Source organism: Serinus canaria, chromosome 6 (assembly GCF_022539315.1).
Source record: "Serinus canaria isolate serCan28SL12 chromosome 6, serCan2020, whole genome shotgun sequence".
NCBI classification, from domain to species: domain Eukaryota; kingdom Metazoa; phylum Chordata; class Aves; order Passeriformes; family Fringillidae; genus Serinus; species Serinus canaria.
In genome coordinates, this window is record NC_066320.1 from 5,446,619 (window position 1) to 5,704,215 (window position 257,597).

The 257,597-nt window shown below is 40.4% G+C and overlaps 2 protein-coding genes across 13 annotated transcripts; one reads left to right on the forward strand and one right to left on the reverse strand.

The window, feature by feature from the left end:
• Nucleotides 1-17,372: 17,372 nt before the first annotated feature.
• Nucleotides 17,373-177,284, forward strand: JMJD1C (jumonji domain containing 1C). 12 transcript variants are annotated; one of them, XM_050976564.1, is made up of 26 exons: nt 17,373-17,513; nt 68,713-68,877; nt 120,732-120,845; nt 137,857-137,962; nt 142,725-142,849; nt 144,114-144,257; nt 144,375-144,567; nt 144,634-146,321; nt 149,399-149,571; nt 149,879-152,082; nt 154,758-154,959; nt 156,651-156,865; nt 157,812-157,964; nt 160,735-160,824; nt 162,091-162,218; nt 162,400-162,613; nt 163,913-164,127; nt 164,417-164,695; nt 165,074-165,242; nt 165,646-165,736; nt 165,850-165,980; nt 167,079-167,201; nt 168,232-168,371; nt 170,591-170,767; nt 175,917-176,048; nt 176,382-177,284. In XM_050976564.1, the coding sequence occupies exons 1-26, from the start codon at nt 17,373-17,375 to the stop codon at nt 176,469-176,471; spliced, it is 7,602 nt and encodes a 2,533-aa protein (XP_050832521.1). In that variant the 3' UTR covers nt 176,472-177,284. The 12 variants fall into 12 exon arrangements, with proteins under 12 accessions (XP_050832521.1, XP_030097354.2, XP_050832522.1 ...); XM_030241494.2 differs by having other exon boundaries at nt 144,655-146,321; XM_050976567.1 differs by lacking the exons at nt 17,373-17,513; nt 68,713-68,877 and adding an exon at nt 115,494-115,646.
• A 6,148-nt stretch (nt 177,285-183,432) lies between these two features.
• On the reverse strand, nt 183,433-197,327 carry NRBF2 (nuclear receptor binding factor 2). The gene is made up of 4 exons (XM_009087566.4): nt 197,176-197,327; nt 187,470-187,554; nt 186,049-186,089; nt 183,433-184,969 (listed from the first exon to the last, which is right to left on the reverse strand). Exons 1-4 carry the CDS (start codon nt 197,227-197,229, stop codon nt 184,253-184,255), a joined length of 897 nt encoding a protein of 298 aa, XP_009085814.1. The 5' UTR covers nt 197,230-197,327; the 3' UTR covers nt 183,433-184,252.
• Between the last annotated feature and the right edge of the window lie 60,270 nt (nt 197,328-257,597).

A 257,597-nucleotide genomic window follows, 5' to 3' on the forward strand; every position in this document is an offset into this window, starting at 1 on the left:
GTTTCAGCACCGTTCCTGTTGCCTCTCATAGTAAATGACATGGCAAAGTCACTGTCACAATCTCTAGAAGAAATTAATACTTTAACATATCTTTAAGTGCAGATAATACAGTTTCCCTGCCTGCCATACAGAAAGAAGAAAGAACTTAATCTGTGTAAGCTACTGTCTTATTCAGATGAGAGGTTCCAGGTAAATGCAGGATGGTTTCAGTTCTACCAGAATTCCTCACCTCCTCCCACCACTAAAACCCAGCCATGGGCATCTTCACTCCCCTGCAGCCTTCAAACACACCACACACAGCCAAAAGGAGGGAAAGAAAGAGGGTAAATAAACAATTGAGGAACATTTCAACATTTCAACAGTGTTTGAAAACTGTTGTTATAGTTGCATACTGTGAAATTTGACGCCTGAAATGAGAAAGCAGACAATGTAAAAATAAATTATTTTTAACCTTGCAAAAATTCTTGCAAACAATGATACTGCCCATCTTGGGTGTCTCCTCACACTGACCTTTGTAGGGGGTCACTGATGCAGGAAGAGGTAGAGAGGAATTTGTTTGTGAACAATTTAAAGTACACCACTCATCAATCTTATTTTCGAAACAGGCCTAACCTGAAAGCATTCTTCCTTTCATTCAATGAAAGGAGAAATCCGAACCACTGCTTCTGTGCTCTTTGAATAACAAACCTCTCCAGTGGTAGACTGGGCAGAGGAAATTCACACAGCAGAGCATTTGTAATATAAATTACCTGGCAGAGATTACATTTTAGGCTCCAGTTCTGTAAACTCCTGCTGCCTGCCTGACGCTCCACTGAAGTTTGTAGCATTCCAGTCCATTTAGAGCAAACTGAAAGATGAGAGCTCTAGTTCACAGCATATGAAATTAAGTATACAATACATTTCTTTACTGCAAGCAATTATGTTTGGTACTAGCTCAGAGAACCATTCCAGGAAAAGACTTACACACTTTTTTACTATCTCAGATTGTATATATAATAATTCCATTGCTGCATAATTTATTTTATATGGAATATGTTTATACAAAATAAAAAGTGGTTTTCCTCTAAGAGACATTTATTTTTCTTGTGTTTGTTACCATGGTGATACTGTCTCTGTTGAAAAGCTGAATTTACATTTAAAGAGACATTTTCTTAAAGGGTAAAAGCAGATGGCTCCTAAGAGTAATTTATCTTGCTGAGAAGATTGCAATTTATTTCTCAGAATGTTTCAAAACTTAATTCAGTGCCACAAGCTGGGTGGTGGTTGCTGAGCCCTCAGCAGACAGGCACAGGGATGCCCCTTGAGCTTCCCTGTATTCCAGTTCACACATAATGCTAATCCATGCTCCTGCATAGCAGAAACACAGGGAGCAGCACAGCAATTAAGTCCATGCCATGTACTTAGTCAAACCTGGCATGTCTTACTCATATGTCTATTTCTGTCTAAGGAGGAGACTTACAGGTATCTCATTATGGGATATTTTTAACACCCCTTCCAAAAGCCACTTAATATAGTTAAAAGTTGCTTTAAATAGTTTTAACAGTGGTTGGAAGATCATTTGTAAAGGCCACCTAACTTTTTTGATATAATACAATGTATGTATACAAACATCAATGTTAAGCTTTCACCTCTTTTACAGGTAAACAAACATTTTAATTACATTGCAGCTGTGCAATCAGTGAATGAGCAACATTTAGGAAGACAAGCTAATCTGTGTCAGAGAGATTCAGTTCCCTGCATTACAAGGATATGCTCCCCAAAGACAGCACCACTTGCATTACATAGGTTAAAAATACACAGAGGTTGATCACATGGATCAGTTTTTCATAGCTGCACTCTTTTATATTCATCTATCCTAGATGAGCCTCAAATCTAGAATAATTTGAAAAAAATAGAGATTTCTTTCAGTCCTGAATAATACCACACATGTTTGTAATTTTGGGATCGGAACACAGAACAGATTATGCCAGTTTATCTGTTAAAAAACAGCAATACAGAATGGGTGAAGACGACCATTTCTTACACTACTCTAATGATGTTATTAACCATAACTGATTATTAATTAATATGGTTGAAATATATAGTTCATGCTACCTGCAAGTATTTAACACTTCATCTACCTTTTCTATGCATGAAGCAACAGCAAAGGTAAGCTCTGATCTCTAGATGAAAAGCCCTAATGGGCTTTAATTTGAAAGTGAATGTTGGGCAATGCTATGGATGTTTTAGGAAATCCAAGCAGCTGAAGCTTTTGCTCGAAATTCTGGACATGCCACTTCTTGCTCACACCAATTTCAGCCTCCCAGCACAGCATCTTGCTGAGGAACATGGCAGAGCCAGTTGGTGTCTAATACTGGTGTCTGAAGTTTTTTTTTATTCCAGCACACAGACAAAATGCTGACAGGCCATAAGTTTATTTCTTTCAGGAATGTTTGTGTGAAATTTATTAACATTCCAAATTAGGAATGTAAAGCATCCAACTTAATGAAAAAGCAAAATTTCAAATGGATTATATTACCTTTTTTTTATTATTTGGTAGGTTTAACCACTATTGTTCTCAGTTTTATTACAGTCTGACATTCCTATTAAAGCTCTTGCTTCAATATGAATAAGTAGAAACCTTAGGTTTTGAATAATTTCTTTCCCTCATGTTCACAGATATGCCCACAAGTACAAAACCTGAAAACGCACAAACTGCAACATGTTGTAAAATTCATGATTTAAGGTGTTTCTTGATGGCAGTTTCCTGACTTTCAGGGCCCTAAGAATTCCAGTTAGTACTGAATTTTAGGCAAAATAGAATTTGGAATTAAAAAGGCATCTAGCTAGAGTTGTAGGATGACTGCACTGTGTAGTAGAGAGGAATCCTTGCAAGCAGAGGAGTTAGCAAATGCAGCAGGCCCAGAGACTTTTTTTTCAAGACTATGAAAGAATGATATCTAGCACTTAATTCCATGAGTTGTAGGTCAGGAAAAGCAGATAAGGCTGAGACAGAACTGAAAGCAATTCAGAACAGCCCTATCAATATGAGCCAAAGCATTTTCATCACTCCAGCACCAGCCTGTTTTGACTGCAGCAGTCAATTTAGACAGAATCCAATTAATCTTACAAGTACAAATATTAAAAGGGTACTCTATTTACTATTTTAGAGAAAACTTACCATGCTGTGAAAAGGTTTATCATGCAACTGCTGATTGGTTTTATCAATTTTTAATGGGTTGCAATGGGTTAAGTGCCTGCAGTTCTTTCTTACCAGAAACATGAAAGCAAACCCATTAGGATTTTTTTTTTCTTAAGGGAAATGTGATCTAAAGCGGAAGGGGAAAGTTCAGAACAGCTCCATCTGAGACTTTCTCCTGGCAGCAGTCATATGTCCATCCTACCTTATTGCTTCCATTTGCAGTTGAAAGCATATAAAATGTGGCCCCCACAAGGGCAAGCTGAGGCAACAGAGGAGCTCATTTCCAGCCCAGGAGGCTCATACAAAGCCACTCTGCTGTACCTGTCACTTCCCTGCTTCTGTGTTGATAAGCTATAAGCAGAAATGTCTGACATGTACTGCATGTGGACCTTCAAACATTACCCTGTGGGTAAGTGTAACAATACCAGTACATCCCACCAGAGCAGTCCAGTGGAGAGGTTTGTATGGTTATTTCTCCCATGTTCCCAAGTAGAGTGACATTAAAGCTGTTAACTTGTTCAAAAGCTGCACCTGAATGTTTCAGTAAATATACACCTCCCTCATGAGAGCAGACCCATTTTAAATGATGAGCTACACATAATCTGGCACCTGATGATCCAGTCTTTGGGATTTGAAATTTGTATAGAGAGACAGACACCAAAGCCATATTATTGCTTCCTGTCTGGGTAGTATCATCTCAGCTATATTCCATCACTACTTGTAATGCATCACATTTAATAATTATAGCAATCTGTTGGAGATTGTTTCTAAATACACCTTCTGCTTTTGATGTTTCTGATCCCTGTGGAAAGCCTATGTTATTTTATAGTCTGCTGACTAAGCTCATGTGCACACCAGCTGCATTTTATCAGGGAACAGTGATTGCCTTTTGAACCGACTGATGGATTTTACTTAAAATGAAGAGGAGATATACCTTCTTTGGCAACACTCAGAAAGGTGTTCAGCACATTATCTAGTTGCAGAATGTCATAGTCGCCAGCTAAACAGTCCTTAGAAAGGTGTTCAGCACATTATCTAGTTGCAGAACACCTTAGAAAGGTGTTCAGCACATTATCTGGTTGCAGAATGTCATAGTCTCCAGCTAAACAGTCTGGTTCAACATGACCACCAGAGGTCTAAGATATGTTTTTTCCACCTCTTTTGGAAACAGAAAGGACCCCAAGTTTTTCTACCGCATAAGAAAACAAGGATCAACCCCTGTCATTTGGAAAGATGTCTTGTCCTACCTGTTCCTGAAGCTTTCAACATCAATTACACACCTCTTCTTAACTATGTTTACTAGTTCTTCATTATCCTATGGAAGCTTTTCCTTGTATCAAAGTTAAGCTGAGTCAAGGAGTATTCAGCAGTTTTTATCCTGCCTCCCCCAAGTATGGAAGGAAAAATGTTAACTTCCTTTGCAGCAACTTCAAAAACTAAACCCAATACTTATGCATCAAGTCTTCCTTGGAATAAATAGTTCCTTATGGGATATTTTCTAGTCATTTTGATTCCTTTTCTAACCAAACTTTCTTGAAATGCAGAGCCTAAACCCATTACATAGAGCTTGAGAATAATCAGCACCAAGAGCTGAAGGACTACCTCGTACATTATCCAATAACTCAAAAGGCTGCCAGCAAAGGACACAGGGCTATCAGGTTTCCCTTTTCTTCTTTCCCACACTCTCAGGGCTGCACAGCACAATTAGCTGGGACAGATACTCAGGGGAACCTTTGCTGTGAGGCAGGATGGCAATTCCTATGTACAGCCCCAAGTTAGCCTTAGCCAGCTGACCCCACTCTGCCTTGCTTTCTCATTCCAAGACAGGTCTACTCAAAACTGCTGACCAACAAATGCATTTAAGGAAGCTCTTTTATTAAACAATATCCTGATTTGTTTTTCCCTTGGAGCTATGCTTTCTGTCTTCTCATTACTTGGGTTCCTTTTTCCCCCCAAGAAATCTCATCTCTCTGCATTCTCCCCTGAACTGGGGGAAAGGTCTCTCTAGATTTTAAAACTGGAAGGGAATATCAAATCATTTCATCCAACTTAAACCCAAGACACAGAATCATTAATTCATGTGTTGTGTCAGATAACCTTTGTTTCCTAGAAGCAGTGCTGCCGACAAAGGATATTGATTTGAAGGCATCACAACATTGATTTTTTTTTCATTTTCACCAGTAATTTTTTTTTCCCCCTCTTGAAAACTAGGCCCATGCTTTTAAACTTTGAATTTGCCTTTAGTTTCTAGTTTAGGTTCCTGCTATGTTTTAAGTGATAGATTAGAGATGTCTTTCTCACTCATTAGGTCTCCACAAGGATTAATGCATGCATAAGTCACATTTCAGTCTCCTGATAAATTAAACTGCAAGTTTCTTTGAATGTTTTCTTTTTTTTTAGTCCCTAAATGCTTTATGATAGTCTTCTAGCTCTAACCCCAAATTTGTCCAGCGTTTTCGTATGCTGAACTTTTTAACCACATTTCCGTTAACTTTACAAACTTGCTGTTTGAGTGGCATGAGATAATACATTTGCCACCCTCTTTTTTGTTTTGTTCTCATGAACAGAGAAAACAGAATGTTCTTGGGTGCTCATATTCAGTTCTTTGGCCTCTGATCCAGGCACCTGCCTTGCATGCCGCTTCTCAAACTCCTGGCTACCAGTCAATGTTTTGTTGATGTCTGTTCTTGGAGGGCTCACCTAACACAGGAAAAAGTACTTTCCTTTCAGAGCACAGGCTATTAAACACTTCCACTAAGATGCTGTTCTCCCTTACTGGAAGTTAAGAGAGTTAGTACAAGGTTTCCCAAGATTCTTTAAAGAGAGGGGAAGTGGGATGGATCCCAAAGGCATGCCTGGGTAGGAGCACCCATGTCTCTTCACTCCTTCAAGCACATCAGGGACAACTCCTGCTGTGCTACCTGACTGCCTTCCCTTCCCTCCCACCTCTGAAAAAGCCTCCCAGGCTTGTCCTGAGGTGCAAAATCAAAGCATGTTTCTATAATATATATCACAATCATACAGAATGTGCAGTAGATCAACAGCAAAACAGGATCAACAGCCCTTATATGGTATCTAACTTTCAATTTGCAAAACTTCTGGAAGCAACATTTATTTCTACCCTGAAAGAAACAAGTACTTGCTTCTTGCTACACAGTGACTCAAATCAGCACTGAAGAAAATAAAGATTACCTAGAAAAAAGAAGTTGGCACTTCTGTTTGCTTTCTTGTTCAACATTGCCAAAACCAGCAGATATACGCAGCAAAATGTCTCTCAGTCCACAGGCCCCTACATTTGTTTCTGCCTCAAAAAGATTTTTCCCATCTTTTGTGGCAAGGAAGTCACCCTTGAGTTTTCTCCTCTGTTATTTGCGTAGAGCATTGCCAGCCAACAGAACACATTTCTATGTAGTCTGGTATCCTTAGAATATGAGTGCAAGCTGTTTAATACATTAGCAATTATTGTCAAAGGCTTGAAGCCTCCCTGGGGAACAGCAGGATGTTTGCACACAAACTTTGTGCACTGCTAGGAATTCCTATCAGTGTGTATTACTACCCACTCAGATGGCAGCCTGAAGTGTCTCTCATCCTCAAAACTCTGCCACCTTTGCTTTCCAACTAGCCTTTTAGTTCTGAGCAAAGTTGACTCTGAGAAAAGGAGCACAGTCAGTCTTTCAGTCTGTCTAGACATTCTGGATGCTGAATGTTTAATAGCCTGGTATAGCATAGTTGGACTGTAGCAGTAGAAAGTGATGAAGGCAGGAAAAACAATAGGCAGAACTTCTGGTTTAACAGGCATAAATGCACTGTGTCTGTAGCTGCCCTGAGCTGGTAGCCTGCAGGAGGCTAGGAAAAAATCGTCCTCTTAATGTCACACACTCTGTCTAGACAAATCAGAGCTTCACCTTTTTTGCATGCCCTTGTCTCCCAGAATTTGCTAGAAATATATGTTAAACATCAAAATCTACACAAAAGGCACTCTCCAGCAACTCAAAAATGAGAATCAGTAGCTGGTTTGTTTTGGCTTCCTTTCACACAATATTAATGTACAGACAAAGTTCTTCCACATACTCTTTTTTTCATCCTCTCTCACACATTTTGGAAAATAATCCATCAAGATACATGAAACCTGAATTAAAAAAACCCCGACAAAACTAAAGTGCAAGCTAAAATTCAGGAACTTCAGCAGCCGATCTCTGGAGTACTTAGGACCACAAATTACACAAATGATGGACACGCCTCCTTAAATGAGCACCAATTGTTAATAGCTGCATTAAAAAATAAAGTCACTTTATGGTCTTGAGTGGCTTTAATGTTTATGATTGGCCCACTGGATTCATAAGCATAAAACAAGCACTCAAGTTTCACCATCCTTAGTATGGAACAAGTCTTGTAGCTTATGCAAATGCTGAATAGAAGACATGAATACCTTCCCTCACTTTATTTCCCTGCAGATGAGCTACATCACAACTGTGAGTACCACTAAATTTCTCTTGTATCAATTAGTTCAGTCATCAATTGGTTCAACAGTTATCAAACGTGTCCTTTCAGACCCCTTTTTCCTCTAAAGAAAGTTAACTTAGCAACATGAAACACAGGTGTTAATTTGCTGGATTGTAACAGAGGGCCCAAAGCAGTTGATGATGTAAGAAAATTGGAGTCAACACAAGGCTCTGAGGTGGTGCTTATTGCAACCATTTCCTTGAACTTCCATTTCATCTTTCCATTGACATTCATTGCAAACAAGAAAGACAGTGGATTTGCATTACATTTGGGCATATGAGAGTCACAAATTACAGATTTAATAAGAGTAATTTAAGGCCTCCTCCTGGAAAAGGAACATCTCTCCCCAGTCCAGCCATGCAGTCTGGCTCATCACCTGCCTTGGACCTTGACCTTTCTGAATCATGTCAATGCTCTGTGCAGTCAAGTCTGCTTCAGGGAAATAACCACTGGGATTACAGAGCCATCAGATATGGCTTGATGGCCTTTTCTGAAGCCCATGCTAAAGCAATGCTTTTAAATACAGACCAGACCATGCTGGGTAATATTCTGCATCATATATTCTCATTGTTACAATTGCAACTTGATGTTTTGTAATTTGGGTTCATCTTTTTCAGATATGGTCAAATAACAAATATTTACAGGTAGCTACTGCTGCAACTTAGTAATGCCAAAACAAAGTTCTGGGAACATCATTTTGATTAAAAGTGAAAAGATGAAAGGGAGGGGGGGAAATAGAGCAGCAAGAGAAGATATATCTTCAGTTTCTTTAATTTCACCTTTAATTTTCTCTAAGTTTCTTTAGCTTTGCCTCAATTAAGCTACTTCTAATATTTAAGATAAGTATTTTGGTTTCATATTCTGAAAGTAGGATCAATATCTAAACATAGAAAGGGTGGCACAGTACTCCTGCTGGAACCCAGTAGGTTCTCAGTTTAGGACTCAACAGCAAGAACAAGCCCATCTTCAGACCATTCACTGAAAAGAGGGAGGTCTTCTGCAGACCTGTACAGTGTTCATAGTGCATGGAACCACCTGCACATACCTTACTAAAATTTCTTCAGCAAGTCTTGTATTATGAGCATTTTTTAATATTAAAAATCTGCACATGCTAAAGTAGATTGATCCTTTGGATTACTGCATATCATCCTACAAAATCGTATGGGAAAGGACCAGATAAGTTCCTGTATAGATAAAAATTCAAAAATACTAATTTCTCTGAGTAGAAGCTTCAGGTTCAAAAGTCATGTGCAACAGGAAAATAATGATACAAATTGTGATTGAGCATCAGTTACCCTGGGAACAGCAGCAATGCAGATACCTGCAGCTATTGAGGACTAAGCACATCTTTCTCCACTAATCCTTTCCAAAATTGTTTTTCCCAATTTAGTCATGTTTACTGTCAGTGGTGCTTCAGAGTACATGCTTTTCTAAGTTTTACCTGCAATTGGGACTTACCTCAGTGAGAAAAACATCTCCCTGGTTTGTACGCTAGAGTAGCTGGTGCTTGCATTCAGAGTTTATTTACTGAAGACAAACATTTTCTGTTGGCTGAACTTAAGCCAGCTGGACAACAACAACCAATTTCTGCTTCTGCCTTTTCTAGCAAGCACTGCAGGAGCAGCAGCAAGGATATAAATGCAGGAAGCAGATCCCAGCACCTCTGGGATGGGAATCTGTGGAGGGTAACTTAGAGAATTGGATTCCTTTGGTGTCACAAAATCAATAACAAATGTGTAATACATACTTAGTACTAAGCAGGGTGCTATTTATATAAACAGCTGGAATTTCTATAAAATAAATAGCTACCATTTATACAAATGGTTGCTGAAATCTTTTATCAAAGACAAAATGGAGGAGCCAACTTTTCGCAGTGGTGCCCAGGGAAAGGGCAAGAGGCAATGAGCCCAGGCTGAAATACAGGAAATTCCATTTGAACTTAAGAAAATACTTTTTCCACTATGATAGATTGCACAGAGAGATTCAAGTCTCCAGTCTTAAAGAAATATTTAAAGCTTGGCTGGATGTGGCCCCAAGGAGACTGCTGTAGGTAACCCTGCTCTGAGCAGGGAGGGGTCAGAGTAGACAATGTCCAGAGGCTCCTTCCAGCCTCAGCTAGTTCATGACTCCAAGACAACGTTCTCATTCAATTAAATGACACAGCAACAGCCAAACACAATCTACTGATCTTAAATCCAAGAAGACATGCAAGTGCCTTCTCATTTCTATGCTTATGTAGGTTTGTGCCTTTTCAGATTGTCATTAGAAGATGCAACGTTTCATTACAGTTCTGGCAGTAAGGGCAGACTTAAATCAATTCCCTTTATAGGGTCAATTTTGAACGTCGCCTGAACAAATGTGACAGACAGACCCTGGAACACTTCTAATGAGAACAGGAAATTAATCAAAGAAGTTACTGGCGAGTAGAAAATTTGTGACAGTTTTAATTGGGGTAACAGTGCCAGGAAAAATACAAAAGTACCACTGCTTGATCAGCACAGAATCAGTAACATAATTTGTTTACATCCTGTGCCAGACAACACTACAAAATATAAAGACCTAACCCTTACCAAAGAGATAAATATTGTTAAATAATAGCTATTACTGAATCGCAGAACACAGCTGATACTAATTTGTTATCCTTTTCTGATACAGAAACTCAACAAGACAGGCAGCTGGAATACAGGAAAGAAACCTGTGTGTCAGTTGTAAGCCAATTGGCAGACAATTTGCTGGCAGGAAGAAAGAACTAGCATGGCATAAAAATATTCATCAGACAAGTTTGTTAAAGAGTGCTTACCATGTGATATGCACTGTTACTGTTTTAGACAAAACTGGCAAACAAATATACTTGGTGAGATAAAGATATAGGGGAAATACTGCAATTGCATTAAGAAAATGCAAAGGAATTTGGATAGCAGAGTAGTAAATGAAGCTGAAAAAAATGTTACAGAAATTTCAAAAAGAAATTTCTGTAACCCCATCTAGTACAGTTTAATGGTAGCTGAAATAGCTGTTTCTTACCTCAGCTTCAGACCTCTTCTAAAGCCCCGTCTCCCATTTGGTTTTTATTGTGCATATTGTAGAGCAGCATTGTAAACCATTTCCCTACCATAACCATCACCTCTTTTAGTTATGTGAGGATAAGCAATACCAACATCCAAGTAAATTCAGTCCAAAGCAGCTGTTAACAGGAGCCCTGCTTTTGAAGAGGGTACCACCCCAACACAAATCATAGAGAAGCTGGAGGTTCAGAAGGGAGAAGCTTCCTGCACTGCAGCACCAGTACAGCTCTTCATAGTTTTTTTTTTAAAAATACCTTTTAACTTTTAAAATAAACATTAAGAAATTTATGTACAGCATAGTAATAAGATTATAGAAGTTCTGTTCCAAGTACTTCAGTGCAGTATGTGTGGGGTGCTGTGAAGACCTTAAACAACTCAGGAGGCAGAAAACTCTAGCCAGATATAGTTGTACATTTTCTCTTCTTTTATCTTCGCTACACAATATCCTTGTGATCTCCAGTGAGGATAAGAGCTCAACCCACCTCCCAGTTAATTCAAAGAAGATCTGTAAGTTTATTTCAGTGTTGAATATATCCTGTTCTTTTATCAGTAACAGTATCTACTCATAAAATGATGTACTTAAACACCTTTCATCCAACACAGATATTCCTCTATAATATTCTGGGAAACTTTAGTACATCTTAAAACTGAGATAGAAGTCTGACATACAAGCAATAACTGCCTTCACATGGCTGTTTGTGATTTCAGGGATTTTCTTTTTAGTGTTACCCATCTGCTAACCTTCAAAAGCCACTAATTGTAAAAACACAGAGATAGCAGCAGCCAAGCACTTAAAATTAGGTAAAAATACACACAAGATAATCCACAAAGCTGTTGCTCCAGGAGCCCATGTGAGAGAAGCCTACACCTCTATACACTCACCTATCTTTCTAGCTAATGCTGCCCCAGCAGCAGAAAAAGTATCTACTGACTGACCTTTATACAGCTTAGGTGTGAGTGGGGAAGAAGCACCACTGGAAGTAAAGGTTCATGGGAAAGTAATTAATTAATTTTAAGGGTGATTGGTTTCAGGTTTTATGTGTGAGTGATTGACAGGAGAAAGGAGCATTGTAGCTGGGAGCAGCCTAAGGTAAGGTAGGCCCTTTCAGGAAGACCATCAGCAGTGCTGAGGCTGCTCAGGCTGTGAGTAAGCTTGATCTCTTCTGATGTTTTGTTCTGTAAGTTCATCCCCTCAACTAAATAAAAATTTGTTCTGAATTCTTGTTCTGTCTTCTGGACATTATAGTGTATGTTGGGGAGAGCTGTTATGGGCTGACTGATATGCCTAAAGCTCGGTCTAATGCTTGAGAAGAACCAAGCCTCAAGCTGGCATCGGCTGCTGGCATCAGCAGCAAGATGAAAAAACAGAAAGAAACTTGAGTAGAAATCTAAAATTGCTGGAATGGCCACAAAAATGTTACACCACTGCTGCTGTGCATCATCCTTACTCTTAATGCTTGCACCCGGATTGAGTGACTAGTAGAAATGGCATCTTCCATCTATGCCTTGAAGAAACTCAGAGCATTTTCCTCCAAACAAATTCAAAGAAGTTGTTTTAGATGGAGACATTATCTGATAAGGCCAAAGCAGGGCCATGCAGTTTCATCTTAGGAATTAAGTCCTTAAGTATTCAAGGAAAGGTGGAGACTGAGAGTCTTGTTATCTCTATTCCCCCACCCTCTGCATTTTACCTCTACAGGATGTAAACCCATCAGCAGGGGGAGGGACTGTTTGTCCTACACCGAGATGTAATGCTGGTCTAGTGATGCTTTACCCTCAGGCTGCATTTAAACTCAGGCAGTGGTTGAAGGTGGTGCCGTCCCCAGCAGGAGGGAGTCGGCCAACCCTGGGGCAGGGTCAAGGGTGAGCACATCTCAGCAGCTCCAGGTCTCGGCAGGACCCGCCCCTGCAGCCTCATCGGGCTGAGCTGGCCGAGTGTGTATTTAAAGCAGATGTGGGGTACCCAGGAGTTCTGTTTGGTGACTCAAGTGTAAGGCAGTGGTTAAGGGTGGCAGGAAATGGGGCCCAGGGGTTGTATAGGGATAGGTTGATATGTTAAGATGTCAGTAAACTTCTGAGGAAGAGAATGTATTGAAGGCTATGTTTATTCAAGTTGTTCAGCCTTTTAGTGGTGCCATCTCATTAGCTGGAACAGAAGGAAATGCTGGAATTGGAATATGTTGTGTTCATCTGTTCTAGGCTATAAATTGACTGTGAAACATCACATGGAGGCTCAGTAGTGCTCCTTGCTGTTGTGAGCATTGATGGAGTGGCACCCTGTGAAAGACAATGTTTTCTTTTGCAGATATGGTTGGAGTGATTCAGAAAGGCAGTAAACTTAAATCTTCCTCCTTTGTGGGCTGTAGCAACATCCAGGATGATATTAAAGAAGTTCTGAGGATGAAACCTTGACACAGTGGGGTGCTCTATTCACCTGCAGAGTAAAAATAGAAGTAAATCTGCAGCCTTTTTACAACTCTGAAAGCCAAGACACAGGAAAATATTAGTAGTGGTCAGCTGACAAACCCAGATGGAGAGTGGCTGTAGACAACTGGAGATGCAATAGATCACCATACAGGATGTTAGCAGTAGAGCTGGGGAGGTAATTACACAAACCACAACTTTTACTCTCTTGCACTTCTGTACCTCCAGGTGTTCAATGCAGCCTTTGCTTCTGCATTAAATAGCTGTCTTAAAAGAATCATACCTTCCCACTGATTCTATGTACCATTGAGTGTTCAAGGACTCCCTCACCACTCAAATAATTTTGCTTTCAAGGAGGATGCATTAAGAAAAGCCCGTGGACTCTCTGTAGAAGATAAGACACTTGGAAATCAAAAGCTGGCTTTGTATCAGAAATAACTGATATTTGATGAAAAATCTGTTTTCTCTTGGCTATAAATTTTGAAGTTATGAAACTCTTAAACCAGCCTGTTAAGTGCAGATTCTTAATTTTCTGCTGCTGAACACTGGAAAATATTAAATGCGGCTTTCCAAATTTCCAAGAAATTGTGAATTCACAGGAAACTGATGGAAACTGGTGGTCCTAAGGAAAGGTAAGATAGATCTAGAAGTATATAGCACATATTTTAGAAAGAATTAGTTCACTATTAATTCTGCTTAAGAGTTGTGACACTGACAAGTCATTTTGTCTTTCTCAATTTTCCTTCCTGTAAAATGGAAATAATAATTTCTAAATTTGGCATTTATCTGTATGGAGAAGGTGCAATTACTACTAGTACAGGCTGTGCTGCATTTCAATCAAGAAGTTAGAAAAAGCTCTCAGTAAATATCTTGATTTTGCACCTAACCAATGCATATACTATCAGGGAGTAAGAGGTGAGTTTGTCCCAAGTCAATTTCCCAAGAGAAGCTCTCCTTCCCTGGGGCTCAGCCTAGAGCTCTTTTGCTTTATTTTTTGTGGACTTCTACCAGCCTTAAGGTGTCAGCTCTATTTTGTTGTTGCCTATGGGCATCTGCCTCTGGGTGTTGCTCCTGAGCTCCAGGAAGATGATTCCTCTGGTCTTTTCAGAGTAATCTACAAGAAGAGGCTTCCTTATGCCACTTTTTTGAGAAGATACATCAATTCATAACATCCCTAATCCTTTAAATCCTGTGAATTTTGATGCTTTGACTTTTCAGTTCAAATATTCCTTTATATTTACCAACCAAATAAGGGAGGTGTTGCTTTGAAAGGGGGGTTATGTATTGGTTTGATGCTTACAAAGACTTCTGAAAAAGGAAGAAATCCTACTGGAGTGTGATAGGGCACAGACTGTTTAAAAAGTTAGTGTCTAAGCTATTTTCAGGCCTTGGCCCACAGCACCATGACTTTGTTTTGTTGAAGACAGAGGTTCTGGGTTGATTTATAGTTGATTTATCCATATCCTCAGCATTTAGTGCTCTCCCAATTTCTTCACAGAGAAACAAGGAGAGAAGGAAGCAGCAAAGGAGAAATGGATAAATGAAGAGAGACCAAGAAAATAAGTTGCTGGAGGTGGGAAATGTCCAGCAACCTGTGGGTGTCATATGCTGATCTACCTGAACAAAGTAATTTTGACCTTCCTAAAGCACCTATGGCTTAAAAAAGCTGCTCCAAGCTGAAAAAGTGAAAGATAGAAAAGCTGAGTTGTGGGTTGCTGGGGAGACAATTTGTCAAGACTTTCCCTTGAGCTGTCTCCTCCTGGTCCAGCTCAGTGGTGGTGTGGGGAGCAGGGCAAAGTCCTGCCCATCTCACCTGGCATCTGGGAACTGACAGCTAGCCACGAGAATTGCCACCTAAATGTCAATGTTACTTGATCTTACTGATGTTTTCAGGTGATTAACAACTATAATATGGTTCTGCATTGAACAATATCCTTCTGTGAATCTATACTAAAACATAATTCTAGTGTCAGTGCCTTGAAATGATTTTTTGGAACAAATTAAAAAAATTTGATTCTTAACAGTTTGTTATTCTGTGATAAACTCACAAGTTCAGTCTATTAGAATCATGTAAATTGGCTTTTGGGGTATATTTTATGTTTTATTGCACATTATTGTCATTTAATTGTAGAGTTCAATAATATCTCAAATTACTCTTTGATTAAACAAGAGGGAATTAATACAAGAACTTGGATATGATTATTATTTATTTAGTCAGTTTTGTAACTTCTTCTTATACCCTTTATGGATAACTGCCCAGTACTTCCATAATTTTTGTTCTTTCTGCAAGACTGCAGTACACTTTTGTTGGTTGTAGCATTACCTTGGAATGTGAATGAAGATTTCATTTAGCTCAAATGCACTAAGGTTGTGCTTCTGCAGCTTCTAAAGAGCACAGCTCCATCCATTCCAGCCCGGGATGCCAGGCATCTATAGGTTCCAGTATCAATGTTATGTCTTGTAAATTATACTAATCCTGTGAACAGACTTGTCGTGGTCAATGATGAATTGATTTCTTTTTTTGTTTGTGTTCTGTTAATTAACTTCTCTTGTACCAGAAGTTATTTCTTCCACTAAAATATACAGGAATGTGAGAAGTTGGCAATCTTGATTTATGGCTTTCGCCTCATAATCTATTTTTCAAAAATGCACTATTCAAATTTGCTTTTAGTGCTAGATGAGAGATCATTAACCGGCTCTCTTGAGGGCAAGAATACCAGTAAAGGCAGGCAGAAGTTCAGGAAACCTACACCTCCAGATAACGTGAAGGAAAAACTCTTCCAATGCAAACATGGCATTACCACAGCATGGCTACGGGAGCCATGGAAAGAAGAACAGACCCATAGCCACTGCTCCAGAACGTGGCTGCATGGCTCCTCAGGTGCTGCAGCCCAAGCTCTCAGCTCCCTGTGAGACTCTGAGGTGACCTCTTGGATATGCACTGTTTGCTGACATTGAGCAGAACTCAACAGTGTCTTCTGGAGCTGAAGTGTTCTGTGCCTAAAAGCCTCTGAGGGATTAAACTGACATTACATTCCCGGGGAGTTCTGTAGTCTTTGCAGAAGGGATGGATTGGATGGGTGTCTTTGTTGAACTCCCCAACAAACTGACTTTAGGGGAGAAGGTGCTGCAGGTGGCAGACCTGGTCCTGCCTCTCACAAACCCTGGAGGGCTGGGACATCAGCATGCTGGTGCCTGGCTCTTGGGATACCCTTGCCAGCCTGGGCTCTCACAGAATCACAGAATGGGTCAGGCTCGAAGGAACCACAGGGGAGCACCTGGTCCAGCCTCCCTGCTTAGCAGGGTTGTCCTAGACGACATGGCACAGGGTTGTGTCCAGACAGGTCTAGAGCATCTCCAGCGAGGCAGACTGCACCCTCTCTGGACAATCTGTTCCAGTCTCATTGGCACAGTGAAAAAGTTCTTTCTCTTCTTCCGGTGGAACTTCCAGTGCATCGCAGGAACACCTTGCCTGTTGCTTCGTGTCCCATTGCCTGGTGCCACCGGCAAGAGACTGGTTCCATCTTCCTGGTACCCCGCCTTCTCATATTTATGTACATTAACGAGCTCTCGGAGTGGTGCGCCTTTAGTGGGGTGTGGGCGAGCCCGCGGAGGACGGACAGCGGCTTCTACCCCGGAGGGGCCGTGCCCGAGCTCCCGCCGTGGCACCGGAGGCAGGGAGCGGGTACCCCGCCAGTGTCAGATCACCACGGGGCTGCTCTCGGGCGGCGCCGGGGCGGCAGGTGAGGGCCGTGCCGCCTCGGCCGGGGCTGGGCAGGGGGCGACGGGACGAGCCCCCGCGGGGTCCCGGTGCCACCTCAGCGGCCACGGACTCTTTGCCGCGCTGCGGCCGCTAGCCCCGCGCTGCCTGGCGGAGGGAGACGTCGCGCGGCGTCGGTCTCCATGGCAGTGGGGCTGCGTGGGCGGAGTGGTCGGGGCCGCAGCGCGGCGGGCGGGCGCGCGCGGGAGGGAGGGAGGGAGGGAGGAGGTGAGGGAGGGCGCGCGCACCCCCGGCCCGCCCCCGCCCCTCGCTCGGTGTTTGTGTCGGGCTGTGGCGGCGGCGGCGCGGTCGAGGGGCTCCGACCCTCCCGCCGCTGTGAGCCCGAGAGCCCCGCGCCCGTCCCCGCCCCACGCCCGCCATGCGCGGCCCCTAGAGCAGCGGGCTCGGCGGCTGGTGCGGTGCCTGCGCGGCGGCGGCCATGGCGGTGGAGACGCGGCCGGAGCTGGTGGGGAAGCGGTTCCTGTGCCTCGGCGGCGAGGAACCGCCGGAGAGCGGGCGCTGGCGGGCTGGGGTCATCCGCGCCGTGTCCCAGCGGGACTCGCACAGCCCCGACCTGGCGGTAAGAGCCGCGGCTCGGGCCGGGCCGGGGGCTGCGGCGGGGGGCGGCGGGCCCGGCGTGACACAGCCCCGCGCCCGGCCGGGCACAGTGACGTGGAGCCGAGGGTCACGGCTGGCGCCAGGTGCGGATCCTCGCGGCGTGCGCGGCCGCTCCGTGCTCCGGCCGTGCAGCCGCGGTGCGAGAGGGCCGGTGCCCGGCCTGGCCACCGGGGGACAATCGGGCTGCCCCTGGAGCAGCGGGGGAGAATGCGGCTGATCCAGGGGAATGCAGGAACTGCCGCCGCGTAGCACTGTCCGACTGGGTCCAGCGCGCTGGTGAACGTTGTTATTAAAAGAATGTCATTGTTTCCCTTCCTTTCATGCCCGCTGTCACTGTTTTCCTAAGGGGTGTAGGAATGTGTGTGTAGGTTAGCGAGGGAGCCAGGATATGTGTGTGCTCTGTTGTGCTCAGACACACTCTCGCCGTGGGGGGGAAACGCGGCCAGGATTTCCTTGGCTTGGTGTTCTGAATGCATAATCTGTAAAATGGAGTTTTATTGTGCTCCCCGGACTTCGTCGTTATATTGTTCGTGAATTCCGCAGTCACAGGAGTGCTGTGTTACCTCTGTGGTTGTCTCCTGCCATGTTTTTATGTCATTTAGTTCTTCTGGAAGCACATTTAAAAATATCACGACTATGTAAATGGGCATTACGTAGGCTGAAAAAAGGAATCACCGGACTGCGCTGGGCAATCCATATTGCTGCTGGCAAGGGGGAGGCGTTCACAGCCCGACACTGATCGGGGTGGAATGTTGCCTTTTTTACAAACTCATCAGGCAAACAATTGCCTGGTATTAGAGATTATCGATTGCTTAGTTCGAAGTGTGAATCACAGAATTAAGAACTCTTGTTTTTGTTCGTTCCAGACTTCAAGCTTTGTTTCAAAAACGGAAAGTGGACTTGAGATGCTACTTTTTTGCTATATTTTGGGTTAGTTTTCTTGGTTGGTTGTTGGTTGTTTTTTTTTTTTTTTGGCATGCTGTTCTGGACTTTTTCCCATTCTTCAGCTATAATTCAAGGAGCCCTTGAATTCAAGCTCATAATTCAGGTTCATGCCCTTCTTTATGAAATGGTTTGTGTTTTCAGCCTTTGGCTATATGTGAGAATCGTCTAGAACACTTTATTTTTAGAACCTATTTTGGATGTTATTCTTGCAGGGCAGTCTCTAGAATCTATATACAGTTATGGAAAGACTGAGTAAGGTTTAAGGAGGTATTTACTAACATTTACAAGTCAGAGCCATAATTTGTAAACTCTAGGGGCAGAACTGACATAAAGAGAGAAAGGCATTTCAGGGGCTGTGTCTGTTTTGTTAAATGCATGCTGCCGATTGTAAAAACTTGTTCCTCTTCTTGACTTTGGTGTCTGTTTTTCTCTTCAGATGCTCGTTTGTTACAATTCTTGGTAATTTAAGGAGGAACTGTCACATTACAGCTGTTTTTTGAGGCAGGATGACTAAGGGTATGCTTATTGTTATTGTGTTGTAGTGAAGCACCATTTGCATAGATCCAAACTACCTGGGAAGCAGGATGGATGCTCCAGCATTTCAGCCTGGGTGCAGTGCAGTGCTAACGTGGCCATATTCCTTCTGGTGTTCAAGATAGCTGCACAACACTGCATTATGCTATGTACATACACTCCTAGTCGCTATGGAGTGCTGGAAGCCTGGGAAGGTTTTGAAAATAATTTCTAGGTCTAAAGAGGTGCCGCAGTACTTAACTACTGGAACATCATTGCCCTCTTTAAAGTGCAGCATTTGGGATTTGTGTTATATGTTCTCTGGTCCCAAAGCACAAAGAAGTGGATAGAGGAAATAATGATAAGGTTTCTTTAAGCAACAGGTAGTTTCTGCAGGTTAGACTCTCTTTCTGCATTTTTAATGAACATTAACTTCTTGTTAGTCGATATTTGCTAATGATGATCCTCTTTCCCTGCCCCCAGCAAAGCACAAGGACGTTTTTCTGTTAGCCCTGTTTTATGTGTGCTATCCTAGCTGGAGTAACTACTGCTATTATCCTTCCATGGCTTTTGTTTTGAGGTGGCCTTCCCTGTAAATAGCTCCCAGACCCTTCTGCTCCCCGTCACTCGAGTGAAGCAGTAATTCTTGTTGACAGTTTCATTGCTGCCCACAGGGTGCAGTATAAAAATGTTGAAATTGACTTTTTGTCAATTTCGTGTTTTCCTGGTCCCACAAGAGTGGGGTGGATGAATGAGAAATGCAGAAGCTGCCCTGAACCACAGGACAGGAGGAGGGCAGCAGTGGGCATTTCAATGTGAATTGCAACTGGCTGGAACTGAGTTACCTCCTAATCCTGCCTTTGGAAGGAAGTGCTATTTGCATTGACTTTGTGTCTTATCTTCCTGAGTAAGTGTGTGCCCCCCAGTCAATTTCAACCAGTTTAAGAACAGGGAGATGTTTGAGAAAGACTGCCTTCCCCTAGTCTGTGAAAGCTGACATCTGAAAACCCTCTCCCCAAGAAACCATAAAAGCAAGGAGGTCATGGCATTTGGTCTTCTCCTGGAAGTGAAGAGGCAATCTCCAGCTGGCCAGCCAGCATGCACCCAGACTGAAAGCAGCTGCAGCATATGCTGTGTGTCTTACACCATTCAGAGATAGGTGATGGAACTGGTGGAATCAGAAGGTGGGTTTAAGGGCATGACAAAGAGCTGAGCATTAATGGAAGTGTGAGAGCAAGCCTCAGTGTATGCCTGTGGGAATATAGGGACAAATGGGGAGTTTTATGGGGTGCAGGAGCTCAAGGAGACGTGGGCAAGTTTAGAGGCAACTGATGTAATTAATGTTAAGTGGCCACAGGGCTTATAGGAGCAAATCCAGAGGAAACTGAGCTTCATTAGTTCTGCTGTAAACAGAACTACTCATTAAATCAGGAACTTCAGACCTGAAGGCTGAACTAGCTGCTCTCCACCTTTGAGTAGGGAAATCAAGCGGCCAGTTTTCATATGCTGCTAAATTTGTTTCATGATTGTATTTTTATAGCTAAATTGATTATTATTTTGATAGTTGAAATTGTTGTCCTGGTAGGAAAATGTAGGAAAGAACTCAATTGTTTAGTATTTTCCTCCTGCTAGGTCTCCCCTACTCCATTAGTGTACTAAATAAAGTAAAAAGTGTAATAAATAACTCTTTCCTTATACTTTTCATGACTGCAATATAGCTAATATGTAAGATCTTTTTTATAATCTATTTCTTTCCAAAGAAAGAGAACACTATCCAACTATGTTTTCTCCCACTGCTTTATGAAAATTTTGCCTTCCTCAGCTTTCCTCTTAATTCACTAGTGGGGAATATGGTGAGAACAGCTGGCACTGGTTGTGAGTGCTGTTGGTCTCCTGGAGTATGAATGCTCTTGCCATTCAATGAGATCCTCCATGCCAGGATTTGGAAGCTGTGTATCTTTCTTAGTCATCCTGTAATGCTTTCTGATGTTGTAAACACCTGCCATACAGGTATAATGTGTGCAATGTAGAAAATCTAATACAGGAGTTTTCTTCCTGGTTTTCATGGTTTGAGCTTTGTAAGTTAGACCTCTTGATCTTTCTTTCTTGGACATTGTTGCATGCAAAGCATTTGTCTAGAAATCAAAGCAAGCACAGAAGTTTGATACATGTGTTTGTGTGTGTATATGTGTGTGTGTTTCATAGCCATTGAGAGAATTCATAACTATTTTTCAGCCTCACACCAAGTGTTGTTAGAGGAAACTGGGAGCTCTGTTTTTCCTTCCTTCTAACTGCCTGGAAAGGCTTGTGTGCTGCTCTGATTACAGTGATAACTCTGGGCAAATAAAGAAATGGCCAGGAGGAAAGAGGTGGAGTCAGTGCCATATGATCTCCCTGGTCTTTACTGTCCCATAAGAATTGCTTTCTGGGCCATAGGTTGCAAACCTTTGATGTGGTGATGAAAGAGAAAATGGAAGTAAGCTTTTAAACATACAGTGTGCAACTCTTAATAAAGGAATATCTCATTAATTTTAAAATACTGAAATCTCAGTAATTTGTTAGTTTGTGTTTATTTATGCATGAATTTTTCTGCCATGATGCACATGTTTTGGAAGACAGCTTAAAAATTGAGTTGGTAGTCTTTAATGCATTATGATAGGCAGACTACCCTCTAATAATTGTGCATAGGGAAATATCTTGTGGCAATAAATCACCATATCAGATACTCTTCATAAAAGCCTAAATATTAATGATAGTTTGAAGCAGCTCTGTGGTTTTTATTTACAGTAAAGTCAGTAAGATATAATTCTGTAAACAATACACTACTATTTTGGTCAATTGTAGTTTTTTGGTATCTCGTATTTGACAATTTACAAACAGGCAGTTGTTAAAAATTCATAAGTCTGGTAAAGCCACTTGAAGAGAATATCAGCAGATTGTTTATCTGTTTTAACTGAACTTGCCTCCACTTAAAAGTAAAATGGAAGTTTGCAAAATGTAATGAAAATTTATCACTACTGTCTTACAGTTAATATGAAAATAATTTTAAAGAATTTTGGGTAATTGGAAAGTAAAATAGTAAAGTAAAATTTTAGACAAGTTCTCCATACCCTGATTAGTTTCTCACTAAATGATGAAGTTGAATTTGCCTTCACTGTGTGTGGAGCTGCTCCTACCTAGTCTTTTTTACAAACTGTAATTGTTTTCATCTTCCTGCTTCTGCATTCCCAAAGTTTATGAATGGGATCTGTCTTTGTCATGGAGGCACAGAATTGCACTTCTGTAGGTTACACTGGGTTTTTGCCATATATTAATTTCTAGTGCAGTGTGCTGCATGTTGTCCTCTGTTCTCCTTTTGCTATGATAGTATTATAAGGAGAAAGTGCATGTGTTAATTTTTTGAACATATTTGAGCTGGTCTGTTGAAAATGAAATATCTTTTTTCATTCCTTACTATTGAAGTATGTGCTCTGCAGCTTTGGCTTGCTAGCCTTGACATAAACTGGAAGACACAGAAAAATCTTCAGTAGAATTATTGTAGAAAGTAAATAAACAAATATGCTTCAAACTGGTCACGCACAGCTTGTTGGTGGTTATTGGAATTTGAAAATTCTGTGTTTCTGTACTAGCATCTGGGTTAAAGATGAAGAGCAAGTTGGCAAGTTGTTGGTGAGGATCCTGTCACGTTATTTCCTTCAGCTATTGGAGATGACACTAAAGACATGCCAGAGTTTATCACATCACTGCTGCCTCTGAATGAAGGAATGTTGTAGGATGTGTTTTGAATCTGGTTTGAAAGGAGTGGGAGAAGCTCAAAATGCGAGAGGGATTTGGGCCTTTTTCAGTTGTTTCTGCTATTCTGTATCAGTGTTGATGCCAACAAGAGTCTTGTAAGTTTGGTGTGTGTCAGCTGGGCAGTCTTTTCTTGGCTAAGCTGTAAAGAAAACTTCCTGTTTCCTTTTGTGTTTCTAGTAAGCTTGAGCTTGTCATCCTGTGTCTGTGAATGTCGCCTCATCTGTATTCCAGAGATAGTTCAGGAAGGACTATCTCTTTCATAGTAATTCGACAAAAAGATCAAACGGAGGAGCAGTCCTATGAAACTGACTGCAAGGATTTAGTGCTTTATACTCTATCCTTCTCTTTTCACTTCTCTTACTAAAAGAAACCTGAGTATGATGTAGATCAATAAGTAAATGTACCTGCACTGATGGATTTTGAGTAAAGTTTGTTTGAATGTCAGGATTGCAAAGAGAGTTTAGGTGTCCTGAGCTAGGGATGAACCATTTAATTTGTTGCCTAGTTGCAAAGTAAGCAACTGTGAACAAAGTATGGAAAAAAAAAAGCTTTATCCTGTAGTTAAATCTTTCAGGAAGCTCTGAGGAAGAGATATTAGATATTTTCTTAATTAAATTGCTTTTGCCTTTTATATGTTTTGTGTATAAATACTGCATTATTCCACATTTGCATTACCTCAGATTTTTCTTCTTCTGGAACTTTGTGAGAATCTTTGGAGATGTCTGAAAGCAAGGCCTAGCCATCATAATGAGTTGTGAAAAATGAGCAACTATTTTATAAGAAGCCATTCTTCTTGTGCACCTTCCAGGATCTCTGAACCTGCTTGAGAAGGTTCAGAATATCAGCAGATCTGATATTTAGTATCAAAGAGAACAAATTTTAAAAGTGGTCCTTGCAAAATTTGGCCAAAAATCAACTCAGCCTTCTTCTAATCCTACTATCCATGAACTGTAGAGATTTTTAGTTCCGTCCGGGATCTTGAATCTTTACTGAGATTAGGCTTGATTTTCCCATTCAGATGGACTCGGTAAGCTGCTGCTGCTTTTGCTGAAAAAAAGTAAGTGCAGATCATCTGAGCAGTTCAGCTGAAGTTGGCAGCGAGTGTTTGTCTGGGAAGACACACCTCTGTGATGTGCTGTTACTGCCCACTGCTGTGCTCTGGACTTTGACATCCCATGTTGCTCCTGGGAGGGTTTCCCTCCTCACCCTGCTAGGTAGGGACTGAGACCTGCTCTGTTTGTAACCAGCCTGTTCTTGGAAACTGGTGGAGAATTCTAAGCTAAACTAATGCTTTATTGCTTCATTATATTGATTCCTCCAGAAAGTTACCATTGTTAGTTGATGTTGTACCTGTGCACCACTAATTTTCAGTGTTAGAAGACAGAATGAGAGCAGGGGATCCAGAGGAGCCTCAACGATTTTACTGTGTTTTGCTTTCTAGTAATTTTGTTAAAAATATTATTATTTTATTTAGAACGTGTTGCTATGTTTCAGAATTAAGTGGAATGAAGCAACTTGTTTTGCTCCTGTGGAAGTTACTTTCATGTACATACAGCAACTGGCTTTGAGCTAATTCATGTGTACTATTTGGAGCTTCACGGGCACAGAAGATGCAGGATAAGCATTAAAAGCATCTAGCTTGATGCTCCAGTGGCAGTGTTTTTAGGAGTTTTGAAGACTGTGGTTCCACAGACATTTCTCTTGGTGGCACTGCTGGCTTAATTTTTTTTAACCCTGAACAGTTTCCTGATCCTTCACCATGTGGCACTTGAAGCAGTTGTGCTGAGGCTGGAGGTGATATAGGATCAGTCTGAGGGTAGGAGCAGCTTAAGTGTGTCCAGGAGAAATGTCTCTGGACCATGGCCAGAATCAAGTTGAAAACTGACTTAAATATCTTTGAGGGTTGTATGCAGTACCTAGTAGATGTGTTCAGTTGTATTAATGATACTTATTCACATAGTATGAGTAATTTCTTCTTTCAGCTGAATAAGAAATAAATGTTCACAATAGTGCATGACATGATCATTTGATGTCTGTTGATGCAAGACTTACTTACAAAAGCAAGTTTTGGAAGAATAGATGTGAAACTAAAAGCTCTGAGGGAAACCTAAGCATCTAGATCTGTGTTAAAATGCATAAAGCTCTGATAGCTCAGTAAAGTGTTGCCTATAATACTTGTGCATCAAGGAAGATCTTTTTGAGTGTTCTGAACAGCACTACATTTCATGCAGATGTTGAAATGATTGCAGTGAGGCTTCACTGCAGGTAACGCAAGTAGACACTGTTGACTTACTATTTGGGTTGGCTCACCATGGTTTTAGTTTTTGGCTAAGGGACCAGGGCTCTTCAATCAAATGATGGTTTAAAATCTGAATTTTGATTACTCTGTGAAAAAGAGAGCGCTTGCTGAGTCATTGCCAGGTGGTCCAAGTTAAACCTCTTCAGTCCTGCATGTCTGGTAAGGAGGGACTGGAAAAGCGGTATTTTGGAGGAGTGTTGGCAAGGACAGTTAATTTTGAAACACTCCTCCAGCTGATTTCCTTATTTTTTTGTTTTTATTGGCTTCTCTTCTTTCCTGAAACGTGGAATGTAAATTTACTACCTTTCAAAAACAAACAAAGCAGCCCAAAAGCCAAAGTCAAGCAGACAAAGAAACTTGTTGGGGTAGTAATAAAAAATATGTGATCTAAACTGTTCAGTCAGTATAGAAAATCTTGGAGAAGGAAAACGAGGAAATGGTATTGAAGTCTTGGGTTGGAGTTTCTCAATTATCTGTACTTTTTCTTGCACCCTAACTCTTCCTACAACTTTACTTGAGGACTTCAATTTTTCAGCCTTGATCTTCATCAAAGAGCATCCAATCAAGACATGGCGCAAGGAGCTTTTAGAGGGCAGGTTAGTGAGTTTTAGGCTGTAGACTCTTGGTGAGATTTAGAGTTAGGAACTAACAGTGGTCTAGTTGCCAACATTCTAGTCAAAAGTACAAAAGCTATTATAATTGAAGACAGAAGGGAATGAAGTACTGTGGCCTTCAGAACTGTTGTGATGCTTTGTTGTCACACCTCTACAATTCTGGCATATGGCTGCACTTGCTCAGTGTTTTGTTAGAGGGATTTGGAGCTCAGGGACTTCATCCAGCAGGAGACTTTGAGGTTTGTAGCGCTTCCTGGGTTTCTTCCAAGTGAATTAGTGGGAAATCTTTTTGGATTTCTGTGAACTTGTCAAAAGCCTGTGACAAAGCAGGTTCAAGCTTTACCTGTGCAGCATACTCAGGATCCCCTTCTGTTGTTTCAGATATGCCTTGGTCCCTGCATTGTGAGGTACAAGTCCACAGTCGCCCCTTGTTTGACATTCATGTTTTTGTCATTATTTTTGCATGGCGCTCAGGATTTTATTAGCTCTGCTCTGTGACTTCGTATTTGTCTCCTGGATCTTATAAATGTGGCAATTTTCCTTCACTGTTTGTTAACCCGAGAGAAAAGGAGGTATCTCTTCTGTCAGTCCCTACCAACCCTGTCCAAATAAATGTCTCTTTCAACTAGATTATTCCCAAAAGTGCAGTTTGTTTACTTATCCTAAATGGCTCTCCACCAACATGTGTATCTTCACATGATTATCTTATTATCAGCAGGTTGTTCTGAACAGATTTAATTTAATACTGTAGAGTTATTTTTTTTTTTTTTTTAGGAAATGAGGTAACATTATAAATGAGTTTTAAATTTTAAAAAAATATAATTTATTTCTACACTGAAGTATATAGTTGACTTTTCTTTTTAGTTTTGGTAACAAAATTGTCTATTGCAGGTGCATTTATGTTTAGTTTAACCAGATGTTGGTCAGACCTTGGTGGTAATCTATTTAATAGCAGTTAAGCAGTGAGTAAAAAAAAAAAAATATGGAGGTGATAATGAAATATTTCTGGCTTGCTAACTGTTAATTCAGGTGTGCTGTCCTAAATACACCTGAACCTCCTATATATTGTCATATTTTAACATTTGTATGTAGGTCAGAATGTGATATGTGAATATTTTTAGATAATGTCATGATCACTTCTCAATTAAATAGGTAGCTTTTCTGTGTAATGGTGTACTTACCTCCTTCTGTGTGATCTTTTAGAAGAGATAATACATTTTGACTAATTTAAAGAAAGTTCAGATTTTTTAATAAATAAAAAATGTTTCAAGTGCTTTGCTACTTTGTAGCAAAAGTATGTAGTCTAAATTAAACCAATTCTTTTGTTACTGATTGCTTTTTACAAGATTTCAATTTAGTGAGTCAGGCCTAGGACTATAGAAAATGAAAAATCTTGTTTAATAAATTATTCATTGACTAACTTTATGATTCCATCAGATGGTTTCTTTTAAAAGTGAATGTAGTACTTCAGTAAATGATTGTAAAGATTTTTGTATTTAAAATGAAAAGATTTGGCTTTCTGTTGATTCTTAGAAAAATGGCTTGCTGATACTGCTTAATTTATTGGTTGGTGGGTTTGTTTTTTTTTTTTTTGGTTTTTTTTTTTTTTTTTTAGTTCTGTAAAATTGCCTTTTCAGGTAGAGTGAGATGTGTGTGTATACCTTGGCATATTTTTCCCTGTCAAATTTTTTTTGACAGTAAGTTTCCTGATATCTGATATAAAACTACTTTTTTTAACTTAAACTTTTAAATGCATTTGAGCATGGCTGATGTTTCAATAACATGGCAGAATTGATTGCTGCTCAATGGCTTAGTTTCAAATGTGATACACAGGATACAAGTCTTAAGTTTGCCCATATATTACTTTTCTGCTAGAATAATGGTAGAACTTAATAGGGCTCTTCAGTTGGTTCCTCTTAAATGGAGGAAGTTTGTCTCTCCAGAGGGTTCTTAGGTTTGTTGGCTGAAGTAAAAGGACTGCATTCAATATCCTCTTAGGTTCTTTTGTAAGATGTGTTTTGTATTATGGTAACTACCCTTTTCCAGGTATCTGGAACCTGTGTTCCAGGAATGTTTACTGGTGTATTTGAAAGAGTTTACAGCTTTAGTTGACATAACTAATTAGTTCTATGTCTATGCTTTTCCTTCTTTTTTTACAGAAGTCTGGTGTTGGTCTGGATCTGCACTTTACAAAAGTATGTCTTCAGTTAGGAACAGGACAATATAAGGACATGCAGAATGGCCCCTGGGAATCTTAGGACTGAGTCAGCTAGTGTTTGGAGGCAGGAAAGAATAGAAAAGAAAGTTTTTTTCTTTCTTTTTTTTTCCCCTGAAAACTTTTTAATGAGTTCTTGAGTTCTTTAATCAGGACTTCCAATGAAAAGATCAGGCAGGCACACAGATACATGTAGGCACACAGTTTGTGGTTATTGGGAGTGGGGCTGAGGCCAAGCCTCCTCCCCAATGGGCTACAGCTGTGAGAAGCAGGTGAACAGCATTGAAAGCAATCAGCTATGGAGTGCTGAGGTGTGCTGACCAATCACCAAAGGGAACAGAGGGCACACAGGTACAATCTATGAACATGAGGGCATAAAAGGTTGGGGTAAAGAACAAGATGAGCAGACACCTGAAGCCTTCTGAAGCGGTAAGGTGTTATTGTGTATGGGTTGAAGCTTTCTGAAATTGTTTGATGATGTTCTTTGTTTTGTGGCTTTCTCAACTGTGACTTATGCTTTCACACATACACAAGCTAGAAGGTATGGCTCAGTCAACAGAGGAGGCAAGGAAAGAAGAGAGGACTCTGATGGTTTGAATGCAGAAACCCATACATAGTTTGATGTAAATTGACAAAAGGAAGGCTCCTCCTGTCTGCACAAAAGACAGTATCCCTTCCTGGGAGGCTTCTGGCTGCTCTAGGTCCATTCTCTAGCACAAAGAAATAGTAAGAAATTTATAAACAAGGAAAATCTAAATGTTGAAGTTCAGTACCTGAATTGATAGCTTCACTCAAACCTAGTGGTTTCTTAAGCTCAGGAAAAAAGGAAATCTCAAAAAGCATTGATTACTTAAGGTCAGAGCAGAGACATGAAGCTGGTATTGCTGTGTAATTAATTACAGCTTGGGCCATGTGCAATTCTTGTTCCTAAAGCTGTCAGTTTGGTATTTCTTATGTCAGTTGTAGAACTGAGGGGGTTTTTGTGGCTGTTCTTAATTGCTTTGTTTACGTCTCTTTCCAGGACTTAGCTGTATCTGCTTGTTATTTGTCAGCTCTTAGCTGCAAAGGGAGACTCACTTGTAACATAGCAGGCACATGTGCTGCTCTTTTGGGACCGCATGTGTAGGACACAGAGCCTGAGCTCAAACCTCACTTAGAATTGCAGGGTTTCTGGGATAGAGAACTAAAAGCTGGTGGTCTGAGTACTGTGGATAATGACACAACAGCATAATTCTGGGAGTTAGGAAAGTTTCTGGAAAGTTAAAACTTGGAAACTGCTTCCTTAAAACACATTGTGGTGGAGGGACATGGTGCCTGATGCTGTGGTAGGTTTGGACTACTTGTGGCACACAGAAAAGTGGTTTTGAGTGTGCCTGTGCTAATGCATACACATTTTCTCTGAATATGTGCTGCTTGATTGGCTTCCCTTTCAGCTGATTTTTTTTAATCTCAGATTTTAAGTAAAGCTGCTGTTGAATTCTTTTAGTTATGAGAGTTCAAACAGACAGGTAGCCTTGAAGGGGATTAGTTTATCAGATGTCTGGTGAAGTGCAAACTCTTTCTGCAGCTTTATCCACCTTCAGGCTATTCAAGTGTGAATATCAATCTTAATGTCTGAACCAGTGAGGCTGCAGAATTAACCTTTTTTTGTAGTGTGGAGAAATTGGTGGGTTTTTTTCCCTTTGGGCCTTAGAAGACAGTGATGTCTAACTTAAATATGTGTTTTGCTGAAAGCTACTTTTAATTAATACCAGGTGTTTTTTCACCACATCAGTATTCCATACCTTTCTTTATTGGGCCTGTCAGCTGGGCAGTGGCAGCATGAGGTTTGGAACTGCAGGCCTGCCTATTAGGCAAGCAGCCAGCTCACCATCAGTACAGTGTACGGATTTGCAAGTCATTTGTTTTGCAAGCCTCATAAGAAATTCATTTGTGGCCAGAAACATCCAGATCCTCTAAAATTTGTCAGTAGCTGAAAGTTAATAAGGAAATTTTGACTGGGACACATGCTTAAAATATTATATATATGTGTATGTGTGTGTATATATATATATATATATACATACACACCTAGAAACAATAGTAGAAAGTAAGAAATTTGTGTGGTGATGCTTTATTGCTTAAGAGTATTGGCATTTATGGTGATAAAAACTAGAGATATTTAATAAGACAATGGAAATATCCACTTTGCAACAGGAGTTGAAAATTGCTGCTGTAGTACTTGTGTAATGAACTGTGCAGGCTTTTCCTCTGCTGTGTTTTATTGGCGTTGTTGATTGGGAGAGCTGGGGGTGGTTTGTGGTCTATGGCACTGGAGTAGTGGTGAAGGGTGGTGTGGGGAGCAGTAACCATAGACATGGGGCAGAGCATGCTGTTGTGCTATGAAGTCTATTTCTCTATTGGTTGCCTCTGTGTAATCCTTTTGTCTGTTTTCTAACACTACTGACATTATCTAAAATGGAAACTACTTACTCAGATACTGTGATGCAAGATTTTACTATCTGGAAGATTTCCTAACAATCTGGAAGAAAATGAAGTCCTCTTTTATCAGTCATGCCAAACACTTTGAAGGATGGTTAGTCTGTGACACTGGTTTGAGCTCGCAGTGGTCTTTAAGTTAAAGTGTATGTGCATTGTGGGAAATGCACTCCTGAGGAAAAGAATACAATTCGAGTTGGTCTACAGGTTGCAATGTATAAAAGTAATTTGCAAAGAAATCTTTCAACAATTTCATAGAACACTTAATATCACAGTCTTTGCAACTAGAAGGCATTGCTGATGTGCTTTGAAATGATAGATAATATCCCCATGCATCTTGCTGAGTTCTATGTTTTTTCTTAGCTTCTAATTTTAGAATTATCAAACCAAGGTAGCCAGCATGAGAAAACTGGCAATGGAAAACTGGCAGGGAGAAGGTGTCTTAAAATAGCATATTAGACTGAGATCTTTGAGTACATGAATGAAAATTATTGACACTGCTTTTCATCTTCTCTCATCCTGTGCAAAGCACTCATGTTTAGCATCAAAGCACCAAGTCCTGTTTAGCATTTCTTGTACCGTACCTACCCCAATGATGAGCTATATTTTAATTTCTCCTCTAGACCGTATCTCTTTATTCCATCTTGCTATGGTTAGAGTACTTCACGATTTTTATAATCATCTAGTCCTGTCCTTACAGCTGGAAGACTCCAGTAAACTTCCTTTCCCGCAGGAAATAAGATACAGTTAGCTAACTAATAACTTCTATTTTTGTTGTGAAGATCAAACCTACTGAAACTACTGATTTCTCATTTAAAAATAAAAGACATAAATGCTGCTTCTGGTAATGGTAGATGGTTACACAGGACTGTTGGCTCTTTGCTTCTGTGGGCAGTAAATTGATTTAGTAGTGGTATATTTTTGCTGAAAATGATCTGATGGGTTGGGGGTGGTTAACTTCAAAAATGGACTTGTGAGTATGTGATTTTGTTTGTCTGGAGGTAAGACTGAGATGTTCCAGGGTAAATAGACTGTGTATTGCATGATAAACTTTGGCCAAGTCTGTTTTGGAAATGCTGAGATTACGGTTTCTGTATCCATGCAACTCTGTTTACTTTGTAGGACGCTCTTTGACCAAGACCTCACTGTGGTAGGTGCTGTGCAAATGCAGAGCTAAAATTGTCACTGCTAGAGTTTCTGAAATCCAGAATGACAAGGAGCTGAAATGAGGTTATAATGATGTATTGTTTGTGTCCTGCAGCCTAACCTTTGGGAAATCTTTTGACAGAGGAGAGTAGGAGACATTTTTGAGGTGTATAGCAAAGTAGTTCTACTGGAGTTTCTCAATTGTCTGTCAAACATGAAGGATAGCCAGGGAGAAAACTCTGAGGTGGCAGGTTGAAATGCAATTTTCCTTTCTTTTTCCCTTTTTTTTTATGTAGCCAGTGACAGGTTCTAAGTATGCATAAGAAGTGGGATTTGGCATTTTGTAGCTGAGTCTGAAGTCTTTGAAACCAAAATCCTAGAAAGTTACATTAATAAAGGAAGGAGGCAAAATGATGTAGAAAAGACAGATACTGTCATTATACAGTTATTGTATAACAGCATTGTGAGGTGCTGTGTGTGAGCCAAGTTCTGTGAAGTCCAAAGTAAAAATGATGTAATAACTGAATTGCAAACCTAGGGGAGGACTTAAAGATACATAAGGGTAAGGGCCTTGAAGGAGATGATAGAAGCAAATAGTATTGGGGTGAACACTGAAACTTCTGCCTTAGGCATGGTATGCTTGAGGTGCAGACTATGTATTTTAGTATCACTAAGGGAGTTTTAATGGGTTTTGTGACCCTAACCATAGGATTGTGCTCAGCAGTCTGATTCACCTTCTAAGTATATTCTGAACTTATTTCCCCTCAGCACAGACAATGTATTCTTCATTTCTATCATACTTCTTTTGTTTCTGTGGTATCAACTCAGGAAAAAACTTTTGAAATGGATTAAACTCATGACTTTTGAACTCTGTGCATATAATTTATGGTCTAGGAAACTAAGTGGTGCGTGGAATGAGGTATTTCTAAGGCAAATTCAAGTGAATACTGATCTCAGAGTTTGAGTGCTACCTTTTCCATCCTAAAGACTTTGGATGTTTTCCTGATGATTCATTAGGCCCACCATCATTGATGTCTTGATGATAGAGGTTGGTAGCAATTTGAGTTGCCAGCAGACTTTTTTTTATATCACTTGTGATGCTAGTTGTGTTTTATGTTATAGATGTAGCAAAGACCACTTGGTTTTGACTTTATTGTAGAGGTTTTAATAATTGGGAGTGACAGAGGAGTTGAGTAATAATCAAATCAACCTGGATTGCCCAGACATGTAACAGTTGAGATCCTTTTTCTGTGAGGAGCTGACTTGATTTGTCAAGATGTCAAATTGGTCACAAGCCAAGCTTATCACTTCTGTGGGTTGCATCAAGAAAAGCAGAAGTGCTCCATATGTTCTGATCTCTATTCATTCAGTTTTGCCTAACAAAATTTTAAGTGTTAAGCAGGGTTTGTGACACCCCCTTGTTTTAACATTTCCAACCTGTAAAAGTGGTAAAACATGGTGAAATCTGGACTGTGATGTTATTAAATGCCCTCAGGATTAAGTTCTTAATTCTTCCACAAGAGGACAACCTGAGGGAGTTGCTAGGGGAAGAAGCAGCATTGGTGTGCTTGCAGTTCTCTGAGACTTTATGCTTTTTGAATTGGGAGGGAGTATTTATCCTAATTTGATAGATTTGAAACTACTATGAATATTTTATGTTGACCAAGTTATTGGAATGCTTAACTGTGTGAACATATTGGTTTAGTTTAATGGGAAGGAGGAGGTGGAGGTGTCTAGGGAAAATAGGCAGGAACAGAAAGAATTTTGTGTCTTGGCGAAGAATTTGAGTGCTGTTGAGCCAGTGACTCTGTTATCCCTTGTGTTTTGGGGTTTTTTTTCCTTTGCTTTTTTTGGCTTCTTTGTTTTCAATTAAGCCTACAGGACTGCTGTTGTGAAAGAAGATTTTTAAAAATTTTTTCCCCACATTTTCAGCTCCCACTCACAAGTGTGGGTTGTAATAATTCAAGCATTCGGACTGAGATGTAGGAGTCCTGAAAATGGGTGTGCCTGAAAAAATCAACATAGCCCTAAGTATCACCACAAGATGTTAAAATAGACATTATTTAGACTTCTTTCTCAGTCTTTCTCTCATTGTGCTTAAAGAAAAATAGGAAATCGGTTTGGTTACAGGTTCCAAAAAGGATAATCTAAAGGATCAGTCAGTAAACAAGGTAGAGCCAGTAGGTGATGAACAGTACTTATGATGGGTGACAGGGCTTTGTCCAAGAGCACAATCAGACAAATTGCATCTATGAATAAGTTCTGTTGCAGCCTCTGGGTCTTTGCAGGGACATTTGCTGAACTGTGATTGACACCAAAACTTAGGTCTGTAACTAAATCCAATTTTTACTTTTCTTCAGTTCCGTGCTCAGAGAATTGGTTAAGTTTTTATGCCTTATGTTGGGAGGGAGTCTGCCTTTTTAAGGTAAAACCTTGGGGAACGTGCAGCTTTTGTATCCTGTGCTTATAGTTTGTGTGTATATATAGTAGGCTGTCAATGAAAAGGGCTACTGAGAAGGGAGGTCATCTAGATTTAGCAAACGTGTTAAGAAAAAATAGGAGCTCATGAAAGATGGGCATTATTGTGTGACTGTATTAGAGTATAGGCAAACCAAGTTTCAAAGGTAGAGACCACTATTAAATGCTTTGCTGTAGGTGGCTGGTAAAAAACTAGATATGCTTTTCATTGTCTGAGTCTTTGAAATAAAAGCAGCGGGGTTGAGGAGATGGAAGGAGGGAGTGAAAAAACTGCTAAAATAAGTTTATTCTCCAGAAAAAAAAGAAAAAAAGTTGGTTGTTTGGAACATGAAGAGGGGAGTGAAATTACTGAGTTTATGGCACTTTACTGAGTTTATGGTTTTTGGTGTTCATTGAAGTTTGTCCCTAGGCTCATTTTTCCAAATACGTTTTGTTGGCTTCCCTTGTGGATGAGAGCAGAGAGGGCAGAGATTATTTGCTGAATGATGTCTTGCTCTGGCAGCTGGGTATTTCTGTCCTTTGTAAATGTCTCTTTAATGAGCTCCACTATTACTGTGGCTTCTTTGCTTCCATTAGGCACATAGTGCATTGGATGAGGAATGTTACATTATGGAAAGTGCAGGTGCAAGGATTTTGATGTCTGTGTTGCAGAATGTGTTTACTGTGGTGGCATTAGATGTGCTGGCAAGTCATTGTCTGGCACTAATGTAGCTGCTAAGCATTGGGACAGAAGCCAGCTTAGTATTTTGTGTGAAAGAGAACCCTCTAAAACAAAACTGTGAACTGATTCATGATCTTCTGTGCTAAATAATAATCTGTTTATTCATCAGTCCTTCTCACAGTTTAACCTGGCGTTGTGCATTGGTTGAGAATCCTGACAAACCTCAGGTTGTACTAACTTGTAGGTTTGAATCTCAGATATTGCTTGTGTTTGCATTCACAGATCACTCTGACCAGCTTGTGTCTAATGTTTTCTTAGCTAGTCTTTGCCCACCTTTCTTCCAGAGTTGGTTTTGCTAATGTGACACTCTGGGCTAATAAATCTGCTGCCAGTTAAGTACCAAAACTCTTGAGTTTACTTAGGCAAATGAATTGCTGCACTCCAGATGCAAGGCAGCTGCAGATCCTGTATAATTGGCGATTGCTGGTAAATCCTGTTCTGGTTTATTGATGAACCTAATCACAGACAGGAAAATCTAAGTTTCTTACATTAGAAATGGCTATTTGTTTGTCAGCTCAGTATACATACTGCAAAATTGTGAGCCATAGTGTTCAGGACTCTTGGCAATAAATGTAATCCATTTAGATAATCTAGTAATGATCATCTCTTGAATAATTGAGGCTATGAAGCTTTATTGAAGGTTGTCTAGCTGAGTTTTCAAAGCACATTTAATGCAAGCATATTTTCCAGAAAGGGCATTTAGGCTTGATTTGAAGGTTCGGAATAGTGAGTCCATTGTCCTTTGTTAGTGGTTAATCATTGCTGTTAAAATACTATTGAATTTCCTGTTGGGAAGCACAACAGGGTGAATTTCAAGTCCTGTGATTCCCCTCTCACTTCTCTGCCACCTGATAGCAAAATTATATGACATTTTTGTGATTCTCGCATTTAGTTCTTGAGCAGAAGCCTTAACAGAATGAAAAGTCCATGAGATCTTGGAATCTTCCAGTGCTTTCCAGAGGCAAGCTTTGAATTCAAAACAGCTGAATTTTCAAGTGAATAATGTGGCATGTTTGTTTAATTATGAAGCGTTCTGAAAGATACAAATCAATGATCATTGCTAGTATGTTTGGCTTGGTTTTCAGCCAGCTGAGCTTGGCATAGTTGAGAGCTAATGGAAGAGATCTGCAGCCTGTTAGAAAGAAACTCAGTTCCTCAGTTCATCTGGGCACTGTCTTCCCCAAACTGGAGCTCAAACCTTATGAAGATGGAATGTACATGTTTGCTGTGAAACTTCCTGTTGCCCAGTCTGCATAATTAATTACTTGGGGATATAAATGTATTAGCATTCTCCTAATGAAAAGCTGTCTGGTGTAGCATTAGGTTCTTGTCATGCGAGAACGTCTCAGATCCTGGCAGCACAGACAGCATTATCACTGTCTTCTCAGCAGATGATTTGTTTGGGTTATGCAAATATACTTTGCCTTCACAAACAGCAAAGGAGAAGAGAATCACATGCCAAAGAAGTTTCTGTGAAACTTCAGTACCTATCTATGTAAAAAACTTGGGAGCTGCTGACTGTGCAGACATTTTAATGATGATAAGAAATATTTATTCATTATTTTAGGCAGAGAATAAAAAGGAAAAAAAAAAAGAATAAAAGAAAGTAAAAGAATTTTGAAGGAGCCCTGGTTGTGACTTTGTCATAGTGGCCTATTACTATCTAGTGTTTGTCTGTGAAGAAGTATTTCCTGGTAATATTTGCAAGCTAGAGTCACATTTTTCTGTCTTTGTTAATAATTTGATTATATGGGACTAAATTGATTTTTTTGCCTATTTCCAGCACTCTTCTGCATCCTCAGGTTTTTTTTTTTTTTTTTTAGCAAGCTTTCAAAAATGTGAGCCTCTGAGATAGATGCAGTACTTTAGCTCCAATTTCAGAAAATGTTGGGTAAAATGATTTTGTTGTTTTTGGTCTCTGATGTTCTTCAGAGTTTCTTTGAAGGAGTAGGTATTCACTGTCTCTCACTATGGCAAGGTGCTGTAAATCATTGATGTCTTCTGGTCTCCCATGTCTCTCAAAGTTGGGTCATGGGCTCCTGATGGGCTCCAGACTCGGTGGGAATGTTACCAGGACGCTTAACTTTAAGGGTAAGGGAAAAAACAATACTATCTTGAGCAGTTTGAGAAGTTGCCAGTTTTTCTTGGAAAAAGAAATTATAGTAAGCTGTGCTGGTTTCTCAGCCTGAGAAAAAGGATTTTTTTGTGGGAGTTTTTGGTTTGTTTGGGGTTTTGTTTGTTTTTTATAATGTTTCCTTTTTTCCTATGGTTTTTGCTTTTATTCCAAGAGACAGTGAATTTCTACATTCAAATCCACAAAAAAAATAAATACCAGAAAGAAGCAAGCTAACAATTGTTAGTATCTTTTTGTTGTGGTTGTGACTCCAAATTTATTATCTTTCTTGATCTACTTCTGTTCTAGAAAGTGGACCACCCTCCTACTATCTGCAGTTTTTGTTGTAGAACTGACCTGACTGGCTGTCCATCTGACTTTTCTTGGTGTGGCTCTTATAATGGATTCTTTACATGTGTTTTATTCCTGTGTCTTCAACATATTTGTTATATGGGTTACTTTGAAACCATGTTGTAAATTTCTGAATAATTTGTGAATTTAAGAATTTCACAAAAAATCTTCTGCTAACAGTCATTTACCTTGTTATTGTCCGTCTTTACACAAACACCCATTTGTGTGGGCAGCTTTCTCCACTTTGAGAAGTTTGACAGACCAGCTGTGATCAAATAGACCCTTTTTCCAAAGTATATTCCAAACTACAAGACCCACCTTGGTTGAGAAAGGAGAGCACATAACTGGTGAGGTCCAGCACCAGGGCTGGGCTCTTTAGCTCCTTCTTATTCTGTGGAGTCTGAGTGGGCTGACCACAGGGGCACAGGGCTGCACAATTCCAGTGATGTGAACCACCTGCAAGAAGGACATGGTGAGGAAAATAGGGGAATTTGAGCACTAAAATGGCTGTATCTCCCCTTCCTGCCGTGTCCTCATTTTGCTTCAGCACAGACATTTTCATCCCAATTGCTCTTTCCTTGTCTCACAGCTCTGAGACCCTGGCATTGCCTACCGTATACTCTGACAATAGCACTAGTGGGATCCAACCTTTTGACCTGCAGATGGTCTTCCCTGTTTTCCTTTAGCCCTTTGTTCTCCTGTCAGTCTGGAAAACAGCAGTTACTCTGTGTTTCACCAAAGGTGCACCTGAAAGGTCACATCAATACTCTTTGAAATGTCTGGATGGGAAAAAAAGTCGGATTAGCTGAATTGATTAGTTTAGATGGGAATAGAGGGTTCCACCCAAGCCACCAGTGTACTGCAAGTAAAAAAACCAAAGCAAACCATCCCCAGCCCCAATTGGCACTTGCTCTCTCTGCTGTACCTTGCTTGTTAGTTACAGTACGAACTGCTTATGATTGCCAGTTCTCTGAAATGGGGTGCAAAGAAATTGCACTGTCTTGGCATAAGAGGCTGGCTTTCACAGGGCTTTTCCCAGAGGAAACTTAATCATAATTTCTTCCTAGTGAAGGAACTTTGTTAGGTATGCATGATGTGCATTTCATTTCCCTCCCCAGCGTTATTGCACGCTCAGATCTTATGCTTTATTAAATAGCATCTGTAAATTGTTTGGCATAAAATATCCTGTTTTAGAAAGACCTACTTTTAAATGAAATGTTTAACTAGAAGAAATCCTTTTGAATTTTCAAGCAGCTATCAGCATTAGAAGTACAGTATTGCTGGAAACATGTGCTGTGTGGTCTTCATATAAATGTATGAATTTCTCACTGAAAGGGAACTGTGGTGCTGTTACTGGTGTACTGTAGTATAATGGTCTCAAATGCAGTTGTGATTTAGTAAGCTGTACCAGATTTCAAGCTGTCTGCATTGCAGCCTTTTTGTTATTAATAGTTAATGATACTCTCTGTCTGTAAGCAGATCCTTGCTTTCAGCCTTCCCTCCCCCCTCAATCCTTAGGACATTACGTTTTTCCTCTTAACTGGGAGTGGGGGAATGGGTACAATTGCTTTCAGACTATCAGGGATGTTTTGTAGGCAGTCTGGAGAGATTTTCCGGGAGAACAATGCGAGCTGCCCCGGCTCAGGGTTGCTGGGCTTGCCTTGGCTGTCGGCACGCTTATCATGCAGGCACTGCTCGCCTTGCAGGGCAGTGCAGTGCTCTGCCTTTAGCCTGATGATGACCCTGGATTATGTTCTTGTTCATGACATGTCTGCAGCCAGTGCAAGGTTCCAATTATATTTGCCTTCAGGCGGTTCTCAAGAGATGGTGGGGGGAGGAGAGGGCAGGAAGAAGAGAAATCGTTTGTGTGACTTAGAAAAGACTTGGAAAAGACTGTTTCAGGGAAGAAATCTGAATTTCCAGTATAATCCTCATCTCAGACTTGTAAATCACAAACACAAATAAATTCAAAATTTGAGACTACCTCTTGGGTTATATTTTTTTGTTTTGGTTATTTTTTTCTTCACAAAAGAAAGTTACTAAAGTGATCTGGTTTTGTTTTAAGGATAATTTAAGGAGACACTACATTGCTGAAAAAACCCCACAATTTTCATGTCCTGTACTTTGGAAACAAGTAAGACAGCAATGAACTCTGAACTGGAGCTTGGAAAATGTTTTATTTTTCCACGTTTTTTTCTTTTTTGCAGATTGAATAATGTCACCAAAACTGCTTGGCTAGTACATTCTTTTTCATTACCTCTCTGCTTGCCTGTTATCTCTTCAGTTTCGATTAGCTTCAGCTTTGCTACTGCTTTTACTGGTAGGCAATCTCTTTCAAGACCTGGGGACAGAGAAGGCGTGAACTCTTCACGTAGCAGTGAATGGGAGATATTGTTGTGCCAAATTCGTGACAGCATAAACTATAACTGAGCCATCAGTGAGACTTTGGAAGTGACTATTCATAGCTTGTCCTGCAAACAGACATTAAAGAAAAAAAGACATTGTGTTTTCAGTTACAGCAACAGTTCTGCAAGCTTAGTTTGTAATTTCAGTTAGAAGATTTTCCTAGTAAACATGTTAAAAGCAACTAGTGAAGACTTCCCAGAAATTTGGAACCAATTGGTCATAACTTTCATGTTAGTGTTCAGGTGACTGATGTAGTTGCTTATTTGCATTTTACAAACTAATTCAAGTGGAATGACATTTGGTTTTTCCTTTCCAAAATATTTTCGTGCTTATACCCAGAAGCAATGTAAAATAGTGATTGACACCCTGTACAGAGAGGTTTGGCAAGTTTTCATTAAGAGTAGCCATGAAGTGCTGTCTGTGGAGTCTTGGTGTCCTTGTGCAGTTCACAAGGGCATAGAGGGCACTCTGAGCTGTCTCTATGTCCGGCAGTGCTTGGGCAGAGAGTTGGAGTGAACTCATTGTGTCTTATGTTGGGAAGGTTTGTTCCAGTAAATTGTGGCTACAGCGAGTGGTGTTTCATGTAGTTTGATGTGAACAGCTAGAAACAGCTGCCTGGTGTGTGGCACTGTGCTGGTTTGGCATCTTCTCTTCAGAAGAGATTTCTGTATCACTGGTGGGCCCCAAGAAAGCAGCAGAATGTCTCAGAAACTTCATTGCATCTCTATTTGAAAAGACTTAAATTTCATTAAGGTATTCTGTGGACGATACACTAAATGCTGTCAGTGGTCAGAACATTTGGGAGCCACTTAAAATAGATAAAAACTAATAAGGTCTAACCACTTGGCTGAGTGAGATTTTATAGGCTGTTCCTCTTGCTCAGTAGAACTCCATCTTTTTATTAGAATGCTCAGAGGCAGATTTCTAAGGGAACATGTGCAGAAGGCTAGGGAGCCTTCTGTGGTAAGGTACCTCAAAGGGGAATACAAATGAAAGAATTCAGACTGTCCCAGAAAGCCTATTTAACTTGAACCCAAATATTTATAAGCAGCATATCCATTCCAGATCAGTGGAACTTTGAGAAACATCAAGATGTTCTGTAGAAAGGGGCTTGTCATAATCAGTTTTTTGCCATCAGGGATTCTCTTTGCTCTAAGGGGAAACAATCAGCCTTCACTGTTAAGAGTTCTGTCCCAAGGACAAAGGAATAAAAGACCTCTTAATTGCAGGTGGCATCTTGCATTGGCTAAGGCAAAGAAAGCAGATCCTCTCATGTGCTATTGTATGTGCTTTGATGTTGCAGGCATCAGTGTTGCAGTCTACTTGGAATTGCTTGCAGGAGACTCTTTACTACTGATTTGCAGCAGCTTTAATTGGTGCAACAGCTCTCCATGTCTCACATTTTGATGTGTAGCAAGAAAGTAATCTGTTGTTCTAGCCTTACTTTTACCTATAGCAGTCCTTTACCTGTATCAGTGCTTTTGTGAGCTTTTAGGCAAGGCAGTGTGAGGCTAGTGGTATTCCCTCACTTAGGGGTTGTGGCTTCAGGGAACCTGTGGTGGTAGAAAGTCTGGGAAAACTTAGATTAATGCATTTTGGATGTAATAGGGATGAGATGGGAAAGAAGCTGAAGATATGTTAATAAAAAAGAAAGGGAAGGAAATGCCTGCTGATTTTCAAGTTTGTAGTGCTGTCTTGAGCAAGAACTGTGTAGCTAATTGACTCAAGTTAGAATATACTTTGCTGAATCTTAAAATGCCTCTTGTTTCAACAAGTTTTAAACCAGATTTCTGCATATAGCTTCTAAAACAGGTTTTTTATGGTTCCCTCAAGGCTGACTGGTAACCAAGACTTTGTTCATTTGTTCTCTGCTATGGCCCCAGTAGGAGAAGTGGTATCAGTGAAGTAAAACAGGTGGTTAATCCAAGTTGTTTTTTAGCCATACCCTGACAGAGATCTCAACGTGCTGATAACATCTGTGCTAGGTAATGTTAAATAGAGGACTTTGAAAAACTATTTAGAAGAGCCAGGACTCTTTAAATTTTTCTAGAAATGCAGTAATTTTCTCCACAGCAGTAGACATCAACCCAAATGCCTTATTAGTACCTTTCAATCACCCACTTAAAATAGAGTAATTTTACGATGAAAGATGATATTTTAAAGCCTGCCAAAGATCTGCGGGCCACATTATCTTCTGTTTCCACATCATCACACCATGCTAACCACATAAATTGGATACCTTCCAAGAGGGTTGAGTATCTTTACAGTACTCTCCAATTCTCTCTAGGAGTCATGGCAATTGAAAATTAAAACAACAGTGCCTAAGAAGTCTGATCTCATGGGCAGATGGATGTCAATAATTGTTTTTTCTCCTTTCCTCCCCCCTCTTATTTTTTAGGCAGAACAGTTTAACATTAAGTTGTACTGTCAAAATTGACTGGGGAAAGATACTCCAGTTCTTTTGTCAAACCCACAGGGAGCTTGATAGCAAACTTTGCTCGATTGTTCAGGGTATCAGTTAATGGCCAGAGCAATGCTTCAGTCTCTTGGTGTTGCAGATACTGGTATCACTACAATGACAGATGTCTGATTCTCAGTACTTTGCTGTTCCTCAGGGGATACTAGGTGATAATGCAATAACTCTCCTTTGAACAAATTTTCACTTAGTGCCAAACCAGGGAAAACTGTGGTATGGTTTACAGACTCAAATACTTCACTTACTGCATGTCTTTGTGGTTAAGCAGCTCACAAAACTTTATGAGCTGTCTTTTGGTAGCAAAGTCTGTAGGTGTAGTTACCCATTGAGGATGCCTGAAACATCCTTAGTCAGAAAACAGAGTAATTTGTGATTTGTTTTCAGTAGAGACTTTGTAGGTCAGTGTTACAAGGTTAAATCAGGCTCAGTCCATAATTTTTTGCAGCAGTTGAGCGGTTCCAGGAAGTCAAAGATTTCCATCAGGACACGTTTCAAATGCAAATGTATTTGTTGTTAAGCTTACAAAGCCACTCACAACGAGGGCTAAATAGACATCATTGCTTGCATTCAGTTGTGTGCATATGTGATACTGTTCACAAGGGTTGCATTGGTGCATCAGCCTTTTTTAAAAAAAAGCAAATGTAAGACAGGTTTTTCAGTGGTGAACAAAGTGACAAGACATTTGTCTCTGAAATATATTCACTTCTGCATTGCCTGACAGTCTTTCAGTCAGTGATTACTAACTTTCACATGGGCTGTTTTGAAAACAACCACTTGTAAACATGAGGATCCTTCTGCCTGATTATATGTGGAAAACAGAGATGTTCTGAGAAACAGCTGGGTTAGGTCAGTGTTACATGAACAGGGAGACAAATACCTTGTCCAAAGCAGTCCAGGTGTGGGAATGGTTGGTTGTAAATCTTCAACATTTTATGGCTGTGGAGCGATTGAAAAATTAGCCAATCTTCTTTGTGGCAGATCCTCTGGTTCATAAAATAGAAGTGTTCTGAGCCTGCTGGCCCTCAAATGAGTAATGCCTTGAGTAGGTCAGCTGCTTCTAGAGAGGCCTGTATTCTGGCAGGAGAACAGCCCAGTGTTGGTTGTGGATCTTGGCTTAACTATTGTGTACTTCTCTTACATGTCTGTTAAACGCCCAGGTAATCTCACTGCTTCTGGCACAGCCTCGCTGGTTTTGTTTATCAGACCTTACAGTAAGATGTTTGTGGTTACAGCCTTATTTTTTGACCAAGTAACAATCACACTTAAGATTTCTCAAGTTGTCTTTGAACCTCTCTTTCTTCAGTTCAAAGTGCCTGCCTTTTGTCTTTCAGGATGAAGCAGAGTGATATGGTCTGATTTTTTTTTTTTTTTTTTAATGCTGGGTTTATGTGGAGCAGAATCTGTTTGCTTAAAGCCTAAATAGTTTTGTTTCTTTTGGTTGTAGAAGGAGTAGTTTTTGGCAGACACTACTAAAGTGGATTACAGATTGAGGCATAACAAAGAATGATATCAACAAATACTCCACTGTATATTGGAAGTTATTCAGCTGGGTCTCAGACTGTCTTCATAGCTTATTTTGGTGAGTTCCCTGTGGTGAGAGGTTGGAGAGAGGATACGTGGTCTTCGTGTATGTGCTAACCAAACAATGTGCTGATGGAAGCACTGGGAACAGATGCAGCGAGAGTTGCCTCTCTGATCTTTCAGATGAATTTTTAGCTTCCATCTCCTACACGACCAAGCTGCTAAGTAAGAGTCACATGCATGGATACTTGAGCAAAAAGCTGTTACTTAATATAACAATTGTGCTTAGAAATGTTCTGTATTTGTCGATCCGGCAATTTGCCCTCTGCTCATGCAGCTCAGTTTTATTTGCAGTGGGGCCCATGTGGGTTGCCTTGACCCTTCTGTGCTTGAGCCTGGGAGCTGAAGGCAGGGAGAGTGTTTGTGTGACCCCTAATGGAGGCTGCTGAGGAGAATTGCTGAACTCAGACTGAATGTACACATATGTTATGTGTAGGATCCATAGCTACAAAATAACTGGAATTGTAGTTACTACTTTAGCATAACTTTGGGGTGATTTTAATGTGGTGTAAATGCTTTTGGCAGAGATGAAGCAGACACAAATTTTTATTTCAGTATTTAAGTAGATTTACTGAAACTGCAGAATTGTCCCAATGATCTAATGTAATTCTTACAAGATAATTCTAGTATGTGAATTCAGTGTAAGTGTACCTGAAAATGCCTCCTGCAATGGATGTTCTTTACTGCAATAAAATCAAGTTCTTGCCTCCCTTGTTGTGTTACACAAGGAGTTTAAGCTCACTTTGACAAGGAATTATGATTTGCTCCCTGGAGGTTATCTAGTAGAAGTGATAGACAGCTTTGTTCACAAATTTGGTGGCAAACATCTTCCAAGTTCTGTTGGTAGGGAAGTAAAAAAACCCCTAATCAATCTTAAACTATGGTTGTTTTTATTGTTCTCCACTTGTAGATCTGTGTTTTCTCACCGTCTCAATGCTGGCAAGCATTTTCAAAAGAAAATAGTGTTACTATATTGAGTCCTTTTTTATGATGTGTACATGATCCAGTTCTTTCCAGTTCCATTTGAATATGGGGTATTAAAGTCATTCAAGTATGGTAGGTTTAACTTGCTTTCCTGACTTAAAGAATCCTTGCCTTACACATGCAAAATTTCTTTCTCTTTACTGCTTGATTACTCCATCTTCTAGCATGAGCTTTCCAAAGTGTGTTTAACTCCTTCCCCTTAAAAAATAATTAATCGATATTTTCCTGGTCATGCAGGCATATATTTTGTTCTTGTTGACTGCTGTTGCTGATTCTTAGCAGCAGGAAAATGAAATTAATCAGGAGAGTTTCTTTTTAGACTTTGCTTTCAGCTGTTAGGTATGGTAGTTTTCAGACTAATGCAGTGCTGTTCTGCCTTTAAAATGCTATCTTCTAATAGTAAATTCCATTTCTTCATCATAAACCTATTACGAATTTTTTTTTGTTCTCTGGGAGAAAGTTGATTGGTAGTATGAGTCTGGCCCATTTAATTGTTGGAAGAAATATGATGCCTGACTCTTGCCATTTTGGCAGTCTTACAGAAGGGCTAAATTACACTGCAGGTCCTGACTTGCCAGTTGTATGAAAATATCTTTGTGCACAGATAAATCAACAAGCTCTGTAGTATTTTTGTACCTAGTACTGCTGGGCAGGTACAGTATTCATACATAAAGTTCCCTTTTGCAGAAGGAAGCCTGCCAGGTTACCAGGTTTGCTGTTTCTCCTTACTTTTTGAGTTTCTGGCTCTTCCAGACAACATGCTAACCCATTTTAAAATGTTTAAGGATGCAATGTCTGAAGGGGGAAGGAAGTGACTTGTTTTATGTGTGTGTGTATATATATACACACATGGAGGTGGCAGCAGCTAACTGTTTGATGTTGTAGTTTCTGCAAGATACCTTTCATTTTTTTGTCCTGAAAGACTTAAAAACCCCACTTCTCTATGTGGGAGTTGGAGTTTTGGGGTTTATTGTTGTTGAGGTTTTTTCTACCCTGAGAAGGTGCTTAAATCATTACTTTTACTGTGCTCAGTTTTTTCTTGGCAATATGTCAAAACAACTGACTGTGATCACTTTGGAAATGCCTCTGTCACCAGTGTTGGTGCAGCACATGGGGGCTCCTGGTTCCAGCTGACCCCCAGCAGCTGTCAGCTCAACGTGCCACAGCACTGATGGATGTGATATTGCTCAGATTCCTTGTGGGATCAGTGTTGCTGTTGGTTGGCAAGACTTCTTGCCTGCTTGAAAAGTCGGACTTGAATTTTATTGGGTAGAGGAGCCTGTGAGAGACAGGGAAAGATGTTCAAAATACTGCTTATGTGTATGACTTTGTATAGATTTTTGCTATTTTACAGTGGTTGGATTAATCTCAAAGAAGTGAGTTTGTGCCTCCCCTGCCAGGTACAGTCATCCATCTACCCAGGAGCTTCTTTTCCTTGTGTATTTTTATGTGCTATTGCTGCTTAGACACATCCCCCTTAAAATGATTAATTATATATACCATAGTCACACACTTGAGGAGAAGAAAAGAGGTTTTTTTGACCTTCAGTTGGCATAAATATAATTTTCAAGGTCTGGTTTCTAAAAGTATATGGGTGTCTGGCCAAGAGTTTGTTAAGAATGCAGAGAAGCCCTGTTCTTTCCTGCTCTATAAATGTTAACATGGGTAGATGGGAGGCAGTTACTGGGTAGTAGATAGACTGTCCTGAGAAATGGTTACATAGTAAAAGAAGTTTAAACCTGTAGTGCTAAGATTTTTCACTTTTCTTTATCCATTTTTACAGGCATTTCAATTTGTAGTAGCACAGTTTGAAGTAAGGACTGCTCACTGTAGTAGATGCTGGATGTAAGTGTGTGCATAGTCTGGTGTTGCTGCTTTAAGACTATTATGTATAATAAGAACCATTCCATCTCTCCATGATTAAAGTAGAAAATTGGAAAAGTTTCTAAACTTCATTGGGAAAAAAAACATCTGTACTTGAAGAATCTGGTTTGCTGTGCATGCCTGTCTTGATAGACAAGAATTTCCTCTTTTCTGTAGCATTCAGATTGACTATCCCTGCCCCTTCTCCCCCAGCTCTACCAGCTTCTCTTACTGGTAGTTTTGGAGGACTGTGTTGGTGGGCACATCTGCCCATGTCCTTCAAGGGCAAAGGTCTCCAGCAGTTGGCTTTAATAAGTTTATTTCAGTTGTGTTGTTTTCTTCCAGACTGATATTAGGACAGATGCAAAGAAAATTGTGATGGGGTGTAGAAGCTTAAGCATTTCCATATTTTTTTTGTTATTCTGCCATAATTTGTTTTTCTGCCTCTTCTTGCTGATGTTTGAGTCCCTTGACCATTTACAGCGCCATATATGGTGCATGAAACTATGGTAACTAAAGACAGAGAATTCAGTGCAAACTGATTTTTAGTAAGTGAATGAGAGTCCAAATTAATGCTTTGCATACAAAGGCAAAGAGGGAGCTCAGCAGGTGATGATTTAATTTGGTCACAGACCAGTTGTGCAGTCATGTATGTTCTTAAGCCCCAGCATGTGCTGTCACATCCCCAGTGTCCAGGCTGGATAGAGCTGCAGGACAGTGGTGTGGAGGTAAGATCACAGTGTAAGAGAGGAAGGTATAGTAAGATATTGGAATATGTTATGGGAGGAAACTCAATTTTGCAACTCCTGGGGAATTCAGAGTACTACAATGAAGGTATATTTGGGAACATAAGACACCACACAGTTGTCTTCTGCACCTGGGGAAAAAAAAGTTCTAAAAAATCAAAACCAAAACAGTATAAAGGCAGTGAGTGATATGATGTGTCCCTTATAAGCTACTGTTATGCAATACAAACAGTGAAGCAAGATTAAATTCTTGAATTCTTGAAGCAGTTTATGCATATGATGTGGAGAATGAGGTGGTTTTTTTTTTGTTTTTTTTTTTTTTACATATGTGCACCCAGGTAATGTGGTTCAAAATTGCACTGCCACAAATTTTCTTGATAATTTCCAGGGTAAAAATGTTGTAGAAACTCAAGGTTTACTATTGAAACATCATGAGAAATTGAAGACTTAATGAAATTTCTTCATGCTTCCTGAAGTCTTTGCTGTCAGGTGATGACAAAATCATTTTTCAGTGTATGGTAGTATAAAGTGAGGACTAAACAAAATGAAATGAGCACAGTCCCTTCTATATAGAGCATTGTTTTTGTTAGATCTTCAGTGCTTTCTCTTGCAGGTGGAAGGGAAATTTAAATATTTAATTGGATTTCTGTAAGAATTCAAGACTTGGAATTTGTCCATACTACGTGTCAGGCTTGAGCTATGCACAAACACAAGCCAGGCAAACCTTCCAATGCAGCATTCATTGTTGCCAGTGGTATACCTTAGTATTTGCATTTGTGCCTTTATTTCTGTCAAGTGTTGAATGCTGTTTGGGAAGGTAGACTTGAAACATCAGTCAAGTTCTCTAGAAAAAGCCTTGAAGTGCTAATCCCTGGGACTTGTTTCTTTTTTCCCTTCTTCCCTTCCACACATTGAAATTTAGCTGACCAGATGATGCTCCTTTGTGTCAGCTCATTTCTTCAGTGAGATTGTCCTGGCAGGCCAGCTGATAGGTGGGTTAAATAAAAATTGATGATTACAGGTGGTAGGTTTTTGTGATGCTGTTCTGAGAACTTATTAAATGCTGCCTGGGTGTTTAAAGAAATATGGAAAGATGCTAATTCTGGGAGTCAAGAATAAAAGAAGCCTTCTTGTCAGAATTGATAATTGCAATACTTTAGCCTGTCTGTCAAATAATCCTGAATATGCTAGCATTTCTAGAATAAGGGAATTGTCACCATACCAGACATGTTGAGGTACTGCACACATACAGGATGAACAGCAGTGAATTCAAAAGAAATACAAACAGGGTCTCTTGGGGCTATTTGGGGGCTTCCCTTTGTTTTCTGGGGATGAAGCATTCAAGTGAAAAAACCAATGCAGCTGTACAAGTAAGCAGTGTTGCCACCTTGAAGTTTGCTCTTTTAGTCTGTGGGAGTCTGGGTAAGAGCCCTCTAAGATCCTTCAGCCATTGGGTTACAGGGGATAGGTTTCTCATTCTTGTTGTTGATCACTAATAGGTTGTGAGTATAATTGGGTATGTTAAGCAGAAGTTATACTCATTCATAAAAAGTCTTAAAAGATTTTAATGTTTTTAGGTTGTGCCATAGCTTGAGTGTCTGTCAGCTGTGGTGAACCTCTTGGGTGTTGGCTAACTTGTCACTTGCATAATGAATTGGCCCTGCAGAGTGTCTGTGAATTACTGGTCACATGATGATGCCAGAGCAGTGATGAGATCTGGCATTTGCAAGCTTTGGTACGGTGAAACCTTTTCCTTGCAATAAACATGGGTTTATTGCATTTGTGCATCTGTTGTAAAAATATTCTTTGTACTGTGTGCACCGTACAGAGTGATAATTTAATTTCCTGATCTGTGTAAGCAGATGATGTTAGACTAATCCCATTTTATCTCCAGTGAAATAAGAGGCACCATGTGTATGATGGCAGTTTGGCTGTATCTGTTGGTGTTTGTGTTGCAAGCAAGTGTTCTGCTCTCTGGATTCTGCCCAGCTGTTGGACATGCAATGTGGACTTTCTCTTAGTTTCCTTGGTTGTTTGGGGACTTTGGTTTTGGTTTCTTTTTTATTTCCCATTCTGCTCTTTTGTCTTCTGAAGGAGTAAATTGCTCTAATTGTTACTTTATATGACATGCTTGATTAACTTTACAGAGTGCTGCCTTTGCTGACAGTTTAACTAGGAATCTAAGTGTTTGTGTGCTCACAGATCAGAGTGTAGTTATGCTTTCTAAATTGATTTCATTTTGATACTTCAATTAAGCTTTCTTATAACTGAGTATTCACGTCCTTGCAAGTGAGGAGAGGAGGGAGTATTACAAGTGCTTCATGCAAGAATAGTTAATGAAATAAACCCCATTAAATTATCTGGCTGCCTAGTATGCTCCTCAAAATTTTCAAGAAGGTATCAAACTAAAGTGCTTAAGTCCTGCAGGCATCTGTGAGATAAAAACATCTTGACAGCTCTAGTTAAGTGTATCATGTACCAGTCTTTAGCTTTAATTTCATTTTGCACTGGAATAGCAAAGGATATAAAACAATATGAATGCAATTAAAGATAAAGACTACAAAATAGAATGTCAGTACCACTAGAATGTCAGAAAATGGTAATGCTCAGCAGAATAGTACTACCTTGCCACACCTTGTAGTTCTTGCATTGCAGTGAAATCTTAAGGACTGCTAAGTTAAGGCAGAGAGTTTCATTGATATTTTAGGATGGGAGAAGAATGTAATCATCACACAAACACTGGAATACTAAAGCCATAAACTTCCTAATAGTATTTTACATAGAAAATTGCACAGCATTTTATAACAGAAATTTTGAGGAAAAGTGGGATTGCCTGTGTCTGTTGTTTAAGTCTGCATGTCTCTATGCAGTTAGTTATGGTAAACACAATTAATGATGTTTTAAACGTCTAAAGGTTGTTCTGTAAGTCTTTGTCGTTTTGTCCACGTGTCAGTGTTTCCCCAATCCCCAGTCTTGCCCAAGTAAGATGCTCCCTTTGATTCTAAAAGAGTGACTTGACTGAGTCTTTATGTAGTTCTCTTCTGGCAATTTCTTTGGTTTGACCCATCTTTCACACTTCATGTAGGCAGCATTCTTATCCGGTGTTCATACAAAAGGAAATCTTTAAGGAGTGAACCTGTGTTAAATAAAGTAGAGTTCTAACGGTCAGAGGGTCAGATCGGCTGGCATGTGATAGCTGTTTTATGCATTCTGGGGCTACAAAGCAACTGCAGAACGCCGAGCTGATTCTAACAGATTTACAGCCGCTTTGCCTCACGCAGGGCAACAAGACCTGCAGTTTATTTTCATTCTTGATACCCTATGAACTCCTGAATTTTCCTTACTTCCTCCTCTCTCTGCCCCTCCTTCAAATACATATCTATTTCCTCTTTCTGTGTGTCTGTCTTGTTGATGAATTCAGATGCAGCAGCTCTGAGGCTGTTTAAGACTGAGATTAATTTTTAGCAAAAGGATCCTAAAAGTGCATTTCCCTCCATTGTGTCTGCAACTTCTCATTTTTCAGTCTGACTGAAGTCGCAACTGCCTGAACAAAGATGGTCACTACTTGCCTTCTGTTTTTGCTACTGGGAATGAAGCCAATTGCCCCCAGGGGAGAAGTGGCTTCCTATCAGTAGGGATATAGATGATGACTTTGAAAAAGGATGACAGCAAAGAAAGTTATTCTTTGCTGAGAGGCAGCCTATGGCATCCATCCTTTTGAGAGTGTAAGTAAATGGCAGCTGTTGTGGAAAAAGGGCAGTTGTTTTAAAAGGTTCTCTGGAGAGCATTATTATTCATTCTCTTAAAATCCATGGAAGAAAATTAGGGCTAAATCTAAAATTTTCTTTATTTCACTTAATAAACTGTAAGATACAGATATACATGCTATGGAGATGATTTTTGGGAGCAATTCTGGGAGCGCATATTTAAAGAACTTTTTACATCCTTTGAACTAGTGAACTTTTGCAAAATTCTTTTTAAAAAAAATCAATTCAGTACAGAATTAATAAGTGCTGTAATTCTCTAGGGGATAGCCATAGTTATGTATGACTAGAAGCTTTAAATCTTAGATTTAAGTACTGAACCTCCTTCCCAACTATTTGATGCTAGGATAGTGGATATCTAATGGTGACCTACTTGAGTTTTCCTTGGGTTAGTCATTGACTACAGAGCTCTTGTGAAAAGCAGCATTTAGGCAGCTTTTCCCCTCCTCTTTTCTCTCTACTTAATTGAGGTACAAGGTTCCATTGTGACTCAGGTGTGTCACTGAGGGTTGTAACTGACTAGTTAAATAATTTGCTTCTCAGTGGATTCTCTAGGAGCAGCATGAGTGAGTGGCATTAGAGTACAGCAGAGCAGGCTGACAGTCTGTGTGCACTGCAGTGCAGAGCAGATGTACTTGAGCTGGATTTAAGCTGTCGTAGCCACGGTAACACAGAGTTCAAAGTAAATGCTTTGGCAGTTGGCCTGCACTCATAAAACTGGTCTTTACAGATCCTCCAGCTCTCCTCTAACATCCCTCTTCCTCTTTGGTTGGATAATGTCCAAGCTGTACACTCAATCAGTAAAGGTAGTGTAGGTGCACTCTGCATGTAAAGTTTATGTTTATCAGGCACTTAATTTACTGCTTTGTGGGGTAATACTGTGTCATCAGAAAGTCCCTGGAAACTGGCATCCTCTCTGAGGTAGAGGTGGACATTAATGTCCTGGAAAGCTGGAGAAATTAACCCTTTTCAGTATCTTTCCCAAAAGTAAATTCTGCTGACTGTTATTAATACAGTTCAATTTCAGAAGGTAGAGTTGAGCATGCCTTGTCCTGCCTTCTGTAGAAGTGTCAGTAATAGGAATGCCACACCAATATTCTTCCACACATGTCGAAGTATTGTAAGTACTTTGGGTTCATATATGTATATATTCTATAGTCTGTATTCCCATCTGGCCAGGCTGCTTCTTGAGTACAGTATTTTTGAAAATAAAATCTATTCCCAAGTATATGAATGCAGTGTCTAATGCATACATATAGAAGCATCCAAATTCTGCAAGCTGTAACTGACTTGTGATCCTTACCAAGATTTGCCCTTGGTATGTGTATTGCTGCATCTTCCCCTATGGGTGATAACACTGCTAAATATCATTTGAAGAAATCCCTTTATAATGGGGACTTGTACAGATCTGCTGAAGAAAACACAGAGCATGACAGAGACTTACTGGTCCTTGTGCTCTTCCCTGAAGCATCTCACACAGATGTTTGTTCATTTTCTTGCCTTCTCTTGAATGGAGTATTGGTTGAACGGGTGAAAGTCAGGAGACAGCTGGATACTGACAGGCCTTTCTGGGGCTGCCTTCCATTTTTTGAAATGTGACAAAACTCTCTACCCTAAGTGTCCCACAAAAATGGGATCAGCCCTGACTCTAGCAGCTAGATCAGACAGGAAACACTCAGGAAAAAAGGTTGCTCCAAGGAACTGATTGCATTTTTCAAAGAATAAGTGGAAGTAATACAGAGAAATAACTGTCTCCTTGAAATATTCTCATGTCCTATTGCTATTCAGCTTTAATAAGGCCATAATAAAAAAACCCAAACTAACTGTCATTTATCTGAGAGATGTATTTAAATTCAATTTTAATAATTTTGTTTTTGTGTCTTGGATAATACCAAGTTTTATCATACCATTAAAACTTTCTGGTAGGTGTCTATAGAAGCAGCCTGTACTTCCATAGTTTTGCTGTTTGTGATTTAAACAGCCCTTTCCAGTGAGCCTGGTCTTGCTGTGAGAGTGCTGGTTTCTTTTCCCATCCCACTCTATGTGTCAGCTGCACAGCCCTCTCCTTTCACCCAGGACCACATCTTCTCCCACCCACCATGGTCCTGATTCCTAGCATGGTGCTTCTGTTGGGCTTTGCCCTCTGTAAGGAGTGTGGTGTCCCTTGGGTACTGGCCTTGGGGCCATTTGGTAGGACTGTCCCAAATGGGGGTTAGGAGCTAATTGAGCACCACTGGGCTTATTTCAGAAAAGCAGGCTAAATTAGTGGCTTGAAGATCACTTAGTGACACATAATTAACATAAAATAATGCCCTGAATTCTGTCAGATTGCTTTGTTACTGCCCCTCTCTTCTGTGTGCAGAAGGCTTTACTTGTAAATCAGAGACAGATTATCCATATGTAAAAATAACGTTTTATGTGTAAAAATAGAACAAGCTCAGCTTTTCAGCAGTGTTGGAATTGATCACTTATTTCTTCTGTGTGGACTCTTGCTAAAGCACTGGTTTTATGACATGTGATAAGCTGTTGAAATAAAAAGCATGTTGTTTTTAGCAGGAGCCTACAATTCCCTAATCTGCAAGCATATTTGGATTATATTTCTGAGGTTGCTTAGTAAGGATTTTAGGGCCGAACTTATTGATTTCAGACTGTTTTTTAACTTTGAGATCTGTTTTTTAGAACTTGGGCGGGGGGAGGGAATGTTGTTGAAGTCTCTGAGTTGAAACAAAGGCACCAATTATGTCAATATTCAGTTTTCTGAAACTTTGTTTTGATGTTGATTAACATTTAAGTAAAGCTCCCCTTCCCTCCCCCCAAGTAATGTTTCTCTGTATGTGGTATCAGCTGCCCACTATTTAACAATGTGGAAAAATGGGCTGGCATTAAGTAACTCTGTTCTACTGTAAAAAGCAAAACCAGAATAAATCTTAGCAGCCACTGCCAGGTAGACAAGTACTCTGTGGGGATGGGAGCGAGGACTTTGCTGGTAGTGTTTTTGAAGATTGCAGGCTGAGTTTCTTTGCTTATGTAAAACAGTGGTCTTTGTTTGGCACTTCCAATGGCGCTGGGACTGTTGTGTAGCTTCATTGATTGGTTCCATGCAGTGGAAATCTGACCTTTAGCAGATGTTTGAGAAATTGCCAGCATTCAGAGTGATCAGCAGACTAGACAGTTTTTTCCTTATGTTGATGAGAACTTCCATTAGATTACTAACGTGCGTGACAATGTTAAGCTTTTAAATGATTAGAAAACTTTTTGAAACAAGGCAGATTTTCCTGCAGTGTAGAGCTGCATCAAGTAATTTATTTTCTTCTGTGCATCATGTTGCTAATTGGTTAGCTAATGGAAATATTTTGATAATGTAAGTGGTGTGGGTTTTTTTCTTTTTGTAATAAGACATTTGGATTTTAAGTAAGTTTTAGTTTGTCTGTATTTTTTTAAAAGGTCAGTTTTAGCATGGTGTTATAGCACCAGTTTGGGATAAATGCTTTCAAAGAAAAAAGAACAAGCTTAAATGGGCTGGGGAGGGGGAGGCAGCAGTGAAACATATCCCATCTGGAGCATTTGGCTTGGAACAGGATGTTGCATGACTCCATGTGAAGTCTGCTCTCACGAACAGTATCCTAAGCAATGTAGGAGATTCAGCTGCTCAGTGGTGGGAGTTCAGCATGAAACGAGGTCTGTTTTCTCAAACTCCAACGGTTAGAGCTACAGGAAAGAGGTGGGACTTAATAGGAGATTTATGTGTTGAATAACTCAACAACACCAGCAGTTGCCAGATTAAACCCTTTCCTGCAGGTGCTGGCTTTCCTCAGACCTCTACAATTGTTTTTCAGTGTGATGCATGTGGAAAGAATAATTATTTAAGGGATTAGAGGTTTAAAATGAGAACAATACAATTACTAAGTTTTCTATTTCTGGTTCTAACTTGAAAAATCAAATAATTTCAAGAGGACTGATCTTGTCTTGGCGTTAGATATCCTGTATACATGTGTGCTTTAAAAAAATTTTTGACTGGGTGACGTTTCTAAGTTTTTTATTATAATTTTGGGTGCGGAAAACATGTTTAGGAAATAGACTGTATTGAGAGCAAGGGGTAGTCTTGACAACCAGTCCTGCTATTGTGGACTCTTGGGCAAAATGTATCTAATGTATCCTGTGAAAATATGTTGGGGAGAGGGGGTGGTTTGTGGTTTTGTGTTTTTTGGTTTTTTGGTTTTTTTTTAACATGAGTATTGGGAGGGAAGGGATGTGATGTGATGGTAAGAGAAGACACATACATTACAAAGCCTGGAAATCTTTGCCCTTTGCTCTCAGTGCTCAAGAACACTTAATTTTTCCAGTGCTATGGAACTTGTCAGGTATGTCTCTTTATTTTATGATTCCCATGAAATTGTGCCAAAATTCCTTGGCAGCTCACTTTGTTATCTAATAATCTATGTACCAAATCAGATGAAGGTATTTTGGGATTGAACTAATATTCTGATTCCTTTCTATAAGCAAAACTAGCAGAGCTGTCCTTGCTTATATGCAGCACATTTAATGTTGCTTCTTTGTTTATTCAGCCTTCATTTCCTGATCTAAACATGAGGGAGTGGGAGATGGCAGAAATGAACTGATTCCCTGAGTGGGTGAAATATTTGTTTGTCTGGTTCATCAGTGGTGATCTCTTTCCCACCCTGAGAGGGAGACTTAAGAAAAGAGGTTTCAGCTATGGCATTCCATCCTTCCTTCTTTTTTTTAATGCAGTGACTGGGGAGTAAAGGCTCTTGATCTTACTGGTTTTGAGGGAAGTGAAATGCATGGGAGAAAAACCTGGCTTTTTTCCCTGTTGGCCCTCTCTGTGCAGTTTATTTTTGTACATGCACTGAATAAAAATATTGGTATATGTGCTTGTCTGAAATGCTGGCAGCTGTTGTCTACTCAAAGTGTATCAAAGTTGCAAGATTGCAGGTCTTGGCTGTGCTTAAAACTCTTCATAATTATGATACGTGAGTTATTTGTATCACAGTGACATAACTGAACCAAAAAGCTGTAAGGAATCCAATAATGAACATTACTTTCCAAAGTATTTATATTGCATATTCCTTTAATTTACTGTACTATTAATATTTGTTGACTGTAGGAGACAGACCTCTCTGTCTTGAATGCTAAATGGACTTTTTCACATGAGTAATTGTTCCTTTCTTATGCACAGTAAGTTGATTGCAGCAGAAGGTAAATTTTGCATACAATTCACAAGGAAATGAGACTGTTAGAAATAACATCCAGTTTATAGAGAGAAGTGGAAGGTGTCTTGTTTTACAAAGTAGAAACCTCAGTTGTCATTCCCTGATACGTTTTGAAAACAGATTAACTTCTTTATCGCTATCAATGCAAACTGCAGTTATCTGATACCACAAATAGTTCTGCAGCTGATGACTGTAGTTGAAAATACCATCTTACAGTGTGTTCATTTTCCTGAAGGAACACTTGTGTCCCCTCACTTGAACAGTAATTTTATTGCTCATTCCCTAGGGGAATGGGAAAACTCTGTGACTGTGCTCTATCTTCTCTTGCACTGATTTATCATAATACAGTAAAATTGTCAAATTCCTCACTGCAGGAAGGCTGGGCTTGCTTGAGTTACCTCTGGAGGTCATGTAGGCCCTATCTAATTTCCTGATGTCTTTCCAAAAGTTTTGTTTGTATTCTGTGTAACTGTAGGTACAATCAATTGCAGTTTGTGGGATGTTTTTTTTTGTTTTCAAGACATTTTCTGACTCAGCTTGGAATAGATAAAGTTGTGCTAACGTTTGTTACAAGAAAGGATTTGGTTATGTTCATATATATTTTTAAAAGATTCTGAGCATAAGTGATTATTGGAATTCAAGGAGTTCCTCAGAAAATGAACTTGCAAATAGAGATGGGAGCTGAAAACTTGGGGGAAGTTGTCCTGCATTTTTTCTGTATAGAAATGGTTTATTCAGGGGATACAAAAAACTCATCTTAATTTTAAATAAGCAAGATGATGGTGAGGAAATAAAGGGGGAAAAAAGAGGAAGTAAAGGGTACCAGCCCTCATTTTGTGGTACATTTATTGTGTGTATAATTTCTAGCATTAAAAGCTGTCTTGGACATACACTAAACCTTGTTTTGTTCCAGAAACTTGAACAGATGGTGAGAAAATTACATACAGTTCTGCATTAATGCTTTTTTTATTCTCTTCTCTGCAGCATTTTCAATTGCAGGGAGGACTTTTTTTTTTTTAAACCCTTGTAGTTACAGTCTAAATAACCATTGTACATAAACAAATGTTTTTTTTTTAATTTATCATCACAATCTTCTCTAAAATGCCATTTATTCAAAAATATTATCCTTACTGTTGTGACAAGGAGTGTCTGACTCTTTCACTAGTAAGTTAACCAGTGATGGCTAATGCAGTAATTAAGGTGATTAATTGGGTTCATTAGGCAGCTTTTGATGTATACTCATTGCCAATATTTTGTTCTTATGTCTTTACTTCTGGCCTTAAGCACTAAGGGTTTGATTGTGTTATCTGTGGGATCTGTTGTTCTCTTGGTCTTATCAATGGATCTATTGTTCCTCCTTTGAAAAAAACTTTGAAAGGAATCAGTAGGAGAACTGAAAATGCATAAAATTTTGTTGCCTTCACTTTTTTTATGTTGAAGTACATTGGATATTTCTAGGACAATTTCTAACTAACAAAAGTTATGCTGAAAGCTTTAAAACAATTATGGCATTAAGTTCAAAATGAAACATTTCTCTGTAATTTGGACAATTGTGATACTGAAATAAGTTAGTTAATACTCAAGATGTAAAAGGTTAAATTGCTCACATTTTTGCGAAATTTTATTGAAGGACAAAAATGATGTTAGATGACAGAACACAAGTCTCTCTTCTGAAAAACAGTAGTAGACAAACACATTGAAAGAGAATTTTCATGTATGTATTGTGAGTGATTTCTGTAACCTTAAGTGCTTTTCACCCCTTTTTTCCTGAAGCTTTTCTGCATCAGTAGTTCTGTTTATTTGAAGCCATTCCTCCTGCGCTGTAGCCTTAGCAGCTGCAACAACAAAGTGGGCAATTGTTCAGAGGAGCTGGTTGTCTTTGTAGTTGTATGCTCCAGCACAATTTGTCTTGTAACACCTCAGCTGCACCTGAAAACCCCCTGGCATTCAATCTGCAACACATTCAGTGTCATGTAAACAGAATCTCAGTTCCCAAGGAATTTGTGGTCAGAGGAGGCAGCATTGGGCTGAAGTGACTGTACTCTTGGTCTAGAGGATGGCGTGAAGCCCAGACATTGTGACTTGCTTGCTGTCCTGGAGTGAGGGCAGAACTTCCCAACTTGCCATCAGTGACTGAAGTTTTTGGTTTGGGTTTTTTTTTTAATTAAAAAAGCCAAACAGAAGCAAATTACTATTAAAAGATTTTTGAAATACAATGACAAAAGATGAGTGCTTTATTAAGTTGGGACCAGACTGTCCACATTGCTAATGTTTTCATTGTGATGTAAGCCATCTTCTTAAGATTATGAAATTGAAAAGATGATTTCCCAAATGACTTATCATGCCACTGTATTTCTATATATCTGTATGGTTTACCTTTTATTTATATAAGTGTATTTTTTTTTTGCTCAGACATTTAGCTGTCTGTGACTCAGGAGTGGCCATTATGGCAAAGAGGAGATTGAGGATGTGGATTAAGACAGACTGAAACCCCAGGAAACCATGGTTACATTTCCTCTCCTGCTCCCAAAATGCTGCTTACCTTTGGCAGGCTATTTCCTGATGTCATGTTTGCTCACATGTGCCACCAGCCCTGCTCTTAATCTCCTCTGACCTTTTAGTAATTGCTGGAGATAGTTCAGAGTTGAATGAACTTTGATCCCAGTTTGTGGACATTTATGCACTGGTGAACTCTGAACTGTAATGCCCCACTTCTTCTCTGTAAAGTCTAGACTTGCAATTTGGTGTCAGATGGAAAAATAAAGGAAGATCATATAGACCTCAAAAGTCCATATGTTAATCCTTTGAAGCTTCAGTCTCTCGAGTACAGATTTTACTTTTCTGTTTTATGCTGCACTTAACCTATAGGAAAGAAGTAGACCTGGGTAAGTTTTGTTTATGAATCTTTTGTTAGCAGGTGTCTAAGTTTTTAGTTAGATCAGAAAAATTGTATGAGAGTCTTTTTGAGTGAGTGATGACTCTCCAGTGTGAAGAGCTAGACAAGTGTGAGCAAAACAGAGATGTGGAATTGAAAGATGACTTGTAGAGGAGGTTGAAACTCAGAGGCTGCAGTGGTAAGATGAAGTTGACTCTTAAACAACAAAACAGTGATTCAGCTTGTGAAATAGCACTGAATGCAGTCCCAAGACTACAGGAGAAGACTTTAATAATTCAAATTTCCAAAAAAATAGATCTTGACTTTGGCTGTTTTGTTCAAATATCTCTGAATCTTCGCTAGGAAGATCTTAGAAACTGTTTGCCTTTATTGTTCAGCTTAGAGATGGTTTTGTCAGGATCAGGACCAGTTTGCAGTGTGGTTATAGGTAGCATGTGAATTGGAGGAAAGAGGACAGCAGATTACTGTTAAAACTGTAACATGTTCTTCTCCAATGAGAGATAAAGCTTTAAAGTAATTGATGTGGTACTAACTTCCCTAGTCAAATATTCTAGTCCTCTTATAATGGAAAAAAGGCCTGGAAAAAAATCCTCTGAGATTTTAGCAGATGATCAATTAAGTAAATAAATATTTCACTAACATTTTATCTTGCTTCAGAAGATTATGATTATTGTTGCTATTACTGCTATTTTCTCATCTGCTTGCTGAGACTTGTTTGGTTGGCTTGTTGCCTAAGGTTAACAGTCTTGGTTACAAGAGCAAATACTGTGTTGGGGTCAGAATACAGAAAATTACCATTTTGTAATTGACAATAATTTATGAAAATGCCAATATAATGTCTCTTTTTGGTTGCACAATTTTTTCTCTTGGTTTCCTGGTTACTCTTGGAATAGTCCTTCATAGTTCTCTTAATTCCTGTAAGATGACCAAAGAAAGCAATGAATTGAGTGAGTTTGTCTGCTGGAATTTTTGCTGTTGATATGAGCTAGGCCTTGAGAAAATGTCTCCAGTACAAACAAAATCTACCAGCCAGCTTCCTCTGGTGATTTGTCACTATGCTAAGGATTTGCTGGTATCTTTTTGATATCTCTGGCTTTATCTGACAAAAAGGAAATAGTTTGTGAGCCCACTCCTGGTTTGTTTGGCTTGCTGTCTGGAGACTGATGTGGGCACACAGAGCAGCTGAGAGGCACTTGGTCTTTCCTAACCTGGATTCCCAAGTATGAGTATCAAAAGTTCATCTCAAAACCTTGCTTTTCTTTTACAGTGTCTCTTCTATTTCACTTCAAATGAAGACTTGCTGTTCCAAAGTAGAGTGTTTAATCAGTGTCTGCACTATGGATTTGGGAGGACAGCATATGAATCAGGTTGAACCTCTGTCTGGGTAGATACTGAGAAGTACTTTCAGGTCCTTATGGTCAGTCCTTTGAGCCTTGGAAGGATGGCTGTTTTGGCTCCCCACCTGTTGAGGATGGCTGATTGGATTGTGTTGGTAGAAATAGGGAAAGTCCTGTGCTGTTAGCACTTCTCTTGATTCCCTTTAGCAGTGCTTCAGGTTTGGGCTATTCAGCTGGAGTGAGACATCAGAAAAACTCAAATAACTGTAGCTCCCTGCTCAGGTCCTGATCATCTCCAAAGTACCAGCTTTGTGCATTTAGGCTGTGAATTTAGACTCTCAGGAGGACTGAAGCTGAGCTGTTTCCCCATGAGTGGCTTTGCAGCCATACCTTGCTGGCTACAGCAACAGCCAGGTTGGTTGGTTGGTTAAGTTTCCTGCCTCACAAGATGCAGATTTCTGTTTCTATCTCAGATTGGGGATGAGCAACAATAGCAATTGGTGAATTCTGACTAGGAGGTGACCTATTCCTTTCACCAATCACTTGAATTTAGCCTCCTGTAGTGCACTGTGATTGCTGATAGTCTGGTGGACAAGCTTTGTCTTCATTAATAAGCCATTGCATTGTAAGAATTGAATTGAATCCATTAGTATCTAGTATTTTAAATAGTCTGATAGTTATTTTTTGTTGGTTTTAGTCACATCTTCAAATGACAGATATATACAGTTTAAAGTCAGCATAATCTTTTAAAAATTGAAACTTAGCAATAATGGTTCCTTATTAAATGACAGGTGTTGGTCTTTTTGGTGTGATATTACAAATGTTAGTATTAGCACAGATTTATTAACAAGTCATCTAAATTACTAAAGTTTTAAAATTGGCTTTTAGTTTACCTTATTTAAAATCGCATCTCATTTGGAAACAAATTGTAATTTGATTTTTAAATTGAATGTGTAGGCTTTCTATAGTATGTGTACTTCTTACATACTGTTTTTAGACATGATCATTTAGAAATTTAGGTATAGTAAAAGTGTCCTAAGTTGTGTAATAGTGAAAAGAATGTGAAAGATGTTTTCAAGCCTGGAGGGCCAGGAGGTTTTTTGTGGTGTGTATACTTTACCTAGTTATGATTCAATAGGCTGTGGTTTCTTAAAATAGTAAGTCACTTCTATTTCTCACTTGGGATAAGTAATTCAGGAAATTTCTGGAATGTAAAACATCTTTCAAATGGGGCTACTTGTGCCCCATTGGTTTCTTTGTAGAAACCAGTAGAGTCATGATTTATTTTCTGGTTTGTGTGTTGCTTCACTTTGCTGTTTAGATCTGAATTTGGAAAAAGATTTGCAAAATAAGTATGCCAAATAATTTGAACACTTAGAGTGATTTAAATAGCTTGTAAAGTAAAACTTATCATTCCTGTAGATTATCTTTTTATCTGAGGAAAGTCTTTTTTTGAGAAATTAATTTAAAACTCACATAGAAGAAGTATAGGATTTCTTTTTTCCCTTTCATTTCATTGTAGATCATATTTTCTCCCTTCATCTTTGTGTTCAGAATATGCATTTTAAACTGTGGGATAAAAGTCACATATTTGTGTTAGATGGTTTTCTTTATTTTCAGGATGGTATTGGGGCCTGCAAGTAGGATGCTTTTTTATTCTGTCATCCTCTCTGCAATCTCTGCTCCGTGCTCTACGTGATGTGCTGGTTGCTTAGCAATCCAAGCTACGGACTGCAGCAGGCTGTTGCAATAGTACTGGTATTTTTCTTCAGTTTTGAAACCTTTTTTTTTTTCGCTGCATTTTTCTTCTGCAGAGGCTACTTTATTGTCAGTGTTCAAGCATACATTTTGGGGAATGCAGAATTAAGGTTGGAAATTAACCATAAACTTACATGTTGGTTGTTTCTTACCCTGTAATGTACCTTGAGACTACTGTTTTCTGGAAAGAAATAATTGGTTTTGTTTCAAGGCTTCTCTGTATTTGTAGGATATTTATGTTTTAAGGCTTAATATAAGGAAGCTACCTGGAAAATCCATGTTTATTGGAGCATGTATTTGTTACATCTGGCCCTGTTCCCTTCTGCACATGGCATGTATTGGAGATGTCTCCCAGTGAGTGTATACCTCTGCTTTATCCAGGAGCCTGTTGAGAGAGCAGGGTTGTCTTTCTTATTCTGCCATCCCTGAAGTGTGTTGAGCAATGCTGGCAGTACAAGTGTGGCCTCAGCTTGAGAGTGTCTGTCACTGTGTGACTCAAGCAATGACACAGGCTCCTCTCTGGTTTTATACATCTTGAGCAGATGATCTTGAGGCTGCAGATTTGTTTTTTCTTCCCTCAGTAATTAGAACAGTGTTTTGGAGGGGTTGTCTCCTTGCATTTCAGAGGAGCTGTAGCTGGATGCTGTTGTGTGTGGTCTTTCAGTGGGAGGAAGAAAATCTTGGTGCTTTCCTGCTGGACAGACCTAGAATCATTTTGTACTAAAAAAAAAAAAAAAAGAGGTCTCCAAGAAGTTGTGAATCTTGAAGCAACAGAGACTTAATACTCTGCAGATAATAAACCAGCTTCTCTTTTTGTACCCAACTTTCCAACTTAGGATTGAGGACTGCTGCTGGGATACTACACCTATTCAGTTTTCTTTTGAATAAACAGAGAATTTAAGTATTCAGAATTATCAGCATGCTGTTTCATGGTAGAAGGGTATATCAAAACAGGATTTAATCTTTGAGGAATGGTCCCTTTGATTTCCACAGCTCATCTGAAAGTAGCAGGACTTTCTCTTCTCATTTAATAGAAAATTAAATCTTCTGCCCTTAAATTTCTTGCAAACTCCACAAATAATCAAAACAGATGTGCAGATTTGAACATTTGTTCAAGCAATTTCACGTTTTAAGAGCTGAAATAGCATAAAATAACTCACACTGCTACTTTGTCCCATCTTTTAAGGAGCTTTCAGTGTTCATGTCTGTAAAACATCTATCTGATTCTACAGCTTTGTTTTCTAGTGCTTGAGAGTTAATAGCTTGTCTCTAAAATGCAAGAGCTCTGCTTCTATGTTCCTTAAATTGTGGCATACCAGTTTTGTCAAGAACATTTTCAGGTCTTCCAGAGACTTTCTGAGGTATTGTGGGTATCTACTCACCCTGGCTAAAAAAATACACGGTACATTTAGTACTTTTTGTCAGAACTAGATACTTTCTTGACTGCAAATATAAGTGAATGAACATGTGTGATCTGCAGTAAAAATGCTGGCTATTTTAAAGAATATATGGAGGCAGTAAACCCCATCTTTTATTGCGAAAATATTTCCCAGGTAAAGACCAATTAATTGCTATTATTTCAGCTGTTTCAGTTGCTTTTAGGCTATATGGAGAATGCCAGTGTACTTTAAAATGCTTTTTCTGAGCTCCTTTTATTGTAGAGTGACTGTGAAATCCTAATGTGAAAGACTGAGGAAATTTTGGTAACAAAAAGCAACATTGAAGGCCTTTATTAAAGAAAAATCCTGACTGCCGCCTTTGGTTGCTATTTGACCACACTTCCATGTGGAAATGGGTAGCACTTGCATAACAGAGTAATAATTTTCCTGTGTTAAGCTATTTTGCTTTATAGTAACTTGTGCTTTGATTGCATTTGATTAGGTTAAGATATAATTAGAAAGACTTGACTGCTGGGTAATGCCATCTCCATGAAAGAAACCATTTTTAAAAACCTGAGAAGTCAAGGATATTTGGAACAGGATGGGAAGATGAAGTTTTATAGAAGCACCCTTACTGTCTCCCTTCTCTCTGTATTTAATCTAGCCTTAGTTTGTACCAGCTGGATGTTTGGCAATCACATCCATCTCCATCAGGAGATGGACAAGTTTTCCAGAGTCTAGTGTAGCTTGTTTTAATTTTCAGCTGTGTACTGTGCTGAGGAAGCACACCAGAGCTGAACAAGGGGTCAGAGTTGTTCAGGGTTCAGAACTCCAGAAACATTCCTGGCAATTTCAAACCCCATCACTGCTGTAGGTGGCTCAGTGTGGTATCCCTGGACTTGCTGCCTCCTTCCACCTCTGTGGCAGCAGCAGGAGGTACTGCTTGTTCCCTTGGCTGCCTGGGTTTCCTTTCCTGCAGGTAGATTTTCTTTCAAAACCAAGAAACTCCCAGAACCCTTGTTACTGGGCCAAGAATAAGCCTTTCTTAAACATCCCATAGGATGCTGGTTCACCAGAATGAAAACTTTCAGGTTGCACTTACCATTGGGGAATATGGAAAGGGAGGAACTAATTTGGACTTGTATGTTGAATTTTGCCATGACATCTTGCAATGTAGTTTGTGGTTCTTTTAGTCACTCTGTGTGACTTGGAAGTGTCAGAATATTTTTGTTTTCCTTTGATGATGGTATCATCGTTGGAAATTGTGTTGTGTGTTTATAAGTAAAAGTTTTGTGTTTTTAAATACATTCCTGTTAAATTATGTACAAGATTTACATTTGTGTATTCACCTGACCATATATCACAAGGCTGGAAAATTTAGTTTTTGAATCTTGAATATGTGCCAAGAGGTCTAGGTCTATCTTAAGTTGCATAACTAAGAAGTTTGAATTGCACAGGTAATTTTTAGCATCTGAGTCTGTAGTTCTCAACGCTTACAATTTGCTTATAAAGTATGTATGTGTAATAATTGAACATGGCATAATATTATATCTGTTGTAATATTAAAGTGTTCCAAGGGGAACCCAGGGGGATGCACTCTGAAGCTCACCTTGAAGTCAGCAGCCAAACTGGTGTTGATGAAAGACTATTTAATATTGTGTGAAGTAGTGGTTTTTTGGCCCTATTGAAAACATCTTCAGAGAGGTTGCTTGGATTTTTTTCTTCCTAGAAGTAAACATTTTGCTAACAATTATTAGGTGATAAAAGGGAAACTGTACTCTCTTCCCTTAGGAGGGCAAACAGAACTTGGATAACAAGGCACTCAAGTAGTTTTAAAAAAGTAGATGATGCATGGACTATGCTTTTTAGCATTTTAAGTCAAATTTTTTGCAAGTCAGCATTGCTTTTGTGATAGTCCTAAAGGGTTTCAAAATTTATTTGGTCAGACATATTTATTAGGAGCAGAAATGACTGGAAAACTCTTGATCACAGTTCTGCATGTGGAGGATTTCACCATGGTTGTTGTGTTTGGGCTTTGAAATAACAATATTTTGTTGCAATTGCTTGGCTGACTCCACTGGAAATAAATTTGTTGTCTTGCTTTACTTGGAAAAGCATGCTGAAGCTTATGCTGCTTCCTGTTGGAAGATAGCAGTGAGTTACAAAATTAGCACATTAATGCCAATTATAAATATAATATCATCCCAGTGGGAATTTCTCCTTTTTATTCAAGAGAATGCATACGTGGTGAGAAGACTTCAGCTACTCTGGGAACACAAACATATAATATCTATCCACAAATAGCTGACAAGGCAATGAAGCAAAATTTGGCTGAAAGATCTCAAAATCAACATTCATTCTTAGGGAGGCAAATGTCATAGAGTTTCTTGCTGTGTAGTGTGCTGTCAGTGGAGCAAAAAAGATTAAATATTTTTAGGCTTTGCACTCCTTAGAGGTTCTAACTTTGGCTCTATCTTTTATTTTGTTGGCGTAGGTCGCTGGATTGCTTCCTTTCCTCATCTTTTTCCCTTTTCACTCCCTTTCATAAACTGTGCTGTTTGAGATTGTGCTCGTCTCTGTGTGGGAGGTCAGCATGCAGAGAAAGGGGAAGCCTCTATTCTTCAGAGCCTTTACTGTTGCCTTAGAAAAATTAATTTCCCAGCCAAACCTAGAATGGGCCATGACTGGGCACTTAATTTTATTTTTCTTGCTTCTCCTTTTCAAAAATAAACTTTAAAAAGCCAGCAGATAGCTAATAGGCTTGGCATGGAAACCTGAAAGTGGTGGAAGCTGGCAGAAGTGATTCCTAAGTATTGTGTGTGTGTGGAGCTAGAGGCAGAATATGGTGCCCTGAGCAATGGCAGACTGGCTCTGTGCCATGCTCCATTCTCCACTTTTCTTGGAACTGCTCCTTTGAAGATCTAATTATATGGTGCCAGGAGACTCTGCAGATAGCTCAGCAGTAACTCCCACTGTCGCTGTACTGAATTTTGGTTTATTTGGGGTGCAAAACTCGAACACAAACACTAGATTGTATCACAGCTATCCACAAGTTTTGGCCAGTGTCCAGAAGATACAGTATGTTTTAGCGTGGCTGTTTCTAAAGTGCTAACTCTGCTTTAGACTTATCTGTGTTTTTCAAAAATATTTATTCATTTGATTCCCCTTGCCTATTTTTTTTTTTTTTTTAAATCTGCTGCTGTGTGAGGTCTGGTGCTTAACCTCTTAACACCTTGCTACAGACTACCCAGGTGAAGTGTCTTTCCAGAGACTAAAACAAAATTATTTGATCAGTCTGAAATAATTGAGTGAAATTTGTAGGAGGAAGGTGAATTTTAGAGAATGATTTTTAAGTGTACTGTCACTGAAGGTTGTCTTTAGAATTGATCAAATGACAAATTTTTCAAATAAATGGTTCTCCAGAAGGGTTCAAAGTAGCTGCAAGTACAAGATAATGAATGCTGCCAGAATGATTTGGGATATGATGTGCTTTCCTGCCAGTCTTTTTACTGTTGACTGTTCCTCTTAACTCTTTTGCTTAAGAAATTAATATTCTGCAACTTTATTACATCTTTTAGAATTAGTCTCTAGAATTTAAATTATTAAAAAGTGGGGTTTTTTAGTGATAACAGTTTTTGCTGCTGTTTTCTACTTGCTCTGTTAGAATAAGAGGCGATTGCTGTAGTAATGAACAGTGGAGATGAGAGGATTTTATTGATCTGATACTTTAAAGAAGGAAGGGAAAAGGAAGTCTGTGGGAATGAAGTGGGAGTAATATGGGTTAAGAGTATCTGTGGGGGAAAACTGGGATGATGAACTTGGGTACAGGAGTGAGAGTGGCTTGGTGGAAATTGAAGTTGTGTACTCAGAGGGGAGGAGGACAAGATGAGAAGGAACACTGTGTAGTACACGTTTGATAGTGTGAGACAGAAAGTCTAGACAAGAAAGTATGTTGTAGGCCTAAAATTAACCAGATCTAAAAGAGAAGAATATTTCTGTGACAGTGATTTTTAGTTCTCAGAAGAGCAGATAGAGGAAGAAACTCCAGTTTTGGAAATTGCCTTGGGTGTGGCTGAGGCTCAAGTTCAGAAGCGCAGGAAAGCATCTTCCCTTCTTCTCCACTTAGTGTAACAAGCAGTGGCATTTTTTTGTATTTTACCAGCTGCTTTTTCTTATGACATTTCTCATCATTGGTAAAAGAAAACAACTTATTACTTTGAGTTATTTTAAAATTTAAAATGGTGAAAAATGCCATTTTCACAAAATGAATTCTGTTATTTTGAAATGTAATGCATTTAGCAGAGTTGTGTTTGGTAGTGCAGATAGCTTTGGGATCCCTCTGCTCTGCACAAGAGGAGACAAAAGGTGTGGTGTATTTAACTTAGTGGTTTAGTGAATGCAGCTGAGGGGAGACAGTACAGCTGTTCTGTATTGGAGAGGGCCAGGGATAGCACAGGATCAAACAGTTACAAACTGGTTCCACATTAATCTAGCTGGAAACAAAATGTGGTGGTATTGTTTATTGTTTGGTTTGTTTTTTGAGCTGAATTGCAGGAAAACTGAGCTGCTTCTGTGAGCTGCTGTGTGTTGGACTTGCTTGTAGTAACAAGGTCTGCAGGCTCAGGATGTCCTCTCTGATGCTGTTCCAATTGGCTTCTTTTTCTTCTCTTAAAACCATATCATTGGTTAGTTGGTTTGTATTACATGACATATTTGAAATGAAAATGAGGAGCATTCCTAAAACTTAGTGATTATGTAGATAGCTGTATGTATTCCTTGAATGCTACTATTAAATACTTAGTGTGATGCTTTTTGTTCATGAGATAAGGCACCCAGTGTTAGTGGTAATGTTTTAGTAACTCTCCTCTCTTCACCACAAATGCACTGCCAAGAAAACTGTCTTCTGTGGTGTAGGAAATGAATATATAATTTCAAAACCATAGCATTAAAATGGGTAATAAAAAAGATCTTGCATTAAATTTTTTAATCTATGCATTGAAAAGTGCATGTAGATCAACATATGCTGTGTATATGCAATAATGTATGTCCTTTCCTTTCTTCAATTTCCTCAGGTGTATGTGGAATTTGATGACCTTGAATGGGAAAAGCGAGAATGGGTTAAAGTTTATGAAGATTTTGCAGCCTTCTTGGTGGAGTACCAGCTGGTCTGGGCGAAAAGAAAGGACCCAAGCCAGACTCAGGGATCAAAGATCAAACAAATTCAATGGCCTGCATTGGTAAGATACTTTAACAATTGCATTTACTAAAGCATTTAATTCTCTGTAATTCTATCCTTCAGAAACTGTCTAGGTTACTCCAGAGTGATGGGAAGGGGTGAACATGGAGGAGAAAAGGGTAAGAAAAGGATAAGAAAAAAGTAGTCAAGCATGTTGGTGTTGGAGGGGTGGAGTGATGAGGTAATAGTCACTCATCTTCCTTTTTGAATCAACCTAAAGCACTGCAAAAGTGGTGTCTGAGTGACACAGTCGGATTAATGTCACTTTGCATAGTCAAAGCATCTTACAAATATAAACTTACCAGTAACATATCTTACTGCTCTGGGGAGGATTGAAATTAAGGGGAAAAATAATCCCTTAAGCTTGTGATACCCTCAGCTTCCACAAAGAAGGTATCTGAAATTCAGGTCAGAGTTCAGAAAGATGAGAAAAGATTAATCAAGTAAGTGGTAATTGTTTGCCTGGTTTATGAGGTGATACTTGTGACTCTGCTCTTTCTGGATTGGTGCCCAAGCATTTAAAGCTGTTGAGATAACTGCTAGGAGGCTGTGTGCATTTGTGACATGCCTTTAGATTTATCTGATTAGATAATCTAAAAAGCAATAAACATGTGTGCCTTTTTTCTCCAAAGAAACTAATAGTGCTAGCAAAGTCTTCAGAAGAGCCCAACAGATGTGAGATTTTGGGAACCTACTGTATTGGATGGTTTTGCTTTGTGTACAGTTGGGGAAGATAGCTCCCAGACTAGTGGGTGAAAGGGGCTCCAACAAATTTGTGGAAATGATGAAGGGACGTCTTAGATATATTTGATAATGAGGTTAATATCTGTAACTCACTCTTGTTTTTTTAGATATTTACAGTCATCATGAATTTAGATGATGATATTTTTTTCCTCTGGCTTTTGCTGTATTTGTTTCCTTTCAATACACTGTTCATATTCTCGTCTCTCAGCACCTGATGGATTTCTTGGAATGCTATTGTAGGATAATTTTTTTGAAGCTGGGGTGGGAACAGTCATGCTGATGGTCATGAAGCAGTCTGGTCAAAGAAGTCATAGATGATTTTGGATTGACTTATTCCTCTTCAGATAATACTCTTACTTAACTCAGCTAGTATGTTTGTGCTAATGTACTTGAGTAAAGCAAGCTAACTTTCTGGATGTGCAGGCTGAGTCATATATTTGCTTGTACAGGCAAGTTAGTATATCCTTGAGCAAGAATTTTTAGTTTTAGGCAGCCATGTTAGTTGCTCTTTGAAGCCACCCATCTCTCCTTGATTCAGATGGGTCTATTTTAAAATCTGTTAAAAACTTAGCTGAGTGTCTAAGTACTCTATTTTACATGCTTTTAATCTCACCCTCTAGGATAGAGATCCTTCTTGGGTTTAGAGGGGCTGTATTTCTATAAAGCATTTTAGCCTGGCTGCTGATCATGTCCCCAAGTTGAAAGTATGTATTTGCTAATGTGTGGAAGTTTTGGTTGAACCTTTCTCCTAGCAGACACTTTTATCAAACTTGTGCTGGTCCAGCAAAAGGCAAAAACTTCTTTTCTTCCATCACTATCTTACAAATTCTGTAATTTTTTTAATGTTTACATTTTTGAGGCAGCTGATAGGCATGAGAAGGAAGATTTTCAAAAGATCTGCCTCCTGCTTTTACAGTTAAAAAATTGAAATCATATAGCCTGAAGTGAGGCTCAAATAGCTTCAGGTCACAGTTTTCAGATGTTAAGGATGAGAAATTCTCAGAAATTCTCTCATTTATACTTGGCCTGTGTACAGATGTTCTAGCAATTTTCCTGAGTCAAATCCTCTAGTCACCCATTCCAGAAAAAACATATTGGAGGGAAATTGCAGATACGGGATATTAGCTGTAGTTAGAGCAGATTCTCTCCACAGAGACCTCCCAAGGTTTTTTTGCTGTGTATCAGTAGCAGCTCTGAGCACACCATGGCTTGGGGAGCAACGAGAGGGTGCTCAAACTGCCATGGAACTTTTGGGTTTTGTCACCAGACTGTCAAAACACTGCAGTGCATTGGAGTGGGTGAGCTCTGTGAAGGTTTGTGTGGTGTGTTTTGGTTGTGGAGGGGTTTCTTGGTTTTTGTTTGTTTATTTTCCAAAATAAGACTCACTAAAAATAAGAAAACATGAAAAAGTTAAAAAAATTATTTGTCAAACAGCAGTAGGAATATTTGCACTCTTATGTGAAATCCCAAGTGTGGATGTGGTAATAAGCATATTTTGAAAAAGCTGAGTCTTGATATAGCCTTTAAAGGAAGTCTCAAGTATTCCCATGCATGTGAACAATATTGAAACAAAATCATACCAAAAGAAGAGGTTTTGGTACAGCTTTATTTTGAATGCTAACATAAATGCAGCAAAGCAATATTTTAGAAAATTTTATGTAGTATTTCTCTAGGATCTTTGCCTTTAGTGGAGTGACTGAAAATTGCTTGTTTATTGCGTTGGTTCTTATCACCTTCTCTTCTTTGATTAATCTACCCTGTATTTACTATATGGTATTCAAGCATGGTCAGATGACAAGGTCTGCAGTTGCTGTGGGCTTTTTTTTGTGGGTAGTTACCAGTCTAGTGTCTGAGTACTTCAGTTACTGGTTGCTTTCATCACTCAGTTGTGTGATATGATGTGATCTCCACTTTACAGATGAAACTTCTAGAATGCAAGTTGTTCACACATGCTGCTATTTGCAAATGCATGAGTGCCTGAGGTGTAGCTATTCTGAAGGTACAGCATCCATTGACCTTATTAATGATGCTTTAAGATTTTAGGCTCTATTGTCAGGCTGAGAAAGGGGGAGATGGGGGGCACTGTCTCTTATTTCCTTGTTTAGAAACTTGGTAACAGGAGAGGAGTAGACTGTCACCTGAATTCAGTTTCTCTCATGATGAGATTGTATATTTTTAAGTGAAATTCCTGCCTCAGGTGAAGAGTTGGCTGTAAATGAACCTGGAGCTCTATTGCCAGTAACAAGCTTCATTGTGATGGCTTAATGTGATGACTTAGACTGGATACCTCTGCCACTGTGCAGAGCTGAGAAGGAGGGAGAAACTGCAGAGCCTCAGGTTGTGCACACTCTAATCAAATGCTTTTTCTTCCTGGGAGCACTGGAGGACTTGGCTGCCTAGCTGGTATAATTAGGAATCACCTTGCAATCATAGAAGAAAAGACTGTCAAGAAGCCTAAAGAAATGGCAATAGTGATAAGCAATGTCAGTGTATGTGTAGCCTGGATATTGGGGACAAGGATGTTTGATAAACAGTGCTTGTTGTTAACCTTAAAGTAATAGAGATGCTTTACAGATGTCAACGCAGGAGAAAATTTCTTGGCCAAAGTGTTAGCATAGGAAAAAGTGCAAATATGGATTCTGAAAAAAAGTAGCTAAGTGGAAATGAGTGGTGTGCCTTCTCACATTAAGGGATTTAAAAAAAAATTAGCCAAGATAAGGTGTTGAAATTGAAGGCATCAGTTTGGGTTGGTAAATAGGGGGGGGTGTATGTCACAAAGATAGAAAAAATCCAGGAGTGATAGACTCAAAGTGATGGGTTTGGGGAATCACCAGTACTTCAAAAATGAGGCAGAATCGGATTTTGAATTTCTCAGAAATAACTTTGCAGCAATTAACATGCTGAATAAAATTTTTTGACCTGTAGGTAGACAAAGGATAGTTGTATTTTAGGGAGGTTAAATTAATTTTCCTATGTAGAAATAGTTTGGGTACTATGATGTTAGAGATCAGTGGTAAAATCATGCATTTGATATAATTCAGTCTGAAGTCTTAGGAGTATGGTGGTATCCCCTCAGCAGCCAAGAGGGGAGATGGAAGTATGTGTGTAGGCAGGGTGACAAATTGGAGCCAAGGTTTTAATGTGGACTGAACAGAATGCTTCTGTGAGCTGTCAGTTTGAATTTAATTACTGCCTCTCTAATTGCACATTAAAATATCTAGGAATAAAGCATAGAGGGAGAAAATGAGATGACAAAGGATAGAAGCAGCTAGAGATATTTTAGAGAATATAATGGAATAATGTGCAGGAAAAGTTTTAAGGTCACAGACTTACTAGAAGAGGGCACTATGGCAGAAACATAGATAGCAATTCACATTTTTTCACAGCATCTACTGTACATGTTTTAAGTGCAGGAGGTGTAGGCTGAGTGTCTTTTTCTTAATAATTGTGTTTGGGAAGAGGGTTTTGAAAACATGAATGATATGCTGAACCAAAAATTTATTACTGAAGGTCTACAGATAGGAATGAAAGAGAGACAGGCATTTTAAGAAGCATCTTCCATTATCTTGGAAGGAATTTAAGGAAAGAAGAATAATGGAAAATGCAGTTATGATTAAATGAGTTTAAGGTTGATAGGGTATGGCAAGTCTGTACTTTCAGGTAAAGGATCTAGGAGAACCCAAGAGGTTGGAAAGAAAAGGATTAGAATTGAATATAGAGAAAAGTGAATGCATTGAATGAGAACACACATGAGAAACTTCTGCAACAAGAAAGGAAGAGGATGTTATAGAAGAGAAAAGGAAAAGTATCTTATTTTTGTTTTCTGTTTTGGAAGAAACTGCTGGTCTGTGCAGGGTAGATGTCAAAGGAGGAAACAGTTTGGCTCAGTATACTGTGATGAAAAACAGGATTGGGGAATGGTACATTTAGCTGGCAGGGCAGAGCTGGGTGCCTGGGATGATGATGAATCAGTGTTTCATGTGTTCCTCTGGGTATGCCTTGTTTTATGAAGCATGTGTTGCCTTTTATACCTGTAAACCAACCAGTGCTGCTTGTGAATTCAGTATGAATCCATATGTAATAAATCAGAAAAAACCATGGTAATTTGTTGCTCTGAATATGTGGACAATGCTTCATTAGCTTTACAGTACTTGCCTTGTCAGACCAATAGATTTGCCCTTTGGTCTCAACTAATACAAAGGTCTGCAGTAACTGTCCCTCCCAGTTTTGGGGCTGGTTTACAGCAAGAACTGGTTCTCCTGCAATTCTGTGTTTCTGAGAAATATATAGATAAAAGCTAAAATACATTTTCATGAGGAGATCCTGAATATGCATATCTCCTAAAGTAGGGAGGCTGGCAGTACAGCTCAACCTCCCCCATGCCCCAGTTAAAAAAGGAGCATGCCTGTTAGCCTCTCTTGGATCAAGTGAAGTAAGTGCTAAACCAGTGGCTTGAGAACAGTCTTTCCTGGGACTCTGTGCCGGGCTCTGCAAGAATAGAGAGCTTTAGCCAGACTTAGAGGAAAAACAGGGACAAAGAGTAAATCTTCACTGGCAGTGAGGAACCCGTTTCCATTGTGAGAATCTGGAGCTGATAATGGCCAGGGCCAGTGGCACATGAGGGGCTGTGGGCCTTCAGTCTGACTGTCATGCTAATGAGGAGGTTGTCTTCAGCAGAAGAATGAGATGAGATCTGTTTTGGTGGCATTGGATGTGTTTGTTCTGCTTAGATGTGAATGAGCCCAATATGTTCATGTGCACATTAGGGCACCTGGTGGTAAAGTATGTGAGGTGAAGCATTCCTGGATATATGGAAGAGAAGATTTGTCCTCTGACCTTCGGTAGCCTTTTCCCTCCTCCCTCTGTGCCCCTCTGACCCAGCTGTCAATTGCGGAATCCCTTGGCTTGACTGCATTCTGCTTCAGCTGGCTTGATTGTGCTGGATTATGAAGCAAATATTTTTGAAGTGCCAGTGTACTGGCATTTGTGTCATGATTAAAGAAGAAAGTGTAGAGTTTGTACAGCAAGCTTCTGCAGGGCTTCCAGATGTTCTTTAGACAAATCAAATTCTTACTTTGGCACAATAATGGAAAGTAGAACAGGTTCCTTGTTCATTTCTGTTTATACTGTGACACATACCACTTTTTCACTCTCTCAAGGATTTGTTTTCTTCTTTGTCTTGATGATCTAATTTTAGCATTTCTAAGTAAGTTCCTCTTTTATATGTTGATCCCATGGCTCAGATTGATCCCCATCAAAAGCAGGAGCTTCTATAGATATTGCTGATGTTTCCCCTGCATATTCAGTTACTTCATTGCAGCCTGTTCTCTCTGCACAGTGAAATATAGAGGTATACACTGCCAGATACTATGATTAAATCCTCAGCGGACACTCAAAATACTCCAGCAGTAAAAAGAAATTAATTCACAGAGGATTACTGTGTCTATGGAAAGTAAGGCAGAGAGAAGACTTGGTCTTCTGAGTCCTTAAAATAAGCAAAAATGTTGAGGATATTTCAAATATGAGGGGAGGAAGTGCTGTAGCTTCCAGAGAAAACAATCAAAAACTAATAGTGGTTTTTTCAGGTACTCCTTTCCCTGCATCAAAATTCTAGTGCTTGTATCCCTTGGTAATATGGGGTAAAGATAAGATATATGCAGTAGAGGAGAAAATGCTTGGAAGCTGTCAGCTTCTTGGAAAACTTTAGAGCTTGGGGAAGAGAAAATTTAAGTAACTGACTCAGCAGAGCATAAATGACCCGATTTTTTGCTGCATTGTGAAAGACAGTAACATGCAGAAACAGCACTTGGAGATGGTTCAAAGATTACTTTGTTGGAGAGTACATTACTGTAATATTCCCACAGAACAGAAACGTCTCAGGCAGTACCACATCCACAGCAGGTGCCTGTGGACTTTGGCACCTGCTCCTTCTGAACTGCTGCTTACTGGGAGTCTCTGCTCTCCATGCAGCCTTCTAGGGAGAGGCCCTTAGCTTCCCAGGGCATGCCCCAAATGAAGAGCAATAAACTGGAATCTACCTCCCCAGATGCTTTGTTATGAAATATGGGTGTTGCCCTGTGGCTTCCCACTCTGGAAATGAGTGATGGGCTGGAAAGCCTCACTGCAGTGCTGTTTTCTACGTGGCCCTGGTACTTTCTGTCCACTTTACATTACTGCATTGGCTGGTCCAAAGTTTTTTTTCTTAAGATGTTGGCCAATGGCAGGCTTCCTTTTTACTTTCTTGTTAAACTTGCACTTGTAAGCAATGGAGATGCTTTTTTTTTTATGTGAAAGGATTTAGTTTTGTAAAAGCATGCTTACCTATATAAAATAAATGAAATATTTTTTGATAGTAAAGTGCTATGCTAAGAATAGTTCTTAATGTTAATTTCATTTATAGAAGTTACAGAATACCTAACAAAATGGAGTATTTCTAGACTTCAACAGTAACCACAGCTCACATAGATCATACTGGCCTGGGAGTTGCCATTTTGGCAGCTCATCTAGAGAAAACTGCTTTACTATGTCACAGCAACCTCGATGTCTTTGTACCTCAGATTCTTTCCTGCTAGTAAAGTACTTCCTGTTCTCCAAGGGTTGTGCCAGGTAAAAAGTCTTAGATACTGTTTAGCATTCCAGCTGTAACTGAGTGATGCTCGCAGTTGAGTGTGCCTCTGTCTCTTGCACCTGTTCCAAAGTCAGATAGCAGTGAAATGCTGCTGATGATTTACATGTATTTCTGTAAAAGACAGATATAAAGCATCTTGAGGTTCCATATTCAAGCTCTGCACTTGGAGCAGAGCAGTTGAAGCCACAGCTGCAGGGAGCTCAGTGCAGGGTGACTGCTTGCATATTGATATTTATAACTGAAGCCTGGATTGGTTTGGGATATGGTTATACTCCTGCTGCTAGCCCAGTCAGCTAGGCTGCAGTTAGTGTCTGTCTATCTAAACTGTAGTTATGTAGAAGAGCCATGAGGTATGCTGGGTTCTCTGGAATTCACTTGAAAGTCTTAAGTATTTGATTTTTTAATTTTTTTCAACAGCATTTATGAGAACAGATTTTTCACTTGTGCTGAAGAAAACAAATTGCCTTATAGCTGTCTAGATCATCTGCACTTTTTCAGTGAATTAGAAAGATCAGCTCTACTTAAAAGATACCACAGTGAGCAGGATATAGGCTGGTGGATGCAGGTGGTTATTTCAGCATAGCATTGTGTAAATTCAGCTTCCAGAGTTTGAGCTTTGGAAGTTGACTGTGTATCTCCATCAGACTTACCACTCTGTCTTACTTGTTGCTGTTTATATGAATTACAAATTATATTATAAATCTATAATAGCTATATCTATAAAATCTGTAATTATATATATATGTATGTGTGTATTTATAGATTGTGTGTATAGAGAATACACACAAACAGAATATTTGTCTCTATATGTTAAAAACATTTTAAAAAGCCTATCTTCTGAACTATACCTATTGAGAGTCTGTACAGTGAGAGAGATGTCAGCATGGTACTTGTTCTCCATCCCAACAGTGGCTGTCCAAATGAAGGAGAGCTGTGCCAGAAGACCTCCATCCCCTGATGCTGCTCAGTGTTTCTCTTGTGATGGCAGGAGGAGCAGCTGGGCTCTACACCTGTCAAATCCATTTAGCAGCTAATTTTGAAAGCCACCCACTCTTCAAATCTCCACTGCTGTTTCTGTGCATTAATAACTCGTCAGCTGTGCAATACTAAAGCACTGCTCACATCATGCTTACTTGAGTACGATAAGTTATGGAAAGCATAATTAGAATTTTATGAGCCTTGTGTTCTTCTTTCCCAGAATTCCAGCAGTCTCTTCTGTGCTTAACAGTGTAGTATGAAGTCTCAATATTCAACTTACCTACAGCAGTGTGGAAAACCCACTCAAAATGGGAAGGACTTTTTCTGTAAAAGGTACTTCAGTAGGTTACAGGACTGTGTGGATACATAGGGCCTGGAGCATTCCTGTTCCTCCCAGACTCATACACCTGAGACATTGGAGCTTCAGGTGAAATCTATGTCTCAATAAAGCAAAAATGATGCAGTCAGGACCAGATGCTGTGTTTTACTAGTTGGGAGTAAAAGGTCTGTAGTCTTCAAATGAAGAAGGCTTTTTTTGTATTCTTTAGAAAGCGTATCCTTCAACTCCCCCTGAATTTTGGTTATTGACATACAAACAAGGCAACTGTTGCTGCTTAGGTCTCCCAGTGATGCTGAAAGGGCCATGCTTCTACCTCCCATTTTTGGCACTGTGGCTTAAACCCTCCTCAGTCTCAGATCCAGAATCTGTCCCCTCCATTACAGAAATTCTTCTTTCAGTGTACACTAAGCAGACATACATGTGTGAATGAAGTACTATTGTTTATTTCTATTATGCCTTGTCTGTACTTGCATTGTATTGATCACTGCTGATTTAGTATGTTTTTTTTGTTCCATTTTGTCATTCTCAGGGCTCTACATTTGAAAAAGATTTTGAAATGAGATGTTGGTTGTTACCTGCCATTAACAGAAATTTCTTTTGCTGGCAGATGTTGCAAGCCTTCAGTTCCACTAAAACAGGCTAAATCAAGTATTTGGAGAAAAAAGTCATAGGTGCTGAAGCATTATAAATGGGCTGTCTGTGATATATTTATCATGAGCAATCTTTCATACATGGCAGTTTCTTGAGGACAGGAAAAGTCACATTTCCATAGCAACCTCAAACACTGCTGAAGTTGTTCTAGCAACAATTTGATGTTTTACTATGTTTGCTTTTTAAATTTATCTTAACTGCTAAGGAGAAAACTGAACATAAGAAAGTTCAGGAACAGACTGTCAGCTTGAGGTATTTAACTTGCATGAGGAGAATAGCTGAGTGGAATCCGTATTTTGTATTTTTAGCATCCTAAACTTTCTGCTAACTTCATTTTGTAGCAAAGTGACCATCATGTGCATTTTTTTTTTGAAAAACAAACCCTATGCCCTCTATTTCTGCCTTCACTGTCACAAGAGCAGCCTCCTGAAGTACTTGCCAGTTCTTTCCAGGTGCATTTTTGTATGGGAACATGTTACTTTCTGCAATTCATGTTGACCATTTATGTTGGCATGCATATGATCAGTGTTTCTGAAGCCTTTCTTGGGTTTGTTGGCTCTGCATTTGCCCCAGCTGGGCAGGAGGAATGGAAATGTTCATTGGCTGCAGGTCACACCACTCATGATGACAATTAAGATGATGGTTACTGCCTAATCACAGATTACCTGGAATTGTGAGGGAGAATTGATGGGGAGAGAAGGATAGAGGAGAAGGCTGCTGAAGGCATAGGTTGGTTTCTTCAGCTGAGCAATTCTCCTGTCCTGTCCTCACAGGATTTATTTATATGCTGTGGGTTCAAAATCCATTTGCTGTGCACATGCAGAGGCCAGGGCTGGGAGCATATTGTTTTACCACTTCCTTTCTTGTACCCTTGGATTAACATCCTTCCAGCTGCTGGCCAAATCAGGAAGTTGAGTCAAGGGCTAGAAATGGCCAAGACACATCCAATGACTTCTTGAAAGAAAAACAAAAACTTATACTGAAGCTGCTTGTGTTTTTCTTTGCAAAGCTGTCCTGTTAAGATGATGTCAGTCCTAAACAAATGATAGAACAACACTGAAAGCATTTAAGGTTTTAAAATTCATCAGGTATCAGCAAACCACTTTATGTTCCCTGTGGGTTTAGAACACTTCTGGTTTTCTGGCATCTGCTGTGTGATATATTTATGTAAATGGGGAAGGACATACAGTGAAACTTTGGGATTGGTTTTTTCCCCCTAACTTATTTGCACTTCCTAGCAGTAAAGCCTGAGGTTACTTCAGCAGTAGTTATTGTTAATTCTGTGAGGTGTTATATCTTATTTTAATGCGCATTGCATGGTTAAAGCATTGTTACATACAGTATCTTTAATACCAGAAGGTGAGTCAATGTTAAGAACTATAAATTTAGGACTATATAAAGTCTTAAGAAACCAAAACCCTTTCAGAAGAGTATTCATTAGGCTGATTTTGTAGGCAATCAAAATAGACTCCTATTGATTAGGGGCTTGATCTTTGTTTGCAAGTAATATCCCTTTGCAGTAATTAATACTTGACTAGAGAAATATGGCAGACCTCATCTAACCCTGAGTAAGTCTGACTTCTTATTTACAGATAGGTGAAATATTAACACAATTAATGATATAGTGTTTATTTTTTGTCTACCAACTCTCAGGGGGTCCACCAGTCATGGGTGAAATAAAAAGTATTGTATTCAGGTTTTTTGTCTTTTATTAGCTGCTATTGTATTTCATTTTGACTATTTTATGGAAAAGTCTTGGTCTGTTAGTTAGCCAATTTTTTAATAGATCTGTATAAGAAAAAAAGTAATTATTCTTTCATATAATGCATCATTCTGAAAAAAACCTGACTGAGTACTTTAATTTGAAATTTTCCATCAATTTTGAATCTAGGACATGGGGTAAGTACCTAATTTCTTTTAATAAATGATGTAGAATTATATTTCTGCTCTTGGCTCTAGTTTCAGATTCCTCTGAAAAATTCTTACATATTTAATTTGAAGGGTTTTACTGAGATTTTAAATGCATATACTGAATTGCTATAAATTGTATTAGTACCATCACAATAGGAATAAACTACTGATATTTGGGCTGATTGTGAGTGGATAGATGTTGTTGGAATCACTGAAACATTTAGCTGCATCCTGAAAGGAACTGAATAGTACTTCTTAGCACTGGCTGATATATTTAGTTATTTTGAAAGTATAATAATAAAACTTTATATAAATATAAATACAGCCATAATCTCTTTATGTTCTACAGAATTTTTTGCATTTGGGGGTAACCAGCTTTTTAGGGAACTATGTTCCTATGTGTTTAAATGTATTTGCTGGAATAGGATGATCTTTGTAGGTCACTTCCAACTCAGCATATTCTGTGTTCCTATGATTCAGCATTTTGTAAGGCTCGGTTACCAAGTTAATGCCTGTTGATTTTGGTTCAAGAATTTCTAACTGTCCACATAAACTCTTGCTTGTAGTAGCCCTTTTACTATTCTAAATCACAGTACTTTTAGTACTTGTAGTACTTCAGTCCAAATTATTCATTAACCTTTTTTATTGCTTCTAAATTTAAAATAAAATCCTTTTTTTCCACATCATGATTACATAGAGTGCTACAGAAATGACAGGTTATATCTTCATACCTTACAGAAAGGAGAGTTTGAAGATGCATCATGAGACATTTTTTTTCAGGAATCTTATTAGTACTGAATTGTACATGAAGAAGCACCAACACCTCTGTAAACTGCTTGTATGATGTTGCTGGAATCAGATGCTTTACTGAAGTTTGAGGCTCGTCCTGTTAATCCTGAATGGTGGGCCTCACCACTCCCCATCCCCCCCTTTTGAACGATCTCCCTCTGTTCAATTACTTAGGACAGACCTAATTGATTCTGTTTAACTTCCTGGGTAGGACACATTTACAAGGTAGTTTGAGAGATGGTAATGAATTGATTGTTTATTGGCAAGTAGAGTGATAGGCATTTGTGTGCAGTCATCTTCTAAGACTCCTGGTCCAGTTTATTCAGGAGCAGTACTTGGGACAGTTATGGACAACTGTGGAGAAATTATAATAAGTCCGAGATGTCTTTTAGAACTCTGTCATCTTGAAAATTATGTAAAACTAAAATAGAATCACTGTGTGCATTAATTTATGTTTTTCTACTAAGATGCTGTCCTGTGGGGGAAAAAAACAGGGGTTTGAAATTGCATCAGAAGTTTCATTGAACTTCTTGTCAAACTGATGTCAGGCTGTCACCTGGACAGGTGGAATTGAATGAGCCTCCAGCAAGTGCCATCACTTTGCTGGTGAAGGTAGCTGCAGGCAGCAGCAGGATCTGGTCAGTCAGGACTCTGGTGCACCTTGCAGCACAGAAATGTGTATGTCTGGATCTGCAGGTGGAGGGATCATGAATAATTTTTATAAGCCTGACTAATACATTCAATATACAGAGAACTTGCTGTGACTCTGCTGTTTTTCTTCCAGCCCCAAAATGTGGTCAGGCAGAAATGCAACTCTGATGTGTGCCTGAATATGCAGCAATTTGTGTTTCCTTTAAACCTGGATAATCTCAGATGAGCTTTTGTTAGGAAAGAATTTATACAGTTTTCATATGGCCTCTTATTAATAGTTTTGATTTTCTGTCCTTGATATATATGAAACTTAGATCTTGGAAGTTAATCAACCTATGTAAGTGCTGTGTACACATACTACTAGAAGGTTATGCTTCAGGGGGGCTTGATGGCATTCTCAATTGATCATATGGATTTCTATGCCATTCTGTTTTCCTGTGTTACTATTAAAAGACCCAGTGAACTGTAATTAAGCACATTTTTGCACACAGCTGTGAAATTACTGCCACTGCTGTAGAATGCTGTTTTCAACATCTTTGGCTGCTGCAATTGCACAATCTTCTAATGACAGATGTACTTGGAGTTCCTTCAGTACAAATGACATTATTGGCATGTGTAGGATTGTATGCTAGATTATTTATTAGAATAACTAGTGCACTCCTTATTGTGCCTTTTAAACCCTCCTCTGAATATCCAACCTAAGCTTCCTCTCACAGTGAGAAAATGACCAGTGTCATATCCTGAAATGCTACAAATGTACAGGTGTACAATGTGTACAAATGTACAAGTGTACAAATGAAAGCAGGAAGGGCAACTATTCCACACATCCAGGCAAGGAAAGTTGGTGTAATTGGATGTCATTTGACTGCTCCTGCATTTACCTGCTTTTGGGGATAGTGTCTATGACATCTCACCTGCCCAGAATACTGGAAAGCTGTGAGCTGTTCTGTGTCTGCACAACATCTTTCTGTTAGTATTATTTTAAAGTATTATTTTAATCAAATTTTGAATAGTAGGGAAGACAAACTGGTTTTTTCTCTGGTTTTACAGCATTCTAACAATTTCCTTTTATATGTTAATGGTATTGTAACATATGTTTTAGTATGTGTGTTTGCAGTGAGAGACAGACAGGTTTGTTTTTGTGATCTATGTAATTTTACTGTATAAAGAAAGTACAGGTCTGTTACTTGGCCCTGAATGTTTTGGCACAGTGACACTATGAAAGATAGTTATTTTCTATCAGGGAGCTAGTTCTCTTTAACATGTGTGTACTTTTTTTTTCCACTGGTGTTAACCAGAGTCTTAGCATCTCCATTGTGAGTTTAAAACTCTAGCTGCAGTTTACTTTCTTGGTACAGTTTCAGTATAGATTTTTCAACTAATGTAGTCCAGATTTTTGTTGGTTGCCTAACTAAAAGATCTGTTTATCTTAATACATGAGAGATGAAGAGATGGGAGGTAACAGGGAAGTCATTGCAAAATTTATGAAACACAATAAATCACAAATACTGTTGTTATGTTGGCCAGCAGTAACATTTTGACTATAAAAAGTAAATTAAGAAAACCCAGTAATTGTTTATATCAAATTTCTTATGGAAAATAAGTCATTAGGCCAAAGCAGATACTTGCTTCTCCCTTGAAATTGTTTTCAACTGTGATCCAAAATTGTGACAAGCCAAAGAATATTGGTAACCATGAATGCATGTAAACACAGTAATTTTTTATTTATCAGAAATTGAGCCTTATTTTCCATTTCCAAGACAGGCATGAGAAGATGGGTATGAATTACCCACAAATTAATTGTAATAAGTAAAGTTAGTAAGACTGGAATTTCTTTTTCAAGTAGTGTTGTGTTCAAACAGCCTTCCCATTAGAGTAATGAAAATAAGAAGTTTAAAAAAAATAAATCCTTACATAAAGTTTTTACACAGGTTTTCAGTCCTGTGTATCTTCAACTGTTGTAACTCTTGGCCATTGGTTTTATCATGCTCTTTAAGGCATTTGTTGTGCACAGAGTAGTTTGGGTTTTCTTAATGCAGGATTTTGGGTGTCCCGAGTCAGAGACTGTAGCTTGGATCCACCTTCACTGAATGCCCTCCCCCATCCTCGCTGACTTTGAGTTCACCAGACCATATTTCTGTCTCTTCTGCCTTGCAGACAAAACCTGTGCTCTCTTTGTTCTTTACATTTTACTGCTCATTGAACTGTCCTGCACATTAGTCACCCTCTGAGGGAATGAGTTTGCAACCAGGAGAAGTTGTGGAGTGGGGAAATAATGTAGTTCCTGTCTGAGACCAAGTGATGAAATTCATTAGCCAAAATTTCTTTTTCATAGAGAAAGGCCAGAGTTCTACCTCATGGGTATTGACTCAGTAGTGCTTGGCTTTGAGATTACCAAGGCAGTTACAGATCTGATTAATTTTTCCAGGTTCATGAAGCAATGATTTGCAGCCTGTTCCTAGTTCTAGGCTTAGTTTTCAACCATGAAGTTTGAAATTATACTTTTATTATTGATAAACCAATCTCTTGAGTAGTTTTATGAGAAGAGATGAGGTCAATTGTGATTTCTTATGATTCAAAGGGACAGAAAGAGTAAAGATAGAGAAGACTTCTTTCCCCTACAAATTGTCTGATTTCCAGTTTTGGTATGATTTTAGCAGTCATGCAAGAAATTTATCTATATGTTGTTCTAGAATTCCTTCATTTGTCTGCTGGGATTGCTGCTCAGCTGAGAAAGGATTGACTACTTCCTTTGCCTCCAGGATGTGCTGCATGTTGCCAGATAGGAGGTTGTAGCTCACTGTTTGAAAGGAGATACCACCAGTAACAGGATAGGTGTGAAAGCAGTGGATTTGTCTACTTGAACTGTTCATCTTTGGTTCCAGGCTATGACTGTGGAGCCTGGTTTAGTTCTCTGCTGCTGTTTGATAATACTGCAAGCAGTGTTGGTTCTTCTGGAGCTGTCTGACAGGCTTGCACTGGGATGCAGGCTGCTAGCAGGGCAGCCAAAATGGAATTTTGGAATTCATTGTCAAAGAACAAAGAAAACATGGCTGTGAGGGGAACTAGGGAAAGAATGCTCTGTACCTGTGCTATTGACCACTTTTTCATAGAATCACTAGGTTGAAAGAGACCTTAAAGATCAACCCATGCCCTTAACACCTCAACTAAACCATGGCACCCAGTGCCACATCCAATCTTTCTTTAAACACATCCAATCTTTCTTTAAACACGTCCAGTGCCACATCCAATCTTTCTTTAAACACGTCCAGGTGGCTGCACCACCTCCTTGGGCAGACGATTCCAGAACTTTATCACCCTTTCTGTAAAAAAACTTTTTCCTGATATCCAACCTATATTTCCCTTGATGCAGCTTGGGACTGTGTCCTCTGGTTCTGTCAATTGTTGTCTGGTGAAAGAGCCCAACCCCACCTGAGCACAGCCACCTTTCAGGAGCTGTAGAGAGTGATAAGGTCACCCCTGAGTCTCCTTTTCTCCAGGCTGAGCACCCCCAGCTCCCGCTGTTGTTCCTCTCAGGGTTTGTGTTCCCAGCCCCTCACCAGCCTCGTTGCCCTCCTCTAACCTTCCTCTGGTTGTTTTGACTTTTTTCTTCTGTTTCAACATCAGCTTTTGTCCATATTGAACCTGTTAACACAAAAGACTCAGTTTCCATCCGTTGCTGGTTTGCTCCCTTCCCGAAGTAGCCAGAATGAGGTATAAACTAAGCCATAGCTTTCTTAGGTAGGTGACTGCCAGAATATAAGGTCGTCATCTCCCAAATTCAGAGAACTGTTGTAGGAGCTCAGTGGTGTCAAAAGGGGGAGTCTTTGTTCTCCCTGTGCTTTTCTCTGAAGGTGGTTCAAATTACTCTGTTCTTTAACTAAAACTCATAGAGCCAACTTGCTGAGATAAATAGAATCATACACTATCCGAGGTAGCTGCTGTCTCCATTTTCCCATTAAAAGGAGGATTCCTGCTGCCGCAGAAGACTTCAGAACAGGATGATGTCCAGTAGATTTTTCCTTTTGCTTCCTTGTAGTGACATTTTCATGTTGTCTTTTTTGCCATTTTTAGAGGGAAAAATGGGAGAGAATCCCTTGCCTTGATTCCAGCTTGTGGGTTGAATAGAGGAGTGGATACTGAAAGAAGGATGTATGTTTGTTTGTGCAGAGCCCCAGATTACCAGTGATGTACTTGTACAGCTTTCATCAGAGCTCTGGGAAGAAAAACTGAAAGCAGGAAACCTCCCCCGCCACTTCTGCATAACAAGAGACTGGGGTGATGGTCACAGGCAGAGCAATGTTATCATTGCACAAATGCATTACAATATAATCCAGGTCTGAGGAATCACTGATTCCTTTTCTGTGATGCCTACAAATTCCTCACTTTAGACACATGATCACTTCTGTTCTCCTGTTTGTCCTCTCTTTTCTTCCTCATTTGCCAGGTCTTGCGCAAGGATCTGTTTAACAAGACTGATGACGGTAGGGATGTCAGCCGGACTGGAGGTGATTCTCCATGTAACACAGAAAAAGCTTTTCATTCCCAGCCACACAACCTCTCCTAAAAGAGTTTTAGAGGAGGCTTACCAGATTTCTGAGGAAATGCATATTTAACAGCCTTGTGATAGGTTTCTTCCTGTGGCCATAACAGATAAAAGGCCCTCTGGGCCACATTTTTCAATCTGTGCCCATAGTTTGGTTTCCCAGGACAGTGTACAGAACATGGCTCCTTGAGGTCATGTCCAAGGCTCAGAGTTACAGACACCTTGTCCTGTCCTGGTCGCTAGAGCTTTGTCTTAAAAACAGTTCTTAGAACTCTTCTCCTTAAAGATTTCTCACTGGTTTCAAAACTTCTCTTTTAAAAGTGCTCCCTTTGTGGAATCTGGTTCTGCAGTTTGCTAACAATCCAGCTTCACTAACCTTAATTTTGTAAAGAAACTCAAAACTATAATAGTCTAGGGAAAAAAAAGAAGTTGACATACAAATGCAGACACGTGTGTCAAGGTGCCATTTGTTCCTTTTCTCTTGCTCCTTTTACAATGCCTGGAAGTCATTTGGTATTTCTTCACTGTCCTGGATCCTCAATTCTTGTTGTCCTCCTCAGCTGTGTTTTCATGGAGCTGGTACCTGCCTCCTGCATAGGGAGCACGTCTCTCTTAGAGCTCTGGTTTCCATTTGAGTCAGTCCAAGGACAGTGGAACGAGAGCTTTGCATTTTCCGTGGAGTGCAGGATTATTAAGGAGAATCTCCTTTATGTGGTCTGTTTTTCTCAGGGGACAGGATATTTGATTTGTTCAGTTCCTTTCCACAGCTCCTTTTTGGATCCTGAATGCCATGTTCCAGTATTGTTGGTACAGCTCCCTTTTGGATCCTGAATGCCATGTTCCAGTATTGTTGGTACATGGTCAGTCTCAGCAGCTCACAGGACACACAGGATGCAGCTGCCTCCAGGAAATGCTTCTCTGGAGTGATGAAGGGCACATTTGCATGAGACAACTCGTGTTTAGTCACCTGACAAGGGTGCAGTCACCATGGCTAAAATGCAGGCTTTTCCCATGTCTGCTCATGTGCCTTTGCTCCTTTGTCTGCCTGGTAAGGAGGGTGCTGGAGGGCCTTCAGTGAAAGGAAGTGGGCTGTGGCTGTCTGAACAACTCTCCTGTGGCTCTCCTGTCCTCAGACACTGGAGAGGCTGGCAAAGACTCTCACTTGCTGTGAGTCACAGGTGGCTGTGCTGTGCTGTTCTTGGGTATTGCCAGGATGGGAGCTGACGCCTCACAAAATCCCATTTGGGACTGGTGGTGCAATCCCCAACATGCTGTGCTGACATGTCACAGGAATGAAATTAATAACATCTCTGAGAGGAGCATTCTCAGGAACTTCTGAGAGGTTGAGTGCTGCCACAAAGCCTACCATGCTCCTAGGACGCTGAACACAATGTTCAAGCCTTTTGTTGATCTCAGTTTGAGAGACAAAGGATCATCATTTGGATGGGAGGGGGAGAGGTTCCTTGATGAGTATAAGCAACTCTCGCAGATTCTTGGACACGACATGAAATATTGGCAGTTTATGTGTTTTTAGTGGCAAAACCATTGTGTATTGATATTTATTACAGTATGCAGGCTGTCGTAATTTGCCAAGTTGTCATTAATTGTAAAAACAGAGGCATGGAAAGGCTCTGAACTAAATGCCAAAACCACACGGTGACTTAACACATCTTGAATTTATGGAGCCCAAGTTGGGGAAAGGGATCAGAAAACTAGAAGGATACAGATATGTAAACAGATGAGTATTTCTGTTTATCAAGTCAGAGATTGCAAAAGACCTATATGTCTTGGTCATACAGGTGACATGATCCTTTAAATATGACTGACTATGAAAAAAAGAATAGATGTAAATTTATTGTCTTGGATTTCAAGTATCACTGGACAAATCTGTTGTAGCCACATACAATTTACACACAATTACTTGTTGATCTTCATATTAAGAACAGTTTCAAAATTTGTTTCCAGTTATTTATTGCTTTACTAGACCCCCCCCAACTTACATCACTGAAAACTGCAAGTTAAACTCCTTGCTAGTGAAACCTTTTAAAAATTGGCAGCAAGATCAATTCTTCTGGTTTGAGAGTCTGCATTATATCACAGGAAGGGACTATTTCATCATATATAAAAATATCAGCAGATGAAAACACTTGGTTTAATGCATAGATTTGTTCTTCCTTGAAGAAAAAAAATACTGAGTTAGGAAATGCTGCTCCTCCTGAATTAAAGTATTTTCTTGAAAAATAGTGCAAGTGATAGGTAAGCCTGTAGCAGCTATTTTGGGGGTGGTAATGAGCAGTGGAAATGGATGCATTTTTCATGATTTATTTCCAGCACTGTAGGTTAATGGAGTCAATAGTGTCTCTTTTATTGTAGAACCACATCCTGTCTGGTTGAAAAGGATGGAATTATTAGCCAAGTCTGTCTCTCTCTGTGACTTTTTTGTCAAGGCAGGAACTGCTTCATGCCATGCTGTCTGACAGCGTTGCTCAAAAGCTCTTCTGTCACATGTCCTCCTTTCTTCCAAAGGCACTGGCTCCTTTTCTGAGGGGTAGAGATGAATGTTAGATTCTCTCAAATCTGAAGGTGTTTTTTGGACATAGTTTTAATGACTTTAATGTCAGTGCTTTCACCACAGTCTGCTAATTAACAACAAACAATTATTATTATTCTGTAATACCAGTTGATGCAAAACACTGGCATATATTTCCCTTACTTTGGTGTCAGGCATCTCTGATGTTCCTTTTTGTGTGCTTCCATGGTCAAACTGACTGTGTGTTTGCACTAAAGGTGGTAAATTTGTAACATCCTTACTGAGGTTGAAGGGCAGGTTGCTATAAGCAGAATTATACCAGATTATTTGCATGTAATATTCAAAGAAGGGCAGACTTAGAATTTACTGTCTGCTAATGTTGATCTGTTCTTTTGATTTTGGCACTGTGCTGTGTATGAATCATATTTAATGGCACAGGGAAGGCACCGTGCTCGGCGAGGCAATGAGGCCGTGTTGCATCTGTTTGAGTCAGCAGCCAGCGCGTTCTGCTGCAGCTCTGCTCGGAACAGTCTGGAGGTTATTTGAGGGGACAGTGAGTCACAGCAGTGCCTTCTTCACTCATCACCAGGCTGCAGGGTGACACGCTGCTCTAGTGCAAACCTCTGCATGATTGGAAGGGAGCAATTTAAGGTTAAAAAAGGAAGTGTCGTTACTTGAAAAGGAAAAGATTTCTGGTTATACAGATGGGGGAAAAAAAGCCCTAGAATCTAAGTAAGTCATTGAGGGTCTGCAGGTGGAAAGATTTCCTTAATGTGCTCAAGGTCTAGCCACTCCATTTCTGTAGAATTTGCATTTTCTTTATATGAAAACAAATCTGGATGATAGATCCATAAGACTGTATCTGAATTTATTGCTTGAGCTGCCTAGATAGCTCATTAAACATAAAACCACAGTTTTGTAGAAAGCGTAAGTATGAAATTAATTATGAAATTAATTCTGGTTGTGACCACCTCTGCCATGGACACAAATCTATGAAAAACAATGCAAGTATCAGTTCATCCCCAGTTTCTCATAAGCATTATGGGAAAACCTGTGAGCAGCTGAACGAGAAGTACTGTAATTTCTCTTGCTGAAGTGGTAAGAACGGTGAAAGCAGAAAGAGGCCAACTGGGATTGACCATAAAAAGCATGCTTCCTTTCAGAACTAAAAATAAAACCTGTGAATCCTGAGTACCAAAGCTTGTCTACCAGATAATTATGACACTCATTTACATAGTCTTTTATCTCCTTCTAGGGACTGGTCTGAACAGTCTTCTCTTAAAAACTCTTCCAGCTTTTGTGGTTGCCTTGCAGCACAGGTTTTCAGGCTCCTTAGCTCAAAAGACATCTGACAACGTAGGTTGGTTTTAAGCAAGGTCTTGTGGGTTTGTGTTGTGTGGCACCCTGCCAGGGATTTCTGGTGCCTCAGTTACAGGGAGGAACAGAGCTCTGAGCAGAACAACACTTGGTATTAAGTTGTGGAAGCTGAAGAAGATCCTCATCTCAGGCTGTCATTTTGTTTTAGAAGAGAGAGTGTTTTAGAGTAGGCGAATACATGTAGCTCCAGACAGGGGCCCCCGTGCCTGCTGTTCTTCCATTCACTTAATTTGGCTAGTAAATTGAATATGAAAGTTCAGATTAGCATTGTGAGCTCTGTGGGGTCACTGTGCTCCCACAAGATGGAATTTCTGTAATACCAGTTCCCACTTTGAGTTTAGGAGATCACAGACCAAAAGACTTGTACTTTAAGAGTCACTGCTCAGGTTGCAAAGTCAGCCATTGAAAAACTGGAAGACACTTTTCCTGTATGTGGAAGAATCTGGAGGTGTAAATTGTCTGTGCAAACTTGCAATCCTCTGTTCCTGAAGTTCAGAATTTTGTTTCATTTTAGCTCAATAAAATTATACCTAAAGCTGCATATGTAATGAAAGGATGACAGTATCTATGCCTAATACTCTTCCTCAGTCATCTCAAAATCCCCCAGTTAGTGGATAGATGATCCACCAGTTCTTCTGTCAATGGTGTAAGATGGTCCTTACCTGAGGCCTACTGATTCACTATTCATTTTCCATCAATTTCAAACTCTTGAGTATTTTTAAAATTTTACATAATGCAGATCATGTATTCTTCCTTCTTCCCATTACCCTCCACACAGTTATGGGAATTGTCCAGAACAAGCTTATTCCTAAAAACTGAGAAGTTTACTTAATAGCTAGACTGGATAGAAGACAAATGGAAAAGTTAATTTTGCTGGAGTTCTACAAAATACCATGGTGGAATATGTCAGGGAGCATTATATGAGTTGTAATTTAATAACTGTAGCTGGGATGTAGTTGGTTGAAGTATTTCACACATCATAGAATTTAGAGTGCCTCATAGTTGTTCTGCATAAAATTATGTTAAAATATTCAGAGGATGGATTTTGACTGTATTTTTGTACTTAAAAAAAAAACCAGCTGAGCAGATAGTATTGTAATACATGATATATTAAATGTTATTTGGGAATGGAATTCTTCTTTTCCATCACTGGTGCTATAAAAATAGAAGTGGTCAGTTATCTTTTTAATATAAGCATCACTTTTTAAATGTTTACTTTAGGTCAAGAGTTATATAAGGCTTATTCCTAGTACTCCTCAAATATAATTTCTGCTCTACTTTCCAATGCCCAAAATAGTTTTCTGGTTAAAAGGCATTAATAATGAAGATGGCTATACCTTGTAGTCATCCTTTATAAAATTTCATATCAATAATGCTGTATTCAGGTGAAATTGAAATCAGGCTAATTGAAATTTTTTTATGCCAGTATAGTAGAGTTTAAGCACATTTTTAAACTCTTAAAAGAAAAAATGTTTTTATTTATACTGAAAGCTGAAGTTGGAGAATCAACTACAGTACTGTCTTGGTTTTTTGACAAATTGGGAGGAAATGTCCTGAAATGCAAGTGTCTTCTAATAGAAGGCAGAATTCAGCAACCCCTCCCCTGTGGTCATCACATGTCCTCTGAACAGAGAGAGACATAGCTCTCCCAGGATTTTCCTGGGAAGCTGTGAGAAGGCTCAGAAAAAAAAATTAAAACAATTATTATCTCAATCTCTGCATCTGCCAGGCAATCTCTGTTTGTCAAAGATGTTTACAAGAAAGAGTTATCCATTCTTGACCAATAGATAAGAAAAGATCCCTAAAGGCCAATCAAGTCTTAAGTCCACTATTGTTTCTATAAGAACTGTGGATTTCTAATAATTGCCTTTTCATACATTCTGACGATGGAGTCTCTGTATCACCTTTGTCTGTCCCTGATACCCCTTGGTGACATTCTCCCACCCAGACTCATAAAGGAATCTCTGGAGGAAAGTGAAAAAAAAACTGTTTATTCAACAAGCAGGATGCTCACAGGCATGAGAAGAAACAAATAATAATAAATAAGAAAACCTCTCGCTGTAGAGAAGAGCTTGTAGATTGGGAGTCCTTTCTGTAGGTGTGGCTCAGCTCTTTCCAGGATCTGGAGCTGGCCCCTGGCAAAATCCTGGTGTTCAGACTGGAGAAAAGCTGAGCAGTTCCAGAAGAAGAAGAAGAAGAAGCCACAGTCCCAGGAAAAACTTCTTGCCTCAGTTAACTAAAAATCCAGATAAGAAAAGCAAAGACAAACTGTCTCTGTGGAGGAAAACAGCCGTGAGAGCTGAAAAGACAGCAAGTTCTCTGAGTTTTGAACAGCGCTGCCGAAAGAATTCCACTGCTTCCCCCTCGTTCCAGCTTAAAGCTACAGGACTCATGCCTGTGCACAAAGCAAATGACAGGGGATACAGGACCACAGAGTCACCCCAGGACAAGTATGTATGATCCCCTTTCTGATCCAGAAGGATTTGCTAATACTCAATGGGATGTGGCTGCCATTAAGAATGCTCTTACAGCTAGAACCTTATAAATGGTTGTCTTTAAATGTTCAGGAAATATGAAGAAAAACTTTCTCTTCCTTGGCTGAAATGGATAGGGGTTTTTGGTATGATCTTGAAAATAGTATCAGTAGGTCTTTCTTCTGCTCAATCTGCATTTTTACAAGCTGCTTTGTTGGCAAATATCCTTTTGAATAGCCTCAGGAAATATTTTCAAGCGAAGTTCACCCAAGGCAATGATTCAAAATGCAATTTTGGTGTTTGTGCAGGACACCAAGGTGAGATTTATCAACTCACAAAGACTTTGTGATATAAAGTAACAGAAATGGAAAACGTACGATTCTCTGGTAAGAGGTATGGATTTCTGATGGTCCAAAGGTACTGTAGTCTTGCCATTTCCTTTTTCAAAGTCTTCAGGTTTAGTCTACTATGTTGTTATAGTTTCACCTTTTGATAAGGCTCCCTACAAGCCTTGTCTTGCTAAAGCTGGGGACTTTTTCTTAATATTTTGTCTGTAAGACTATGAACATTTTACAGCAAATTTAAATCAAGTTTTTGTATGGCCAAAAGAATTTTAGTTTTAAATACATGCATCAAAAGTGTTTACCTCAGCCATCTTTTTCAATTGTGACAGTAAGAAAGGAATCAAAACCATTACAATAGTCTTCTTTCTCAAATATGGGTTTTTACAACTGTAGGCTTGTTTCAGGACCCTGGAGTAACACTGACAACTTAAAATATCTTGTTACTTTGACTCATACCTACCTCTCAAATGAGACATTTATTTGGTACAGGTGTTGACAGTGTCAAGTACTAATGGAAATACACTATTCTGGTAGATCAGCTATTAATCTAAAATAACTTTATTTCTATTTTCAAATTTCTATGCTCTTGGAATTCCATGAAATGAAGAAATTTCTTTGTCAAACTCTCCACCTTTATGCAAGCCTTTCTGTGAAGCTCTTTGTCCTGGTTTAGGGTAAATTTGGGAGGAAACCTCCAAAGGGGTCCCTCTAGAAAGCAAATTCAAGATGCTTCTCCCCGCACCAGTTCAAGAGACATAAATCTCCTTCAAGAGAAGTGAAAAAAACCTGTTTATTTAACAAGCAAAGTATTCACAAACGTGAGAATAAAAAAAATATTAAACAATGGAACCTCTCATTGTTCTGAAGAGATGGCAAATCCAGGAATTTTTGTGGGCTGTAGCTCGGCTTGCTCAGTCTCTTACCTGTCCCTCCTGTGCTGGAAATGCCATGTCCCGGGCTGCAGTGTGCCACAGGTGTGAGCTCCTGGTGTTCTCTGGGTTTTCTGTCCTGAGCAGGCCTGATCAGTTCCAAGAAAAAGAAAAGCCACAGTCCAGGGAACTTCTCTGTCTCAGCTAGTTAAAAAAAACTATCTAAAAGCAAAGGAGAGCTTTCTCCTGCTGTCCATGCTGCAGACAACACACACCGAGAGCAAAGGAATTCCGGGGGAGTGAGAATGAAGCTTCTGCACACACAAACTGTGCACCATCACTTCCCCCTCCCTTCACGCCAAATCTAGTTTTTTAAAGGTGCAGAACTTAATTCTGAGCTAAACAGACGAATGGGGTTAGAATTCAGCATCATAAAGTCACCCCCAGGATATTCTTTCATTCAGAGAGAATGCATTGGTGGCTTTAAAAAAAAATAGGTAATAGAATAACTAAGAGGATAATAGACTAGCCCTCTAAAAGAGGTGTCTAAATTCTCACTTGAAGTTTACCAAGCATTTAAGCATCATTCTAGAGAGCAGGTAGGGGTTATGTGTCCTCAGTTGACCTTAATTATGTCTTACCTTTTCCATCTTGTTTTAGCTCTAGCAATCTGCTGAGTAACAGGAAACAGTGGAAAAAGACTGAGTGTAAGGACAAAGCAAAACTTTAAATCATGTTCCAGTAGAAACTAACAGTACATCTCTACCTGGCATAGCAAATGCAGGTTATCTTAAGGCTTGTATAGTAGAACTGTAAAAGTAAAGAAGGCCAGAAGAAAATATTCTTGCCAGGACTCTTGACAGGCTTGGAAGAGGGCTGGTGCTGGGGGCAGCCTTTTGTATGGTCATGGATGCTGGTGAGGGAGCACATCAGAAATGACTGCCTTGAAGTACCAATGGATGCCCAGTGAAACATGGGAGCAGCAGGTTCACAGCAAGCAAAAGGAACTACTTTACTTTATCAGCAAAGGGAATGATAGTGACTGCCATGGTGCCCTTGCTGCTGAGGGCTGTGCTACAGTGGTAAAAAATGTTCATGGACCCGGTGAGTGGTTATGGTGACTCAGGGAGAGGATGATGAAATGAAATGCAGACTCCAGCTCAGGCAGTCAGTCCATAAACTGCTGTTTGCCAGGAGCTGCTGGATCATTTTGGGTGCCCCTTTCCAATTTCAAGGAGGGGAAGAGCATCTGTGTGTGGGAACTGCTAAGACCAGACAGTGACCTGGTATCACTGTTCATAGTCTTGTGAGAGAGGAGGTGGGAAAAACAGCAGTTAGCAGTTTTGTCTGCTACGATACACCACTTGGACAAGATTTTGTCAGTTTCTTTGGGAAATATTTTTTTCCCCTTCTAGGTTTTTGATTTCTTTTTCCTTTTAACATCCTTTGATGTGGTCTAGTGAGCTGTGTGTGTGGTCAGAGGGGGAGTTATGCTGTTCCATTGTGATATGCCTTTTCCAAGTCTCTGTCTGCCCTTTTCTGCTCTTGGAAGTTTCTCTTTATGTCCTCTTGTGCCCCTGCTTTAAAGTGAACAACTCTCTGCAGTGATTTCATCCTCAATGAAGACAGGATAGATGATGCTAACAGCACAAATTAGTGAAGCTGTAAAGTAACATTTTTCTGCCTTCCCAGTTTTCCTTCCTTTCCCTTACTAGCATGAAAAGTCAATTAGCATTGTTTCAGCAGCTGCCTGGGTTGTAAACTCCCACTGCTCTTCCCACCCCCCTCAGGACCATCCCAGCTTTAATTCCATAGCATTAGCTGCCATGGCTATTTGTCAGCCTAAAGTATTTCATACCTAAGACTTCAAAGCATGGCACGTATCTGAGAGTGGCTTTCTGATAAATAAAAGTCTCATCCAAATTTTCTGTGACCAGTTAGAAGTACACTTTACCAGGAAAAAATAACAAACCCATCCAACAAGACAACATGCTCTATAGTTTTCAGTTTGTGATTTCCATGGGTTTTGCAGGAAATCCATGTAATCCATATGTTTGGATATGGTTTATTTTGGGCTTTGGAAATGTGTGGTAACTTTTCTGGCCTGAGTTAGTCTATGCAAGAAACCCCTCACCCAACAAACCCAAACAATAAAGCTGTTACTGAGGTTTAGTTTCCAGGTTGTCATTCTCAGCCAGTGCTGAGGGCTAGCAGCACATGAGGTAATCCAGTGTTTCAGCAGCTCCCTGATGGCCTTGAACACACAGAGCCTCATCAGCTCTGGGCACTTCCTAAGAAAGAACCTTTGGTTGGAACATACAGTTACCCAGTGCTGCTCTGTGTGCCTTGAACAGAAAAATTGAGCTACTTGAAGTTCCTGCCTTTAGTTAATAGACATGTGCAATTATCTGTTCTGCAACCATCAGAAAAAGCAAAAGAATTAGTGGAGCTTCCAGATGGAGGTACCAGCTAACTTCATCACCACAGCAGCTGCAATAAAGCCTCCCAAAAGGAAGGTTTGAAATATCAGCGCTGAGAGAATGAATATGGGAAAGCCGTTTTCACTTTTGCAAAAAAAATGCAAAATTCAGGGTAGTACATGGTAGTGCCACAATACTTTTGTAAGCTTTTTTAAGGAATGGTAGCCCATGATCTCTCCATGTGCACTTGGCAGTTTTTTTCAGACTGAGGTGGGTACAAGGTACAAATCCAGAGATGTTTATATGGAGCTCTTTGAAGTGAGCCCCAAGCTGTGCCAGAGGCTGGGCTGTACAATTGCTGTGTGGATCTGCAGGCCACTGCAGTGTGTGCACTGGGATCAGCACTGGATAAACAGACACCTAGAATTTCACAGGTACAATAAGTAAGCATCCACCTGAGGTGCTTTGTGATTTCCCATAGTAGTGTGGATGCTGTGATTGCAACTCTGCATGTTGAGACCTGTGATTAAAGCTGCTTTTTGTCAGCCCCACCTGGGTTGCTTTTGTCAGTCAGAGCAGTTCTCATGTTTGAGGTTTCTCAGCTGGGGTGATTATCTTGTGTGATTGGAAGAGATTACTTTGAATCTAGAGAAACGTCAAGGGCTGATGCAGGTAGCACTCTGGCCTGCTACCTCACACCTGCATTTTTGAGGAAGACAGAATTTTTTTTTTTCCTTTAATAATTCTGGTGGGGGGGAAACCCCAAACCTCATGTTTGGAAATGAAGTCCTGAAATGTGGTGTGAATGTAACAAATACAAGGACATCTGCTTGCTGCTTCTGAGAAGCTATAAGAGGAACCATATACTGCCTTAAAAGAGTAAATGCCAAAACATGTGACTTCTCAGACAGGCTTGCCAGCACCAGTAATACTTCTTCTAGGGAAAAGAAGGGTGCAGTTGCTTACCAGTCTAGCCCAAGGCTTCTGGCCTTGTCATACTGTTAAGATTTCCTCACACCAAAAGTGTGCTAGTGAAAAGGCTGTGAATTTTTGCTACCTGCAAACAAAGGAGAGATGCTGCTGTGTTTAACACAAGTTCCCCATGATGCCATCACTGCTTCTGTAGGAGAGGAACACACTTGCTAAGACAGTTTTAGGAACCTGGAGCAGCCTGTGACCCTGTGGGGATAAGCAACAGCATCAGGGCCCAGCTGTGACACAGGCAGAGCCCACTGGAGCAGCACAGCCATGGCCTCAGTGCAGGCTCTGGGCATTTTCTCTGGGCTGCTGGTGTCCCAGCTTCCAGGTGGGAGCTGCTCAGGAGCTTGGTGTGGATATTCTGTGTGTGCACGGCTTGTGTTCTTAGGGTGAAGGGTGGGGTTTTGTTCCTGACTGTGCTCAGCAAGGTTTCACAGAGCTGACTGCAGCTCCTCCAGTCTGGCTTTAGGGGACTGTAAATATGTTGGCTACTCAAGCCTTCTGCTGCTGCTGCCTTTGCATCATGAACAACTCTGATGGCAGAGAGTGAATTTTATTGATAGACTCTTGCCAATACATCACTATTGGTTTAAATCACTTTTGAGTAAGAAAGTAGATAACCTACAGTTAAGGAAAATCTGACAGAGAAGTTAGTTTCTTTCCAATTTATTCTCAAACAAATCTGTTTACATGGTAAACTTTGTTGTGAAGGATATGTGGGGGGGGGAAAAAATCTGGTTGCTTCTTTCCAGACCTCTGTTAGTCCATCTTTTAGTATAGGAGTATAAAATTTTCTGAAAAGCATGTAATCTAATATTTTTCAGTGTAACCTATCTGTTTTTCCTTATTTATTGTAGGGGGGAGAAAAGAGCCACTTATACACGTCCGTGAGTTTTAGCTAGCTAAATTGACACTGCAACACAATAGGCCTTTTATTAAAATAGAAAAAACATTTTAAGTGCATGAATCTTTTGCATAGTTTTTTCTTACTTTAAGCACTGAAAGGTTAGTAATTACTGTAACTTGGTGTAACCTAGAAGAAAACATATTATGGAATAATTTTTAAAAACAAATGCAATTAATAATTTAGTGAGTTTTGATTGGTCCAATTTCACTTATTTTCTTTGTAAATATGAGAATTTGAGCACTCAGTTAACAAACATGAATTCTTCTAAAATTGATGGTCATCTGGGCTCCCCTTTAGAGTAGGAAAAACTCTGGTCATTTCACACGTCCCAGTGTGGTAACTGTTGTTAAAACAGATTGCCCATGGGAAATCCTTTTGCAAAACTTGGTATAAATATCTGTTTTCTCTGGATTAAGTGCTGCCTTCCACTGAAGACTGTTCAGACCTCAGGGCTGATGGCTGATACCCTCTAAAAGTCAGTATGTTGTGCATGTTGGGCCACAGGCAGAAAAACTAAGAGACAATTCTTTGACTAAGAGGCAAAGAAGTTGTCATAAAACAGACTGAAATTGTTCAATCTGTTAGCTGATTTCTTTTTGCTAATACATAAAGCCTGAAGGAATCCAGACCTTATTAATGTTCACGAATACTCCCCACCCCCCAGTCCACCCCAAGGGGCACAGAGGAAAGCTCAGGAGTAAATGCCTAAAGGACTCTTTGGCACATAATGCAAAACCTGGTTTGATTGCTCTTAATAATCCTATATTGGACTCACCTGTCACCAAGCAGAAATCCAGTTATTGCCCATGCTTTTTAATTCTTAGTGATAGGCAAAATATATTCAAATGTGTTTATTTGAGCTGCATCCCTTAGGAAGCATTCTTAAGCATCAACCTTTGGCATGCAGCATTCTCCTCTTGAATGAGAATTTGGTTTCAAAAATGTTGCTGAAGAACAAAAAAAAGTTAATTTATTGCACTTTGATGACTGCAGTTGGGGTAGCCTGTGAGTATTCAGGTAGGCATGCTCCAGTCAGGAGCACTGGTGAAAGGAGTGCTGACCCTCCACAGTTACTGTGGTCTGACTGGGTTCTGCTTTCCCCCACACTGCTACAGAGAGGCATGTGGAAGAGTGGGTGTGCCTCTGCTTCCTGCCACAAGTCAGGTTATGGTCTTCCTTCTGTGGCACAATACCTACACCAGCAAAGTCTGCATGGGAAAGAAAAAAATTTTTTTCCCCCTCCATAGCTTCATCAACCTTCAAGCTACAGTGATCCTTAAAATGTAGTTTTTAGTCCAGTGTTAAGGGCTCTCTGATTGGAAAAGTAAGACTGTGCAGCAGAATATCAATTCCAATAAAATACACATTTCATATTATAAAGTCTGTTGCAATCTAGAGTTCAGTGGGCTATGTCTGAGCATCACAGAGAAAACATTCTGAAAATAAATGGTAAGTTTTTGCATCTGAGAAGTAGGGCTGTGAGGTATTATCAGACCAGACAACAAAACAGAGGACTTTTCCTTTTTCTGGAAAATGATTGGAAATTTCTCTTGGAAAGGTCATAAATAAAAAGCTGATGATGGAATGAATAGCTTTTTTCTTTTAATTTCTTTAAAGATCTAGAACTCAGCTAGTTAAACTTCACTTTCCAATTTCATGCACCTCTTATCTTCTACAAATTAGTTTTAATGCTGATGTTATAATTACATTTGATACACATCATCATTACATATAAATTTCTTTGATTGCACTCTTTTGCCACTCATGTTCAGGAGCTTCTGCACCAACTTCCCATGAGTTCTTTTGCCCTTCAACTGAAGCACATTACTATCCTCAAAAGAAAGGTGGTACTTCTAAATATAGAAACCTAATTTAGATTCTGCTGTGACAACTAGGGGTCCATTTCTTTTTCATTACAATGATGAGGTATTTATTGCTGAAGTCCATTGGTAATGATACTTAGGTCATTGTAGGCAGACAAAAAGTTTGTCAGTATGGGGGTTTCTTCTATTATTAAAACTACTATTAAAGCCACTTACTGCAAAGCATCTTTACTTCTGCTGAAAGAGACTCAAACCTGTGGATGTATTTTTCCTTATCCCCTTTCTTTTCAGGACTAGTAATCTTACTGAGAAAGTCAGGTATAACTCAGTTTTAGAGAAACCCAGAGAGTTTCAGAGGCTGAATAATGACTGAGAGAGAGAAATGAAGCATTCTCTGCAGGTATGCCAGAATGATTTTGTCATATGGGAAGGCAGTTCTAAAAGTAAAGTAACTGTGCTTCTTTCTCAAAATGTTCTTAGCTTTTATATTCATTGGAAAACATCACACTTATTTCTTTTTTTTTTTTCCAGAACAGGTTGTGGGGTGGTGGGGAGCAGGAAAGGTTATGTTTTTTGCTTTTTATAGGCCAAATGGCTATGTGATTCACAGCTGGGATTTTTGACCAGAAATGGGTCATTTATTTTATAGATTCTCCTGAAGTAATTCAAAGTGCAGTGTTAAAGCACTATGCAGTTGTGGGGGGGAGGGAGGAAATGTCCCAGAGATTTAGTGCTTGCTCTATTGTCAAGCTCTACTTGTGAGTCTTGGTCTGATACAGCTCTCTTTCAGAGAAAAATAAAAACCTGTCAGTGAGAGTTATTCTTCTGTTCCTTCAGTACCTGGCTTATGTAAAGCTCGGTCTTGTTACTTTGGAGTGGAGGAAGAAAGTAAAGTTCTTAAAAACATTTTAGAGGCATGAGACTATAAAGACCATCCATTGTTTATGTCTTTAAGCTCAACTTGAGGATATCTTAAATAGGAGTAAACACCCCCTCCCCCCAACTTTTGTGTACTTCTAGATTTGAAGCTGTTATCTCATTTATTGATAGTTTTGTGTCAGTTATGCCTGCCTAGTTGGGCCAAAAAAAGAGTAATTTAATTTAAATAGTAAATTGAAATACTGTTACAAAAAATGAACATGAGCAGGAGAATTATTTAAAATAATTAATTACTACACTAAGTTGAAAGGCAAAAATAAAGGACAGTGTTCTCATCCTCACATGTATAAATGTCTTGCAAGTGGCAAAAATACTCAGAGGTGACACAGGTCAGCAAAGAGAGGAAGGTATTAAGCAGAACAGTGTATGAGGAGAGTGTCTGGATGATTTCTGCTTTGACAGTGCTGTGAGCAGGTAGTACTTGCAGAAATAAAATGCTGCTCCTTCCTGTCAATTTGGGTTGGGGATGATCCTTGAAGGATACCTGTTTTAAATGATGGAGAGAAGGGAGTGGGGTAGAGAGAAGCTTAATCCCTCTTAGTACACAAGCATTTTACAGAGCCAAGTGCTTTTTCCCACATCAGTTGGCTGGCTGGTTTTGTGGCCCAGGTACAAAAGAAGCAGTAAGTTGTCTTTGTAAAACACCAGAGGAATGTTGCCTGGGGTTTCTAGGTGTGTTTCCAGCTTCCAAGGGGGATGTGTGGTGGCAGTACACAGAGCTTTCTATTCCTGTTAATTCATTGCCAGCTGTTTTGTGTATTCATTCTTTCTTACCCACCTAGTGGTTCTTTCCCTGTCCCTATGCCTTCTCCTCTGCTTTTGTCTCCCTTTTTCTTTAGTGCTGGGTGCCAGCAATGAGGAGCACTCTTTATCCTGATCTCTAAGGGCACAACCCTCAGTAATCAGGAACAGTGATTGTCAGGAATGGAAACAGCACCTTGTTTGCAAGCATTTCTCAGTCAGACATCTGTGAACTCTTACTTTTTTTTTTTTAAGGCCTCTAACTGTGCCAAATTTGGATAGACTTCCATGGGAATAACCAAAGCGAACATCTTTGGCACATCCCGTTTGTTATGAGGCATTGAGATTATAGCAGAGGTCAGCCAAGCCAGCACAGCACCCTCTCCTGAGGCATTGGAAAGCAAATCTTGCTTCTTGAGGACCAGTGACAAGTGTTTGATTTGAGTGTAATTTATGGACAGCATTTGAACTTAGGTATGAGACTGGTTCCTGTTGCTACCCACAGCTGATCTAAATGAAGAGCCGAAATTCCTTTAGACAAGAGGTTTCAAAAGTCAAGCAGCTGATAAGTAGTTGCTGTGTAACTGGTGAGTATATCAAGGGGGAGTGTAGTGTGTCCTTTTTAAAGGCAGGGACTTGAAATAAAGGAGAGTTAATAATCAAAGAATGGTGGAGGAAACCTAAAAAATGGCTGATATAATAATACAGATGACTAAATATCGTGTGCATGAAATTACTAATACCATTCAAAAGTGAAGAGGAAAAAAGCCAGAAAAGCAGGAAGGCTCAAGATGCAATTGGCCATGAGGCTGGAACCTAAACCAGATCCAAGAATTAAAGGAAGGCTGAGAAACTGCAGATTTCTTGGTGGAACTTTTGATGTTGCTGAATGGGAAGATAAGAAGGAATGAGAAAGCTGAGAAAGATCCTGAAGGGATTTGAGTGGGAGTGGGAAGGAGAGACTCAATCATTAGCCTTCATGATAGGGTAAATGACAGTACATTTTCTCTGTGGTGGTTTACAGATGTGCATACCATCCTGGAGAAGGCAGAGCAGATTCTTTGACAGACCTAAGTGGAAGTATGGTGCCTGGTGGAGAGAGCACTGAGGAGATAATCATAGAGAGGCTCTGATCCCAAGTACCTAGAAAAACTACCTTGGAGAAGGTGGCTAGTGCAATGGCTGGAACTTCAGTGTAAGGAAAAGGCAGCACCAGCAATGCACCTCCCTTCAGACCTTGCTGTTGGGTGAACGTTTCTTTCTTGGCATAGGGAAAAGTGCCAGTAGGTAGAAGACTAGACTGAGAAGGAAAAGAGTTCCAAGATTAAGGAAAATGATAGGCATTGGAGCTAGGGAGAAATTTCCACTGCATAATGGTATGTGATTACTAAGAAGTAACTGAAATGTTGAGAGGCTGGACAACCAAATGGAGAAATCTGAGCTTCTCATAGAGGTCAGGATATAAAACATCCAAGTATCAGAAGGTTGGTGGAATGATCTTATTAACTGGACTAGATGTGTTTAAAAAGCTTTGTACTCTTCAGAAATAACTGAACAAAAGCAAAAGTTGTGCAGTAGTAATTATATAGTGGTCTAGAAGAAAAGGCTTTGGTGTAAAAAGGTCAGACTGAATTCAGTTTGGCTGAAAATCACTTTGGAAAAAGATGACAGAAGGAAGAAAGAATCTGTGTTAGCCCCAGGGTTAGACTGAAATAGGAGTAGGGATCTTTGTAAGTAGTGTTGTTAGATAAATACTGCCTTATTGTCAGGTGGTTTACTTTCCTGGGTGGAGATAAGAGAAGTGATAGGGCCAAGGTACTCTTGGATTTGATTGCTGGGAAGTTTCTTCCTCAAACTAGTCACCGAACCAACAGGAAGAAAGTGTTACTTTAGCCGTCACTTTGAAAAGCAATGAGGATATTCTAGAAAATAATTTTGGATTGAGCATTCAGTTTCCTTTTATGCTTTATCATCTGCTGAAGAGCTGGCTTCCCTCTCTCTGCCCCTGTCTAGCTCATCTGAGCAGTCACGCAGCCAAGGCAGGAGTTACGTCAGCAAGGTGACTCCAGTGGGAATGAGTCAGACTGGGGTGAGTTCTGATGGATCCAGAGAGCTGCAGCCACTGCTTGGGGCTGCTGTGGCACTCAGGCATTCCCAGCCAGTGGCAGCTTACAGTTCCTCAGATGAAGTGGAATGTAAAATTGCACCTTTAGTAATCATGGCTTGATTCAGTTTGAAATATTTGTAAAAAAAAATACAGAGAAGTTGGTTTGAAAATCTAGGTTTTGAATCTTAGGGGCAAATTTAAATAAGAAAAATTGGTCACAGGTGTAAGGAGCCTTAGGAATCCATTTCTGGAACTTACAGGTATGTAAAGCTTGCCTGAAAACTGAATCCTCAGTAAAGAGTTATTCTGGTCTGTAGTTCAAAATGCATGAATAGTCAGCCTGAGAAGATATAGTAGAACTAATGCAGGAATCTTGCAGGCAGTGGAGTGGGGGGGGGACAGACAGGACGACTTAATTCGGGTTTGTTTCTAAAAATTAAACTTGATCTTGCAAATTATGTGAAAGTGAATAAAAATAAGGTTTTGTGTGGTGAGAAGGATAGAGAAGTAAAACATGAAATATTTTTAGCCTAACTTTCAGTAAGAATAATGATAAATAGAGGAAAATACTAGATGTATGAGAGTAAGAAAATGGCAGTTGCTACAACTAGAGGGAACTTAAGGATTTTAAAATACTCAGAGACCAAGAGAAATTTTCATCTCCCAATTAGGAAAAAATTAGTGTTGATTGTAACTATTTTAGCTAATTTTTCCTTCAGGGTGATACCAATCATTGGAGAAAGCAGTGCCAACGTGAAGAGGGAGAAAGGAAGAATTAGGCAAGCAATTAAAAGCTTGTCAGTCTATCCTCACAACATGTAAAACTTTGGAAGGCATTGCAGTGTGTGGGTGAGGGGCAGTCAAGGATTTAGGAAATTAAAGAAAAGAAAGTAAGCTACAATATATCTACTTCGGAGAGTGAATTCTGTTGACCTTAAACTTGTCTTTGGGGAGAATTAATCTTCAAGACAAGGAAGGCCATTCTATGTCATTCAGGTCAGGCATGATCTGCCAGAACCTTTTCCAAGGTCTGCAGGTAAATTTTCCTGTTCAGCCCCACTGGTGGGAATATGGAGGCCGGGATCAGAGCAGCAAGGGAAAGCTGGTATCTCCCAGCTCTCAAGAGCACTGGAATACTGCTGCCAGGAGTGAGGTCTCGAAACTCTTTTTGCATTGCAACCCTCCCAGGAACAAGGGTTTGTTGCTGTTGAGAGAAGCCCTGAAGTCGCTGATGTTGGGCAGAGAGGTACATGGCGTAATAAAAGAAGACTTAAAGATATTATTAATTTGGCTGTGTGTTTCTAAATGCTGTTTTATTTGGGAGAGCTCAGTGACTCTTCAGATAGTCTAGAATCGTACAGCTGAAAAAGACCTTGAGATCATCTAATCTAAATTAAGGCAGTTAAAACTTGTTGTGTCTGCTGCAGAGATTAAGAAATTATTCCTTGCAGCATCCTGTTTTCATAACTGGAGACACACCCAGCTGTTTTTCCCTCCCAGTCTCTTCAGTCTGTATTCATCTACGGTATTTTCCAAAACTATTTTCCTTTTATTGTACATACCTATCTTGAAGAGTAATATCCAGAACTCTGCTCACTTTATAGTACTATAACTGAGGCTTTATGAATGCTGAACACAGGTTGTACAAACATTCATATATCTCAGTATTGTGTTTATATTTTTACAGCATGATACTGTTAACTCAGTCCATAAATTGAACCTAACCTCTGGTTTTCTATGGAATTCTTCCTTAGCCACTCAGTGGTTTTGCTGTTGACTTCTGCCTACGTGCAGTGTTTTGCATATAATCTTTTTTCTCAGACCACTTGTCCAGTTTTCCTTTTTGTCCTCTAATATAATTTGCAGTCCCATCAAGCTGGTTGGTTGTCAATTTAATAAATGTAGTCTCTGTTCCATGATCTGGGTCACTAATAAATATAGTGAGTATGACCAGACCCAGTGTAGGTGACTTTGGGAACTGCATTCTACACACATATTTTGCATATTTTGACAGATACTGGTGATTTCTGAATATTTGGAGGTGTTTGCTTTTTGGGTTTTTTGTGTTTTTTGTTTTATTTGTTTTATTTGTTTTATTTTTTGGTAGGTTTTTTTGTTGTTGTTGTTGGGGTTTGTTTTGTTTTGTTTTAAATTGTTTTGTTTATTCCTTCTTTTTTCCTGATATTCATCTTCATTAGTTTCATTTCAGTCTAATGTGTTTAGCTTGCACACATGAATATCATAGGAGCCAAAGTGTCAGGATATAGATCTGCTTCTCTAGCTTGCTCTTTTATTTGGCAAGGAAATTTGCTTTGACATTTTTGATTTGATGCTGTCTTTTACTCATGGTCTTGTATTCTTTAAAGTCTTCCCAAACAGACTGATTATAGCTACTGTGTGTTTCTTCCCTCTGCCCTTAATCCTGGTCTACTTTTAACCATCAGCACCTTAAAATGCTATATCCTGGACCCACCTGAATAAAAACTTCAGTTGGCTTTGTTGTGAGGCAAGAAAATGTAATTAATATCATTCATCTAGACTTCTGTAATGCATTCCACAGTATGTCAAGCAATGAACAATCAGAGGAAGACTGGGATTAGTAGAGTGAACAGTAAATTAGGTAGGAATGAGTTTATAAGATGTTGGCTACGTGGAATTGAAACAGGTGGAGTTTTGTGGTGAAATAGTTTTGTCTGCCAATAGCTGTTAGCACATTTTGGGAATGATTTGCTTCGTGTTTTTACTAAAATGTTGGGACTAATTCACTAAATTTGATTAAAGCACTAGATGGTGCAGAATAGGAGAAGCCCTTAACACAGGATGAGGGTTTTTTATGCAACTAAAAGGGAACATCCTTGAGAAACAAAGAAATAAAAATGGAACAAAATGTCACTGCATAAAACAGAAAGTGGTGGATTTAGGAGCAGATGGCAAACATAGATGAGAGTTTATCCAGGAGCAGCACTGGCAAGGAGAAGCTTTGAGCCTTCTGGCTGGTCAGAGGAGGACTGAGAACCGGCTGTGTGATGTCGAGCTGATGGCAGGTGTGACTCTGGGATGTGTGAGAACAGAGGCATGCTTGTGTCCCCCTGGAGCTCCCCCAGAGCCCTTTCACATTGACACACATAATTCTGCTCATCCATACTGGAGAAAGATCATTTGAAGCCAAAGAGGATACAGGGGAGGAGGATGAAGATAACCAGAGCATAGAATACAGTCTAACATGAGAGACGACGTGGAGGTAGAAAATGCAGGTTAATAATGCTGCCATGTATGCTAATATGGGAGCAATGAGGGAAGGTAATCACCACTAGAAATAAATAGTACTTCTTGGAGGGAAGTACTATCTGACATACTATACAAAGGGATCCACAAGATCCCAAATTCACAATACAGACCTGAGACATAACTTGGAAAAAAATACATTGCATTTTTTGAAAATACCACTAAGTTTAAACTTAGAAAAACATTCCACATTCTGTAGAAAACTTCTGAGTGAGACATGTTTGCGTGACCTTTCAGAGACCCTAGAGAAAGGAGATGAACAAGATCTGGATCATTTTGATTTTATCTTTAAACTCACAGCTGTCACAGTTTGAAGATAAGTGAATTTATAAAAAGCGGAAAACTTGTTATCTCAGAGAGAAATACTTTGAACGCCATCTGTCCTGTGTTTTCCTGAATGGAAAAAAAAGTGTTTGTCCATCAAGGTTGCTACTGGACAAGCATGTAGGGCAGATGTGAGAATCTAAAAATAGCATTGGGCGGGGGGGAGAATCCATTATGATATCTAGGTTATTTTCTAATTTGTTTACTAGATAGACTGGTGGTGTTTCAATATTATTTCAGCATTATCCTGATGCAGGGATATATTGACTAAAACCCTGTCTGTTCCATCAGACTTTTTATTATCAAATGTTAAACTTTTAACCTCACCTTCTTAGTGGCTTATGCCTGTAAGAGTTTTTTTTATTTGAGAAGTTCTCCCAAGCCTTTAATGCTGCAGATTCAGGAATAAAACCAGTGTATTAGCAAGTGTATCTGTGTGGGAGGTCTGACAGAGATACAGTATGATTATCAAATAATCATAGCAGGAGAAAATACTGCTCAAGAAGGCTAAAATAGATTTCTGTGTAGTCTTGACACTTGATTGTTTCCCTCCCTCACACAGGTGAGGTGAACAGTCTGGTGTTTTTATTTGAAGAGTATATATTCACATGTTGTCTCAGTAAGATGGAGCTTTTTATAAAGATAATTAAAACATAATGCACACTGTTACTTAATACTTAAGTTTTAGTGTTTGGAAATATGAAAATACTACTTTTAAGATACCCTTATGGGTAAAGTGTACAATGTTTAGAATATAAAAAAGATGTATTGCATAACACAGACCAATGTTCCAGTATGACCTTACTCCCAACAAGCTGGGACTAAGAGCAAAGAGGCACTGAGTCCAAAATGACTAATTCTCTCCCTCCATGAATGGCCTATGGGAATCCATAGACTGCCAGATAGAAAGAACTAAAGAAGTTCCTAAAGAACTGCCAAATGGGGTTTCTGCTCTTCCTGAGACAGTGGAAGTAGAAAAGGAGGAAGGAGTAGAAGTTGCAGCCTTTAAACTATTCACCGTCCCTGGACCACCCTCTTCCTCCCCAGTTCAGAGAATGTTGCAGATTGAATGTGCTTCATTCTACAGCTCTTATTGTGTCTGACAAACAGTGAAATGCACTGCTGTCAGTAACAGAGAGTAAATGTAGACCTCAAGGAATGGCCCTGAGGAGTCTTTTGCTTCTCAGAAACTGAATCCAAATTTATGTACAACAACTTTATTCACATGCTAACGTGAAGTAGGTATTCCCCTCTTTCAGCTTCTATGACATGTTCTTTTAAAATACTGCTCTCAGTTCTTGATGTTGTTTCAGTATTTTTTTCTTCCCCTTCTGTATGTTTCTGAGGTTTTTGTTATTGCAAATAGCTCCAAACAGGAGCTCCTCTAACATATCCAGCTCTGTTTCAAGAGCCAGTTTGATTCTCTGGAGAGACTTAACTGAGTTGTCCCAGCCTACTACTCAAGCAACCATTTTATAGCATGGTGTCAAGAATACGTTGCATGCCCTGGGTGTGGTGTCAGGCACGTAGGGAGCATTGATGTTACAAGAGTCCTATGGGGTTACAGGAATGGAAAATACCAGCACTGGTGCATGCTCACCACTGCTGTAAGAGGAAGTGATGCCTGCAGTGAGGCTCCCTCAGAACCGCACCCTGACTCGACTCCAATGGAGCCAGCGGCTTCTTTCCAGGAGGAGTCCCTGGACCATAGGGCCTGCCAGCAGCCTGAGCCATCAAGGGGCCTCAACTTCAGTGGGAAGCTGAGCTTTCTGTGGTGGGGATGCTCCTGAGTTGTTTTGGTGAAAAGCAAGCAGAAAAATGCAAAATAAAATATAGTCCATTTAAAAGACAGGAAGATGACTAAGCTGGTGAATAAGATGCTCTAGACAAATGACAGGGAGTGGCAGGGCAGAGGAGCTGAAAAAACAGCAGAATTGGGAAAAAAGCCCCAGTGTTCTGAAAATTCAAGTTAACAAATATGTAGGGGATAAGATGGAAAAAGGTGAGGCAGGTATTTAGGTTCTGGGTAATAAGAACAGAAAGGGACTTTATGAAAGCTAGATCTGGGTGACTCAGGAAACAAGATGAGCTTCTGAGAGGCAGTTGGGAATGTAGTCTGAGAGGAACAGGAAATAGTAGGAGGGTGAAAGGTGGACTCCTGTTCTGTAATGGACTTCAATTAGTAGGAAGAATGAGAGGGACACAACAGTGCTGCTGAATCAGAAGAGCAGAAATGCAGTGGATGTTTAGAAGCCTGATGCTGATTTTCTTATTAGGGTTGTTTTTTTGGAGGTGAGGCTGGAAGGAGGCCAGGTAAATGAATCTTACATCCAGTAAAGTTGTAGGGGAGAAGGATGCAAGAACATTGTGAATGTTGCTGATAGTGTTGGAAGAAGAAAGAAAAGCCAAGAAATGAGTTGGACGGAGTTTGGCATCACTGTGATGGAAGCAAGAAGGCTGAGAAAGCATGAATACTGCAAAACATGGATGGCACCCAAGTTAAAAAGGGTTTGATGAATATTGCAGACGGAGTGTGGGTAAGAACATTATGAACTTTAAGCTGTTGTGTTTTATGAACTTGAAGCTGTTGTGCTTGCTTTGTAGAAGACAGAATCTGTCCCAAGGTTAATGAATGTTATGGCACATTACCATGACAATTGAAAACTCACATGAAAGTCCAGAGTTCCCTTGTCCAATGAGTTGTACAACAAGCACAGAATGAAAAGGGTTCCTTTCTGCACAGAGTTAAAATCTGAGAGTGAGTCAAGGGCAGATGACACACAGAGACAGGAGGTGGGAAATAGAAGGCATTACTTATAAGGGAAGATGAGGCTTCCATCAAGCGTGCCCAAGCCATTATCAAGGTTTCAGAGGTCAATACAGCAGGCAGAGTTTTAAGGAGAAAATGGAAAGATGTCAGTGAATCAGCTTTGCTAGTGTTGTCAGTAAATTGTTCCTGAAATTGGTAAATGAGCGATACCAGGATTGGAAGATGATGTGTCGGAAAGTGCAGTGTGATGTAATGGGGCTGCTGGGGGAAGGAATGCAAAGAGTGGCTGGGAGTGTTTGTGACAGCATTTTGCATGGTCTGAACATGTGTGCATTTTTTAAGGCCAGAAAGAAATGCAAAACGAATACAGGCAATGTAGGCTGGTGCTCTGAACTATGGGGATGGGTAGAAAAATGTGTTTTATAATCTGTGTTAGAAAGACCTGCACCCAGAAGTGAGAGAGAGAGCAGGTTACACATAAGGTGACACTGATGTTACCCAATTTGAATGAGTGGCAAGGGTGCCAGCATTTTGGATCAATTAATGAGGGAAGGGGGATTAGGAAAATACAAGTCTTTTACAGTGATGTTGGGCTTAAAGTGAGACATCCTCAAAGTGATTCCTGAGAGACTGTTCAATATTTTGTATTTGAACATAAATCTGGAGTTAGAGCACTGTCCAGCAAATAAGAAAACTCATACAATTATATTGACTACAATGACGATTTTTTTTTTAAGGCCATGCATCTGGTTTTTCGTTTATCACAATTATTGGTCTCCTGTTGCAGCAGGGACACTGATTCAGCCACAGATATAGCACGAAATCACTAAAAGGGCTTATTCCCAGAGTTGTGTTAACAGTACTGGTATGATGAAGTAGATGGGGATGAAGTAATGGGGAAAATTGCACAGTCATGTTGATGCATGCAGCATTAAACCCCATGATGCCTGCCCAGGGAAGGACAAAATTGGTTTTAAAAGTAGATTGAAAACATTAAAAAGATAGACACCATATTTTAAATTGGATTAATTTGAAGTATACTGTAAAATCAGGACTGATGTGGAGTGTAGTAACTGTACTGCTGCATATGTTCTGTCATGTACACTCTTGTCCTCAGCTTTTCAGTTTTGAAAAATTACTAAAGATACCCTGGTGAAGTTTTTGCATGTCTGATTTGCCCACCTCAATAACCAAAAAAGGAGAGTTAAATGAAGAATTAGCCAAATGAACTGGCACCTGAATGCTAGTTACTGCATTTCTCGTGTTGCAGTTCCAGTAGTAATGATTGTTTCACACACATTAATTTCTCCTTTGGACTTTGGCTTCTGCACTTAAGTACAGGGTCTGAACTCGATGGGTTGCACAAATACATGAGAAAGTTAATTTATCCACTAACATGAGGCTGACCGTAGCTCTGCCCTTACACTGCATTATTTCTGCAGGAAATATCTGCAGGACTATCACTATGAAACGGTTCTGCTTGCTAAGCAAATGTGGAGCAGCACAGACAGGAAGAAGATAAGTAGAAAAAATGCTAATTTTAATGCTGAAGACCGATTTAACTAACCTTCATTTGTTTTAAAGTTTAAATATTTACTCATTTGCAATATTTGCATGTACTCTTTCCTGGCCCGCAGCAGCACGCACGTGGGTTTCTCTGGCGCGGTGTGAAGAAGGAGCGGGGTTTGCAGTTCAGGGGGTTCTCTGCCTGCAAGAAACCAAGGGGGTCCCCGCAGAACGCCCGTGCTGTCGCTCCCCTAGAGCCGGAGTGGCATTCCCGGTGGCCGTAGCTCCCAGCAGGGCGGTGGCACGGGGCCCGGGCGCTGGCTGCCGGCCAGCCCGCAAGTGCAAGGGCTGCAGCTGCCACCGGGCCCTGCCTGCTCAGCCAGCGCCGCTCCACTGAAAAACCTGCCAGGCCCCTCAAGGGGAAAAATAGCAGGGGGAAAAAAAAGAGCAGCTCTTGTACAACTGTGCCAGCGCAACCCGGAGTGCCTTCCGCCTCAAAGCAAACAAAAACCAAACTGAAAACGTCCAGTGGGGGATGGCAAAGCCATCCACCACCTGGAATTTTTCATGCAGTCACTAAAAATACAAAACCTGCAGTATTGCTGTCCTCACATGCGTAGCCTGAGCCTAGGCTGAGCTGCAGCACACCGGGGAAGTTACAGCTGCGATTTTAGGAAGGGAATGTTTGCATTTTTCCGTTGATTTTCATGATTATCTGTAGTTCTAGTGATTATCTTCAAAATAGGGCACGCTGTGTTACCAGTAATACATGTATCCTGTGGCAGTGAGCCAAGCCAGTAATTGAAGGTCAGGGATTGTTTGTCGAGTGCAGTTCAGTGTGCTGCCTGATTCCATAGGGGACTGGCAGTGCCAAAGAACAAAGGCAGCTCTGTTCTGCAAGCTTATAGTATGGCTTGTTTGACAGAGCTCAGGCCCAATTGTGAGAAGAAGCAAACAGTAGTGGAAAACAGTGCTAAAATAATGTGACTACTAAATAAGCCTTTTTAAAGTGTAGTAGGTTGCAAATGTCAAAACCTGGCTTGGATAGATGCCAATTTTTAAAATTCTTATTTAGAAATTTACCTTTATGTGGCAAATCTGTGTTTTGTTAAGAACATACACATATATATTGTAGTAAATTTTGTAAATAGTAATGATGTAAATGTCATTTTATGTCGCCTTAGTCTACTTAAGATTAACAATTATACCAGTAGCAATTTCCTTGGGGTTTTTTTTAACTTCCAGAAGGTGTTTCACCACTTAGTGGGTTTTTCCTGAGTATGCCTTTGAGTGAAACTCTTGGAAATAAGAGTTGCTGAGTTAGTATTCCATGCATAGCTGGTGCAACTTGAGAATTTTTAGCAAAATCCCTCTGTGTTAATGAATTGGTGGTGCTGGGCTGGGTATTAATATTCTTTGTTACTAAGTCTCCGTCTATTAATAAAGCTTTGTCCAAACGGGCAAACTTGCCTGTCCTCCAGACCGTCTTGTGATTTGTATTTTAATAGTGTCTGTCCTGGATGTTATTAAGGATTGCCCGCTTTGACAGTTGCACTACATGCCACCCAGCTATCACAGCACCATTAGTTCAAGAGTAGCATCAAGTATGTTGTGCTCTGTAATAGGCATTTTTCACTTGTTTGCCCTTCCTGAAATAGCTGTTAAGTGTCTGGGTCCTTAAGAGAAATGGTAAAACAAAACCTAAAACTGTATGAGAAAGGGGGGGAATCTAGTGGTGGAAGTAGTATGCCTTTGGGTGCTCAGTACTTCTTGGAGGTAATCTAAAATGTGCTTTAAAAGTTAAACTGGAGATCATACAAGTACAGAATTAAGTTTGGAAAAATACTTTGTTTATTGATTACTTGGCAAAGTCTTAGTTCCAATATATTTTCTGGTGTCAGCTATTACTGATGGGTCAAGTTTTATTTCTTAGTGGTGATGAGGCCTCTGAAGGACCGAGTCTGTGAAAGCCTGTCCTGCTTCTGCTCTAAAGGGGGAACAGCAGTGCAAACTGCAGCCCCAAACCTGGAATAAGGCTGCACTTCAGTCTTTGCTACTGCATGACCTCTGTCAGTTCTGGTGAAAGTGACTGAGGTATTATTCCCCCCTACCCACTGAGAGGTGGTCTGGAGAAAAAGGAAGTGAAAGGAAAGCAGGTCAGAATGATGTCACTAAGATGTTTAATTTCTTTCTCTGGAGATAAGGCGCTGCAGCCCTACCAAGGCATGGCTGGGGCAGGAGGTGTGTTGTGGGGGAACCAAGGAGGTTAGTGAGCTGTGTTCTGCTGGTGGTGAGCCCTGACTGGATCTGGTGAGGGGCTGTGGCGGGGGTGCCAGAAACCAGAGGAGCAACTGTCCAGTCTGGGTGGTCAGGAATAGACGGAGGCTGCTCAAGGCACTGCAGCCTCCCTGCAGCCTTGCTGCCATATAAGGCTGCTCAGCTGCCTTGAGCCAGCCTGCATGGAAGACCACTTAAAAAGGAAAATCAATACAATAAACTGTCTCTGCTGGTGTCCTTTCCAAGTGAAATCCAGGAGTCTTATGTGGTTTGAGCACAGGGTGGGTCGTGTACAAACACCATGTACAGGTAGCCTGGTTCCTGCCTTTGCTCATCTGCTATTATGGAGGAAAACCAGGTTGCTGGAGAAAAGCCTGTGATGGGTAGAAAGCCTTCCAGTTCAACTTTAATGTTTAGCTGTACCTTAGTATTTTATTTCAGAGCTTAGTATGTTATAGCATTCCAGTACACCTTTAAGCTTACATCATTTGGAATAATTCAAGATGAGAACAGAGATGTAGTCATACATTGATTTCCCATTATTCTCATACTTTCTTGGCAAATGACGTGCCTTGTATTTTTTCCGTGAAGTGAAAAATGTACAGCTGTTTATGTTTAAAGAGATTGGGGAAAACAAATGTCTCTATTGCAACCTCCCTTGTGATTATTTTTTCTTTTTTTTTTTCTTTCTTACTATCCATGCTTATGTATGTGAGCTAAGCTCAAGGAGTATATTACAGGTGTTTTTGCTAAATTTCTCTCTGGAAATAATTTTCTCATTAGTAAGTGTCCCCTGAAACTTTTCCCCCTGGACTATTCAGTTGAAGTTTCCATGTGAACTGTTATCAACTAGTTAGTGACATTGGCTAGTGTTCGAGTGAAAACACGTGAGGTTTTTGTTTGTTTGGGTTTTTTTTTGCGGGGGTTGGGGGGGCGTGTTTTGGGTGGGGGGTCGTCACGGAGAAAACAGGTTATATACTAAAAATGAGAAAACTGCTTGAGAAGTTTTCCGCCAGTTCCCGGAGACTCTGGTGAAGGCTTTTGGCCGCGCAGCCCCGGCTCTGGCGGCGCAGGGGGGAGCGGAGCCGCCCACCGCCCTCCGCTCCGGCTGCTCCTGGACCCAAACCAGGCACTGAGCTCATGCCTGACCCGCCCTTCCTTTTTATTGCCTTTTTTTTTTTTTTTTTTTTTTTTTTTTTTCCTTTGGTTGAATGTGGACGAGCTGCAGCCCTCGCTTGATAACTTTCCAGAGCCAACCCGCGGGAGGGATAGAGAACAGCTTTCCAAGGCCAGGCTCAGCTTCGCGGGCAGAGGAAGCACTGAGGCTGTAAACGAAGCTCGAGGTTGTGGCGTGGAGCAGCGGCAGCAGGAGGCTCAAGGCCCCCCGGTGCCTCGGCCGCGCTCCCGAGCCACGGCCACACGTGCCCCGGGACTCCACCCCCGCGGGACGTGGCTGCGGGCCGCGCCTGACGAGCGCCGCCTCTTCCCCCGGCGTGCTCTCCTCGCCCGACGCTCAACTCGGTGCTTCACCGCCCGGCTCCTCCCGCCCCGGCACCGCGCACTGCGCGCCCGCCCTTATGTAAGCGGCGGCATCGGCAGCGCGCCATGACCCAGCGGCGGGGACGCGCCGGGGCCTCCGCAGAGCGCACAGCTGCGCGATAGTCCGCGCCGGCCCCACAAAGGGCGGGCGGTGAGTCGTCGTCGTCCGCCTCCCCGCCGCCTCCGCCTCTGGCCCCGCAGTCTCCGCCCCCGGCACGGCCGCCCGGCCCGACCCGGAAGCGGCGCGGTGAGAACCATTTTCCTTGTGAGTTCAAAGGCGGAGGCGGGCGCGGAGGTCCCGCGGGCTGGGCCGCCGGGCGAGGTGCGTACCGGCCGACGGGGCGGGGGGAGTGGGACAATCCGCCGCTGTCGTTCGGAGGGGGGGTGGGGGGCGCCTCCGCGCCTTCCCCCGCGGCATACATGCCCGCGCGGACACTTTAACTTTGCGACGGGCGCCTTTGTTTGGCCTCCGAGGCTGCTGGGGCGGAACGGGCCGCGCCCCCGGCCCGCGGGGCTGTCGCGGCCCTCGGCCCCTCTCCGTCCTATCCCTGCGCGGAGCTGCGCACGTGACGAACGGGCTCCCGCGGGGGCGCGCGCGGCGCGGCACGCGGCCGGCGACGGCGGCTTTGTGCGCGGCCCGGCGAGGACGAGAACGCGGCGACCCCGGGACAGCGTGAGTACCGGGCTTCTCCTGCGCCCGCGGAGGCGAGCAGGGCGGCCTGCGCCCCTCGGGAAACAGGAGAAAGGGAGTTAAAAAACCCTGAGATTTTGTGGGGCTTTTTTTTTTTTTTTTTTCCCCTTTTTTCAGTTAAGTTTATGCCGTTAAGGCGGGGTGTGGGAGCGGCAGGACTCGGTGCCGGCCGTTAACGGCACGGACCCCGCCGTTAGAGCAGCCGTGGGCGCCGTTGGTGCGCCTTGCCATGCGGCAGCTTCGGCGGGCAGCGGGCCCGGCTGGCGCTGCCTTCTCCCCGCGTCCCGACGGGTACTTCCTTCTGCCCCCCCCGCCGCTGAAGGGCTGCGAGAGTTCCGCCCGGAATAACGCCTTGGCTGGAAACGGCCTCTTCCGTAGGGACTGCAGGCAGGGTAATCCGCGAATGAGGAAACCCCGTGCTCGATTTTAACGTCAGATCTGCTTTACTGATTGTCCGCTCATTTCCACTTGGTAATTCTGCCTTTGAGTACAAACCATGGCAACAAACAGGCGTTGGAAGAGAGCTACAGCTGTTTCGAATGATTAAGTGTCATAAAGAAAAGGTGTCGGTGTTTGCGCTATTGCAGACTAAACAGCAAGGCTAGAGAACAGTATGTGGAAAAGTTTACTGAATAGCATGTAAAAATTAGGTTTAATTAATATTTTCAATTTTTGTGGTTTAAAGAGGAAGAAGTATTGAATATAGATGTTTTAGTGCAAGAACAGCTTTCTGAATTACATTATTAACTCTTTAGAAGTCTTTTTGGCTTACGGCATAAATTCCTCTAGAAAGATTTTTTTAAAAGGGGTCACTGCGGTAGGTGTACATTGTAGGATGTGCTTTTGTGGTGTGGGGAACAGGCTTGCAGCACAGAGTGCCCAGCTAAGCAGGCTGTGAGCTCCAGCGAGGCAGCTGAGGCAGTGCTACGTGCGGGATGAGCTGGGCAGCAGCTGCGAGCTCAGCTGTAACCCGAGCATTTGCTGCATTGAGCCTTCTGGGTGTCACTGCCTGGCAGCGCCCAGGCTGCAGCAGTCGAGGTGCAGCAGCTTCTGGAGCCCTGGCCTGTGCCAGGGAGCTCCCTGCTCACAAGCTGGAAGCAGATTACCACCGCTCCAGCTGCTTAATTGCACTAGGCAGAGGTAAAAATGCACTGTGTGCTTGCTTGCTATTGCTTCCTTGGGAAAGTCGGTCCTGTGATTGCTCTGGGGATTTTGGAAAGATAAATAAAGGGATGACTTGTGTTATTGGGCATAAGAAAAGGCAGTCACTGAGAAATTTGCTGTGTTGGTATTTGGTGAATGCTGCTAAATGGTTTTGTGATTGTTTGCTGTGAAGTGATGGTAGTTTATGTCTTTTAAAAAATTACTTGAATTTCCAGAAGGTCCAGAATCCAATTCTCAGACTCAGTGCTGTGCCAGCTGCCTCTCGTAGGCAGGTTATTTCTGGCATGAGCCAGGATAAAACCATGGCGAAGGGGCAGAGTAAGAAACACCCTTTATTCAGCATCAGGGAACTTGTTAGCAAAGCAGCCAAAGAGAGAGTGTGTGTGTGTTCATAGAGCTCCCTTAGGCTAAGCAGGGAAATCTAGTGGGGGAAAAACTGGGATTTTTTTTTTGTTTTTTTTTTTTTTTTTTAAGCATGTAGTTAGAATAGTGGTAAAGCCAGGTGTCGCTTAAATTTGAGTGATTGAGTCCTCTGCTTAGTTGTGGTCTTTGTGGAATTGGGCTAACGTGTAAAACTTCTTTTACAAGCTACAGGTTTGAAAGGGAGATTTTCATTTACAGAGGTTCAGTTTTTCCTGATTTCTGCCAATATGCTTGGTTGTCCTTAAAGTTGTCCTCCGCTTTGGGAATGGAAAGAGCGAGCATCTGCAAGGACCGTTTTCTCTGAAAATCTGCAAAGAACTTGTTGGACCTTCTTATATATATTTTCATGTCATTACATACCCCATATGCTTACCTCTAATAGCTGACTCTAGCCTGCTGTGCTCTCAGTTTGTTTTTCTTTGGGCATGTGTGATATGTAGTGTGAAATTTAGTTATGTCTTCCATTTAAAATTTTTCAAATCCCTAACCTATCCCAGGTTGGGTGTCTCCTTGGTGGCCTGCCTATCTCGTGGAACTGATGGAGTCTGGACTTTGCTTTTCCAAGAAGGCGTTTACTTAAGGGTGGTGTTTTGTTGTTGATAGTGGGAATGTTTTTTAATAGCGTCTGAAAAATCTCAAGTAGTGTGCAGCTGAGTGGCTGCACACATAGGAGGAGGTGTGTGACATGGCATGGTTTTGCTTTATTTATTTACATATTTTTCCTCTGTGCTTGTGGGATAGCCTGCATCCTCCACATAAGTATTTTGGGGGCGTTGACCTGTCTAGAGGCATAGATCTATGAAAGTAAGGGAGAAGGCATTACGTTTCTCTTCTCAGAATAATCACACTCACAGATCTATATTTGGAACTAGTTCTTTTAATACCAGTAGGAAGATAAACCAGTGGCTCACATGTACCTTAATCTGTAGTGTTGTCTGAATGCTGAATGATAGCTGCAAGCCACATTCCACACAGTTTCGTTTTAGCTGATGATTTGGTATGTCCTGTTTGTAGTCGGAAACTCATTTATTGACCTGAATAATAGCTTAGAAAGTTAGAAGGCAGTGTGGGAAAAGTAGAACAGTGTGAGGGAAGACATGGGGGCAGTTAAAGAGCTGAAGGATGGCAATATTGGCTTTTAGAAGAAAAATCTGCTAGTGAGTTTATACACTCAACATTTTGCAATTTCATTATGTGAACTCCACCCTCTCTTAACCATTAGTAATACAAAATCCATTATAGGAAAGTGATGCAAGAGCAAAGGCCCTTTCTTAGCTATTAGAGGTTAAATAATTATTTACTGTTTGGACTCTGTAGTTGGACTACTATCATATACTCTTGCTCCTCCAGCCCTTTCGTCTAGTTATCTGTTGTAGAGATGATTGACTGGTGGAGAGGTTTGGCTTTTTTTCCTTCCTTGTCTGAGAAAGAGTAGCAGCTGAAGTGAAACCTTAAATAAAATGGAAACAAGAATGCTGTGCATTCAGTCGGAGCATTTGTGGAGTTTGATAGAATTATTAGAAAGTATAATGTATCTCCCATGAAGAGTTCTCTCATTTGTTTAGTAAGTGCCAGAGCTGAAGCTCCAGAGACACTTGGGTTATATTTAGCCTAATCTCGAGGCAACACCTTTGAAAGTAGGTAATGAAGCCTGATAAAACCTTGAGTGCTCTCTTAGGAGCTGCCTGCAGACTGGCTGAGGGCAGGTCACTGCTGCCCTGCTTAGTGGCTTTTGTCGAGTTACGGGATTGCTTCGTGCCTCAGTTTTCCCATCTGTAAATAGGTCGCGGTGATCTTGCCTTTCCCTGTAAGTACTTGGGGTCTCTTGCTGCAGGATGTTGCATGTGAGCTGTTATAGCAGCATTTTACAGATAAACAGGTAACATTTGCACAGTGCTCCATGTGGTTTGACCTGCCCTTGTTTCTCCTCTTTGTCTTTTTCCCCTGCGTTTTAAATTTAGAATCAGTCTCAAAGGACTTTTTTCTTTTCCTGTTTTCCCTCATTATTATTTTTTTGTCCTGTAAAATAACTTTCCTCTTATTCTTTTCTGTACCTCCATGTTTTTTCCCCTAGCATCCTGCATGCTCTTTCTGCCAGTCATTTCTTTTGTTCACAGATGTCTTCCTTTTGCTGTTCCTGTCTGCCCTCAGAGCAGCATTTCTCTCCCCACCATCCGCTGGGATTTCCTTTTCACCTGACTCATCCCCAGTAGGTACATCCCCGCTCCGCTGGGCTCTCCTTGTGCTTCTGTTCCAGGAAGCCCAGCCAGCAGGGAAGGGTTTGCCTGCTTGTCCCCTCTCAGGGGAGATCACTGGAGGCATGGCGCCCTCCCTGCTCGCCTGCTGCATCCTGCTGTGCCTGGATGAGGGCAGGGGCTTTGGGCAAAGGCTGTGCGAGGGTATCGAGGTGTCTCTGACTCCCTGCTGCCTTTTCTCTGTGCCTGGCTTTTGCAGCAGAGCTGGGAGATTTCTTGCTTCCTCCAGCAGCGAGGGTGGGCTGCACCTTGTTGCTTTGCCAGTCCAGGGGGTGAATGGGGAGGCTCCCGGCCCCGCTGTGAAATGCCCGTGCCCGGCGCTGTGGGCTCGGGGGCGGTGTGCTGGAGCAGCCGGTTGCTGCAGGGAGGAGCGGCTGCGGGGGCGGCGGGAGCAGAGTCAGAACAGTTCAGAGATGGGCAGGGAAATGAGATGGTTGACTTGAGGCAAGGTGAACGATTTCAGAACAGGAAGCGGGGGGAGGGATTTCTCTGCAGTCTGCTTCCACTTGAGCTGTCCTTAGTATAATCACTGCTGTGCTAGCTGGTCCTGCAGGCAGGGAGTGAGGAGCTTCGGGCTGAGCTGTCTGTTTAGGATGGAATGGTGCTCCGGTACTTTTAGCTTCTGTGGTAAACAATCTTGCTCAAGCATAATGAAGGAAAGGAAGCATGTATCGTGTAGTTCTCTTTTCTAGCTGGTTTTCCACCAATGGCACAAAGGAAAAAACCGACAGAACACAAAATCCTCTTTCCTTGTATAATTAGTAACTGTTATTTTATATTAATGGAAGAATGCATCAGTATTTATATGGTTTGGGGGGTTTGATATGCTGAGGTTTTTTTTCAGTTGCATGATTTACTCTGTTTTCCTTGACAGACATTTAAGCCCTTGGTTGGAAAAAGTGTATACAATTCAATTACTGCAGTAGAATTCCTTGTGGACAAACAGCTGGATTTCATAACTGAAGATAGTGCCTTTCAGCCCTATCAGGTAAGAAATTTGACTAGTGCATGAATACTATCCATTTAATTTATTTCAAATCCATGATTTTACTATTGTTTAAGTATATTTTATGTTCAAGTTTTGTGTTACAGGAACAATTTCCTATTGGTTATTAGTAGATATTGTTCCTTGTTCTGTGAACGATTATATTGGGTACTCTATTATTCTAGTTAATCTGAATCATGTCAAGGTGTACTGTGCCACGAATATTACTGTAGCACCTTAAGATAAAATATCTGACCCCTTTAAAGGTTAACCAGTACCATTAATTGTAGAGCAGATAGAAGATCGTATCCCTCCTTCTGAAGCTTTCATTTTCAGGTCTTTGCATGATTACAGTGATATTCCACTTACTGATTTTGGTTCTCTTGGAAAATGAATAACAAAAAATGTTATCTTAAAAAAGAAACACTCTTCTTACTGTTGCCTGCTAAAATTTCCAGTATACTTGATTTTAATGCCTCTCCATTAACTAGAAACACATTAATATATTAATGTGTATTTAAAGAACAAGAGAGTTAGTGATTCCCCCCCTTGCTGCTTCAGAAGAAGGTCTAAAAATCTCTTCTATGACAAATAGAAAAATACTTCAATTTGTGCTGAACTGATTGCATTTGCAATAGCCATAAATTCTTCCTTATGGCTTGGATGGTACACTGTGGTGATACAGAAATAGTACTTAGAGGCTTGGAATAACAGATGGCCCTGAATAAATGCTATGTAATTTTGTCCTGACACCCCTTCTTCCCTCCTGCTTCACCAAGATGTTTTTTTTTCCCAATGCCAAATACAGAGCTAGAAAAAGAGAGTGGCTGAGAGAGAATCCTAGGGAGAGAGAGAGAGAGGGAGGTTCAGTTCATGGAAGGGCTGGTGCTTTTGTGTGTCTGTGGTAGGGAAGCCAAACGAGTTGAGCATTTCTCACCAGGGTGAGGTTACGTTATGACTCAAGCTGCTAGAACAGTTTGGCTCTGCCACAGAGAGCAGTTCCCACTCTCAGACCCTGCACTAGCACCTTCAGTGCTCTAAACCAGCACAGCCTTGATTTGGAGCACGGGAGGGGGGGCACGGCGCAGGGGAGAAGCCTGTGATGTTGAGCTGAGCTGGATTAGCCCAGGGTGCATCCAGTGCTGCAGCTTCCTCCAGGGAGGGGGTCAGGATGACGCAACACGGAGTGGGAGATCCTCCTTTGGCAGCAGCGACTTCTTAAATCAGCTGAGCCATGAAGTGTAAATTCACCCTCAGAGTCCAGCCGCAATCTTCCCGATTCGTTTTACAAAGCAAATACTGGTGCTGCTATCTGCCCTTTGCCTGAAATCTGTCAAGATCATGTGTCTGGTAATGCTCATTCCAGTAACAGTAATCAATCTCCTTTTGGCAGTGGATCATTTCTGATCTGAACAAAGCGAGCTGAGCATAGAAGGACTGCCTTTTGTTAAACAATGCCATTGCCAGGCAGTGACATAGTGATGTTCTATGCATTTTAGGCCCTCCAAAGAATATTACCTGATAAAGCGTTAGGCTTGGAAGCACCTTAATTTGGGAAGGTGCATTCAGATTGAAGGTGTAATTTTAAAAAAATATGTCATATGAAGAGACAAAATATGTCATATTACCTTGATCAGTAATATGAAATTAGCCGTGTTGACGACTTCTCAAAGATGTATTCACCAAAAATTGCTACAAAGCAGTGTCTTGTCAAAAATAGTTCCAGAGATAAGCTTGTTCTCCTTAACTGTTGGCCTCTATTTTTGATACATAGAAGGCAATTCTGTGTTAGATCAGGCTGTTTCCTCCTCTCATTGACCACATAGTTACCTATTGAAATCTGAGATGAGGGCTGTTGATCTGTATCCATTGTGATAGTAGTAGTAGTAGTGACAAGATACTTAAATTGTTTATTTTAATATTACAATAAGTTTCCTGACAGAGATTCCTCTAAGTACTAAGGTACCCAGAATTTGCATTTTAACTGGATATTGCTTGGATATTGAGTGTAGTAGCATAAAACAGCATTGTGCTCACTGATGAATAGTGCAAAGATTTCTTTATTTGAATGGTTATAAAAAGCTTGAGAAATGTTTTTCATAGGAATTTCTCTTTGCAGGGCTGACAATATCTCAGTGCCAAGTTTCACAAGTTAATTGTACAGATAAGAGCTTTACTGAATGATAATGTCTTCAAGAAAGTAGAAACTATATGTACTAACAGTATGTTAGACAGAACTATTAGCTTTATTACTGAGACTTTTTTCTGCTCAAAGGTAGCTGAAGTGGGAGGATTGTTTCTATTCCTTTTGCCTGCTGTTTTCTGTTAATGGTAGAAATCACAGTCCTAGCCATTAATCACTTAATGTAAGGTAGTTGGTGCTTGTATGTTTTTGCTGAAAGACCTCCCTTTTCTTTGCCATAATACCAGATCCTAGATAAATCTTTGGTAAACTTCCTGTTAGTATCTCTTTTCCAAAAAAAAAAAAAAAAAAAAAAAAAAAAAAAGGCGTTTTTGCTCCCTTATTTAGTCTGGAATAGCATTGATCTGCTTGTGAGTAGAAGACAGAACTGAGGAATCATTCTGTGCAGGGATGAGTTAAAACTTTGAGTCTTCTGAAACGTGTTTAGTTTTTTGTTTAAGCTCTCATGGCTGCACATTTTCAATATGAAGTCCTTTGAGACCATGTTGACCTAAACACTTTTTTATTGCATTTTGCCCTTAGTGCCTAAAATTCCAGTATCTTCCTGCCAAAACAAACAAAGTTTGAATTTGTGTGGGAAGACTCCATTTCACTTCAGATACAATTCTTAACTACTGACTAATTTTTCCCATCATTACATAGGCTCGTAATACTGGTAATGGGCTTCTGCTCGCATCAGTTCTGATCAAGATACAGTTTTCACATAACTCTGGGCCCAAAAGGCTTCATGAATAAGGTGCTGCTGTCCAGTGTAAAGGTGACAACTGCTCAAAGCAGAGAAAACAGCACACTTGGCACCCTTTCAGACTTGGCAGGAAAAACAAAGTTTGAGTAGGCAAAGAACTAAATTACTGTCGTTACCAGAAGTGGTTCTTCTAGAACAAGATTAAAGAGACTTTGGCAGGACTTCTGGGGAATCGTGACCCATGCATTCCCATGCCATGTCTGCTCTTTGCATAAATAAACATGTTTCAATTGTTAAGAGATTCAGTGACCTTGCTAAGGGCTAGATGAATATCGTTATTAAAAGTAGGGTATGCTGCTGCATTATGTGAGCCCACTTCCATGTCTTCACAAGGTTTGCTATACCAACTGTAGCACTTGCCAGTGAATTTGTTCTTTACTGCTAAATGTGCATGTGCCTCTTCTTTTGTCTTTTGTGTGTACTGCTTAGAATCCTGCCCTTCTCTTTAGAAATTGCTTGGATTTCATGTGTGTGGTGCCTTAAACACCAACCTACAATTTGTTTCCTGTGGCTTTTATCTCTGTTGCTTCATGGAGGATGTAAACTGTATTATTCTCTATGTGAAACTTGTGTGTGACTGACTCATTCATTAATATGGGATGGTCAGACCATTTAGTCATGTAATTCTTTTTATGGTGGTGATGAGGGGATCTTGAGGGTAAAGCAGATGTGAAGGTTTGCTGTGGTACTTTGCTTAGCAATGGAATGAAAATTCTGTCCTTTGTAGGAAATAGATACAAAGTTTACTACATTTTGATTTTTTTTAATCAAATCAGTATCTGTAGGAAGTTTAGTCTTGAAATGGACATGTAGGTTAGGTCCTTAATGTGAATTCCACTTTGCATTTATAATGTCATGTGTGTTCTGTGTTTAAAAATTCACTAGTGTAGTGAGTTTAATAATGGCTCTTGGTGTAGTATAAAAATGAACGGTTCTTCCAAAAAGCTGTTTTAAGGAAAAATTACAGTTAAGTGTACACATACAAGTGTGACCTCAGTCAGATACTTTGAACTGAAGAGATTTTCTGTAATAAGTTATTTGTACTGTTCTGTGACATCTCTGTGTGTCTGTTTTGTGATACACATATTAAGTCAGGCAGCAGCAAAGCTAATCATGCCTTAATTTGTTTAAGCACTGTCGTTTACTTGAAGGACTATAGATGGGGATGTGAAGCATTAAAGCCCAGCATATGGTATGTGTGACCTCATCAGAGTGGTGTTTTTGTCTGGGTGGTGTTTGGCAGTGCCCGTCACGGACACTGTTGGGCTGAAATGTGTGATTCTGCTGTTGCTGGCTGAAGCAGCTGGAGTCAACTGCATTATACTTTGGACAAGCAAATGAAGAATAACAAAAAGTGTTTTATATTGTGGTTTTTTCCTAGTAAAATAGGCTTGTGGAAAGATCTGGAAAGACTCTGCTTTGCCTGGAGCAGTGAGTGCATTTCAGCTGTGTCTGGGTCGGGCAGAGCAAGGGTGCATGATTGATTATATACTTCCAAATATGTACATACTGTGTGTGATAATGTATTTCCAAAGGATTTCTGAGCACACAGCACTGGAGCAAATGTGCACAGTGGAGGCAGGACAGAATTCAAATGAAGTTTCTTCACAATTATTAAATGTCCTTCAAAGGGTATTTTACCACTCAGGGAGGAAAGTGGAAGGGTGCAGAGTCTTTAAAAAGTCCTCTTGCTTATTTGGTTTAAAGAAAAAAAATCTTGCTAAGAATGAATATTTATAGAGAAATCTCTCTTCAGACCTCACAGTCTCCTTCATAACTCTTTTTTTTTTTTTTTTTCTGGAAGAAAAGCCTGGTTGCTTTAGTGTTTCAAAATGGTACAGTCTGCCTGTCTACCTCTGTGCTGAAGGTTGCAGATGTAAAGATAGAGCAATGAGAAATCCCCCGTGGGAGGTGTTGCATGAACAGTGATAGGCACCTGTACTTTGCTCTTTTTCTAAATGTGTGTGGCACATCTGAATGCTGGCAGGTCAAATGTCTAACACACCTTCAAGATTGTTGAAATAATAAACTTTCTCACTAATCATGAAGTAGGTACATCAGATACAGGAGCTAATATACACTTACCTTGACCTATTACAAATTCAAGTCATATATGCCATTAAGAAAGACTTGAGTGAAGGGCCATGGGCAACACCACTGCTCTGCTTTTCTGTTCATTATATGCAGACATTGGATATTTCAGACCTAGATGCCTTTGGGTTCCATGACTTGTTTGCTTGTAGGAGCAAGTAAGCTGGGCTTTTATAGTAATGACATGTGCGCATAAATTCTTCTAACATCTTGAAACAGGGATAAAATAGTATTTTTCTCTCTGTATTTTAAGCACCCCATAATTATATGTGCACTCATCTTTCAGGCTTCTCTTACTTTAGGCTTCAGGCTTAAAAATAACTACTGCAGCTGAAAATTGCTTTTCCCATAAACTTTTACCTCCACTGATGGGCAGGAGGGAGCTTTTGGGGTTGGTCCCACCCTTTGAGGTTGCCAGAAGCAGCTGGGGAGCTCCGGGTGCCGGCCACAGAACCTCTGTGCTCCCCTCCTGCTTTCGGTTCCTCCACAGACAGCCCAGGCACACACGGCTTTCTGCATCTTTAACTCCTCTTAGTGTTGTGCTGAAGAACTGTCTCGATTCTTTCCCATGTCTCTGGACCACCCATAAGGAGTCCAGCTGGCTTCCCTGGCAGCCTTGTAAAGAGCGATGGTCTAAACAGCTCGTTACCGACACTTGGAGTTGAAGTGCTCGGCTCGAACATGTGGGGAAGCACAAAGCTGCGTCCAGCTAGAAGTGGGTCAGATGACTCATAGCAGTCCTCCCTCCCAGAACACGTGCAGGACAGGAGAGTTTCATCCCAGTGCTCACAAAAGGAGAGGAATGAGGGAGGAGGGATTGGCACCCTCCATTTGCAGAGTCAGAGAGACGAGTACATCATTTGCCCTAAGCTTGTATTTGTGCTTCTCTTCGAAGAAGAGCTTCTTGTTTGAGAGCCTTCTCTGTTTTCTCAAAAGAGATGGAATAAAATGGCAGCTTTCTGTTTTACCTTGATCTGGTAAGAAGTAAGAGCTTCAGTAATTTTTTTTGTCTCTTAGCAAGGTTTGGCTCAGGAGTGGAGTTCTTCAGATCTACAAGCCTTAGGGAAGTGAGCAGTGTGGAGGGGAGGCCATCAGTCACAGGAAGGTGACACAAATAGTGTGGCTCCAGCAGTTCAGGTGGAACTGCTGAAGCTGTGGGAAGGTACACAAGGAGGAATGGGGAAAGAGTTGAGAGGTCCTTGGGATAAGCTGAGGTTACTACAATGCTGATGATACTCAGATCCATAGGAAAACAGTTTTGCTTCCTTTGTGATATTCTTCCTACAATTTCTGAAAAACCAGTTCAATGATTTGATTTTATTGATGCTACTCTAGGAGGTAGTGTTTGAGTAAGTAACTAAAAGACTGGATTTCAGAATAGAAGAGATAGAACAAAACCTGCTTCTTTGAAGGTGAATATTAAATCCTTTTACTGTAGTATTTTGGTACTTCTGAAAGGCCGTGCTTGGGATTACTGAGTTTAAAAATCCATCCAATGTTTCTGGGTAAATATTTCCTGTGTTTGATCACAAGTGATTACTTTTTCACCAGTAAAAATCCATGCAAAATACCACTCAGTAGAAAGTGAAGGAAGCCCTATTCTTGGTTCTGAGTCCTTAAAATTTCTGTTTCATCTATTAAAAATGAAAGTTTAAAGTATTTTTCTTATGTGGTGGTCCTGACCAGCCCTACTTCTGTAATCCAGACTCAGAGTCAGCTCCTAGAGAAGTCTGTTTCACATTATAACCAGTTGCTGCTTTGCCCCTGTGTTCTGGATTTCCCAAGCTGCTCTTTGTTGGGGTTGGGAATCTTCGGTGCTTTAGGGATCCCAGAAGTGTGAATGTAAACTCTGCAGTGTTGCATGGGAGTTTGTACCCAGAGCAGGAAGAGAGTAGGCATTCCTGCATTTCAGGTAGGGGCAAACTTGAGTTTCATGAAAATGTGTTCTTACCCAAATTAAGCCTTATCTTGAACTGATAACACAATAGCTCATTTGGTGAAGTGCTCATGGGTTTGTTTGCTTTCATTCCTCCCTTGGATACAATGTCCCTTTGTTCTGGCTGCAGCTCTAAACCTTTTTCGTGCAGAATGTATTTTTGAAATTACACTAATAGTAGTAATAATTTGTAGTCTGGGATTACTGCTTCACAGGAACTGCTCCACAGCCTTCAGCAAGCTACAGTTAGTAGAGGTTGAGAGCTATAGCAGTTCCAGGTCTGTGTACCTAATTCTTTTTCCAGGCCAGACATCTGGGGAGAAACTCAAGTAATTTTAAACCAACTTGAATTTTTAAAATTAAAACTAAATATGAATCCTGCTGTTTTCTTAGGTGTTGGAATAACTTTACCAAGGGTTTATGGAGGGCTTGATGTACAGAGCATTATTTATTTCTAACAGTATACTAGCATTTACAGTTATAAAGTCTTTTTTCCTACTATTGTTTGTAAATACTGAACCCCCCCCCTTTAATCTAGCAAACATTTCCTGTCTTTTGAATGGAATTAGTTAACTATTCCTTTTCTTCCCCTGTAACCTCCTCTACTTGAGTGTACCTGCTAGTATTATTGAGGGTAGTATTTTAATGCCTTTGCTGAGCAAGTGAGTTTGAATCATAGTTATTTCTGTGCATCTCACTAATCATTACATTTTTTGTGATTTTAGTTGTGATTTTTAAGCATGCAGTTTAGAAATTATATTTCAAGCATAGAGGCAGGGTTTTTACCCCATTTGGATGGTTTCTTTCCTTTCATTGTCTTATTGCCATGTCACACCATTTTGGTATATGGGAGATAAAATCGGGTTAAAGCAGGTTTCAGAATGCATAAGACTTGGTGGCTGAATTATGGTGCTTGACAGGCTTGAGCTTTTTTCTCCTTCTTTGTTTTCTTCCCCAAGTGATGTAGTTCAATTTTGAATTATGTCTTCAATAGGAATTTTTTGGTTCTACATGCTAGGAGATTTGTCTGTGAAAAAATATGCTGAAATAGAAGATCATAGTATCAATTTTAAACTCTGAATGACTTACCTAAGTTTACCCCAGGGAATTTATTGCAGCAATAACTGAAACATCCCTGTTTTCTGATTAGCAATTTAATCTTTCCTCTTCGCAAGACTGTTATTCATCAGTTCTATAAAAGGCATATCCTCTGCTTTCCCCAGAGTTGCAGAGAGCTGTAGTGTTAATCCAGCTATGATATATGTTCCAGCTGGTCAGATCTGTTATTTATAGGGAAAATTCCTAAAAAGGCTCCAGCAGGTTATAATGGAGCTCTCTGCAGGAAAAAAAAAGATAGTGCTGCTTTAAATCCTGTTAGAAATTAACTTTGAAAAGTTCTCTGCAAATACAGTGGTACTTTTAAAATGTGAGAAAAATTAGTTTATTTTATCTACTTTAATAATACCAGCATGTGGGCCAACACGTATGTATTTGTATTCTAAGAAACACATTATCAAATAGATCTCTGAAAGTCACTTGAAAATCAAACATTAATGTAATTTAGTGGACTATAGCTGATATATTCTTTCTGCCTTAAAAAAAAAAAAAAGTTGAAATATTTTTATTGTTTGTAGGGATTTGTCTTCTGCCCATAATCCTCATGAGTTACAGAGAAAAGGAGCTGGAAAGTTGTATGCTACTGGAGTTCCTATTTGGTAAAGAGGATTGAGGATATCTGCAGGAGAGACTAGGTTTCTGTTGGTAATCTCAGCTGGTGGTAGTTCAAATTCCAGAGCAGGGAGTCATTCACAAGAGTGATACACTGATGGATATCTCTAGGAGGTGATGTTGATTCTGGGATCTGTCTTCCCATTGGCATGTAATGGACAGTTTTCTGCAGTTTTCCTCTGCAGAACTGAATTGAGAGGACTTTGCTCTTCACTTCAATAAGATCTCAGTAGTCTTGTCAAGAAATATGGTACTGCTGAGTAATGCAACTGCTGAAAGATTTGATGGAGGTGACTACTGTGAGCTAAGAGATGACCTGTGTGGTCAGTCATTTTCTTTGGTGGTGGTACACAGCCTTCCAGCTGCCTCTGCCAGCTGCCACAGATAACCTCTGCTGTCCCTCATGCAAGCAAGATGTGTCTGTGGTAAAGTGGTCAGTGTCTGAGCAGGCCTGTTGTTTTGGCTTGATTTCTGGTTGCCCACTAGTCCAGACAACTGGTCTGGACAGACCAGTACAGATCCACAGAATATGCTTGCTTTTTTGCATAGAGATGCTGACATCCATACAGCTTGTCCTTCAGCTGATGTGATTTGGGTCTTGTTGAATACCTTCTGAAAGCTGTTCACAATTCACAGGGTGTCTTAGTCTCAGTTTAAATTTTAATATCAATGTACAAAAGAGATTTCTTCAATCTACTTGCTTAGCAGGTCTCCTTGTTAGCATCAACTTCACTCTGCTAATTGCTCGCTTCAGGGAAATGTCTGCACTTTGAGGTTTCTTTTCCCATAGTGGCAGTGAGTTGCTTAGTGACTCAAAGGCTGTTCCAGTATTGCCACATGACTGAGTAGCTTAGGACCAGTACTCCCTCCCTGTTTCTCTTACAATTAGAAAAAACAAAATGCCAAATCAGTACAAGTTGCATATTGCTGAGATGGTGGTGATAAAAATGTGGAGCCTGCCCTGAGGAAGCGGAAGGAAATGTGATTCAGTGGAAAATGAAAGAAAAGCAAATGTGTGGCTGTGTCAGCAAAATGGGAGAGAAGGCGGAGATGGAGTTGGTGTAGTTCATTTGACCTTTATTTGTCTGTATGTGGAGAATATAAGTAGTACAAACGGTCACCACAGTGTTCTAGATAGAAGCTGAAAGCCCCTCTGTTTTGTGGTTAGGAGCCACTTTTTTTGGGAAGTCTTAGATGCTAAATGATACCTGACTTTGGGGAAAGAATTTGCTTTTCTGACCCAGATTGTCCTAGCTGCTCAGAGAGAGTAACATAATTTGTGAGCATAAGGGTCATCTATTTTTTTAATCTCTGTTTTACGTGCAAGACTATTGTAGATGCCACTAGAGCAGTTTTTAGACTGTTTATTGACAATACTTGTCTAGCCCAGGTTTGGTTTTGCTTATCCATTGGTTGTTGCTTACTTTCCTGCTGGATGTTCATCCTGTCTGTGTTCATGCTGTTCTGATTTCCCCTCTGCCTTCCCACGCCAGATTGTTATCATCAGATAGAAGAATAATAAGCTGACTTGTAAAATGTAATGCCCATTTCACCTGAGGTATTGATAGTTTTATAGAAAGGCAAATACCTCTGTTGATTTTTGTGTTAATCAGTTAAAACCATGGAGAATATTAGACTACAAGTCAGATTTCCCCCCACCCCGTATATTTATGTTCCTGATGTTGGTATACCAGTTATGCTAGATCTGAACAAACCAGTGTGATGATGCATCTTCAAGCCCGAAATCAGGACTTGGAGAAGTGTGTGTAGCCCTGATCCGTTGGTTCTCAAACCTGATAATTAAAATTTTTAAATCAGTTTCAACTCCTGAGGTAAAATGAGGAAGGGAGTAGGAGTGTGTGGGGAGGAGTATTATGCATAGGGAAGAGTGGGGAGCAGCAGAAAAATCGTTGATGGCTTTTCCTGAGAAATGTTAACTTTACTGACAGTTGGAAAATCACTAAATTCGTATCCTCTTTTTTTTTTCCCCTTGTAATTTTAACTTCCTACTTACAGAAACATAGTCGTTGCTGTTACACACTGAAAATAACCCCTAATCTTTAAATGTTTGTGGTCTGAACTATCTATAAACATTTGTCCTTGGAACAGTGCATTCAGAGCCCCTTGCTGGGTGGGGATTAGTTATCCCAGTTGTCTGTCCTGGCCCCTGCGTGCAGGGCCAGCGTCACTGCCCATCCCTGCTTTCCCCATGTGGCAGTGCCTCTGCGCACGTGTAAGCAGGGCTGACCTCGGCTCGACTTTGTTTCTGGTTTAGGGGTCAGGGTTGTGCCTTCAAGCTTGACTTAACTGGTTCAGATGTAGCCCAGCAGCTGCCGGGTTTGAATGAGGTAAATTGTGACTGTGCGCTCAGAACAGCAGAAAATAGGTCAAGTGTGGGTTGGGTTTACATAGAAAGCGCTAGCGTCGCCTGCTAAGCCTAAGCTTCTTCTCTCAGCTCAGACAAAGCCGTTTAAGGTAAACTGGGAAGTTACAATCTCCCCAAAAAACTTTCTAGCCTTTCTTGCTTTCCAGCCTTGGTGTCTGTGGGTGGCGTTGCCCTCGATGAGAAGCGTGGAGCAGGAGGGAGGTTGCCCTGCTCGGGTGGATGGGTTCCAGAGCCGTCCCCTCTGGTGTGGCTGTGCAGCACAGCCCTGCGGTGCCTGGCTGACCTCCTGCCCAGCAGCTGCACTGGCGTGGCAGCTGGGGTAGCCTTTCACTTGTCAGGGAGAAATCAGGAATATTCTGGTTACCAGTGGTTTATGCATGCTGTGTGTCTAGGAGGAAGCTGCAGGAGATCTGTATTTAGACTCATCTAAATTTGGTCATTTCCCTCCTAAGTTCTGGTGTGGTCTGTGTGGCAGCCTCAGCGCCTGCCTGGTTATGCCCTCAGGGGTGTCAGTTGCTGCCAGTTTTTCTGTGTTTTATTTAGATTCTTATCTTTTGCCACTGAAAAAAAGTCTGGTAGCAGGGCAGAGGGATACTACCAGTTCATAGGTGATTTTCTTGTTATGATATTTGGTATTCTGCCTGTCTGCATTTTGTGTGTTTTTTCTCAATGTGATGTCAAGCAGGACAATGTTAAGATTGAAGGTTTGTTACAATTTACTGTCAGTGAAAGAGATTACAGATCAGTGATATAATCACGTATGTCAGGTGACATCAGTGAAAGATGAAAGAAAAGGATTTTGCTGGTTGTCAAGAAATGAAAATAAGGAGAGAGTTGTACAGGCCTGCTTTCAAATGAGAGGTGAATTGTGAAAATTGGCATGAATGTGTTTGAGGCTGGGTGTAGGTACAATAGTTCATCTTTTTTATGGGAGAAAATAATAAAAAATTTGCATCAGAGGACTAGTGTAAATTCTCAGCAGTTTAGATTTTGAAAAGTGCTTTTTGCTGCTACTGTTCTGCTCTCTAAAGACTTGTGGCAATCAGTAGGGAAGTGTTGGCTTGTTTTCACACTGCAGTTCTCATACCTAATTTCTATGCAGCTGAAGTTCAGTGCAGTTGTACAAATGACTTGCTGTAAAAGGAAAGAAAAAGGGTTGGGGTCTGATTTTATAGAAGGTAATATTCACTCATGAAACAAGAACAAAATTGAAGGTTCAGGACACTTTGAGGTTTTCATTTGCACTGTTTGAATTTAAATGTTGTCCCTCTACCATTAAAGTCCTGACAAAATGCTTATTTCACTGTGCAGTGCACACTGTGTAAGCATTGTAAACAGGACTGTCAAGTTGGTTATGTACTAGTTTTCATCTAATTCGTGTCCTAAATTATCAGAAAACCTCTAAGCAGCCAGAGGAAGCTATAGTTAATTAAGCCACAGATGGTGAGGACTAATGTGGCGTTGACCTTTGCGAGGACTGCAAAATCTACTTAGTCTTTCTCTGGAAAACACTAGCTGAAATGAGTTCCTACTGATATTAGAAAGATGTCCTTGATACATGAAGCCAGATGCAGAGACACCATGACCAAGGAAGGAGGTTTCCCAAATGAAGGTTTGCAGGTTCCTAATGTGTGATGTGTGTTGAGATGTAGCCTTCAGGGCTCTGATTTAAACCTTTTTAATGCCAAAAGCTACTGTTTTTCTAGGACTTGCTTACCTGGAACTCATATTGTCAGTTCTCCTTCTCTTCTTCACTGACAGTGGAGAGTTGACAGCTGACTGGAGTGCGTGCACTGTCCCATACGCAGCATGCAGGCTGTGTGACTGGGGGTAGGAGCAGCTACTGGAATCCATTTCTTTGTTCCTTTTTGCTCCAGGGTTTCATCTCTCCATGAACTAATTTCTGCCTCCCAAGTTTCTGAACGATGACTTGGAAGAGTATTTTAGAATGCTGAGGAAATGTGTTGCTTCAGTAGTTCAAGTCTTGTGGAGTAGGTAGCTGTGGAAATATGTAGGCCTTCCTACACAGTCATACCTGGCTGCCCAAAATGCCAAAGGAACTTCTGGTCATTTGAGCCTTTCAGAGCACTTTGTATGGTCTTTGGGCAATGGGCAGGTTCAGCACATCTGGGGATAGCTCTCAGTGTCTTGGACAATATCTTTTTTTGTGGATGGAGAGCAAGAAGGATAATTCTCATTGGGATTTTGACTTGTTTTTCTGTGGGTACTATCTTGAAATTCCTGTTTGATCTTAAAGGAATTTTGACACATGGTAAGTGATGTAAGCACTGGTTCACCTGTGACTCTGAATGATAAATTATTTTTAGTTATTTTATTATGTCTGAATAAACTCTTTGAAAATGCTTCTCTGAACATAAATTTCTCCTTCCTGGTTAGATCACTGGGATATCTTAACCTGATGGTATGGCCTGTGTTTTTAACCTGCTTGTATCGTTTTGCACAAGGATAAAGAACAGATATACTTAGAAAAGCACAGCATCTTTTTTGATACTTGGGGGAAAATTTCCTTCTCTATTCTTCTCAGGACTTCATTGCAGTTGAACACATCCCCAGCAGGTGAGAATGATCACCTAGAGAGACATGCAGCTGATCCAGTTCTTTGGATAATTAAGCGTAAAGTCCAGTCCACCAGAAGTGAATTCCTCTTTTGATCTAGAAAGAAGGAAGAATATCAGCAAAGATGGGAAAAACTAGTCATAGATTGGCAAGCTTCTGATAGTCACATTGCCTCATGTGACTGTCTTCCAGAAGGGCAGGAGGGGTTATCTCAACCATACTTTCCTAGCCTATAGATGTTTTGTCTTCTGTTGCATATAGTCATTTGTGGAGCAGGAGGCACTGCCACTTGAAGTACATAAAGAGCTTCCTCCAGTAGACTTGAAGAAGACTATAACAGTCCCCTTTATTTGATTTGCATCCTGACTTGCATAAGGATTCCAAACCAGTATTAACATCCTTCTGGAGAAGATATAACAGGACTTGTGGAAAAACTAGTTTAGGAGAGGGTACCATAACTTCTGTTTGTAAAACTACTTTCAAATGAGGAAAAGTCTGGAGGAAAATCCTGCAGGGCATTTAAATCTTCTGGAGGTTAGTCTGTCAATCATGCTGCATCAGCTAAGAAGAGGAAAACTGAGGGTTACGATTGCCAAGGTTCAAATCTGTAGACAGTAATTGTTCCTTGAGCAATATAAACACAGGGTAAGGAAAAGAACTGGGAACTGCAGAGTCATCTGCCTGTCTTCAGTGTTAAACTGGGGAAGAGACTGCAAGTCATCAGCCTTGCCTGTTGTCCTCTCCCTGCTTTTGCCAGAGTTTGTGGTGTATGCTGAGACTGTGTGGTTAAGGCCACTGCTTTATAGTTTTAACACATTATGCAAATAATTTCCTGGGTTTTAGATATTCAGATTTAAGACTACAGATGGAAAAAGGTAAGTCATGGCATACACATTTTTTCACAGATACATGCACACAAAAGAACAGAATTTTTGAAATTACAGAAACTTGCTCTTTTAGTGTCTTCCCCCTACCCTGTGATTGTTGTGTTAAGTGTGTATTGTGTGTATATTCAGAAACTCTGGGCTCTCTTTGATATCATCCACATAATCCCAGTCACACTGCATGCAGTTTGTGTAATGGGTCTTTGACCTAACTTGTGCCTTTTGTAGCTTATCTTTGAGCTTGTCTTTCTCCAAGGGTGAGGAGATAAATACAAAATGGACTCCGCAGTCTCCTTTTCTATGTGTTCACAGGGAGCGCTCTCAGCCAGGCATGCTGATGTCATGCATCTGAACAGGAGGTAGAGATTCAAATGTACTATATCTAGGATGGACAGTATCTTCAGTGTCAAGTTCAAAGAAGGCCAAGATGCTTAGGAAGGATGTAAAATTTAAGGGGGGGGAAAAAAAATCACCAGTGTGTGCTGCCTTCAGGAAACAAATCAAAAGTGGCTTAAGATTACATAGAGACTCAAAAACTTTGTGTAAAGTACTCATAAAAGTAGTATCATGTTAAGAGTAACAGGCTTGATTTCATGGTACTTAATCAATGTGTATAATCTCCAAATGAGGATACAGATTTTCTTAGGTGCAACTGAAACTATTATTCAAAATGTCCAAGAGCTGCACATCAATTGCATTTGTAGGTTAGCCAAACTCAGTATTGCAGTCCTCAGTCTGATGCTTAGATGCAGTGCATGTGGATCCGAGTGCAGAAATTTTTGGTGCAGGAGTCTCTTGTAGCTGCTGTGAAAGACAGTGCATGGGGAGGAGGACAGATGATTGATCTTCACTCAGCTCCAGTTCCAGGATCTGTTGTGTTCCCCTGGCAAATAATTCCCTCTTCCCAGTGGTGGTGATATTTTTTCTCTACGTAGGATCATTGCACAAATGGATTTGCACATGTCGGCAAAATAGCCAATACTCTTTTTTAAACTGCTTTGAGAGAGGCCATCCTTGAATAAATTTTAGTTATGACTCTCTTGTGCCTCTGGTAAGGCTAGCAGCATACTTTTCTGGTTGGTATTTTGAACCTTGTGGTAGAGGTCCTGTTGATCTTCCTTCCCTTTCAATTTGTTCCAATTTCCATGTATTAAAATGGTCATCTTGACCATTTCTTCAGTTCAAGGCCATATGCTTTGTAGAAGCATAAGTGTAGAGAGAGTAATTTTCTCTAATAACCAAAGCATTGGTGCATTCTCCATAGTGGAGCACAGCAAATGTCCAAGTGTCAGGAAGCGAATTTTGAATTGGAAATAGATATCCTGTGATCAGTGGGTTAGCAGGAATAATCTCATCCAGATGAATAGAGGGAAATTGCTTGTGTCACTGGAGGGCCTGGAAGCAATGCACGATTCACTGGGTGTTACTTGTATCTTTGTGTTCTGTGGCTGGAGCTCTTCATAATAAATTGTGAAACATCAAGGAACTTGCTGGAGATCAAGGAAAGAAATTGCTTTATCTCAGCTGCAGTACTGATAAAGCATTCTACATTTTTTATGTGGAGAATTGCACTCATTATTTTAGCTGTCTGAAATTCTCTTGCTATAAATGAATGTTGGTGCTGCTCATGGGTTTCCAAGGCCATCTTCAGCCTGAGAAGCCACCAGGCTTTTTTTTTTTTTCTGCCACAGCCTCAAAGACAGAAATAGCAAGTTTGCTCTGAAATAGAGAAATAGGTGTTCTAGGAGTCCAGAGATGAATGGTGATTCTTAAGCCATGCTTGCAAGGTTATGAACCAGATTCTGTGCCCAATTTCTTTTCTGTTACAAGGAGGCACTGACTATATCCTAATTTCCCAGATGATATCCTACCAAATACTGGAAAATAATCTTTTCCAGGAGGACTGATTGTAATAAAAATTAAAATATGTCTTATTTGAAACTACGTAATTAACAAAGGCCAACATATTTGAAAATCAGCAATGGTGTTTATCTCAGAATGCTTGTTTCTCCTAAAATACTGCTTATGTGTTACATTTGTAGGTTTGATATCTGTGTTTATGCTCAACATGTCCATATTATTACATTTTACAGATACGGAAACCAGAATTTTTTAAAAACAAAATTTGGTAATTATTTAAACAATTCTATGTGCATACCTGTGAGCACCTAAGTCTTTAGAGGGCATTTTTAGCTTGTAGTAAGACAGTATGAAAGTGTGATCCTATTAATAGCTTACAAGTCTGGCCACATGTGGGATCTGACATACTGTGTTCCCATGAAATAACTTCTAGCACAATGTTATGCTTTTAAGTTTTCTCTAAAAATAGTACAGGGATTTGTAGGCAATCAGTAAAATTAACATCTAACGACTTAATATTGTATTTTAAAATACATCTAGGAAAATAAACAAAAATGTTACAAGTAAACATAACATATGGTTCTTTTTTTAATCTCTACTTTAGGACGACGTAGACAGTCTAAACCCAGTTCTCAGGGATAACCCGCAGTTACATGAGGAGGTAAAAGCCTGGGTAAAGGAACAAAAGGTTCAGGAGATTTTTATGCAAGGTAATTATGTGGGAAATTGTGTTTTTTATATTCTGTGTTAGCTAGTTTAAGGCCATTACTTTTGTGGGACTAATCCCATAGCATTTGTGATATAATGGAGAATATATTTTTTAACGTGGAAGGTTTTTTTTGGAAGTATTTGTTAATACAAGGAAACAAGACTGTAAGAAGCTGTTGGTGTTTGCTTCAGACTGTTCTTAACTTGTTTGATGTTTTAGTGATAACAGCAAAAGCTGAATATCATTAGTCTGAATGTAGATATTTTATAAAGTTTATTGTGAAAATAAGTGTGTATGAATGGCCACCACACACATTTTGGCATGTTTAAAACTGTTCTGTGCTCTGTTAGTGTTACTGTTATGTGTGATGACTTCTCAGATACCTGTCTGTGCTTGTAGTTCTTTGCAGTTCTGTCACAGATGAAGAATACTTTCAGATCCCCACCCCACGCTCTCACCCCCTGAATGACAAGTTGCTTTCAAATCAGTTACAATTTGTAACTCAATTCTAATGTTGGGAGCTTGCAGAAAAAGCTGTGTACCATAATATTTACATTGTTAGATACAAGTTACAAGAAAACTAGTATGAATTTGAAGAAATTATTTTGGTGCAATCTTGCTGGTAGTAAAAATACTGTATGCATTTGCAGTGTATTCATGGGGTTTCAGGAAGCTCTGCAGAGGAGTTCCTATTACTAGGAGGCAGAAACCAGCCTGTGTGGGGTCTGGGCTAAAATCCCCAGGAAAGAGTTTCAGAACAAAATGCTTAAGCAGTCATTTTGTAAATGAAGATTAGGAGGGAAGCTGTAAATAATCAGATATTTTAAGGATGGCTCTGAGGTTTCCTTGCTGTCTGTAGTCTCTTTGGTAAAACCGAGATCAGAAGACAAAAAGAATATGGTAAGTATAATACTGAACTTAGAGTAAAAAACTTGTGTCTTTCCTTCTGTGGAGTTTCTCATTTGACTAGACATGATTCTTATGGGCCACAGAAAAAGGAAGCTGAAAAAATGAACACATGGAATTGTTTAGATAGTAAGTTGGCATGTTGGTGTTAGTCATTTTAGATTTTACTTTTGATATCATCAGGTGCAATACAAGTTAATAGTCTGTTGATGAAATTTGACAACAAAACTGGATTGAGAGGTGATGCAAAATCAAATCAGGGTTATATAAAAAGGAAACTGAAATTGAGCTTGTTTATTGTATTTCATTAGAGTAACGACAGTAAGACCATTGTAAAAGTTTCTGTGTACATTGGTACAGAATCAGTAGTTGAGCAAAGCTCCAGCAGTATTGAAAGAGTCATCTAAAGACTCCATCTGAGACTGCCAGCCCATCACCCATACAACCCTCTCCCATCATTCCAGGGTCTGTATTTTTGTCTTCATAGATACAGATTCTCAATCAGCTTTCTGTGCTTAAAAGTGCACAAATGAGCAGTAATGTAGGTACTAATATATAATATGGATGTAGTAATATAGGTGATAAGATGATTCTCATGCCAGTGTCCTTGAAGGCTAGTTGTCCTCATCTGGGGAGGAGCTGTAGATCCACTTGCTCTCCTGATGTGATGTGTGACCTGAGGAGACACGTGCTCCTCACTGGGGCCTTGGCCTCAGCCCCATGGCATGGTGGTCAGCCAGCAGAGACTGCTTTCACAGTCTCCCTGCCCAGAATCTGCTCCTGCTCACGCAGACTTTGCGTTGGCACAAACCTTCCAGTGGCTTACAGACAGCCCTCTGACAGTGCTAGCTACTGTAACCTGGTCATGTTCTCTTCCTTTTCTCCTCTCTTTTCTGGTTTGCTTCACCTCCTCCATTTTCTTGCTCCCTGCAATTTAAGCTACATTTTTGCTTCTGCCTTGTCTAGATGCATCTGTTAAGGTTATTACCACATTTTCGTACTTCATCCTGTACAATATTTTTAGTATCCAGCCTTTTCCTTGTTTTCTGTGCTGCTGAAACCTTCATACCATAACTTAGTATTTTCTACTTTGACTTTTGCAGTTAAAACACAGTTTATCTGAAGAGAGGGTCGGATAGAAGCATTAAAATCTGGTTCCAAATATTTGGAAAGAAACATGCCAATTTGAGGAGGGAGAATTTTAGTCAAAACCAGTCCAATTATTTACAAGAATCAGACTAAAGAAAAAAATTGGCCCGTTTAGCTTCTCCTTTGGGCTACAGTCACAGCAGCATGCTTTGCAGGAGAGATTGTAGCTTTGGCAGGAAAGTAGTTTGTTCCTTGCTTAAAAAAAAATGAAACTCCTCCCAAACTTGGCCAAGTTGAAAGCTTTTGGGACAAATAAAACCGGTTCAAGTAACATAGTGAAGTGTCTTTGATTTTTAACAATTAAAATATTTGATTTCTTTCTTCCGATTAGTTTTTTATCATTACAATCTCAGGCTGCATGTGTAATAATCCTCTTGAAACACCGAGTGTGCTTCAGCTCTGAACGTATTTTCTCATAGTACTGCACAGGCTGTTTCAACAATGTGTAGCTGGAGTGATTCAGCCTGGGACTGGAGACAAAGCCAGGCTTTTCCTGTAATGGCTGCTTGTGGCTGGGCTGGGCTGGGCTGGAGCTGGTCTGTGTTGTGTGACTGCAGTTCAGTCTTTCTCCTTCTTCCTGTCATCCCATCAGCATGTAAGAAAAAACCCAACCCACTGTTTTCAAAGGTAGATAAAATCTCTTTTAAAAATAGATAGGGTAACAGCTGGAATGAAGGATGGACATAGATTAGAACAAGGAGTAAGAAGAAAGAAATTGGCACTGGGTCAGTGTAGGGGAGTATGGGAGAAGCTGGAAGCTGTTGGAGAAGGAAGGATGGAGCTTGTAAGCTGAGAAGACTGGGGGAAAGGACTTAGAAGCTAGTGGTCTGGAGTCACAGTAATGTTGAAATGAGACAAGAAGCTGGGGAGATGCTGGTTCTGCTTATGCAAGAGACTGAAAATCGTTGTGCACTTAGCAGTGGGATGCAAGAGGGGAGGAGATGGACAGGAAAGTAGGAATGGCAAATTTGCACAAAGAGACACAGGCAGAATTTTCCTGAGACTGTCTGAATAAGGCAGAGCTTTGGGACAGCCCTTAAAAGTTCAAGATGTGAGAATGTGGATGGGTCAGGCAGTCAGAAGTGTGGGAGCTGAGCTGGAGGCGTTCTGCAGGGTCATAGGGAGTAAGGGTTGGAGAGAAGCCATCAGGAAATGTGTCCCCATGGGAACCCTGTCTGGTCCAAGACCAGAAATGTGAGACATAAGTTTGTAGGTTCTTCCTCCTTTTCTGCCCATATGTACCTGTGATTGGCAGTACCTGTGCTGGCACGCTTTTGGCCCTTGTCTGTGCTGCACTCCAGGCATCAGTTAAGGGAGCTCAGGGGGTTCAGGAGGTCTCAGTGTTTCAGTTGTGCCATGAATGATGTGGATGGGGATAAGAAGGCTGCTGTGTTGTGGTGTTTCTCTTCCCAGGTGGTTTCAAAAACGATATAGTCACATGCGAAAAGTATTTCAAGAGACTACTTGGAAATTACTGAATAATTACCACTTTTGTACTTCTCTTGATCTCTCAAATGTTGACATTAAGAACAGTCCTTGCAGTAGCACACTGTCATATGCACAGGGGATAGCAGACCCAGTTGTGTGATCCTGGATATTTTTTACTAGAGAAAGCTGTCACCTGTGAGGTCCCTGGCCTATTTGCTGCAGATATTTGAGCTTGCTTAATATATTGGGCAGGGCTTGGAAAAACTGATCTTTAGGAAAGACAGGGAAATTCTGGCCTTGCCTTTGTGGTTCAGCAACTGAGCAGTTTTAAATCATTTAAGTTAGTCTGTTTGTAGGTTGTCACTGACTGGTTTTTCCTCCCTTCTGTTTGCCTGACCTGGGACCTGGGGTTTGATTGCAGAAGTAGCGAAGCGCACACAGTTGGAACCAAGCTTGGTGGCAGAGTTGCTTGATTATACAAAATGCAATATAAACACCAAGTGCAGTTAAACTTAAGAGTTCCAGTGATCAAGTAAGACATTGAATATGAATAAAACTGTAAGGTCTTGATTTCTGGGTCTTGAAACAAACTGTAAAGTAGGTACTGTATCACAATAGCTCCCCATCCCCATGGGCTTTTGAAGCGAATTATGCTGAGCTTTGCAAAATGTGTGAGGTTTCTTGGATTTGGTATGTCTGAAAACAGAAGCTGAAGTGTTCATAGTGTGTGTGTGTGCTTGAATGTTCTGTGTGACCATAGCAGTCACAGGATCATTCCATTGCCTTTCTGCTTGTTGTAATAGAGAGAAACTCTGTGGTCACTTATGGGAAAGACTTGGCAGATGCAGAGCCTAACCACCAAGATGTAAATCTTTTAGCCAGCAAAGCAGCTGGGCATGTGACTAGCCTGTTAGATGGCTTCTGTATAACCTGCTGCTGCCACTTTCTAGCCTTTCAGATTACTTTTCTGTGGTTGCTGTTCGAAGGCAGGAATTTTCCCATCATGTGTCATCATGGTTGCAGAAAGATTTAGTTAAGAAAATTGTATGTTGAAAATGTTAGCAGAATTAACCTTAAAGCATGCTTATATGGATCATTTGCATTTCAAAATGTCTTCCTGAATCTGTGGTTAGCTGTCCATGCCATGTGCACTATATATTTGCTGTGAAGATTAAAAAAGAAAGTAGGAAAATTCACGTATGCATTTTTTTCTTTATTTTCTTTTTTTTTCTTTTTTTTTGCATTCCTCAATGGCTTTTTTATTTCTTCCCCTTCCAAAGGTCCGTACTCCTTAAATGGTTATAGGGTGAGAGTGTACAGACAGGATTCTGCCACCCAGTGGTTCACTGGCATCATCACTCACCATGATCTCTTCACCCGCACTATGGTGGTTATGAATGACCAGGTGAGTTGATGGATGATACTCAAAAAAAGCTGCAAGTAAGCTGTGCCTTGAGAGGTTCTAATATTTGTTGGTGGCACTTAGAATCACACCAAGTTGGTTCAATTCCAGCAGGCTGAGGGTATCACTGCATTGAAACTACAGCACAACTGCGTTAGGCTATCAGTTAAATCTTCTGAAGCTGAGTATTTGTGCAGTGATATGATTAATACCAGTCCTACAGTTTGTTCTGCTGTTGCTCTTTGACTATTGAAGTCTTTGAAGTAAAGCAATCCAGTTTGAAGAACTGGTCTTCCCTGTCTGCTCTGTTGAGAATTTCTTTTCCCAAGAATGAAATCTTTCAGCACTGCTGTAATGGTTACCTTTTCCAAGCAATTGAAATAGTCACTTTCTGCAATTTATTGAATTAAGCATTTACTGCAGCCCTAATTTATATTTGCTATGGTAGGTTTTAGTTGTATTACAGAATTTGATGTTGCAAAAAGAGTTAATACTGGTATTTTTAATGGCAGTAATGAATTCTATTTCAGGAGAGTAGGGTGATGACTCAACAGTAATAGAGTGAATGACCCATCTGCCTTGAAATGACTGACAAAACCATGTGTGACAATAAAAATTCAAGACTAGTCTATTACTCAAATAAGTTCTTTCCCTTAATTTGCTCAAATTAGTATTCCCCAAATGTTACTTTTTTCACTTTGTGCCATTTCCTTTGAAGATACGGTTAGTATTTCCTACTTCATGAAGTATTTCTCACTAATAATGTTTAACAGTTCTAGAGTTGTTCTTTCCAGTCATTTTGGTTCTGGTAGCAGTTCTGCTTCTGTTGAAAGCAGTGCTGTAATGTGCTTCTGCAGTATAATTTATAGTATATAAAATTTTATAAAATATTATATATTGTAATTACTGCTTAGGGGTTATTCTATGAATAGCTTGTTAAATCTCAAATTTGCAGGTTAGTGAAGGGGGAAGGAATGGGTGGTGGGCTATTTTTTGCTTTAAAAAAAAAAAAAAATTACAATTACATGTAAAGGCATATTTGCTTTGTTTGACACTGTTCCCAGCATTTGTTGTGTCATATGTCAGTTCTGCTTGTCAGGATTAAGTAGGCTTTTCTCTGATTAGTCTTTAGCACACAAAATACACTGGTGAACACTGGTACAGAAAATACAGATTAGGCATTGTCTGAACATCTGTGGATTGTTATTTTCTCTCTTCTCTTTTTTCTCTCTTTTTTTTTTTTTTTTTTTTTTTTTACATAAACCAGGTGTTAGAACCTCAGAATGTTGATCCTTCTATGGTTCAGATGACCTTTCTAGATGATGTTGTTCACTCTTTGTTGAAAGGTGAAAATATTGGCATCACTTCACGCCGACGGTCTCGTTCCAACCAGAACAGCAACACAGTTCACGTAGATACATTTATCTTTTTACCTAAGTATTTTCATATATTGCAAATGTTAAAAATATATGTTTAAAGACAATAATTAACATTGCATTGAAGTTACTTAATAACAAATTATTTTTAGGGTCATTATACACGTGCACAAGCAAATAGTCCCAGACCAGCAATGAATTCCCAAGCTGCAGCACCAAGACAGAATTCTCACCAGCACCAGCAACAGAGGAATACTCGGCCAAATAAGAGGAAAGGTTCTGATAGCAGCATGCCTGATGAAGAGAAGATGAAAGATGAAAGATATGATTATATAGGTCGAGGAGGTAAAAGTGGTTAATGGAAAGGGTGGGAGAGCTTCCTAAAACTGTATTAGACTGAAAATCTGATAGATGTGTTTTTATCTTTTGCAGAAAACCCCAAAACCAAAAATAAACACTTTCTTAGTAAAAGAAGAAAACCTGAAGAAGATGAAAAAAAACTAAATGTGAAGAGACTGCGGACAGACAACATCTCAGATTATTCTGAGAGCAGTGACTCGGAGATTTCAAATAAAAGATTAACAGATTCATCCTCAGAGCAAAACTCAGAAAATGAGTTAAAAAGCAAGAACTCTTCAAAGATAAATGGAGAAGAAGGAAAATCCCAAACTACTGAGGGAGTAGAACAAACACTAACAGATAGACAGTCTCCATGGGATGAAGTGCAGCAGGATAAAAACCATGAAGAGACAGAAAGACTGAAGTCATCGGTCTTGGATCATCAGGAAAAATCTTCGCTCCATGCAGCGGAGCAGCCAACGCTTTATGAGCAGAATGCCAAGGATCCACCTGTTCAAGAGTGTAATGCAGAAAAACATCATACTGTGGAGTTAAAAAATGAGCAGCTTTTACCCAGACCTCCTACTCCTAAGTGTGTTGTCGATGTTACTAATAAAAACAACTCTGAAAAGGAGAACCAGGATAATGCTGCAAGTACCTTTGGTTTGCAAACAGTTCAGAAAATAGAATCTCACAGCAGTGATATAAAGCAGCAATTTGCAAATGCAAATTTCCTTGAAGCAAGAAAACAGGAAGCTGATCAAAGTTGGGTTAGCAGTGTTGGTAAAACGGATTTGATACAACCTGGGGTTGTAAAAACATTACCAGTAAATGAACACTTAAATTCTGAAAAAGTGCAGTATGGCTCATTTATGTCTTCGTTAAACGTAGCTTCTCTAGCAGAAGAGAGTAAACTGCGTAAACAAAGTCCAGTCCCCGATTCTGTGAAGTCAAAATCTAGTGCTTCAGTTGATCATCCTAAAACAAAGTCACCTGATGTTAAGCCTAAATTCACCCAATCTTCCGATACTGTGAAGTCGAAGGTTAGTTCCCAAAACAGCCATGCTACTGGATTAACAAGGTCAGCCAATAAAACTGATCATGATTTGCCTAGGTCTAGTTTTCATCCAGTTCCAGCTAGAGTTAGTGCTCTAGAAGCTACTAAGAGTCCTCTTATCATTGACAAGAACGAACATTTCACAGTATACAGGGACCCCACTCTGATTGGACAAGAAACAGGAACTAATCACATTTCACCTTACTTGCATCAGCATAATTATCCTCTGCATTCCTCATCCCACCGAACCTGTTTAAATCCAAATGCACATCATCCTGCATTAACTGGTTCATCCCATCTGCTCGCTGGGTCTTCAGCTCAGGCTCCCTTGTCCGCTATTAACACTCACCCCCTTAGCAGCGCATCCCACCATTCTGTTCATCACCCTCATCTACTTCCCGCAGTGTTGCCCGGAGTGCCTGCTGCCTCCTTGCTGGGTGCCCACCCGCGACTAGAGACTGCTCATGCTAGCAGCTTAAGCCATTTGGCATTAGCACACCAGCAGCAGCAACAGATGTTACAACACCAGTCTCCACATCTTCTCGGACAAGCTCATCCTTCTGCTTCCTATAATCAGCTAGGGCTTTATCCAATTATTTGGCAGTATCCAAATGGAACACATGCTTACTCAGGACTCGGTCTGCCCTCCTCCAAATGGGTCCACCCAGAAACTCCTGTTAACGCGGAGGCTTCCTTGAGAAGGGTAAGTTAAGATCCTTTCTTAATGACGTATTTAGCTGGGCCGGGTGTCTCCCAGTGATTTCCTAGGTTCACATGTGCTAGTTTGTGTCACACTGAGTAATGTTGTGATGGTGGGGTTTTTGGGTAGGCAGAGAACTAGGAATGGACCTACAGCAGTAACCACTGTCTCGTGGTGGGTGTGTGTAGGGCGTTTTTCCAGACCTTGATTTCCTAAGAATTCTAAAGAAAGATGAAATGTTTGATTTTAATTTATGACTAAGGGTGAGGTCAGCCAGCATGTTTGGGAACTCAGGTTCACAGGGTAAATATTTGCTGCCTGAAACTGTGTACCATTGTGTAAGTGAAATATTAGGAGAGGTGAGACAGTCATCTTCATAGTGAAATTTCACACATGCTCACTCAATAATGGTGAAAGACGGAGAAGGAAGGGGTACTAAATCCAGTGGGAAGTTCTGGAGAGAAATACTCTAGCTTTTCTAAATATTTCATGCACACTGTACACCCATTTCTCTTGTCTTTACACTTATCTGTTTACCCTTTCTCAGAGTGTCATTTTCTCCCTTTCTGTTGACACACATCTTTGCCTTCCCATCTGCTTTCCACTCCTCTGTTTTCAAGTCAGAGTGATTCCTCTGTCTGTCTGCTGAGTGTAGCCACTACAGTCTCAGAAGAAGTGGTTTGTTTTTCAGCCTAGAGCCCAGTGTGGTGGTGGGGTTTGGCAGGCAGACGTGGCAATTACAGGAAAGGTTTTCTTAGCTCCTGAAGGCTTGGGATATGGCATGCTCATTGCAGGCATCTCAGAGGAATAGTGTAAGATGAAGCGTGTGTAGTGCAGACAGAAACTTTGGAGAGCTTTTCTGCCAGCTTCAGTTAAACCACCACTGAGCATGTGCATACTGATCTTCAGAGGCTTTCAACTTGGCCTAATTTGGGCAGATTTTCACAGGGACCACAAAAGTCATGTCACTGACAGTGGTCGTTCTGCCAGATTGTAAGCCTTTGTATCAAAGCTGGCCTTCTGAATGGTTAGAAAGATTATTTTTCTTTTTTTTTTCTCATCGTGGGGAAGGCTGTTCTTCCCCAGATTCATTCTTAAAAAAAAGCCAAACCATTGTGGCTAAGTCTTTCCCAAAACAGTCAGTTTGAGTTGGCCTTGTAATATGAAGTGAGTTTGATCTAAAATGTGATAAAATCAAAATGTAGCAGTGAAGAAAAGCCTAAGAGAAAAAGATCCGTGGATTTATCTTTTCGTGTTGCTGCCTGCTCCACCCTATACAGAAGTCCATTTTAAAAGAACTTAAGATAGACGTTGTTTTCACTTTGGCTGCCTGAAGAATGCAGCCCTGCATACTGAGGCACGTAGCTTTTTAATTATGTTGATATGTGGCAATTGTCTTGTGGTGACTTGTCTTCTGGCTCTTGCACTGGAGGCCTTTTTAAAATAGATCTTAGAAACCCAGAATGGGCGTTTCCAAGGTCGGTTTGCATGGATGCCACAATCACAGAAATGGATCTGTGTTTCAGCTGTAAGAGCAGCAGCAGCATCCACCCTTGGCTTAGGCCTGAGCCTTGTCTCTGAGCTGAAGGAAGTGTGCCCCAATCCCACCTTTCCCTGCTGTCCTTGGGCTGTGGCAGCTCCCATGTTTGGGCTGGGCAGTAGATGGTGCAGGTGGAGTCAGGAAGCTGTTTGAGCAATGCTTGGTGCTCAGGCAGGTGTTCCCCAGCTCCTCTAGGGAGAAGGTGACAGGCCTTCTTTGCATAATACTTTAATGCAGCTTACAGGCTGTTCGTGGGAACTCACCACAGCGTGGGAACTCCTGGCCCGGGAAACGTGCGCACTAAAACTGTGAGCGCAAACCCAAGCGGCTGCTTTAAATATTCAAAAACACAGAAATCATAACTTCAAAGCTGTAGCACCTGCAGATCTATTCTGTGCTGTGTGCATGTGTCATGAGAGCTCTTGGCTTCCCTTCTACTGCAGCAATTCCCAACTGGAGTTGCTAAGTCTGAGGAGAAGGATAGGGATGGACTGGTGAGGAGTGTAAGAGGGGAGGGAGGTAGGGATGGACAAGAACCACGAGGCTTTGGGGTGTGCACGAAAGCTCACTCTTGTCCCCAGTCACTTCTTGGCTTGTCCCCAGCACTTGAGCCCCACTTAACAGGTGTCCTGCTTTTCCACTCTGCTGTGCTTCTTATAAGCAGGTCTCCTAAGCAGAGGAGAGAGAGAAGAGGGCAAGAGGAGAAAGAGAGCTGCTCCTGGTCTTTTCTGCAGGCTGTTACACAAGTTTCAGTAAAGATAAGAAAGTAGAAACTTAACAAAGTAGTAGATTAGAAAGTAGTTTCATAGATTAAGATTTACCACTGTGTCTGAACAAGGTAGTCCCCCACCTTTGGAGTGTTTAGGTACACAGCATGAAATTGGGCTGTCTCTTTGCCATGCTGCACAGTATGGCAAGTGTGTACATTTATGGTTTTAATAGCGTGATGATGATGATCAAACCTAATAAAAATGCCTGACTAAATAAAGCAGATTAATTAGGATTATCATACTTAATCATTTGGTTGAGGCAGGAGAGGAACAATCCAGGAAAGAGATACTTACATCCCTTTTATTGAGCTTTGTCATAAGGCTGGAGATAAAATTGCTTCTAGAAATATCAAGCCATAGTTGTATTTTTAAAGAAATACTTCATGCAATTCTTTGAAGAGGTAATGGTCTTTTTACAAGTAACTGAATATAAAAGTGTTGTCATTGGTTTGTTAATTTTGATGAGCTTGAGATGCTGTTCTGGAATTAACGGTTCATCCTGAGTACTTGGAAATTAAATGGTTCTAAGAATGCTTCTGAAATGTGTAAACTGCTTTGTATGCTGAAAGTCTAGAGGAAGTATAGTCATATTTTATTTAGTTGGTCAAAAAAAGTGACTTAAAATGTTAAAATTTATTTACTGTCTATGATTTGGTACTGAAATATATTACTTTACTTTGATCATTGGTAGGACTTAGTAGAGTTACCCTTGTGGTCCCGTGATTATTTTGAAACCTGATTTTATTTTTTGTTTTGGTTGGTGTCAACAGAATACTCCCAGCCCCTGGTTACACCAGCCCACCCCAGTGACCTCAGCTGACAGCCTTGGTTTACGGAGTCACATTCCTGTGCGTCCGTCCAGCGCAGATCCCCTCCGGCCTCTGAAGCTGACAGCCCATTCCAGCCCGCCTTTGTCCAAAAGCATCGTGGAGCATCGCAAAGAGTAAGTTGGCCGTTGATCTCTGTGTGTGAGGACACATTTCTGCAAGTGATGTTGCCTTTTAGCTTCATTTTATTTTTTTCATAAATATGGGGGACACAGGCTTGTCATTGTGTTGCCTTGTTGACTTGGTGTGGTACTTGAGTTTGTGAGTCATTTGAAGATTTCTGAAAATTATACTTATTATAGAGGAAAGTTTATTTTGTGTTAATAGATAACTTGGTTCAGAGCATGGGAAGAAAGGTCTTCCGTCTAGCACATGGTACTCCATTCAGGCTAACCTGTGTTTGCTTAACCTTTCTTCAAACAGAGAACTGGAGAGGAAAGCTTTTGCTGAACCTTTGCGTTCTGTTACCACTGCGCCAGTGAAGAGTGAGCTGGAGCAGAGCAGAACGCAGACAGCAAAGGAGAGCCATATGCACAGACATTATGCTGATCCAATGTTGAACCACCTGCCAAGACCACCGCAGGAGACTGGGGAGCGACTGAGCAAATACAAAGAAGAACACAGACGGATACTCCAAGAAAGTATTGAAGTTGCTCCTTTTACAGCTAAAATAAAGGCACTGGAGGGGGAGAGAGAGAACTACTCCAGGGTAACGTCCTTGTCTTCAAGTCCCAAAAGCCATTCAGCAAAATACGACAAAGATGCTGAACGCTCTGTGTCAGAACTGTACAAAATGAAACATTCAGTTCCACAGAATTTGCCACAGAGTAACTATTTCACTACCTTGTCTAACAGTGTAGTAAATGAACCACCAAGATCGTACCCATCAAAGGAAGCTTCAGGTGTATATGTTGATAAGCAAACTAATTGTCCTTCAACAGCAGCTAGTCCCCAGGCTCTCCCCTCCTACATTTCTTCCCTTTCAAAACCGCCACCTTTAATTAAACACCAACCAGAAAGCGAAGGCTCTGCAAGCAAGATACCTGAGCAGCTTTCACAGTCGGTGCAGTCTCACTCTGTAAATTCTTTCAGAAGTGACAGCAGGAGCCCTACTCAGTTGTCAGTCTCCTCTTCAAATACACTCCGGAGTATGCCTGCCTTGCATAGGGCCCCTGTGTTTCACCCGCCTGTGCACCAGAATCTGGAGAAGAAGGAGAGCAGCTACAGCAGCCTTTCACCTCCAACTCTAACCCCTGTTCAACCCGTTAATGCTGGTGGTGGCAAAATACAGGAGCTGCAGAAACCGCCAACTTTAGTACCTGAGCCCAAGGAAGCCCAAACTGTTTACAAGGGCACTTCTGAACAGAATTTATCAGAAATGTGGAAGTCTAATAATGCCCCAAATAATGAAAAATTGGATTGGCACACCGAAAGAATGAGTGGAAAGTCGCAGTCCGCTACAGCATCTGTTATTGTGCGTCCTCCTTCTAGCACAAAATATGAGAATGTATCAGTAATGCAGTCTGCTTCCAAAGATCGAGCTAGTGAGAGATCCTCAGCTGTGACAAATCTAGCAGATTGCCTGAAAACAGCGGAAGCCAGGGAGACTGGAAGAGTCATACTGCCAAATATGAACTCAGACAGTGCTCGCACACAGTATGAAAAGAAATTTGCAGCTGTCTCGCAGGGCAGCATTCCTCGTGCTGTCACTCCTACCACAACGATCATCTGCAGCACCAAAACGGATGTCACTGCATCGGCAGCAATGACGACCAGCGTGTCGAGCCGGGGCAGCTCTGAAGTGACTGACTCGGTGTTGAGCGCGGTGTCCTGCGCGCCACTGGAGAGCACGGCCCCGAGGGCAGCCGGCCAGGGCCAGGCAGCGGCGCAGCCCCAGGAGTGCAAGATCAGCACTGCAGCTCCAGTTACATCCGCTGCTGGCAGCGCTGCTCAGCCCAGCTCGGGATTCTCCACCTCTACTGACTTTGTCCATTTGAAAAAGCACAAGGCAGCGTTGGCTGCAGCTCAGTTTAAAAGTAGCAACGCCGCTGAGGCTGAGTCCAGCTCTGTGAAAAATCAGACATTTTCAACCTCTCTCTCCCCAGACAGTGCTATCGTCTGTAATACAATAAACAAAGCGAACTCTGTAGGCAGTGGGCAAACTTCCCAGACGAGTCAGCCAAACTACCACACTAAACTGAAAAAGGCTTGGCTAACAAGGCATTCAGAGGAAGATAAAAACACTAATAAAAAAGATAATTCAGGGAACAGTGTTTCAGAAATTATTAAGCCGTGTACTGTCAATTTAATAGCTTCTACATCAAATGATTTGCAAAATAACATAGATAGCAAAATCCTGGCAGATAAGTTTGTGAAGGAAGATAAGCACCCAAGGAGAAAAGGAAAACGAGCGTACGAGTCTGGCTCTGAAAGTGGTGACTCTGATGAAAGCGAGAGCAAGTCAGAGCAAAGGACTAAACGGCAGCCCAAGCCAACTTACAAAAAGAAACAAAATGATTTGCAGAAAAAAAAAGGTGATACCGAGGAAGAAGTGAAACCAAATGGTGTTCTTAGCAGGAGCGCCAAAGAAAAAAGCAAGCTGAAGTTACAGAGCGGCAGTAACAGCAGTGAGTATATTAATCTGATTTGGAAGACACAGAAGTATGTGAAGTCCAACACTCTTAATCCTGGAGGGTTTGTCATGCACCGTAGCTGGGAAAAGAGCTAAAAAACATGCCTGTGTAAATGAGTAGGTCCTGATTTATCTGTCTTGAGGCCATTTGAAATATCTTGGCGTAAGAAATAGACCATTTTGTATATCTGTGTTAGCAAACTGGTTCTTGGCCTAAAAATAGCAAGTAAACCATCTCGTTTATGCTGTCCATCAGAATTGAGCAGGCTGGTGCATATAGTTGTGCCACTTGTGTTGAGCGTGCTCTCTCTCTCTCTCTCTCTCTCTCTCTCTCTATCTCTCTCTCTCTCTCTCTATATATATATATATGTGTGTGTGTGTGTGTGTGTGTATGTATTTTGGGGTTTTTTTTTCTTTATTTTAAGATCTAATGCATTTATTTTTAGACCACTGCTGGAGGGAAAGATTCTCTGTTGTTGAACTCTAATTCATCCTTTGATCAGAAAGCCAGAGGCAGTTCCTTGAGAGCCTGGTGCCACTCAGTTATGATTTGGTTAATTTAATGAAAGTTTTAAGGGAGAATAATTTCACTCTCCTAACTAGCATGTGAAGTACATGCTGTTAACATCCCTCTTGTTTAAGAAATAAAAAAATGTAGGGAAATACAAATTTCCATTTAAATGTAATATTGTAACATATATCAGATTTTAACTAGATTAATCTGAAAAGAGAAACTGGTCTGCCAACATAAGCGTTTTTGTTTAAAACTTGCATTATTTTTATCCCAATTTATTCTTCTCCAAGAATTCTTCTTTGTCTTTGGTCTGGTTAAGTATTAGAGAGTCTACCATTAAATTACTTCTTGTAAGACTTTTTATGTACAGGTAGCAAGAAAATGAGCAATACTGCCTGTAATTACATTCTATGGCTTTTCACTGTCTGGTGTATAAAGTTACTCTTCTGGTATCTGAGAGTACTTGATCCCTGAATTGTACTGGCTGCTCAAAGTTTTGTAGTCCATCTGAAGTATTCTAGATATTTGGTCCAGTGGTAATAGTACTACTTTTTCTTTCTGCTCCCAAGTAAAGGGAAGATCAAGGCAAACATGCCTGTAAAATCTTTTTCAGCTTCCCTTCTTAAAGTAAACTGTAAATAGGTATATTTAACATGTTAAGTGCTTATGACTTTTTTGCTGTTGCAAAAGATTTTTTGTGATGAATTTCTGCAAGAGAGCTGGTCAAAGATTTTTCTTTTAAAAAGAACTTTCCACAAAGATTTTACACAAAACCATAGTCAACCTTGAGGAGCTTTCAGGAAAGATAAGGTTCCCTTGGAAAAGCTGCCTCAGTTCTCTGTAGGTGGCTGTAGGTAGCTGGCTGTGCTTCAGGGTCTGGGGCTCAGTGGCAGTTTTGCAGCATGGGTGGTGTGTGGATCTGCCAGGGTTGAAGATTGCTTTGTCCTGATGCTGTTTTGGAAAGCCCCCGGGAGCTCATGTGCTGGCCAGAGCACTCAGAGCTCCGGGCTGTGGGGCTGCCTCCTGCAAAGCAAGGCATTGCACAGCCCTGCAAGTGTTGGGGGTCTTCCAAGTGCCTACCCACAGGGCTTGAAGTCTAGCAGCTACCAGATGACACCCAGGATCTCTGCTTCCAAGGCAGAAAAGATTGTTTTGGACTAGTAAAGCTGTACTTGTGCCCCTTGTACTCTTCAGGTTTTAATCCGATTACTGTCATGCCTTGGGTGAGCGTGGAATGTGGTTTCTAGGCCAAGAACTGAGGCATAGGCAGTCTGTCACTTGTAAAGTTTGCACAAGTCATCTCTGGCAAAACACCAATCTGCACCCAGGTACCAAGTCCAAAGTTAACACCCTGACCCTTTTATCATCCTACATCAGATCCCTGTTTACAGGACGTGAACTTTCAAGAGTAGTGGTAGATGAAATGACAGATAATTCTCCCTGTCTGCAGATAAGAGTGGTGCCACTTTTCAAGACTCCTTAAAATGAAAGCTTGGTTAAATGACAACAGGGTTCAGTTTCAAAACCTGTATGTGAAAATTGCACTTATTACTCAATATACTTGCTCCTCATGTTACTCAGTGTCAGATCTGCTGACTTCAGTATCGAAAATAGAATTATACAGCTTGGCCGTGCAAAGCCAACAAACCAGACAGTGTAAATGGATTTTGTGAATATAGCTGCTACTCTGTAGCTTTAAGAAAAAAAAAGTTTTGAAGGAGGTGGAATTTGGTTTTAGGTTTTTTTTTTTAAGCTCTGCTTTTATTCATTAAACTGTGGCTCTTTTTGCCTACACCTTCAGAAACAGTACAAACCTAACTTTCTTGCAGTATTGCATGTCTTTGGTTTTTTTGGCAGAATGAGATTCTGAAGATGGTTTTAGTAGAAAATCTGGGGAATGATGTGCCTAATTAAGGAAAAATGTAGTGACTTGGGAGCTTAGCAGTTACTTAAGTGTGTTCCTGCCTGTGTAAGTTTTATTGCTGCCTTTGCTTTTTAACTTCGGTCCTGACAGGCAGGCAGGTGGAAGTAAAAATGAAATACGTTATGCAGGTAACAAATGTACCAGAAAAAAAAGTTGAACTCTGACTATCTTGACTGTGATGAGTGAGGAAGCAGTGCCAGTACCTCATCTGAAACTGTCCTTCCTTTTGCAGCTGGTATACCTCGCTCAGTGTTAAAGGACTGGCGCAAAGTAAAGAAGCTGAAGCAAACGGGAGAGTCCTTTTTGCAGGATGATTCTTGTTCTGAAATAGGACCAAATTTGCAAAAATGCAGAGAATGTAGGTTAATAAGAAGTAAGAAAGGAGAAGAACCAACTCATTCCCCAGTATTTTGTAGATTTTACTACTTTCGGCGGTAAGTGTACCTGATTTCCTGGCAATGTGGTGCTTCAGCTTTTAAAAATAATATTGACAAAGGACTGGCATACTTGAAAGCATGTCTGATTTTTCTGGCTCAGTCTACCCGATAAAAGACAGCATCTATTTTAACAGTATTTACATTTGCATTTCTTTTGTGGATTGACTTCACTGCTCTTTAAAAGCTTCATAGCAAAGACATCAGAACATCTGCCTGCTGTACCTTAGGCAAGCAGAAAATACAGCACATCACCATTACACAGGTGTCTGACATTTGAAGTGGGATTTTCAAAAGGCAAGCTTCAGTTTTTCTGGACAAGTTGTACAACCGCAGAGTTGCACTTACTTGTAATTGTTCTTATGCCAGTATGTGGTGGGAATGTTGCTCAGGGTTTTCTGGGAGTTTTCTGAGGACAGAGAGGAGTTGTGACCTCCTTTTTTTGGAATTAATGGCCCATCAAGGAAAACTCACAAGGAAGAAAATTTCCTGGGGTTCAGGAAGCTCCAAGAAAGGATAAAGCAGCTTCAATTTGTGTATGGATTCTGCTGTCAGTCCAACTTGTTTTTGACAAAAAACTGTTCCCTAAATGGGTTTAATTTTTTATAATAAATCTTCAGTTACAAGACTTGGTAGATCTATAGGAATCATTTCAAGGTTGGACTCTGAATACCTTCTCTGTAAGAATATTTGCTTCCACATTTGGCAAAGTTGGAATTTTGGTTCATTTTCTTCCCCCGGTATAAAAGAGAGAACAAAAGGTTTGCCAGTATTTTAAAAAAACAGTATGGATTGTTTTTATTATATTGTGGTAAATTTTACAGCAGTTTAATTATTTTCATTGTGTTTAGATAGTAGGGCTTGAATTGCAAAAGAAGTTTACACTTCTTTTGGAAATTGTTGTTTTGGAAGCTGAAAGTTGATAATTTGATCTTGTTCATTTGAATAAAATCAAAATGTTATTATTGATACTTGTAAATTCAGGACTGTCTCGATGCCATAAATTCCTTAACTGTGATAATCACATCTGTATAATGACTTACCTGTTTCAGATAAGATGGAATGATTAATTTTTGCCACTTAAAAATAAAAATAGGCTAAGTATAGCCAGTGTTAGTAGAATAGCCCTGGGTAGGGTTACAGGAAAGCCTTTGAAAGGTCAGAGTTTAGTGGATAAAAAACCGTTAACTTCTGTTGGTGATTTGTTCTGCCTAGAAAAATTGAAATGTAGTATTTGAGCCCATGTTTTCTCAGTACAAGAGCAGTGGGGTACAAAAATCTATAAAATGTAAGTCTAAGTGAGTCAATATAAGTCAATGTCTGCTGTCACAGACATTCTGAAAATTGAAAGTGAGGAGTGAAGGTGGGTGGAACCAAACTTTGACCAAAATAAAATAGAAAGAGAAAATTCTTCTGTCTCCAATTTTAAAGGAGTAATAAATGCTAGAGGAAGGGAAAGAGTGAATGGAATGGAAAAAAGTTCCTAAAAGGTTAGTTTTAGTTTTCATGCTTCCTTATTTATCCTTTTAAAACTATTTTCATCGGTAGGATTTATTTTAAAATTTTGAAAAGGATTTAAGATGATAAGGTGAAAAGAAAACTTCTGTGTTGTAAGATATAAGCAGCCAGTAAATTAGAAGTCACAGAGTATAATGATACATGCAGTCAAACTATCTGTTTTCATTTTTTAGGTTGTCTTTTAGTAAGAATGGAGTGGTTAGGATAGATGGTTTCTCCTCTCCTGATCAATATGATGATGAAGCACTGAGTTTATGGACACATGAAAACTATGAAGATGATGAACTGGACCTAGAAACTTCTAAATACATTCTAGATATCATTGGGGATAAATTTTGTCAGTTGGTAACCTCTGAGAAAACAGCCATGTCCTGGGTGAAAAAAGACGGTAAGGAGCCCTCAGAGCTCTCCAGTGTTCTGCAGTTTTTCTTGGATGACCATTGCTTCCCTTTGTGCAGCTCTCTTCCCCTGGCTGTTGGATTTTCCTAGGCTGTTTGGTGGGAGGACATGCTGGGAAGGGTTCCTTCCTCAGTGGGCCAGCCCGATCCCCTCCCTGTGCTGGTGGCTGTGCCAGGGCCAGGCTCCTGTTGGGTTTGGAGTAGCCTCCACTGCCAGCTTGGCTGCCAGCCCTCCAGCCAGAGCAGCCAGCTCCCAGCCAAGGCCTGTGGTGAGCCAGGTACTGACTGCTGCCAGCAAATGGTGTTTCTGATGTGTCTCCTTCCCAGAGCAGAGGAGAGGAGTGGAGCAGCCTAGGCCCTGCAGAGCATGTGCTAGCACTGTCACCTCCTCACCAAAGCAACCCTCCATCCTTCTGGCCCGCAGCAGATGGGCACAGGCTGGTGGCTCTGCTAATTCCAGGCTGTATGAGGAGGAAGTGGAGCAGAAAAGACATACTAGCCAGGTCTCCTGAACAGGCACCTCCCTCCCCTTCTGCCAGCTTCAACTGTCCAGCTCACTGGTTTGGCTGCCCTTTAGATCAGACATGTCCTGTGGGCAGTCAGGTGCAAAACCCTCATGAATGCATGGGTTAAAAGTGTATGCTGAAAAAGTTCTTCATGCTTGCAGCAATATATTTTCTGTATTACTTCAGTCTGTGTTTTCTGAATGCCTTATTTCTTTATAATGTGTTGATAATAGGTAGCATTGAAGGGGATGCTGTGTAATGGAACTAAGAGGGCAGCTCTTGATGGCCTGTTCATGAAGGATCACTTTCCTCCCCCAAAACCCAGTTGTGTCTGGGGGGAAACTTATGAATGCTTCATCTATAAAGACTGTTCATTCTGTGCTTTGCATTTAAATTTCAGTCCTTTTATTCTGCTTATTTTGTATTTCAGCCAAAATTGCATGGAAGAGAGCAGTGAGAGGAGTCCGTGAGATGTGTGATGCATGTGAAGCCACATTATTTAACATTCATTGGGTCTGCCAAAAATGTGGATTTGTGGTCTGCCTAGATTGTTACAAAGCAAAGGAAAGGAAAAGTTCTAGAGGTCAGTTTTTTTATGAACTGGAGTACTGTATAGGCTGTTTATTCTCATTTGCTGCAGAGCTGCTGATTCCCTAGAACTGTCTTTCTGTAAAGTGTTAAATTACTTCTTGTATGTATTGGATTTTTGGATTTTCTTGCATCTTTTTTCCCTCCATTTTTTGCCACTAGACACAGAATCAGTCATTCAAAAAGCAACTACTGTGGGGGCTATTTTAGCTCTTTGTCCACATTTCAGTCTTTTTGCGTGGATTGCTTTGCCTTGACCCTCAAGGTTAAATCTTGTTCTTTGGTTGAGACTGGTGCTCAGTCACACCTCCCTGTTTATGGTAACTCATTGCAGTTAAGACTTGCCTTGATTTAAATGCTTTCTGGAGTCTACCCCTCAGAAGTGGCTTGTCATACTGATGTAACATCCTATTTTATAGTTTTATCATAAGAAAGAAAGAAATAGAGAAAAATACTTCAGATAGTATTTAAAATTAATGTTAATGGAAGTTTCACAATCCATAAGCCTACACATATATGTGGTTTATCCTCTGCTCTAATGGAAATGTCTGCTTTAGTTTGGAGAGAGAGAAGTATAACAGGACTGACTTGCAAACCTCTGAATTCTGGGTGACCCAGCTGGGTTGCAGTTGAAAGGAAGAATAACTTGGAGGATTGATTTGGGCTTGGAGCCCTCAGCTGTGACACTGGAGTGCAGGCTGCTTGGTGGAATGCTCTGCCTTCCCTGGGAGGCAGGCATTGTGCCCTGGCACAGTTCTGTGGTCAGACACTGTGCCAGGAACTGATTCAAGGATAATGCTGTTTTGAAAAGCAGTTCCATGTTTGTCATAGCCTGTAATGTCACAGATGTGAAATGTTAGTAAAATAAAGCTTAACTGTTAGGTGGCAAGGCTTTGCCAAATGGAGAGTCTCACCCACTTTGTCCCTGGCTTGCAGTGACAGGCCTCCTACACTGAAGTTTTTAGGGAGCTAATGTCAGTATTTTCCTGCACTGAGAACAGTTGTTAGTGCTTTAGTGCTGGAGGCAGCTTCAGCAGCTCCTCAGGGGCTGCAGTCGGGGTGTGCGCATGTGTGTGCATCCATCTGACGTGGCTTGGGACCCTCGCCAAACATTATTTACCCTGGTGGGAACACACAGTCGGAGGCTTTTTATAGTATGTGTTAACCAGCCAGGAAAGTTTTAGCAAAATGTCTTAGAAGTTGGAACAAGCAGTATAAAGAAGGAGGCTTCTCTTCAGTTTTCTTACAGGGAGGACTTTATCCTTTCTGTTGATTGCAGTTTTACGTGTGAAAGCAGAAGTAGGGCACCTTCCCTCGCTGCAGATTAATTTCTAATGATGCTGTAGGGTTCATGTAAACTGTGTTGCTTCTTTGGTACTCTCTTAAAAAACGTTCAGAACCACCCACCCATCTCTGTATAATAGGACTTTATATTACACCATTTTTCCTGGAACCAGTAGTTGTTTTTACAGTTGCTGAATGTAACAGAGAATCCCCTGGTTTTCCCCTGCTTCAGCAGGAATGTTAGAGGTTTACATATTCCAGATTCAGATACTTATCAATGACTTCTCTTATCACTTTACTACATGAGTGAGTGAATATGCAATATTGTTACCTTCAGACAGTTTATGGCACCATCAAGTGGGATGCCATTTTATGACTTTTCTGTGACAAAATAGATTAGGTAGGTACATACTGCTGTGTTGTCTTGATTTCCTAATGTCTGTGACCAGTTGGATATTCAGACGTTTTAGGTGCTACAAAAACTACTGAATAGCTTATAAATTTAATACTTACCTGAAGGAACATTTGAAACATTGTGTACCTACTACAGTGTAGAAAAATACCTTAAATTTGTTAAATGGTTCCTGTGTTGTGTTCCTTAGTTTAAATTGCTGGAGTCTGCAAACTGGTAAAAGCCTTGGAAAAATTTCTTAAAATTAGCAATTTAGTTAATAGGACTGGGGATGGAGAGAGAAATTGTGTACTTTCTGCCCCAAAATCATAGCAGGTTGGTGACCAGTTGCTTTGCCAGACTTTTTTTGCTCTCATTCTTCTTGTGTGATTTTTTTTACATTACACATTTCAGGAGAGTCTTCCTTAAACTTTTTAGAACACATCTCCTACCAGTTAGGCCCTTTCTGCTGGCACCAGTGATTTTCAGCCAGTACACAGAGACTTGAAGTTTCATGGTTGCTTTAATGTGCTATAAATCCATGATGAAACTTCCCTCTACTTTCTGCCACCAGTATCACTGCTGTAGCTGAATCAGAGAGATGACTTGGTTAGAAGTTCATCTTTTTGCCTTCTCTGGGGAACTCCAGTTGAAGACAGACACTTCCAGTTGGAGTGTAGATTGTGCCAAATTAGATGAACCATACAATCACAGCCTAATTATGTCTTTTTTCCATGGCAGGACTCATCAAGGGAGGCTCATGGCCTTAATAGCAACTGTAAAGGATTTCAGCCTATGTTAAATTGGCAACTCACTAAATGTGATAAAGGGAATACACTTTGAAATTTGGAGGTAATTGGAAAGGGCCTGTGTTACAGATGCAGCTAGGTCAGATTTCAGTATTGTTAAACTCTTTTCATTTATGTGAAAAGTAGCTGTTCTATGCAAGTCCTTGTCACATTAGATGCCTGGACAGAAAGCCTGTATGTGCAGAGAAATGTTTCTAACCAAAGCCAGTCTGAAAGGCCTTAGCTCTGTCTGTGTGTGTGCAACATAAGGGAAGTAAAACATTGGCAATCCTGTTTTGCAGATAAGGAGTTGTACGCCTGGATGAAGTGTGTGAAGGGACAGCCTCATGATCACAAGCACCTGATGCCAACACAGATTATTCCAGGCTCTGGTAAGACCATATGCAAACAAGCAGAAGCTGCTTTTTCCCCAGGTGTTTCTGTGAAGCAGGGCCAGAGTTGTTTCTTGAAACTTCTCATTTTCCATTTAAAAACCTGGGAACTGGGTTAAATCGTTGCAAGAAGGCAAATGCCTCCAGGCAGTTACCAGCCCTGGACACAGATGGTGATGATGAGAGTAAGAGGAGTGTGCTGACAGATGTGTAAAGCGGTTTTGGGGACAGGCAGTGAAGAAGTGGAGGGCCTTTTTTGTGACTGATTTGTACCTTTTCAGAGCAGAATAAAACAATCAGAATGTATTTAAAAAAATCTGACCTTTGCTGTTAAAAGAAGATGTTTAAATAATAATACCACTGAGGAAAAGGATTTTTGGGGATTTGTTTTTCACTATTGTCTGTCCCTTACCCAAAAAAGAAAAGAAAGGTTTTGGTTCAGATGAATGAGCTCATTATAATTGAAAAACTAAGCAGGAATCATAAACCCAGCTAGATTCAGATTTCTGCTTACATTCAAGTAAGTTCTCTGAAGTAGTGCCTTTGGGTGTGGTGTAGTGGTTGTTAGCACAAAATTTCTGTCAGCATTGATACAGACCAGAAAATAGAAAACTGAAATGTGCCCTTAAACGTACTAAGTAAATTCCCAGGGTATTTTAAGCTGAAAATACAGAACCAAGCCATTATTCCATGAGTTGTTGCATGTTTTTTCAGGTAGAAGTGAAGGTTGGGTAGATTCCATAACCAATTCAAATTGTGACATTTCCCAGAACAGGTTCTAGACTGAAACTGGTTTGAATTTTAAATTGTGAAAGTGAACCACTCATCTGGAAACATCACAATGAAGACTGCCTACTTAACCTCAGTTTTGTTCTTCTGTGCATGCCCATTACCAAACAGCCTTCATTTACATGCTCACATACTGATTTTTTTTTTGTCAAGACATGGCTCACTTCAGTCTGTAGCTGATTGTTTTATTGAATGAAACAATGATATACCCATTAAACAATGAGAAGTAAATAATTACTGGCTTGCTTGGTATGTGCCATGCAATGGGAATGCAGACTAAAGCTCAGATTATTCAGAAGAGTAGTGTGCAATTATTTAATTGATTATCTTTCTGCACAAGCTTAAACTGGGCAGTCATTTTGGAGTAGTTTTGAGTAGTTTATTCAGGATTTTTAATAGTTTAAAACATCATGTACGTTGTAAAGAGGGTCACAATGATTGACAGCTAATAATGTTTTTCTCCTTAATTGTCTTTAGTTTTGACAGATCTTTTAGATGCTATGCACAATATTAGAGAAAAATTTGAAATTAAATCCCATTGTCAGTGCACCACCAAGCAGAACACACAAGCTGGCAAGCTCCCTGCAATGAATGGTGTGTCTCAGGTGAGTCTAAAATGTGTGTATGTATCGTATCTTGTTCAAGTGCTCTGATCCTGGTGGATTTTTGTGTTTGAATAGTACCAGTTGCATTTTAGTTTGCATCTGTGGGGATTAAATGCTGGCCATGTCTTTGAGATCTGTTGAAGTGAAGCTATGTAGTTAAAAATAAATTTGTTCTTTACAGGTTTTGCAGAATGTCCTTAACCACAGTAATAAAATTTCTCTGTGTATGCCTGAGTCTCAACAGCAGAATACTCCTCAAAAGTCTGAGACAAATGGTAACACAAGTCCAAGGAGTGATGTGAGCACAGACAGCAAGTTAACACCGCCTGAATCCCAGTCCCCACTGCATTGGCTGGCTGATCTTGCAGAGCAGAAAGCCAGAGAAGAAAAAAAAGGTATCTGTTTGAAATTGTCACGTCATATCTGTGACTTTGTGGGCACTGCTGGTACCTTTCAGACAACACCAAGCTGGAAGTTTGTGTTGATCTGCTGGAAGGTAGAAGGGCTCTGCAGGGAGTCTTGGAATGGTTGGATGGATGGGCAGAGTCCAGAAGGATGAAGTTGAACAAGTCCAAGTTCTGAGTCCTGCATTTTGGCTGGGGACAGAGTGGCTGGACAGTGCCCAGGCAGAAAGGGACCTGTGTGTGCTGGTGCACAGCCGACTGACCATGAGCCAGCAGAGTGCCCAGGTGGCCAAGAAGGCCAATGGCTCCCGGCCTGGCTCAGGAATGGTGTGGCCCGCCGGAGCAGGGAAGTCATTCTGCCCCCGTACCTGGCCCTGGTGAGGCCACACCTGGAGTGCTGTGTCCAGCTCTGGCCCCTCAGGTTGGGAAGGACATTGAGACGCTGGAGCGCGTCCAGAGGAGGCAACGAGGCTGGTGAGGGGCTGGGAACACAAACCCTGTGAGGAACCACTGAGGGAGCTGGGGGTGCTCAGCCTGGAGAAAAGGAAACTTGGGGGTGACCTTATCACTCTCTACAGCTCCTGAAAGGTGGCTGTGCTCAGGTGGGGTTGGGCTCTTTCTCCAGGCAGCACTGACAGATCTAGAGGATGCAGTCTCAAGCTGCACCAAGAGAAATATAGGCTGGATATCAGGAAAAAATGTTTTACACGAAGAGTGATAAAGTTCTGGAATGGTCTCCCCAGGGAGGTGATGCAGTCACCATCCCTGGATGTGTTTAAAGAAAGATTGGATGTGGCACTGGGTGCCAGGGTTTAGTTGAGGTGGTGTTAGGTCATGGATTGGACTTGATCTTAAAGGTCTCTTCTAAGCTAGTGATTCTGTGTGATTCTGTAATTGAATTAATAAAAAAAAATGTCATTTGCTGTTCATAAAAAGAAAAGACAAATGTTCTTTTCTCTTCCCTGGTGGCATCAGAATCCATCAACAGAAAATCGCTGGTGGAATGCCTGTGTGCTGTGGGAGTATTTCCAGCTACAGTGTGTCTCACTCAGGACAGGCACTCACTCAGCTGCAGGTCTGAGATGCTGAGGGAGGCCTTTGCTTGGTCACATTGTTTGTTGACTGTGTTTTGAAGGATGTAGTTCATCCTCTAGTGTGTTTCCAGGTGAATAAAGCACTAGTGCTGCACAGTCTGTTACCACCACTAGGAAGTGCAGGGTAGCAGTGCTGTTTATGTGTGCACCATGTTACAACAACAGTATAAACTTGCAATAATTATTTTCATTTTAGAGAACAAAGAATGTACTTCTGGAAAACATTCGAAGGAAGGGAAGGACCAGGATAATTTGGAGTCCCCAAACTGTAAAAGTTCTCCTCCTGCATCCCAGAACAACGAGCAGGGCTCAACCTTACGAGATCTGTTGACTACAACAGCAGGCAAACTGCGTCTGGGCTCTACTGATGCTGGCATTGCTTTTGCTCCAGTGTACTCTACAGGAACAGCAGTAAGTGTTTACAAGATGCAGTTTTTTTCTTGGGATTTGAAAATCTCTATCAATCTGTTCTGGCACATTACAGTTAGAGCAGTTTGATAGGTGTATTGCTTTAAATACTCATTCATAATTAAAACTTCATATGCACGCACACACATTAGCATTTTATTTGTTTTTATATATGATGATAATTGATACAATTATCAATTGTATCAGAAATATCAGAAATGTTACTCTCTTTCAAAAGGAATTGCATTAAGTTGCTTTTACATTGTTTAAGCATGCATTTGTTTTCTAACAGAGTGGCAAGAGTGGAAGGACTATGCCAAACATTCTTGATGATATAATTGCTTCAGTAGTAGAAAACAAGATTCCACCAAATAGAGCACCAAAGATAAATGTAAAATCTGAAATAAAAGAGGAGCCAAAGGATGATAAAAAAAGTATTCAGGATGACTGCAGTAAACGGTACAGTGATATCCCGTATTCGTGGATCTGTGACAAGCATGTTCTGTGGCTCAGAGATCATAAAAACACCAACAACTGGAAACTCTTCAAAGAGTGCTGGAAACAAGGAAGGGTAGGTATTGAGAAGGTTGGTTAGTTAAGTGACAGCAGCATGAGCTCTGGGGAGTTGTGTATTAAAGGACAAAAATGCCTAACTCCATGTTTGAAACTGGGGGTAAAAACAGGTTGTCAGGTATAGCCCAAAGATGAACCTTGTGTAGTTAAACTTAACCAGTTATAATAAACAAGATATTTCTTTTGTGGAGTTTCAGATTCCAGAAAGGGGTGGCACCTATGTGTGCTGTTGGAGAAGTGTTTATATCTCAGTAAGGCCAAGGTCTTCCATATGCATTCCAGACACATTTGTATTCCAGTTCAGTTAAAGACTTTGTCTGCTTGTGAAAGGATAAGTACTCATTTTTAGAAATTTATTTTATTTTACTCTTTACAGCCTGTTTTGGTGTCCGGAATGCATAAGAAAATGAACTTCAGCCTGTGGAAAGCTGAGTCCATCAGTCTGGATTTTGGAAACCAGCAAGCAGATATCTTGAATTGCAAGGACAGTATCATTTCAAACACCAATGTCAAGGAGTTCTGGGATGGCTTTGAAGATGTTTCAAGTACGTTCCTTAAAATGTATAATGGTATTGATTCTGAACATGATCAGTGTTAGAAACTGCAGTTAAAAATTATCATTATGGATCTTGTGGCTTTCAAGAAACTTTAAAAAGAAAGCTCTAGGTAATCTGTTTCCAGAGAATGTGATGGAAACTTGCATTTTGTATCTCTGCAGAATTAAGGATGCACTAGTATACTAGCTAGGTCTGACTAAGAAACTGGACAAATGTCCTTCTTTCTTAACTAGCTGAGTTTGGTTTCTGTCATTCTTGAGTCTTGAAATCAGCTGTCTCCAGTTTATGCATGAAATTTTGATTCCAGGTTTAGGGATAATGTTTGTATTTTAGTTGAATAAAGTGAAATGCCTACAGTACATTAGTTTTTAGTTATTTCTCTTACTTACAGAACGGCAGAAAGTAAAAAATGGTGAAACAGCTCTTCTAAAACTGAAAGACTGGCCTTCTGGTGAAGATTTCAAGACCATGATGCCAGCAAGGTATTTTGAGTTTAATATTCTATGTTCTTCAGTCTGTCTTGAAATTACTTTATTTTCTCTTTCTATGTAACGGAACAAATTCAATTATATTCTTTTTTTCTTTTCTCCTCCAGATATGAGGACTTACTAAAAAGTTTACCCTTGCCTGAATATTGTAGTCCAGAAGGAAAACTAAACTTGGCTTCTCATCTGCCGGGATTTTTTGTCCGTCCGGATTTGGGACCCAGACTGTGCAGTGCATATGGTGAGTGTGCCCTGTACATGCAGCTGTTACCTCTTCCCTTAAACTTACACAACAGCACACATTGCCATGCTTGACAGAAAGCTGAGCTTTCTTGAGGAATAATTGTTCACTGAATGTAGGGGAAATACTGACTGACTGGGTCTTTAACAGTACCTGCACCTGGGCCATGAGTCTGTTTGTTTCTCCATTTCTTTCCATCTTTTCTTATGCTATTATAGTATTCTGAAGCATATAAATGGTTACATGCTTCTACACAGTGATAGAACCTGTCTTTAGTAATGCTGTTTTGACAAAATACTTCATGAAACATCATGGTGTTCTGATCATAAATTAATCTCATAATTTCTCATAATTTACTTTGTGAGCTGTACACTCAAAACCTGTTTAGAAAAGGTTAATTCCCTCAGACACTTTCTGTCTGCTCTTTCTTTTGCAAAGAATTTTGTTCAGTTCTGTTTTACAAATTGTTGTAATAGGGCAAGAAATGAGTAGTAATTTGTGACACAATGGCTTTGGTTTTAAAAGTTCTCCAAATATCCTGTGAAAGAGGCATATTAACCATAGTGGTAATGGCATGGGTCTGAGAACTGAGTCATTGATGCCACTCTGAGGTAATACTGCTCTAAGGCTGTGTTCCAGAATGTCCTTTTGACTTAAAAATGTTCGTTTCCTCTTCTTAAAACCTAAATTAATTTTCCTCTTTGGGCATAATTTTGATTAAGGACACTCTTACAGCCAGACATAAAAGTGACAGATTTGATAACCTTGTGTATTCATTATACCTGTATTCTGCACTGAACAACCTGAAGGGTTGAAGAGGAATGGAACATAGTGGTCAGGAAATGTCTCTGACTGTTCTGCTGAAACGTTTTGTTCTGACACAGATGCTGTGTAGGGACAGGTACCTGGGCTAAGAGAGAATCACAAGGACTCTGTTAAAAAGTAATGTTTTTTTATTTAGCAGGTAAACCAAAAACATGTTTTTCATTTGTCTATCTCAGTGATGCCAAGTGTACTTCAGAAATTTCTTCACTGTTGTTACATGTTCTGATTTGAATATGCAATACAAACAAATCTTAATTTTATCTTGTAACATAGGTGTGGCTGCTACTAAAGACCATGACATAGGAACCACAAATCTCCATATTGAAGTTTCTGATGTCGTGAACATCCTTGTTTATGTTGGCATAGCCAAAGGAAATGGAGTACTTTCCAAATCAGGTAATGTGAATCTCACTCACTGTAAGAGGTGTAGATGTACTGAATGTTGTGCCCCTTCTAAAATTGGCACTGTTCTTTGGAAGGCAGATCCATAAGAACTTGCTTACAGCTGGGTGATTGTTAGTTCCAAGGGTTTGCACACACATTACTTCTGTGTAAAATACAGTGCAGTTCATGAATTATGAAATGGTATTTCAAGCTCTTTCCACTTTTTTTGCCATTACATGTAATTGATGCACCATTGCTGTGCTGAGACTGGCATAGCTAATGAAAGTGCAGGGTGAAGGATTTTCTCTGGAAGCTGTGCTGGTTCTAACAATTATGTCAGGATGATGTATTTGCCAAACCGTCTGTTTATGCTGCTTCTTCTGGATGCATTGTGCTTACTCTATTGAATTTGGGCTGTAATGTAATTTTTCAAGACTGGAGAGCTTAAATTGGTGTATGTTAGTCGTCTCTGTGAGGTTTATTGCTTATGTGAAACAGTCTTTAAATCACTGATATAGTTTTGTTTCTTTGCCCTTTTTCTTTTGTCCTCTTATTCCGTAATCAGCAAATGTAGATTTTGGGTGTGACTAATAGAGCTGCAGTAAGGTTTGTCTTTCATTTGCTTTGTTTTCACTTGTGTATGCATGAAGTTAATAGCAGCAAACTTGAGCATCCTGGGAGAGCTCTGACTGCAACAACAGCATGCTATACACTGCTTGTGCTGACTGCAGGAAAACACCTTTTTCATCTTTTCATTTTTTGGTACCAGCCCTGTTTGTTTATTTCAGGTAGGAGATTGTGTTCTGTGGAATTCAGGAAATATGGAAAAGTTCAAAAATTAAATGTATTTTTAAGGTATCCACGGCATTCATGTTCTAGTAATGAGTTACAGACACTGAACAGAAAGATCACCTGGTGGCTTCTGTTTTATTTAGCAAACTTCCATCTGCTCAGTCTCACACAAGACATTTGAAAACAAGATGTTTAGTTTCTGTCTTTTTTCTCCTTCTCACATTTAAAGAATATTTTTGTTGAACCTTAGGTGTTTTGAAGAAGTTGGAAGAGGAAGATTTGGATGACCTTTTAAGGAAGCGGTTGAAAGATTCAAGTGAATTACCTGGTGCTTTGTGGCACATTTATGCTGGCAAAGATGCTGACAAGATAAGAGAATTTCTGCAAAAGGTTAGATTTATTACACATAATTTATAAATATCACCTAAGTAATTGGTAAATCAAAAGGGGCTGGCAAAAACCACAAACCCCACCTCAGTGTTAGAGAAGGGAGGAAGGCAAAATTATTTCCTTTATAGCACATAAAATAAACTATACTTGACCTGCTGCACCACCAACAAATAAAGTATGCAACACATAAATTCACTTTGTAAGAGTGGCAAGTGGCCTGTAACTGAAGGCTTAGGAGGGCATGGAGATCTGCTCTTGCCCTCCTCTAATACAAAAGATAATTTGTGGGATGATGTTGTTCTGTCACTGGTCCATTGTTGTATTATCGCTGCTGAATTTTTGGTGAATTTTCCCATGCAAAATCCCCTGGCCTCACCACCCAGTGTCACATGAGTCACGCAGGAACGTGGCTGGGCTCTTGGTGAAGGTGGAAGCAGTGGGAGAAGGTCCCCAGGGGCAGCAGAGTTAGCCTGGCTGTGTTGTAGATCATCCTGCAGTGGCGTGTGGTGATCAGTTAGAGCCAAATCAGAACCTTTCAGGTTGTTCCCTAGGATGAATATCTGTCAGTGCACTAAATGTAGGGATTCCATTTTGGAAACAGTTTTCTGTGCCCTGTCCTTGGCACATTTGTGTGCTCTGGAAGGTGGCCTTGAGAGAAGACACAGAAATACCAAACTATCACTGAAGGAGGAGGTATCTTTACTGTCTTCTTCTGTGAGGAGAAATCAGATGAGTTTTAAATGGCTACAGCAAAGGAGTCCATAAACAAACTTGAGGCCAAGGGCTCTGCTGTGAGCAGGGGAAGCCTAAGGAATTCAGCAGTGAAGATTTCCTTTGACAATAAAGCAGTGTTTCTGTACCAGGCCAGCTGTCTTCCAGTGACTCAAACATTTGCTCTTTGGCAGGCTGAGCTGTGGGGAAAAATGAGCACTGGTAAGTAAAACAAAACTAATTCTAGGAGATTATGAATTATTCAGCAAGACTTTTTGTTCATTCAAAAAGTAGGTGCTCATAAATTAGATGGTGGATATTCAGTTCAAAAAAGAGAGTTGTGAATAAAGTCATGAATGCAAAGGAATAGATGGACCTACAGAGGAAATGCTGAATGCTCCCTCAGAGCACTTTTGAAACTATAGTGAATAGCTGTGAAACTATTTGAGCAACAGGTTTAAACCAGAAGCATTTAGGATGCTGTGTGAAGAAGTTTGTCATTTGCCAACACAGTTAGCCCTGATATATCCCAAATGAGTGGTGTACCACAATGTATTTTAGGAGTGGTGTTATTTGGGAAGTATTGAATTGAAGATTAATTGATGAGTACTCATTGGGACCACTTTGCTGCTGATAAGATATAAAATCTCAGTATCTTGTTAGAAGGGTGATAATACTCAAGGAGAGTTTCAAGTTCTGCATCACATAATTACATTCATTTAATAAATGAAAGCAAAAAAATTCTATGTTTTTAATGAGATACTTGTTTCATGACTCATGACAGGTGAATTAGGTTTGTGTTCTTCATACGTAATCACTTTTTTCTTTTTTAGTGACTAGGATTGATTTAGTAGCAGTTGATTAAGAGTAATATTTGTTCCCCTGTGGTTCACTTGATGAGAAATGGTTGTGCAATTGCATTTACTGATGTCAGGAAGTATTTTTATGTGTTCATCATTTTTTCTGAATACCTTCATAGGGTGGTAGGAAAGCAGCTTCTTATCCCAGTGTGGCTGAGGGTGGAAGGGGGGCCCCTTGAGGTCCCTTCTATCCAGCCCTATGCTCAAGCAGAGGCACCTGGAGCAGGTTTCCCAGGACTACAACCTTTGGCTTTATTGGCTGCTTTTTTCTTGAGCTAAGGTAATGATGTTGCTTGTCTGTCAAAACTGAAGAAGGTTGTAAGCCTGAGGAATTGGCAGCACAGGAACTCCTGAGCTCAGATTTTATTTTTTGGATGAAAGAAGTCACACAGAGAGCATATTGCTTATTAATAGATTATTGAGCTGAGTTCTTAAAAGCTCTGCACTTTGGAGTGGGAGTGTTGCAGGTGTCTTCAGTTCAGTGAGACTTCCCAGATCCTTCAGGGTTGTTTTGAATCCCTAGCCAGAGTTCTTGTTTGGTATTGGGAACTGAGTGATGTTGCTTGGCACGGTGGGCACACATAAAATTGATCAGCAAAAGGTTTGGTTCTTTTGGAAGTTATTTGGAATCTTTTCTGTACTTAACAGATAGCAAAGGAGCAAGGCCTGGAGGTTTTACCAGAGCACGATCCAATCCGTGATCAGAGTTGGTATGTGAACAAAAAACTTCGCCAAAGACTTTTTGAAGAATATGGAGTAAAAACCTGCACAGTTATTCAGTTCCTTGGTGATGCTATTATTCTGCCAGCAGGAGCGCTTCATCAGGTAATGTACCTTAGGTTAAAGACATACAAGATTAATAACTTTTTTCCAAAGACGTGGATACATCTGTGCTCAGTTACATTTAATTTTTTTATTAGTGTCTGTCAGCATGTAGCAATGTAAAATGAGATACATCTGCTCGTGTAGCTGACTAACATACAGCAAATGGAATGCCTTAAGTATTAGTTTTTTTTTTTTTCTTTAAAATTACAAATGAACAGACCATTATTAACCATTGTTTTCCACTTTTCATTTCTGTAGCAAATTTCTAAACAAACTGAGTCTAGTTTATGGCAGTCAGGTTAGTAATTTTCTTCTTCTAAGCCAGCAGTTAATCTAATCGAGGAGGGGCAGGGAGAGCAACTTGAGCAGGTATGGATGGTAAGCACCTGGATGTCAGGTGTCATTGTTTTGGGCTTTAGCTGTAGAAGAATTGTAGTGGGTGTTCTGGTGTTTCTGTAACAGATATTTAGTTTTTTTCCCATGCCTCATTTAAGTTCCTTTTAACACAGAAGGTATATCTATCACCAGAAGTCATCATTGTCTTTTCAGCAGCTTTTCTTACTATGAGAAAGAGTGATCCCACCTTTGCAGCAGCTGAGCTGATCTTACCCAGTCTGTAGTTGGGTAAGAAAAATACTGCCAGTGAGGCAGTTCTGGAGTAGCAGGACAAATTTGTGTTAGCCTCAGTTGCCCCCTGGCATAAAGAATTTGTTACTGCCTTTAGGCCTTTTTTTCCCCTCACAGCCAGTAAACTGCTGCTCCTTGGTGAAAAGAGGAGGAAAGCTCGGTTGTTTAGGTGAGATTTTTTCAGGCCATTCTAGACTTCTTTCATGCTTCAGCAGGAGGTGGAGCCTGCTGGCTTGCTGTCTTGCCAGCTGCCAAGCACCACTGATGAGGTCGTTGACTGTCAAGGAATGAGGAGCATCCCCACCCTGCAGTTGGTTGTAAACCATTGTGATGTTGCAGATCTATCATTGATCTCCCTGAGGGTTGAAGTGAGGCCAAGCCTTTCTGAAGAAGGTGCTGTTTGGTTTCCAATCTGCAGATTAGCTTCCAGCTGTGGCAGAGAGAAAGCAGTGGCTCACCATGTCCCTGTGGCCAGGGCAGTGGGGTTTCCTCTGTGAAAAACTGAGGGGGGTGTAGTGATGACAGGGGTCATGTCCCTGCTCTCTCTCTGGCTGTGTCTGTTGTGGGGCATTGAAAGCAGCTGGTGCCTTACCTGGACTATGCTCCTCCTTGTCCCACTGAGTTACTGTGTGGGTGGGACATGGTGGTATGTAGCTCTGGATGGTCTGCGTGGATTTGTTTTCTGGCACAGGAAAGACCCAGACAGCCCCAAACAGACCTTGCTGACCCAGATCTAGGGAGGTGTAGGTTGCCTTCTCAATACAGTGACTCAGGGCTTGATGTTGTTTCACAAATGTGGAGGAACATCTGACATTGCTGCTGCTCTTGGCTCCTGTTAGGCTAAAGAAGTTGGCACTCCCAGAGTCATGTGTTGCATCCTCCAGCAGCCTTACTCTGATCTCATGAAACAAGAGAGATATATCCCAAATAGAAGAGTGGAAGGGAACCCAGGGGAAATAACAAATGTACTGGGAAATCTGTTCTATATAGCATGTGCCATTATATAAAGGCATAGAGAATATAAAACATGAAGTACTGGGACTGTTCCAGTCTTCCCTGTACTTTATATGTTTAAGGACCAAAAATAAGGCCACTCTTATCTTTATCTCCTTGGCTTTAAACTGTAGATTGCGTTTGAAGTGGTAATGTTGTAGCTTCTGGCACCAAGGAGTTAATAACATGGTGTTTTTAAACCTTAGTGGGTGAAGCTGAGAACCTTTTCATCTTCAGTAAGAAGTTCCTGTGAATCTGCCACGTAGGAGGAAATAAAAGCATCGTGTTCTTTCATGTATGTGCACAGCGCTCTCTGTAGAGATGCGTAAATACTGACCTTAGGGATCAGCACCAGCACTTCAGAGATACAAAGCACATTTAAAAACTGAAAAATAAGTCTGCACAAGAATACATACCATGTTAAGTTTACACATTAAGTGTTTCAGATTTACATGCACATTATGAACCTTTTAATTATTAAAACTGGGTAAGAGTTGATGCTAAGTTAGGTGGTAAATTAACATTTTTATTTGTTCATGAGTGATGTTGTGAAGCAGAAGGAATCAGGCTGAGGGCTGGAGCTAGGGAGCCTGGCTGCCTGTGGTCACTGCCTAAGTGTAGTTCTGACTCTTCCGTTCTGGAGCCAGTTAGGATTGTTGGCACACTGCTGCTTTTGACGTGCTTGTCTAGAATTTACTGCCCCTAACATGGAGGAGGTTGTGTGTATTTCTTCTGTATGTTGTTTTTCTACCCCCCCTCCCTCTCCCTGGTTCTGTGGATTCATGTCTGGCTTTTTAAAGCTTATTCTTTACATTTCATGGCAGCATATAGCATTCCTCTTGCTTCGCAGCTTTCTCCCCCTCCCTGTGTACTTGCAGACAGCACTCACATTCTTCTTGTGATGACTGCAGCAGGCAAAGTCAGACTGTTCCCGGTGGGATGGGAGGGACAGCCTCTCCTGTGAGCTGTGACGGGCAGGGCAGCCTTGTCAGTTCCTCTTGTAGAGGGAATTGCTCTCTCAGAAGGAGAATCCAGAAATAGATGCAGTGTTGGAACGGTCACCTCTGCAGATGCTTCCCTGAATGCTCTGTGAGGGGCATCTCCTTTCTTCTTGGCTGTACAGGTTGGGAGCTCGGCAGTGTCCCTGCCTTGCTGATGGCTGGGCCTTGTTCCCTCTGTGACTGGGAGCCCCTGAGCTCTCCTTGGAACTTCCCCAGCTAAAAAAGGGTGTTGGTCCTGTTCTTTTGAAAGGTTCACTCTTTCTGCTGCTCCACTGTGGGTTATGCTGTATGATAGACATCTCAAGGGATTGCCTCTGTGGTTTTAACTTGGTGGCTCCAAATTGGTAAAATATTTTAACTAAAAGAAAAAAAGCTAGAAATTCTGGAGTCAGTAATTGAAATGTGGTGTTCAGGCACCCTGAAAAACTTGTTCATAGTGGAACAAGTTATTATAATGTTGTTTTTTATAGAGGCATTATCTTGATTTAACAGCAGGATTATGTATTGTACAATAACATGCTCAGAGGTAATGTGACATCCTGGCAATGTTCCGATAAGGATTGTAGGATAAAGGTCTGGGCGTTGCATATGCAGAGCTCTGGGAGCTCAGCCTTGCAGGAAGTGGCTGATCCTGTGGCCATCAGGATGGCTGGGTGGCCCTTTCTTCCCTGCCCATTCCCCTTTCCCTGTCCTTGCCCAAGTCTGAGGCTTTTCCAGCACCGCAGCCACCTCCGGGGCCTTGCTGGAAACGCCTGCTCTGCGTGGGCCGGCTGTGAAGCTGTTCTCAGTTCAGCTGGAAGTGGCACAGGCGTGGGAGTGCTGCACTCCTCGCCCCACAAACCTCAGGGGAATCGTTGCTAAACGTTTCTATGTGTGTGTCACTGCATCAGCTTGTGTTATAAATATTATAAATAGAACTGCCTGGGGCTGTCAGCGGGGCATTCCCATGCTAAGCACCAGAGCAGCCGGGTAAAATCTGTCCCCACAAACTTTCACACGGATAAGACAGGCCCTGGAAGGGAGGGAGAGAGGACTTCAGGCACAGCAGAACTAAAGGTCCGAGGGAAACACGTTTCCTATTCTGACATGGAGGAATAGGGAGTCAGTAAAACCTTGTCTTAGTGAGGAGAAAGTGAATGGTGTGGGATTTGCATGGGCTGGCAAGGAAACCAGGGGCAGGTAGAGACTTGAAAGAGGTGGGAAGTCGGGGGGGGGCGGCTGGAACTGCTGGCTGCACAATGCAGAGGTGCCTCACCCCAAGCTCTAGGAAATTCCCTGAGTGCTGGTGGGAGCCTCATGCTAGCACTTAGGCAGCTGCTGCCTCACTCCTGGCTTTCTGCTGTTTGCAGATTGTGTGGCATCAACAAGCCCACCTCGTGTCCAGAATCAGTTCTTTTTTGATGAATTCTCAGGGGGGGTCCAGCACTGCTTTGTCCTTGATGATGATGAGCCATCAAAAACCCCATATGCAACATGACTGCTGAGCTGGGGGTCACCTGCTGGGATTTCAGCTGTAGGGAGGGAGATGCTGTGTAAAATCAGACTTGGGCAGGGGTTTTGAAGAAGAAAGAAATTTTTAAATTAAGTCCTGTGTCCTCAGCTGTGTAGACCCCAGTGGTTTCTTTGAATGTCAGGTACCATAATGGAATTTTCAGAGTGTGTATTTAGAAACTCTAGATTTTGCTAGGTTTCACTTTAAAATACATAGATCTCTTATCAGTCCTGAGCAGGGTGGGATGGGTCTTTGCTGGAATAGCTGAAGCTCTGCCTGCCTGCCCCCAGGTTTTGGGAATTCAAACTGTTACACAGCCTTCAGTGAGGAGCTGTTGGAGTTTGGGGAAAAGAGGGTTTTGACTGCTGAATTTCCAATTACAGTGTAATTTGTAAGGGTTTAGGGGTGAAAACCCAAATGTTTCAAAGGGAGTGAAATGGAGTTGGTGGTTGGGTGACAATGAGGAAGCAATTTCCCTTTCCCCTGTCCTCCAGGTACAGCTGGGTAGCAGAAGATGGTGTCTGTTCCTCAGTAGTTATCTCATGTCAATAAGAAGAAATGTTCAGAGAAAGAAGAAGAGTGCTCTTCTCCCCCTGCTTCTCAGTCTCCCCCTTTCACTGTTCATGGTTGTTTCTTTCAAGTATTTCCACTGGCAGTTCCTTTTCCACGAACGTGCCGGCTTCCAGTGTGTGCGTGGCAGAGGAGCAGGGTCCTGCAGGGCAGGGCAGCTCCAGGGGCTGGGCAGATCACACCTGCGCGGGGCTGGGGAGGCTGAGTGCAGCTGCTGAGGGAGGAACAAGGCCTCAGTGTGGAATTAATGCTGGAGCACAGGCAGCTGTGCAGCCTTCAGAGGTGCTTTGGCAGCAGCCAGCATAGATAAGGCAGACACACATATTTGCTCCCTCCCTGTAAGGGTGCCCGTTAGTCCGATAAGGCTGTGGTTAAGGCATCTCAAGACCCACTCTTTCCTCAGGTACCTCGGCCAAAGAATAACCCCAAATACTAATGATGGGTCTCTTTCTGTTATTTTGGATAGGTGCAGAATTTTCACAGCTGCGTTCAAGTAACGGAAGACTTTGTGTCTCCAGAACATCTTGTACAGTCATTTCACTTAACGCAGGAGCTGAGGCTGTCAAAGGAAGAAATCAATTATGATGATAAACTGCAGGTAGGAAATGAATGCTTCTCTGGAAGCGGCTGGGAAGGCAGGGTGTGCTCGGGCTCATTGAAATGCCGAGCAGTGCGTGGAGCTACTTCCTTGCTGCTGTTCACACAGAATAACAATGAGCAGCAGCATGAATGCCAGGGCTGTAAATGACTCTCCCTTGAGCTGCTGGCTTTATTTCACATTACGTTTAAAACTGTGTATAAAGCTGTTCCTTTTGCACGGGCTTGATGAAGCCTTTCTTTTTTCCATCCGCTAAGCTTAGGGCTCAGTCCTAAACTCTGCAGAGTTCCTCAGGTCATAGGCCTTACTGAAATCTGTCCCATGTTGTTGCAGGTTAAAAATATCTTGTATCACGCAGTTAAAGAAATGGTGAGAGCTTTGAAGATTCACGAAGGTGAAATGGAAGATATGGATGAGAACTGAGCACACTCTGCTTTTTGGAGGTAGCATCACCCAGAGGTTATTCAACCTGATCTGTGAACGGTAAACACACTAATTTAAGCTTCACAAACCATCAGTGCCAAGAAAACACAGTCATCATATTTACTTGTTAATGACACTGCAATGGTAGAGCTTCATATCACAGCCACTGTGATTCCATATTCCACTTGCAAACAGTTGAGCAGCGTTCTGCTGTCTGTATTATAATGTACATGAAGTTTGTGAAATGTCAAAGATTTAAGATGATGTATTTATTTTTGGAAAAAACGACAAAATTCTATGCTATATTGTTGATCAAATGTAAATGTGACTTGTACAGTTTGCTAAAATAATTCAGATCTTTTTCACTACATTGAGACAGTTACTGTGAGAGTAGGACACAAACACCAGCTATTGCCTGCATTTGGGATCTTGCTGAGTCCGCACAGCAGTCATGTCATATTCTGAAAATTACTGCCAAATAATTGTAAACTTTGTAAAATATAAAGTATATAAAGTAGATATTAAATACAGACACTTCAGTATTTTATTGAAGCTATTCAGTGTACAATTAAACGTTTTCAAAAGGTGTAATTTATTTAAAAATTGTCTCATTTTGGTAAAATTTATGTGAACTTTTAAAGCTTAAATATTAAACTTAATATGCTATGTAAATATATACATATATACATTCAATGATGTATTTTTTTAAAACATTGGCTTGCTTTAATTTGTTAAAAGTGCAAGTGTTACACATGCTTTGTACATTGAAGTTGAAAGGGGTTTTACATTTTCCATTAAAATGACTTTGTCAGACGTCGCGGTGTGATTTGTTTGTTCGGCTGCTGCCAGGGCAGCCGAGTGCTGCCCCCTGCGGGCCGCAGCCGGCACTGCCGGGAGCCTCTGCCACCCGCCCCCTTCCCTTCGGGAATCAGCACTGCTCCACGGGAAGGGGAAAGGTGTTTCTGTAGAATGGTTATTTCGTAACAACTTGCCTTTGATCGTTCAGGTAATACTACAAAATAACGGATGTTTTTTAAAATGTATTTTATGTTTTTTTTTTTATTTAATAATGGTAAATGTTAGCAATTGAGCAGAATTCTAGGTTTTGGAGTGAGTTTGAAAAGCTTCACAAGAAGTGTGCTTTAAATTATTAAAACTGTTCAAATACTTTGATTATCAAATGCTAGGCAGAGCCAATGGGCAGCTTGTGAGGTGTCCAAAAGGGGATAGTAATTAGCCTGGTTACAGTAACGAGCCTGGTTACTGCTTCCTGTAGTTTGTAGTTGACTGGGTTTGGGGTCACCAAAAACCCCAAATCCCCTGTAAGTCACCTTTCAAAATAGTAAGCGCAAAAGCAATTCCTCATTCCCAAAGTCAAAATATTTAGTTGGCTTTAAAACTTGAAATTTGTCAAGTTGCAGAGAAATACCAGGGAGTTAATGGTGCTGCACTTAGCAAATGCTTCTCAGCTTTGTACTCTGTTCTATCCATTATCATCTTTATTCTTCCCTGCAGCATTAGAGCATTGGCTGAAAGTGGAAGATGTGCCAATGTACCTTTGTTTAATGAGAAGTGGACTCTAGTTGTACATACTTTTATTTTTTAAGTTCAAGATATGTAAATATTTAAGTATTTCCTTCTTCGACTCAGGTTTTTTTTTCACATGTCTTATAAGTATGAAATTACCATTCCAGCTGCAGAGTCCCATTCCCCTTGGTTCTTTTCCTGCAGCCAGGAGCAGTTGTTGGGCCTGGGGCAGGGCTGCCATCACTGCTCACCCCCTGCTGGTGTGTCTTGCAGCTGACTGGGAGGGCAGGGCTTGGTGTCCCCTGAGTTACTGTCCCAAAGTGTCACATTGCCACGCCTGCCCTGGCCAAAGCCATGGGTTTTCTCCTCTACCTCTTCTCCAGTGCCTGTACAGCTGACAGCACCTGTGCCTCGAGGTCTGAGCTTTGGTAGCATCCTTGGGCCCCACTGACAGCTGCCCCTGCCACCCCAGAGTGCTTAGACACCTGGGCAGGGATCCCTGGCACCTGCCTGTCAGGCTGAAGATAATCTTCTCCTTAAAGGAAACTGGAAGAGTGACTAAACAATGCCAGAAGTTGTTGAAGTTCACAGGTACTCCAAATACCACTAAAAGACACCAAAAAAAAAATTGTTTATGTACTTGGTGTAGCAGATTCTGCTTACTCAGTGCCTTAAGGTTTCTGGCTCTGTCACAAGGAAATCAAGCTCCCCTGCAGGAAATGGGAGCAGGAAGTGGGGCTGGTGGTGTGCTTGTGGCTGTGAGCATGACCAGAGGTGTTCACAGCTGATGTCTGACACCAGAGAGGGGTTTGTGGGAAGCTGTTTTGTTCTCAGGTTAGTTTTTCCCTCTTGACCATTTTCCATGTTCTGTGATGTGTTACTGGGCATGTTTTTCCCATCTTCCTTTGCTAAAGACTCTTGGGGGATTTTCTGCTCTACAATCTCAACTATTTTAATACAGCCAAAAGTATTCAGTGAGATCAGCTGAAGCTGTTGGAGTTCAGGAATGCTGTCAGCTGCTAGAACATGGATATGAAATACTGTGTGTCATCTTTTGCCACCTTCCTGTTGAGCACAAGCTCTGTCTTTGTTTGCTTTGCTCCCCATTGAAACTCCTCCTTCTTTCTCCTTTCCTGTCATTTGAAAGATCACACCTCAAGAGTCAGCAAACCTGTGAGCCCTGCTCCCCACACCCCCTCTTTCCCTCTTTTCCAGCTCCTTACCACCATCTCCATCCTCAGCACTGCTGTACAGTAAACAGCCACAGCAGTTTCTTTCCTGTTGTGACTGCAGAGGTACTAATAAAAGTTTTTAGCAAAGAACAAAAAAGGGCTGTGATGACCTGAAGTATTTCAGCACAGATGGCTGCTGCAATTATGATTTAGCAGAAACAGAAATTGGTGGAGTTGCTGGCAGGGAAATGGTGGTCCCTGTTAGGGAGGTCAGATGTAGGGGTTTAGAACAGTCTGATTTGCAAATCTATTTATTCTACTCCTCCAGCTTCATGCGAGTTGCTCAGATCTATGTGTGTAGGCCAACCCCCATCTGATCAGCCCTACATTCTCATGCTCTCTGACCTTTTTGGTAGGTGGTAATTTTGTTTGTACCCTCTCCCCTGACATCCTGTCAAGCCCTCTTCTGCTCTCACAGCTGACAGCCTTCCCTGCCCCGTGCCTGTAACTGGGAATTTCCCTTCCTTCTTCCTTCCACAGCCACCCTTGCCTGTTCTGCTGCTTTCCAGAGCAGGATGTTTGTGCTCTCCCCCACATCCGTGCTGGATGAGCTACCTCACCCTGTTGATATTCCTGGAGCTGGTCTGCTGTGCTTTCCCCTGCTAACCCCCAGCTTTGCTTCAGACAGTGTCAGCTCTGCACTGTGCTCCTGCTTTGCAGGCTTTGACCCGTGCTTTGATGGCTGGAGCGCTGTGTCTCCGTCCCGCCGCGGTGTTGTCATGCTCCGTGTGCCCCAGCCGGCAGCAGAGCAGCGGGGCTGGGGGCGGTCCTTACATGCAGCGGCCACCACCGCGTTCTTTTCTTCCCATCTCAGCAGGGTGGCTCAGGAAACTGCCCAAGGAGCAAATGCCCTGTGGCGTCAGCAGCACACACAAACGAACCTCTGTATTTTTTTCGTTTGTTCTCATCGGTTTTGAAAAGGAAGTCACCATCTATAAATAGCTGCTAGGAAAATCTTGCCTCATAGCAAACTGAAGATGTGATTAACCTGATGTGTTGTGTGCAAATAGATGCATTTTAAACAAGGGCCTTCTAAAGGTAAGTGGTGGACTGAGGACTTTTGCTGTTATGCTTCCAAACATACCAAGGCTCTATATACTTGTCCCAGGGGCCTGTTTTCTTTTTCCAGTCCCTGGGTCTCGGCTACCTTAGTGAAAATAGAGAGTAGGGTTTAGTAGCTCTGAGGCAGGAAATCCTGTATTTTCACAGCTCTAAGGATTTCATATTGTTTGATCTCAATAATGCCTTAAGTCCAGCAGCAAATGGGCCTGAGGGAACGCTTCAGATGATTACAAGACAAAAACCCTGAGTAAGCTGAAATTACTTCTGGTAAAACAAACATGAGAGAAAAAGAAGGTGGAGGAAAAGATGTCCATAGCTCTTGATTCTTTAGGGAACAATGAACTTTTTATACAATTGAGCTCCACAGTCGTCATACTCAGGCAGGAAGGTGTGGCAAACAATTTCCAGCCTGTACCTGACTTGTGGCAGCCACACCACTGCTCTGATTGCTGTGGAACAGTTTGACTTTGTTTTCTACTATTTAAGCCCAGCTCAGTACAGGATGTTATTAGCTGTTGTGGCTGTATTTGTTTTTCTCCATGTACAGAGCTGGACTGTAAGGGGTCTCAAAAGATCCAACCTTTTGTGGGAAAGAGAGTCTAGATGAGGTGTTGCTCTTGTCACTGAAAGCAGGTCACCAGGAACTGCAGATGGCTGAAGAGCTGCTGCTGAGAGGACAGTAGGAAAGAGTTCACTACCAGAGTTCTTGAACATGAAAATGTTCTCAGAGGAAGCAGTCACAAAATCCTTTTTTTCCATTTTAATAAAAGCAAAATGTAAAACCGAATACTTCAGTATTTTGGTTTTAGCCATCATTTTAAGTAGCAACTAGTAGTGGTGAAGTCTGCACAGTTTATTCTCAGGAGACTCCACATGGCTTCCCAGTTGCCTTTCTTTGGTTTCTCTTTCTGTGGTGATACAGCCAGAGATTGGATAATTACAGTTTCTTTCGGCATAGCATATGTTGGCAATATTCAACAGGACCAGTATTTCTGTGTGCCAAGACAAGGGTGGTTTCTGTGGTTAAAGCAAAGTCTATGAATAGAAGTCAGTGTCTGGATGTGTATTTAAAATTGGTTCTTGGTGAGACACTTTGAAACAACGGACCACAGGATTCTTTAACTCTGTCCATTATAAAACAATGCAGCCCAGACTCAGCACCCCGGCAATGTTTCTGTGTGCAGTGGAGGCTTTGGTGACGATCCCTGGGACAGCCAGTGACTCACGGCTTTGTTGTTGCTGCTACAGCTCTCTGAACTGCGGTCACCTGCTGCATTCCCGCACCACGCCTCTGCCTTACTCTCCAGGCCCGGGCATTGAGCCCATCGGTTTGGCGGTGAAAAAAGCGGGGGCACGGCCAGAGAGGGAAGAGGTCCCGCGGCTCGGCAGGGCCCGAGCCGGGCCCCGGGCTCCCACCAGGTGGCGGCCGGGGGCTGCGGCCGGCGGAGCGGGATACGCCCGGACAGCGGCTGGAGCACCGCGGAACCGCGTCCGGCCACACCCCGCTCGCAAGTTTAATAACTTGAAACAGTTTAAAATTGTTGTGACACAAATTAATTGCGGACAGCCAAGGGAGAAGAATTTCCCTTGCTTTACTGCTAGGAGTTTGTAAAACCTGTCCTCTAGTGGTGAGTATTCTTGGTACAACCTACCTTTCTTCCAATGCACTCAGTAATTGCTCAGCTCTGGATTCAGACTGAAGAATTCCTTACTTTAAAAAATTCAGCATCACTCACGAGAGTGGAACACACCCGTGGAGCTGGGATTCAGCAGCAGTCATGTTGAGTAGGCAGACTGCAAGAACAAACAAACATTTGCATTGCAGGAGAGAGAGAAGTCTTAACACCACTTGGAAAAGTGGCCGTATGGAGTTTTGCCCCTACTTGGCCATCCTTCCCACAGAGAAGCAGCTTCTTTCAGACCTGGTGTTTTGTTTCTGCAGCTACACATGAAGGGACAGTTTAAAGTCAAGAAGGTAGAGCTTGCAATTCCCACACTCCCACCTCTGAAGAACTCTGACTTCAACAGACCTAAAAATTGCTTCCTTCTCCTCTAGCTGCCATTTGCAGACACCACTGACATGTCTGTCTTGTAGTTAATAGCCCTGAGCTACCACTCCAGCAGTGGCATGAAGTGGTGCTTAAATAATTTTATCTCCATCCTGTGAGCACATGCTATTTTCTTTGATTTACTTACATGACTGGAAACAGCATGCTCCTCTGCCTTGTTAGCTGGCATAGTCAGCCAGGCAGGGGCCAGCAGAGACTGGCACTTGGCCTTCGGTGGGAGCAGTGAACTGGGTCTGACCTGGAACAGGTCACCTCATCACAGCTGGATAGGGCTGTCTGCTAAACTGCTCCACGTGAAAAATAACGTTTTTATTTCCCCAGCAAGATTAGAGTCCAGCTACAATTCAGCACAAGGTACCTCCTCTAATGAAACTTGTCTTACCTCTGCTTCTATAGACTTTTTCTAACCTCCAGTCCCTACGCTCTTTCAACCACAGAAGATGCCAGGTATACCGGGAGAATTTGCACAGCAGTAAGGTATTCTTGCTGCACTTCCAAGTCTATTCTGGAAGAAAAATGCACTCTTAGAAAGCAAGCTTACCTTTTAACAGCATAACTTAAAATGCCATAGCTTGCAATACTGAACACGTCACTAATCAGTAACAGCTGAAGGTAATTAATGCCTCCACGACACCCTAAAACACCCCTTGGGAAAGCCCCAGCTGGGCTCCAGGGCAGGGGCTGAGCCATGCTGGAAGGGACATGTGTGAGGAGGCTGCACGGCCCTGCTCAGACCCAGCGTCCTAGGGGTGTGCACGGCCCTGCTCAGACCCAGCCTGCTCGGGGTGTGCATGGCCCTGCTCAGACCCAGCACCCTCAGCACTGTTCCTACAGCTCCTGCTGGGCTGTGCCCCAGCAAATCCACTGAGCTGCTCTGCTGATGCTGCAGGGCTGGAACCTGGCTGTCAGCCAGGTCACTCCCCAGATGGGCAAGGCACTCTGAATTCATCCCAGCTTTCTTGAATTTGCTGGATGATGAACATGGAAGCTCAGCAGTTATCCTAACACTTCATACAAGTATGAATTTGTTCTTTATACTTGGCAACATTTGTACAGATGTAACAGACAGTGTCAAAACACCTTGATTTTATTTTCCTATCCTTTTTGAATCAGGTTAAGCTGTAAACAATTTCTTTTTCAATCAAATACTGCCAGCTAGAATTACTTCCATTCATGCATCACTGAAAACAAAAAGGGTATTTTACCTTAAGTATAGATTTTTCATTTTAAACCATGTCACTTTATACAGAAACCAATAGCTAAATTCAATGCACCCTGATTAGTTATGTAAACAGATAACCCCCCAAAAAAACCCACATCGACAGAACGAGTAAGTTGGTTCCTTCATAGCATGGAAATTAAAATCTCTCCTGACTTGAGGTTTACATGGTCAGGAATACAGAGTGTGGCACATAAATCCATCTAGGAGGTGTATAAATTGCACTGTATCTGAATTAACAAAGTTATGCATAATGAAATGCACAGTTTAAAGTCATGCTAGAAAGCATTTTTCAATATGAAGTGGCAGCCAACTGGCAACCATAACAGTTAGGTTCTGCACCATCATTTATGGCATTATAGATAACTATTACATATAGCATACTTAAAAACCCTGAAGGATTGTGTTACATGAAGCATTCTCCAGGCAGTCATTTGGTTTGAAACATTGGGAGAAAGACTAAAGAGATCACCATCTCATACCAACTATGGTACCTTTAACTTCCATGAAGTAAATCAGATATGATGTGTATTTCACAGTAACAAAGTTGCTTAATGCCTTTTCTCCAACAGTAGGATTGTGGTAAATGTTTCTGCCCTCAGATCACCATTGTCCTGGTGGCTTTCCCTTTTCTCAAGTTTGGGTAACTACACTGAGCACTTTTCCTGGTTTTTAACTATTCATCAGTCCTTTCAGTATATCATCAGAGAGTTCCAGCAGCGGGAGTTCAGGGGACGGGATGTCCAGGGGGGGAAGGTTGGGTATTGGAATGTCCTTTGCCTTCCCAGCAGTTGTTGCAAACTTCTGCCAAGTTGCAGCTGAAGAAGCAGATTCCGAGTGCTGCTGCAGACCCCACAACTCTGACTTCTCAACAAAGTCAGTGTCTACATCCAACTCCTTGTCTACTGGAGATTTTTGGAGTCTAGCTCTTTCTGCTTTTAACTGCTTATTCTCTCTCCTTAATCTCTCATTTTCAGCTACAAGAGATTCTATGAGCTGCTTCAAATCTGCAATTTTGGTTGCCTGCTCTTCTATTATTGTTTTGTCATCTTTTGGCGCTTTACTCCCAATACATGCTTCCACTGGCTCCTTTTTTTTCTGAAGCAGAAATAAAAGTGTATCTGGGTCCCTGTCAAAGACACCCCGAATATCCTGTGAATGTTTCTCTGTGGAAGAGCTGTATTTCTGAGCAACAGGAACCAGTATGTTTTGATCATCAGAGTCTTCAGCAGATGGCCTGTAAGAAGTCTGAAGATGTGCGGCTGCTTCCTTGTCAGCACTCTGCTGGGCTTTCAGCTTTTCCTCCCTCTTTGCCCTTTTCCACCTCTCCTGGATGAGCAGTAACTGTTTCATATGACTATCCCTTTGTAATTCCAGTGATAGCTGAGCCTGAGTAAGAACAAGATTAAACAGTTTAGTTGGTGATCCCTAATGCCACCTAAATATTCACAAACATTGAATTACATGTGTGTAAATATTTACATAGACAGCATCACTGCATGCCCAAGGGGGGGAGCTTTTGTTATTCAGACATTAAGTCCAACAGGAAGTGCTCTCTGCTTGTACAGTGCAACAGATTCAGATATGTCAAATTCAGCATAACTACTGGTCTTTTTGTTTGTAAGTCACTGACCAGGCTACAATACCTCTGGGCAGAGGCACCCAGAGTTAAACTGACCTACGACCAACTCCAAGAAGGAAGAGATTCGCTTGGCAGGCACAGCCCCACTCTGGCTAAACAATGCAAACTTTTTGTATGCTTCTATGATGGTATCTGTGTAACTGTATCAGTAACACCCAAAATGAAACAGCAAATTGCTCCAAGGCCAGGTATGGACCCAAATGATTCAGCCATATTTAATGAAGGAGGTGGCACAGCAGTTATGAACTCACCTGGGTGAAGGACCATTTTTCTACAAGAATGACCCGTTGGAGCAAAGACAAGACAGATGTCTGATGTCCAAGGGTTATTTGATTTCATAATATTGGATAAATTCAAAGCCTGCTGGTACAAAAGTACTGAGCAGACTACACTACTACATTCACAGATAAACTTGTGCAATAAATAAGAAAAAGTGTCAGGGTGCTTTTCTAGAGATCCCCCAATCAGGATCATTAAGCCAAAATGACACACTGTAGGTGAGATGCTTGGGTTTTTGTCTCATCAAAACACTAAGTGCCTCACAGATAAAGTTAAACGTGACACTAGTTTTGTCACATACTTGAAGATGTCTGGCAGACTAGAAAGTTGGAGACCTCTTGGATGGGTTAAGGTTTCTCTTGTCCTCGGAATAACTCTCTAGGAAGATTAGTATTACCACACTTGTGAAACGCCTGGTGCAGTTGGCCAAGGGTTCAGAAAATTTTGCAGGCTAATGGCCAGGAGGGGTGTGGTCACACCCAATGGGACCCATGGGCACACCACAGGGCTGTGGCTGGTTCTGGCAGCTGCTGTGCTCTGGTCTCACCTGCTCCGACTGGGTCAGCTTCATGGCATCAGTGAGGTACCCTGTGGGACAGAACATCATCCATCAGCACTTAGGGCAGGCTGGGAAACCTGAACACTTCCAGAAAAGCTAAGGAAAGCCTTCAGACCTGTGTGCTCAATCCAAACATAAAGGCAGCAGTCTAGAGGGAAAGTATTTATGTTACAGTGGTTGGAAACACCTGCTGTTTTTCACAAGTCTGAAAAAATTAGTGTAAGACCTTGTAATACACACTACACCCTTCCCATGGTATCCTGTTGACTTGGGTCACTCCAGTTTGTTTTTAGAGCAGCAGCAATTTCCATAAAGACTTTGAGCATATCTTACTAGTGCTGAAAATGACAATGTATTAGAAATTCTCAACCAAATTTGGAATGATGCAAGACAAAAGCAAAAAACATTCGGTGTATTTTTGGCTTTTATCTTGGTATATGAAGTGAAAGAAAACAAAAAATCCCTCATCACTCTGAGTATTCATAAATACCAAAGAAACTGTTAGTTTCTCACTTCATGGGGTTTTCTAGTATTTATGAATGGAGGCAGAATACCTGGTATCTAGGTTACCATGTTCAGAGCAGCCACTTACTTTGTCTCCACACAAGACCTGTCACTGAAAATGTCCTACTTGTTGCACCAGTTAAGACCTCCTTTCTTCTGCCAAGGAGCTGCATACTGTCAGAGAGCTGAGGGACTCCAACACAAAAAATGAAGCAGGACTATTTAAATGGACAGGTAAATGCACCAGATCTCACAGAGGAGAGGCTGTCCCTGCAGTGTCAAGGTCTGTGATGCAATCTGCTGTTTTGCTCGAGTTCTGGGGAGCTCTCACCTGTTCTTAGCTGCCTTGATGCAGACATTAGGAAAAGGAAGTTTTGTAAGCAAACATTTGTCTTTTACCAACAGAGAAAGCACTGTGACCTCGCCTATGAAAGCAGTAAAGAAAATGCAAAGTGTAAAGTGAAACTGGCTTAAAGCAAGCACACAACTTCAGTCTGTGCATACCACAAGGTGTTGGCTTCATCTTCAGTCAAGAACTGCCTTCACAGTGATAATCACCCCCAATATAAACAACTTTGGAAATGTCTGACTCTAGCTGCTCACATGAGAAAAAAAAGTTTTCAAAAGGGTTCTTGATCTGGTCTGAAAAACAAACTGACACTTTAAAAATATAAATTTTGCAAGAAACTAGACATTCTACTTACACAGAATCATAGAATCTGCTGAGCTGCAAGGGACCCAGCAGGACCACCAAGGCCAATTCCTGGCCCTGTGCAGGACACCCCAAGAATCCCATGTGCCCAAGAACACTGTTCAAATACTTCTTGAATTTCAGAGACAGGCTTGGTGCATGCAAATCTAGAAACTGATTTTAAGAGCTGAAATGTGAGAAATAACCTACTAACCAGCAGCTTTTTTGTGACAAGAAATTGCTTCTTCATATTTCCCTGCTGCCAACAAGCGGTCTGCTTTTCTGCTTTGCTGGTGAGCCTTAAAATGAAAAAAAGAACATTACATCAGTGAGGGGGTTAATGGACAAATAGTTATACCAATCTTTAAAGTAACTGAAAAACCTATACTGATTCCAATTCTCAGGCTTTTAGGCTCATATTTTCACTCCCTTCCAAGCTTTGTAATTGGACTTCTTTAATACTACCTCACAAGAGTCTGTACTGGTAAGAACTGAAGTTTGTTAATGCAGCAAAACTAGTGTGTACACAACAAAATACTTTTGAAGCTGTTCCTCAGAAAGCCCATCCTCTTTTCCAGGCAGGCATTTACCACAGTACAAAGAACACTAGGCCAAAAGAAGTTATGAGAAGCTGTAAGTATTTTGGACCAATTTACCTGGCAGAATGCAAGATATTTGAATTGTGTTACAGCTGATTTGCTATTTTCTGCTGCCCCATGCCCAATACATTTTGCCTCTTGGGTGAATAGCTTGCTTTTTTTTTTTTGTCTGCAGCATAAACCAATTAATGGTTGCAGCACAGCCATAGTTAAAAGTATCAAAGTCACGTTGTTGCTGTACAACAGTTAAATCTATATGAGTATTTGTAAACCACTAATGTAAACCACCAACTATGAAAGCAAACATTTGATGCAAGTATTTGCATATGCTTAGTGAGAAACTATTGCATAACCAGCACTGCAACATCCATGAAAGCAAGTCTTTTTTGTCATTACTACAAGACATGGATTTTATGACCCTTCCTCCAAGACAAGCTGTGGAATGTGAAAGGCTACAAGCACTGCCTGGTGAGACTGTCAGTTACACACACTGTTCAGGAATGCTTTACCACATGTTGAGCTTGAAGTAAGCAGACATCAGGTACTCACATTAACATCCATTTAAAATACAAGTCCCAAAAAGCAGGTCAGTTTGTCTGTTTTTCTGCCAAGTGGAGTTATACCCTACAGTATTACAGTAAGTTCAGTGTTCTACCAGAATCTTAGCAGCTCTGACACCACAGAAGAGAATTACTTGTAGAGACAACACCTGTTGGGGCAACAGCTGTTCTTAAACAATCCCTGGCAGTCACATCACTCCATGAAGACATATGGCTTTCCTAAAACTGATATCATGTGCTAATATGGTGTGTTCTTAAAAACCTAAACCACAACTCCTTGATTCTGCACAAGAAATATTCTTTGTTATATTCTTCCTTCTCACCTTCACTGAATCCTCAGAGCATTGTTAGCATTTCCCCTTTCTTCTGAGGTTAAATAATCTTAGAAAAGGAAGTATTTTCCTGTTGGAAAATAATCTGTTTTATGGCTTTTTTCTATGGACTCCTACAAACGACATATGCCAGTAAGATAAACTTATTTCCCTTTGGTATGAACAAACAGTATCAGCACAGACAGAGCCATCTCCTTGGTTATCCCTGGCAGCTTGTCCCATTACAAATTAGCTATGTCATGGACATAAAACACCTGAGCTAGTTCTTTGCAAAACAATTTTTCAGTAAATTAGTATTGATACAGCTGCTTCTGCAAACTGCATGGGCAGGTCTAAAAAAACAGGGAAAGAGGAAATAGAAGAGCCAGAGACAGAAAAGCTAAGAAAGCAATTCAACAAGTCAGAGGACAAGTTCCATTTACCAGTTTTTACATATGAGAATTTGAGTCCCATTGTTTTCAAACATTATTCATGTATGTTTTAAACTGCTGGAGTGTGATCTTACTCAAATCACTTAAGCACATGAAGAACATCTGAGGACATTCAGTTCTTATTTGATTGAGCAATTAAATTATTTCCTTTCTCAATTAACTTCCAGTGAAGCTGAAGGGAGTCTGAAGAAGTTGGGCTGAACGGTAAATAAAATTAAGAAAACAAAAGTCCATAGATGTTGGCAAAAAAAACCAACAACCTAGGGTGCTTTAATGACTAGGTCATTAAATGAAACCCCTAAATGCCTTTCTTGTTCTTACATCAAAATATACATGTCAGTCCATCTTACTCTGATGCAACAGAATTCCCAATGGAAACAACAGGAGCCACACCAGTAAAAAAAATCAGTTTTCAGCCCTGTGTGAGAAAACTAGCTGTTTTGCAGTCAGTCATGGGCAAGGAATTCCTATTTTCCTATCTTTTCCTGAGAGGCTGACAAGAAAATATTTGCTCATTTATTCTAACCCATGTCTGTTCCAATTAGTTGATTGTGAAAAGACCAAGGAATTTCTCCCACTTTCACGTTAGCTTATTTATCAACAAGCAGTTGGAAGAAATTAGTGGTGCTGTTTCCTAGCAGCAAGTGATGAAGATGCAACAGAAGTATCTGGATGCTTACTAGCCATTATCATGGATGAGCTTCTACATCTTGGCTACTCTGACGGTTTGTTCTTTTAGTGCTCAGTTACCCTCAGCCATGCAGCTTCCAACCATTGTCAGCACATCTTTTTTGAACCTAGAGTAGCCTGTGTCCCATTGTAAAACTGGCAATGGAAGAACTGGTCCTTTGTCATAAAGAGAAGAATATTCTCAAGTTTATCCCTGGTCTGATGTCCTGCTAGAGGAAGGTATTTACACAACAGCTCTGGAGCTTCAATGCTGGTTCCCAACAGATAGAGGCAGGATTGCTTTGACTTTGGTCTTGCTGCTGTGATTAAAGAAACACCTGCTGCTTCACTGTGGTGGGTTTATAGATCTGGTATCTCTTTCCTCTTCCACTTGCAGTGTTGGAAATTAATGTAGGATGTGGCGTAGGAAAAATTATACTTTATTAAGAAGCTATAGAATTGAAACGGGGAAGCAGGCTAACAACACTTTCAGATGTCCCTCCCAATCCTGATGAGCAGGAATCCCCAGTAGGCAAATGGCCAGGTGTAACAACTTGACTCTTGTAATAGAAAGCAGGTGTGAGTTAAGGATGGCCGAGCTAAAAAGCTTCCTCACCTTACTCCATTATACTCGGTTTTTAAGAGATTTGGGTAGCCTTACTGTGTGACTTGAAGCACTCTGGGTTAACTGGAGAAAGTGAGACATTTTTCCACACCCTCTGTAAATGTAGTTGAGATGCTGAGGGACACCACTTGCTTTAGTGAGTTTTACTGCTATTCTGGGAAGTGTTCCTATTTGATATTTCCACCTGACTGGCCCAAATCGTTGCCTATGTCATCTCTGAACAGAAGAATAAAAGCCCAATCAAGTAATTCTCTAGAACAGCAATGAGGGTCTCCTCTTTACCTACAGCTTTCTTTAACCAAAATTTAACACTCCACTTCTTTGTTTGTTTGTTTTTTTTCCCCACTATAGACTAGACAATGATGTGATTGCAGGCTGTGAGAAATGAAGCCATAAGGGCCACTTGCCAGACCTATTACTGTTCCCTCAAAGGAAAAAATAGCAATGTTTTCTTTCTAGACACAGCATACTCTTACAACTTAAAGGACTAGCACACTATGATCCTGACTTAGGCTGTGGGGATAAGGAAGGAAAGCTGCTACTCTTCCCATACAATTCTAGTTGATGGTTAGCTATTGTGGAAAGGAGCATAACAGGAAAAAAACTTGTTTGATTCAACAGTATAAAAATAATGTTCTAAAAAAAGGCACATGTAGTACACATTTTCAAACAGAGTACCCTCTCCTCAGAGCAGTCACTTGCAACAGTGCTCCTGCAGCTGAGACAGGCATGTTTTGTTTTTCTCTCTTCCACTAATGGGAAGAGCCCTTCACTGGACAAAGCCTTGCACAAGATGTTAAGCTTACAGCCTTCTTAGTATATTACAAAGGACTCACCAGAAAATTATGTATTTTAATGGAATTATGGAGCACAAATTACAGCACTTGACTTAAAATAACAAAGGCAGGAAAAACCCAGCTGCCAGAATGATGGGGCCTGATGAAAGTTTAAGTGCAAAGAAGTTTCTGTTTGTAAATATTTTAAGTGAAACCACTGTTTGATGCTGCTATCATCTATTTTATGTTATGGACTGTGCATCTCAGTTATTACTGCCTGAAAAGATTAATACCTGTGGTCTCCTACTGCTGAAAACAAGGAGGAAGTTGGTTTTTTTTGAGAGAGAGAGATGAGTGATCTATTTTAGGATTTGTTTCCTTAAGGATATAGGTCTGATTCCTATTTTGAACAGTCAAAAGTGCACACTGCATTGCTGCTCTATTATCCAGAAGAGTGCCAAGTGTTTTCCATGTGGGTGTTTACAGCAGCAGGCCACAAAGGGTGGGACAAAGTGGTGCACCATGGTTCTCCCCACTCCACACACACTCTGTCAGAGGCTACATATACAGAAGCCTCTTTCAAAGCCATTCTTACCAGGAAATAGTGAATTTAGAAAGGTTTGAATATGTATGGCCTCATAGACACTGAAAAAATGTAATGAAGAGAGAATACAAGTGCAAAACTTGATCTGAGAGGTCTAAAAATAAACTATAGCCATTCATTTATTAAAAAAGGTGCAACCTTGATCAGGGTATCTATGGAAAATGCTTGTATTTAGTGGCAGTTGCACTAAAAGTAAAAATAATAAAGTTGTCCTGTAACTTATGCTAAATAATGAGAATATATTTGCAGTAAAACTAAAGAAATGAGAATAGTGTAGTTTTACTAAGAGAAGCAAACCTCCATTTTTAAATACTTGTGTTCTGTAGAGAAAGATGACTAAAGATCAACCAAAAAATGGCAGAACCCATTGTGGCTGTTCAACCAAGACCACTAGTCACATGTTAGCTCAATTTTCTGTTTTTGAAAGCCTGTATTTAGCAAGGTTGACAGAACAATGACTCAACTGTGTAAATTATAGGTTAGTGTTCCTATAGAGCAAAACAAATAAGTGACACTATCATGAGAATGTTGATGTTGAGAATACAGACCTCTGAGTCACTTTGTATTGAACTGTAAAGATGTCAAAGTTCACCTTGCACGTAAGGAATAGTATTACACTTTAAATATATGGGCAGACAAGCAAGCAGCTGTTTAGACAAACCCCATTAATTGACTGAATAGCTCTAATTGACTATGCCTGTGTTCCCAACCTTCCAAGTTTCAGATAAAATGGTTACTCTGAGTTCCTCACCATGCAAATGCAATTAAAAGATCTGGAATGAACCCAACTTGCATTCATACTGCTCAGGTTAGGTGGAGTCTTCAAAACCCCATCCAGGCAGAGCTGCAGCCCTTTCCCTGAGCACCTGCACCTTCATTAAGGTGTGGTACCCCTTTACCTACTGCACAGTCAAATCAACCTCCTTCGGTTCCTTTTCATCCATTTAGTATGATAAAAGCACTAAATGCTTCAACTTGTTTTTCAGAGCCATTTTCAGACTCACAGAATGAATTAGGTTGGAAAAGACAGTGAGGTTGAGTTCGGCCTGTGACTGAACACCACTCTGTCAATGAGACCATAGCAGTGTCACGTCTGGTCTTTCCTTATCCAGGGACAGTGACTCCACCACCTCCCCAGAGCATTTTGTGTGCCTACAGATCTCAGCTGCTTTGGCTATGTCCTTCTTGTCCCCACATATAATGTGTCACAGCTGGTACTAAACAAGTCTTGCTAACTGAAGGTTACAAGATTAGTGAGAACCATTCCACTGCCCTGATAAACAAAACCAGTCTGGGCTTCTGTATGTAGCCCTAAACCACAAGGCTCAAGCTGTTACAGCAACTGAGCTACCTCTCAACAGGAGCATCTGAACCATTACAACAAATTGTCCAGTAAACAAGCTTCCAAGAGCAACAATTTCAAAACAAGTGGGGCAGAAAGGCTTCAGCTGTGCCTTCAGTCTGTCTCACCAGGCTTCTCTGAGATGGCTTCATTTGGGTCTTTAATCTGCTGGTCATGCTTACTCAGAGGTGAGCTCTGTGGCTTGGTGACAGTCATGTAAGGCCAGTGTGACACAACAGAAAGGCACTGCTGGTACATACCTAAACAGCACAGGTACAGTGAGGAAATAACACCTGTCTACCACCCATTGCTTAGCTAATTATGCTCTTGACTGGGAGCTGCTGCAAGTTGTTTAATGTGCTACAAGGAACTGTTTTGTGTTGTGCTTTTACAGTAGTTACATGACTGCACACAACATTGTCCAGCTTTTCCAAGGTGGCTCTTACTGATCTGGCTGTTCAGCTGAGTATCTGATGAACCTCTGGCCACTTAACTCAGATATGCTGCTGTCTCTGTGGATTCACACCTTTTGGTTCTTCCCCCACTGTGGTAAAAACAGATTTTGTGTTAAGCATGTCTATCTAGTGATACTTCCCCTTTTGTTACCTTACAAGCTTGTTCTCTGTAACTGGACTTCAGAATTGAGTGCATCTGCCTGGTTTTGGTTTCATTTTACACTAGAAGATCAAGTCTAGCAGCTGTCAGGTTAAGACTGAAAAAAAAATCAAAGAAAACAAATGGGGTTCTATGGATCTTTCTATAGATTAACATAATATTCCTGGTTTTCCAATGAAAATAACAGAGGCGCAGGCTGGCATTAAGTCTCAAACACATTAGCATGTGTTGTTTAAATTCTCTGGTCTCTAGTGAACTTCTGTAGATGTTTTCTATTTTCTCCTCCTACACTTCCATGTTGCATATTTATTCTGCTTGTTATTTTGCCTTTATGTGGATGTAGTATTACCTCATTTTGAAATAATTAAGTAAACCATTGATTGGCTTGCACTGGAATGGTTGCTACTGATGGCTAACAGCATTAATATTAAAGGCTTTCATTATGTAAGATTCTTGGAATACACATTTTGTGCTGTTCTCACTCCAGCTATTGGGCTGGGCTTTCTGGTCTTCCCTAAAACAGCAGCTCTTCAAGCTAGGTCCTTTATGCTTAAGGAAACTTAAGAGATGACAGACATTAACCAGATCTTGGATTGTATTCTATTATAAACTATACAAATATTACTACCTTGCAGGAAGAATACAAGGTAGAGGTGGTATAGCTCCTTAGCTACAGGACAGTACTGAGCTGTGAAAGTAGAATCTCCAGAATTATTAAGTCCTGGAGGTCAAACTCTGTTTAAGGAGCAATTTCTATTCTCTTCCTGAGATTAATATTATTTGCCTCACTTTTACTGTGTTACTTCCAAGCTTTTGATGGTCAGCAGTGTGTGCTTGTGCTTCTTTAACTTTTGCTCCTACACCTAAGGGTGAAATTATGGCTGGATGTGGGATCAAAATTCTTTGCCTAAATCAGAGAGCAGAAGGAAGTGCCCCAATAGCAAGCAGCACAGAGAAGCTCTCAAGATGCTCTGTAAAAACATGCAGTGTTCATAGAAGACTTATCTTCATGCTTTTACAGTTTAAGTTTTAATTTGTAAAAAGAATGTTGAGATGTGGTAAATTTTAATGAATAGCCTTAACTGATGGAAAATCAGTTTTGTGAAAATTGTCAAGCCATGATGTATTGGAAGAGGGAAAATATCTTGTATTTAAACCATTGATAGCAGTTAAATAAGACCAGTGATTGCTGTATCCAAAATCACTTTGTAGTTTAGGTGTTGGGTGATTTGGAGGCTTTGATTCCCTTTCTTTTTTTTTTTTTTTTTGGTAGCTTTATTTTCCTTATTGGCATATTTGGAAAAAGTTGTGCTTTTCCAATTCACTGGAACTAGATTTAGGTAAGAAAAGAAATTTATGGGAAAAGAGAGTGCAATAGGTAACACTGGATAGTATCAAAAACTTAAATGAACATCCTTATTTTGGAGGATGGCACCTTCCCTGAATGATGTTGTCAGTCTGAAGCTCCACAGCAGAGGGGGGCTGTGAACAGAAGAGCTTTGCAGACTGTATTAACTCCTTCCTGTTCATGTCCTTGTAAAAACCTAGGTGTGCTCTAACCATGGTACTGTCCCCATTCAACCCTCTTATCATGAGGAGTTTCCATGGTGCTTGACAGAACCTCAATGGATGTGTCACTCCTGTATATGATGACCCATGACTATATTGCACAGCAGTTTCAAGAAAAGTTTTTGTATTTCAAGACACTCTCAGGCAGTAGAAACATATCCACAGGCAAGTTCATAATTTTGTGTCTGAAAATGTGTAAAGCAACTCTCTTTCCTGTATCATCCATTACATCCAGAAGTGTCTTGACCTTGTCAGCCTGGAGCTAGACAGGCATGATGACTGCACCCTCCTATTGTGGCTGCAAGGTCATAAACCAGGCTTTAGTCAAAATCGTGTCACTCCTACAATCCTTCTAAGTGGTCTCAGTAAGAAACATTACTGACTGGTGATATTGCCAAAAAAGTTGCTACTTTCAGACATTTACTAGTGAATGTACAATTTTAATTTTCTCTTTAGACTCTTATGCACTTCTATCTACTTTAAGAGGTTTTTACAATATCTGTGAAATAGCTGTAGTTTAGCCCACCTGTTTCACCATGCTTTAAGTTTGTCTGACTTTAACCCCATGATATCAACAGGTAACAAGAGCTTTCCTATTTTCTGCTGTTCCTTATTTCAATTAGTCTTTCATTAGAGTAACAAGTGAGGCACTATGATGCTGACATCAGCATGGTTCTGCACCATTGCAGAACCTACAGATCTAAATAGACCATCTTCCTACCACACTGTCAGCCCTAATTCCATAGGTGGTCTGCAATGACAGCTGTGAAAATCTTTCTGAAACTAGGGAGAGCAACCTAGAAATACCTGACTGACTCTGTAGGCAATGATTTGTCAGGGCTGATGCCATCCAGGCATAAATAAGCTTTGGTTAAAACCTAAACTGACACAAGTCTCTGAGGTTTGCATGGCAATGTCTAAACAATTCCTGGATCATACTCATTCATGGAAGCAATACAGCTGTATTCTCAGTGTGCTGCCTCTGGCTAACTGGAGTGCTGGACCAAAACTTGTTTTCTCTGTGTATCATCACATAGCTAAGATACAGCTTTGGTAAAACCCACAAGGCAGCAGAGAATCAACTCTTCTTGACCTAGATCTTGTCTATTGGACAGAGACCTGCCAATTCAGACTGTTTAACATCTGATTAGCTTTTGTGAAGAAGCATTTTTTAGACTACCTGTGTTTCTGTTCAGGTTCCTCAGAAATTTACATTAAGCAAAATAATTACTGATTTAAGGTTTTAAAGCATTTCACCTTCTGACATTAAAGGAAGCACTTAGCCAATTCTAGGCCCTGACAAGCCTCTAAAACTCTTTAAACCCTCGCGGTTATGGCCTGTGTCACCTAAACGTTTCCCCTAGACGCTTCCTTCCTGCACTGCCCTTGTCCCTCGCTTTTGCAAGGCGATGTCCCCACACCTCTCCAATCTAAACAGGCCACGACACGCACCCGGGCGCTCCCCCTCTTGCCGCGCTGCGGGCACGGAGCTGCGCTGTCCCCGGCGGGACCGGGCCGAGCGCACCCCGCTCCCTCCCGGAGCCGCCTCCGGCCCGGGACGGCCGCTGGGCCCCGTTCCCGTCAGGGCAGGGCCTGACCCGAGACCTGAACAGGTCTTTGGGGAAGAAGGAAGGGCGGCAAGAGCCCCTTTTTCTGTTCAGGTCGCGCCTCTCCGCCTGGTCACCCGGGGGTAGGAGCCGAGCGGTGTCACCCTCTCCCCGCCGTCTGAGCGGCGGGAGCAGCGGCGGCAGCGGCTGACACGACGCGCCCCCCCTTCCCCTCCATTCCCCGCGCTCACCAGGTTGAGGGGCCCCTCCATCACTTCCATGGACGGCGGGGGCTGAGGGCACATGGGCGAGGGGCGCTCGCCGGTGCCCCCGGCCCGGCCCGGCGCGTCCCGGCCCCAGCGCGGGTTGTAAACACGGCGGCCGCTTCCGCCCTGCCTGCGAGAGCCGCGCGCCGCCTCGCGAGACTTCGGGGCCGCGTCGCCGCGGCAACGGGCGCCGCGCGCGCCTCCCGCCCTAAGGGCGTAAGGAACTGTTTGAGGGGAAGTCGGGAATTGGGTGGGATTTCTTCACCGATCCCGTAAGGGTGTGCCGGCCGGCGAGGGCGAAGACAAATAAAGAAAAGCATCACCTTCCTTGCCTCTCGGAGAAGTTAAGCCCTAAAGTGGTGAAGAAAAAAAGAAGAGAAAAGGAAATGTTAGAATCGTAGGAAATGCGGAGTTGGAAGGGACCCATCAGGATCATTGAGTCCAATTCCCAGCCTGGCACAGGACACCCCAGAAATCACACGCTGTGCCCGAGAGCGTTGTCCAAAGGCTCCTGGAGCTCTGTCAGCCTTGGGGCCCTGACCACTTCCCTGATGAGCCTGTTCCAGTGCCCAACCACCCTCTGGGGAAAGAGCCTTTTCCTGATATCCAGCCTAGACCTACCCTAACTCTGCTTTATGCTATTTTCTCGAGTCCTGTCAGTCGTCACGAGAGTGAAGAGGTGAATGCCTGCTCCTCTCTTCCCTCTCATAAGGATGCTGCAGGCCGCAGTGAGGGCTCCCCTCAGTCTCCTCCAGGCTAAACAAACCCATCGGCCTCAGCCACTCCTTGGGCATTCCTGTTTATGATCTTGATTTAAAGTATTTTAGCACTAATGGTTGTTCTGTAAGGATGATTAGTCTTACACAGAGATTTCTAATCCAAGTTTCTGGCCATGTATGCATGTTTGTCTCAACCTTAGTATGGCTTTTGACAATCTCCTGTAACATCACTGTGTAGGAATCGATGAGGTGTGATCTAGAGAGACAGATGGACTGAAAACTGGCTGAGCTCCCAGGCTCAGAGGGCTTGCTTTCATTTTGGTCAGTGGCAGAGTTGCACTGGTGTCCAGTGACTAGTGACATACCTCAAGATATGATACTGGGTCCAATATTTAATGCCTTCATTATCAGTATTACTAAATGTCTTGCACCACCCTCCTGCGTGGAGTACTGATAATGGGCTTGCTGGGGTGAAGGGGTGTCTGTGGGGAAAAGTGCCCCCAGCATGGCCCAAGGTTCTTAGTGCAACACCAATTAAATAAGTGCCTTTTACGGTGCAGCATGGAGAGGATGTACAGAAATACGCATGAAAATATGAGTGTCTGGTCAAAACCTTGCCTAGGAATAAGTAATGTGGCTCTCAAAGAGTAAGAAATCATTGTGTTTGAGTTGCATCCTATTCTGGACAGTATCAAGTCAGCAATCCCAGGTCTTTAATAAATGTCAGGAGGATATAATTCAAAATAATGGCTGTAAGCCAATAAAAGACTTGAACTGGCATGCAAAATTTGTGTATAGTTGTACATGCACACCAGAAGCTGGCTGCTAAAGTGTCAGTCTGAGACCTCTAAAGCTCTGCACCCAGTCACCGCCACAAAGAAGCTTTAAAACTAGCATGAAGACCAGCACTGGGTGAGTTTAATTGAAACACTTTAAAAAGAGAACTATCTTGCTCACCTTTTGGCTATATTCTTGCTATTTTTCTCTGACTTCAAGTTACTGTTATAGCTCTCTCTTTAAGAGAATGCTTATTGAGTGGAATAGAACAAAATGTGAGGTAATAAAAAAGGCTGTGCTACTAAATGCTTCTATCCCATGGAAGCTCAAAAAACACTTTAAAATTTCTAGGTAGAGGCTTAAGGGAAAGACACCAAAGGCTGTGATGAGGAGTGAGGGGGATTCCTGTAGGGAAAAGTTCCCCCAGCAGTCATGAAGCAGTAAAAGTGCAAGGGCTCGTCATGGCTTTTCATTGCAGGAATGCATGGAGACAGGTGACAATGGCAGTGGTGCTAAAATTGCCAGAGCACCGTTTTTGTGTTAGCAGCACAGTAGTGTCAACTCTTCTACATAACAAATGATAGAATAAGAGGAAATAGCCTCAAATTGCACCCAGGAAGGTTTGGATTTGATATATAGGAAAAATTTGTTCACTGAAAAAGTTGGCAGGCATTTGGTACAAGCTGCCCAAGCAGTGATGGAATAGCAGTCCCTGGAAGTATTCAAAAAACTTGTAGGTGTGGTACTTAGGGTTTGGTGGTGGACCTGGCAATTTTAGGTTAATGCTTGGACTTGACCTTTTCCAGCCTCAATGATTCTGTGATTAATTATTGAAAATACACTGTCTTGAGAAGGACCAATGTTACCCACCTAACAGACCAGTCAAGCAGGGCACTGAACATGGTGAGAGTCATGGTCCTCACAGCCTTGTGCTTTGTGAAGACCAGAGAAGAAAAGTGTGATAGAGGGATTCTGTGCAGCTTTTGTCAGTTGGAACAAAGAGTGGCATGAGTTGGTGTAATAGTCTGAAAGGGGGAAGAAGGCAAGAAAAAATAGGAAGAGATAAAAGAAGGTAGAGCTGAAGCTGAGACATCCAGAAGATAAGTGAAAAAGCTAATTAGCAGCAAGTGAAGAAAGCCCAGAGTTCCCTCTGTGCCCTTTGTAGCTGTGATTCTCAGAGGTGAGTGGCGTCTGTGGGTCTCTGAGGGAGCCCACATGGCCTGATATTGCACAGCTCTCAACTATGCCTGTGCTGCAGGGACTAGCCCTGCAACATGGGAGTGCTGGGGGGAGTTTTCCTTCTGACATATGTGGTTAGACAAGATCGTCTCTTCTGGCAAGGAGCTTCCCAAAGACACCTTGCTAGTTCCCATTTTCATTTGCAAGAATTTATCTATCACTTTGTTTCATTACGTATCAGCAAGTCAGATCCTGTGTAGTCCAGAGGGGTTTTGATCTAGAGCCCATTGATTGAATGGGAGATAGGTGAAATTGTCCTGTATCAGTTGTTAAAGGCATAAGTTGGCCTGGGTGAGGGAGGAAAGGTAGCTGGCACTTCACTGTCAGCACTTACACTCAGACATGAGATGATAAAATTGAATTGTTTCATTGTGCTGAACCATTGTGTTTCCCTTCCTTTTAGCTCACACACTCATGAAAAAGTAATATTTAGCTGTTGTTTGTGGGACCATCCCACTTGGTCACTATACCTCTTCACAGTGACAAGCCCTTCTCTAATCCTTAGCCCTCTGCAGCCTGGCCTTTTCCTCTCTCTTCTGGTAGTGTTACAAGGGAAAAAGTTTGCCAAAGGTCTTTACAGTTGAGCACAAAACTTGGTTGCTCAGTTGTTAATGAAGTTAGGCTGAGTTTAATGTGTCACAATTTACTGATTTTCTTGCATGTAAACATCAGATCTTACACTTAGCTAGCTGATTATCCTTTTCCATAGTGCATTAATCCAGAGGCAGATGTTGATGATCTTGTTAAATACTATGTAGGATGAGATTTTCAATACCCTGGCAGTTAAATTGCATACTGTCAAGCTGTTATTTCTAGCACCTTTACTAAATTTTTTTCATCTATTGTGAAGGAACTGGAGATCTTAATTTATTTATTTATTCAGACTGTGTTCCTGATCTGTTTGTGTATAATTTTTAAATTTTGTATAAAATATCTGACTTGTGACAGGTAATAGCATAGCTGGTTTTTGCTGTGTGCTTATCAGTTATCTGTAAGTCATACCAATTTGCTAAAACAGATCGTTAGGTCAAACACTTTTGTAGAAATTAAGCAAACTAGTTCTGAGAAATGTTTTCCATTACTCCTGCTGGTGGCTGAGGAAAGACAATTTAATTTATTGGATTTTAAGAGACAGTCAATGTTCATTTCAAGACACATTATCTTCAGTGGAAAAAGGAGTAAGATGCTGGGCTAATTTACCATTTGTGGAATGGGAGCTAAAGGATTAAGGGCTATTGTATCAACAGAATAAAGGTTTTAGGGGCTGTGTTGTTGAGTCAAGCCAGTGTGTGGATAGGTAGTACTTTCTGGCTTTAGCAAAATGAAAATATAATTGTCCCCTGATCCTTCAAGAAGCATCATGTTGCAATGTCCTGAAGTGGCTGCAGAAAGCAAGTAAAACCTGTAACCTCATCTTTGTGAAATTAGATTTAATGTGATATAATAATGTTACTGCTACTTCAAAAAAATCTAAATTTATATGAAAGTTTTTCTTTACTTAGAAAATAGTCTTGGGACATTTTGTGGATGTTTGTCAAAATACCAAGATCCTGGATTGCTGAATGTCACATATTCATTCCAGATGGTGTGCAAGCCTCAGCTGTGCTGGTCTGAAAATGGCTACTGTTTTCTGCAGAGTCTACAGAGGTGATCCAAAAGATAAAAAGTTGCCCTCTGGAAAAAACAGAACCATAGTATGTACTCTACTACATTATCTGCAAATTTATCAATGAATACAGATTGGTTATTCCTTTTCATAACCACCCTTTCTGTGTTTTGCATGTTTTGCTCCTCCCGAGGGACTGCATGGGAATAGCATGTTGACAATAAGTATAAATTAAATGTTTGTGTAAAAGAAGAACTATTAAAATGTAATCCTGGGCAGGATGTGCCTGTCAGCAGGAAGCTTCCTAAAATACCCTGTGTTTTCAGGGTGGAATTTTAGAGTAGGAGGGAAGTGTAGAATTGCTATTTACCTGTCTGATGCTGCTTTTGACACACATGATGAGCCAGCTTCATTTGACTGTCACCTCCTTAGGAGGCAGAATTCCTCGGCCCACACTTTGCTTAGCATTGACTACTTCTTTATTTACTCTTTGTGTCTTTGCATTTTATCTGGACTGTGCATTTTCAGTGAAGCTCCAGTTAAAGACAGGCTTCTCAGTCATGGCATTGTAGGAGTGCCCACAGAGCCTCCCACACAGTGCCTTCCTCAAAGAGAGATAGGGATGTCTGTTTCTTTGAAGAAGCACTTTTGAAACAAAAGGGATTCCCCTATGCCTCTGACAATTTTTTTCCCACCACACATGTACAGAGCCATCAAACTGATGGGCCTCCTTCCATTTATCAGATTTTTCAGAATAACCAGATTTTGGGATTTCCCCCTGGATGTGCTGTGTCTCTTTGGGTTGCCTCTGGGGAATGCCTGAGAGGAGCTGTGGGCAAGGCAATGGGTGAAGGAAGGTTTTGACAACTGTGTCTGAAGGAACCTCAGTCAGAGACTGGCAGGTTCAGGACAGTGAAATCTTGGAGAAGGTGTAAACTAAATCAAAACCTTTTCCAGTCCTCTTTACCCCTTTTTGTGTCTATTTGGATTTTGCCCTCTCAAGGTCTTCAGTGACCTTTTCCTTTATTGCTGACATGTGGTCAGCAATAAGAACCAAAAGAACAAGTCATTAAAATCCGCTGAAAACTTGCAGTTACGATGCCTTGGCATGAGAATTTTATCTCTGAAAGAACTTGAGCACAGCTTAGAAATCAGCAACCACAGTTTGGCACTTTTCTTAGCTACCAGAGCAACTCACAGAATTTGAAATCAGTCAGATTTGCAGGGAGGAAAAAACTGGTGAGTTAAAAAACAAGAACATAGCAAGACCATGTCTGAATAAATTTCCAGTCGTCTGTACATAGACCATTTATTGAGAAAGATAAGAGAAACTAAATTTTCATAATCCTGATTACATGCAGAGGATTGACCCAGATGCATGATTTTAGCTGTATTTATTATATTTAAACACAATGAATGCCTTCACATATGTTTACTGAAATGAGAATCCACAACCACTTAAATGCCTCTTAAATATTCCTGTTTAAAAAGAAACTATTGGTTTCATGCATACTAAGAAGTAATGTATATGGCTGTGGTGTTCTAGAATTAATTAGGTCTCTTATTTTAGTTTTAGAATCAAGAAGATATTTTCTCATTGCTTGCAGAATAAAATAGTTAAATCCTCTGCTTAGATCTGAAAGTAGTTTTGCCCACAGCAATCAAACTAATATTTTCTTTATAGCTCATTCTCTCTGTAAGCCTTATGCTGATTTCATTAGGCTTTAGATCAGGTTCCAAGTAACTAATTATATTTATAGTGTGATTTCTTTGCTCAGAACAACTAATTTAGTTAAAGGAGTTGGTGGGAATGGTGAAAGGTTAAGTAGTATTCCTTTGCATTACTTTGTCCAGGTGCAAAATACCAGGAAAACTGTTTGTCTTTGTGTTTATAAGTCCTCGGTATTAAGCTGAGCAACAACCTTCCTGTTTTCAGTATTTTGTGAGAGCATACTGATGAGCAGTTGATATACTGACTTTTTCTTTTATATTGAGTAGGGCTGATATATTTTTGGAATAAAAAATAGGATGAGAAAGAACTGGCCATCTGAAAGGGATGAGAAGTCAAAATGTGAGGTTTTCCATGTTTTTTCACATATGCTTATTGTCCCAACTCTCTTCCTAACATTTCTTAATTCATTTTCTCTCACACAGCTCTGTTGTAAAGCCACCACCCTCCCTTTCATCACTTTCCCACTCTTGCCACAAATCCCCTCTCACCTACAACCCACAGGCCTGCCCCTATTTCCTGAGCTCAGACCTGCTGCTCCCCTCATGCTCATCTTTGAAAGGGCCTGTGCTGCATCCGTGCTTCTGTTACTGCCTTCCTAAACACTGCCACAGGCAGCTGAATAATGCTTCTCTCAGCTGGCCCTATCCACAAATATAAAAGATCCTTTCAGCTTTGGTTTTTGGGATTTAAAAAGCTTGGAAAAAAGTAGGTTTGTTTAGCAGCTTTGCTTTGCTAAAGGATATGAAGGTTCTATTCTTGCATCACTAGCACAGATTCTGTTTCTCTTTCTCTAGACTGTCTCTCTTATCCTTAATCCACAGCTGTGTTTCTCTGCAGAGTATATTATTGCTTTCCTTGCCCTTAGTAATCAACACATTTTCAACATACAGTGAATATCACATATCCAGAGTGCTCAGTCAAAAATTTTCTGAATTCTTTTATTTTTCCTCTCTGAAACTGTAATGCAAAGAAATAGGCCCATTTCAAGTTGAATTTCTGATAGAAGGTCTGGTATTTGACACAACCCTGTAGACTACAAAGCAATGTTGGGTCATTAAATGCTGGATCTTGTTAACATTCTAGTGGAAGCCTGCAGAATTTTGAAGGCCTGAGCCATAACATCATGCTCTGATCTAAAATTTACTGAGAACCTTGAGTTACCTTTTTTTTTTTTTCCTGGTATGTTTCCATTCCTGAGAAAAGCAAGAGCTGCAAAACTGACTTAGATGTACTCATTCAATTAATCAAGTGAAAGTGAATCAAACCTTTCCAGGCAATTTTGTTTGAAGTGTCTGCACTCTTCTCTGTATTGCATGAGGTGCCAACACCAGTGGGAGTTTGCCTGAGGTAAGAGCTGTGGGTTTGGATGTATTCTTCCATTTTTATTAAGCCTTACACTCACAGGAATTTTGTGCTTTTTAATCTTGTAACTGTACAAAAATTATCTGAGTATGGAGGAAGATAACTTAGTGAATTGCTTTAATTATTCTCATAACTGGTCACATTGGGTTTTATGAGCTAGTCACACTTAAAAAATTCCAAACCCACTTTTACAGCAAGAAGATGTTCAACTGAAGTCCTTGTGCCCTACATCTAACCAGTAATAAACCAGTAGCTCAAGTGAGCTACAAGATTTATCAGTATTACATGCTTCTTCCCAGTTGGTCCTTAATTTCATTGTATCCATTTAAGCCTTGTAACTTCCTTTTCTGCCTTTATTATCTGTATAGTTTTCTTTGAAAACTATATGACTTCTAGCAAAAAAGCAAGTTGTCAAAAAAAACCAAACAAACCCAAAAAACAAATCCAGCTAAGCATGTTAAATATTTATTGCTCTTAATATTTAGATTATAGCTGCAGAATTGTGTAGGATTTATTTGCAGTGCAGGAGCACTGAGATTTCCCATGCTGCTAAACAATATAAGGCAATCTTACACCCCTTGTAATTTTTCAAAACAAGAAAAGGGACTGAAAGTGAGACCAGGGCATGAAGAAGCCAACAGCATTTTGGAAAGGTCTTGTGGCAAGTACTATGCAATGCACTCATTTGTGAATACAATTAATTATTCAGTTAGGCAGGACTTGTTTGCAACTTCACATAATCAAAATTAGATCCAGTAACATCTGATATCTTGGTATAAGAGTCTACAAAAAATTGGTAAAAGGGAGATAAGACTCTCTCCCTTTTATTTTTATATATAAGGTACAAACAAGTGAAAGAAGAGACTTGTTTAGTCTGTACCATGGGACTGAAATTCTACACAAGAACAGTCATAGATTAATTCACTGAAAGTTTTGAATTAGCACCTCAGACTATCCATTTCTAGGAGCTCTCACTTCTTTGGAATAAGTTTTTTTCAGGACAGGTTAATACTTGAATTGTTTTGTTGCAGTCTTTTAGCTAGTACTCCCTCCAGTACTGGTTTCTAGAATTCATCATTTAGCTTCTAAAGAGGAATGCTCAAAATCATAAGTTGAATCTTTCAGTTAAGAGAGTGGGGGCATGGATGTTCAAGGCAGACACAGGACAACATAAGCAGATCCCATCTGAAATTTTACTAGAATGGGAAATCTAAGTAGATGAATACAATTAGGTCTCTCTCAGCTTCAAACACAGCAGTAAAAAGACAGTTGAGTGTTTAATTTCCTGTCTGTCAGTTAAAAGTGCAAAATAGAATTATGGCCAAATACAAGTATCAAATTTTCAGATGAACATGTTAACTACTGGTATAAAGCTAAAAAGAAAGCTGCTGTCTGCAGCAGTAGAGGCACATTTTCTGGTGTTCCAGAGTGAAACCATGGTACATTTGTAGATCTAGGCTGTGAATGTGGACCCCCATTTGTCTCCCCGCACACCTCCTGAAAAGCCACAAAAGCGTATTTTAGGAAAAAAATGAACAGACCAAGTGCATTCCATGTGCCTTACACCCTGCTGCTCAAATCAGAGCAAGGTTTTAAATAAACTGGGCTAATTTTTCCCAACTGTAGTGGGGAATAATGTTTCTTTTCCCTACATGGGCCATCATCTTTTAGTAAAGGCCCTTGTGCAGTGTATATGTTAATCCATGCATTTTAAAGAGTGAGATGACTTGCATTATAAAACCCCAAAGCATTCATATCAGTTACAGACACCGGAATACTTTTGATGGATCTAATATTCAGCCTTTGGCTGGAAGGCAATTTTGAAAGAACCAACTAGTTAAACTTGAGATTCTTCTATTTCCTCATAAGATTTACTTCTCCTCCTTAATCTGTAACTCCATAGTGAGTTTCTCTCACCATCAATACGACAGTACAGCAATATTGCCTCATCAGTCATGATTTACTTAATGTTTTCTGAATTTAGTAATATTTGATTAAAATTTAATGTGAACATATCATATCATGCCACATATATTATTGCATCCATTAATCAGGTAACCATAATAATGAAATGTCGGAAGATTGGATGAAAAAGGAGCTGAAGTCTTTGATATATGTTTGGCATGGGTTTGTGAGTGATTAACGAAAAGATATCCAGTCAATTGTGTAAAGCTTCATTAATATACATTTACAATCATCTATGTACTGTATCATTAGATGATATTTTTAACCTTAGTTAAACTTGATTTTTTAATTTACTGCATGACACTAAATATTAATAATCCTGAAAAATATATAGTATTCTATTAACTCTCATAATGCCAGAATGATTCATAATGTGTCCTAATGCTTTTGTAGCAAACTATGTACTAAAAATATGGGCAGAGTTAATGGATCAATTTTGTTAAAGGTGGAATAACAAATGCTTTATGTATGGCTCTATAAACTTCAAATTACACAATCTTATTAAAATAAATGTAAGTTGGTATTTCTATCTACTTTTTTAATATGCAAAGTTATATATGATCTAATATAGCAAAGCATCTACTGCAGTTTGGTAGAGGAGATATTCATAACAGTAACACCTGAGTTCATACTCATAAGTATTTTGTTAAACATATGAAGACTTTCTAAATTAAAAAAAAAAACAAACCCAAACCAAAGTTGAAATCCTTAGGCTTCAGCTCATGAAGCAGGAATATTGCATGTTCTCCAGGTAAACTTTGAGAAACATGTCGTGGTTTCTTGCTAGTTGTGAAAGGAAGTGATTAAAGCAATAATCCTACAGCCTGGATCCATGTAGGAAGTTCTTTATGGTGTGGTGGATCTTTTCAGGGCTGTTTGTCATAGCAGGAGTGCACACGTGGCTCTTGAGCCGTGTGTGTTCTCTCACTCAGGGCTGGACACAGAACAGATCAGAACGCTCATGCCTTGTTGGTAGCAATGCTGAATGTTCCCAATGGCTTGCAGTGTATTCATTGTATACAACATGGAGCACTCTTGCAGTGTGTCCTGGAGGTACCTGTTGAAAAGCTGCAGCTGTTATACATCTGATATTTGTCTCATATCTTCTCTCACTTTTGGTGAGAATTCTATTTAGTTTTCATATATTGATTACAGTGAATCATAGAGAACGCACTCATTTTTTTCACTGCAGGTAGCTAAGTACATGTTTACACTATATCAACTTCAGAAAACAGATCTCTTCAGAATAGTTTCAGAACAGTGTTGCCATTTGTCTTTTAACATGGCCTGTGATTTTGAAGTATGTTTGGTTAGAAGCTGGATGCTGATCTCTAAATTGAAATATTGCCTCTTTTGAAGGCTGCTTGGAGATCACTGTTGTGTGGTGTTGATCTGTATAAGCACCATGCCGTATATTGGCATTCAGTTTATATTTTTATCCCACAATATCTTGTCTTCAGCTGATTTAGGGATGCTTTCTTCAGTAGTGTCTAGTGGGCAAAAGCTGACAGCACTGTTTGGGTACTTGGGTAACAACTTAGTTCTGAGCAAGGTGGATGAGTGTGCCCATCAATCTACTGATAAAGGGCATTAAAAACAGTCAGGCCAGGATCCATGGCTCTTCTAAACTAAATTCAGCCAAAATAGGCCGACGTAGCTGCATCTGGTACCTGTTCTGCTAAGAAATGTGAAACTATGAATTGAAGGAAAAATTGAGGCTGGTTACTACCAATTTAGTATTTGTAAACAGTCTCACTGGATGCTATACAGAACCTGTATACTTGGAGATTGACAGAGACATAAGTAAAATAATTATTATTCCACCTAGATATAAAATGATCCACCTGTGCTGGCAATATTTTTAACACATGCTTTATAAAAAGAATTGATGTGAGTGTACAGGCTCTGTATCATGTTGCATTACTTATTTTACACCACCTAGTTCACATACTGCCTTTGGCACCAATAGGTCTCAGCATATATCTTGAGTGTGCAGACTAGTGATGAAAAAAAAAGCATTGTGTACTTTCATTATGTACCTGTGAAGAGGAATTAAGAAGACACAGGGTGCAGAATTCTCTCTTGGGCTTAGGTGGACTTTTGAAAATGAATTTGCTTCTGAGCTCCTGTCAGCAAGAGTAACCATAACTCATTTTCTGTGGCTGTTAATCCTGCTTGTGAGGGGGTAGGGATAGTCATTTTCTTTGTAGTTGAAGGCAGGAACAGCATCATAACAAATAATGACTTTAGGATAAGCCCAAATGAATGAAGTGCAATTGCAGTTGTCCTTCAAAATTAAGAACCATAGGACAAAAAAATACAGAAAATATGATCTAAACTGATATTGCTTTCAGCTTTTGTTGAGTGCTCTCTAGCCTAGGACCTGTCAAGGCTTGCAAATGGTAAGGCAATGGATTTTGAAACATCTATGTTAAGCAGTTATTTATTCTCTCTTTACAGGTGGGAAAATCAGAAATATACAGAAATATAGTATACAAGTGTCCTTTGTACAGGTAGCAGCAATAGAACAGGGGCTTGTACCCCAGAGACCTGTGGTTTACTTTTAGACACTGCAGTTCATCACTGAAACAGCACATTGAATATAACATGCCCAATTTTTGCAGTAAAGCAGGCTTTTTTCCTACACTCACAGATTTCATACAGGAGAAAACCCGTCAAAGATTTGGTGATTTTAAACAGTGTTTCCTCTTTTCATCTTTAGTTATAGCTGGCCAAATGGTGTCAAGTGTAGGTATTGAAAACCATGGATGGGAACTCCTAAGAGTATGTAGAAGGATTCTATTTTGGTAATTCTTTTTGATGAAAGGCATGAGAAAAAGTTGTCTTTGGGAATGTGACAATTGCTGCAGTGCACAAAGTTATTTCCTCCTAGTGGCATCTGTTTTTCAGGAGAGAAAAATGCTGAGATTATGCTACAGCCTGAAGCTCTAGAATGTTGATGAGGTAGAAGGAGTCCAAATAAATTAACTGTTGTCAGACTCTGATTCCAGTGACTGGGATTTTACGTGGTTGGAGGAAAAAATGGTCTTACATATTTGGAAAATTGTAGTCTGCTTTGGCAAGAAGGAAAGTGAGCAGATCAGAGCCTGTTTCTCATGTCATTGAAGCGTTTGAGGACTTGCCTTCTGCTGAGATGGGAGAGAACTTTCTGCAAGATGAAAAGTGTTTGTTACATCTATCTAAAATGTGTAGCCCTGTTCTTGATGTAAGATTTGCATGACTTCAATCTGCTCTTCTGGCCTAGGGAGGTCTGCCTCTAGCAGTTAAAGGAGTTTTTTTCAGCAATGAACTCTGACAGTTCCTTGAGTTTATGGTGCTGAATTATGTAAATATTGATGTGGGACTTGAGGAGAAAGAGCTCTGTGAATTTGCCAGTTCTAATGTCCTTGCCCTGTCTTTCTGCAGCTGTCTCTGATAAGATGACTGAAGTATTGCAAATACTTTCAGTTACTCCTTAATATTATGGTTGCAAAAAGGGGAAGGGGGATTGTTAACAGCTGACTGCATCTTGGAAGTTGAAAATTTTTTGCTCATGTTCCTGCTTCTGTCTTTTTATATTCATATCCAGTGTCTCTCTGATGGGCTTATGAGAATGATGGGGAAATCTTACACTAAGATTTGGATATGAAGATGAACTCTGAGTTTGGAATTTCCATTTTTATGGATTTGTACCTTTTCAGCATGGTATGGGAGAACCTAGTGGTGCTTTAAGCACAGGTTCTCCTCACTCTTACAAACTGGGAGAGGAACTGCATGCATAATAGGTCCTTGTGTGCAGCATAGGTAGGGCTTTAGGTAGGTGTTGTAAAGCTTTAGTTTGTTTATGTGGAAATGAGGGTGCTGCTCTCTATAAATCAGGGAGACCAAGGTGATGGAAGGTTTCTTAGCAGAGTGATTTAGTTGGGATAGCTGGTAGATAATTCATGCTACAGACTGAGAGCCAGCCATTGAGAAATTTCTCTCTTCTGTAGAAACACGCAGCCGCTCAGTAGAGATTCGTTTGTGCAGCACTGAGCTGAGTTACAGTACCTGAGATTTCGCATGACAAAAGAATCTTGCTGTCAGACTCCCTCTGCTGAGCTGCTGATACAAAGAGCTGTGGGAGGCGAGTAGGAACACCAAAGCGTCTCCAATTGTTCTCAGATAGCTCTTCACAGAAAGGTCTTCCCAGAGTTTCCTGCATAGAAAGCACAACCCACACATCATTGTTACTCATTCGTTCAGTTTAAGAGGCTTGTTTTTCACACATGTGCTCTTCCTGTTTGGCATTTGTAACTGAGGATTGTTGTTAGTTGTAGAAAAGTGTCATCCAACTATAAACTGAGATTTTCAGCTGATTCATGAGCACCTTTGTTAACTGTAGCATAAAAAGGAATATGGTTGGTTAACCTATGTGGAATGTAGGTTAAGCTATTTCTACCCCAGTATATTATACTACACGGGGAGGATGAAAAAGAAATCTTAATAGCTATGCAAAAATTCTCTCCCCACCTTATATCAAATAGAATTAGTAAAGCAATTAGAAGATAGAGTTAATTTCTGTATGTTAGCCTGTATTATTCATATGGAGCCTATATATAGAGATGTGTATATATATATATATATATATATATATATATATATATATATATATGGATTTTAAAATAATTAAACAAAATTGCTGTACATGGTGAGTAAAGTAAACAATCAGTATGTTTGAGTAAGGCTTTTATGTCAGAAAATTGGCCAGACATGCTAAGAAAGGCAGTAAAACTTGGGAGAAGAGGAGAAAATGAATTATCTCAGAATAATGGGACCAGGACCATTCAAGTCTGTATAACAGATAATTTGTGGAGCTTGAAAGTTCTTATTTCTACATTAATACTACAGCCAAATAGGATAATCACAGATAAGTAGCTGTTTATTGTTGTTCCAGGGAATAATGATCAGATGTGTGTTATTTCTGCCCAAGTTGTCTTCAGTATATACTTTTCATCTCATGTCTAGCTTTACAAAAAATGCCTAGATTGAAAAAAATAGTAAAAATGCCTTTTGAAGGTGATTTTAAAATAGTTCTTCATACCAAAGTGCAACTGTGAAAACAATTCTGAATTGGAAAAGCAGCTTCCTTTTGGCATATGGATTAAATGTGCCCTGTCCTAGTCACATCTGTATCTGGCTGGGTACTCCATCCCTAGGAATTTACACCCCTCAAAAACAACATTAGGCATGAATCTGGTTGCTTGTCAGAAGACTATCCTTGCTTAGGCTTCCTTAGATCAGTGAGTTTTTAAAAAGTAGGGATATTTTTTATTGCATAAGTATTCTCCTAAAAATTGATAAGCACATAGAAAATGTTAACTATTAAAGCAAAAAGGATAAATAACAGCATTTGCCAATATGTTTGCAGCAGAGTGAGAACCCAACATAAACTGCTGGAAAGTTGGTTTAATAAATTAAGTGCCAAATAACTATTCTGAATTATCTAATAGTCCTTTCATTCTTAAGGTTTTGGTTTAGTGTTGCAAGATTTTTTTTTTAAACCTACAATCAAGGATCTAATTTCTGGTACCTGAGCATTGGCAACACATTGGAGAGAAATATCCAAAGTGGAATAAAATTTATTTACTCTGTAAATTACAGCTGTAATTAACATTTAGTGTTCTGGTATTCTTGGAAGTCTTCCTTTTCAGTGAATTTAGGACTAAAATGCCAGCAAATCAGTTTTAGTGGTGTTGATATGATATGTGTTCAGTTGGAAAGAATGAGAGGAAGAGGGAAGAGACATCTGGATGGTGTTACTTCTGCAAAGAAAATATATATGCTCCATCATAAGGCAGAATGAAGCACCAGAGTGACTTTTCTGGTGCTATGCAAATTGTGGTTGTCCTCAGCACATTCAATTTCTGTTCTGAACCATGATTTTTAAGATCTCTTCACTACTACACCCAGACATTCCACACAAAGTTGCTCCCCTTCAAGATTCTGAAGATGATGAGGCTTAGGCTGAGATTTACAGGGGTAAATCAGCTGGGTGCTGTAATCTTCCGGGCAGCTGCCCCCAGCTAGTGACCTCCTGTCTGTCTTTGGGAAGAAGGGCACTAGCAATGTGCCTTTCCAGGCACCCCTTCATTACCCAAAGTGAGGTGTAGTTGTTATGCTTCCTTCTCTAATGTCCACAATGTGTGTCTGGTCTCATACCAGTGTAGTGTAAGGAAATAATCCAGGTGTGCTCTCATGCCTTCAGCCTGCAAACAGGATGGCTGTGGGACTCCTCACCCTCAGATCAAAACATGAGAACTGTCTTCACATTAGCTTTTCTCACAACGACTTTGCCAAATGTGCAGAGCAACAGGGAGCCCTGAAGCAGCCTGTCTCCTCATCCCTTTCCAAAGCCACCTCCTTAAAGGATCACCTCATAATGGGGACTGATTGCCTGTTTGATCTTGGTGAGCCTCAGTTTCACACTAAACCACACAGATGCCTCAAGGGCCACCACAGAAGCATGGGTGATGAGGGGATTTTAGTGTATACCTGTATTCCTGCACAGTGTCTGCTGTATAGTTAAACACCTTAAATAACCCTTGGAAATTATTCTGGTTGTATTAAAAAGTGGTAGCTTAGCAACTGTGGGGTTTTTTTGGTGGCTTTTTTTTTTTTTTAAACCAAACAGTAAAGGAAGTGAGTTCTAATCCTCTTGAGGGTGCTGTTTATTAAAATTTCCACCACGGAAATTAGACAGTATCTTCCTCTTTCCCAAAACAATTCTGAACTAATTGCAACAGAAACATTTCTTTTAGCTGAGGTGACAGAAATAGATGTTAGAGACAGTAAACAAAGTGGTTTGTTTTTCCAGAAAACTGGAAAATACATGAGGTTTGTTAGTGCTTCTGTTAAATAATGCCTTTAGGAGGTTAGATAGGAGAGGATACACGCTGTTTACATGATCTGTATAATGGGTCAAGAACCCATTATGAGAATTAGGGTGCCTTGTAAGTGTGTGGCAATCACAGCATCAAGGTTAAATGGAATTGCCCAATCAGAGGGGTGGTAACAGGGAGCTGATGTTCTTAAGCCCATTCTGGATTTTGCTTTCCTGTGGTTGATAAGGGTTGAATTCCATAGGAAGTGCTCTGGGAGTAGGGGAACCAGATGAATGTGAGTTAGCATTTGGGATTTGACCATCTTAGGTGCCCATCTTAGAAAAATAAAGTGATATGGTTTGTTGTTTGGATTTTTTTCCCTCCTGATGAGTATGCATGTTCTCTCTTGCTCTTTTAAATATTAAATGTCTTAATATATAAGGCACTGCTGCACAGTGTAGGCATCTAAGTGTCAATCCATTGAAGAACTTCATCCTGTCATAGTATCCTTGACTTCAAAAATGCTTCTGGCCTTGGGAGAAGTACTCAAAAAAACTACAAATAAAGCTGAGTCTGTGCTTTACTGTGCTGCATCTTGAGATCTTTCCTGTGCAGACAAATTTGTGCTTGGCTATGTATCTTGAAATTTGTAATTTCACACCTGAAATGATGATATTGAGTCATTTTCACTACATGTGCAAGGTATTTAGAAATTTATTCTGTTACTGATTGCTTTCACATTTGTGACATTGAAGCCAATTAAAAGTCCTTGTGTGGTTTTTGTATGTTTGAGACATCACTAATCCCGGAATGGTGCCATTTGGTCAGTTAATCACTGTTTTTATATCCTCCTTCTATTTTTATAGTGTTTTATTGATGTTCTGTGGGGAGAGATACAATAGAATTGAGCTGCAGGATGTGGAACATACCTGCAGAACACCATGGCAGCACAGGGAAGTTTGACTCCACCTGACTTTGGGGGAAGGAGGTGCCACAGGGCAGAGCCCTATGAAGTGGAGCCTGTGGAAGCTGACAGACCCCTGAAGAGCAGGTGACCAGCCCTACAGGGACATGAGGAAAGCTGTTGCTGACATGGCAATGTGTGACAGGTTGCTTAGTGAGACTTTCCATATAGGGAAATACTGTGTCTTGAAAAAGTGTATAAAACCAGCTTGTTTCTTTGGATAAGCAATTCAGATTCCCTGCCAGTCTGAGTCCATGTCTCAGTTGTTACTGTGTTCTCTACTGCAGACATTATCCATTAAAATTCGGTTTACTCACCATACTGTAATTGTTGCTTCCTCACACTTGTTTTGCACCCATTGGAGAATGCTTTAGGGAAGGAAATGCCAGAATAAAAAAGGGGGAGAAAGATCAGTGCTCAGTGGTCCCTCTTGACCACTTTAATAGAGATAATTGCAGTAATCATATGTATAGTAAATATGCTAAAAAATTATAAAATTGCTATAAATATCTGTTGATAGCTGAGTTGTGTCCAAATGTATAGTAATAACCATATTATTCTGAAAGCTTCTCTTGTACCTAGGGTGCCCCTTTTCCCTTCACAACATTAAAAATGTGCATCCAATGTCAATTCAGACAGGTTTTTGGACAGAAGGTAAAATAAGGGGAGCTATGGTACTGAAATAGATGTGCAGTTGCACACAGAAATGCAGCTGTAACACAGGACGTGACAAACCCAGCTGGGTAACCATTGCTCCCTGGACAGTGGCAGACCCTACCCAGCTCTATATACTCACACCTGTGCCAGGCCAAGGCACAAAAACTGTGTTTCATTGGGAGTATTTGACAGTCTCTGGGCTGGGAGGTGAGGAAGGGCACCAGAGGGCTCCTGGAGAGTTTCTCCCAGCTCCTGCCAAATTGTTGAGTTGTGGTGCCACACTTGCATGTGTGTGCCATAAACATATAGAGCATAAAGCATTGAAGGCTCTGGCAAAATACCTGTGCTGGTCTTGCTGTATGACATGCTCCAAGGCCAAGACCTCACAGGCAACTCGTGTCTCCTGCTCATCTTCTGAAGCGCTGGAGTTCATAGAGCATAAATTCCTGGAGTGTTTCTGCCCTGTAGCTCTACAGATAGAGCAGGAGACAGCATGGCAGGATGCTGTGGTAGGATGCAGTATCCAGGGGAACTGTGTGAGAGAATACACTTTCCAGCTCCAGTGGAACAGGACAGTCCCTTTTATTGTGTGACCTGGCAAAAGAGCCGCTGCAGGTCAAAACAGAGGTTCTGCATTTGCTGGTGGTTAACTTTAAGTGCTTATAGAGATGCTAAAGTTGCTATGAATACTCCAAAATAGCATTGAAACTCCTTAGTATTTCAAGCCCATATTGCTTAACTAACCCCTTGAAAACCCATGCCCAGGGAAAAATTATGCTAAATCTCCCATGTCCAAATTCCAGATTTGAGTGGAAAGAATTATAAAATTGCATGCAAATGTTTCGGATTAAAATGGATTTTTACAGTGAAGCCTTACAATTATTATAAAGTAACTACTATAAACTAATCCATTATTTTAAACTAGTTTGCAAACAGAAGTAATGCATTGGCTCTTGCTTCAGAATCAGAAAATGAATCAGAGCTGATGGATTCTGAAGGGCTTTGCTGTTAAAGCTCAAGGACCATGTTCTATTTGAATTTAGAAGAAGCTGATATCAGGTACCCTCACTTGAAAAGACCCACCACTCAGCAGGACAAGGATGCCTGGCTGTGAATCACTAAGATGAAAAAAGAGAAATCTCTTCTCTCTCCCTTGGCAATGGTTTATGGTGCTTACCTGGAACAGGCTCTTCCGTTTGAACATCTCCATAGCCACACACTAGATGAGAGCGCAAGATTAAAGCAGAAATCTTGTTCTTACATCTCAAGAGACAATCTGCCATCTGCACAGCTTGTTTTCATAATACAAGCATAAGTGAAATTTTGTAAATGCTTTTCATTTCAATAATTAAAAATTTATGTAGGTGAAGGAAGACATTTTTAATAATTTTGCTTTTAAGGCTGGGAAGGGGAAGAGAGGAATATGCCAGAGACCAAATGGCTGGAAGTATTGTGTGAGTAAAAGAGACATGAAGGATTTGATGATTCAGCCTTATCAATGTTACAAAACATGGGGCAGGTGCTTGTAGTAGATGCAAACAGCATTAACTCAGTAAAGATCAAGTAATTTTTTAAGGGGACATGAAGTAGTGTAAATGTGACAGAGAACCACATACTCCTTGCAAATGTTTGAACTTCAGAAGTTTCTCTAGTTTGAACTTCAGCAGACTGCATTAAATTGTATCACACACAGTTACAGGGCAAAGTGAACCTCATTACTGAAAAGTGTCTTGGTTGTCTGTCTCAGTAATGACGTAGGTCAGTCTTGGATTTATCATATAAATACTGCTTAAGAAAACCACGTGCAATGTAATAAAAATTCTCTATCTAAAACCACACACTGGATTAAAAAATAAAAGGTTTGTGTCCTTGAAAAGGCTGTGAAGAGCAGAAAACTTCACAAATTCTTGTGTTTAGCATTACTTTTTAATATCCTTGCATTAAAAATGAATGATTACTTTTTAATATTACTTGTAGCCAACTATCCCCTACCGTATAGATAAATTTCTTGTATGATTTTATTATATGCTCAATAATAGTACCTATAAGCTCAGATTTCTTTTGAATATAAATGATTGGAAACAATATCTACCCTAAAGCATCTTTAATGTCATTATAGATGGGTAGGAGTAAATTAAGCGGTATTTAGCCACCAAAGTCTTTAATTTCATTGCATTTGAGTAGGAGTTAGACATTATGAGGTCCAATTAAAAAAGTCACTAATGTTTTTACATCTGAGTAGGAGTAAATTAAACAAAATCACTCCTGAGCTGCTAATATCATTTTAATTGAATGTCATTCAGTTTCTAACTGCTGTTACAACACAGTAGATAATGAGTCAAGCTCAACAAATCTTCTGAGCTCCAGGTACCATGGCTACTAGGGGTGAGGGCAGAGTTTAGGGATGAAGAGGAAAACTGTTGGAAGTTAGGAAGCTGACAGGAATGATAGCAGGCCTGACATCTCTTGGTTGATGAGACCTATGTTCATCTAAAAATATCACCCTAACAAGAGCTAATCTAGCAAGGCTGCAAGCCAGGTCATTATTTCTAGTGTTCAGACATAAAAAAAAAAAAAAAAGGCAAAAAAAAGGGCATTTATCCAGAAGATGTGATTTACAGAGTGAATGCTAGAGAGGCTAATGCCATTTATTCACACCTCATGAATAATTCATTGTTTGATTTAATGTTAGTCTTGATAATGAGACAATGGTGAAACAATACTAGACAATATATAGATTTACACATGCGAAAATAAAAAATCATATCCTATCACAAGCTTTATTTTTTGATCTGTAGCAGATAATACTGCATTTTCCTCATACATAGAAATCTTTTCACTTTGGTAAATAGCAGGTTTAAGACAAGCTGTGGCACTTATAGTGACAGTTAAAGAGAATAGATGGAAAAATACCCTTCATTGTAACTGAAATTACTATAAAGCAGTAGATGTTTTGCCCTAAAATCCGTTCAAGCTGTTGCACAATGCTAGGCTTCCATCTGGAAAAACTGCAGGGTTTTCAACTTACTATTAGTTTGTGAGCATCAGATCTGTTCTGATGTTGCTCGATGTGTATGTGCTTGACTGCTGAGAGCAAATATTCCTTTAAAGTGTGCATGTAAGACCAAGAGACCAGGGTGTCCTGACTCAAGCTCAGTCCTTGTTCCAAACTCAAGCTGGGTGTTGGCTTCAGGTATAATCACACACTTGTGTGTAGTCACACCCTTCCTTTTGGCCTATGTGATAGGTGTGGCTCTGGTCTCTGCAGAAAACAGTGAGGTCAAAGGACCACTATGGTCTGTGTGTTCACATGTATCTGGTGCTACTTCTTGCTCATGTTCAGAAAGTCCCATCAACTACCTCTTGGCTATGTACTCAAAATCATAGAGGGGGAAACTTTTAGTTCTGTCTGCTTCTTTCTTTTGTATGAGAAAACTGAGGGAAAGCAACTGCAGAGCTACAAACTGTCTTTCCTCAGGGCCCTGAGGATACCCTGTTATAGAAGAATAGGTTGTATGTAGTCACAGTAGCACCTTTTCCTCAGGGGTTTTCCTGCAACCCCTGTCTCCAGATAACAGAGTGTACCAAGGCAGCACAGAGTTGCTGCAGGAGAGAGATCTTGTGCCTTTCCAGGACGGACTTCCCTACATGCTCTATCCTGAAGGTCAGTTACTTACCCCAGGCACTGCTAGGTAGATCTGAGGTATATTCCAACAATGTCATTTCCATCATGTATCATTCCCCAATTTTTGCAGAGAGCAGCCTGGGTGTGAGGAGGTAACTGTAGAACTTCAGTGGTTAGTTACCACTATAGGAAAGTTACAATTCCTTCTTGGCTGGAAGGACCGATCTCCATTGCCAAGGACACTGTCTTCTCAAATATGATGCTTTGACAAACAAGACAGTTGTCAAATTCTGCTTCTTCCTAGGTGTTTCTCATATTTAATTGTGAGAGTCTCCATATACTCTCTCAACTACAACATGCTATGTGTCATTGTGTAGTTCAGCTTTTACTTTTCTTGCAATAAATGGATGTCTGACAAGACATTCTGGACAACTTGAAATTAGTGAGTGAAATTAAAGAAACTGTCAGTGGATGTAAAAAGGGAGGCAATCCACTAGACTCTGGTGAGCTTCTCAAATAAAAAGCTGGAGTTTGTTATCTGTTAGTTTCAGATGGAGAAAGAGGATGGGAAGTAAAATTGTTCATTAAGTAGGTTTTGCTTTTAGAGCTGATTTTCAAATGAGCAAATATGAGCAGAAATTCCTGCTTGGGATTCAAGTCTGGCTGCTTTTTGCATTCACCTTCCGTGATGTGGAACACCAAAGAGCCCCAGTGCTGAATTTTGGCTCAGTATTCCCAGCAGGCGAGAGAGTGAGCTCTGTGAATTAAGACTTAAAGCTTTCATGCAGGGTGTGTGAAGAAAAGTTTGAGATTGAGCGTGGGCTAAACTCTCTGTGTAGATGTATTGTTGCAAACATGCTCTGGGACATATGGAATTATATTGTTACTTGAGGGAACAATGATGAGATGTTTTGACACAGCCTTTTGTCTTTTCTGTGTAGATTGCACTGGAACAAGTTACAGCTTGTTTTAACTAATGTGCTACATAGGTTGGTTGTGTCTTGTGTCTGTGAAATTCCAATGGTAGCACTGTAAAAATAATTACTAACAAAACTCTTAGAGCATTTACTTGGGGAACTCCTGAGGAACTTAATGACTTCTGTCATGTTAGGACACATAAATAGGTAGGATTTTACTTATTGAAGGGCAAGGATATAGACTTTGCTTTGGAATACCTGTTTAATGCCCTGCCTGTGCCTAAGTGGCAATTTGTGAAACATTTTGCATCTGCACATGAAGCTGTTCCACTTGATCTCTGTGTCTGTCAATCACAAAACAACAAAACTTTTTCAAGAGGTCTAAAGATTACTAATTCAGTATTAAAATATTGGACCTTGATATTATGTCCTGAAAAAAAAAAAATCTCATTGCAGTCTTATATTGCCATTTTTCTCATTCTTCCACTGTACTTTCAACCTCCTAGAGTCCAAGGAGTATGTGAATTGCACTTAGAAGCACTATGGAACTGGGATGCATTCCTGGGTAAGCAACAGAAGTCTATCACCCACAGAAGTATTGCTAGGCTAGAAGACATCATGGCTGATACTTCTGCTTGCAAAGAGAGCAGTTTGCTTCAGTAAAGAAAGTTGTCACAGTGTAGTAGAAGATAAAGTAATAAATGTTTTCAGTTAATTTTTTTTCCCAGCAATCCTGATTTGAGCACTTGCTCCCTTGAATTTTGTTGGTCAGGCAAAGTTCCTTAGCTGTTCAAGTCTCTGCTCTCTCTGGTTTAGCAGTCATGTTGGAGGTTTTTATCTTAAGCTTAAAGAGGCTGGTCAAAACCATCTTTCTTTTCAAATGGGCCAATTTAAATCAAAATGGATATGTTTTTTAAAATTTTCTAGTTGTAGATGGGGTTAGGCATGTCTAGATTACTAATGAGTCTGCCTTTGCCTCACATTGTCCTTGTAGTCAAGCCCTTAGTTTCCTATCTCAGAATTATTTAAGTCCTTCATAGCTGAAAAGTCAAGTTTTGCTTGGTGTCTGTTAGTTCAGAGCCCAGATACTGTTTTCCCTATGACTGGAACATGTAAGGTATTCTTCACATATAACAAATACCTCTGAAGTCTGTGGGCACAAAATCAGGTGGAAGAGCTCTTGAAAATGCATCTAGTCTCAAATGAGGAACTTTATTTTTCTTCTGTATCCACAAGTTATGGGGTTAGTTTGATGGTAAGAGTTATGTTTACAGTGCCCTTAGTGTTTGCTTTGAAATATGTCAGTAAATATAAAACTCAAACTACTCATTGTTTAAATCACAGGTGAATCTAGTTTGACTGTTTGCAAATGGCAGTACCTTCAGTGCTAGCTGAAGATAAGAATGCTGATCTTGAGAGAGCTATTTGTTCACAAAAATCATAGAACTGGCTCTTTATGCCCTCTGCCTAGCCACGGCCTACAGAAAGCTGAAACAATGAGATACTGGACGCTCTGTGCTTGAACCACCTCCCCTGTAAACTAATGTGCTGGAGTTGAAATTATACTCTTTGCAGGTTTTGCACGATTCTGACAGGTGACAAAATCATTGCAGGTTGTGATCCATGTCATCTGCTGAAGGCATTCACTTTATGTTTCTTTCAGAGCACTTATAGCTGGAGCCACATGAGGCCAGCCTGGGTTTCATCTGGGCTGTCTGGGTGCCTGTGTGCTTTTTGAGTATTTGGGTTAGAGAGAAACCTGGACCCTGAAAGGTCTCTATATAAAGGACTCAGAGCTGGTCCTTTGAAGGAGGAAGAAGGACTGCTCACCTCCTTCCCCCATGCTTGGGCATGGCAGTGCTGCCTGTGACCCATTGTCCTAGCTGAGTCTCAAGGAAGAAGAGATGTGACTTTGCCTATTCAAGCAGCTAACAGTTCTAGGTGGGACCTTGTCTTTCTTTAGGGGTACCGGAGAGAACATGCACACACCACTTCCATCCTAGATTTGAGCCCAGACAGGCAAATTCTCTGCATATGCAGCTGGAGAAAGATGCCCTCAGAGTACAATTTATGGCATTTAAGTCAGATGCTTAAAATTAGACAGTCTGTATGCATCCTCTGTCTGTTTTTTTGTATACTAATCTGAAAACCTGGATGGTAGGAATCTAATGCTTTCTAAGCCTGTGGGCAAGACTGCCTAGATATCTGCCTATCCACTGCATGGATACACAAAAATACTCTGTGTTGTCTTTCATCAGCTCTGCCAGGGAACAACAGGACTGGGAACTTGTGAAGTTTGCTGTCCCTGCATCTCTGTCTTTCCCAGGTATGCAGTCATCAGAACTGCTGCCCAAACTGGACTGTTTTGCTTACCATCTTACAGGATATAGAAAAGCAAAATTTTGCCTCTAATTTGTTACACAGTGTTTTCCTTAGGAGTCAGGAGTTTTTGATCAGCTTAGAGAGTTTGGTATGACTTAGTGCTGACTTTGGTTTGAGTATCTAATTCTGTATAAAAGGAACAGAAGTGGTTTGTGCTTTTGGTGCATTTTTAAGTGTTGCTTCTTTGTACCACAAGATAAAACTGCAAAATGACCTTTTAAACTTGAACAAAGCAGAGTAAGATATGGAGTAGTGCATTCTGAGTAGAAGTTGGACTAAAATTCTTTAATCAAAGTCCTCAGCGTATCACAGACTTAAATAGCACTCTTTAGAAAGCAACTCACGAGCTAGACTTTCACATTATTTTAATTACTTGCATAGGAAAGTACATACCTATACTTGTGGTTATTTTCTCTGGTAGTATCTCAACTTTCACAGTCTGTGTACCTGTGTAATAAACATGAATAGATGCTGGCAAAGGGACATCACAGCACAAATACCCTTTTCCTTTTTATGCATTTTAGAGAGACTCATTCTTGTCCAAACCATTAAAAGCTGAGTTCAGGCAATCAACAACTTAAAAGAAATGTAGCTGTCAGAACGGGTTTCAAAATGTAGCCTTCCCATGTACAACACACCAGACTTAACTGTTCTGTCATCCAGGTGCAATTGTGGCTGTGGTTCCCTGGTAGAAACCAAGCACAATGCATTGCTTTTAACATCTTGTTCTGAGTATCCTGTGTATGTTTAGAAAATGTTGGTGCCAGCTGGCAGATTGCTGCTGAGGCTGAATACATGAGGCTTCTGCTCTTGCAGTGTCATTGCAGCTCCACAATTCCTTCATCAATTTTTCTGATTTCTGTAATCAAGAGACTTGCTTTGCATGTACCTTCACTTGAGTTTGCCAGGAGTGCTTTTCTTTATCAAACCTCACCTTTGCTGCAATTTTTTATTGCAGGATTTAAAAAAAATGCACATTAAATCAAAATCATGCAACTAGTTTCTTTTTTTTCCCCTTCACTAATTGCTTTTACGTTAGTCTCACTAATCCATAAGTGCCAGTAGTCTCTGAGATACTGGATCTCATTTAATTTCCAAAGAAGCAGAAGAGAGCTAAAACAAGAAAATGTCACAGCATAAACAGACAACAGAAGGGAAGAAAAAACTAGATAAAACAGTTTCTTATCCTCCTACTTTACATTCATTCACTCAGCCATATCACATGTAACATCAGAGCATTCTCATCTTTTGAAACTTACTTATCACTCAAGAAGAGTGACAAGTTGATCTCCCTTCATGTACATAATTGTGCAAACGTCACAGAGCCTGAGGAGAGAGGACTCTCGTCCTGCCCAGTAACCATTACAGCTTTAAAGGTTAGTAGAGGCAGTCAACATTATTTCAACATTTTTCCCTAGAATTGAGAGTATAAATCAAAGATGGTTTGTTTGGTTTTTTGTTTTCCGTTTGTTTTTGTTTTAAGGATGATTTTTAGAACAATATTTTTTAAAAAATACAGAGTAAAAAGCATTGAAACTATGGAACTATTTCTCTGGATTTTTTTTCAAAGTTAAATTTTTAGTCCAAGTGACTTTTCATTTAGGAATTTAAATTGATTTTTAAAAAATCAAAGTGAAATGTTTAAAACATCTTGAAAGATTTTGATTGACTTAATCAATGTTGTATCTGGATCTCCATTTGTGGAAAGTTTCATCTTTTTATTCTGATTCCATTATTTTCTAAAAATAGAGTACATATTGAAGAAACTTGAGTATTATAATTTGAGAGGAAGTGTTAATATTCTGACTTGAAATTATAGTATCCCATTTACTTGAACAGGTAGCGAAAAAAATTAAGATTTTGTACAAGTTCTATCTAGTTCATAGGTATACTTGGTTAAAAAAATCTTAGGTTATGTATATAGGGAATTTTACTGAGAAAATAATCAGAAGATAATTTCCTTGTTTAGTCACAAGCCATTTTCAGCCAGTGCTGCCTCAAAATTTTTATATTTTTGAGAGGTTCTTCCAGTAGCTTCCCAGGTTAGCAGATTTGGATTTGCTCATAAGAAGTGGGATAGGTTTTATTGTTTCCTATTGTCTAAGTTAAGCACGAATCTATTTTATCCACCCCAATCATAGTTAGCCTAACCCCAAAGTTATGTGATAGCCTAGGTTAAAAAAAATGTAGCTAAGGATCACTGTTTTGAAGTATCATATTTATTTAACTTTGACAAATGCACTAGAACTTCTGATTTCAATCCTTGACTTTTATAAATCAATATTAGTAGCAATATTTTTACAGTTAAAAAACTGTGATGTTTGAAACAAAAATATTCTATTCAAAACCAAATGTGATGTAAAGAATGTAAGATATCCATTTTGGAAATTATGTATTGCTAATTTCATGATTGAATTTGTTTTCATTCAAAAAATATGTCAAGATTTTGGCATTTTGCTTTCATTTGAGACAGAAATTGTTTTAAAATCTTGTATTCTCACAAAATGTAGAAAACATTTTATTCTAGGTAGAAATTATAAAGGTAGTGAGGGTAGCTCTGTGATTTATCCTTCTCAGAGGCATTGACTTAGTGGATGAGTCTAAGAGTGAAAACTTAAGAAATATTAGAGACAACAAACATAAAGACAGTTCTTTATCTGGACATTCATCTCTGAACAACTGTGTACTGGAGAAGCTATTTCGCTTGCACCTGCTTGAGGCTTACCACTTAGCCACTGTTGCTCTTCATGTTTTCTAAGCTATTTTTCCTAATAATGCTTGCATAGAAAAGTATTCTGTTGCCTGAAATGATCATATGAGCCAGAGAGAAATGGCAAAATCATCCCCTGCTCAAAATTTCTTAAGTGAAACTATCAGCATAGTTGCTGGTAAATCCAAAGGTAAATACCAGAATATGAGAAGAAGTGTAACTCATAGTCTAATTTTGAAGGTAGTTGTCTGAGTGGATCTATAGATGGAGGAGTTTTTGCCTGCTGTGAATATGCGTTCATTGTAGCAGAAAATTATTTTGTAGTCAAATTGTTAGCACAATACAAAACTGCTTGAATTATCATAACTCTGAGGAGAATTGCTAAGGACATACATGAGGGCAGATACTTATGTTCACAAGCCTTTGTTCTCATGGAGAGAAGCCAGCTGTAGTGTAGTGCTAATGATTAGCTCACTTTTCTCATATCAATATAAATAATACCCATGAGAAGTACTCTGCCTTTTCATTTCTTTTGATGATTTGCCTTCATGGTGGGTAGCAATGCCAACCCTCTTTCCTCCAACCCCTAAATGGATGGTCCCCACACAGCTCTGTTGTATAACAGTGTGTCATGGACAGGATTAGGCCATCTCAGGAAAGCAGAGACTTTTGTTTATCTTCACCAGCCAGAAGATGTTTAAAAGCCCCTCAGCCCACAGGCTGTCATACCGACAGTCAACCTCATCCTCATCTTGCTACTCTGTCTGGAGGGTTGGGCTTGTGGTCATCCTACAGCAGCTGTAAAACAGCAGATGAACATGGGATGGGCATCTTTATTGCTAGAGGAAAAAAGACTGCTCCTCTAAAAAGCTGAATATTTACCTTATACCTGGGAGCTATTGGAGGCATTAAGCCCCTCACAGGAACATTACAAATCCAGATAGCTAGTTAATATTGCTAATATTTTTGAGTAGGTCTGCTGAAAATGGTGATTATTTGTACAGTAAATGAATAACTGAGAGGCTTGCTGTTTTAAGTTTAGAGCATATTTTATGGTGTAATGGTTTCTGACAAGCAGTGTGAAAAAATGCTAAATTGAAAAAGGCAATAATATATGGAAGCTCACAAATGTGAGTGTCAGTGGCAGCAATTTGTTCTTTCTTGTTTGCTACCCAGCCACCTCTCATTATGTTATTCTTCATGTCCTAAAGTCGACCAATTCCAGGAACAAATCAATACCAGGGAAATCCTTTTGTCTTCTTCTAAGGCATAACATGTAAAGAAAGCTCAGTCAATATGTCTTTTAATAACATCTAATGGAAATGCCTGGATTTCCCTTCATGTTCTATAATTAATTGAGCTCCTTGCCACCCACAATGTATAGTTGTTCCCCTCTATATTCTCTTTTGGCCTAATTGTCATTTGTTTTTCTGTTCAGTTTGTCTTCAGCTTTTTTTCTTTCTTTTTTTTTTTTTTTTTAAATGGTGTTGGATGTGCTTTGTGCTTAGTTTTATCTTCCTGTGCTTTTGCTTCTAAATGTCAGCATAATTTTTCTGCCTTATAATATCGGAGAAGTTATAACCATCAATCAGTCCAATAGAAGAGCAGAAAAGATTAGATACCATTTATCTGTATTGGTTGCCCATTGTAATGACCCAGTGGACAACATGAACAGATAATCTGTTGCTTTGATGGAAACTAATTATTCTTAAGAGTGACAGCGTCGAAATAGCTTTTGTGACATTGTTTTTAAAAATGATGACTACCTAGTCATTGCTAGTGTAAGACTGCAATTTCTGTGCTGTTTTCCCTATATAAGCAGCAGGAAACCAAGATGGTTGGGGTTTTTTTGTTGTTTTTTTTTTTAAAGGAAAGAACCCTATTTGCAGAGACAAAAATATCTGACATCCCATGTAAAATGCCTATTAAATTTAATACAGAAAACACTGCTCTAGCTGCTGAAAAGTAAAAATGCATTGCCATCTTATTTCTGTTGCATGTAGTTGATCTTGTTGTTCTGTGAATATGAAGCCTTTTTTATTTTGACAGCTAATGGTTCTGCTAGTGTACTGTGTTGGCATTTCACCTCTTGAAAAGAAAGTTTCCTGAAGCTAAAAATATATGTCTAATTGAATGATGGAATTAAAAGCAAGCAATACAGTTAAAAATAGCTGTTTCCATCCTTTCCAGGCACATGTAAATCACACAACTTTTACTCTGTGTCAGTTAAAGGACTGGGGAGCAAAAAGGCAAAAAAGCAAAAACTTTCAAGAACTTCCTTAAAACTTGCCTGTATGAGGTCTTGGTAAATGGCAGGATTCTTCAGTGTGTCCTGAAATTCAGTACATGCAAGCCATTGTTGTCTATGGAAGCATGAGGAAAGAGTGTGGGATGGGGTCTCCTCACTCAGACAGAGTCTGTGACCTCAGATCCTTATGCAGTTACAGGGCTGTGTGTGCCACGTCCCAGGTGGGCAGTGCTTGCATGGCAGGGGCCACGTGCCTTGGCCAGACAGGAGCTTATTGAGTCTTGCTGCTGATAAGCTTGTGAAACTGCTGGTCCTTGGGGCAAAGTGAGCAGGTGAGGTGCTGTTTGGTAGGTTTGCACTTTGGGTCTGAGTTGGGCAGCCACAGGGCTGATGCTGTGCGCACTCCCAGAGGTGTGCAATGGGAAGCTGGAGATGGAAGCGTTTTTATCTCTGCTGTCTGGTAAATTATTGATGTGACTGAGAGGAAGTAGAGCAATAGCCCAATCTTCCTAAAGAAATGGAGGAGTATACTAAGTCAAGAAAGTTCAACAGACTCCTCCTGGGTAGATGAGGAGCTTTTTCAGTACTGTAATTTTATTTCTCTGCTCTGTGGGATGTCTGGACACACTACCTGGCATGGTCAAAATGTCACCTTGGCCACTTGGTCAGCTCTGATGTGACTTAATCTCACTTGGGCTGTTGTAAATCAAGATGTCAGTTTCACTATCCTGCAAACACAAGCAACTAGGATCATGGAGCTTGGACCTCTGCCCAGCACTAAGTGCAGGTCACCACAAAAGGTCTGTACTCTTCTGTGGTCTTGGGTAGTCCAACCATCATTTGAAATGGCAGAAGAAATTTGAAGGCTTTGAGGCAATATCATATCAAGCATTGATTGCTATGCCCTTCTCTGCACTGTTTTCTTGGAGGGATGGAAAAGGAAGCTCAGAGGTCAGAAGAACTGGCTGATTAATTTGAACAATTAAAACTGATGCATACTGTGACCAACAGTACTAGACTGGATTTGTTTTCACGGGCTCTAATGAAAATTTCTTACTTATATGGTTGTTTGGAGTTGGGAGCAAGTAGTAAGTATAAAGGTCTAGACTGCTAACGAACTAGTAACCTAAAATAACTTGAATGCATAAAATATTCTATAGCAGAGCACCTATGAACCTGTCTGAAGCACCTGAAAATTAAATTGTGATGATATTTTAGGATGGAAAGGGTCAATGGTAAAGAAGATTTCAAGTGGTTCTGCAGTGAACACAGCATATTTAAAATATGTATTTTAAGCAGCAAACTTAGTTCAGTGTGGCTTCTGCAGACAGTTCTCTGCTGTTCAGTTCAGTCCACCTTTTCTTCCACAAGTGTCTCTTCTTCCCTCTGCAGAAGCAATATAAACCTATGGATCAAAGAATTTTGCTTCTTGCTAGAAACTGGTTATGCATGAATTCTCAGCAAGGTTTGCTTTAATCCTGTGTATGTATTTTATTAGAAATACACTCAGTAGATACATCTCTACACACATCTCAAGTGTGCTTTTGTGTGTGAGTATGCATTTTTTAAAAATTCTCATAGAAATTCCACTGTTTCTTCCTATGTTTTCTTACTCTTAAGTTGCTCTGAAGGTAGAGCCTGTGCAATCAGCCCTTTTTAAAATACACAAAGCAATCTGTCATCTTCTACATGGCATTTCAGATCTTTCCAAAGTGTCTAACTTAGCATCACTGAAAGGAAAAAACCCTGATGTTAAGAACTGCAAAGTTAATGGTTAATCAATGGTGTCTGGTCCCCATCCATGGGACATCTTGTAGAACAATCAAGCCTTGCACCACCATAGTCCCAAGCAGTGATTGCTTCAGCGTTCTATGAGACATGAGGCACTAGGGATGAAGATGGAACACCTCAGTAGCTAATTAAACAAGGCAACTACAACTAAAGTACATGCCTGAATAAATAGGCTGGAGTACAGAATCTGTCAAGCTGATCTGTCTTTAAGTGCTTTGCACCCTTCACTGTACCTGGTTGAACATTAACATCCCAGATTTGCTGATTTTCACCAATATCCTGCCACATGCAGAGAACTTGCTGAAAGGGAGCTGGTATTTTTTGTAAAGTAGCTCCTTGAAGCATTATCCGAAAAAAGACATCAATCTTCACTGTTGTAAAGAAAGAGCTCAAGATGTTTTAAACATTTTAAAGGCAAAATGCACTGTCTGTACTTTCCTATTTCTTTTCTACTATTTCCTTGCTCACTGGGGATGTATGTTTTTATAAGAATTCAGAAAAGGAGTGTCAGAAAGAAAATGAAGGAACAATGACAAAGCAAGTGCTCTGCTCTTCCCTGCCTGTTCACAGATTTTCTAACCTTGTCTATGGCTGAGCCTTCTAAAATTATCTTACCTGTTCATTTCAAGGGTCACCAGGACTTCTTTCCAAAGAGTCAGTTAAGAGAGTCATGCAAAATAAAAGCAGGAATAAATATAGGAGGAAAGCTTTTCCTCAAAGCAGTTTATCTTCTTCTCCTGATCCTGTCTGGATCAAAAAACCCACATATGCAAAATCTAAAGGAAATAACCAAAATATTTGTTGGAAATATACATTAAAAAAGGATGGGGAGAGTTGATACAGTTGAAACAATACAGATGTAGAAGCAGGAATGTGAGGAAAAACAGCACCAAGAATCTACTGCTACGGAGGTTGTGAATAACAATCTTCTCTGAGTGAGGACAGCAGAGATCACAGAGTGGTATTCCAAAAATCTGTGGAAAAGTCTGTGCTGTAACAGAAAGATGTCAGTGTAGAGAAAAAATATTTAGCAAATTTGGCAATAGTTACTGAAATAGAGCTGCAAATGAAATTTTCCTTTCTCTAGAAAAGGTTGCACCTTTAGAATAAATTATCTCCTTAAATGTATTCGTTGACCTTGTACAAGGAACTGTGCTAAGCAATTGGAATATACAATACTGGGGCTCAAGACTCTTAGATGATTTTGATAGGAAGCTCAATTATTGTTCAGAGTTAGGAGTCCTCAGAGTAATTGGAGATTTTGGAGTATTTGGGATAAGCACCCAAGTGACATGGGCAGACTTTGTTGAGAATTAGTGTTGACTGTACCAGTGAAAGTGGAATGGTTTTGAGTAGAAGATTTTGAGCACCTATTCTGAGTGATGTGAATTTTAAGGGATAAAAACAGTTAGGATAAAACTTGTGCAGATTGATGGGGATAGTGTACAGGTAGCTGTCACAAGGAACTGTTTGATGTGGTTGAGGAATGGAACAAATATGGCAGGACAGAAATATAAAAATTGTAACTGTGCACACTTTTGTACCAGTGTTCTTAGGAAATACCAGCAGTCTGGGCAGATAAAAGTTCTGAAACTTTGTGAGTGAGTCTGGGAACCAAATTCTGTCTGCAAAAAGGGTTTAGGCCACAGAAGGATCTGCGTTGTCTGAGCTGAAATCAGGTTGTCATTTAGAGAGTACACAACTAGTCCTTGAGCAGGGGCGGGGCTCCAAGCCTTGCTCTAAGTATTTACTGTAGCTCTGATGTGCACTTTTCTCTGGCCCCTTTTGTAATGCAGCTTAAATAGGAAAGCTGGGAATTGCCTTTACTGCTGAGGAGGTGGGGTGATAGAGGCTTCTCAGGTGCAGCTCAGCACATTTCAACCATTTGGCAATTGCAACCATAGACATGCACTCTATTACACCAAAATCACCAAATGCACCTTAGGTGCTGAGAAGGAGCGTACAGAAGGAATAGTTTCTGCATTGTTTGCTGCTGAAAGACACTCTGAGCAAGTAATTCTCTGGGCACTGTGACAAGATCTCAGTTCTATAATGATGGAAGTTTCTGGATGTTTCTGCCCCCAATAAATTACTTTGGATTTGTTTAAATGTTTTAGTCCTCAAATGTCTATTTCTATTTATTTTTTTTTCAAAGCGAAGATATTTCTAAAGCTACATTTGAGACCTTTTATAGAAAATGGTAGGAAAATGGAAAGTTAAATTTTACTAAACCATGGGCCAAGGAAGTATACTATAAAATTACTGACATAGGCTGAAGTCTGGAAGTGCAGATGTATCCTTGCAATAACTTTCATCTTAATTGTCTGCTTCTGTTAAATCAGAGAGAAAATGCAAATTGCCATGAAATCGGAGTTAATTTATATTCTGTGTAGCTGAAGTGTTTTATGAATGTTTTCCCCTACCAAAAAATGCTTTTTGAGATCTAGAAAATATTCACAGCCATTTTCAGATACATGGAGATATTCCCGTTTTCAGTATGGAAAATGTTCTAAATGAATCTGAAGCTAAAATAAAAGCATCTGGGATTTGATTTACCCCAGTAATTCCCCTTCTCCTCTTTTTTCACTATTGGGAAGAGGGGAGGGGGGAGGAGAATCCCAAAAGCAGAAAACCAAGCCATCAAAACTTTTTTAAAATTTAATTTGTTTCAAATCTTCTTTCGTACCTGTGCTAGATCCCTAAAATTAAAAATACTCACAAAGAAAGTGGAAAATGTTTTATTCCTACTGACATTTGAACTTTGCTACTTGTTTCTTCCAAAACAAACCTGGCAGAAAACTGAGCCAGACCATCTCTGTTCAGGAAAAAACACTTTTCAAATCAGTTGACGTATCAGCTGTGGTTTCAAAGGCAGTAAGGTGCTTAATGCCCCTCTATCTCCTGGCAGGTGTGAAGATTTACCTAATTATTCTGCATTACTGTAAATAACTGGCCAAACCATGATTAATTGAGAATTTGTCCCTAAGGCTTAATCTTAAAGCACTTGCAATGCAAGTGCTATAAGAAAAAGTGATGTCCCAGTTGTACACTGGAGCTCAGTTTTGGTCTGAATACTGAATGTGCAGAGTTTGGCTAATAGCAGTCAAAGTTTTCTCGTTATGTGGATACTCACTGAACCACCTAAAGTAACCCTGGACTGATAAAATTGGAAGTGGAATCAGCAGAATGCTGCAAGATAATATTTCATTTCTTGAAAATGTTTTTCTAGCTAATAAACATCTGCCAGAAAGGACTCCGTGGGGGCAAGAGCATCTAAAAATACGGAAAATTTAAAGAAGTATTCTTCCACATTGCTAATGACTTGGTCAACTGAGAGTGTGAAACACAGCTCATTTTAGTTTGTTGTTAGGCAAAACATGCTTGATTCCTAAGTACAGAAAATATGAGCTTTTGATATCACTAGTTAGTCTAATTGACTCATCTGAGTCCTGTTTGAGCTCTATGATTCATCATTTTTCAAATTAGTAGGGACATAGGTAGGATAATATGTGGGTATAATCAGTAAAACATTTACAATGCTTTCCACTGTAATGGATTATCCTGTCATTTACAGTATCTCTTTTTTTCTGCTATTATCAGGGCTTCATATCCCAATTAAAAGCTTCATTAGTTCATTCTTGAGGAAGCTGCCCCTCTGCATTGCTGCTGACAGCTGAAGGAAGTGTGTCAGCTTGTTGTGCAGAGCCTTATTTGCTTGAAGATGGCAGCTCACTTTAGCATAGACGTCCTCCTGCTACACAGGAGATACTCAAGTGTCAAGCGTTTTCAGGCCATCCATCTTCTTTGGCCATTCCACCCACCCATGCTCGAGCCACGTCCACCAGTGCTGCAGCCCCTCTCTGCCTTCCCTTTGTCATCATGTCATTGTCAGTTGTTCAGTTTATTCAGTGATTAATCATCATTTGGAAGGTTCTGCTGGGAGTAAACAGAAAAGGGGGTATTCCTGCAGGTGGTTTCTCTCTGATTAGTTAAAGCTACAATGGCTGGCCGCTGAGCCTTTGTTTCGGCTTCTTCTGAAGATTGCATGGGGTTTTTCCTTACCAGAATCTAACTGGGCTGGCAACTGTGGGCCTGCCTTGGATGTCCCACTGGTGAATGCTGAGAAGTAGGCTCAGTGAATTTGTGTCACTCCAACAGAGGAATCAGCTCTTTTGCAGAGATTGCTGGAGGGTTTTTGTAAGGAGTCCCTTGCTATATGTCCGGACTAACCCTGTTACAGGTTTAAAAGCAGAGCTTTCACTATTTATTCAGAAACACCTGCCTGGCTGCTTTGTGCATAAAGGATAAAATGTAGCCTGGAAGATGAGGGCAATTCAGCTTCTCGTCCTTCCTTTGTATTTGCACCAACTATTTGACAAAATCAAGTAATAATAATTTTCAATAATCTTTGAGAAGTGAGAATGATAAAATTCAAAACTGTGAAAAACAAGGGAGCTCTTTTAAACTTTGATTATATCTTGTCACAATGGCCTTAATGCAACTCTTTCCCTGTCTAATAAAGCATGGTTAATTTTGCACCTCTTTGGGTCACATGAAAAATCATATAAATTCCATGTATTCTGTCTACTTCTGTATTCCTTGACAATCATACTGAACTTACTGAAACTTATGCTTTGTTAGAATGGTTGATGACAGTAACAGCTATGCCATGGTTCCAGATCTGTTAGCTTGCCTGAGTATTAAATTGCTCTTCATATTTCTCTTACAGATTAATATTTCTTTTTATGCTGCAGCAGCTTTTAATGTCATCAAAAGGAGACAAGATGAATAAGATACGTGTGGGAGGATGAAGCAGTGGTCACTCAAAGTATCCTGCTGTTTACTCTGGCTGCAGAGTTTATAGTCCCTCCCACAAGGCAGCTGGCACTGGGCTATGATTTTAGTACTTGCATTATTTGTAATTCACAGCCTCCAGTTACGAAATGACAAACTCTGAGCGTTCAGGTAAATGCAGCAGCTGTATTCTGACAGGCAGACTTGTGAATGTGATGGGGAAGCTCTGAGTGACATGGTGAAAGGATTCTGGGTTTGCATGTTTACTGTTTGATTTATTATATGCGTAAGTAAGGGTGGATGGGTGGGTAGCTGTGGGTGGAAAAGGCTTGAAGGGCTGTGCAGCTAGACTTACTGAAACCTGAAGAAGATGCAGTTGGTAGCTTAGGTGGTTGTATGTCTAACTAAAAGCATCCTCAATTTTTGTGCAAAGAAAAGGCCTTCTTTTGGTGTGTTTGACCAAATCACGGCGTGATTCGCAGGGGCTCTGCTCCACCCCTTCTCCATATGTAGGAAGTGAGAGGCAAGAAATCCAAGGCAAGCAAATAGCAGTGGTGAATGGGATAGCTTTGAGAAGAGTTTTGTCATGCAGACCTGCTATTCTAGCTCTACTGGGTACAGCCATAGTGAGCATTCCTCTGCCTGGGAATGATTCTCTGGGGGTGTTTCAAAGAGTAAAGAAGCAGGCTGCATGCCCTTTATTGTCCAAGGCCTAAGCTAGGACATTTCAGGGGAGGGAGGAGGGATAAGGCAGGCCAGCAGCCGCGTGTGTAAGTCTGTCCATGGTCCCGTGTCCACACCAAGTATGCAGGCATGGGTGGTAGGTAATGTGCTAACAACTGCTGCTCTAAGCTGCACCAGCAGCTCTTCAATGCTGCTGAAAGAGTGAGTCAAATGAAGGGGGAAAAAAAAGGAAAAAGCAATCTTAAAAATCATTAAGATTTTGAGAACAAGTTGTTTGAGAGTTTATTTGCCCATATTCTGAGAAATGTCTAATATTTCTCACCAAGGCTAAATTTGCTACCTAGCAGAATAAAAAAAAAGGAAATGGACTTTTCCAGAACCAAATGCCTCTAAGAAGGAGCAGCACCTTGTGGTAAAGCACCAAAATCCACATGGCTTTTAATATCAATACAAGACCTGATAATATTGCTATGAGAGGGTTCACTCACCTGGCTGCATATGCAGAGCTCTCTTTAGAGTTTGTGTCTGTGAAGCATTCCCAGGGTATCTACACAGATAGGGATTGTACATATGCTAGTGGGAACCCTATGGCTTTTGCAAACCCACATAATTGTTCAGCCCAAAACAGGAGCGTGGACTAAAAGTCAAGCAGGAGGAAGTCTTGAAAGTCAGATCTTGACAATCACTCAGACTTTTCTCGCAGGAGTCGCTTGAGTCACATGCAGAATGAGCCTTCTTTGGCAGTTCTAGTCTTGGGCCTTCTTTGTATTTTAAATTATCAGAAAAACCTGTCTATAAAACACTTGTCACTCATACTATTCATGTTTTGCCAGTTAATAATTGACTTGTGCTATACCCCAGCAGTTTAAGTCTTTTGGAACTGTTGTTTATTGTAGTACACAAATTAATAAAAATCAAGAAATAGGTCTAGAGAGTAACAAAACTTCATAGAGACTTAGAAAAAAGTGCCGTAGAAAAGACTTGAATTGCTCTTTTAGAGCTCATGTGGGTCCTTCAGACAGAGTTCACAAAGTTGCCTGCAGTTTGTTTTGCATGAAACATAAGGAAATGACAAAGATGGTGGCATGGGGCAGCTATTACAGGACCCCTTTCCCTGCTGGTGCTTCGCCTCCCTTGTCATCCCAGGGCCAGCACAGAGGAGAAGCAGTCAGCAAAAGGCAGGAGCCAGGGACACTGGGGATACAAGAGACCTTCCCTCTTTGAAGCAGCAGGCATCTTCTCTTTCTCTCCCAAGGCAGGAACCTCCAGGAGGTGCAGCCAGAAGTTGGGGTCACAATCAGCCTGTCAGCATGGGGTGCGTTTGCCTCTACTGCACCCAGCTCTGTGCTTGGTGGGGTACTGAGGACTCCCCAGGGGCAGGAGTGGTGCCTCCACCCCAGGACCAGACGGTCCCTGCAGCCTCAGGAGCTGACACAAAAACAATGGCTGAGTAATGCTTTTGTCTTGGATACTTTATAACATTACCATTTTCCTTTTATGATTATTTTTGTTTACTCAAATTCTGCTTAGTGCATCATAAAACAGTGTGAAGATGCCTTCACACTATTGTAATTATTATTGTCTTTTACCCAAGCTACACAATCAGGTGGACTTTTGTATGCAAGCAGAGGTTTTACATTTCTCAGTGAAAGGTAGGTTAATTTTAAAAACATGCCAATGAAGTTGGTGTGTTGTCCATAAAGGGTATCTAATTTGACAAGGTTTTATTATAAAAATGACGTTATGTTTCTGATTGACGATGATACTGTGGAATTTTTTAAAGGCCTGATTTAAAAGAAAATCACTTGAAAACATAGAAATGAGGTACCAGGAAAAGAGAGATCAACAAAGCAAGCTGACTACAGGCAACAGATCCTAACTTAAAAATAAAAATTTATTATTACATTAAATACACAAAATAAAGTATACTCTGGCTTATGTACAGGAGAACCTGTACATACTGAGCAATTTCAAAAGTTTCTGGTTTTGCTTTTGATGTTTCTGTTAATTGATTAATGCTGTTAATATGCCTGGTATTGTACAGTGAGCTCTACCCTGTTGATTACAGCACAGCCCCCTCAATGTAAGAGCTATAGTAAATTAACATATAGCTGCAGGTGATATAGCATCCTATTTTTACACAAATCAAATATGCACTCTGATCCATCTATTAGATGCCTTTCCTCAGACCTCCTGTCACTGAAGCCATTTGAGGAACGGGGTTTGGTGCTGTGATTAATTCTAGTTCAAGCAGCTATTTTTGGTGTTTGGATATTTCCTATAATGCAGAGCCCAATTTCTCTCCGATGAAATCTGAACTGATCTGGTCGCATCTGACCTGTATCTGAAGGATACTGGAATAGTAAAGGAGTGTCACACTTCAGAATGGAAGAAAAGCCATGCATCCTAGTCCCCTCGATTTTTAAACATGATCAAATGAAATTATTTTACACACACACATGCATCTATAATGTGTAGAAGAATATTGTTTTGTGTTCTTGTCAGTCTGGTGAGTGTTTTTTAGATATTGAGAGCCAAATAGTAGCATCCACATTATATCCTATCCTTCCTATAATTGTGTGCTTTTTGAAAATCAGATCTTTTTGGAAAGAGGATTTAACTGGTTTTGTCCAGATAGACTTCATGAGTTGACTTTTTGTGGCAGTGGTTCAACAGTGCAGCTACATTATGAGAGAGCTGAGGGTACTTAATCCTCTCACCTCTTACTCTCAGCTAAATTATACATTGTAAATGGCACTGAATTTGTCACAAATGGGAACATCTCAATCAATATACTGAAAAAAGAAATCATTTATTAATATTTTACTTCAAGAATAATTCCCCCCCAGTTATTTTCATTGTTTCTAGCAATATCTTTTATGATCATAAACCCCAAGAGAGCTCATTAATGTGTATTGTGTGCATCAGTATATAAATAGTTTCTACTGTATGTAATAGTCAGACCATTTTTGTGGGTTGGAGCAGGCAAATAATGTTGGTTGTCTTTATTCATTCTTACAATCTCCCTGTTCTCAAAGTTTATACTTATGTGTTCTCTCTGTTGAAGCAATTTTAACTCTGGTGATGATGGGAAGTGCAACTTTTGGTTTCTCAAATAAAATAATGAAGGAAAACAATTGGTTCACTAAGTATTGTTAACTATTTGATACTGGAATTTTTAATAGAAGTATGATATGGATAAAAGTACAAGGCTTGTTAATTAAGGGCAGTTCTGGGAACAAGAGAACAAAACAACGTAAAAAAATGTGTCCCAGAAAAGATTTGCAAATGTGCTTATTTGTGAAGAAAATGAATTGTATTTAGCTGAGCCCATGGAAGACTTTGAACTGCATGAGGACTATTTCTATATAATAAAATACTAGAATATTAAAATAGAAAAATAGAAATAATTCCATTATATAGAAATAGTCCTCATGCAATCCAATAAATACTTCTTCCTATAATTATGAAAAGGGAAACACACACAGTGACTGGTATCTGCTTTCTGACCTAGTAAAACTGATGAAAGTTTTTCAATCAAAACAATATCCAAATAGAAAATAGAATTTTGTTCAAAATTGTATTTTTCTCGTGTAAAGGATACAGATTCTAGTGGGAAATTTTAATGAGGTGTAAGAATTTCAGTGCCTTGGGTTTGTGTTATTGGTTGTTGTTTTTATTTTTTTTAAATCAGAACCCCTAATTACACATCTAAGTCTTAATTTCACTATTTTTTCCCCCGTCCCTCTGTAATGACTTTTCAATGTACCAGTCTTCTCAGACTTCAGAAGAAAAGGCAGAGAAAATGAAATTATTTCTCATTCTGCAAATTTTAGAGGTTGATGGTCATAAAAAAAGTATTTTTGCCTCTCTAGGCTTAATGTCCAGCTTCTAGGCAAGATCCCTACCCAAACTGGACTGGCCTTCAATAGTTAATAATGTAGAATAAATAAAATCTAATAAAACTGAGAGAATTACCCAGTTAACTAAGAATTATTCATATGAATATATATTGCAGCTTGAAATACCGTCCCTCAGCTGATAAAATGTTTTATAGCAATGATCATAAAACCACATGTCACTTCCTTTGTTTATATTCTTTTTGAGCTTTGAGAACACCCTCCAGAGAGGTTGAGCGTGTCTCCTGAAATGACAAACCCACACGATCCGAGCGTTGTCATACGATAGGTGTTTGAAAGAGCGGAAATCTCCCGGATCCTGCTGGCAGCACCGATGCCAACGGCGTTGGCTGGAGGTGCGAATGTTCCTGCTGGAGCCGTTGTGCAGGGAATGTGCACCAGCTGAACAGCTGCCCTCCTGGCTCTGCAGCACACTCAGCCTGCTGAAAGAGCTGCCACAGAAAGCTCTTAGAGAAAAGAGCACATAAGCACTATTTCAGCTGGAAACAACAGGAAAATGTGCTTCCCGTTGTAACTATAAAAAGTATTTGAATATTTATGTGGAATTTATGCTCATCTCTATGATGGGGGATTTATATAGATTATTTACTGTACATAAAGAGGAAAATACCCCAAATATTCCATTATGTTAGTTATTCCTCCAGAAGCATCCATTATGCAGTTCATTTTCCAATTAATCTTTACTGTCAAACAAATGTTATTCTCCTTCTCCATTCCCAGCAGTAGCTTCCATCCTTTGAAACAGTTTTGCAATTGGTGAATTAATGAAATTGTTAGGTGATTTTGTTGCCAATATGTGCCTTGTATAACGGCTGCTGGGATCCTTGCTATTTAAGAATGACCATTTACAAAAGGACAAAATACAACAGTCTTCAAAAATATTGTTTTTGTGGCAGATTATAACCAAGATGCATGCCTGAAAGAGGCAAAATGGGAGATAAAGAAGTGGCAATGGTTTGTTATTGCTCTTTTCTTCTCTTTCCCGGTTTTAGACTTTTAGTGTGGCCCCTCCCCAAAGCTTCCTAAAGAAGCTGAACTGTGAAAGATGGAAGTACTTCATGTAGATAAAAGAGTTAATTAAAGGTAGAAAACAAGGAGCAAGAGTAAAGTATTAGGTTGCTCAATGAAGAGACATCACAGGAGAGACCTTTGGAAATGAGTGCTAGTCCTGGGCTATTCTACACCTTCATAATGACTTGTAAGGTGAGTGGTGGTGTAGTGAGAGTATTCACTGATGTGACATTATTAGGGCAGTTAACTAAAGATATTGAAAGAATAAAGGTTTTAAAAGATAGATAGAACAGTTTCATCCTATAAAATGTCTAGGAAATTAAAAAGGGGGATGACATTCAGTACAGATTAAATTAAATTAAGGTACATGGGGAAAACACCTGATGCTGCATGCACAGTAATGGGTTCTGAACTGCTTACTGTCATGATGGCATTATCACAGCTCTTGAAAACATCTAATCAGTGTTCAGAAGCAGGCAAAACTCACACAAAGTTATGAAAAGAGCAGGAAACAAGATAGAAAAACAGTTTGATCATTGCAGTTAACCATGAGCTTAGTTAAACAGCTAGCACTTCTCTGCACAGAAGTGAGGGAATTGAGGAGGGGATTATAGAAACCTGTAAAATCCATAAAAAAATTGAATTGGGAATTACTGTTCCTTATCCCCTATACAACTCCCAGGAGCCATAAAAAAAAAACAAACCCCTTAGGCTGTAGACTGAAAACAAGCAAAAAAAGTAACTTCTTCCCACAGTGTGCAGTTAAACTCTGGAAGTCACCATCATGGGATGCTGTTGATTGTTACAGGCTTAGATGTTCTAAAAGCAATTAGAAAAATGAATGGAAGAAAATCCATCTACTAAGTGTAAAGGTGCCCTGCCTGGCTTAGGAAGCTGCTATATGTACATCTACCCTGTCTTACCTTCTTTCTGACCCTCTGCCACTGGCTGTGGCAGGGGCACAGGATTGACACCTGACTCAGGGTGGTTGCTGCTGGCAGGTGGTGGGTACAGCCAGGAAGGTGAAAGAAGCAAGTTGCCTTTCCTCAGAGCTCTGGAGGTCCAATTACAACAGGTAGTAAAGAGCTAAAAGGTAAGACAACTTCTTGATGCACTTTCAGAAATGAAGTGGTGATTCTGGGAGAAGAAATGGAATAAGATGCAGCAAGAAGGGAACTGAGCATTGAGAATGTTGAGAATCATCTGGGCTATTGATGTTGGCTTTTGCAAGGTGTGTATCACTGCGCTTTCACAGAGTTACCTGTTTGAGGCATATGAAAATTGCTGCTGCAAATAGCTGAGGTGGGTCATCACCTGCAATGGGGACCATGGCATGGCTTAGAGCCAGGAGTGCCTCACCTTCTGTCCTGCACAGATAATCCTCAGCAAGAGGCTGACTTGTCAGAGCTTTTTGCATGGAGATAGGACTGACTTCTAGGAGTAGGGTTTGAGTTCACAGTCACATTACCTGTGAAACCTCATGTGAGTGGAGGTTTGCAAGACTGGATCCACAAAGAGCCTGGTGGACTTTGGTTATATTCTTATCTGTTTAGGTAAGGATTACTTCATTTTAGTCAGTTCATTATTCAAGTTTATATTTGTCTTATAAAGAACAAAAGTTTTGCTTTAGTCTCTGAAGAAGAATGCTAATAGGTGGGGAGTGTGTAAAAACATATTGAGTATCTGGTGGCTTAAAGGTTGACCTCGGTTGCATAACTTGAGGGCTGTATGTCTGGATGTACTGAACAGTTAAAAAGAAGTCATTGTTTCTGATCTTTCCTTTTTTTTCCTTTTTTTCTTCTTTTTTTCTTTTTTTTTTCTTTTTTTTTCTTTTTTTTTAAAGTAAAATTCAAATTTGAAATATCTTTTGAGCAATACTTTGAAGTACAGTGTAGCTCCCAGAGGTGGGTAATCTTCATGCTAATTTACTATACAACAATGTGCATTATTAAAGCACATGTGAACGATTCATCCAGTGAATGAAGAAAAATTATTCCAAATTATTATTGATGAGTTAATCAAGATAGCCATGTCAACTTTCTTTTGTCCATTAATGTGAACAGTATTTCACAATCATCATAATAAGAGCCAAATGTTAATGGCTGAGGTAATCAGACTCTAATGAAGAGCAGTGAAAACTGCTCTCCTTAAATAGTTTACAGTTTTCCTAATCACTGGAGTGGTCAGTTGGTCCCATGATTCTTCATATTTCATAATGTATTCTACTATCAGCTTTTTGTTTTCATTTACTTTTTCTTTCTTCAGAAGGTGAGTGGAAAAAAAAAGTAAGAAACATAAACCCATGTAATAGCAAAGTAAATAAAACTGGTTTTGTAACGTGAATCCTTTGTAAAAGAAAATTATTTTACATCTGGAATTACAGGTATCTGGGAACTTCCTTCTGCCTTTAATTTTTGTTCTTCATATAATTCTTTTGTTGAAAATAATCACTGTAATTTTTAAGAGCTCAGCACAAGCTTAAACTTCATCCAGCAGACAAAGATCCTTGACCAGTTTGGGGAAGAATATTTTAGCTGCTATCTGTGTTTCCCAAGTAGTATGCATGTGATCCACAAAGAGGCAGTTCAGGAACTGGTTTGTGTGACTGATCCTGTGAGTAAATTTACTCAAGTGGCTTTTCAGGTTCTATATCTTTCTCCTTGCTTGTATGCTTGTCTTTCTCTCCCTGTAGTATCTGAGACTGTTCTTTGAAAGTATGTTTCCTCTTTGAGTGTAACATTTTAAAAATTAATAAAAAATCATATAATTATATGTCATCTTAGGCCAACAAATTTGCCAAATGCTCGTAGTTCTGACTGGTCCACAAAATATCTATCTAGCTTCCTCCTTCTTTTCCAAAGGGATGAAACTTTCTGTCACCATCTTATATAATAGAGACCGTTAGCGTAAAATATCAAAACCCACTAAACTAGAGCCACAGAAATGTCCTAGGTCACTGCAGTGGTAGTAGATAGCTATAAAAAGAGTAAAAGTAAGCTTGGCCTGGAGGAAAATGCCTTTCTGACTCCAGTGTTTCTTTCCAGTTCTCTTCCCTTAACAGAAACCTTACCATCCATAAATTTCTGATTTGATGGATTGCTCTGAAGGCTAGAAGGAGTAACTTGAATAGTTCAATCACTCACAGTTTGTAAGATGGGACAAACCCAATGTTGTTTTTCTGTGCCACATATCTGCACCAATTCTGAAGACATTTGGACCAGGACATGGCATCATTGAGTCATTCCTCAGGCTGCCAGGGACCAAGCACCAGCCAGGGAACAACTTTCCATCAGCAGGCCTAAGCACAGCTATTTGCCAGGAGACATTGACCCTGCACTTGCACAAGGCTGAGGTGCCAGAGCAGAAGGTAGAAACTTTCTGCTTCTACTGTCATATACATGTCAAACCCATTTGTCCTTAAGGGGGACTTACTACTGGGCAGGAATAGAAAATCTCCAACTGTTTAGAGCCTGCCCAGGCTACAAGGAGTCAACCAACACTCCTCTTTTTGTTTAAAATATTTTATCTGTTTTTTAGACTAAACTATTCAGGAATGTTCATGGAAATCTGGGGGAATAGTAGTTTCTGGGGATGCATAAACTTGTCAATAATTACAGGACCTGTTTGCTGTGGCTTTTACCTACTCCAACTACCTGAGATCATAGAAACAGTGTCAAATGAGAAGTGAGAAGGAAGATCTGCCAAGGTGTGAGAAGCCCCTATGGAGATAGTAAATGTACACTGTATTTAGCACATCTTGTTCTTCCCTCCCCAGAGAGAGAACCTCTCAGATTGTTCAAATTACCAGTCCTGTAATGTAGGTCACAAACACGCTAACAGATAAAAAGTAGAGGCAAACATTTCCTTTTAAACTGTTCTAAACTATCTTAGTGTATGTCCATGTGTATACACCAGCATGGCATTAAAAAGGCCAAGGGAAGATGGTATTTTTTCCTGTTAGGGGCTTACCAGTAATAACTTTTCATGTTTTGTTAGCTTCTATTTCTAAGCTGAATTTGTCATGGGGTGCATGCATTTAATGTGCTCTCTAGGGATGGAGGGAAAATGCAAGCAGTTTTGGTAAGTGTGGCCTGTCTAAGGAATAAGGCTACATGTGACATCAGACACTGTCACACATACATCAGAAGGCCCAGCTTGTCCTGGCCTGACCTTCAACTTTTGAAGTCAAGCTTGCCTGACAAGCTATAGAATAGAGGTAGTGTTGTAAATTCAGAATTCCTCTTATGCTGGGTGCTGCAGGTTTTGGAAAGTGAATTTCATAACTAGTTCTCATTTTATGTCCTGAAATGACATGTTCAAAACACAGGATGTGGCCTTTCCCAGGGTCTGGTGGGAGTGAAAATCAGATCTGGAGCCAAAGCCAATGGTTTAACACATCTGTACTGGAAAAAGATTATATTTTTATGTTATGATCATTTGATATACTTGTATACTGTATACCCAAGGGTAAACTCTCTTATACGGTTTTACACAATGGTAAACTTCAGATGAACTGCCTTAATAGGAATTTCCTGAGTTTTAATATTGATTCTGTCATACTACTTATCCTTTCTCACTTACATACTGCTTATTTTTTTTTAATAAACACCGTTATGTTATGTAAGCTATCAATAGGAGACTCAAATTATCACCTGGGTAAGCTTTCGTATCCTTTTTATCTGTTCTTCTTTGCATTATCTGATCTTTAGAAAAATAGGATTAAAATACATTTTAAGCTGTTCATAAATTATAATAAATCAATTGTTTACTAGATATATGACATTTACATGCAGTGTGAGTTACTTATGTGTGTGAAAGAAGAGATTAAGAGAGGTGTTTATATTAGGTATACAATATCATATTTATGTTAAGTGTCCACCTGCCATCAGTGGCCTTGTAATACCTTTGATGTTTGATTTACAGGTTACAGTCAAATTTCTTGCCCATTGCTGTGCTGTTGATGGTTTTACTTTCATAAAACCTTGTTATCTTGAGATAGTTTTTTGTGAACTTAGTCAGAGATGCACATAATGATGTTGAATTCTGCTGTATCTCTGTGAGCTGGTTATTTCCACCTATTCATGGGCCCATCTGGTTCCTTCAGAGGCTGCTGCCTTGGGTTGAACCAAAGCTTTGCTTTCACACACTATATAGTACAGTTTGTGTAAATGTATGTATTGTTTAGCTCTCATGCTCTTAGGAATCAATTAGCCAGTAGCAAAGGCATATCTTGCCACAGAAAAGGAGGTGGGGCAGCAATGGTGTTCTGGAAAACAGCACCTGATGCCATATTCCTGCTGGAAGTTCAGCACCCTGAGCTGTAGGAAGAAAAAGCAGGTCTCCAGCTTCTGAGAGAAAGTGCAGCCCAGGACAAAGCAAACCTACACAGAGTATTTCATGCCCATTCCCTGCAACCCCCTTGTGTATCTTCATGCATGTTCCTTCTCTGTTTGGAACAGTCCTGTTCTATTACATAGCTACTCAAACATGGCACATAAGCAGCTGGCTGTAAAGCAGTATGAGACTGAATGTCTATGCGAGAAAGACAGAGGTAAAATAAGGTAGGTGAAAGCCCTCCCCAAGCTTTTTGGACCACTCCAGTGTCTTCCAAAGGCATCAAAATCACGTTTACAAATTGACACAGCTTCTTCCTGTCTTTGGGGCCTCTGTAATCAAGGTGCTTATAAAAAACACACAGAGAATAAAAGATTGGATTTTCATATTTTTCTGTTATTTTTGTGCTTGGCTTGGCAGATGTTCCTGTGTACCCATTCAGTCTGCTTCCATGCATCTTCTGCAGACACTAATATGCAGCATATAATCCTTGTAAGCATGTTGGCTCCCATTTATATGCTGCTCTCATTTCTTCTGGTCCCTTGCTTCAAAACCCTTCACAAATAGGGGTACAGTGATGCCCAGTATCTCAGATCTCACAGTATGGGAAACTTCATACTTAGACAAGTGTCTTTGCTACAGCCAAATCCTCTGCCAGTTTTCTTTGGCTGTGATTACACTAGAGCTTGCTGTATTTGAGAAATATGTTCTGTCAAATGATTCAGTGGTGTTTTTTTTTTCTTTCTCCAAAGGTTCCTCTTTTTTTTAATTTTTTTTTTTTTTTTTTCAGAACAAGGGGTAACTGGTACAGGGAGTACCACTGACCATCAAAGCACTTGTGCTTCATGGACTTACCTGATGGCTGATGTTCATATGTCTTGCTGCTTTGATTCAAGCAAATACTGGGATTGAATTTGGCTAATTAACATGACAAAGTCAATATCAAGACCGGTTGCAATGAAGAGAGTCTTCTTATTTGCAGGGTAGTTTCTCAACAGTTGTGTTGCAGAGAAACAATTTCCCTCCTTGAATTGTGTAGGTAATGTAGGCATGAGGAAAATAGCTCAGTGGTGTTTAATTTGTTGATTTTTTTACAATGGTTTGTTTTTCAAAAGAATTCCTAAGGCAACAGAACTGTCATTTACCCTGTTCCCATCTCAGTCTTCTAGCTTAATTTTTCAGAAGTACCTGAGTAGGCTGCTTTTCATTCCTGAAGTTCTGTTCAATTACTTCAGCTGAGGAAGACTGGCACCTGTTAAAGCTGCACCTGGTAATGCCAAAGTTTTCTTTTTTTTTTTTTTTTTTTTTTCTTGAGAGTGGGATTACCCTGTCTGGAGGATCTCCCATGTGGCTGTCTGCAGCTTTCAGCTGGCTCCAATGGCCATACCCTGCTCCAGCTGCATGCGTGCAAGGTTTGTCACTGAAACTTCTTTGTGCTCACCTGCATGTCATAGAGATGGGTCTTAAAGGGCCTCATTTAGTCCTGATATTTAAATGGGTTCTTTCTCCTGACTATGAGGATTGGCATACTGCTGTGGTTTGATACAGGCCAAATGCACGACACACATGAAAATTGTTCATTTACCCTCTCCTGCTACAGCTGGGAAGAGGAGAGGGGGAAAAAAAATGAATGAAGGACTCATGAGTTAAGGACTGGGAGAAAAGCATTCTAAAGGCAAAACAGGTTCAAATTTAAAGGTATAAAGTAAATTTATTATTAACAGAGTCAGAGGAGAATAATGAGAAGTAAAATAAGCCTTTAAAACACATTTTATTTTCCTCCAGCCCCTCCCTCCTTCCCATCAACAGCACAGGGAAGTAGAGTGCAGGGGTTTTGGTCTGTTTTCACTTGAGATCTTTTTCCGATCGCTTTTTTCTGTATGCTGTGGGGTCTCTCCCATGGACAAGCAGTCGTCCCAAAACTGAGGTGGTGTGTGTCACTTGTCCACGGGGTGTAATCTTTTAAGGATAGGCTCTGTTCGACATGGTGGGACCTTCTAGCAGCTTCTCACAGAAGCTGCCCCTGAGGGCCCCCACTGCCAAAATCCAAGCTGTGCCGAATCAATACACATGTCTGTTGACTCCTGCAGTTTTTCGTCTGGCAAATATCCTTGTACAATCAAAGGAGCAGTGCCTGTGCTTAAACTAAGTGACCAAAGCAGGGCCCTTAGCATCTGTACAGGTGACTTAGCAGGACCACTAACTGATGTCAGCATTCTTCATACTGTTACTGGAAATGCCCCATTTTATGCTAATTTTGCATAGCTAAAGACGTTTCTGGGTGTAAGTGTTGTTGGAGTAACATCCAGAAGAAGTGCATTTAGGCAAAAGTTCTTAATCTGTGTCCTTGAATCCACCCTGCCAGCACCTTGCATTTATGGCAAGTGTGTGTTATAGGCCTGGACTAATTGCTGGTATTACCATGAAGCTGTTGGCCTCCCTTTGCCTGGCAGAAGGATATTTTCCATTTTTTCGAGGTAGATGCAGGTGGTTGGCCTCACTGAGACTGCTGCATGGGGATATCAGTGGCAAAGTTTGTAAGTGAATCCTGAGGCTGAGGATGTGCAGTGTTGGGAAACCTGAGCCATCAGCTGTCTCTTTATTTAAGAAAATTGTTCCAAGTTTTTTGTAGTTCCCCTCTGCAGAGAATTAATTAGTTATATAATTAAATGCTTAAAAGGGTTATTTTGGGGCCTATAAAATCGGTATAAAACCAAATAAGAATGATTCAATTGTTTATATAAAGATCTTCCAGGAATATTTCATCTCTTTACTACAGTACTCACTATTTTCCTACATCTCTGCTTAGGGAAAATAGAGTCCTAAAATAATAGTTTCAAATCTTCTTCACTACCCCTTCCTTTTAATTTCCTTTTACTACATGATTGTGTAGTTCCATGAACACAGCATTTTAACAACATGACACTGTCTTCCAAATACAGCTTTGCTGAGGGATATCTTTTTCTGACAGTTGATATTTGGGTTTGTTGCTCCTTTGGCCTCTCTCTTTGGATCTGTGGGTCTTTTCTGGCATCTTTGGGTAAAAGGAGTGTGTGTTTGTATGTGTGCATGAGTGTGCATGCAGGAAGGGAAGTTGTCCTTTTGATACTGCTGTGTCAGTATAATGGGGGTTTTGTTACGGGTTTAATTGATAAAATAAATGTCTCCTCTTTGATAAAAAACACTGCAGTGTTTTTTAAACTTTAGCTTGCAATTTAAGACACTATGTTTCATTAGTGAAAAAAAATATTTCTAGTGACAGCATTTTAATTCCCCTCAAAGTGCTGTGGATTCTAATTCCATAGAGTTAGTTTTTAATAAGATGATACAGCTTTTCTCTTCAATGACAACTACTCTATTTTATTGTTCAGTACTGATCTACATTTTAAAACAAACTGAATACAAAGGTTTTGAACAAGAAAGAAATACCAAAATATCTTTTATGACTACTTTTTTTAAGCAGGTAACTTTTTGAAAGGCTGTATTCTTGAGTCTCCAAAATATTTAAGTTGCTGTCATGTGAACTCCTGTGAGAGAAGGAAGACAGAGAACTCAAGTGCCTCATTCTTATAGTGTGAAATGAAGTTTGTGGGTGGACTTTTCACAGAGCTGCATTATGCTTTGTCTCCATGTGACACGCTGGTTAAATGGACAGGACAAGCCTTTGTAGTTTTGCAATGTCCCAGTGTTCTTTAGCACATAAGAAGAGCGCAGTATTGGTGCAGCTGTTCATAAACTGGTCATTGAAAACCTTGTTCAGGGCAAGACAGAAAATGCTACATCATAATTCTGAATCTGAGTTTTGAAGATGCTTCTGGCAATGTGAAACACTCCCTTTCCTTAAAAACATGATTACCTCTAATCCTCGTTGTGTGATACTGCAGATGGAGACAGTACTAAGCATTTATTAGCAATTCAGATACACAGGGCTGAGGTTGAAGTTTTGATCTTTTATGTTCTCTGAGGATCTCTGAAGAGTATTTTTGGCCTGGGGGTTTTACACAGCCCTATTTTGTGAGAAGTGCTGAGCTCCCATTTCTTTTCTTTCTGCTTTGCTGAGGGTGGGGTTCTGAAAGCCACTGCTGAAAACTTCAGTTGTAGTTTGTCTTTTTGAAGTAGTTGCATTTTAAGTACTTAGTGGGCTTAAAGTATTCTAATTTCTCTGGTAATAATAAATGCCTTCCTTGAACGGTAGAGAGAAGACTCACTAACTTATGTAAAATCACACTCCCTCCCCTGCTCATGTAAAATCTCATACCCCAGGGTACCAGAGCTGCTCTTCAGTGCTGACCTGGACACTAACCTCTTACTTTAGGAAGGAAGGAAGGAAGGGTTTGGCCTGAACTGAGAACTGGAGATGTTTGCTGGAAGGCTGGAGTGTATAAACCAATAAAGAAATGAAATCTTTTGCAGCTGCCACCTTGCATCAGGTGCTCCTGTGAGTTTTTTCTGTTTGTAGAGGCCCAGAGAGCTGGTGCCATGGAGGGAGAGCAAACTGAAGGGCCAAGAGGATATCAATTATGTGCTCACCTGAGGGGTTTCAGATGTCCTGGAAAACCCATATAAAAATGCTAGGTTTCATCTGAAGCCATCTCGTATTCATTGTCCAGGTTGTGGGGTGGGGGAACACCACTTTGTAGCATTTTAACCCTGATCTGGTGAAGTCTAGATGTTTGTCTGGTACTTCTGTGCTGGTGATTTTGAAATTTTCTGTATACTGAGAGAATTGTTTTCTGTGTTGTTGTGAGTTTTATCATGATCACTGAAATTCAGTATAAGAGGAGAAATCTGTCCTTGCTATTATTTCTTTTTCACCCGTGGTTGGTTGGTTTAGGAAGCAGCTATCATGGAACAGGGTGAAAATATCAATTGGCATGTAGATCACAGTCATACGTGTATTTTGTCTGCTGGATGTGTACAAATATGTGACTCATGAGATAGTTTCTGTTGCACTGGCTGCTGTATAACAGATTAAAGCTGGGAGCAGTTTGTTTAATTAATTCCGCTGTAGCAGAGCTCGCTGCTAGTATGTGACCAGAGGCACAGAGACAAAGGAGGGTCTTCAGAACGTGTTAACTGCGGGGCAGCGGGGGCGGCTTCACAAAGGTCACAGCAAAGAGCTCATCCCAGCTCCGGGGTAAGTGATCTCCCTGCAAGAGGGAGCAAATGCTGCTTTCACCTACATGAGGCTCTCATTTGCTCACCATGTGACAGTACAAAAGAGAATCAAAATTAGTTAATATATTCATTCTTTTATTTTTTCTTTTTCTTGATGACTCCCTGTCATTACTGAAAACTAATATGTTTTCCAACATTAAAATATTGGATGGGCTATCAATATTCTAGTGTACTCTTTCATGTTCAGAATGTGGAAGGGGGTTGCTAGAAGATAACTTCCTGTATTTAATTAATTAGCTTATATATACATCATAGTTTTCAGAAAAATGAACTGAATAATCTCAGGATATTTCAGGGTGCATAGTATGAAATTATATATTGCACCATCCTACAATATCAATATTTGTTATTAAAGGAAATCTTAAAAAACAGCAACAACAACCCCCAAATCATGATTATTTTATGATTTTACCAGTTAATTTTCTCACATCTGTGTATTTTGGTTTTTTCTTGCAATCAGAAAATAGTGTGTACAAAACCGCCGTTGGTCCTTTTATCTTTGTACAGGGTCACCTGGAATGATCTCAGCATTTCCATACAAGCAGCAAAGAGCAGCTCATTTTAGTGTCAGACTTGCTTTCTGACCCAACAGGTACTGGATTACATGCTGAGGTTCTATTACTGTCAATTGTATATTTATAATCTTTAAAGCACCTCTTTTCAGAAGCAAATTAAACTCCTTGGACAGAATTTGTAAAGTTATTGAGGTTCCTGAAATGCAGATAATCTCCAGCTGGGACTTTTAAAATATGAACTGGGACTCCCATATACTTCTGAGAATTCAGGTTAGTACATTGCTTGCATCTTTAGGCCAAATGAGGCCTCACTCCTTGAGGGTAGCATTTAGAAAATGCTGTCATTTGGAGATGTGTCCAAAAGCATGCAAATATTTTGCTGAGTAAGACCAGACTTTAAAACTTGTGTTTTAGTGTTTTGTGTCATTTGGCTGACAGACCATGCTTTCAGTTCTGGGGGATGTGTGTGCCTGGCTGAATTTCAGTTCTGTGTTTCCTGAATATGCAGGCTCTGAGCAGAAAATGGTGAACCTTACTGCTAGCACCAATGTGCGAAAGGAAGGTTTTATTACAAGCTGCCTGATGTGTCACTCAAAGTCCCTTAAAGTAACCATTCTGCTGGTGAGCCAGGGCTTGCCTGAACTTCATAAGCAAGCAGCTTTATACTCTGGCTTTTTATCATATCCTAAACAGCCTGAGGTAATCTCTCAGACTCACATGTAAAGACCTATAAAAATGCTAAATATTCCCAAAAGTCTGTCTTTGTGGGCATCCTTGTTCCTTGCTAAAAAACAAAATAATGTCATAAACATATTTTATAGAAAAAGTAGCCCATCTTTGGTTTTTTCCCCATCCATTTCTTTCTCAGTCATGAGAAGAAAATCAACCTCTTGATGACCAAGGTATGTTTACAGGTGATACATGTTATGGTTTTGGAGTTCTTGGAGTTGCCAGGACAAGAGGTTTAGGATTATGAACAGCTTTAAGGTTCCTCTATTTAGCAAAAAAATTCTCTGCAAAGCTGCTGTTGCAGTATCTTTAAAGAAACTGAACTATTCTAGCCTCGTGTTGGGATTAGGAGTAAGGATTAAATTTCTCTAACTTTCTCACATTTTGATATAATTTGAGAATATTTAGGGCTGAATATACTGCCATTGGAACTTTGTAGTCAGTGTGTCATCACAAAAGTATTCCCTGTTTGAAGACAACTTAGACCTCGTTCAGAAGCACCTTGCATCCATGAAAGTGACAATGTATTTGTTAGAATTAATTTTAATGGAAAGCCCTCCATACAAGAAGATGAGCAGCTTGGTGGCTGAGACCTGTTTAGTGCCACAAGGCATTTGCAGGCAGCAGCCACTGCTCAGCATGTGCCACATCCAGGGGGTCAGTCTGGAGCTGCTCTGACTCAGGTGAAAATGCAATGTGGCAGAGCATCCTTGCTGCCATGCAGTAGCATCTAGCATATAGCAGGTCCACCTTCTCCCTTGACTGAAGGAGCCTGGCCTGAGAGCACATGCATTGGCAGTACAAAGTTTATATAATGCACAAACAAAGAACATTTACTCAATTGTGATCACTGATTGAATGGAGATACAACTGTTGAAACACTGAACTGGGGATTCTGATTTACTTGCGTGAAGATAATTTCTATATCAATCCAGCACAACCCTTGGATGGATTTATCTGTAAGCCTGGGAGTGTCCCTAAGGAAGTATCAAATGGGGCATTTGCAGAACCATTTATAAAATCTTGATAATACTGGTGAGAGGTGAGGAAGCATCCTTGTTGGTGGGGGCACATGATTGGGTGCCTGCTTTTTGTGTTTTTGTGTTTTTAGAAAAGAAACAAGCATACGAAATGTGTAGGGTAGAATAAAAATCATAGTAGTAGAAAGATTCAGCAGAAAACCTGACATTCTTCTGGTGTTCAACAGAACTCATAACAAGAAATGTTTTGCTGCAGTGTGCCAGCCATCTCGGTTATTCAGATCAGCAGTGGTAAGATTCATGATCCTGCAAGAAAATTTATAATCATGACAAAAATGGAATGAAATCCAATTCCCCCCCCCTTTTTATGTATTTTATCTTGAATTGTATCTTATGTGACAGGACTGCAATTAATATCTCTTGAGAAACAGAAGGCTCGTTAAATTGGCCTTGTTATGGTTGCTGAGGTGCTGTGCTGCTGCTGAAAGGGATTCCCCTATTATCTGTCTTTGACACATACTGCTAATCAACCAGGCCAATTCTGCTTTATCAATGGTCTGTCACATGAGTGGAGATAATATTTATTCTGACTTGTACTAGCATAAAAAATGTGGGTTGCATTGGCAGATACACAACCCTCTGTCAGAACTGGTCACGCAGAGCATTTATTGAGGTGTTCCCTTTGTGCAGAGGTGATTCCAAATACAGCCCACTTCCCCTTTCACCACTGGGGATCCAGGTCATTCCAGTTTTTAAAACCTCTTCTTTCAAGGAATATTTATGAAATGAAATCTCACAGCAAGAAGTGTCAAATGGCAAGATTGAAACAATTCTGCAATTTCCTCCACACTTTATTGATGGGAAAAAAAAATCTGTCAGACCTACATATCCAGTTTGCTTTGGAAGCTTGTTACCAATATATATACTCTCCTTTCTGAGAGGTCATCATATGTGTCACAATATTACCTCATTTGCTGAAAATTTTCTGAACACTTGGTTTTGCTTCATATTGATACTCAGTGTTTCAGGGACAACATTTTTCTCTGTTTACAAACTACTCATAGAAAATGCATGAGGTTTAACTGTTTCAGTCCGTTTGGTTTAGCAACACTGATAAGCTAACTCAAGGCTTAAGAACATCACCTGTAAAAGGCTTGCACAGATAGTTTCATACTATTACAGTGTTAAGCGCTCAAAGGAAACATTTGTAGTAGTAATGCAGCCTCATATGTTTGCATGAGAAACCACCTGCCCCAAACCACAATCCAAATGCTCTTATTTACATGTAAGAAATTTTGGATAAGAAGCAAGATCCGTACAAAACACATATATGTGTGTGTGTGTGTGTGTGTGTGTGTGTGTGTGTGTGTGTGTGTGTGTAGGTATGTATAACCTATACAAATGCTAGACATATTTTTGATTCTTCATTCAGCATCTCTAACCAGAGGAGGATGCTTCCTTGTCTCCAGTAACACAAAGTATTTTCTGATTTGAGGGAAAAGATACGGAGGAAAAGCAATTGACAGTGCTCATGCCAAAAGTTGGAATGATACTATAACACCCTGCCTAGGACTGATTGCTGGAAGAATGCCAGAGAGTTGAGGCAGAAGGGTGTTGTTTTCTATGCAAGTCATTATTTGGTTGTTTAAACTTTTCCTTTGCAGTAGTACAATTTCTTGGATTATTAGAGAACACTGACCTGCATTTTGCCACAGACCTTTTGGAACAGCAGTGCCAACATCCACCAATATTGGCAGATACTTCAGACACTGAAGCCAGGAAAAGACAAGTATCCTTCCCCCTCAGAAAGAAGTGTGGGAATGTGCTTGCTGCAGAAGTGGCCCTCACATTCAAGGAGGAAGGTGAGGAGTTGTAAGGGTGCTGAGCCCAAATGAAAGCAGATACTGTCCTACAAGTGCCTGGAAAGGGTTTTCCAGCAGAGTCCTTATGAGCACAGCTTTGTGCCAGGGCCCTTGGCCTCCCCCTTCCTTTTGTTTTGGGGCTGATGGCTGAAATGCTGGATGTCCAGGAATCAGATGATTTCTCAGTCACTATTCTGTTCCTGGAAAAGCTGCTTCTGCTAATGAGGACCTTATGTTTCTGATTTGCTTCACTATGCAGAAAAGCTTCTACTGGGACTCTAATTCAGAAGATAGCATTTGTCTCCTTCTCCAAGAGATGATTTGAGTCAGTGAACTGATGCCAAGAGACTGGGTCCTTTATTTGCTGTTGAGGAGAAAACTTCTCTTTTTTCTTTCTTCTTCTTCTAAGGCAAAAAGCTCTTTAGTATTTCTCTTGTCCCACACAGAATGATTAGGGAATAGTTGTATTTTATAAATGAACAGAGACACAACACTGCATTAGAAAGACGTCAGTCTGATTGTTCTTGGGTACAGTGTGCAGAATGTTGAAATATCATATGGAGACATCATATTTTAAATCAGTTAGTCACAACTTGGAAATTATTAATACAATTTTCAGTCAAAGCATCCAAAACAGATGAAGCTAAAACAAATTGACGTTTTGATTATGTAGATAATAATCTTTCTTTTTTTGCATGCTCATCTTCCATGAGCTCCAGTACTGGGTGTACTTCTAACATTGTGTATCTTGATGCACAATTAACAAGCTCAGTATAATGCCATGTTTGTTTATACATGTCTACTTCAGATTTATTAGATGAGATATCCTGAAAGTCAGTGTTGGAAACAGAAAGCATGGAGGTAAGTTTTTGACGAATAATTGGTTGTGAAGTTGATGCTTTTGCAGACGTAGATCATCAGTTAAATAAACATGATTAGAGACAACAAAATGGTCCTGGTGGGGTATTGTGCACCCCCTGAAACACAACCAGTCCCATTTGCACAAAGTTCTTGCAGACTTGTAGAGCTGCTGCCTTGGACTTGCAGTGATCTGCTGCACCATGGCAGTCTGGGGCAGCAGAAACTCCCCAGGCATTGCTGTGCTGGGAGCAATCAACACCTGCACCTGGAGTTGAGGGGAGGAACTGCTCCTGCCTCCAGTAGGGCTTGGAGCCAGACAGACCTCTTAGTTATTTACAGTACTCAGAGCTGACACCTACATGAACTGGAGTTTGCATGGATTATCAGAGCACAGCTCTGCTTGTGCTTTCAAATTTTCATTCATTTTTGTTGCACAATGTCTTAAACATTTTGCAAGATGTGGCAGGAAGGATGCAGAAACACATGGCCATGTTTCCTGCAGTAAGTCTATCTTTCCCACTGTAGTGGACTGAGGTCTCAAAGGGAAAGTCCAAGAATTGATAATGACTGGGAATAATTGTTACTTAGGACTGAGTGAGAAAATGCTGAGAAAGTTGTAATCCCAAGCACAATCTGCTGCAAGAGGTTGATGTACTGTAGGCACTTCTTAACATAATTAGCAAACAACACTGGCCAGATTCTTTCCTCTGACTCTTCCTAATCTAAAGGAAAGAATGGAAAGAAGAATCTTGCCTCTGCAAAGCTCAGAGCTGTGCATTATTCCAAAACAGTGGGGCTAAAAATACATTTTTAAGTGTTTAGAGAAAGAGAAAGTCTTTAATTTAGAGATCTGACAAATGAGAGAAGTGGAAGTTAAGCTCTCTGCTTGCAGTGAGAGCTGATTTCTTGAGGTCAGTGACATTGGGGTCAGTTTTAGCTGATGGTGAGGAACTTATTTTTTTAAAATAATTGCAAGGAGGCATCTCAATATTTGGTTAAAATAATTTAATGGAATCAAATTAAGTGGTTTATCTGAAAATACTGAGGCAAAGTATTTGTGTTTTGTATGTTCGACTGCAGGAGTCAGGCTGGTATTTTGCCAGAAAATATGATTTTGGGGAATTCTGTAGAAATTTCAAGAGATTGTAAACAGAAGCTGAGCTAGCAAAAGGTGTGAAGTCCAATGTTTTTGTCAACTGAAATATACTTATTTAAGGAATACTATAGATGTCAACAGTTGAATAGTGCAGGAAGAGAAAGAGTCACTCCTGTTTATCCTTTAATCCTCCTTGATTTCCTTCTGATCAATCTAAGTATCAAGCTGACTGATTTCTAACTGCACCCAGCAAAAAAGAGATTTGTTTCTTTTTACTCTTGAAATTTTAAGCCTGGTGTGGATTTTTAGAAAGGAATGTTTTTATGGAAATTGGCTATGCCACTGGACATAGAATTTTTGAAGGATGGAATTCAAAGAAGTTATATTTCAATGAAGCACCTTATCTAAATATTCCCCACAGGTAGTTACATATATTCAGCTGACTGCTGCTAAATGGATAGCTCTCCTGGAAACACTGTCCTTACACTTGAGAATATCAGAAACGTTTTCTGGTTTAACTCCTTATACATAAGGAAAAGCAGAATGCGTTCCAATAGGAATAGGACAAGAAAATGGGATGCACATGTGTGAGAAGTTTAACATATGTGTAAGTGCTCAAAGTACTGCAGCCTGTACTAATAAAAATTACAGATTTTTAAATTTTCAATTGCTTTTTCACTCTGAATGTTGTTGCATGGCTTTATTTGGAAATTCATTTTGTCTTCCAAATACATTTGGAAATACATCTTGTTTGGAAATACATTTTCTTTAAGAGCTTATACAGTATTTCAGACTGCACAAAATATACAGTTCTTAGCTGTAGAGCAAAGAACAAGTCATTATGCTGGAAAACTACTCTGTCTGCCTGAGTTTTCTCCCAGTTTCTCTTAGCTGTTACAGACAACTTGAAGTACCTTCCTTTTTTGCATTTATGCCTATCTTGCATCCATATTTTCTACACTATAGATCATACTATATTAAAACAGTATGGCAGTTAAAAGTGATTGTGGCAATGTATCAAAGTTATTTCAGGAGTAACCTGGTTTTTAAATTTCTATTAATAGACGGTATTTTTATAATAATTTTTTTGTTGTTGTTTTTTTGTTTATTTTTCTGGCAGTCCTTATTTATTAAAAATTGTGAGGAATTGTGAAAGATTTTTGTGTATCTCCAAAAGGGTAGCTCAGAGCATTTTTATTGGCTTTAGGCCTAAACTTCAGCAAGTGTGTGATCAAGTATACTGGAAAAATCCTTTGTCTATTGCTAAACCTTATGAAATTATAGATCAAAAGAGTTTTCCTATCTTACAAGGACTGTGGTACCATTCATGGGCTGAAAATGACTGTCAAAGTAATAAAACAACTACTGTTGTCAGGGAAAGATTAAAAGCAGCAGCTGGATTGTACATAGTCAAGTTGAAAATATTTCTCTGGGAAGGTAGATGCTTTAGAAAATGATCTGGCTTTTCAGTTGATATGCCATGATTGGCAGCCCTATAAAATGGCTACTGACACAGGAACTTACAAAAGAAAGAAGCCTTTTTTTCCCCCTATAAAGAGCATATTCTGCTTCTCGCCTTCTCCTAGATTGGACTCTGCATTTGGAAGTGAGATGTAATGCAAGTGTCATGGTGATGATGGCTGCCAGCCTTTCCTCTGTTTTATCCAATTTACCTATACTAGGTTTTTTTCCTGAAATCATTCCTGCTGTCAGTTTTCTGCACCTTGTGTTTTAACCTGTGCTTATTTTACTGTTTTACTTTTGTTCCTTGAGTTCATCTGTACATTTTGCAATTCTCCTTAAATTCAGTATATTGCCACATCTGTTTCCATGTTATTGTTCCAAGATCATAATCCACTGGAACAGTACCAAATACTTTTAATCCC

Coding starts and splice junctions, on each gene's coding strand:
- JMJD1C (XM_050976564.1), top strand. CDS start 17,373: ATGGCGGTGGAGACGCGGCCGGAGCTGGTGGGGAAGCGGTTCCTGTGC. Junction 142,850..144,113: donor TGGTGGTTATGAATGACCAG/GTGAGTTGATGG, acceptor TACATAAACCAG/GTGTTAGAACCTCAGAATGT. Junction 167,202..168,231: donor TGGAGTACTTTCCAAATCAG/GTAATGTGAATC, acceptor GTTGAACCTTAG/GTGTTTTGAAGAAGTTGGAA.
- NRBF2 (XM_009087566.4), bottom strand. CDS start 197,229: ATGTGCCCTCAGCCCCCGCCGTCCATGGAAGTGATGGAGGGGCCCCTC. Junction 187,555..197,175: donor TGGAGGGGCCCCTCAACCTG/GTGAGCGCGGGG, acceptor TTTCATTTTAAG/GCTCACCAGCAAAGCAGAAA. Junction 186,090..187,469: donor TTGTCACAAAAAAGCTGCTG/GTTAGTAGGTTA, acceptor TCTGTCCCACAG/GGTACCTCACTGATGCCATG.